Below are 288,358 nucleotides of genomic sequence, written 5' to 3'. Positions count from 1 at the left end.
TGAGCTTCCAAGCTAAATTTAGAAATTTGGAAAATATGCATCTGCCATTGTGAGCTTGACAGTTTCCAATACTTAAAAACTTTTCTGATGAGATTGGTGGTGATATTAACAAATGTGAATTTTTTAAAAAGTGAATAATGAAATATGTCAACATTTGAAATATCTGCATCACTCAGTCAACTGATATTTTCCAATGAGCAATGCATTATGGGATTACAAAATCACGCACGGGTAAAAGATCCATCCAAATGGTAAGACAGACCAATGGATTTTAATATAACAGATTAACAAAATGTTCTTTAGATACAGTTTCAGATTCTACACTGCAATCAATCTTTAAGAAACTACTATTTGTTCAGTTTTGGTGTAATATCAAAAATATAATCATAATTATCTGAAAAGTATATTAAAATATTCCTCCCTTTTCTAACTACATATCTGTGTGAGGCTGGATTTTGTTCACATATTTTGACCAAAACAACATATCACAATAGACTGAATGCAGAACCAGATGAGTATCCAGCTGACTTCTATTAAGCCAGATATTAAAAAGATTTGCAAAAGTGTTAAATGCCACTCTTCCCACTAAATTTTTTATATAGTTGTTTCTCATAAAAATATTTTATTTATGTTAACATGCAATGAGTTTGATGTTTTTATTTTCAGCTTTATTGAGATATAATTGACATATAATGTAAGTTTAAGGGGTACATGATGATTTGATATACATATATATTGCAACATGATTACAACAATAAGATTAGTTAACAAATCATCACCTCACATACTTACCATTTTGTGTGTGTGGGGGGGGTGAGAACTTTTAAGATCTACTGTCTTAGCAGCTTTCAAGTATACAAAACAGCATTGTTAACTGTAGTCACTATGCTATGCATTAGGTCCCTAGAACATATTCATCTTATAACTGGAAATTTGTACCCTACGACCATCTTTTCCCCTACCAATTTCCCCCACCCATTTCCCCCACCTACCTTGCCTGTTATTTTTTAATGAATTAAAAAATAAATATTGTTAAAAATTTTTCAGTTTTAATTTCTAACACTGGTGATAAATACTACTGGCTTTAGCCAACATATAAGCTCCTTGAGGTCCTCAGTGAACTCCTGAAACTGAAAAGTTTGGGAACTGCTGCCTTAGAGTTTTTTTAATCTGTTTAGGTACCTACTTAACAACTGAATACCTAATTAACAAATATTTATATTAAATTCTCTCTGTTAAAATTAATTTTGTGGTTTCTGCCCCCTGACTGGACACTGACAGATACACAAATATATTTTAAATGTATAACATAATCATACTGAAGTGAGGGGGAAAAGAACTAATCCAAATAAATTTTGAGCATAACACTTTGATTTTATACATTCAATCTAGTGAAAAAAAATCTTGAACTTTTCTTAATAAGTTTATTTTTTATAGTAGTATAGTCTCTAGCAGTATAGCAGCAGTTCTGAAACTATTAGGCAAATGAATATATATGTCGATGTTGTTGGGAGCCAGGGTTCTTACCATGGAGAAGTGTTCTTACCATGGAGATACAATTATGGGATGGGTTGGATTGGAATTGAAAGTGTTAATATGAACTCATGACTTCTAAAATCCAAACATACACACTTCCACAACCACCACCATCACCATTGCTGTCAAGGTACAAAACACTTTATCACCCCCAAAAGTCCTTCTTGTGTTCCTTTGCAGTTAATCCCCCTACACCACTCCTGGCCTCAGGGAACCTCTGATTTGCTTTCTGTGTCTTTTTTCTCTGGCTGTTAAAGAATTCTCTGTATCATTGGTTTTTAGCAATGTGATTATGATATGCCTTGGTGTGATTTTCTTTATGGATATCCTGCTTGGGAATGGTTGAATTTCTTGAATATGTGAGTCAAAATTGGAAAATTTTTCAGCCATTATTTTTTCAGAATTTTTTCTACTTCTCCCCTTGTTTTATTACTACCATCGTATGTGTGTCAGACCTTGTGATATTTTTCCATGGGTCATTGAAACTTTGTTCATTTTTGTTCATTCTTTGTTCTTTGTGTGTTTCAGTTTGAATAGCTTCTATTGCTGTGTCTTTAATTTCATTGATATTTTCCTTTGCAGTGCTTAATTCTTCATTTCAGATGTTGCATTTTTTAGCTTTAAAAGTTCCATTTGGTTCCTTTTTATAGTTTCTATTTCTCTCTTCATCATGGTTATGTTTTCCTTTAAATCCTTGAGCATATTTATAAAATCTGTTTTAAGGGTCTTACCTGCTAATTGCATCATATCTCTCATTTTTTGACTTTTCTCCTTTTTTTTTTTTTTGTATGTCAAGTAACTTTTTAACAGATGCTGGACATTATAAATGTTATACTGCTGAGAGACCAATTTTTTTTTTTGTCTTCCTTCAAAGAGTTTTGAATTTTGTTTTGGTGGTTTAAGTCTTTTATGGATCATTACGATACTTTTGAGTTTGTAAGCTTTGTTAGGGCTGATCTAAAGTAACCTTTACTCTAGAGCTATTTTGGTCTCACTCCTAAGGTCTTTCTTTTCTGGGGTCTTTACTGAATATTCCAGAGGTTCAGTGAGGTCTCTTTATTCTAGCTGGTTACAGCTCAATAACTCCAACTGTGTACAAGTTTCTGGAGGTGTTCAGTCTGCAGCTCCCCAGTACTTGTTCTTTCCCGCATAGTTGCTCTTTGTCCAAACTCATGGAGCCTATGCACGTGTCCTGGTATTCAGCCAAATCCTTATGAGATGTCCTGCAAAGCTTTCTAGAGGTCTTCCTCTATGTAGTTCTCTCATCCCTGGGTCTCTGTCTGGCAAATTCCAATTGCCGAAGCCTCCCCTGGTCTTTGTCTCCTCAACTCAGTAGGACTCCCATGTTCTGCTTGTTTCCCATCCCTGGGTTGTGGCCTGGAATGTGCTTCTAGACAAAAAACTGAGACAATCTAGGGATCACCTTATTTGTTTCCGTTCTCTCAGCAAATGTCTGAAATTTGTGAAAACGGTTGTTTCATATACTTTGTCTAGTTTCCTAAATGTTTATCACTGAGAGCTGGTCCAATATTTGCCTGCTTGGTTTTTGATCGTGTGAATTGACATGTACACTTTCCCTACTTCTAGGCACTTCTACCTGATCCTCCTTCTCTATATGCACATAAATGAAAATAAATGCTTAAAACCAAAGGTCCTGGATTTTAGCCCTTTAGGACTAAATCCTGCTGGTCTGTGAACCCTGTTCTATCTTAGCCCCATAAAACTAACTCTGAGGATTACTGGAGAGCTAATCACAAACCCCAGTGCTAAAGGATATATCCTTCAGACCCCCTTCCAAAAGATCAGATAGCACCACTGCACTTTTTAATCAAAAAAACTTTTTCATAAATAGGTATAAATTAGCACAGAAAAAGAAAACTAGAAGAAGATACACCAAAAGGTTAACAATAATTATCTTACAGAAATGAAATTTTGAGTGTTTCTTCTTTTTTCTTTTCTAGAGTTTCTAAATTTTTAAATAATGAACATGTGCTACCTTTTTAACAAGAATAAGAATGATGCCCTATATTTGTGTACCCCTCCCATATAACATTTCACTGTGTCTTAGTACAAATGTAGAGGCCATAGGTGTAACTGATGGTTGATGATACTAAACTCACCTGGGTGAGCCAAGTTCTGCCCCTACACAACAGAACAGGCCTATTGAATTCTGACACCCTTCTTACCCTCTTTTCACCAAACAAAAGATTATTTGAAGAGTTTCCTTGTTCTCTAAGCAAATGATATCAACTTCAAATAACATTTTTCTCAGAAGTTTTTCCAGAACATTCCAATAAAGCCAAATCTCCTACAGGTGTGGAATCAAGGAGCCAGGAGAAAGAGGAGATGCTGCCGGGTTCCGCATGGGCACCAGCATGGACTGTGCCCTATGTTCCAGGGCATTCTCTCTCTTTCAGTACAGCTAAGGGCAGAGGAGAGGACAGCGTTTCTGCCAGTGGGACTCACAGCTGTTTGCATCCGAACTCCTACATCCCCTTAAAAACAAAACAAAACAAAAAATCTGCTCCTCAGAATCCAGACCAGGAACTCTGGAGACATTAGCATATTCTGGCAAGCAGTCTGACGGCTAATAGATAACAGGTTATCCAGGAAATAATTAGAAGCCTGTGCCCACACGGATCAGTTGCAAACACTGACCTCTGTCATTCAGGATATGGCCCTGAAAGTAAAGAATCCTTTCTTCTTTCACTTTCAGGGGTTGGGGAAATGTCAGACCTCTCTCCCTTCTTACATGCCGTGACAAGTTAACAAGTGCTGAGTCTCCAACAGGCACTTATGCCCCCCTAAGCTTGGAGTCAGGAGACCCAGCAGGTCCACTCCCATGAGGCACTGGGGCCGGGGAGGAAGGAATCAATCCCTCAGGCGCCAGCCGCAAGGTAGGAGGCCCACGCCAGCTTTCTTTTTCACCATTTCCTGCCCATGTCTCCAGTCTTCTTGCCCTCCTTGCCCACACTTCTGCCCGTGCCCTGCTCCCTTCAAAGTCCATGCCTGGCTTTGGAGGGAGATATTTCTAGCCCTGCTTTCTCTTTCCCAAGTCAGTACATTGCATTCCCCTAGCTCACCTCCTTCCCTATACACACACACACACACACACACACACACACACACACACACACACATTGTTTGATTTGGGCGGAGGGGTGGAGGAAAGGAGCTAGATTCAGAATGAAAAGCTTTTGTTCACATTTAAGGCATACGTGTGCGTTTACTGTTATAGATTTTATCTTTTGTGTTTCATCACTGTTTCTTTCAACAATGGCTTTCAAAAGAGAAAAACAAATACCGTACGCTAAAACACATATATGGAATATTAAAAAAAAAAAAAGTTCTGAAGAACCTAGGGGCAAGATGGGAATAAAGACACAGACCTACTAGAGAATGGACTTGAGGATACGGCGAGGGGGAAGGGTAAGCTGGGACAAAGTGAGAGAGTGACATGGACATATATACACTACCAAATGTAAAATAGATAGCTAGTGGGAAGCAGCTGCATAGCACAGGGAGATCAGCTCGGTGCTTTGTGACCACCTAGGGGGTGGGATAGGGAGGGTGGGAGGGAGGGAGATGCAAGAGGGAAGAGACATGGGGACGTATGTATAACTGATTCACTTTGTTATAAAGCAGAAACTAACACACCATTGTAAAGCAATTATACTCCAATAAAGATGTTAAAAAAATAAAATAATTAACCATATTAAAAATAATAATAATGGCTTTCAAAACTATTTTCAAACCTTCTTTATCCTTTTCTCTAGCAAGATGTACAGAATTCATATGTAAACAGGAATGCAATGACAGATTGAGGCTTTTTCACTTTCTCCTAAGTAGATGGATACCTCTAATAATTCTTTTCTTATATAGCATGTAAAATCAGTCAGACAGACAGACTTCTCCTGTCTGTACATGGGGCTCATATTTTTCTCTCATAAAATCAACAGTAACAACAGTAGGTACCATGTTTTGCACACTAAGATGTGCTGGACTGTGCCAAGCACTTTGTGTGCATTGCCTTATTTAATCCTTTCCACAGTCCTGTTTTATTGTTCCCATTTTACAGATGAGAAAATAGAGGCCTGGACAGATTAGATAACTGCCCAGAGTTTTTTTTTTTTAAAAAAAAGGTAGAAACAGCAAAGACTCTGACATTCAAATCCCTGCCTGTCAGATTCCAAAGTTCCATCCTCTATCACCTACATACTAACCCCTTTAAGGAAGCAGCAGGTGAGAGTAGAGTCCTGGCTCCTAGGAGGGGGGCTAAAAGAGATCGTGATCTGCAGAGGAGGAAGCTGGGAGCCTGTGGCTGATGTCATAGCATCCAAAATTGTCCATCACGCTTGGAGTTTGCCCAGTGCTCCACAAGCATCATCTCGTTTGAAGTTCACCGTAGCCCCATGAGTCAGGCGTTATTTTTCACCAACCTCTGCCACCCCATGTTACACATAAGATTTTAACTGAGGGTCAGAGGAGAAGTGATTTGCTCAAGGTCACAAAGCTGGTAAGTGGAGGTGGAATGTGGTTTTGAATTTAGGCTTCCAATTCTCAAACCCACACTTATCTTACTATATCCTCTGTCTTTCAGCAACCCTTGAGTTAGGCCTCTTAAAACAGTGTGAGGAATGGGGCCAGGCTCTTTGGCTCTTTGTTTACTCAGTGGTCAACAGTTTGAAAAGTACAGTGAATAGATAAAAGTGTGGGCTCTAGAATCAACTTGCCAGAGTCAGAATCCCAGCTCTTTCACTTATAGGTTATGCGACCTTCGCAAGTCACTGTGCCTCGGCTTCCTCATCTATAACATAGGGGATAATAAGAGTACCCACTTCTAAGGTCACTATGAATGAGGTATCTGAAAAGTGCTTAGGATCATGCTTGGCATGAAGGGAGCGATCAATAAACAGAAGTTATTACTGCTACTTAGCAATTCCGGCTAGCACCCAATAGCTGGATTTACAGAGAAACTCTCATTTCCGTTAATGTAAGTTACATTCTCCTGCCAAAGAGAAGCCCTCCAGACTTCTCTGCCTTGGCTTGAGTCCTCCCCAAAAGCAGACTCCAGGGCAAAGATTCAAGTAGTTGATGGGGGTGGTGATTCCAGAAAGCCCTTTGAGAGAATGGGGAAAGTGAGACAGGAGGGGAAGCAAGTCAATAAAGGGTGTTACTGAGCAGCTTACCACTGGTGGGAGGGGTGCTCTATCGTACTGGGATCCCTGAGGACCCTGGCACACAGACACCACGGGCACTTGGTCCCTGTCGACCTCAAGCGTGCTCCAGGGGCCAGGGCACACCTGCAGGCAACAAGAAGCAGGCAGCTGTTGGTACAACAGGAACATGTTGCAGGTGACCCTGGGGCAGGCCAAGGACCTATGGGTGGGCCCTGCTTGCCAGCTACACAGTAATCTCTCAGTGTTGCTAACACTCTAGGTGTTTTTTGTTTTGGGTTTTTTCCTCAGAAACACTTGCCAAACAGTTCTATTGTTTGCTCTGGATCTAGTTTTAAAGAGCAAAGTCTCCTCTTAGAACCGCAAGTGCTTGGCAGTGTCTTCAGAAATTCTGGATAATCAAGGTCCCCTTAAAGCATCCATTATCATGACAGTCTGGCTCCTGCCTGTGTATTGTGCCTTCTAGTTTACAAAATACTTTTGCATATATGATCTCATTTAATCCTCATGGTAAACCAGTGAGGTGAATGACAGTCCTCCGAAGCAATCCCAGTTTTCAATCCTGCTACAAGGGGTTAGAAACAGGTTAGTGATTTCAGTTGAGAGATGCTTCCAAGGCCCTGAGGGAAGTTTCACAGCATCTCTCCTCTATCTGAACAGTCCCTAATGGACCTGAAAGGAATCATTCTGGCCATTTTCCTCCAGTTTGAAAGCTTTAAGCATATTTATGCTTTTGAAATAGTAAAGCAACCCAGTTACTTTATTCATTTTTCTGAGTATACATGTAACAAGATGTTAGAAGTTTTGAAGGCAATAGAGATCACATTCCAAGAAGAGGTACCAGACCACAGTGCAGGCTTTGAAAGAAAGGAAGGCAGAGAAAATCAGTTTCTTGACTCTTGTACCCCTCATTCATAGTGACAAAACAGCCAGGAGTTTGGAGATGAGAAAAGAGGATTTCTGGACAAAGTTTTTGTTGTGTTGTGAGTCCACTCCCACCCCTGGGGGAGAGAAGGGAGTATAGCCTAGGAAGCCTAGGAAAGGGGGGTTCGACTTGTCCACTGAGAGAGCTTAACATGTGTCCCTTGTAGCTAAGGGGACCCAGGGCACAGGTATAGAAAAATCTGAAGGACAAGTGATGGGCTGACTATGGCTTTGATTACGGAGTAGAGGGAAGGTCAAGGGGAGGAAGCTATGACAACTTGTGCTTCAAACCTAGCCTTCTGTGCTCAGCCTTGTGATCTGGAGCTGGGACTCTGCAAATCATATTTTGGCTTTGCCAGCTGGCTCCAGATTAGCTCTTCCAATGCGAGGCACTAGAGGGAGACAGCATGGCTGGAGGAGAAACAAGGGGCTTGTTTCTTCCTGTCTGGGTTTCCTGTTCCTATCCATGTCACCTTAGTCTCCCCTCTTCACCTTGGCAGTGGCAGCTCCCTCCTGTAGCAGGATTTGTATGCAGTTTGCCACTTTTCCAACACTTACAGCACCAGCCTCATCACACTCCCCCCTCCCGGGAGACACCAGGTGCCCCCCCACACACACACACCCCAGGCCCCTCTGCAGCTCAGAGATGCCAACTCAGCTGAGCAGATCCTCCTCCTCAAAGTCGTTCAGGTTTCTAAACTTTAACAGTTTCCACCTCTTCCCACAGCTGGTCCTAGGGCTGGGGGCTGCTCCTGCAGTTGCTACCTCGATGATACCTTAGTGCACTCTTTTTGTCTCTTCAGTTACCTAGTTAACAAGTTTACACGTAGTTCACAATCATTAGATGACCCTCTCTGTTCAAATAACTGATGTTTCTGGCTCTTGGCCAGTCCCTGACAGATACCCATTTTAATGAAAACTGGAGAACTGGAGCATCTCAGGGGACAGGTTGTGGTGAAGAATCTTTGAGATCTCTGGAAGAAAGGCTGGAAAATGCTTAGAGCAGTTTCTTAATCTTTCTTGAATCATGGAGCTCTCTGAAAGACTGATGAAAACAATGGCCTTTCTCTCTAGAAACTGTAAGTACCTGCCAGCACAGTTCCCACCTCCAGTCCTCGCACACAGCCTTGTCATAGTGGTTGGTGGACCCCAAATTTCAGGTTTGTAACTCCTCCGGTAGAATGCTCGCTAGGCTGAGTCGCCCTCTTGGAGAAAATCTGGTTGGCTCTCAGAGGCTGTTGCCTGAGCCTAAGAAAAGTCTAACAAAAGGTCCATCAGTGCTGGGTTGCCAAGGAGCTGTCCTAGATTTTCAAACCCTCTGAATCTGAGATAAATATCCTGACTGGACCTGCCAACCATCCTGGATTTGCAGTTGCTTTTGCGTCTGAAGCCTTAAAATTGTATCTTTTTCGGCAACAACTATTTTACTTATGGGGGTCTAGCCAACACGAATGAGGCATTCTGAGGCAGAGCTTTGTTTGGGGGACTCTCCAGAGAGGCCCTGGCTGACCCAGCCAGCTGACCTGGCCGGGTCCCAGTAGCTCTCTGCCCTTCAGTGACGACCTAGAGTGCAGCCGTCCTGGAGAGAAAGGCGAGTCGCCATCTCCTGGCCGGCGCTATTATTGCATGCCAATTTTCCAGAAAGCAATCGGTGGTGTCCAGTTTCCAAGGATAACAACTGCCCTTTTACTGTGAGTTAGTTATCTGGATGTGTTTTGTGGATAATTATGCCCTAGGCCGTTAAAGGGGAGAACACAGAGTTTGGAAAAAGTTAGTACCTCTGGGCCTCAGTTTTCCATCTCTGAGTCAAGGCTGGCTGTTATCGTAACGCTGAGAAGTCTATCGCTGGTTTTCCTTTCTCCATTAAACTGCCCTATTGGGCTTTCCACGTTAGAAGGCAGCACCATAGAACAGAAGAGAATTCTTCCCTTACACAGTTAGATAGCCACCATATGTCTCTGCAAAGCTGTCTTATGCTTCTTAGTTGAATGTTATCTTTTAAGTTATTTAAACACTGCTCAAAATGTAGACTGATTTTTTTCTCTGTAGATTAAAAAAGGCTTTTTTGTTTTATTCATTCATTCTGCAAAATGATTCATTCATTCAACATATTTTTATTGAATGACTACTATGTGTCTGGCACTTTCCAGGCACTAGGTATACAACCATAAACAAATAGACACAAATCTTTCCTTTGTGGAGATTCTCATCTAATGGAGGAGACAGACAGCAAATAAAATACATAGTGTGTCAACTGAAAGAGGATGTGGGCTAAGAGCACTTGTTTGTTTTGCTTTGCTTTTTAAGACAGGAGAAATTACAGTATGTTTGTCTGCTGATGGGAATGTTCCTGTTAATAGGGGGATGATAATGATACAGAAGAGAGGAAGGGGAATTAATGGAATGATGTCCTTGAGTAGATGAGAGAGGATGCGATCCAGTGGAGAAGTAGAGAAGATGAGTCAAAAATTTATTGAACCCCTGCCAAGTGTCAGAACCTGGGCTAGTGCTGGAGACAGAGCAGTGAAGAAAACAGACAACATCCCTGCCTTCCTGGAGATTTCATTCTAATTAGGACAATGAGCAATACAAAAAGTAAACTAATGAGTGGATCCATGGTGCCCACGGACTGGGATAAGTGCCATGAGAGAAACACAGTGGTCACGGAAGTACTCTTTGAGAAGTGACCGTTAAGCTGAGTCCTAAAGCATGACAGACCGACCTCCACGTGAAGAGCCTGAGCAAAGAGGATTCCAAGCAGAAAGAAGAGCGACTACAAGACCCTGAGGGGTGAAAAGTTTGGCCCATTTGTGCACTTGTAGGAGGTGAGGCTGCAGAAGGGTAGTTATCAAGAATGAAGCCTGAGATGAGGCTACAGAGGTTGGTTGTTGATGGCTTTTTTTGAACAGCCAATACATTTTATGAACAAATTTGTGGATGACTCAAGGCTAGGAAGGAGAGCAAACACTGTTAAATGACAAAATCAGAAATAAAAAACACTTCAATAGATGGCATGTGACAAATCTCCATGTCAGGTCTTGCATTTAGGTTCCAAACACCAAGTGCAAGAAAACAGGAAAAAGATCAAGTGTACCACTGGCTCCCATACAAAGGGTTTTGGGTTTTGCAAAGAGCAGATCCTAAAACAGAGGCCTAAGTGTAAGCTCTTCCCTGGGGAATGTGATGGAAGGAGCAGAAGTGAGGAAGGAGGGGATTGAAAGAGAAGAAAAAGGAGCCAAGACAGAGCTATGTCTGGAGTTGGCCATGCCTCCAGGCTACTGCTTGTGTAATACAATCCCAGGAGACCATGGAGTTACTGTCTGAAAGGTGTCTCAGCAACAACCAAAAGGGGGAAAGGGGGAGAGGCAGCAGCTCTCCACTGCCCCCAGACCACTGGGCGAAGGTTCTCCCCGTGGACATCTATGTTGCCCGTGTGTGACAGCCAAGCATGTTACCATGTGGCCCCACGGACAACATTACTCAGAGGCCTGAAGGCAGAAAGCAAGGCCACAGAGTGGACCTGAGGTGGGTCATGGTCATCTGTACCTGAGGTAGCTGGCTGCCACCCCACAGAACTGGGCACAGCAGGAACAAGGGACAGGTGAGATCCAAACCTCTGAAGTGATTCACAAGTGGTGTCCCATACACACACATTGGCGGGGAAGGACAGTTCCCTCCTTTTACCACTTTATCTGTCTTTTTAGGCTTTTCGTGAAGATACGTGTGTATAACTAAATCTCATTGGCAATACTTTCATGATATTTAGGCCCTTATAGGTTAAAAAGGTCCCCCCAAAATACTGTCCCAGAAGCCACAATAATCCCTTCTTTAAATCTAATTCAACAAAGGAATCTTTATTAAATATTAACCTAAGATTTCTAAATCTTTATAAGATGCTGCACTTATATAAACTACTTACTTCTGCTAATCCAAGGGCTATGAGGGAGGGGAGTACTGTGTTGGGGATACCACTTATCCCATTTATCCCAAGAGTTAAGATTTGATTCAGAGTTAAGATTTTGATTCATCTCCAAATGAGGTTATACGTACAGTCTCAGAGCTACACTGCAACAACACTGAAAGAAAATGCTGTTCGTCATACAACTGAAACACGTGTCCCCATTATCCAAATCAGACTGCCTGTAATACATCACAAATTAATATATTTTAAAAGTCCTATAATTATCTTGTGAATAACTCAGTGCCTTTGGTGCTAGATTATACCAATTTATTAAATGCAAGGTTTTAAAAAAAATCACAATTTTTGTGATTCTGTTTTGATATTTCTCCTCTTTTTAATATACCAGGAGCCTTAAAATATGAAAGTGGCCCATGTATTTCTTGATCTCTGAGAGCTCCTGCCTTATCCCTACCAACTTGCTGAAAGTACTGCTGATGGAAGTTCCATTTTCCCCCATTCTGAGGGCTCATTAGTCCCGCAACTTTTGTCTGCACAGGGAAAAGCAAAGGAGAAATAACTAGAGGATAAGTGAGGAACCCTTGCTCCTTTTCCCAGCTCTGAAGGTGTTGTAAATACCACCCAAGGCAGTCTGGTATTGCACTGGAGATTGGTTTATTTTTCATCTCACAAAGGGTTAGGAGTCCCTTTATGTAATTGCTGCTGTGGAGAGCCAGCACTTCTAGATATGTCTCTGTTGGATACCCAGAGGATTGTCTTCTCTTACAGTTTCTTTAACCTATTTATTCTCTAGGTTTCTTCAAGTTCAAAAATCAAAGCTGCATACTCTCATTACAGCCCTGCCCAATCTCTAGTGGCACCTTTCAGGGAGGCCCTGTAGGAGTTGGGGGTCATTTATCTCTGCCCTGCAGACCCTAAACTGGCTGGCTGCTGGCTGCAGTACACCACTGTTCACCTCCTCAGTGGGCTCCTGGCCTCTTGTCCTTGCCCTTCGGGTTCTAGATAAGGGCCACAGATATCAATCAAAAAAGGACAGCATGCACTTGCAGAAATATCTACTGTATATGGAGCAATCACCATGACATCTGGGCCAAAGTGCCTCTCCTTAAAGAAGCAGAGACTTAAGCCAGACCTCAGTCTTATCATTTCTAATATGACTGGTTGTCCTTGGCCTACGTGTACCTGTCCTTGCATGATGTTTAAGATGACTTATTCCTGATGCAGGTGCTGCCCATTTAGTTTTCCTCTCTTTTAGTGGTCCAGAGCCTCTCTCTCATCACCCAGCCATGTTATCTCCATGTTAATCTTCCCTCTAAGCCTAACCCTGTGGGTTAGAGAATAAAACAGGGTTGAGAGGAACAGAAATGGTTCCAATAATCTGCTTCCCAGACAGGAGACTATTGAAAAATAAGATGCAAAAAGTGATTTGGGGGGGATTCCCAGTCCTGAAGGAAAGCCACAAGAAATGCAAGGCAGTGGTCTCATTCCTCATCCTCCCAGCACAGGCCCCAATCTGTCTCAGCTGTCAGGTTCAACTGGGACTCATCTCTCCATGGGAAACTTATCAAGACCTGTTTGGCACTAGAGTGGCCACCTCTCTGGGAACTTCTCTTCCAGTCCAGAGAAGCCAGATATTAGATCTAAGTCTGGGCCCGGAGCAGAAGCAGCTACTTCCCTTCCGGTCATTCACAGAAGCCCAGACTGGCCAGCAGCACCGTTCCCACCCAGTGGGACTCCTCACCAGTGAGGCTCAGGCAGCCTGAGAAGTTCACAGAGGTCCAGAGCAGAACCCCACAGTGTGCCTGGGTTCCAGGAATTGAGCATGAGGCTTGGTGAAAAGGAATGGGGGCGGGTTGGGAGAGAGAGCACAGAAACGTCAATCTGGGCAGAGAAGAAAGTTTGCAGCGTCGACGAGATTCAATAATTCTTCCAAGGTTTGTGGAGCAAGCGCTCTGCTCAGTTTCTACTTTTGAGACACATGCACCTTATGGGGAAATGCAACACAGCCACAAAAGAGACTCAACAGAACAGGAGTCGGCCCTCTGACTTCATGCCCTTGGAGAGGCAAGGGCAGTAAGGGAAAGAGAGAGCCTGATGGCCAGAGCTGTAAGGGAAGCCTTCGTGAGGAGGGGAGCTTGAATGGGCTCTGGATGGGAGGGACCATTGGCCAGGGAGGACATTCTGGGCCCAAGAAGGTAAAGAAATAACTTCACGGAACTCCATGGAAGTTCTTTCCATTGGGTGAGTGCAAGTTCTAACTTTGAATATGGTTCCCTATGTGATTTCCCTCAGGACAGAAAGAGACTCTCTTCTTGCCCCTTATTCATCCCTCCAAGTAGTCTCTAAGGAACCAGGGCACCCCAGAACCTGGTGGTAATCTGAATACTGTTATTACCACCACTAATAATAATAATAGTGCTCATGACTATCATTTACTGAATGCTTCCTCTGCTGCAGGCACTGTGTTAAGTGCTTTACACACGTTAGTCTCATTTAATCTTTACAACTACTTTACCATATAAGTACTATTATTATCCCCATTTTATAGGTGAGGAAACTAAGACTTGTAGATGCTAGATTATTTGCCCCTATGAATAATAACTGGTAAAGCCCAGGCTGGAACTGAAACTTTAACTCCAGAGCGCTAACATTTAACCACCAAGCATATGATCCCACAGTCCTCAAGTATTTCTTTGCCCAATTAGACAATGGATGCCATGTTTCTAGAAGACGGATTTATCCAACTCCCCTCTGCTCTTCTTGAATTAGGGAGGCCTAGTTCAAGTCTCATCATATCTCTGAGACCCTCCCCAACCCCTCCAGCCCTCACAGAGCACCCCTTTTCCTGAATTCCCACAGCACTTAAAGCATGAGTCACTGATGGCAGTTCGTCATCCAAGGTCTCAGGTCATTATCTCATTCAAGGGACATCTTGTCTCTCCAACAAGGCTGCAAACAACCTCAGGTAAGGACATGTCTTACTTCTCAAGGCAAGAGAAATACTTGGTGAATTGGACGAATAACTCCTCCTCCAAGTTGGCACAAAGGCAAGCCTGCAGCGTGCCCTCCAAAGGGCCCCGCTCCAGACTTCAAGGTAGCCGTGCTGGCCACTGGTTTATCTTGGCTGGTTGCCCCTCTCCATACACCTCTCCTTCCTTGCCCTGTATCAATATCCTCACTCACTTGCCCATTCTTACCTGGCAAACAGAAACCTGGCAGCTTTCTACCGCCTTCCTGATGGGCTGCCTAGCTCTTTCCTGCCCAGAGGAGTCACAGCAGCCTGTTCCCAGAGAACTCCTGGCCCTCCCCCAGGACTCTCACCTGGGCAAGATGTGGCTTCCCTGGTGTGCTTCCCTGGAATGTCACTGTGCAGCGTCTATGTCCTGACCCCCTCAGTACTTTCTCCATAAACTTCTGAGCAGGAATCAATCAACGCTGTAATCATTGGGCGGGGCGGGGTGGGGGGGGAGGCTGGGAACTGATTGATGGGTCTAGTTGTTTTATTGTTAGCCAGTGTAAGTTAAGTAAGTCCAATCAATAAATTTTATAGGCCTCCCCAGAGTGCTCCAGAGGCGAGACCCAGCAGCTTTCACAATACATTTAGACCCCTGCCTAAATAAAAAGCAATACTCACCAAGAGAAGCAGTTTGATTTCCTTTCGAGACAAGCTCTTATTGTCCTTGAGCCTGTCCCGATTTAAATCAATAACCTTAACAGCTTCCAAGAAGAAGTCAGTCGCCTTTGGAGTGCCTCTGTGCCACCACCTGCTCTCCCCGGCACATGACAATTTTAGATTCCTGGATTGAACCACGCAAAGCAGTGAGGACTGATACCTCTGCCTGTCCTGTCCCTGGGCACCAGGCCCTCCTCCCAGCCCTGGCAGGCCAGACCTCTCCCCTCCTTTTACCTTCTGTTTCTCCTGTCCCACTGTCCCAGATCTCTCCCCAACCAAGACTCCCCATAAGCCCACCCCTGCTCTGCATCCCTGGCTTCCAGAACCCTGTGTGACCAGGCTGATTACCAAGGAGCTGGTCTTCCTTGTCACTTTCAGGGTGGATGTTATAGTCCCTCCATGTGGCACTTTTGTGTCTTTACAAGAGTATCTAGGAATCAGGGTGAAGATGGCAGTAGTAGTAACAGCCATAGTAGTAAGATCTCAGTGGAGTGACTGCAATGGTGAGGTTTTCAGGCCGTGGGTTGGGGAGTCTATCTTGGGCCAGTGACCTTTCAAGTTATTCCTCAGAGAGAGTTACCATCTCTGCACACTTAGGGCCCAGCCTGGCCCTAACTGCCAGGACTGGTTTAAGGGTCAGCCTCATTGCCTTAACTCTGTCCCTTCATCAGGCCGGTGAGTCTCCATTTCCCTATTCTGCAGGGGCAGCCGCAATGGAGCCAGACGTGAAATGGTCTGTCTAGGGGCCAGGAGCCAGCAGGAGAGTAAAGGCACCTCCATACCTCTACCCAATGTCAGGGCATTATGCCCATGAAAACCCCCAAGCCACCCATCTGGGATAGTGGCTGGAAGGGCTCCCACACTATTTTCATTCTTAAGTGGGAACAAGACCCACCACTCCTCAGCCATGGGACCAAACTTTTATTTTATATTTATTTATTTTTGGCTCATGCCAGGTCTTTAGTAGTGGCATGCATGCAGGATGCAGGATCTAGTTCCCTGACCAGGAATCAAACCTGGGCCCCCTGTGTTGGGAGCACACTCTTACCCAATGGACCACCAGGGAAGTCCCTGGGATCAAACTTTTAAATACTGGTATTTCCATGGTTGCTCCAAAACCCATTCTGTGCTGCCAAGACAGATTCTCCAACCAGGCCATTAAATGGTCAAGATCAGGTTGTGTTAAAACAATTCCTATGCTGGAAAAACCTTCAAATAAAATGTCGAGTCTTTGTCCTAAAGAGACCCAGGAGTTCCTGCAGCCCAGAGGCCATCTCCACCTGAGAGGCTAAGCAGACCTCAGAGCAGTGGTGTGTTAGCACCACGGGCAGATCATTTTTAACATCTTCCTCCTCCACGTGACAACTTTGAGCAATAATCAGGAAATGAAACAAATGATAATAATGGCCAGAAAAGGACAGGTTTTTCAGAGACTCATAAAAATCCCATTTCACAATTAATTTCAGAAGTTGTAATGCTGTCCATATATTTGTGTGTTTGGGATCCATTTTAGCTGCTTTCAAATGGTCTCCACAGTCAAAAAAAATTCAGCTAAAATATCTTCATCAGAAAATTCACCATAAATTTCTATTATAGTTGGTAAACTTCTGAAGTTTTTCTTCTGTAAAAAAATCAGAGAAGGGCTTCCCTGGTGGCACAGTGGTTAAGAGTTCGCCTGCCAATGCAGGGGGCACGGGTCCGAAGCCTGGTCCGGAAGATTCCACATGCCACAGAGCAACTCAGCCCGTGCACCACAACTACTGAGCCCGCGTGCTGCAACTACTGAAGCCCGTGTGCCTAGAGCCCATGCTCCACAACAAGAGAAGCCACCACAATGAGAAGCCTGCGCACCGCAACGAAGAGCAGGCCCCTCTCGCCGCAACTAGAGAAAGCCCGCACACAGCAAAGAAGATCCAACGCAGCCAAAAATAAATAAATAAAATAAATAAATTTATTTCTTTTAAAAAATCAGAGAAAATGGCTGAATGACAGTAAATATTGGAATTACTTGATATGTTGCTTTAGAACGAGCATCCAGCTCTTGATGAAAACAATCAAGTCATTTAGACATTGTTCTTTTGAGTTCTTCTGGTATGGTCACATGGACAACAAAAAGGAACTATCTCGTATTCTGTTTCTGCATGTTTACAATCATTTGCTATCACTGTTATTTTGATTCTATTGTTTACACACAGGAATATGTAGTTCTACAGAGTTTGGAACTGAAGGGTTTCCAAATCATTAGGTACTTATTCTGGAAACAAATGTTTGTGGGTGAATCCACTTGAGTTAGGGGCTAATTCTCCAAATAACGTCCATGTAGAACACAATATTCATCAATAGATAAGTTATTTAAATGTGTTAATTTGAAGCATATATAGATATATTTAGATATAGATACAGATACAGATATATTTAAAACTCAACAAGAACCACAGCAATTATTTAGAACTTAGACCAACAAAAGATTTTTTTTCAAGGAGGCTATTTTTAATCACTGACATTGTTCAGGATTGCCAACACATGTTGATCATAAAAGGTAGACTGAATTTTAGTTTGTTTTATTGTTTTAAAATCTGCTACAATGTATCGCTTATTGGCTGCACATGGGATGGACAGATCCCACTGTCTGCTCCACCCCTGGGGCCCCACAGCTCAGATGAGCGGCAGGGATAACTGCAGCCCCTGGCCATTAGCAGGTCAACCTATGAGTCTTGCATTCAAAACCTTGCAAGGGGGACTTCCCTTGTGGTCCAGTGGTAAAGACTCCCCCTCCCAATGCAGGGGGTGTGAGTTTGATCCCTGGTTGGGGAGCTAAGATCCCACATGCCTCCAAGCCAAAAAACCAAAACTAAAAAACAGAAGCAATATTGTAACAAATTCAATAAAGACTTTAAAAATGGTCCACATAAAAAAAATCTTGAAAAAAAAGAAAAAACCCTTGCAAGGAAAGTCTGGGTGAGAGAACTCACAAAGTAGAGGCCTGCATCCAGGTCACAGACCTATTTTGGGGAGCCTGTAATATTAAAAATATATATATATATATAAACCCCAACAGACAGTACCTCAGTGTCTTCTGGCAGGGCATGTGCTGTAATTTACCACAGTCTCTACCCCATTTCTACCTTGTCTGATTTGCCCACTTGAGTCAGCTGCCTGGCCCTTGTAGGCATCTGAGTTTGTGACCCCTACTTCATGACTGTTTCTAGCGCTGTCCTGATAGTAACCTAAATGTTTTCCAGTTATTTCGTTTGGTAGGGTCTGCTCTGTTCTTCTTTGCCCTCACTGACCAGAGCTCATGGGCCTCTTCTGAAGCCTTCAGCTCCACACTTCAGAGACCCTCTTCCCTCTTGTTTAAGCTGGTGGTTCTCTTCCCTTACATCTCATGTCACCAGTGCCACTCTGCTTCAGGAAGGAGCACTTGAGCAGCCACAGAATGCTCCTTCCTGAGCATGAGTCAGGCAACTGCCTCCCTCTGAGTGGGAACCTTGGACTTCAGCTTCATCTGTGACCCCGCAGAGAGGCCAGCGAGGTGTGGTGAGCACGCACTCAGCCTCCCACACTCAAGAGTCCAGCAAACAGCTGTCTTCCCTGGTTGGCAGGTGGGGAAACAGAGGGGGAAAACCCACTTTCAAGCCCTGAATGTACATGCCGAGTCTCACCCGTGGTTGGCTTAACTGAGCATCATGCAAGACACATTCCTGGCCAAACTGCCCCACACCAACTTGAACAAATACTTTCAGCCAGTGGTGTGTGGGAGCTGGCTTGTGCCAATTCCTGAGAAGCAACTGTTAAGCACTCTGGAATTTTACCAGCGAGTAGGTACCTTGAAATTAGCCCAGGTAGAAGTATTTACACCAAGGAAATTGACACATGTTATAAACCAGGGCTTTATACTGGGGAGGAGGGGGAGGCAGCTTACCAGCACACCACTACTTTTAGCCCAACCCAACCTTTCCTTTGAACCCAGACAATGACTAGAAACTCTCACTTATGCTTTAAGAGAGACTGTACAGTGCAGTAAAGAGGTGGGCTCTGGAAACACACCACCTGGGTTCAAGTCTACCTCCTACCTGTGGGACCCTGAGCACACTGTGAAATCTCTGTGCTTCATTGTTCCCATCTCGAAGGTCGAGGTAGTCATAGAACCTTCTCACAAGACTTCCATGGGCTTAAACGAGTTGATACATGTAAAGTACCCAGAGCAGTGCCTGCACATAAAAGGCACTGCACAAACATTAGCTATTATTATTCTAAAACTGAAATATCTTTTAGTTCTCTTACTTCAGCTGTGCAGTTAGAAGATGCAAATATCTAGTAACCAATTTAAACCCTGCATGGCTTGCTGAATATAAATATCACTAATATACACTCTTTCAGATGAGTGTATATCAAGTCAACTCATGTCCTCTTCCTGTCAAAAAAATAGCAATGACACATGGTAAAAAGCTTATTAATACAATTATTCCAAAATATGGGTATTGGTTTTGCATCTTAATCCCAGAATTAGAAAAAGTCTCCTCTTGTTAGTTTTTTGTTATAAATTCTGCTTTTTATTTTCTTCATTTTAAAAATGCAATGTATTTTTTACATGTTAACAGCCATGGAATCAGGATGGGTATTTGAACTGATGTGTACGTATGACGTGACCATGTTTCTTTCTCCCGCGCTAAAAGCAGTTATTAAATTGATGATGGATCTTACAATCAGTGGTGTCTGAGAATCTGGGAAAGGCAGTAATAAGAGTCAAGGGCAAAGTCAGGACAGGACCCAGGACTCCAGCATCCATGTCTAGTGTTGTGTCCCCAAAATGGACTTTTTTTAAATGTGCAAAGATTCATCCTCATTCTTCAATTAAAAGCACAGTGCACCATCCCAGGGGCTGCGATCTGACCACCAGAAAGGAAAGCACTAAGACAACGTGAAAGCAAAGGGGAAGTAGGAACTAGGCTTCAGAGCAAGGGACAAGCGCAGTTGTGCCAGGCAGAAAACACACACACCGCGCTGGTATTTGGTTCTACTCACCCCCTTCCTGGTTTCACATGCTTGGTCTATACACCACACTTTCTCTATAATCTCAGTTTCCCCCACCTGGTTTCTTCCCCAAGCAGCTTGTGGAGTTTAAGAAGGAGAAATCAACAGAAGACTCAAAGGGCCCCTCCCCAGCTGCCTCCTGAGCACACGCTTCCCTCAGTCAGTCGCTCTGGGCACCTTTAACTCCCACCATGGGAGACCCTGAGCCACAGACCCTGGGGTGCACCTGTGTGAGGCTGAGGCGCAGCTACTGGGACCCCGAGAGAGCTGCAGCCAGAGCAGAAGCCACAGGAGAGACCACGCACAGAAACCAGTCTATCATCCACACACCAATGTCTTTTGTTCTTGTTTTGTTCTTACTCTGTGTCCTGTGCCCCAGATCCCCAACAACACAGCAGCGGGAGGGGAACATGCAATCCAGGACCTGGCCCATGTGGACACGGCAGTGTTGGCAGCCCTGCCCTAACCCTTTTCCTGTTTGCAGGAGCCAGGAGACCAGGTAGAAGAGGAGGAAGAGGCACAGTTGTCTCTGGCACAGAAGGCCTGCAGTGCTTTGCAGCAGGAAGGCGGAGGCCAGCTCCACCCCCGCCCCCCCCCCCCCCCCACTGCCCCTTCCTGGCTCCGGAGGCACGCACATGGCAGCCATAATATGTGCCACTCAGCCTTCCTGCTACAGGGAGCAGGCCTGGCTGGAGGCCCCCGCTGCTGCCCCCCAGGATCCACCACCAGATCCACATTGAGACCACGCTCCCCAGGCCTACTCCCAGCTGATGCTGAGCATGGGAGTGGGGGAGGACTCTCCCCCAGGTCCCCAGGAGTCCTTCAACAGGCAGCTTTGGCTCGAGCACTCCCCATCCACCTGCCTGAACCTTTCTCAGAGCTGCACTACTGTCTGAGACTCTTCCTACCTATACAGTGAAGAATCTAACCTTGCCCCCAAAGTGGTCTGGCCTTTGCCCTTGGCTCCCAGGAGATAATCTGTTTGCCTGGGGCCTTGGGCTGCCCAGAGAGTAACAGTGTGACTGTTACTGTTACTGTTACTGTTACTGGGACTGGCCAAACCAGAAAGACCAACAGTTTAATTTAGGGTGGGGCTTTGGGTCATGCAGTATCAGTCAACCTGGTGACTGAGATCAACTACATGGGCAATCAATCGATCGTGCCTACATGACGGAGCCCCAGTAGAAGCTCTGAATACCAGGGCTCAGGTGAGTTGCCCTGGTTTGTAATACTCCATGCATAGTTACACATCAGTGCCAGGAAAGTAATACATCTTGACTCCACAGGGAGAAGACCATGGAAGTGCAGAGTCTGGTACTTCCCTGGACTCTATCCTATGTACTTGTTCCCTGCTGATTTTAATCTGTATCCTTTCCCTGCAATAAACTGTAACCACAAGTAAAATAGCTTTCAGTGAGTTCCCTGAGTCCTTCTAGCAAATTATTGAAACTTGAGGGTGGTCTTGGGGGCCTCTGAACCTGCAACTGGTGTCTGAAATGAGGGCAGTCTTGTGGCAACTGCTCCCTCTAAATTTTGCAGTTGCCCATCCCTCTCCTACCCAGTCCCTGCACTGGGTCCCAAGCTCACCCCCTTCCTGGGCTCCCACCCTTTCATCATCCACAGACATTTCCCCACCAAATTTCTTTTGTGTTCAGTCCCATCTTGGTGTCCCATTCTCAGTGGACCTGAATGAACACAGGTGGTCTGTGAGCCACCAGCACTGGAAATGCAGAATCCTGAGCTCTACCTCAGGCCCGCTGAGCCAGACTCTCAGAGGTGGGGCTGGGGATCCACCCTGTGGATGACCTGCCCACATGATGCAGGTGCCACTGGCCTGGAAGACTGGCAGTTCCTGAGCAGCTGCTGCAGTGAAGACTCAGAGAAAAGGCTGCCACCTGTGGGAAGTGAGCTTCTGAAGCACCACCGGGCTGCTGCCCTTGGTGTAACGCTAAGTTCTCGGCGGCAGGGCAGGATGAGTGCAATGACTGTAGCAGCTGGTCCCACACATTAGGCCAGGTGCTTCCTGCCCCTGGCACCCCTACTCCTTATCTAAGGCATCAGTCCATCATCCTCACACTCAGCCTGCTCTTTGGGAGCCCATGCTTCAGAACATCTCCCTGCAGCATCTCCGACTATATTCTTTTTCCCACCAGGATACTGGGGCCCCAATTCCTTTCTAGGGCTTCTTGTAGGCCAACGTCACAAAAACTCAATCATTCCAAAGCCTGACAAACACAGGCCACTTCCTCTTTGCATTTCCTCATACAGATTTCCATTTTTTACAATACTTCCATTTATTCAACAAATATTATAGAATACTTAGTACATACCAAATACATACTAGAGTAATTGAACCTAACCCCTGAGTGGAATCATCCCAGACACAAGTGACCAAAGAACTGCAGATCTTGAGACTACATAGGTATCTGATCTCGTAACAAGAATAATAAGGTGACCAGATTAGTCACCTAGAGACTGTCCTAGAAATTAACTACCATGAAATCCAACATGTGAATGCACTGCTAATGTGATTAAGGTGCCTCCAAAACTCCCCTGGGAGCTTGGTTGGTATGAATCAGTGCTCCTGACCTTGATGACCACATCTCCCATCCTTTCCTCCAAGACCTGAACCTAGATGGCTGAGGACAATAAACTAGACAAACAGCTCTTAACACCTTTTGGATTAGGCACCTCTTTGAGAATATGATGAAAGTTATGGACCCCTTTCTCCATAAATAGCATCATACATGAAAAATTGTGTATACATTCCAAAGAGTTCCATCCCCAGCTCACAGATTTAGCTTCAAGGATGTTTATCACAGCATTACTAATATTAGCAATTAAAAGAGAAAACTCTCTCTCTGCTCACACTTCTGACTCCAAATGTTTGTGAAGACCAAATACATATATTTTATTATGTCACAGTAATAAAAACATTATAAATGACCTAAATGTCTAATAATGGAATTAAGTATAGAATGTCCATATAATAATGTATTCAGAAGCCATTAATATACTTTTAAATAGCCTTGCTGACATGGTAAGAGCTAACACATACTGCTTATCCTGTGACAGACAAGATTTAAGTTCTTTAATTATATTAACTCATGTGATTCACACCAATACCCTACCAGGTATATTTTAATTTTACCCTTATTTTACAGATAAGGAAGCTGAGGTAGAGAAGTTAAGAAACTTACTCAAGATTATAGCATTATTAAGTGAATCCATTATTAAGTGGATTCATTATTGAATCCAGGAGATCTGAGTTTATAAACACACAAAGGTAGGATACAAAGCCACATGTATAATAAGATCCCATTTTGGTTAAAAAAACAAAAAACTGACTGAAGATCCCCTGTAGTGTTTTTAATATACATCCACAATTTCTTTGATTCTTTTTACTTCAAGAGTTGGAAGTTAAATCCTCTCCCCTCGAGTGTGGACTTGACTTAGTGATTTTCTTCTAACAGAGTGTGGCAGAAGGAACAGGGTGTGACTTCCAAGAAGGTCATAAAAGATATTGCAGCCTCCTCTTTGCTCCTTCTCTTGGATCACTTGGTCTGGCAGAAGCCAGCTGCCATACTGTGAAGACACTCAAGCAGTCCTGCAGGAAGTCCACATGGTGGGGAACTAAGGCCTCCAGCCAACAGCCTCGTGAGTAAGTCACCTTGGAATCAGATTCTCCAGCCCCACGCAAACCATTCATATCGTTCCAACCCTATGAGAGATCCTGAGCCAGAACCAACCAACTAAGCTGCTCCCGAATTCCTGACCCATAAAAACTGTAAGATAATAAATGTCTTTTGTTTTGAACAACTAAGTTTTGGGGTAATCTATTATGCAGCAATAGATGAGTAATACATCCCTAAACTGTTAGCCATAGTGAGATTGTGGGAATTTTCATTTTTATTTTTTTGTCTTATCTGTATCTTCAAATTTTTCAATAAACCTATATTATTGTATATCCAAACAAGCACATGTAAAATAATATATTAGAAAGACTAGAAAGAATAAAGAAAAAGACAGCCACCCACCATTCTGGGTTATGGACATCCCATCAATTACAACTACTTTGTGAGACGTTTGACTTGAAACATCTGAGTCATCCTTTGCAACATATGTTCTATTAACCTCACTGGGGATGAAGCTGTGAAAGGAGACGTTGTGGCTCTAAAGGCAAAATGGCTGAGCAGAGCAGGTCAACCTGGACTCCTTCCTGATTCCTGATGGAGTAGGGCAGGGTGGAAACAGCCCTGAATCTGTGCCCAAGAGAACTAAGATCTCAACTTGTATGGGGCCTCAGGCAAGTCACAAGGTCAGCAGGTCCATTTTCTCATCTGTCAAATGAGCATTACTTCTGCAGAATTCATTAAATTAGATATTGCCAAATATATACCATCTTAGTCTGTTCGGGTTGCTGTAACAAAATAGCACAGCCTCGGTGGCTTAAACAACAGGAATTTCTTTCTCACTGTTCTGGAAGCTGGAAATCCAAGATCAGGGTGCCAGCACGGTCACATTCTGGTGAGGGCCCACTTCTAGGTTCATAGCTGGTATCTTCTCACTATGTCCTCACACAGTGGGAGGGGCCAAGGATGTCGCTGGAGTCTCTAATAAGGGCACTAATCCCATTCATGAGGGTCCCACCCTCATGATTAAGCACTTCCCCAAAGCCCCTCCTCCTCATACCATCATTTTGGGGGTTAAGGATTTCAATATATGAATCTTGGGGGGACAAAAACATTCAGATCATAGCATTTATATTTATGATTATATGTAATATAAAATAGAAACATTACTTCCCTGCAAGAATGATTCCTGCAACATATGGTTTTGTGAATGTAATACCATGAGCTAACAACTCTTGTTTTTAAGCTTGCTTAGTTAATGCTGAAGTATTTTAAAATAAATTATAGATATCATGATATTTCACCCCTAAATACCCTCTCTAAAAAGTAAGAACACTTTCCTGCCTAATTGCCTGACATTTTGGCCAATCAAACAGCAAGAAAATTCAGCCAATCAGAATTCAGGAATGACTGCATTACCCTCACAAATACCTTGCTTATAAGTCTAGGTTATCTGGATCCTGTAATTTAATGGCAGTAACAGTTGATTGGTTGGCCCTTTGTAAATGAACTGAAATGGACCAGCTGAAATGGAGAAGTATCCATACCTAGAAACTTACAACAGAATAGGTTTTACCCATCTACAACGTGAGGTAGGATGCAGCCTGGAGAGGTTACACAAGAAACAGAAGGGAGCCAGAAAGAGACTTCCAGTCCCTGCCAAGGGGCTGCTGGCTCCCCTTCCCAAATCCAGGCTAGAGAAACTACAGAGGAAAACAGGGATTCCAGGAATTAACAACAATAGCAACAAGGCATGAGAGGCCCCTGGAGAGATGGCTCAGAGAAGGGCCTGGCCTTGAGCCATTTCCTGTACACCTCACCAGACAAGCAGCCAGTGCTCCCAGGGAATATGTGCCCACAAACAGGGCACTGTCACTCCTTCAGAAGAAAAACAGCAAACTACACACGCTGCTATCTGAAGAAGAAGGATTAGAATATGAACAAACAGAAAAACATCTAAAACAAGACTCAAGTAAAACGAAACAGATAAGACAGAAGTGATATTAAACAAAAAATTTAAAGAACAAGTAGAAATGTTATGTATGAAAACTCTAATACTGAATAATGGGCATAGGTCCAGGTGGGGTTGAAACAAGACCTAAGGACCAAGTCAAAGAGATAACAAAGTAGACCTGGACAGGGAGACTACGGAGCTGATTCACCACCTCCCATCCTTCCCCGACCCCAGTCTGGCGTTTGCCTTGAGAGCTTTCTCATTAAAGGGGTTGACAGAGAAGCTGGCATCCCTAATCTCTGGCGCACTTGCTCTGCTATGCTTGCTTGTCATTGGACCTGCACCTTGGAGGTCCCTCTCCCTTCCTACCTGGTCTTTTGGCCCAGTGACTCCAGGTGAAATTTCTCCCTTCTGATGCCCGACAGGAGGGACTGGCTACATAATCTGTGGGTCCCAGTGCAAAATAAAAATGCGAGGCCCCTCGTTAAAAAATTTATTCAGAATTTCAAGATGGCAACAACAGAACATTAAACCAATGGTACAGCCTTTCTGAGGGTGGGTCCCTGTGCGACTGCTCAGATTGCAAGTCCACAAAGCCTACTCAGCCCACAAGGCTTGGGGGCTCCAGGGCCTGCCCATCCCCACCCTTGCAGCTGGGAATGCGTGGATTCCACTTTTGTCAAAATCCACCCCAGGCCACCTCTCCTTGCAGCATTCTGGCCAAATCTTACCAGAAAGTTTTGCCTTTTCTCACCAGAGTCTTCCCATCAGATGAATAACCTCAGAGCAGCAGTTTCTTTGGGAACCTCTTGAGGCCCTGAACTGCTCCCAGGCAAGCACTCCCACCCACTCAACCTCCAGCCTCCAGCTACTGGGGTAGGAGGCTGCCAGCAGCCATTCTGGGGCTGGGGGGATGGGGTGTCATTACTAAACAAGAAAAAATTAGGACTCATCCCTTCCCTAGGGCCATCAGTTCATAAAACTGCATTATCAAAAAAACCACCAGACTTAGGAAAATTTTGAGCCAGGCTAGGAAATTTTGTTTACCTGCTGACTGAAAAAAGTGGAAGGCGGTGAGGTAGTTCAGAGTCATTAAACCCCATGGTAAAAACCTAAGGGTTCTGGCATTTTTCATCCTTTCAGTGGGTTCTGATTGGGGCAGATGGGAAAGCCTGTGCACTGAGGGGGAAGGGAGGGTAAAACATATATATCATAAAGTCTAACCATTTTAACCATTTTTTAAGTGTACATTCACACTTGGTGGTGCAACATCTCCCCTATCCGTTTCCAGAACTTTGTCATCATCCCAAACTGAAATTCTGTACCCATTAAACAGTAATTCCCCATTCCCTCTTCCTCCCAGCCCTTGGGCCTCTCTTTTCTACTTATGGTCTCCGTGAATTTGTCTATTCTAGGTATCTCATATAAGTAGAATCATACAATATTTGTCCTTTTGTGTCAGGCTTATTTCATTTAACATAATGTTTTCACTTACTATACATGCCGCAGCATGTGTCAGAATTTCATTCCTCTTTATGAGTGACTAACATTTCATTGTATGTATATATCGCACTTTGTTTATTCATTCATCTGTTGATGGACATGTAGATTGTTTCTACCTTTTGGCTATTGTGAATAATGCTGACATGAACGTTAGTATACAAGTATATGTTCGAGTCCTGGCTTTCAATTATTTTGGGTATATACCTAGAAGTGGAATTGCTGGATCATATAGTAATTCTGTGTTTAACTTTTTAAGGAATCACCAAATTATTTTCCACAGCAGCTCCGTAAGTTTTCATTCCCACCAGCACAAAGGCTCCAATTTCTCCACACCCTTACTAACACTTATTACCTTCCAAGTTTTTTGTTTTGTTTTTTGTTCATTTTTATAACAGATGTCCTAATGAGTGTGAAGTAGTATCACACTGTGGTTTTGATTTGCAATTCTCTACTGACATTAAGCATCTTTTTATGTGCTTATTGGCCATTTGTGTATCTCCTCTGGAGAAATATCCAAGTCCTTTGTCCTTTTTTTTTTTTTTTTTCCCTGTATGGGGCCTCTCATTGCCATGGCCTCTCCCTTTGCGGAGCACAGGCTCCGGACGCACAGGCTCAGCGGCCATGGCTCACGGGCCCAGCCGCTCTGCGGCACGTGGGATCTTCCCGGACCGGGGCGCAAACCCGCACCCCCCCGCATCGGCAGGCGGACTCTCAACCACTGCGCCACCAGGCAAGCCCCCTTTGCCCATTTTTGAGTTGCATTTTTGTTGTTGATGCATTTCGGAGTTCTTTATATATTCTGGATATTAATCCCTTATCAAATACATGATTTGAAGGTATCTTCTTCCATTTTGTGGGCTTGCTTTTCACTCTCTTGATAGTGTCCTTGATGTACATTGTGGGGAAGTTTTTGAAGAAATAACATTAACATGGCAGACTACTGATGCCTAAAAAGGGTGCAAGATATTTTTCATTGGTCCCCCCCATCCCAGATCCACTCTCCAGCCTTTCCCACCCTGCTTCCATCACTACGTGGCTGGCTTCTAGGTACAGCAATGTAGGGGTCCCTTGCCCTCTGCTTCCCAACTGGGTTAAGTCAAGAGGAGACATCATCAGGAGACCTGCAGGGCCACAGGTTGCCTGTACCTCTACCAAAGATGACAGTTCCTGTCAGGTGGCTCTATGATTTCCAGGTCTGGTAACTGGCTCACCCTCGTGCACCCTAAGGCCTTTCACATTTAGGTGCAATAATGGCTCCCTGCTAACCCTAGCCTACAGACACTGCACCATGCATGTCTGTTTCCCTTAACCCTGAGTAGGGGAAGGAAACCTCGCCTAGGACCTCTTAGGGTCCCTGGCTGGGTCCGAAAATTAAATGGACAAAGACAGATTAACAGGAAAAAGCATACAAGTTTTATTAAAATTTTACATGTACATGCGAGCCTTCACAAGAGAATGAAGATATGAAGAAGTGGATAGATCAGGAAGCTTTTATACCTTTTAGACAAAGAAACAGTAAATTTGTCAAGATTTGAGAAAACAATGGGGTTTGGGCTTGGGGTAGTCCATAGTGAAGAAGTATCTAGGAAGATAAGGGCTAGTTTAACAATATGCGTTTGTACAGATTTCTCTGCCCCAAATTCCCATCTCTAGTGATAAGAATGTTCCTCCTGGTACAGGGAGGGTACCTTTCACATGGGAGTTCAAAATGCCAAGGTGTCATGTTTTAGGGTAGCTTGTCCTGAACCCCATCACCTGCCTACACCTTTGTAAGCATCTCCTTTCTTAAACTCTCCTCAATTACTCCACTTGAGCATTTCCTACTGGAACACTGACTGATACAAATGGAAACACTTTAGAGGCACTTTAGAGGCAGGAAGACCACAGTTCAAGTCTTGGCTTTACCACTCAATAACCACTTAACCACTCAACCTCCGACAGGTTCATCTCTCTGAGCCTCCTCGTCTAGCAGGTGGAGAAAATGACCCTGACCAAATAGGGTTGTTGGGAGGATGGAAAGAAAGAGCAAACGTGAATACCCAGCATGCAGTATATGCTCAATAAGTGCTAATTCCCTTTCCTTTGCTGGACAAAGCTGGTCTTTGGCCCCTCTCCCAGCCTCCTTTTACTTCCCTGTTCTGCTGTTCTTATGTAGAGCCCCCTATCTTGGTGCTTCACCACTGGTCTGGTCAAGCCCTCACAATCTAGATCTCCTCCTTGCCACCTAAGGTAGCCCCCTAAACATCCTCACAGACCCTCGTCTAAACCAGCACACTCAACTGTCCCATTCCTTTAGAAGTCTTCCTGCCTAATGGAGTGGGTGAAAACGTGTTTTCCCAACAAGCTCATCCCACCCCTTTACTCATGCAAACATGAAAGTCCCAGGTAAGAAACATGCACAACTCAATTAAAATTCCAAACTCCTTGAAGTATATGTAAAGCTGAGAAGAAATGCTCAGGACACTTGGCTAGAAATTCTCCCACAGTCTGGCCCATTACAACTTCTGAAATCCTGCCAGACGTGGACTGGGATGGTGGGAGGCAGCACAGCAAAAAGCCGAGACTGAGAATGTGGCCTCTGGAGTTGGTCGGCCTGGGCTCAGATGCCAGCACCCCCACTCACTAGCTGTGTGGCTTAGGCAAAGACCCAAACCACTCTGATCCTTAGTTTCCTCACCTATGAAATCAGGGTATTCATGGCAACTTCACAGGACAGGACGAGGGTGCTGATTACATAAAACAATCAACTGTAATAACAAAGTGCTGAGCGTGGTTCTGGGTACATGATTCACACTCAATAAAATTTAGTTAGTTCAATTCTACTCCACACTAATGTACTTAGAAGGATCCACAGGGCACAGTGGAGGCAGGCACTACAGGCAAATGTTTTATCATATTGTTTTTAAAATGTTTCTTTTTTGTTGTAAAGGTGATGGCTATTCATTGTGTAAAGTTTGGAAACTATGAAAACATATAAAGAAAAAAATAAAAGTCACCTGTAATATTACATACAAATACAACCACTTTTCAGTGACTTTCCTTTAGGATCAATATACATTTATTTTCTTTCATGTGTATTTGTATTTACAGTTGGGTAGTTTTTATAAACCAAGAATTTTTATACTGATTTATCACTGCCACGACCCTTCCCCCATGTCGCTGGTCTTCTAAAACACAATTTTTAACTTAAGACATATATTGGTTTAGTTGCACACACGTCTTTAAAATCACGTACTGTATAAAATAACACACTAAAGTAGAAATACGACTTTCTTCCACTCTCACATTTCATGACATAATGTATTCAAAGTCTTCCCATGTCTCTTTCACATTTAGCGTCTCTGTCATCCCCAGAGCCACTTTTCGAGTCATCTCACAGTTTTCTATAGTACATTACCTTCTCTTCCATCTCAATTGTTTCGAGTTATAGCACTTTTTGAATCTACTTGCTGTTACTGGAAATTTTATCCTAAACCACAAGTAGAACAGTTAGTTCTACCTAAAACAGTTCTGTTTTTCTTTTTAAATACAATGTTAAATAATAGAAGGTAGATTTTTCATGTGCCATGTGATCTCTACAACGTAATTATTTATAGTTTATTTTTCACATGTTACCTTTCTAACATTTGAAAAAAAACTATTTGTATTATATATACAAATAAGTATTATATGGACATGATACAATAGCAAAAGAAAAGGTGATTTTTCACTGATTCAAAATTTTCCTTCTTAAGATAGAATGTACTTAATCTGTCCCCTATTAATGGATATTTAGATTCTTTTCCATCTTTCATGGAGTTTATATTTGAAATGGCTTGGAGAAGAGCTGGGAGAGAAAAAAAATCAAGATCCTCTTCAAGCGATAACCTCTATTTTCGACTGTTCTTAGCAGCACCCTGCTGACCTCCTCCTACCATCTTCAGAACTGATGTTCGTTGACTGTCACTAGTACTCAGGGGGCTGAAGCCCCAGGCCCAGGGATAGTTCAAGGTCAGAAAAGGAGCGGGTTGGGGGCAGGGCAATAATTTGTCAACCAGCTCCGCTTGCCCCCTGCTAAACTCCAGATGCCCCGGGAGCTGCCAGCCGCAGGGATACAGCCCAGCAGGGGATCTGGTCATCAGGCAGATGCCCAAGCCTACACATCCCCGAGCCCCTGCAGGCCAGTGTCCCACCCCTTTGCCAGTTCCTCATTTTATATAAATCAAGGTCTCAGGCCTCCAGGGAGTCACCAACTGAAGACAAGTCAGGACTGAAAAAGGAAAGAGAATTAGAACAGGGATAGTCAAGCAGAGGCCTCTGGGCCAACAATGTGACATCTAGGATTGGAATATCCCAACAGACAAATACACCGTTGACAGGGGACTATCAGGGACACTGACAGTTGATACTCTGGAGTCTGTCTAGTGGAGTATAGAAGGAAACAGAGCATTTCTCTCCTGAAAATTCCCCCCAGTTGCCTAATACCTCCAGAATCTACGCAGTTCGCTTTGCCAAAGTCATCCAAACTGAGTGGCAGGATGAGTTTTTCGTGGCGATTGAGCATTTAGAATGTTCAGAACCAAGTGAGAGTCCAGAAGCAGCTGAGGAAGTTGGGTTCTGCCCAAAGGTGTGCTGGTAAAGGTTTAACAACAGGCTCTCGTATGTGTGGGGTTGGGGGAGCCAGAGCCCCAGCAGTAGCATTTGCCAATTTCTATGGTGTGAATACTCCCATCATGGCCAGTTTCAAGCTATGAACATGATGTCATTGAATGCAGAGTTGTAAAGAGATGTGCATTATATAATATTTCCACCATACAGATACAATAGGCAGAAATAGCCTCAAGAGCGTGGATAATAGCATAACAGAGTAAAATAGTTATGATGTGATAAGTTTTATGCATTTATTACCTTTCATTTTAATATAATTTATTTAATTATAAGCTTACATAATTTAATTTTTAATAATATGTGTTTGACGGCTTGCAAAACTTCTGAAAATCAGTCAGCTTTCATGAGCTGGTACAAGACAGCACACCATTTTGCCTTTCACCCTCCCCTGTCACTGGCATATCTTTAATCCCCACTTCACTGTAGAGTCAGGACAGCAACCTTGGGCAGAGTGAAAAAGCCATGTTGAATCTGAATGGCATTTGGACTGTTTCCTCATTTCCCTACTTCTCTGATGACACAACCTGTATTAGTCAGGATTCTCCAGAGAAACAGAAACAATGGGATATAGATAGATGGTAGACAGACAGATACATACAAAGATGAGACAGAGAGAGAGAAGAGATTTATTACAAGAATTGGCTCACATGGTTATGGAGGCTAAGAAATCCCACAACCTACTGTCTGCAAGCCAGAGAACCAGGAAAGCCAGGGTGTAAGGCAGTCTAAGGCAGTCTGAGTCCAAAGGCTTGAGAACCAGGACAGCCAATGGTAAAATTCCCAGTCCCAGGATGAAGGTTTGAGAACCAGAGGGACACTGTTTAAAGTTCCAGAGTACAAAGACCCAAGAACCTGGAGCTTCAATGTCAATGGCAGGAGAAGATGGACATCCCAAGTCAAGAAGACAGAGATAGAATTTGCCCTTCCTTGGCCTTCTTATTCCATTCGGTTCCTCAACAGATTGGATGATGCCTGCCTACATAGGTGCAGGCAGATCCTCTTCACTCAGTCTACTCAATCAAATGCTAATCTCTCCAAGAAACACCCTCACAGACACATAGAAATAATGTTTTACCAGCTATCTGGGCATCCCTTCACCCAGTCAAACTGACACATAAAACTGACTGTCATACAACCCAAAACTCCTCTTTAAAATTTGTTTCAGGGCTTCCCTGGTGGCATAGTGGTTAAGAATCCGCCTGCCAATGCAGGGGACACGGGTTCGAGCCCTGGTCCGGGAAGATCCCACATGCCACGGAGCAACTAAGGCCATGTGCCACAACTGCTGAGCCTGTGCTCTAGAGCCCACGAGCCACAACTACTGAGCCTGCAAGCCACAACTACTGAAGCCCGCGTGCCTAGATCCTGTGCTCTGCAACAAGAGAAGCCACCACAATGAGAAGCCCGCACATGGCAACGAAGAGTAGCCCCCGCTCACCGCAACTAGAAGGAAGCCCAAAAAAAAAAAAAAAAAAAAAAGAAGGAAGCCCACATATAGCAATGAAGACCCAATGCAGCCAAAAATAAATAAATTAAATAAATAAAAGATTTTTTTAATTTAATTATAAAACTTGGCAGATGTGCAAATAAAAAATGCACAGACAATAATATAATGAGAATTTGTGATTTACCCAGTTTAGAAAAATAAAATATGTCAAACTCACCTGAAGTTTTCTGTGTATCCTCCTCGTCACATCCCCTTCCCTCCTCCTGAGAGGGGACTACTGTCCTGAACTTGATGATTACCATTCCCACATTTATCTTCATAATTTTAGTACATGGTACATATATTACATAGTAGATATGTATGTATGTATATACATGTATGTGTACATATGTTTCTAGTCTCTTTTTACAGATAGGAAAACACAGAACTCAGAGTCAACCTTGCTTGAATAAAAACATCTCTTTTATTAACTTTTTCCTTAAGTGTCTGAAGAAAAGAGCTCACCAAAAACAGCCTTGGTAGTGAAACTGGCCCCTTTATTTCTAGCCTATGGACAATTTAGAAGGGTGGGTGCACAACCGCCCATTTCAGGACTGGAATAAATGCTAACGAGCAAAGGGGAGTCTTTTCTAAGACTTCCAGATGATGGCCTGTCTTCTGTTTCCCTGTGAAAGCCAGCAGCAGCAGACCATGGTTGTCACTAAAGATACCATCTTCTGGTTTTTCACAGTCTTTCTTTATAAATGCCACTATGAAGACATCTTATTCCATCATATTATTATGGAATCCTTTACTAACAGTAATTTCCATCTAAGAGGTAAGAGTTTACATAGTATTTCTATCTTATCCCTTTTTAAAATGACAAATATTGGCAAACATCAAGCAGGAAGATGTTATTTTTTTTTTTTTTTTTTTGTGGTACGCGGGCCTCTCACTGTTGTGGCCTCTCCCATTGAGGAGCACAGGCTCCGGACGCGCAGGCTCAGCGGCCATGGCTCACAGGCCCAGCCGCTCCGCGGCATGTGGGATCCTCCCGGACCGGGGCACGAACCCGTGTCCCCTGCACTGGCAGGCGGACTCTCAACCACTGCGCCACCAGGGAAGCCCAGGAAGATGTTATTAACGAAGATTGTCATAAGCTAAACATTACAAGAGGAAGATTTGTGATTCTTTATCGAACTTGATTATAAAAGTTTTTATCAAACGCTGTCAGATTCGTAAGCTGGGGAGAGACTGCAGCTTTATAACTTGGACCTAAATGTGCAAGAGCAGATATAAAATCTTAGAATTTAATATCAGCTTTGAAAATGTTAAATTGAGAGTTTGAGCCTTTTTCACTTTATGAACTGGCACACTGTAGAAAGCAAGGGCTGTATTGACTTCTGACAGAAGAGGCCGTCTCTCAAATGGATTTGAGCCTTTTCATATTCCATTTCATTCTAAAGACACACTTTAAGTGATGTCCTCTTCATTTCCATTTAATGCGTGTGACTTAATTGAAGAAGAAAGAAAACAGCTTTACAGAGAAGGAACTCTTCCTGAGAGCCTGTTGGGGTCACTGCGGGGGGTGGAGAATATAACCAAGAAAATCTGCTCACTGACATGAAGTTCATGTTGCGGATTTTTTTCCCCCAAGTGTTCTAGTTCAAAGCAGATTCAAAGCCCTTTCCTTGGGCTACTTTTGCAACAGCCCAAGAAGAAAGTTGCCCTTTGTGTCACTCTTTAATTTTTTCACCAACCATCCCTCCCTGGAGAGGCCTCCTCGCCACCTCTGTCTGCCCTCTTACTTGCCTTTCTGGGAATGCAGTGCTCTCACCTCAAGGTCTTGGGGGTGGGAGGGCCTGGCGAGCAGTTCTGGGAACCTGCTTATCTGGGCAGAAACTCACTTTAGAATCAGTTGTACGTATTATGAGACAGATAACCAGGGTGGCTTTTATGCTCAGGATTCCAGTCCATTGGTGTCTGTGTAGAGACCCAACATTGGTTGGCAAAAAGGCTAAGCAGGTCTTAGTGTAGCCTGTGATCAAAGGATGCTGGAAAGGAGCCTCTACCCCAAAGATATCCTCTGTGTTAGTTTTCTACAAATTATACAAATTTAGTGACTCAAAACAGTACAAATTTATTATCTTACAGTTCTGGAGGTCAGAAGTCCGAAATGGGTGTTATGGGGCTAAAAGCAAAGGTAGTGTTCCTTCTGGAAGCTGTAGGCAAGAATCCTTGCCTTTTCTAGATTCTAGAGGCCTTGGCTTCTAGAATTTCTTGGCTTGTGGACCCTTCACTTCCATCTTCAAAGTGCATCGATACAACCTCTGCTTCTGGCATCACATCTCCCCTCTCAGCTTCTGACCCTCCTGCCTCCTTTATATAAGGACCCTTGTGATTCCATTGACGCTATAATCTAGAATAATCCCCATAGCTCATGAGCCTTAATTTAATCAATCTGCAAAGTCCCCTTTCCCACATAAGGCAACATATTCTGGGGACTGGGATGTGCACATCTTTAGGAGGCCATTTTCAGCCCACCACACCTCCCTACTACTAACCTGAAACTATGCCATTTGAGAGACATTCCTTTGGGTCTTAAATTTCATTTGTTTAAGAATCCCTTTCAGGGCTTCCCTGACGGCTCAGTGGTTAAGAATCTACCTGCCAATGCAGGGGACACGGGTTCGAGCCCTGGTCCGGGAAGATCCCACAAGCCATGGAGCAACTAAGCCCGTGCACCACAACTACTGAGCCTGTGTGCCTAGAGCCCATGCTCCACAACAAGAGAGCCACCGCAATGAGAAGCCCGCGAACTGCAACGAAGAGTAGCCCCGGCTCGCCGCAACTAGAGAAAAGCCAGCGCGCAGCAATGAAAACCCAACGCAGCCAAAACTAAATAAAAAAATAAAATAAATTTATTTTTAAAAAAAAAAGAATCCCTTTTAAAATGCAAACACTCCGTTAACTTCCCTGGTGGTGCAGTGGTTAAGAATCCACCTGCCAATGCAGGGGACACGGGTTTGAGCCCTGGTCCAGGAAGATCCCACATGCTGTGGAGCAACTAAGCCCATGCACCACAACTACTGAGCCCGTGTGCCACAACTACTGAAGCCTGTGTGCCTAGAGCCCGTGCTCCGCAACATGAGAAGCCACCGCAATGAGAAGCCCGCGTACCTCAACGAAGAGTAGCCTCTGCTCGCCGCAACCAGAGAAAGCCCGCGTGCAGCAACAAAGACCCAACACAGCCAAAAATAAATAAATAAATTTATTAAAAAATTAAAAATAAAATAAATAAAATGCAAACACTCCTGGTAAAGGTGATGCCAAGTGTATCTGAGAAAGACCTGGCCTGCTCTTGAGTTCCCTCTGCCCTTAATTCTGCTATCCAATAAGGCTGAATTATGTTGGTTTATGCAAGCCACCACCCTGGCCCTAAAAACCATGAGACAATGAGGAAAATAAGATGATAAGATTATATAGGTGAATTCATCCCTTAACTGATCAGACAGAGATGGCCAGAGTCACCTTAAAGAAAGAAAATGAGCAGGAAGATCCCTGTGTAACCAGATCAAAGGAATTATTCTGGAATGTCTCAAGCAGAAGCAAAGTGATCTGACAAGGAAGCATGGGAAAGAAGAGGCACAATGCTCACAGGCCCACATGCCCAGGCTCTCTGTCTGCCTGTCCAGATCCACTCTCTTCCTTCTCTACCTCACTCCGTGATCTGAGAGGCTGGCCTCTCTCAAGCTTTTCATCTTCCAGCTGTGTTCAGATGGTGGAGGCCACAAGCAGGATCAGGGGACAGTAGGAGAGACAGGCCAGAGTATTTCCTCCCCCCATTCCCTCCCTGCTAGACTGTTTGGGCAATGGCCGTATTCCTCCACCAAAGGCCATGGATCCTGTGGAAATGCTCTCCCTTACAGCTGCAGTTACTGCTCTCTCCAGGTTCTGGTACTGCTTCTTTTTTCACCCTGGAGGTGGTAATTACTCCCAGAGTTGCCAGATTGGAGATAGACTGGGGGTGATTCAACATCCCCTGTTGGTTTTGAGATATGTTTGAAAAGAATCCCTTCTTTAAACTCGCTGCAATTACTATTCCCTTTTGAGTGTGCAGTTCTTTTTCTTCCTGGGCCCAGTCTGATACCTGCCGTGTCCTCGCACTGCCCCGTTTGACGGGAGCGTGCGCCTAGCCATTGTGGCCCCAGACTTTCACGCTCAATGCCATTAAACTCTGGTCTCTACCTAACTCCCCCTGTGCCAATTCCGGAAGCCCTGAACAACCAGCTGATACCTTGATTCTTCACGTAGCTTCTCACCCCACGCGAGAGAAGGCACCCATTGGGCGGGCTAAAGTCAGCTTAGCAGGTTTGTGTCTTATTATACATTAATAAATCGGCTATTTTTGGTTTATATTTCTCTTTGAGCCATGTTACTGTAGGTCATCATTGTTGCATCCAATCAAACTTGGGGCATGAGAAGACAGAGTGTCTGGACTGGCAAGGCTGGAAACAGACCAGACGCCGGACTACAGGAAATGCCTGAAGGTCAATGCCACCTTGCAAGGTTTCCTGGTAGCCAGGCCTTTTGGTGTCTCCTGTGATGTCTGTCTCGGTACACACTTGCTTTCAGACTTCCACAGCCTTTAATATCCTTCACTGGGCTAACACTGTATGATCCTCCCACAGACTGTTATCAGCTAACACCTTGCAGGGATTATGACAGCTGGCTCAGAGCAAGAACGTGTAGAAATGGGACATGGCTCAATGCCCAGAGGAGGGAAGGAGGTAGGAGGGGGAGAGGTGGGGTGAATCTGAAGCAGGACGAGGCTGACAATAAAGGGGCGGTCAACTCGATTTGTGTTACTTTTTTGCAGCTGTTCCCTGGAGCTCTCAATCCCTGTCCCCTCTGTGGGTCCAACTGCTAATGTTGGCTCTGCCACTAACCACCTGTGCAAATCTTATCTTCTTCAGATAATGATTTCTTCAACTGAAAAAGGAATGCTAAAGATCCATGAGTCTATTCTACATGCATTTAGAATGTTACATTCAAGTATTTTTTTTTTTAAGTATATCAGAGCAGCATCTAGTTGGGAAGGAGAGATTGAGTTTAACATGGGTTATTTAGACTTCAGGTTTAGAGCACAGGAGACTGAATGAATTTAGGCTTGGAATCCAGCTCCACTACTTAATGGTGACCCTGAGCAAGTCATTTAACCTCTCTGAGCCTAAGTTCCTCATCTGTAAAGCAAGAAAATGCTTCCCAGCTTGCTCAGTTGTAAGGATGATATGAGATAATGTCTATGTACCCCAAATGTAAGCCAGGATCTCATATCCCCCAGGCTCTGCACAGAGTTATAGCTGAAGAAGACAATTCTAAAACCAAATGCAATTCATAAAGTTTTCTAATCATACCAGCAGCACTCAAAGAACATAAAAGGGGATCCAATTCACTTGAAGAACATAAAAGGGGATCCAATTCATAAACCACAGCATAAAAATAATCTTTTCCTCTTCTGCCCAATTCCTCTACCTCTCACCCACCTACTACATCAGAATCTCAACTCTAGAAATCTCACAAAACTCTCCCAACACTAGACTTGTCAGATTTAGCAAAACAAAACAAACAAGAGAAAGGATGCCCAGTTAAATGTGAATTTCAGATACACAACAAATCCCTTTTTTTTTTTTTTTTTTTTTGCGGTACACGGGCCTCTCACTGTTATGGCCTGTCCCGCTGCGGAGCACAGGCTCCGGACGCGCAGGCTCAGCGGCCATGGCTCACGGGCCCAGCCGCTCCGCGGCATGTGGGATCTTCCCGAACCGGGGCACGAACCCGTGTACCCTGCATCGGCAGGCGGATTCCCAACCACTGCGCCACCAGGGAAGCCCCAAATCCCTTTTTTTAGTATAAAAATTTCCCATGCAATATATGGGAGCGTACTTATACTCAGAGATTATTTGTTATCTGAAATTCAAATGTAACTGGTGTCCTGTATTTTATCTGGCAACCCCAACTAACACCCAACCCACAAAGGTTTTTTTCTGCTTTTCATTCTTCCCCATCCCATGTTTGTTACGTAGGTTTGTCACAGCAAAGCCCATTAACAATTCCTGGGAAATAAAAATAGAAACTGGGTAATAAAGCCTAACCTTTCTTTTTTTCTTTTCCTTGGTGCTTCGTCTAGTTCCTCTTGCTCATGGGGTGCCATATGAAGAGGTCTCGCGCGCGGCGCTTCAGACCAGAGCTCCCAGTGTGACACGCCCGCACCACCACCTCAGCTGGGCGGGGCTGGGCGCAGAAGCGCTGAGCACGACGTTCAATTCAAGATGGCGGCAGCGGGCCGAGCGCAGAGATGCTGCACCCGGCACTGTGAGCTGAAGCCTGAGCAGCCCAGCTGTAACAGATCCCGCGAGAACTCGCTTCCCTCCCTGCTGATGAGATCCCTATAAAGCAGCCCCACCGGGGCCTTTGAGGAGAGCCTGTGGTCCAGAGTAGCGGTCGCCAACCTTTTTGGCATCAGGGACGGGTTTCATGGTAGACAGTTTTTCCACGGACGGGGGTGGGGGGATGGTCCAGGCAGTAGTGCGAGCGACGGGGAGCGGCAGATGAAGCTTCGCCCGCTCACCTCCTGCTAGGTGGCCCGGTTCCTAACAGGCCATAGACCTGTACGGGTCCGCGGCCCGAGGGTTGGGGACCTGTGGTCTAGAGCACAAGCTTGTGCTTCTCCATTCTTGGATCCAAGAATAAGGCTTTCCTTTGCTTCTGAACCAAACTCAGTCTATTCTATTGGCTCCAGTGATACTGGGCAGGGGGGATCCTAATTGAGTCCCAATTTGAAAAGGTCAGTAACAGGTTAACTCACTAAGTTTCTCTCCCTCCATTTTTTTTTTTTTCCTTCTACACTTTCCCCAGTACCAGCCTTGTCCACAGCAAAGGAAGGCTTTGGAGCTGTCCCAGCAAGAAGAGTCCTTTCCCTTCCCTCCTGCCTCTCCAGTCCTGCCTCTCCATACCCTGATTCTATATCTTCCAAAGCTCAGTAGCCAGGAAAACTCTGAGAAGGCAGGAGAGAGGAAGAAGCTAACTGTCAACGAGTAAATTTTTGTCGGGGTTAGGGAGTGAAGGCATCACTCTCACACGTTCATAAAGAAGGTACTTAGCCCGGGGTCTGGAATATAGTAAACACAGAGGGCACACCTACTCTTACCCCAGCTCCTCCCCATGACTACTACTATGGAGACATCCTTTCCCACCCACCCAGCCCAAATCTGCGGCCTCGTTCTTTATAGAACACTCTAGGAAGCTTAAAAGCCTAAAAGAGGCCTGCCCATCCCACTGCTCCCACACAGATACTGTGGTGGTCCTAAGTCCCCTGGGGCTGGATCCACACCAACTCACAGTCTCCCCATTCCAGGAACAGTCTCTGCTCTGCTGCTTAGAAGCCCCAGGTAATCAAAGCATCACTCTGTTTGCAGGGTCACATGACCCACTCTGCTGGCCACCCAGGAAGTTCAAGATTTCCGAAGCACCCAATGAGCCAGGGGCGCCTTCCAGGACAGTGGCCTTGGTTCTTGTTCCAGATGCTGCAGCCCCACTGCCGCTGAAGACAGTAATGCTCCTCCATTCGGGGCCACCTGAGGGAGTTAAATTCCCATTACAAAGACAAAGCCCACTGAACTGGAAGAGAGTGGTCCTGAGTGCCAGCAAGAGCCTTGCCTCAGTCCCAAAGGGGTGCCGGGTCCATTAAAGCTTTTCACAGCTGATTGCTCACCTGTTCTTCATTTTCCACTTCACTCGGTGCACTAAACAGTGTCCTGGAGAGAAGGACCCAGCAGAACAAACCAATAAAATTGAACATTTCCCCCTCAATGCTCTTTGAGTCAGACCCTCCAGGCTGACTTCCCTTTTTTCCTTCTAAGAATGGGAATCCAATCTGAGACAGGTCAGACCCAGGGCTTTAAAAAAAAAAAAAAAAATTGCCACCACATTCATTTCCCCTTATAACTACCAAGGGGTTTCTCTACTGTTCTTTCTTCTATATCATTGCTACTTCCCAAAAAGCATCACATAAAAAACAAAAAATAAGCTGAGCTGCACGGGACACTTTCTAATTTCAATTCATTTCAACAAACATATGCTCTGAGTAATCAACCCAACTTGGGGGATACAAACTAGGCTAAAGCCAGCACCCATCCTCCTGATGCCCACAGTTTTGTGAGAGACTCAGATGTAAGCAGCACAAAGCAGGCCTGCCATCACAGAGAGGACCTGTGTGCACGGGGAAGGGGGTGGGGACAGGGCAGGGATGAGAGCTGGATTTAAAAAGAGGAGCAGTGTTATTGTGTGTCTGCTTTGTTATTATGTAGTTTTGTTCTGTTGTTTTGGTTTTTTTACTTTCTTTCATTTTCTATTCCCCTACTCTTTTTGTCATCAAGCCCATCCCCCAGGAAACGAGATGGCCGAGCTTGAACTTCATAATACTCCAAACCCCTCAACATTTCCCCCACCTCTGACTCTAAAAAACAGACCATTTTATCTAGCAGTTCCTATAGGTCGTTCTGTCCATAAGAGGTGCAGTATGCAATATATATTTTTTTTTTAATTGAGCACTTACTATGGAAAGCACTGAGAAAATGGCTCTGGAAAACAGCCATGAGCAAAACACATAGACCCCACCTTCATGGAGCTTACAGAGCAGCGTTGAGCATAAAGTTAGGGTTTTAAATGCACACACTTTGGAGTTGAAAAGAGCTGAGTTGTCTTACCATGCATGAGACTGTAGGCCAATTAAATTCTCTGTGACTCATTTTGCTGATGTGTAAAATGGGGACAGTAATACCCAACTCAATGGTTTGTTATGAGGTTTAAATGAGATGTGCGCAAGTGCTGGGTGTGTGTCAGCGTCTATTATTAGTGTTTGTGGTGGTATTATTGTAACACATATTTCGGCACCAAAAACGATAATGCTGACATTACTGTGCTTTGCTGTTTTTAAGTTGTTTCACATGTGTCTGTTTCATTTCATCAACAATATCATAAGCCTCTTGAGGGCATGACAGCACATGGTAAGTATTCAACAAATAGCTGTTGATTTTAGGTTGCAGGAGAATGTGTAATTTTTCTGTAAAACCACTGAGGTTTCCATTTTAGGCAAGAGCAAAGGGGTGTCAGAGAATCTCCATGACTGAAATGGCAGATGCACCCGTTTGCTCAGCGAATAAAGCAGAGGGAAGGATCAAGTGAATTCCAAGTGGGCTGTGACAGCCTCCTGTGACAGATAGCCTGCAGAGCGGAGGAGAACACAGCTGAATAAACCCAGGCATAGAGAGAAATGAGTGCAGCCACGGGGACGCCCGGTGGGATGAAAGATAGTGGGCCAGTGTGAGACTAGAGAGGAAACCTCATTACTTCCCAGAGAGAAGCAGGGGCTGCTCTTCAGGTGGAGTGGTGCTCAGGAAATTCCAGAACATGGTTGCATGAGAATCCAATGGAACAGCTACTGAGTGGCAACCACCAACTCAGAGGGTGGGGAGGTAAGTAAGTGATCAATAGATGCGTAATTGAGTGGAAGGATTCTTCCTTTCAACACCCACCCTCACCCCCTGCCATCCTCCACCTTAGGGAGCCAGGTTCCACTGGAGAGAAGCCTGTGTGATACGGAGAGATTGGGAAATGTTTGTTTTCCTGGGAGATCCCACAGATGCCTGGCAGATAGAAGGTGGCCAATAGATATTTACGCATGACTATTTGAATTCTAAGAATCAGAAATCTATAATGCAGTGCTATACGGAGATTATCTAGGCCTGTCTCTTTGTTTATTGGGTGGAAAACTAGTCCAGAGAAGTCAAGTGACCTGCCCAAGGCCCCGCAGGTCCTGAAGTAGCTGGGAATCATAGATCAGATTGCCCACGTCTGGGCTCATTTCTTGTTCTTTAGGCAAACCTGTCCGCAATGAGCAGCATCTCTGTCTCTCGTGGCTGGAGCCTCAGCAGCACCTCGACCTTCATTCAAGCTCAGGTGGCTTCACCATGGTGCTTTCCTTTTCCCAAATTCTCCTCCAACCTGGATTACATAGCTGCTTTGCCTTGTTTCCTCCCCCCTCTGGTTCTAACCACACCTCTTTCAAAGTGTGAGAAACCTTAGTGATGAGCCAACATTCCTTCCTTCACCGAGCAGAAGCCTCGGTCCAGCTTAGCTCTTGTTATTAACACTGTCATTATCATTACTATCATTTGGGCACCAACTACTCACTAGGCCCAGGCAGTGACAGGCCAACGACTGAGCTGGTCCCCCCCTGCTCGGCACTCAGAGCCCCTCTGTCCCCTGGCAGACACTGCAGGCCTCCTGCAAGCTTCCCACAGCCAGGAACAGGAAGAAAAAAAACGAGTTGATGCTGGCCTGAGCTGAGTCATAAAGACTCAGACCGCAGAGTCTGAAGGAAGGTGACTGGATCGTCTGGGCTTTGTGGGCAAACAACTCAGAGGCTGTAGGAAGATCACTCCCGGCCCCTCCTGGTGACAGAGTCCCTGCAGGTGATCTGCAGGGCCCAGGATGAGCTGGGGCTCCTCAAACCGGCATTTTATTGCTGATTTTTAAAAACCCAGTCATTGCCAATCCCTGTTTTACACCTTTTAATTGTTTCTAAATCGTGTGCTCTTTGCCCTGAGGTGATTGGAACACCAAGGGCAGCACTTATAAAATAAATAGATAATGTATTTGCTTCCCTGCAGGTGGAGATGAGGCAAGCAGGAATGGGTGGAAGGAGACACAGAAGGAAGCCTGCTGAGGGTTTGCAGGGTGCAAGGCCTCCCTCTTGGCAGGACCTTCCTTCCCTTGTTCCCCCTACAGTGCTACACTGGGCTTCTGAGCGCCAGCAGGAGCCAGAAAATTGGAAGCTAGGAAGTTGCCTGGAGTCATTTGGAAACGTCTCTGGGCTTTGCTGCTGCCCACCAACCAGGCAGAGCCACCGTGAGAAGATGGAACGAAAGGGACTGTGTCCTTGTGGAGCCTCAGAGAACATAGGAGGGGAGAAGTAGGATTAAAAAGGAAAATCTAGGGCTTCCCTGGTGGCGCAGTGGTTGAGAGTCCGCCTGCCGATGCAGGGGACGTGGGTTCGTGCCCCGGTCCGGGAAGATCCCACATGCCGCGGAGTGGCTGGGCCTGTGAGCCATGGCCGCTGAGTCTGCGCGTCCAGAGCCTGTGCTCCGCAACGGGAGAGGCCACAACAGTGAGAGGCCCACGTACCGCAAAAAAAAAAAAAAAAAAAAAAAAAAAGGAAAATCTAGACCAGCAATTCCACTCCCAGGTATACATCTGGAAAAAACAAAAACACTGATTCAAAAAGATACACGGACCCCAATGTTCATAGCAACACTATTTACAATAGCTGAGATATGGAAGCAAACTAAATGCTCATCAACAGACAGATGAATAAAGAAGATGTGGTATATATATGCACAATAGAATATTAGCCATAAAAGGAATGAAATTCTGCCATTTGCAACAACGTAGATGGACTTAGAGAATATTACGCTTAGTGAAATAAGTCAGACAAAGACCCTATGACATCACATATGCGGAATCTAAAAAATATTGATAATACAAACAAATGAACATAGCAAAACTGAAGCAGACTCAGAGATATAGAAAAAAACTAGTGGTTACCAGAGGGGAGAGAAAAGGGGAGAGGGACAAATTAGGGGTATGGGATTAAGAGAAACAAACTACTACGTATAAAATAGATACATAGATAGCAACGACGATGTATTGTATAGCACAGGGAATTATAGCCATTAGCTTGTAATAACTTTTAATGGAGTATAATCTGTAAAAAAAAAACTGAATCACTATGCTGTACACCTGAAACTAATATAATATTGTAAATCAACTGTACTTCAATTTTTTAAAAAGAAAGAAAAAAAGAATAATCTAGAACATCTTCCCCAACTCCAACTGAAAGGCCAAAAGGCCAACCAGGAGTTGCTGACAGCCTCACTGTATTCCTTGCAAAGTGGCCAATTCAGCCTGGTGATTAAGAGGGAGAAAGTTCTTTGGGAGCTTTCCTGGTGGTGCATTGGTTAAGAATCCGCCTGCCAATGCAGGGGACATTGGTTCGAGCCCTGGTCTGGGAAGATCCCACGTGCTGCGGAGCAACTAAGCCCGTGCACTGCAACTACTGAGCCTGCACTCTAGAGCCTGCAAGCCACAACCACGGATGCCCGCAAGCCTAGAGCCTGTGCTCCGCAACAAGAGAAGCCACCACAGTGAGAAGCCTGCTTGCAGCAATGAAGACCCAAAACAGCCAAAAATAAAATAAATATATTTATTAAAAAAAAAAAAAAAAGGGTTCTTCGGGATCAGATCTGGATTCCAGTCCCCTGCTCTGCCACTTACTTGATGTGTCACTTTGGGCAAGTGGCTTCACTCTTCAGAGTTTTAGTTTATTCATCTCAGTTAATTAAATGGTGATAAAGAAGGCAAAAATACCTTATTCATATAAATGTTGGGAAAAGCCAAAGGAGATGGATAATCCAAGTAAAGTGCTTACTTTGCCCAATGCTGGGCACATGGCAAACAGTAAATATTAGTTATTATTGTTATTATGTATTTAGTGCTGTATTAGGCAATCATGGGAGAGGCAAAAAGAGCAGAAATAGTCACTGTCACTGAGAAATATGTCCTCCAACATCCCACCCTGTCTCTTCTCTGCCCACCAAATCTGATTTATGTTCAGAAGCTTCTCCAGGGAGTGCAAAGAGCCTGGATTTGTGCCCCAGCCCTATGCCTCTGCATACATCACCTAACTTCTCTGAACCTCAGTTTCCTCTTCTGTAAAATGGAAACAGTCATAAAGACTCTGCCTACTTCATAAGGTTGCCATGAGGTTCAAATGTGATTATGTGTGAATATGCCTCAAAAGTTGTAAAGTTCTATGGGACTTCCCTGGTGGCACAGTGGTTGAGAGTCCGCCTGCCGATGCAGGGGACACGGGTTCGATCCCTGGTTCGGGAAGATCCCGCATGCCACAGCTAAGCCCGTGCACCACAACTACTGAAACCTGCGTGCCTAGAGCCCGTGCTTTGCAGCGGGAGAGGCCACCACAATGAGAGGCCCGTGCACCGCAACAAAGAGTAGCCCCCACTCACCACAACTAGAGAAAGCCCACAAGCAACAGCAAGAACCAACGCAGCCAAAAAAAAAAAATTAAAAATAAATAAATTTATTTTTTTAAAAAGTTGTAAAGTTCTGCAAAAATTAAAAGTTATGATCCTACCCAATCCTATAGGTTTCACTCGAGCCCCACCTTCTCCACCTTTCTATGAGTGAAATCCAACTCAAACTGTCTTAAGTGGGAAAAAAAGGATTTTCTTAGCTCTTGCAACTAAAAAATTCTGAAGTAGCTGGCTCCGGTTTCCAAAAGACAAGCTTTTCAGAAATCTGGTTCTCTCCTTTTCTCAGCTCTGCTTTCCTCTATGTTGCCTTTACTCTCAGGCAAGCTCTTCCTGTGAGGTGGCAAAGACAGCCATGAGCTGCTCTGGGCTTGCAACCTAACAGCTCAGCAACCCAAATAGAAACCATCCACCCCTTTCTTGAAAGATCCAGCAAAAGTCCCAGAATTGAGTCTCAGGGGCCTGACCCAGGTCCTGTGCCTGTTTATGGCCATTTCACCTGTGGCCAGGAGAATGGAATATGCTAAGCCAGGGTCATGTGCCAGGTGATGAGGTCATTCCACCCCCAACCACATAAACAGAATGAGAGGAGGTGGTCCCTTAGAAGCAAGGCAGGGCAATGTTGCTAACAGAAGGGAGAAGGAGATTCTGAACAACAACACATCCACCACACACAGATTTTACTCTTGTATTTTCTGGTACGACATAGGAAAAAGAAGTAAGAGACAAACAAAAACTCACAGAGAGCAACCAAACACTTGCTTGGTGGTATGTGGTTGAATCAACAGTTTCTTTCCCTGGAAAACTCTGCCTAGTAATATGACTTCAGGGAAATGAAGGTCCCAGCCCATTTCAGGAAGAGAACCCTCCTCTTGCTGAGAAACACAATGGTGAACGATAAAAGGAAAGAGAAACCTATTTCCTGACTCATTAAAGCAAGAGAGTGTTTAATAAATAGTATTTGATGATAAAGTTTTGACAAGGCCACTCACTTAATAACCATGATTCTGACTCTGATTCCTATTTCACTTAAGAATCTGCATGACCCCAGAGCTCCGGCTGCTATTAATAGAGGTCATGTTGTGGGCAGGCTGCCTGAAGCAGGTTCTGTGCACAGGAACGCCAAATACTGGGTGGGGGCCCCATGAAACCACAGTTATTTCAGTCTAAGTCACAGCATCATTTCAGCCCAATTCCACTTCCCATAGGGGCCTGGCAGACCCTGCCATCCTATCACTACTCCCGCCTCCTAAATAACACTTCTCTTACTGTTTTATCATATTAGAAAAGCTATATTACTTTTTGAGTTTCCTGAAAAAAAGCTGCATACTTATTTCAGGAAACTCAAATAAAAGCATCAAGTCCCCATATACTACTCAGTCTTGTTGCAAATGCTCACATCTTTTTCCAAGCATATATAAATACAGTACATAAGATTTTTAAGTGAGATCATATCGTTTCATAACATATACTGGGAATACTTCTCTATACTTATGACACCCTCCTATAGCATCAATTTTAATAAATTCAAGTTTTTTTATTATATGAATGTACCACAAATTATTCATGCAGGCCCCTAGTGTTGGACAGCTAGATTGTTTCCAAATGTTACTATTATGGTATTCTCTGGAGACATTAAAAAGTAAAATGAATGCACGCCTAGATAATGGGGTTACAGTAGGGAGATACAACGGCCAAACAGCTAGGGTAGGAAATATGGGGCTCAGTACAGAAAAGGAACTATGAGAAAAAAGAGCTGTTCTCAGAAAAATATTATTCCTGTCTGACATCATGTAGACCACAGCTGGAATCCTGGAGTTTTTCTGGGCTCTGCTCCCAGCTCGGTGGAATTTTTGCTATTTGAAGAAGCTTTATCCATCTGGGTCCTCTTATCTCCATCTGGTAATAATGGATGGGTCACTAATTCCATGAGCTTTGATTGTATATGTTTTAGTTAACTAACTAGACAATAAATCACCCCAAAACTTACTGGCTTAAATCAACCATCTTATTTGCTTATGATTCCGTGGGTCGGCAAACAGGGCTCTGTTGGGTGGTTATCCTGCTCTATATGCCACTGGTTGGGGTCACTCATTTGGCTTCATTTACTTGGTGGCTGAGCAGGTAGGTCTAAGAAGATTACTCACATGTGTGGCACCTCAGCACTTCACCCCATGGTCTTTCTCTCTCCATGTGGTTAACTTGGGCTTCCTCACAGCATGGAAGTCTCAGGGTAGCCAGACTTCTTACATGGCAACTGCTTCCAAGGAGGACAAAATTGGAAGTTGCTGATGTCTTTAAGCCCAGCCTTAGAAGTTACACTGTATTATTTCTAGTGCACTCCGTCAAAGCCAGTCTTAGGATCAGTCTAGACTCAAAGAAAGAGGACGTAGACTCTGCCTCTTGGTGAGAGGAGAGGCAAAGAATTTGCATCCATCTTTAACCTACCACAGTAAATATCGTGAGGACAAAAGGTTATAGGTTTCATCTGTAATGAAGAAAAATGGAACATTATCATGTCGCAAATCACTAAGTCCCAAGTATGGACTCGACCAGCTAAAAGAGTTTGCCCCAATTCTGAGCAATCAACCGAAAGAGACTCTTACCAGGGTGGCATGTGGGAAATGGAATCCCTGGCAGAACTCACAGTCAGGAGACAACAGTAACACTCATCCTGACCCACTGTCCCCACCCACAGTGCTGGAGAAGGGTACTGGGCTATGGGCATCTCTCCCAACTCCTCCCTCTGCCGTGGAGCTTACTTGTCCCTGGGCTCCAGCAAGGCATCTGCTTCTCCTTTTGCAGATTCCTTCCTCACTCCTTAAATATAGCAGTTCCTTCCCAAGTCTATGTTACATGAGTTTTGAGATCTTAGTAAGAACTTTTCTTTTGTTGAAATTACAAATATTGGTTCTGAAAGTGTTGATATGCTTCCTCAGACTGGTGAAATAAAAGAAGGTATAAGTTGCCCTATGAAAATAATGAATTTCCTATGCAATAATAATAATATTTTAAAATAATATTTTTCCATATGGGAGACTTGAAAAAAAAACTAAAATCCCTCTCATGTCATTGGGCCCTAGAGGTCTGATGGAAGGACCCTGACTATCCCCGTCACAGTTATTGGGATGGCACAGGGAGTTTCTTGGTCACTCCCACTTCTATCTGAGAGCTAGTTTTATAGTTTTCTTACAGGTTTGTCCCAGTGCTGAGCATGGTCTAAATTTTATATCAAGTCATTTATTGCTGATTCCCACTTGACTGATTAAAAAAAAAATGCTGCTACCTGGTGTATAGTAACTGAAACGAAGCCATGTGGCGGTAGTATGTGGGCAAATGGGCCACATGACGGCAGGAAGTTGGACCCTCTATAATCTATGCACAACTTCAGGCCAGCCATGGAGGTCTACCTTCTCTGCAGAAACATACAGACTGTGGCCTCTTAAAAAGGGCTTACACTCAGTGTCTTTAATTTTCACTCTAAACTGATCAGATCTATATACAAAGCAACAGTAATCAAGACAGTATGGTACTGGCACAAAAACAGAAAGATAGATCAGTGGAACAGGATAGAAAGCCCAGAGATAAACCCACGCACATATGGACACCTTATCTTTGATAAAGGAGGCAGGAATGTACAGTGGAGAAAGGACAGCCTCTTCAATAAATGGTGCTGGGAAAACTGGACAGGTACATGTAAAAGTATGAGATTAGATCACTCCCTAACACCATACACAAAAATAAGCTCAAAATGGATTAAAGACCTAAATGTAGGCCAGAAACTATCAAACTCTTAGAAGAAAACATAGGAAGAACACTCTATGACATAAATCACAGCAAGATCCTTTCTGACCCACCTCCTAGAGTAATGGAAATAAAAACAAAAATAAACAAATGGGACCTAATGAAACTTCAAAGCTTTTGCACAGCAAAGGAAACCATAACCAAGACCAAAAGACAACCCTCAGAATGGGAGAAAACATTTGCAAATGAAGCAACTGACAAAGGATTAATCTCCAAAATTTACAAGCAGCTCATGCAGCTCAATAACAAAAAAACAAACAACCCCATCCAAAAATGGGCAGAAGACCTAAATAGACATTTCTCCAAAGAAGATATACAGAATGCCAACAAACACATGAAAGAATGCTCAACATCATTAATCATTAGAGAAATGCAAATCAAAACTACAATGAGATATCATCTCACACCAGTCAGAATGGCCATCATCAAAAAATCTAGAAACAATAAATGCTGGAGAGGGTGTGGAGAAAAGGGGACACTCTTGCACTGCTGGTGGGAATGTGAATTGGTTCAGCCACTGTGGAGAACAGTATGGAGGTTCCTTAAAAAACTACAAATAGAATTACCATATGACCCAGCAATCCCACTACTTGGCATATACCCTGAGAAAACCAAAATTCAAAAAGAGTCATGTACCAAAATGTTCATTGCAGCTCTATTTACAATAGCCAGGACATGGAAACAACCTAAGCGCCCATCATCGGATGAATGGATAAAGAAGATGTGGCACATATACACAATGGAATATTACTCAGCCTTAAAAAGAAATGAAATTGAGCTATTTGTAATGAGATGGATAGACCTAGAGTCTGTCATACAGAGTGAAGTAAGTCAGAAAGAAAAAGACAAATACCGTATGCTAACACATATATATGGAATTTAAGGGAAAAAAATGTCATGAAGAACCTAGGGGTAAGATAGGAATAAAGACGCAGACCTACTGGAGAACGGACTTGAGGGTATGGGGAGGGGGAGGGGTGAGTTTTGACAGGGCGAGAGAGAGTCATGGACATATACACACTAACAAACGTAGTAAGGTAGATAGCTGGGGGGAAGCAGCCGCAAGGCACAGGGATATTAGCTCGGTGCTTTGTGACAGCCTGGAAGGGTGGGATGGGGAGAGTGGGAGGGAGGGAGACGCAAGAGGGAAGACATATGGGAACATATGTATATGTATAGCTGATTCACTTTGTTATAAAGCAGAAACTAACACACCATTGTAAAGCAATTATACCCCAATAAAGATGTTTAAAAAAAAATAAATAAATAAACTGATCAGATTAGAGCTGACCAGCTCTTAAATATTTAAAGTTTCTTTTTCACGGTCCAGCCTGAAGCCTTATGCCTATTTGATTTGTATACCTCATATCTAGCTGATGGTTGACTGAGACAAATACCATCTTTTCAGAACTGAAAATGACTCTACTTTTTTCCTTCCCTGTGCCTCCCTCCAATCACAAGGCAGTGGTCTAAAAGCTGAGGGTGGAACAGATGTCCACTTCCAGGGGCGAGGGGAGCTCTACCCCACCCATCCCTTAGGCTTCTCTTGTTATTGTCCCTAGACCACTGGGAAGAAATCAAGACATTATTTCATTTGATCAGGATCACTTAGAAATAGCAGAACCAAAAAAAAAAAAAATAAAAAAAAAAAAAAAAAAAAAAAAAAAAAAAAAAAAAAAAAAGAAATAGCAGAACCATTTTCTGCTTCACTGCAGCTCACAATATTGAGATGAATGAATGAAAGTAAATGCCTACTAGAGAAAGCAGTGGGGTGAATTTTAATGCAGCACATGGAAGACCTTCCTTTGGAATCTTTTCATGTCATGACCATTGTGTAGACATTGGGGCATGTGCTTTGGGACTTGTATACCAGGTTCTTGGCCCTGGATACAAGCTCTGGACAGGCTGAACCAAATGTAGGAAGATAGGGCACTGGGCCTCACATGGTCCTCCCATCCACCTTGCCACCTTCTAAGTCTGAAGTTAGCAGGTTTCCACATAGTGAGCTTCCTTCCGTGCTCCCAGAGGAAGAAAGCGCCCCCTTTTGTGGAGAGATGTTCTGTCCCTGATAGAAAGGGCTCATTCACCAGGTACCAGAGTGTTTGGAAAGATTCTAGGAAATAAGAGGAAAGAGGTGTGTGTGTGTGTGTGTGTGTGTGTGTGTGTGTGTGTGTGTGAAGAGGGGGTGGGCATGAAAGAGAGAGAGAGAAAGAATGAGGGTTCATTCCCCGGCTTTCTCACATCATAGGCTGGCTCTCAGCTCTCACTGAGCTGGGTCAGTACATCCCACCCAGGCCACGCTCTCCCTTCCCTCAGAAACCTGAAAGGAGTCACTAAGGGGCGTTTGACTTCATTTCCCGGTCTGATCTGGGCATTGTAACAAATGACTTTATCCTGGCTTTATGTTTGGCCTTTGGACACTGTGAGGGAGACTCTGCCTCTTCCTCACGCACACAGGCACACATGAAGTACACCCCCTCACACTCCCCCATCATGGCAGCACTTTCCTGCTCTGTGCAGGAGCTGTGAGGACCTAAACACTACAGGGTAGCATCGGTGTGCAGGAAAGAAAAGAATGGAAGGAAATTTCACTTAAAAGCACCTTGAGTCTGAAGATGGGTTATTTTTTAATCTTTATTTTGAAATCATTTCAGACTTATAGAAAAGTACTTTTTACAGAAAAATACAAAAGTACAAAGAATTCCTGTACATGCTTCACCTCATTTGCTTATCATTTTCTATCTATCTATCTATCTATCTATCTATCATCTATCCTGTATACTTTTTTGTAAACTGGTTGAAAGTTAAGTTACAGATACGATGCCCTTTTATCCCTAAATACTTAAAAAATGGTCATTCTCTCTTATGACCCCAATACAGTATCAAAATCAGGAAATCACTTTGATTCAATAATAGTATCTAGGGGCTTCCCTGGTGGCGCAGTGGTTGAGAGCCCGCCTGCCGATGCAGGGGACACGGGTTCGTGCCCTGGTCCGGGAAGATTCCACATGCTGCGGAGCGGCTGGGCCCGTGAGCCATGGCCACTGAGCCTGTGCGTCCGGACCCTGTGCTCTGCAACGGGAGAGGCCACAACAGTGAGAGGCCCACGTACCACAAAAAAAAAAAAAAAAAATAGTATCTAAACTACACATCTTTTTCAAATTTCATCAGTTTTCCTAACAATGTTCTTTATAGCAATAGACAAAAAAATATTTGATCCAGAATCTGATCCAAGATCACCATTGTCAGATCTCTTTAGGTTTTTTTCAATTAGGGTAGTTCCTCAGTTTTTGTCTTTCATGACATAGAATTTTTGAAGAATATAAGCCACTTATTGAATAGCCTGTCCCTTATTTTTGGACCTTCTGATGTTTCTTCACAGTTAGAGTCAGGGTGTGCGTTTTTGGCAGGAATACCACAGAGGTGATATTGTGTCCTTCTTAGCATATCACATCCGGAGAGACATGATACTGATTTGTCCCATTTGTCCCTTGTGATGCTAACTTTGATCGTTTGGCTCAGGTGGGGTCTGTCAAGCCTCTCCACTGCAAAGTTATTATTTTTCTCTTTGAAATCAATAAATATTTTATGAGGAGGTATGTTGAGATTGTATAAAAATACTGCTTCTCATCAAACTTTTACCCACTGGTTTACACATCCATTGACAGTTCTTGCCTGAAGGCTGCCAGATGGTGATTTTCTAATCCTATCCTTTCTTCTACACTTATTGGTTGGAATTTTACTGTAAGGAAGGGCTTTATCTATTCCTCCACTTTTTTGTTTGTTTATATCAGTATGAACCTATATTTTCTCATTTTATTCAATGGATTACAAACCACTACTATCTTTTTTGTTTTTGCTTTTGAAGTTCAGATTGTCCCAGATTTGGCCAGTGGGAGCTCCTTCCAGCCATCTCCTTTGTCTTTTTTTTTTTGCGGTACACGGGCCTCTCACTGTTGTGGCTTCTCCGGTTGCAGAGCACAGGCTCCGGACGCGCAGGCTCAGCGGCCATGGCTCACAGGCCCAGCCGCTCCGCGGCATGTGGGATCTTCCCGGACCGGGGCACGAACCCGTGTCCCCTGCATCGGCAGGCGGACTCTCAACAACTGCGCCACCAGGGAAGCCCTTCCTTTGTCCTTTTGACAGGTCCAGGCAGGGCTATTTTTGAGAGAGGATGCTCCAGAACTGGTCCAGAATATTTCTCCAAACTATGAAAATTTCAATAGCAATCAGGAATCTCAATTTTAACATTATGACAAAACAAACATTATACACCAAGGAATTTTAGAGTGCCAATGGAATAACAAAATGTTTATTTAAATACATTTTATTGCCTCTCTATGTACCGGACTCATGTTTCTATGTACCGGACTCATGTTTTAAGTCAGGGCTTGGCTCCTTCCCCCATCTCCTGGCAAGTCCATGTCACAGTGGACCTACTGAAGAAATAGCAGGGGAGAGAGAAGAGTCAGGGAGGTGAGGGAAGGAGAGAGTGAGGTAGAGAGGGAAAGGAAAGTAAAAGACAGAAGGAAAGAGGGGGACTCCTCTCCTCTCCTCATTCATTCAGACCAGCCTGGCACCTACAGCCTCCTAACCTTCCACATCCACACTGACCCCCTCCAGGAAGTCAGCCCTCTGCTGCCATGAGCATCCGTGTTGGCGGAATGAAGGACATTTTGTCAGAGGTTAGAAACAGTCACCTTCACCTCACAAAAGGCGCTGAGAGACAACCTGGGTTGTATGGAGAGAACTCGGGTTTCTTCAGCCCAGAAACACCACCGGAAGGGAGGGAGGAGAGAAAACACTGGGTTTGTGATGTCCCCATCTCTCTTCTCACTGGGACTCGCATCACAGGCTGGAGGCGCTTCCGGCAGAATTGAGTGCTGGGGAAAGCCGGCAATAAATCAGCTCTGTCTTTACTAGCCGGGGGTTGCTATGGCAATAGGAATACACCGTAGGGTTTAAGAGATGTAATTTTCTGTGATTCACTGTATATTTTTAGCCATTTTTCTTCCTGTGTTATCTCCGTGTGGTAATCGCCTATTAATGCTGGTCCACACCTAGACTGGACTAAACGGTCCCTTCTCAGAAGTGATGAAAACCCTGGAGACCAGTAAGTACAAGAGGGTTATGGCCCATGAACCAAGGGTAACCTGGGAGAACAGCCAGACTGGTTCAGGACATGGGTCACTTAGCGTGGGTCATGCCACATGTAAGGAAGAATAGTGGAGAATGAAAGGCCCCAGAAATGTGGCGCTGGGTTGCTTGGAATGGGAAACTGAATCACAGTACTCACTGCAGTCAGGGTGCTCACATAGTGTCAAGGGCAAACCCCATGAGTCAGTAACAAACACCCTGAAGAGGGAAGCTAGGACCCAGGTTTCTGGACAAGGAACTATGAAAGCATACTAACCTTCTGTCAGTCTAGCTCAAGTTTTACTACTGTGTGTTATTCTTTCCATTTCTTCCTTTCTTCTTCTTTCCTTCCTTTAATTTTACTCCTTTTTTTCACCATGAAATGTGGAGGAGGGACTGAGAGGAAATAGAAAACTCAATCAGTCTGCTTGGCTATTTGTTAATAGTTGTATCAGTAGCCTTTTCATTTCAGGCAACAGAAAACCCAACCTAAACTGTTAAAGCAGAAAGACAACTTACTGTCTCTTATAACTGAAAAGTCCAGGGCTTTGGGCTAGCCTCAGGCACTACTGTCTTCAGGGGCCAGATGACATCATCAACATCTGGGCCCTCTGTCACACTAAGTTCTACCGATGTTTTGGTGTTTTGGCTATAATAACATAAAACTCAGCTAATAGAGGCTTCAAGGAAGTGAGGTTTCTTTTTCTTACACAAGAAATCTGGAGATAGGTTTATTTTTCTCATATAATAAGTAGCCCAGAATAGGCATAGATGACACTACCATGCAGCAGCTCAGTGATGTTATCAAGAACTCAGCCTCTGGGGCTTCCCTAGTGGCACAGTGCTTAAGAATCCACCTGCCAATGCAGGGGACACGGGTTCAAGTCCTGGTCCAGGAAGATCCCACATGCCGTGGAGCAACTAAGCCTGTGCGCCACAACTACTGAGCCGTGCTCTAGAGCCCGCGAGCCACAACTACTGAGCCCATGTGCCACAACTACTGAAGCCCGCGCGCCTAGAGCCTGTGCTCCGCAACAAGCCGAGGCACCGCAACGAGAAGCCCATGCACCGCAACAAAGAGTATGCCCCACTTGCCACAACTAGAGAAAGCCTGCACGCAGCAACAAAGACCCAGTGCAGCCAAAAATAAATTAATTTAATAAATTAATTTTTTAAAAAAAAGAACTCAGCCTCTTTCTTCATTTCGGCTCCACCATCTTTAGAGTCATAGGAGGACGGCTCCAGTTCCAGGCATTCAAGGCAAAAAGAAGAGGCTAGCTGCATCTGATTCTTTTATCCAGAAAAGGAAATCCTTCCCCAAAGCCCCTAGTTGTTTCCAATTGATTGGACACATAAGTGTCACATGCCACATGACCGCCTAGCCACTAAGGAGGCTAGGAAAGCATGGTCTTGGGTTTTTCTGGTTCCTACAGCAGAGGCAGGGTTTGTCATTGTCACTGTGTTTTTTGTTTTGCTTCAGCTAATAGTCAAAGAAAAGCCATACCCAGTATTGTGGAATGGTTCTGCCTCTTCTTTACAGGGTCTGACTGGTTACTCCATTGTTGTCATTTCCCAGCCAGGAAGGGAGAAAGAAGAGAAGGGCGAGAAGATTCCTTTTAAGGACGTGATGCCGGAGTAGCACTGATTACTACTCTTCTGCTTGCATCCCACTGGCCAGAATTTAGTCACATGATCAGAGCCAGCTGCAAGGGAATCTGGGAGATGTAGAATTTGGGTAGCCATGTGCCCACCTAAAACCTGAAGAGTTCTGTTACTAACACAAAGAAAGGGAGGGGTATTGGGGGACAATCAGCAATCTCCTCCAGAGCAGTTAGGCAAGAAAGGGTTTGCATAGGTATTGGATTAGCCAGCCAACCATTTCTGCCTCTGTCTTATTCTCAGAGAGGCTTACCCTTGAGGAAGCAAGACAGCTTCAGCATCACCATCCTGACACCCTCTCTGGTCCAAGCTCATTTGTAAAAGAGCCCAATCTCTTTGCAGCTACCCTGGCCACTCTCATTAAATCTCCTTGGTTCTGGTGGGTCCCCCACCTATTCCCAAACCAAGGGGATGCAATACAGTGCTCTGATTGGTCATACCTGAGTCACCTGCTCTGCCAAATCACCAAGATCTTTATGGGCCTCAATTTGTTCTTCTGTAAGACAGACATAACAGTAGAATCTACCTCACAGGGCTGGTGGAATAGTGCTGTCGGTAGCCATTTTCCATAAATGCATCCTCACTTGGCCTACTGACCAGACTCACCCTAACAATGCCATCTTAGAAGACCTTTAAAAATCAAAGTAAAAAAAAAAAGTTGTACAGCTGCCTATATTTCATCTCACAGCACATTCCAAAGTAAACATATTTATTCAGCACTTGCTGCAGGCACCTGGCACTCTGCTAAGCGCGCTACCTACATTCTATCATCACTGTCACAGTAACTCCATGGGAGAGGTACTTTCACTGTTTTCACTGAACACGTAAGGAAATTCAGCTCCTGGCTCTAAGGTCACAGCCAGCACAGCAAGGGAGCCACCAACCTAGGAGTAACCACTCAGATCTCCCTTAGGGAGGGAACCTGCTGCAAGGGACGTAGCGGGCTAGCCGCCTCCAGCCATGGCACCTTTGGGACCCTGCAGCTCGCACACTGAGCACAGCAGCGGAACCTCAGCCGGGCCGGGACACTCCTCAGCTCTTGGGCTTCCGATCAGCCTGGCCAAGACTTTCTCAGCTTAACTGAGCTCCAGTCTAATGTTCTTCCTACCCAACCCTCTTTCCTGTCCTCTCTCCTTTGGCAAGTCTCAGACCTGCATTGTTGCCTGAAGGCTCTTCTCACTGACCTCTGCTCCCCTGCCCTTTATCCTTCATAGATATTCGTTTATTGCATACCTAACTCCATCCTGGTGTCTGTTTCTCAGAAGCCCCAAAATGACACACTTCTTGTACCTGCTTTGACTCACTGCATGGACTACACCACAGGTATGCATGTTTCCAAAGATTCTTGAGTGTTAAAAAACAAGCAAGCAATGAAAAGAATAATTCAAAATTGGGGGTGGGGCGGATCTAATGCAGACCAATGAGGAGGCTCTTGGCCTGACACTCAAAAAGTGGAGGCTCCTTCTCTGAGCAAGTTTCTAAATAGAGAACAACAGCCATTGCTGATCATTTTTTTTTTTAATATGTCTCAAAATAGATATTTTTAATATAAATTTATTTATTTATTTATTTTGGGCTGTGTTGGGTCTTCGTTGCTGTGCGCAGGCTTTCTCTAGTTGCGGCGAGCAGGGGCTACTCTGCGTTTCGGTGCGCGGGCTTCTCCACTGCGGTGGTTTGTTGCAGAGCACGGGCTCTAGGCACGCAGACTTCAGTAGTTGTGGCATGTGGGCTCAGTAGTTGAGGCTCGCGGGCTCTAGGCGCACAGGCTTCAGTAGTTGTGGCTCATGGGCTTAGCTGGTCCGTGGCACGTGGGATCTTCCCAGACTGGGGATCGAACCCATGTCCCCTGCAACGGCAGGCGGATTCTTAACCACTGCACCACCAGGGAAGTCCCAGATTTTTTTAATTATACAAGTTTCAGATGTACAGCATTGTAATTCAACAACTGTAAAAATAAACAAATTTCAATGAGTACAACATTGGTATTGCCAAAATAATTTTAAGAATGGTAATATCAAACAATTCCAGGGTGCTTAAACTGCTGTATATTCTTTAGACACAATGACTAATTTAATCCTCATAACACCTTGAGGAGGTAGGTACTAAGTCACTCTCATTCTGAAGTACAGAGGTTAAGTCACTTGTCCAAGGTCACACAGTTACAGTCTGGAGGAGTCAGATTCACACTCAGGCATTTTGGTTTCAAAGTGTATGCTTCAGTCCTCTTAGTTATATGTCTCATAATCAGCCCACACTGGCACTTTTTGGTAAACTCATTTTGAACTTTCATAACTAATCTGCCTCTTAGTTTGCTGTTGAATCTGTTGAAAAGAAAAACCAGTACATAGAATGAAAACTGGTATTTTTAGAAGAGGTTTAATTAAGCCATATTTTGTATTCTATCCTAATTTAAATATTGAAGTGATTTTTTTACTTTAGACATTGTCATCTTATTTTTTTTAACTTTTTATTTTATATTGTTTTTTGTGTTTTTTTGGGGGGGGGGGTTTCTTTTTCTAAAATTTGGTTGCACCGGGTCTCAGTTGCAGTATGTGGGCTCCCTTTTAGTTGTGGCAGGTGGGCTCCTTAGTTGCAGCTCGCTGGCTCCTTAGTTGCGGCATGCAACCTCTTAGTTGGGGCATGCATGTGGGATCTAGTTCCCTGACCAGGGATCGAACCCAGGCCCCCTGTATTGGGAGTGCGGAGTCTTAACCACTGTGCCACCAAGGAAGTCCCCTTATTTTATAGTGTTGTGGAGTTGATTAACAATGTTGTGATAGTTTCAGGTGTACAGTAAAGTGATTCAGTTACATATACATGCATGTGTTCTTTTTCAAATTCTTTTCCCATTTAGACTGTTACATAATATTGATCAGAGTTCCCTGTGCTATACAGTATGTCCTTGTTGGTTATCCATTTTAAATAGCAGTGTGTATATGTCAAAAAAATCCAAAACAGTGCTGATCTTAAAAGGGTGGAAACCCAGCTGCTTTGGGTGTGTTGGAGGGAGTGGGGGAGGGGTCTGAAACTTGCCTGGAGTCACACCACAGGGTTGCAGATCGATTCCAGTTAGTCTAATTCTCATCCAGATGTTTCCCACACTACTCAGGCAAGGAATTGATTCTTTACAGAAAGAGCAAAGACTTAACTCAGCCAAAGGGAAAAAATGATCAATTAAGCAAAATATCAATACACTGGCTTTTGACAAGGATCTCCAAACTGCCGTGGGATTGCCTTTGCTGCCCCTGGAAGCATACGTCACAACTACCCCACCGCACCTTAAGGCTTATCCAGTGATTGCTAACTGGTAGCACCGGTGGATGCAGCCTACAACCATGCTTGACTTGCTCCCCACAGTGATTTTTATAAAACTTAAAATTAGTTGACAAGATTTATCAACTGGGATATTTTACATAAACATCTGGAGTCCTTGCTTCTGTTGCAGATCAGATCATCTGGCCATACTCATTCTGCACATCCACTTCCTGCTTCAAACAGGGTCGGAATCCCCACTACTGCTATCTTACTACACCTGCTGGCCCTGAAGACTTTTGAGTCCATAACGCCAGGGTTATACGGCTCAGGACAGTAAACTTCCCTGATTTTGAGCACTCAGGTTCAGATCATGAGGCCTGGAGAGCACTGGGCTGGAGTTAGCTGTAAGCTCCTTAAGAAAAATGAGTTACTAAGCAAATTAATTTGGGATTAAGGATTTCAAGAGGGAATTTTTTTGAAGTACTTTTCAAGCATTCCAGCAGGAACGATGAGCATTATTAGCACAGCTGGGAGGTTTGTCAGCAGTGACAGTTTGGGGATGGGTGACGACCAGAGGCAGAGACCTTGTATTAGAAGAGGTGGGACTTCTGTCCTGGCTTTGCCCTTACCCATGATACGATCTTGAGGGTTTCCTTCACGCTCAGATCAGGTGCCTGGTGTTATAACAAGAATAATAAGAGCTAACGTCTGCTGAGCGCTCATTACCTGCAAAGCAGTTTGTTAAGTGCTTTGCGAGCCTCCTCCCATTTCACACCAAGCCTCCAAGTCAAGTACCAGTGTTACCTCCAAAGCACAGGAAGGCTTCGTGACCTGTCCAAAGTCAGAGAGTCTGTAATTGACACAGCCAGGATTTGAAGCCCAGACACTGACTCCAGAGCCCACACGTGTATCTACTACACTGTGACGCTTCCACCTGCTTCACGGGGTTGTCCTGAGAATTTTACAAGATGATGTAGGTCAAGTGCTTTTATAAACTGTAAAGTGATATAGCAATGTTCACTATTATCTATCACTTGAGCACGGCAATTTTTTTCAAAATTGGTGCTTTACCTAAAAATTACCAAGTCAGTTTGGGCCGTTTCTGTTTCTTTCAAATTAATGACTTTTTTTTTTTTAAGATAATCGGAGGGAGCCATAACTCAAACATCACTAGTCCTGTAGTGCCCTCTGCTGGCAACAGTCAGGAAAATTATGAAATTATAATAGGTGAGAGTGATTCCCTCGGCCCCCTTGAACAACTATTTCTGGAGCACGTACTTTGTCCCGGGCATTGTACCAGCTGTCACGTGGCCTAGAGGACACAGGAGGTCCCTTTCCAGCCCAGCTTGCCCCCTGTGATTTAGGTATAGGAAAATGAAAACCACAGGGCAAGGGTGACCCCACTTCCCATCCTGACATCACAGAGAAGAGCCCAAAGCCAGACAGCGTTGTCATTATCTCCCTCAAAAGGACAAAGTGAGCCCCAAACCATGAGGTAAAGGGTACTCCTGCCCAGGGATATGCAGGTAAATGTTTAACAGTCAATTCTCTGGCAGGGAGAAGCTCTGATTTGTGGCATTTGTCCATTTCGATGGTGGAAATACTCCCACTATGACCAGTTTCAAGCTACCAGCATGATGATTCACAAGATGCTTAAAATGTTAACAATTGGCCTCTCAAAAGCTGGCAGGAGCTGGCTCCAGCACACCACCTCTTTTATCTCTCAAAAAAAACAGACCTTCTCATCTTCCTTCCCAATCAACTGGACTCGAGAATTCTTCCAGCTGGTCCACACTAACGATCAGGGACAGATCAGCCTCACCCCAGCAAGGCTGACATCTAACAGAGAAGGGCGGACTGCCAGCTGGAGCGTTCCCTGAGCATCCTCTAGTGGCTCTAGCCAATGGTCCACTTCATCTTCCCTCTTTCCAGCTCTGAAAAGGAACCTCCTTCACACTCCACCTTCCTGTCTTCATCTCCAGATTCCCTGCCTCAGCCCGGAAGCCTCCACTCCAGCAGAGGGCACCTCTTAGCTCCTGGAGGAGCCCGGGACCAGGGTGTAAGCAGGCAGGCCAACACTGGACCGTATGCCTCTCACTTTGTCCAACACAAGGAAGAAGCCCTGCCTTGGGCCCAGGAAAGAAGGAGGAAATTATGGGGCCATGGGTGACCTGGGGGAAGCAGGTTCCCCATTGTATCCAACTAGAGAGGTGAGCCAGGTAGAGCAAAACCCAGTGCTGGGAGCTCCAGAGGACCCATATCCTGAGGGCAAGCTTTCTATTCAGCCCAGAAATCATCCCTGGGACCCACCAAATAAAACCAGAAGAATGACGACCACAGTTCTCCAAACAGCAGCTGCCAACCTCCACCTCCCATGAGGTTACCATTGCCCCTTGCTTCCTGCCCCGACCTGCCCTCAGATTTCCTTCCGCAGCCTCAGTCCCCTCATCCCAAGGTTCTGGCATCCTAACGGATGAGGAAACCTACAGTGAGAAGACTGGGTTCCACTCTGGCTTGCATGGGTCCTTGAGAAAGTTTCTAAACCTCCTGAGGCTTGTGTTCTGAAGCCAAAATAGAAATAGTCGTCAGAGAGTGCTGTGGAGAGGATTAAATTAGAATGTATGTGAGAAGGACTTTACAAATCAGAGTGTTCCATAAATGTTTGTTATTTGTCTACCTGAGAGAAGTATTTATTTATTTTTGAATTTTATTTTATTTCTTTTTTTTATACAGCAGGTTCTTATTAGTTATCTATTTTATACATATTAGTGTATATATGTCCATCCCAATCTCCCCATTCATCACACCACCCCCCTCTCCCGCCCCAACTTTCCCCCCTTGGTGTCCATACGTTTGTTCTCTACATCTGTGTCTCTACTCAGAGAGGTATTTATGTGGGGTGGTTTTTTTTCTCTCTTATTAAAGGAACATATTTTTTGTGGAAATTTTGAAAAATACATTTGAGTATTAAAAGAAAAAAAATTCAAGTCACCTACAGTGAGCCACCATGCACATCTGGTATTTCCCCCAATCTTTTTTTCTATGTGTATATAGCTACACCTTGGTTAAAAGAAAGGACGAGGATATTTATGACTCAGGGGTAGTGGTCTCTCCCTGCTCCAGCCTGCAGGCCTGACAACAGCGTTTCTCTCCATCCCTGCGGTAGGAAAGAGGGCAGTTAGTCTCTCACTAGAAACAAGGCCTGCTGGGATCCCAAATAAAGAGACCTCGGAAATCGAACCGTTCTTCCTGTAGAGGCCTTCAAACTTTTTGTTCTCCAAGCCAGTTTGGAAAGACCACATGGCCTTAGGGATCTCCTTGCCTGCCTATCCTGATTTGTAAAATCAATTTTTAAAAATTAAAATTGGGAAGCTTTTCAACTAGTAAAGCATATATTGCTGCAGTCGTGCTGTTCAAATGCTGATTCTCGGACACTTTTCAATGTGGAACTGAATTTGCTGTAGGAAATACTTTTGAAAACCTCACCGTCTTCTGTGGCTGGCCCACGAATCACCAGAGGAACCCCTGTAGAACATCAATGCAAATCTGTTCTGCTGGGCTCTCTCTCGGTATCTAACAAAATGTCATCTTTTCATCGACGTTACCAAGATCCTATCGCTCACTTCTGCCCTAAAACAGGTGTTTCTTTGGCTGTCAGAAACTACCTGGGTCTCTCTTCCTTTATAATGATAATGTCTGGGCCCCCCTGCCTGAGTCCTACTCACCCTGACTTCTCCAATATTCCAATCCAACTCGGAGTAGGAGGTAACTCCAGGTCTCCAAACACTTGGGAGGGGCCTGAGATGCTCACATGACTTAAGTGCATTGATGGGAGAATGTGTCCAAAGAGCCATGTCCCGAATGTCACTTCTGTGTGGCTGCATGTACTAGAAGAGCTTGTGACTAAGTATTTCCAGTCCAGATGTTTCAGGCTAGATAGTGCGAAAACCAGGACAGGCACTCTTCCCTTAAATGCCTAACATAAGTCCAGCAGCTTCTTGCCACTGCTTCACTCCAGACACACACAGTAAATGCAAAGAGCAAAGGACACCCCCTCCATTGGTCCTCTCTGCTGCTGCCAGAACAAAGGTCTCAGTGACTTCTGTCTCCTAAGAAAATGTTTAGCCCCACCCAGAGGACAGGTCCTGTCATATTCCTTCAGGGTCCCTTACTGTTTGTGAGAGGTCACCTAGTATCTACGGTAAAAACCTGAGCTTGGGACTCAGCCTGACCTCAGCTTGAATGCTAGCTCCACCTCTTCCCGGGAAGTTTGGCCTCAGGCGAGTGTTTCTACCTTGTGAGCTTGAAGAAGGGGCTGTGAGTGTGTCCAGAGGTCATTTGTGAAAGAACGCTTTGCAGGTGCTCAGCGAATGGTGATGAGGGATAAGGGGGTCCTTCCTGAAACAGGCAGCTCAACACTTCGCTCTCAAGCAAAGCTGCAGCAGTAGGACAAGGTAGCTAGGCTCAGCAAAGATAGTCTCACTGCTCTCACACCCCTGTTGGCAACTGTCTCTTTTCACTGAACTTTCACAGTCCCCTTGCAGCCCTTCCAAAGTCAGCACCTACCAGTCAGGACTCTTCTCTTTGGTTGAGTTGTGCTTCTGAGTGGCCAACCCCAAGGCCTTTCCCACCTCTTAACCAGGACGTCCCCTGTCAGTAGGGAAAGGGAAAGGGAAAGGGAAAGGTGTTGGGCCATCACCAGCTCTTGGTAAAGCACATCACCTTTTTATGATCTCCTCTTTGTAGGCTCACTTCCCAGCACCCAAGAACAGCAGTCCAGGGTTCCAGAACCTACTTCAAAGCAGGACAAGACCTCTCCGGCTCCTCCCCACCCACCAGCATGCATGCAGCCTCCCTTCCAGGGCAGAAGTCAATGTAGAGGCAGGAGCTCCAAGCCCTAAGACCACCCAGATAACTTAAATACGTCTTCACCCCTCACCACCAGAACCCAGGACATCCAGTTCATCACTTATCCCTGACTCTCTTCTCCATAAGGCTCAGATGTCACCTGTCAGTGAGGCCAGCCCTGAAAAAGCACACACCCCTCACCATCCCCTGTCCCCAATTCCCTATTAAATGCAAAGTCTGATTTTCCATGTAGAAAAGTTTTAGAAAAGCACTTCTCTTCCCAAATTCTCTTGAGATGTGACTCAGACAATGTCACCCTGCCAACTTCTTAGAGTCCTTCGTAACCCTCAGGAAGCCAGCCTTCCGGCCCCTCCCCCAGCCCTGGGAGCAGCTGGAACCCTGTGGGCTCAGTCGGATCGCTCTGGGAAGCAGCCATCACATCTCCCATGGGTTCACATCTTTCGGGGCCAGCACAGCGGTTATGGCAAGGCACTTTCCCAACATCCTGACCTGACAAACGGGGAGCCCCTTGGGCCGGGGAACAGCCATGGGGCCAAAACCCTTGCTGGTTTCCCCACCCTAAACAGTCTCCTCCCCCTGATACAGGGGGACCCCCCCCCCCCCCCCGCAGGCCTGCTGAGAGGAAAGCTGCAGAACCGAGAGAAGCAGCTTATGACCGGGAAAGTGAAAGGAACCAAAGTAAAAAGGCTCAGATTACTTGTAGCTGGTCTGGGAGGCCACGGCCAAGCTTTCAGCTCAGAGGAGACAAGGAAGAGAGTGTGGAGACAAGGAAAGTGAAACTGAACCTGCCATGGCCGCTGCTGATCCACTCGCCACCCAAGGAAGAAGTCACTGCTGCATCTGCTTCCAGTACTGCCAAGACCCGTAATCACAGAGTGCGGCCACAGCTTCCACCAGGCCTGCCTCATCTGCTGCTGGAAGCGGGCCTCAGCCGCCCTCCTGCCCCCCTGCCTCCAGTGCCACCAGAGCCTTTAGGCCAAGAGCTTCAAACGCAACAGGTAGCTGGGAACTGTGGATGTCACCAGGCTGCTGCTGGAGCAGGAGGCAGAGCCCTTGCATCTCCGGTCTGTCAGAAGCACCTGGAGGAGACTTCCCTGGTGGTGCAGTGGTTAAGAATCCGCCTGCCAATGCAGGGGACACGGGTTCGAGCCCTGGTCCGGGAAGACCCCACATGCGGCGGACCAACTAAGTGACTAAGCCCGTGCGCCACAACTACTGAGCCTGCACTCTGAGCCCGTGTGCCACAACTACTGAGCCTGCGCTCTGGAGCCCGTGTGCCACAACTACTGAGCCTGTGCTCTGGAGCCCGTGTGCCACAACTACTGAGCCTGCGCTCTGGAGCCCGCAAGCCACAACTACTGAGCCTGTGCTCTGGAGCCCGTGTGCCACAACTACTGAGCCTGCGCTCTGGAGCCCGCGAGCCACAACTACTGACGCCCGCACGCCTAGAACCTGTGCTCTGCAACAAGAGAAGCCACTGCAATGAGAAGCCCACACACTGCAATGAAGACCCAACACAGCCAAAATAAATGAATAAATAAATTAAAAAAAAAAAAGAAGAAGCACCTGGAGGACTAAAGCCATTGGTGCGAAGGACCAGGAGGCCCACCCTCTGCGGGGTTTGCCTGGACAGCTGAGCAGAGTGAGGATTCCCATTCACATGGGCTGGCAGGGTTTAAGGCAGAGGGATGAGAAGGGGGTTCAACCTGGAGACGATCAGAGAAAGGGAAGGGAAGTGGGGGAGGGATGGAGGAGGGATGGGGAAGAGAAGGGAACAGAGGGGAGGGGACCTGGCAGGCAATGCCTAGTTTTAGTGGAGTGGAATATTTTCCCAGTATAAGCCACCAGACAGCTGCCCATCATGTTCACAGAATTATTCTTAAAAGCTTTACAGGAGAAAGTCATTTTTTCAAGTGGCCTGGTGGTTAAGAGTTAGGGATCTAGAGTTAGTCATATAGATTCAAATCCATGCTCTGCTTCTTCCCCCAGGGGTTGCCTTGGATAAATGTCTTAACTTCTCTAAACCTCCATTTCCTCATCTATAAAATGATGGCAGTAGTTCCTACCTTTAGGGTTCCTGTAAGAATTAAGTGAAGTAATGTTTATAAAGCACTTAGCACAGTGCCTGGCACACAGTAAACTCTCCATTACTACTCTTTTTATTATTATTGTCACGAGTGGTAGATAAGCATCTGAATGAACAAGGTTTTCCACAGCTAAACCTTATGGAAGATGCATGTCCAGCCCTAGGACAACAAAGATCCAGAAGAACAAATTTCAAAATAGCCAGTGTTAGGGTGCTAATGGCTCCATCTATAGTGTTCAGTGGATACAGCTTGATCTACGAAGTGTATAGCCAGACTCACTGCAAACATGCTCCATTGACAAAAGCAGACAATTTGATTTCCCTATTTCTTGGCTCTTTTGCTTATAATGAATTTCTCATGCCTCCCTCCAAGATTGGATCTGCAAGGCCTGAGGATCTTATTAATTCACAGGAAGGGCCAACAGAAGCGGGGAGAGCACTGACACATCATGGCCCAGTTCCCCAGACCTGCTCATGGCTGGAACTTGGGCTACAAGCCTTCCTGTTCCTCCCCTGAGAGTACACGGAAGGTGTGGAGATGCCATGACGCAATCCACCTCTCAGGACTTAACCCATGGTATCAGGAGATGGACTCATCGTGGCCACCTTGAGGCCAACCCTATAAGCTCAGTTTTCTCAAGGTCCCCTTTATATCTTCAAATCAGAGAAGTTCGCAGGTGCTTGAGCTATCCAGGTATGATCCTAGCTCCATGGCATGAGTTCAGAGGTGCTGCAAACCACGCCCCCCAAATCTCCCTTCCAGACCCCTGTCCCAACACCTGCTATCTAGACCAGAAAGGTCACTCCTTGTGTCACAGAAATGACAAATAAGTTTCATTGCAAGTGCCAATTCCAAGTTATTGAGATTAGGTTTTGTTTCAGAAAGATTCTCAGGCCTTTTCTGGTCTCAGCAGCAGGTTCGCAATCAATTAGCAGTATCTGCAGTGGGGACTGGAAAAGAAGTGCCAACGGTTTTGCCCAGGACTGTCATCCTTAAAAAGATTCTTTCTACATTTACAATGCAACTGTACGCCAGTCGAGAACACGGGAACTGGTGACGACTAACAACCATTACCAGTAGGGCCTTGAGGTCACAGGAGTCAGAACAGGGACTTTCTGAGAAGGGGATTTGAGAATGGCACGCTGCCTGAGACCTGGTGCTGGTGGTTGAGGAGGACCAGCCCAGATGGGGGCGCAGATGGGAAGCTTGGGTGCCTTTGGAGCAGCCCCAGGCCTTGGGTTTCTTGGGAAGGGACCTAAAGGAAGGTAGCTGCCTCCAAATGGGTCACCAAAGCAAATTCTAGTGCAACCTTTTGAGCCCCACCCTGCTGCCAGCCTGGGGCACTCCCATGCCCTCTGCCCAGAGGGAAGCATACAAAATTCTGACTGCATTGTAAGTAGCAGCCATCGCATACCTTCTACGCTCCAGCTCCAAGCTTGGTGCCTTCACACATACTGTACCCATTTAACCCACTCCCGTGTGGTAGGATTTTCCAAATTCTCCAATATTATATGTTATCGACCTATTTATTATAATTATCCTGTGCTCATAGTTTTTTTTTAAAAAAATCAAATAGTACAGAAGGGTCTCAGATGAAGAGTAAGCCCCTGCCCCACTTTCCAGAGATAACTACTCTTCAAAGTCTCTCATAGGACACCCATGTCTGTAGCAGCATTATTCACAATAGCCAACGGGTGGAAGCAACCCAAGTGTTCATCAACAGATTCATGGATAAACAAAATGTGGCATGTATGTACAATGGAATACTATTTCGCCAAAAAAGGAGTGAAATGCTGACACGTGCCACAGCATGGATCAACCTGGAGGACATTATGCTAAGTGAAATAAACCAGACACAAAAGGACAAATATTGTATGATTCCACTTACATAAGGTTATCTAGAATAGGCGAAACCATAGAGAGAGAAAGTAGAAAGGTGGTTACCAAGGCAAGGGGGAGAAGGGAATGGGGAGTTACTGTTTAACAGGCACAGAGCTTCAGTTTATGATGGTGAAAACATTCTGGACATGATGGTTGTCCAACACTGTGACAGCACTTCACTAAACTGTACTCTTCCATGAGGAAGTAGAGGTAATCTCACTTTGCACAGCAGTGCAGGACCCTAAACATGACTGTGCAAGCTGACACCATTGAAACTGACCTAAATAGTCAATGCGAAAAATGATGATTGTTCTATGACCTTTAAATGTTTTGTCAAAACGTTAAAAACCCTCTTACTGTCCATTACAAATGTAGAGGGAAAAAATAGCAACTATATAATACACCGTTATTTAAAACATTAGGAATTTTGAGAGTTAATTGTTCTATTTCTTGGTAAAAAACTTATCAAGAGTAGTTTGAACAGTGCTTGCCTTCTTTTTCTATTCACATAATTTACAATACAGAGCAAGCATCATTTACATGCCTTCATGAATTTTCATGCTCCTTTGGATCTTTCCAACATTTTACCCATTGAACATTCAATGTCGTGAAATAGATCTAAGGGGTTCTTTAGTGTCAAATGTTTCTTCATTTATTTATTCTATTTTTTGGCTGCATTGGGTCTTCGTCGCTGCGCGCAGGCTCTCTCCAGTTGCAGCGAGCGGGGGCCACTCCCCACCGCGGTGCGTGTGCCCCATTGTGGTGGCTTCTCTTGCTGCAGAGCACGAGCTCTAGCCACGCAGGCCTCAGTAGTTGAGGCTTGCGGGCTCCAGAGCGCAGGCTCAGCAGTTGTGGTGCATGGGCTTAGTTGCTCCGCGGCATGTGGGATCTTCCTGGACCAGGGCTCAAACCCGTGTCCCCTGTATTGTCAGGTGGACTCTTAACCAGTGTGCCACCAGGGAAGTACTCAAATGTTTTTGTGTGTGTGTGTGTGTGTGTGTGTGTGTGTTTTTTGCGGTACGCAGGCCTCTCACCGCTGTGGCCTCTCCCGCTGTGGAGCACAGGCTCCGGACGCACAGGCTCAGCAGCCATGGCTCACGGGCCCAGCCGCTCCGCTGCACGTGGGATCCTCCTGGACCAGGGCACGAACCTGCGTCCCCCGCATTGGCAGGTGGACTCTCAACCACTGCGCCACCAGGGGAGCCCTACTCAAATGTTTTTTGATGTCACTTTTTTCTGAGACTTCATCCTTTTTGTCACCACCACTTTCCTCATTTATACTGACATGCCCACCTGCACTAGGTTCCTCTGCCTGTACATCTAGAGTCTCTGTAATGGCAGCAGTGTCAACATTCCTATGGCCATCTTTTTTTTTTTTTCTAACTCCATTTACATTAGACTCAAATCCTGCAAAGTTATTTGCACAGTGGAGTAAAAGTTACTGCCACATTGCACGGAATCCAAAGTAGAAATAAATGCTCCATTTCAACCATAAGCAGCTTTCTGTTCCTAGTACAATTTAAACTACAAGATGTTGCTACCAAATGTAAAATAGATAGCTAGTGGGAAGCAGCTGCAGAGCACAGGGAGATCAGCTCGGTGCTTTGTGACCACCTAGAGGGGTGGGATAGGGAGGGTGGGAGGGAGACGCAAGAGGGAGGGGACATGGGGATATATGTATATGTGTAGCTGATTCACTTTGTGATACAGCAGAAACTAACGCCATTGTAAGGCAATTATACTCCAATAAAGATGTTTAAAAAAATAATAAAATAAACTACAAGAGGTTGAAGGGTGAGCTTGCTTTTATATTCATTGGACTTTTTCAATATAATTTGCACCGTAGCTTCGTGCAGGTTTAGATCCCATCCTACCTTTGCTTTGACATTGCCATTTTCAGATTTTTTTGTCACATACAGTTTTACTTCCGGTGTTATCCCTTTTCATTTATTTGCTGCACTTCCATCTTTGTTGGCCAATTCTCTTTTTTGATTAACTATCTCCGTAAAATGGCATGTGGGTTTATGACCGGAAGACAAGGAAGAAACGCAACCAAGTGCTTTGCTGTCTGTGCATGAACCGAATAACAGACGTGCATGATTGAATAAACAGATTGGTTTAATAACCAATAGGTTGTAAAATAAGTGACATGACTGGTCACTGATCGGATGTGCATCTGTTGTTTATGTAGTGATCTGTGGAATGAAGAGCTAGCAGTGAAGTTTGTACTTTATGCAATTACATTTAATATACAGTGGTAACTGAAATTGGACACATGTTATCGGGGGACTGGTGTTCCTTAAAATGTGGTAACTTAAGTTTGTACATATTGGAACGATGCAAAGCAAGGACTGCCTGTAATAATAATGGATGTTTGACTATTTGTTATATACCAGGCCTTATTCTAAGTGCTTTAACCTATAATCCTCCCAACCCCCACTATTAGTTCCCATTTTACAAATGAGGAAACTGAGTCACAAAGAGCTAAAAGGCCCAAGGTCACACAGCTGGCAGTGGTGGAGCTGAGTCTGTGTTTTAAATTTATATGCTGTACTTCCTTTGGTGGAGATGAGAAAGAGTGATCTTTTTGGGGGGGGGAGCGTGTCATGTGGCTCATAAAAGTGGCAGCATGTGTGCCAGCCCACCAAAGCTGCCTCTCCCTCCCAACCTACCTAGGAAGATTATCATTCCAACAAGAGTGGTTATCACCACTTTCCCTGCTCACAGAGGAAGAGGTGTGCAGCCTCAAACACCACCTTTGTTTCTTAATTTTTTTCCATTTCTTTTGGAATAGGTAATACATTCACATAAGCTAAAATTCAAAAGGTACAAAGGACTACATCATCCTCTCCTATCCTCTCCTCCAGCCATGATTCTCCTCCCCAGAGGCAACCAAGGGTACCAGTTTCTTCTCCCCCTACTCTGAAGCTGTCCCAGAATGTCTCATACCACCTGCCCCTCCTTTCATGTATCTACTAAAACTCAAGTTTGAACAGGGTCAGAATCCTGGGTTATAGAAAATTTTGGAGTACAAGAAATAATAAAAGCACAAAATTCTTTAAAAATTATCTTGGGTTTGTTTGTTTCCAGGGACTTGAGAACCACTTGGATACCATGAGGAAACGGAGTTTGCTTTGGAATTTGAAGACGGAGGAGCAATGGAGAACCAAGAACTCCTGGTAGGATGAATGAGCCAACAGGGCTGCTCAGAGAGGGCCCTGACTCCCGAGGGGAGGGGAGAGGAGGGGAGGGGAGTTCCGCAGCGCCCTATCCCACCTCATAGTCTGCCAGTCACTCATGTTCAGCCTCTGTACGCAGGCTCTGAATCTCATACTGTCTAGTTTTTAAAGGACTTAAAGGGCAAAGAAAAGAATATCTTCATCTACCATGCTGGCTTTTTCAGGACAATATTGATTTCAAATATTCTATCCTGCTGTCCGCTTGAGCTATCACAAATGTTTTAGAAACCCCAACTTTGCAGTATCCAAACCACATCTTCAAAACGGCCTCTCTCCTCTAAACCTCTTATCTTCTGCAGCACAAAATCCTTTCTTTGAACACGGATCTCAAATTTGGGGCTCAGATAATAAGGTAATCATAGAATACGTGAGTAGAAGGAACTGGCAAGTTAAAGCAAAAGGGAGGGACAGTCAGTGTAAGAACACACCCTAGCCCATTTTTATTGAGAGGCCGTTTAGTGTAGCACTGATGGGCATGGATGCTGGAACCAGTCTGCCTGGGTTCAAATCTCAGCTTTGATGCTTACTAGCTGTGTGTCCTGGACACAGGGGTTAACCTCTCTTGTGCTTCAGTTTCCTCATCTAGTAAAATGAGGGGATGGGTACCTGGTTCTGAGGGGCTTTGTGAGGATTAAGTATGTTAATACAGGACAGTGCCTGGGGCAGAGTGGCGCTCTGTATGGAGCCGGTCTAGCCGCTGGGTCCGCACCCTGTGCTGGCTGCTCATCTCTTTACACACACGAGTTCATCTAACCTCCACAGCGGCCCTCAGTACTTCCACTTGGCATGTGAGGAAACTGAGACCCACAGAAGCTAAGTGACATGCCCAAGTCACCCACCCGACGCAGAGGAGCCAGAATTCAATCCCAGCCCCCAGACGCGCGCATTTGCCACCACCCTGCACAGTGCGAACACGCTCAAGGGCACAGTGAGAGAGCTGTTTTTAAGCAGGCCAAGTCCTCGTTTCTCTGCAGCCTTGCACTTCACCGTCTGCTCACCTGAGGTTGCTCAAAACCACTCTGGTTGCCTCGATCCAACGGCTTCTCGATATCAGCCGCTCATGAGTCCATGTCCACCTGACTCCAGTGAAACTGTCATCACGTGCGAGAGTCAGAGGAAGGCCTTCTGACAGGAACGACATCTTCCAGCCACATGAGGTATGGGTGGAATGAGCTTCTGGGGCCATTCTGCTCTCCAGCACCATTGCCGAGAAAGACTACAACAAAGTATATCCACATCTGCTTCGAGGAGGATTAGGGCAATGTGGAAGGAAGAAAAGGTTGCGGGAATATATGATAGCTTGGTACACACTTTGAAGCCTTTGGAAATTATTACTGTCACTGTTTGGGCACCTTTCACCAATTAATCAATATGTCTGATTAGCTGGGATCAAATTTAGGTTAGCGAGTTATTAAAACACGAATATAAAGTTCTCACAGAGGCACACGATGACCATCGATAAGAATATTATTGACAATAACGTAAACAGGGTAACATAAAGACCATCAGACCTGGAGTGGCCCAAACGAAACTAATTAACGGGCTGCATGTGGCTATACGGACTGCTAGGGGCTGGGTGACTTTGGGCAAGCCACGTCACATCTCTGTGCCTCAGTTCCTCATTGGAAAGGAAAGGGTTTGGCCCGGCCATCTCTTTCAACTCAGCACCGATCGAGGCAACAGTTCTGAATGTCTCACATGCCTGCCAGATACCGCTCCTCATAGCACCCTACGTTTCCTCCACGACGCTTCTCACAATGTATAATCATGCACTTGTTTTCATGTTTAATAACTGTCTACCCAGCCAGACAAAGCAAGGACCACATCTGACTCAACCACAACACGTAGCACGGGGCCTGGCACATGTGTATGAGTCGGTTCATGAACGAAATGCAGGAAACGTGTTAGACACACACTATTCACTAGGACATAGTGTGGTATTTACTAGGCCAAGTATGTGAAGAGTCTGAACTTGCAGAGAGCAGTGTTTAAATCTAAGAGAGGGAAGGACTGAGAAAGATTTTCTGGAGTTTTGTTTTATCTGCTCTGGGTCCCAGAAGATCCCCAGGCAGATATATATGTGTTTGCCGTGCGGGGGAGGATTAAAAGCTGGGAGGAGGGAAAAGAGGAATCTTGTGTATTAAGACTATCAAAGAAAGGCCGAAAATACATGTTTGGGGGGAACTTCGAGCCATCTGATGTTTCTGGAGCATACAGTGGGAGGAAGAATAACCTGGAATAAGAGACAGCAGCACCATTGACGGGTCAAGGTACCAGAGGAGGCCAGGGAGTGAGGATCTGTAATGTGGGGCTTGGCAAGCACCAGGGCCACATCCTGTTCTGAAGCAGGTGGTGAGGAGGAAAAGATAGGAGAAGGAGTATCTGAGCTCTGAGGGGGAAGGAGTCTGTTTCTGTGTTCCTTTGACACAGAGGTCAGCAAACTTCTTCTGTAAAGGTCCAGACAGTAAATCTTTTTGGCTTTGTTGACCACATGGTCTCTGTTGCAACTTCTCGAGTCTGCAGGCGTGAGGCCAAAGCAGCTACATACAATACTTAAGTAAATGATGTGTCTGTGTCCCGGTGAAATTTTTTTGTATGGACATGGAAATCTGAATTTTACATAATTTTTACATGTCACAAAATAGTATTCTGCTTTTGATTTCTCTCTAACCATTTAAAAATGTAAAAACTCTTCTTAGCTCACGGGCTATACAAAAACTGTAGTTTGCCAGCCCCTGCTTTGAAGGATATTTATTGAGTTTCTACTATGTGCCAGGCGCTAAGCCAGGTTTTTAGGATACAAGACCACTTCCTGCAGGACTCACAGAGTGGCACAGGAATAGGACACAGAAACAAAAGACTACAGTTACCTGCAAGCCAAACCCAGTGCCTCATGAATAAATCAATGTCCTCAATAAAAGTATTCCATCAAAATAGCAACATGTATATAAGTTTGGACTTTGGCCACCATGAGGGCTGTATATACCATGCACTGCACAAATCCAGAAGGTGCCATTCACATAGGCTCCAGTGTAAATGGTGCCCCCCGGAGTTGTGTGAGGGCCCTGGTGGGAGCCCAGAGGAGAAGCAATTTGAGCTGAATCTTGTAAGTTGAGTAGGAACTTTGCCAGGCAAATAAAGCAGGATAGGGCATTCCAGGAGAAGAAACGGCATGAAAGAACACAGTATGTGCATATAGCAAAAAGCAAGCAGTTCAGTTGGAGCTCAGAGGGTGGAGTGGTGAGCCAGAGAAAATGAGGATAGGAAAAGGGCGAAGGGGCGAAGCGATGAGTCCTAAACAGCTGTCCTGAAACAGCTGGTTATCACACTAGCTACCAAAAGTTTCGAGAAGATGAACAAGATTCTCCTCAAAGCGTTATGTTCTCCAGCATTTACTGAGCGGCTGCTACACGTGAGACATTGGCGATCAAATGAGGCATGAGAAATGTGACCTCAGTCCTCAATCCTTGAGCTAAAACATTTTAAATCCAACAAGTAACATTAGATACCAATGCCATCAATCCCCTCTACTATTTCACGTCCGGTTTTGGAAAAGTGATTTATCTCAGGCTACTACAATTAACAAAATATCTGAGCAGCTTCAGGACCTTCTGGATATGTACACTTAAGAAAGAGTAAAAGGAGTTTCACCTCTCAGCAAAAGCCAGGAGAAGCTCACTTTCTTGGATATGACTGAATAGGTTGGGCTTAGCAAGCAGACAGACCTGGGTTTGAATCAGTGTTCCGGCACTTACGGCTGCATTATTGTACACAAGTGTAACCTCTCTGAGCCTCGGTTTTCTCACCTGTAATACGGGGGATAACTACCTGGTAGAATCAATTAAGTGAGACAGTACATGAGAATGGCTTGGCAGAATGCCTGATACTTGGAAAGTGTTCAATAAATAGTGGCTTAGGGCTTCCCCGGTGGTGCAGTGGTTGAGAGTCCGCCTGCCGATGCAGGGGCCACGGGTTGGTGCCCCGGTCCGGGAAGATCCCACATGCCGCGGGGCGGCTGGGTCAGTGAGCCATGGCCACTGAGCCTGCGCGTCCGGAGCCTGTGCTCCGCGACGGGAGAGGCCACAACAGTGAGAGGCTCGCGTACCGCAAAAAAAAAAAAAAAAATAGTGGCTTATATCAGTCATTCATTACTGACTTACTCAATGCTGTCAGCTGGGCAAGTGAGCTAGATATGGTCACTGCCTCTCTTCCCCCATATTCTCCATCATTCAATTCTGATCAAAGCCAGGTTGATTGGGCAGAAGCAGTTCTGCTCCCGCTTGTCTTGGAATTTTTTCTGGAAAAGATGCATTATGTATTCTTTATTTGCGAAGAGTGCCTCCTGACCTATGGCCAGTTTCTCCCCCAAGTCACATGGGAGTTGAGGCATGAAGTAGGAACCAGCACTTGAGCTAAGATCTATCACCATCATTTTCTGCTGATTCCTGTCACCAGTGATTAATAGTGACAAATTCAGGGAGCACAAGACCACAGTTAGATTTACTTCTAGCATAGGGAAATGAACACAGTAAAAATGGACTATTAAATATCCTCAGATGATTTTTACATATTTTCAACACGTTCCCCATGAAACATCAGTCATACTATGGGAAGCCCAAGTGTGGGCCATCTGTCTGTTTCCAAGCCTTCCAGCTGGCTCTGGTCACTTGCATGGTTGGAAACCAAAAATGTCCACATGCTCCTAGCTGGGACTGTGTTCTCATGGCCACCTCTGGTCCAATTTCTTGTTTATGCTGAAATCTGAATCTCCTTCTAGCCCTGCCTCCTTACTACTGTTTTGTTCCCTTTGCTGGCATGGACCCAAAGAAGGAAATCGGTCCTTTTTGCGTTTAATTTGCCAAGGCAACTGATGACCCAACCAAGGGTGTGGAGTAATTTCTTTTCAGAAAGTAGACGTGATTACGCAGCACCAGAACTGGCTTCACACGTGTGCAACTAATGCCGTCCCATAAGCACCAGTGCTCAGAGGGGCCTGCACTTAGGGTTTCATGCTTTGTGGTCACTTGTCTTTGAAAATCTTTCCAAATTCTTGAAATTTTATCTCTGAATTTGTGCTCTTGTAAGTGAAGTCTGATGGATCAACAGAGCGTGCATCTGGGACTCGCAGTCCTCCCGCCAACTCCTTGCCTTCCTGGGGCAGGTTCTCAGCTGCACCCCTACTCCAATCCCCATCCCCTGCAACTACCTCCCACCTCTGCATGGTGCCCCAGGCCCCCCTTCCCACCCTCACCCTGTGACCTACACCCAGCCTCTCACATGTCCACGGCGGGGTGGGATGGTGGGCACGTGGGAACTGGAGAAGTTTGGTCTGACTTCCTGGCCCAGGCCAGGTCCGGAGTGGGGAGCTTACAGATGGTGGGCGGCATGTGCATGCACCGAGTCGCAGCTGAATCCGGGCGCCCGCAAGGATCTGCACTTGTGGAGTCCCCTATGCATGAGGGAACACGGGTTAAATAGCAAATTAAAACCAGCGAGACCGAGAGAGACTGCAGCTGAAAGAAAAAAGGCTTTATATTTTAGTATCTCTAACGTAAACTTTTGCTGCATTTTGAACGTTTTCATTTTGCGACGGGCTGCACAAACTCTACAGTCGGTCCCTGCTGTCGTTCGGTGCGTTTCTGACCGTCAACATTCCTCACCACGTTTCTTTGATTCTTCTTGACTCCCAGGGAGCCTGCTCATCTCCGTCTTTTCCTGTTCACCTCTCAATCCTTCCTCCGTGCCCGGCCCCAAACCCCAAGTTGTCCTCACTGGGCTATGCAGAGTTATTTAACACTCTTTGTTTCCATTTTCCACCCACCAGATCCAATTCCTGAAACCTAACTTTTCATGGCCAAATAACCTAGAAAATGTTTTGTGAAACAAAAAACAGGTTTCCCTCTGAGAGAAATTCTACCATCAGTTTTTTGGGGGGTTTTTTGGCTGCTTTGGGTCTTTGTTGCTGCTGCAGGCTTTATTTACTGTGAGCAGGGGCTACTCTTCCCTGCAGTGCAGCAGGCTTCTCATTGCAGTGTCTTCTCTTGTTGCAGGGCACGGGCTCTAGGCGCTGGGGCTTCAGTAGTTGTGGCACACGGGCTTCGTTGCTCCACGGCATGTGGGATCTTCCCAGAGCAGGGCTCAAACCCGTGTCCCCTGCATTGGCAAGCGGATTCTTAACCACTACGCCACCAGGGAAGCCCTACCATCAGTTTTTAAGTAGCAGGATTTTTTTCCTCGATTTTGTGTGTGTATAAATCACCATTTACTTTTCATCAGTATTTACCAAGTCATATTCCCTGGATGATTAGTCCCACAGAAGAGCCCATTTGAAAAAGAGAAAGAAAAGAATTCCAGGGACAATAAGTATTTGGGAAACACCAAATACTCTGCTTCCCTCCTCCCAACTCTTTTGTTGTTGTTGTTGTAGATGTCCTTGTGGCATTACTTTATTAAAGAAACTGGTTTGGGGACTTCCCTGTTGGTCCAGTGGTTAAGACTCCACGCTTCCACTGTAGGGGGCGCCGTCTGGATCCCTAGTCTGGGAAATAAGTTTCCACATGCCCAGCGTTGCAGCAGAAAAAAAAAGAAAGAAACTGGTTTGATTTTATTTAAAATAGCATTTCCCAATTTATTTGTCAATGGAACTCATTTCTTGGGGAACAGCTACTAACTGCCCACTTTGCAAGAACTGCCTGAGAGCTGGCAAACTTTTTTCTGAACGTGGCCCACTAATAAATATTTTAAGCTTTGAGGGCCGTTTAGTCTCTGTGCAACTGCTGACCTCTGCAACCACACACAATACATTACTGAGCGTGGCTGTGTGCCAATAAAACTTTATTTATGGACACTGAGCTTTGAACTTCCTATCATTTTCACATGTTACAAAATACTCTTTTGATTTTTTTCAACCATTAAAAAATGTAAAAACCATTCTTAGCTCAAGAGCCAAACATAAACAGGTGGTGTGGGTGGTTCTTGGCCAGCAAGCAGTAGTTTGCCAATCCTTGACTTAGAAGAAGACCAAGAAAAAAAGTTACTTGTAAACATAAGTTGAGTACCGTTTCTCTACCTTAACGGTTACTGATTCTGAAGTTTTTCTAATTGAGCGTTTTATATTTGGGCTATTTTTAAAAAGTGTTATTACCACTTGTGGTTCAAATGGTTCTGCTCCCAATACATCAGCTCTTGGTGATAAATAATTATCTCATGTCTGCTACTAATTATCTAATTATCTACTAATTACCTCTCAGCACACGCCCTCCTGATCCAAGCAGGTTAGCTCTCCGAAGCACCTGCCCTCTGCCTTTTGTATTCCCTCTTCATTCTCCATTCTGCAGTCACTCTGATACTTGTCAAGGATAGAGTCTGGATGCAGTAGGACCAGTCATGTTCCTTGAACTCTTTCCATTTTCACGTTTTAAGGTACATATACTTCCCTAGAGCCCAACTCCAGAGCCAAGGAACTGAACCACAAAGCAGACACCCACATGCTTTACAGAATAACTTACTCATTCCCAGTCTTTTCATAATTACACCCACAGACACATGTTCTTGACTTCATGACATGTCCCATTCTCCCTTAGAAATACATGGGCGCATCTATTTTTGAACTAAGGTGAATTAAAATTAATTTTCTGAGAAGCTATTAAGATTATCACTTAAGATCACTGAAGGTAGCCTTGGAGTTGCAAAAACTCAGTTTGAAATTCCATTGCATGATATACACTTTAAAGTTCTAAATATATTTGTGTTTTGTCTCCCTTTTTAAATTCCTTTACAGTGGGTATGTGATGGGAATAGAATCAAACAAAGAAGAAATTATAGAGCAGCATCTGTGGGAAAGGATGAAAAGGAAAGAATGCATGTGATTACTTCAGTGTTCATGTGACCCCTTGTCTATCTAATTTAGAAACAAACAGAAATTGAACGACAGAAAGTCACCTGTGAGCTTGAGAAACTCTATCAGTTCTTAGAGGATAAGGGAAAAAGTCTTCTGTCCCAACTGAGAGACTTCAACGAAACCATTTTAAGAAACAAACATGAAAATGTAAACAATGTCTTAAATGAGAAGTTACTCCTCAACTACCCAAGCTCGGTCAATAAAGTTTTAAAGATGGGATGTATTGGAGGACTGACCATCAGGATGGTGGCAGTGGGTGGGTAGGTGGCTGGTGACATTCATCCTTAGGCAATTCCAGCCATATGGTTTGGGAGATATATGAGGGAAGCCATCAAAGCAATACTCCAGGAGGAAAGCCACTGGTATTGTTCATGTCTAAAACTCCCTAAAGACTCAGGCCTCATTCTAAGGAAGGGAAAGTTGATTACCTGATTCCCTGCTTACTTTTGACATAACACTCTTAGAATATTTACCCCTGCAGCACAGCCAGAGCCAGTGGCTGGCGCATCAGGTGGCGAGTCAGAAGATACAGACTGTCTCCTTAGCTGTGCCACTGACTTGCTGGGTGAGCTTGAAATTCCCTCTCCAAGTTCTGCTTCTGCCACCATCGTCACCAGATGCTTAGAAGCACATCAAGGCCTTAGAGTCCAGTGGTTGAGAACATGGGCCCTGAAGTCAGACTGCGTTCAAATCCTGTCTTTCACCTACAAGCTGGGAGACCTTCTTGACATTCCTTAGCACCTGTCTCTGTGTTAAGTTTCCTCTTTTTGACAGATCTCACTTGACGAATGTTAGTCATTATTGGGAAGATTAAGACATGCCCTTATCCCCTCCTAGCCCTGCCTCAGGGGTAGAGAGGGAGCCAGGTCTAGCCCAGGTGGCAGTGAGGACCTAGGGATTTGAGGGATGATAGAAGAGAATCCTCATCTTATGCAATGAGGCACTGACAACAAGGAGAAGTCAACATGCTTCTTGAGGGCTGATGATGTTCCTTTACGTGTGGTACTATGTGCACGTAACCACCCTGTGAAGGCTGTTATTCTGATTCTAATTAGCCTCTCACTGTTGTGGCCTCTCCCGTTGCGGAGCACAGGCTCCGGACGCGCAGGCTCAGCGGCCATGGCTCACGGGCCCAGCCGCTCCGCGGCACGCGGGATCTTCCCGGACCGGGGCTCGAACCCGTGTCCCCTGCATCGGCAGGCGGACTCTCAACCACTGCGCCACCAGGGAAGCCCTAATTAGCTCCATTTTGCAGATGAGTAACCAAGACTTAAAGAGATCAGGCAAGTTGTTAAACATCCCAGAGCTAGTGAGGGACAGAGCAAATATTTCAAGTCAGGTTCCCTGGCTCTAAGGAGCATAAACACTACACAAGCTAAGGATCAAAATTCCAGGAGATGGGAAGTTATTGCTTCAATGGGTACGGAGTTTCTGTTTTGGGCGATAAAAAGTTCTGGAAATAGTGGTGGTGGTTACACAACATTGTGAGGGTAATGAAGGCCACTGAACTGTACACTGTAGAATGTTCAAAATGGTAAATTATGCATTATGTAGATTTTACGCACACACACACCAAAAAAATGCCAGGAGAGAGTTTGGAAGGGCCCCAAAACTCCCTGAGGTCAAAGACGGATAGGGAAATCAGGGACCAACCTAGGAGTCAGCAGTTGAGAAAAACAAAAATTAGAATGTACTTTTGTCCCTCCCTTGCAAAGAAGATAGTTTGTAAAACTCTGGAGCAATAGCAAACTTGAGTTTCTTCCTTGAAGAAAGCATGTTGCACCCTTGGAAGCCCACAAACTCAAACACACCAATTTTATGAGCCATTTCTAGGACTTCACAGAGAAAATGTATTTTAAAAGCTGGAGAACTACCAAGGGGGAGAAACCCCACCTTTTAAATGAATAAAACCGTAATAAGTACACTGACAGCTATGTCTGTCGGACAATATTTCTTTCTTATATGATGAAGGTTTAGAATACAAAATGTTCTTGCCAAGTAATAAATGAAGCTAAATAAATGTGTGGAAGAATCAGGAAAATAGAACAGACAACACCTCTGTAAATCCCACAAGAGAGATTTACAATAAGCAGGTTCTTTCCAGTCATAAAACAGCCTATGAAACAACAGCGCACGATGAATGCTGGTCCACTTTGTTAAGGAAGCTGTGGATTATCTAGAAAAAGTCATGGAGTCTCATTCAGGACTTGGGCCGGCATTTGGGGAGTACCTGAGCCCTCTTTGTCTTCTTTACAGAATAGCAGTAACATCTTAAACTGGTATGTGAAGGGACATGGGCCAAGGGGGGGAAACAGTGGTGTCATCAGATGTCTTACTTCTTTATCCAGAGCGTAAAATGGTCCAAACGTGAACAATTAGCCTGGCAGGCTCTGACATAATTAACAACACTCCCTCTACCCTCGTCTCCTTTCCATACAAGGCATTTGGCTGGATCGCATAGAACCTGGGAATGGCCATTTTTTTCATTGGGTTAGGGGTTCCAATCAAATGCATTAGTCATGAGCAGTCGCTGGAGGCCTGGGAGTTGATAAGAAGCTGGTCCGCTGAATTCCTTGTAGACTTGGGTCCATGTAGCATAGAACTAGGGCCACCTTCTCCCTACTGGCCTCTTCCCTGGCAATCCAGAGCACATGTGAGGGCAAGGTCTTGAAGAAGACTGTGTCTCCATAGAAGAGGAAGGTCCTGGTTGGGGGGCTGTTTATTCCCGGTAGTACTGCCCTTGCACCTGGGCAAGAGGCACCGCTGCCCTAGGCCCTATTAAAAGTTCCCTCTCTGGTCCTCCACTGGGAGCTGCCCTCCCTCAGGACCAAAGTGATATTTTCACATACACACACACAATGAAGCCCCAGCCCCCTCTTCTAGACAACAGTCCCCAAATCTCCTGCCCAAACAGTCCTGAGCTTACTTCCAGGGACTGCATTGTGTCCTTCTCTGGTTAATGCTCCCAAAACCCAAGGGTGGCCAAGGGCAACATATGGATGGAGCTCAGACATGCAGACTGGTGTGTCCACATGTGTGTGCACAGGCCCCTCTCGGTAAAGAGCAAAGCCACAACGGGAAGAGAAGGGGGGTGGGAACGGCTGGGCAGGCACTCCTTGGACTGCCATGTCCGTGGGCAGAAGTCCAAGAAGTCCAAGAATTCTCAATTTGAACTTGACCTTCTAGGTTATTATGAAAGTATACATGTCAAAGGAGGAGGATACAACTTATTTTATTAAGCAGTTCCCTGGCTTGATCTATAACTTTTGAAGATGTAGACATGTGGTGTGTGGGCCTCCATTTGTCCTTTCCCCCCAGGCCTTGCAAATGTGAGGGGAGGGCTTGTTCCTAGGTTGCATCCTTCTCCTCCAGATGCCACTTCTGGGGAGCAGAATGTGCAGTTCCCCCTCCTGCTTATACCTAAGAAGTAAATCAACTCATCCTTGTTTTGCAAAAAAGTCTGTGTTGGGCTTCCCTGGTGGCGCTGTGGTTGAGGGTCAGCCTGCCGATGCAGGGGACACGGGTTCGTGCCCTGGTCTGGGAAGATCCCACATGCCGCGGAGCGGCTGGGCCCGTGAGCCATGGCCGCTGAGCCTGCGCGTCCGGGGCCTGTGCTCCGCAACGGGAGGGGCCACAACAGTGAGAGGCCCGCGTACTGCAAAAAAAAAAAAAAAAAAAAAGTCTGTGTTGATTCCTAGAGGTGAAAACATTAAAGCTAAACCATTAGTCTCCAAGTTAACTGAACTGGGCAAGAGAACCAACACTTTCTCCAGGAGGGGTGAACAACTCAGTGATATCCCACAGGAGCTAAAAGGTGATGAAAAGTCCTGCTTCCCCCTGGGGCGGTCACTGTTGGTCTAGGAACAGAGGAGGGAGGCAGGCTTCTCCCTGCAGCTGGAAAGCAGCCCTGGCTTTTTCTTAGTGTGAAGAGAAGATACATGTGGAAAGTACCTGTTGGCTGGGAGCTCAAAGCATTTTCCTTTTTCTGTCCCTAAAGAACCTGTCGACTGCCCTGGAGGAGATGGGAGGTAAATTGCTCAGAATAACAAGTCCAGTGAGGCATCTAAATGGGCACCAGCCCGTGTTACTTATGGAAGGGATAATATGCCTGGCAAACCCTGGAGACTGAGACAGGTTTGTCAGCAGTCAGCTGCCCTGAGTGTGCAGAGAGGGTGCCCGGCAGGAACCCTTATCACATTCCTTGTCATCCCAAAGTGTTTCAACACACTCAAGGAAAGCACCTGGGTAGGGTTATTGACATGCACGTGGAGAGAGAGGAATCAGTCCCCCGGAGGAGGGAGACGTGAGGGGTGAGAGTGATGAGCGGTGGGTCTGGGAGAGCTGATAGGCTGAGCTTGGCCAGCGGCCTCAGGATGGCAGTGAAGCTTAAGCCTAAGAAAGGCTGGCTCCTGACCGCTCAGCCCAGTGCTGGGAGAAGGGCCAGAACCCAGGGAAGGGGGCACTTGCCCGACCCTAAGAGCAAGCACCTCCTTGAACTCTATACCTTTGGCACCTTGTTTGCCCCGCCCTCCTCACAAGGCGCGGCAGGGGGTTCAGAGGCACGTGCTGAACTGGGCCACACATGGGTCCCCCAGGTTTTCCCTGTCTTGAGAGAGGAAAAGTAAGGCCTGCTGCAGGTACGCGATCCTCTAATGGCTAGTGAGCTCACCCAAGCCTGGGGCAGGCAGGCTCCCCTTCCCTGGCAGAGATGTGGAGGGCACCGCCCCAGGCACAGCCTTCATTGGGCTCAAGGCTGCTCTCCCAAACTGACCCCATCCCTGCCCTAAGCCGCCCACCCAGCACTCCCTCTGGTCGCCTCTCCCCAGACAATGTGATCCTGGGCCCAGAAATTGCCAGTGCTTACCTCCAAGCAGTAGGTGACGTGAGAAGAATAAACACAGAAAAAAACTATCTGTGCCTTCCAACCTAGAGAGGTTCTCCTTTCTCTGTGTGCTGGGCACTGTGGGATTTTGTCAGGCAGGCACTACTGGGACATGGATGTGGCCTTTAATGGCTACTGGGGGCTTGGCGTTGTCAAAGAATCTGGGAAAAGGAAAAGAGTGGTTTAAACTAAAACCTGAAAAAGACTGTAGGGAATCTACCAAAGTCTCACCCACCTCTGCAGTGACATCTCTTAAAAGACAGACCCAGGAAGATGCCAGCGTCTTTGGACTATGAAAGGGGTCATGTGTCATTCCACAATGTGGTGATTTGACTCCCATTTTACCTTCTCATCCATGTTTACTGAGAAGATCTTTCCTTTTTGCTGGTTGCCCTCAAAAGGGGCCAATACAACCCTTTGCCCCTAATAGGAAGCCCCTTCTGAACATATGTTTTCCCAAGAAACTGAGGGTGTGGGTCAGAAGCAATGAGGAGCTGCTACTTTAGCCATCTTTGCTGATGGCGGGAGAGCATGGGACTTCTGCTGCTTATGGGGCAGTTTGTGTGGTCGACCACATAAGTAGAAATTAAAGGAACTGGATATCCCTAACCATGCACTTGATCCTAGTTTAGTGCAGTAGTCAGACTTTTCAGAGCTCATTCTTTTCTTCTTTTGATACCTGTGTCTTCATCAAATGCCTTTAAAGCTCTACTTCAATCTCTCAAATAAAACTCAACTCACCTGCTCTAAAAACTCCTCTGCTCAGTAGCGAGGAGAACAGGTGAAGATAATTGTGTAGCCATTAAAAAAACCTTTATGACAAAGGCATTATCAATAATCATATTTAATACATGTTATTTCCATAGTAAGATGTAATGGGAGGGCAAAAATTATGACTCTAAACGTTCTGAATAGTATCTAAAGTGTATTCAGACAGACTGTGCGTATGAGTATACCACGTGATAATAAAGACTTTTCTAAGTTTCAGCTGATACGTTCAGCGTGGCTTTCTTAAGGACTGGCAAAATTAGAGACACTACTTTTCCATCTGGTCCAGATGGTACTTCCATTTCCATTTATAGCAATAAGGTAATTATAGAGCCTTAAAGACTAAGACTGACCAAAATAATTTTACTTTCCCTTCATTTCCTATTAAATGCAGCCCCAAGCAATATCCACAGTGTTCCCTATCCTCTGCCTGAGGGTAGGATTCTTCCATTATCTGAATGACCCCTGGCCCCCAAACTGGGCAGCTCACTGGGACTTGGGGTAGAGGACAGAGGGGGCAGCCCATACCCGTAGTGGGGCATCTGTCGATGAGGGAAGACGGTCTGCCTCTTGTTTACCACTTTCCTCAGAGCAGAAATAGTCCTCCCACGGCACTATCCTGTCACGGGGGACACATCGGGACCTGAGAGGACGTGCATCCCTATTCTAACATAAAGAGCATGTGTGATTTCTAAACAAAGACCTTTTTTTTTTTTTTTTTTTTTGCAGTACGCGGGCCTCTCACTGTTGTGGCCTCTCCCATTGCAGAGCACAGGCTCCAGATGCGCAGGCTCAGCGGCCATGGCTCACGGGCCCAGCCACTCCGCGGCATGTGGGATCTTCCCGGACCGGGGCACGCACCCGTGTCCCCTGCATCGGCAGGCGGACTCCCAACCACTGCGCCACCAGGGAAGCCCACAAAGACCTATTTTAACAGGAAATTTGTATACATTGTTTGTTCTCTTCCTTTATTGCAACTGTCAGCCTGTCTTCTGGGAAGGGTGTTCAGATCTTGGAGTTCCACTGCTTAATCCCAGTAGGTAAGTGCCACAAGACGATGTGTAAAGAACATCGACTCTGAACCCTGACTGTACTGATGGGTTCAAATCCTGACTCTGCCACTTAATAGCAGTGAGATTTGAGGTATATCGCTCAACAGCTCTGTGCCTCGGCTTTACTGGACTAATGATAGTCTTGCCTCAGAGGGCTGTTAGAAGGCTAACACGAGTTACTACTCATGCAATACTAAGCACTTAGTAAGTAAAAGAGTTTGTGAAGTAAATAAAGTCTATTCATCTTATGTGCCTCCCACAAAGACATAAAATCATTTCTTGGTGGTGTTAGAAGTTCTCAGGCCCCATAAGGTATTTCCCAAGGGTCTTACGTAACAGAAGCTCAAAAACTTATCATGAGCTGAGGTTACACCTGTTGTAGACCCTTGTCTTGGAAAAATCTTTACAAAAACCACTCTCAAGTAAGCCCAGTACAAAATGAACTTTCCCCTGAAACTATTATAAACAGAATTACTTTAACCAAAGGAATTTAATCTACTTATATTTTGAGGTGGGTTTTATAGCTATCCCTATGTTGAGTTGGATACAGACACAATTTTTTAAAATAATTTATTGAAGTGGAATTCACTTAATTGTTTTTTTAATCTGTAAACCACCTAGTTGAGAGAATAGCTGGAAAGAGATCTCCGGCTTTTACCTGCTTGCAAAGCTACTCCCAAGCCTCCCCAACATGTGCCCTCCAGGCAAGATTTTACCACCTCACTTAGTAAATGAGAATGACATTCCTTGTGCTGTAAATGTACTAATTCATACTATATGAATGGTATGTTTACTATGTGGTTATTATCAGGTTGTGAAACTATAATAGGCAGATTTTACAAGACCCTTCCTTGTGTGTAGGGACTCATTTGAGTGAATCATCACAGAATGTTTCTAAAGTAGGTAGAGCCAAAGACTTAAGTAGGAAGGGCTTAAAGATGTCCATCCGTATTGCCTGAAAGCTCAGCTGTGAACTAGGTGTGCCCGTATACTAACTTGTACTAGGAGAAAATGAGAGGCTTCTAGAGATTCCAGCAGGTTGAATTTTAACGTAGCTGGTGTTTGTCCCTGCGTGGAGCAAGATGTATTTGTTGGACCAGCTTCCCTGCACTAGGAAACAAGATGGCACCCAAAGAACACATGACTAAGAGGCAGGCAGAGGAACTGGGAGGATAGGAAAACAGACCAGGTGCCTGCAAAGTTATGCTAGGCCTTGAAGAGTTAGCGTGAAATTATTTCAAGAGCAGAGAAACTTAGGGCTATGTACAGGTCTTAGATATTTTCAGAGTTTTTTGGAATAAAAAACCAGACATAGGTGGCTTAATTGTTTTTACGTTGTATTATCAGACATTATTTTCTTTATATATTCCCTTGGTTTTTCATAAAATAACTTTTGTTCCCATTAACTCTTTCAAATCTATTAAGGGAGTTTTGTCCATGCTTTCCTTGGAGTGAATAGGTGGTACGTTTTACCCCTAGGGCCCTGAACAGTGGGGAAGGAGGAATCAAAAATGAGAGAAGTTAAAGGAAAGACAAAAACTCAGGAAGAAAACTGCCTCTCATGCCAGCTAAGCATCTCCCTCTAGCCCCTCACCCTGGCTCAAATCTCTGAACCAGGTACCGACTTCCCCACTCTCAGAAACAGCCTTCCCTCTGCCTCCCATGAGCCTCTTTTCTTCAAAATCATCACATAGCCAAGACCTTCCCAGTTGTGCCCCATTTGTTCAGTCTGTCCAAGTCTGCCAGTATCAGTCTTTCTTCTTTCCTTTTTTTTTTAGTTTTTTATTTCATTTTAGTTTAGTTTGGCTGTGCTGGGTCTTCATTGCGGTGCATGGGCTCCTCTGGTTGTGGCGCGCAGGCTTCCCTCTTGTTGTGGTGCGTGGGCTTAGTTGCCCTGCAGTATGTGGGATCTTAGTTCCCCAACCAGGGATGGAACCTGTGTCCCCTGCATTGGAAGGCGGATTCTTAACCACTGGACTACCAAGGAAGTCCAGTCTTTCTTCTTTCTTATGTCCTCTTCTTTTTTATAGCTGCAGTTTGCCTATAAATTTGTGTTTCCTCTTGTTATTATAAGTATTCTGTACCATATACATAATTTTTACATTGTTCTATTAGATTTGAAGTTCTTTGACGGTGAATAGCTTCTATCTCCTTTTTAAATCTCTACCATATCACTTATATTAAATGATTCTTCAAAAGTAAAATATCTGTATTGTGTTTTAAAATTTTTCTTAATTAAAAAATTTTTTTAATTTAATTTATTTTTGGCTGCATTGGGTCTTCATTGCTGCACGCAGGCTTTCTCTAGTTGCGGCAAGCAGGGGCTACTCTTCGTTGTGGTGCGCGGGCTTCTCATTGTGGAGGCTTCTCTTGTTGTGGAGCACGGGCTCTAGGCGCGCGGACTTCAGTAGCTGTGGCCTGGACCAGGGCTCGAACCCATGTCGCCTGCATTGGCAGGCAGATCCTTAACCACTTGGCCACCAGGGAAGTCCCTATTGTGTTTTTTTAAATGCATCACCCTAAAAAAATCCAAACAGTAAAGAAGAAAATTCATAATTTCATCCCAAAGAGATAATATTTTTAACATTTTGGAATATATCCTTCACCACACTTGGTCTTTGCAGGTATAAAAATTGACAAGATTGGGGATCTATTCTATTTCACAACTTTCTCCTTTTATTTTTATGTTGCACAGATGTACTTCATTCCTCTGAATAACAATACAATATTCCAAGGCAGAGATGTTTCAAAATATTATTAGTCTATCAGTAGTTATTTAGGTTGTTCCAAATGGACTTTTAGGTTATAAGAAAGATGTCAAGGATGACTCCCTTATTACAAGCTTGTATTTCTGGATAGATGGTGGTAACACCAATTAAGATAGAGAATACCAGAGAAGTAGCAGGTCTTGGGTAGATAGATAAATAGTTGTTTCTTTTCTCTGATTATTTCTCTTTACAGTAATCTCACCATCAAAATCAGGAACCAACATCAATACATTACTGTTATTGAATCCTCATGTTCCATTCAAGTTTCACTAATAGTCCCAATATCACCCTTTATAGCAAAAGGATTCAATCCAGGATGATGCATAGCATTTTATTGTCATGTGTCTTCAACTCGCTTCAGTCTGAAATAGTTCCCCAGTCATTCCTGGTCTTCAGTGGCCTTGAAACATTTCAAGATTATAGGGCAGTTGTTTTCAAGATGTTCCTTTTTTGGGGTTTGTCTGTTGTTTCCTCATGATTAAATTTAGTTTATGTATTTTTGTCAGGAATATCACAGAAAAGATGCTGTGTGCTTCTCATCACATTCTATCAAGAGGTGCTCGATGTTGATTTGTCCCATGGCTTGTGATGTTAACCTTGATCACTTGATTAGGCGGTATCTGCCCATCTTTCCCACCATAGTTACACTTTTTTTTTGTAATCATCAAATATTTGTTGGGAGGTACTTTGAAGTTATGTAAATATCCATTCCTCATTTGACTTTCGCCCATTACTTAAACATCCCTTCATGCTTTTTTTTTTTTTTTAATGTTTTGGCCATGCCGCGCAGTATGTGGGATCCTAGTTCCCCTACCAGGGATTGAACCCCTGCCGCCTGCATTGGAAGTGAGGAGTTCCAACCACTGGACCACCAGGGAAGTCCCTGCTTCATGCATTTTGGCTGAATTTTTATTATTTTGGTTGCCAAATGACTTTCTAATTCTATCTTTATTTCATATTCATTAGTTGACATTTCATGGTTAAAAATAAAAAAGCTTTCTCCTCTCTCCATTTATTATTCATTTATTTCAGTATAGACTCATCGATTCTCATTTTATTAAGTGGGTTATAATCTGTAACTATTGTTATTTACCTTGATACTCAAATTATCCCAGATTTGGGAAGTTGGGGTCCCTCAAACTGGCTTCTCTGTTCTTTTGACATATCTCCATTCTTCTTCTAGATCTTCCTTAATTTCTGACACAAAAAGGATTCTAGGCTCCTCTTGTACTTTCCTTGCCCCAGCCCTGAAATCAGCCATTTCTTTAAAGAGTTCTTTTAGTGAAGAATGTTATTTAGAAGACGAGACCTGGGTACTGGTATGTTCATTGCTATTACAGCGCTGTTCTTTCCTGAATTTCTCAGAGTATAGAGCCAAGGAGACCTATATTTCTATATCTATATATCTATATAGATATAGATATATCATAACTTCTCTGTCTGATATGGCGACACCTGTCCTTCATTATTCTTTTTTTTTTTTTTTTTTTTGCAGTATGTGAGCCTCTCACTGTTGCAGGCCTCTCCCGTTGTGGAGAGCAGGCTCAGCGGCCATGGCTCACGTGCCTATCCGCTCCGCGGCACATAGGATCTTCCCAGACTGGGGCACGAACCCGTGTCCCTTGCATCGGCAGGCGGACTCTCAACCACTGTGCCACCAGGGAAGCCCGCCCTTCATTATTCTTGATACATTTATTTGATCAAGACCCCTGTATATAACCAATCTTCTGTTGCCATCACAACCCTTCACAGATGCCCTCATCACCTCACCTGGCCCCCTTTCTCCCATACGCTGGCATAGAAGCCCTTCTCACTCAACTCAGATCCTGACAACCCTGTTGGGCAATCACTACCCCCTATTCATAGATGATGCCTCACTCCATTTGGGTCCCTACACCTGTTTTCAGGCCACTGAAACTACCACTACCCACTCTCCATTCGTCCATACTTTGTTTTGGCCCAACCTAATAGGCCAAAATTATTCAGAAGGAAGGAGGGAGATAAGGAAAACATGTCCCTGATTATTTTTCAATTAAAAAATTAATGCAAATATCATTGAAGATACAGACTGAGGAAATTTTTTTTAGAATAGAGATTGAGGGGACATGACAACAAAATGCAGTGTGGAATCCTGGACCAGATAAAGGCCATTATTTGGCAAGCGATGAAATTTGAATAAGATCTATAGATTCATTAGTAACTTTATATCAATGTTAATTTCCTAATTTTGATCATTGTACTGTGACTATGTAAAATACTAACATTGGGGAATCTGGGTGAAACGTATGTGGGAACCTTCTGTATTATTATTGTACTATCTTCTATAAGTATAAAATTATTTCAATATAGAAATTTTTTTAAGTACAGTTGATGCTTGAACAACTCAGATGTGAATCCATGTATAACTTATAGTTGGCCCTCAGTATCCATAGTTCCTCCACTTCTGTGGAGTCAACCAGCCACGGACTATGTAACACTGTAGTATTTACTATTGAAAAATATTTGCATGTAAATGGACCAAGGCAGTTCACACCCACGTGTTCAATGGTCAAATGTATTATATTCTCTTTAGAAAAAATTTAAATAATATAGAAGTATTCAAACTAAAAAATAAGGAAGAAAATAAGAAATAGTACCAATTTTACACAAACTCACCAAGAAAATAGAACCGATATTGGACCAATATCCTTATGAAACTAAATGTGACAATTCTTAACAAAATATTAGCAAATCAAATCCAGCAATATATAAAAAGCATAATACATCATGACCAAGTAGAGTTGATCCCTGGAGTGCAAAGTTGGTTCAACTTTTAAAGAAATCAACATTGTAATTCCCCTTATCAGCAAACTAAAAAGAAAAACTATGTGATCATCTCAATAGATGCAAAAAAAAAAAGGCAAAAAACATTTGCCAAAATCCAACATCTTTTCATGACAAAAACACTCAGGTAACTAGGAACAGAAGAGAACTTTCAAACTGATAAAGAACATTATACTTAATGGTGAAAAACTGAATATCTTCCCCCTGTAATTGGGAACATGGCAAGATGTTTCTTCTCACTCCTTCTATACAACACTGAACTGGTGCTCATTGCCAGTTCAATAAGGCAAGAAATAAAAGGCATACATTTGGGAAAAATACTATCATCTACGTAGAAAATCCCAAAGAATCCATAAAACAGCAAAGAGAACTAATGAGTGAGTTTAGTAAAGTCACAGAATACAAGGTCCATACACAAAATTCATATCTCAACATACTAACAGTAAACAATTACAAATTGAAATTTTAAAAATAACATTCACATTAGCATAAAAAACATGAAATTCTTAGGAATAAATCTAATAAAACATATGCAAGATTTAATGCTGAAAACTGTAAAATATTGCTGAGAAAAATTAAAGAAGACATAAATTAATGGAGAGATATGCCATGTTCATGAATCAGAAGACTCAATATTGTTAAAATGTCAGTTCTCCTTAAATTAACCTGAAGGTTCAAGCAGTCCCCATTAAAATTCCAGCAGGGTTTTTTTTAGAAGCTGACAAGCTGATTCTAAGACTTATAGAAATGCAAAGGACACAAGATAGTCAAAAGTATTTTGAAAAAGAAGAACAAAGTTGGAGGACTCACGTTACCGTATTTCAATTTTTTTATGGATCTATTGTGTAATCAGGACAGGGTGATTTTGACATCTGGATAGCATGTAGATCAATGGAAAAGAATAAAGAGTTCAGAAACAGACTCACACATGTAAGTCAATTGATTATGGACAAAGCTGACAGAGTAGTTCAGTGGAGAAAAGATAGTCTTGTCAACAAATAGTGATGCTGTAACAATTGGACATACATGTACAAAAAATGAACTTTAAATGAAAAATGAACTTTACACTTATTATATATAAAAATTAACTCAATAGGCAAATCAGTAGAGACAGAAAGTAGATTAGTGGTTGCCTAGAGCTGAAGGGATGGGAGGGTAAATATGAAGTCACTACTGGTAGGTATGAGGTTCCTTTTCGGTTTGATTAAAATGTTTAAAATTAGATTGTGGTGATGATTGCACAATTTTAAATATACTAAAAACCACTGACTTGTACACTTTAAATAGATTAAATGTGTAGCATGTGAATTTTATCTCAAGCTGTTAAAAAATTAACTCAAAATGAATCATAGACCTAAATGTAAGAGCTAGAACTATAAAGTTCTAAAAGAAAATGTGGAAAAAATCTTTGTTACCTTGGCTTAGGCAAAGGTTTCCTAAATATGACACAAAAAGGAAAAACTACATTAAAAAATAAGTTACATTTCATCAGAATGAAAATGTTTTGCTGTTCTGTTCAAAGACACTGTTCAGAAAATGAAAAGATGAGTCACAGACTGCAAGAAAATATTTGCAAAAACACACCTCTGATAAAGAATTTATATCCAGAATATGTTAAGAACTCTTACAGTTCAATATTAGAAAGAAAACTCAGATTTTTAAGTGGACTAAAAACACATCACCAAAAATAATATACGGATGGCCAATAAGTACATGAAATATTATTGGTTCAATATTATTAGTCATTAGGGAAATGCAAATTAAAACCGTAATGAGCGGGCTTCCCTGGTAGCGCAGTGGTTGAGAGTCCGCCTGCCAATGCAGGGGACATGGGTTCGTGCCCTGGTCCAGGAAGATCCCACATGCCGCGGAGCGGCTGGGCCCATGAGCCATGGCCACTGAGCTTGTGCGTCCGGAGCCTGTGCTCCGCAACGGGAGAGGCCACAACAGTGAGGGGCCCGCGTACCGCAAAAAAAAAAAAAAAAAAAAAAAAAACCGTAATGAGATAACACTACCCACCTATTAGAATGACTCAGATCCAAAGCCGCCCATATCTAAAAGGCTGATGAAGACGTGGAGCAGCTGGGATATGCATGGCAGGAACGCAAAATGGTACAGCCACTTCGGAAAACAGTCTGGCAGTTTCTTATAAAAACCAATCACATGGGCTTCCCTGGTGGCGCAGTGGTTGAGAGTCCACCTGTCGATGCAGGGGACACAGGTTCGTGCCCCGGTCCGGGAAGATCCCACATACCGAGGAGCGGCTGGGCCCGTGAGCCATGGCCGCTGGGCCTGCGCATCCGGAGCCTGTGCTCCGCAACGGGAGAGGCCACAACAGTGAGGGGCCCGCGTACCGCAAAAAAAAAAAAAAAATTAATCACATACTTAACTTACGACCCAGCAGTCTCACTCCTAGGTATTTACCCAAAAGAAAACTTATGTCTACACGATGACTATACAAAAATGTGTATAGCAGCTTTATTTATAATTGCCAAAAGCAGTAAACAAGCCACATTGGCAAATGGACAAACTATAGTACAGTGGAATACTACTCAGCAATGAGACGGAATAAACTACTACAAGCAACAACATGGATGAATCTCAAAAGCATTATGCTGTATGAAAGAAGCCAGGCATAAAAAACTAGGTGTTTACTGTATGATTCTATTTATTCAGATTCTAGAAAAGGCTAAACGGTATGGATAGAAATCAGAGCAGTGGTCACTTGGTCTGGGAGTAAGGGCAGGAGATTGGCTGCCAAAGGACAGAAGAGACTCTCTGGGGGTGGTGGAAATGGTCTATATTTTGATTGTGGTGATGCTTACATGACTGTGTACATTTTTCAAAACTCATCTAGCCATACACTTTTAAAAAGAGTGATTTTACTATCGTATATGTATAATTACTATATAATGATATGTAAAATTCACTTCAATAAACCTGACTTTAAGCAATGATATTGTAATAAATACCAAAGAATATTGGAGGAGGGAAACAATGCATTCTCTTTAGAAAGATTCAAATAATATCAAAGAATACATAATAAAAAATGAAAATCCCCTCTCTGCCTTCTTCCATCGTGCTTCTATTAAGAGTTTGTGTATATTCTCTCAAATACTTTTATGCATACTCACTTACATTTTTAAAAATACGGAAATGTGATACCATGTTATGCCTTGTTTTGGAACCTGCTTCATGCATGTCACTTTTCATTGCTGTTTATCAGTACGTAAAAATCTCTCTCATCTCCCACCTCAGCATACCTCGCTGTCAAGGATGCAGTAGGCTTTCCATAACTTTTGTTGACCATTTCCTCTTGCCATTAGTCAACTGGCCAGAGAGGGTCATCCTGACCATCAAGAGGAACAGACTTATACCAGCAGCTGTCAGCCTCCAGAGGACACTGTGTTCCTTGGACCTATTACCAAACCAGCCAGGTCAGTTTCTCCTCCTATTTCAAAGCGAATTTCCTCTCGTACTTCTTGAATGGCCACAGCACTTGGCCTGTAATTGCGCTGCAGGGGTGGGGGGAGAGGGGAGTGTGGCCCCGCAAAAAAATTTTCCTATGAACACAGAACATCGTCGTTCCTAATTATTTATTTATTTGAATCAACATGCGTACAGCTTAAACAAGTCAACTGATCCTTGAGAGACTTGTTCAAGGTCAAACAAGCCACTGGCACTGATGGGAAGGAAGGGGGCAAGGTGGCTGTGCTGACTTCAGCCTGCAGAAAGGCTGTGCCAGGAGCTGCCATCCCCACCAAACCCAGAGGGAAATGCCAGAGGCTTGGGTTTCGGTGTTGGCAGTTGGAAGAGACGGTTAGATTTTGGAAAGGTAAAGGACAGCTTCAGCAGCGTTTTCCCTATTTGCCCTAAGAGAGAGCACCTGAGTGCTCTAGACACATAACTGTCTACTTCACAGCCTGAGCATCTCAGACTGCTGCCTTTCATTGCCCTGACACCCTTGACCTCCCGTCTCAGTCAAGTGTGTGGCAACTTCAGACTGTGCTGATCACAGAAGGGTCCCACATAAGGAATTTGCAAGCCGGGGTTCTCCAACTCACTATGCTACCAGTTGGAGCGGGCAGGGAGCTTATGTAACTTGGTAGAGGTGGCAACAACTATGCTGAGCTCGATTAAAAGGAGTGGCTTGGGATCATATGGCTAGGTCATTTCCAAAGTTCCCTCCCATTCTAAAGTTCTCTATTATGTTCCCAGCCAAGGCAGCAGTGCTGTGGTTAAAATCATGCATTTCGGCATCAGAGAGGCTTGGGTTCAGATCCTGATTCAGCCATCTACCAGCTAAGTGATGTCGGGCAAGTCACTTGACCTTGCTCAACTTCAGTTTCTTCATCTTCAATGGGCTGTGATGATGCAGGACTTAGCACAACACCTGGCACAGCAAAAATACACAGTACTGTGCTACCATTATTATTATTATTAAGAAATGTCTCTTTCTGGGAAAACACACAAAGTTTTTCTAGACACCAGGATCCTTCCTTCTGAAACTGTTACTGAGTAGAATAAACGAGGATGTGACACTCTGAAAGAGGACTGGTCAGATGGTTCTTTTTATTTTTTTTACTTTAAAAGGTCAGAGTGATTACCATAAGGTATGGTTCTCAGAGGTAATTACTGAAGAAAAGTGAGAGGGGAGGTTAAATGACTGTTCAAGGTCACAAAGCTAATTAACTTGCCAATCTGTTCCTAACCTCAAATTTCTCCTGTGTCCCAGTCAAGCATCCTGCTTGCGGCACCAGGCTGCCTAACTCTAACTGTGCTCTGAGATACCTTGGTATTAGAAGTGTCACTCAGAGTCTCTGGGTTGTATTAATATTAAGCTATCATTTGTTAAGCACTTGCAATTTGCCTGGCACTGTACTCGAATCATTGTTCACTCAGTCCTTAAAACACCCTGTGTGTAAGTATCACTTCCCTATTTTCTGGCAGAGAAACTTAGGCACAGAGAGGTTAATCACGTTGCCCAAGGTCACACAGCCAGTAAGTGGTAGAGTCAGAATTCTGGTAGCAATTTAATTCAGTGGGTCCAAGGGGGTCAGAATGTGATGGGGTCCCTGTCAGATCTAAATCACGGCTGTATGGGATCTGAGGATTTAAGATTCTAAGGTACTCTGAGGCACCCAACATTTGGAGCACAAGATGATCCCCCTAAAAACTCTGCCTCCTTGTGCTTCCATGTGTTGGTGGGAATGACTCACATCAAAGCAAGAGCTAGACAGGAAGAACCTGATCTTTGCTTGGCAGCAGATTCTCAGTCTGACCTTCTCAAACTGAAAGAGAAACATCATTCCATTGGACTTCCCCACATTCAATGGCAAGAGGCTTTCTTCCTAGAATATTCTCCAAATCGCCAAAGACATGATGTGCGACTTATAGCATGATTCAGAGGAAGCCAGTAAGGCTGAGAGTTGAGAGCTGAGCCTGGCAGGGAAGACCTGTAGGTTTGGGCTGAAGGAGCAGCAGCAGAAAAGTTCAGGGCTACCTGGCAGAAAACTTTATATCTGCCCATGTTCTGGCCTGGATTCTGTGTGCAAAGAAAAGCAGAAGGTACAATCTGAGGAGCATTAATAACTAGTAGTAATTGTTAGTAGCTAAGAGGCTAGCATAGGGGAGCAGTTATAAGGGTACAGTGTCTGGAATCCAGCACACTTGGATTTTATTTCCTGTCAGGTCTATTATGAGCTGGGTTGCAATTGGTATGTCATTACCCTCTCTGGGCCGCGTGCCCTCACCTGTAAGGTGGGAAAATAACAACAGTCATTGTGAAGAGGCATGTAAAGCAGGAAGCCCAATGCCCAGGGCATGGAAAGTGCTCAACAAATGTCTGCCAGTATTAACTGTGATTCTAAATAAACACTGTCCTTTGCAGCATTGCTCCAAATACTCAGTAAACATTCTCAGCTGCTTCCTGTGGCCTCTGTGCGCTAGTTTAGCACACAAATTTAGAGCTGTCTCTGAGCTGCCCTTCACAATCCTGGGAAAGTTACTCTCTACCTGCTTTTATGTGATGTGTAGAAATTTTTATTTTTCAAAATATTGTCATACATACTCATATACTGCTGGTGGGGATGCAAAATAGTACCCGCCACTTTGAGAAACAGCCTGGCAGTCTCTTATAAAGTTAAACATTAACTTACCATACGACCCAGCAACCCCACTCTTAGGTACTTATCCAAGAGAAATGAAAACTTATGTTCACACAAAAACCTGTATGCAAATGTTTATAGCAGCTCTACTCATAATTGTCAAAAATTGGAAACAACCCACGTGTCCTTCAGCTGGTGAATGGATAAACAAACTAGTATATCCATCAATGGAATACTACCTGGCAATAACAAGAATGGACTGGTGACATATGCAGCAACTTGGATGAATCCCAAATGCAAAGTGAAAGAAGCTAGACCCAAAAGGCTATATATTGTATGATGCCGTTTCTGTGATATTCTAGGACAGGTAAAATTATGGCTATAGAAAATAGGTCAGCCACGGTTTTCAGGGACTGGGGGCAGTGGGAGAGGTTGACCAGAAAGCAGCACAGGAGAATTTTAGAGGGTGGTAGAACTGTTCTATAGCTTGATTGTGGTACTAGGTTGCATGACTGTCAGAAATGCATGCTTAAAAGGGTGAATTTTACTTTATGTAAGTTATACCTCAATTCTTAAAAAAAAAAAAAGGAAATACTGGCACATGCATAATATCATTTAATCTGCATAGCTCCATCACCTAGGGCGGGTTCTCTCCTGTTTGCTCTGGGAAGGTGAGGCTTGTAGAGGAACGTGGAGCTCCAGTAGAATCAGGACAAGCCCCCTTACTTAGAGCTACATCCACTCTGATTGTGAGGTGCTCCAAGATTATAGCCCCTGCAGTCATTTCTCTCTCCCATCTTTCCTTTCCCATAAATGTCTAATGTTTTGAGCCATATGTTTAAATAACACCAAGAATTAATCAATTAATTTGTTAATTAAATGTTTAGTGGTGGGTATCTGAATTCCACAAAGCTTCAGAGAGCCGTATTCCTTCCAAGGTCCCCAGTTTTGTCACAGGGAGGAGACAAAGGACACTTCTTTGAAGAAACCACGTGCCCTGGGGCATACATGTGGAACTTGGGGTTGGTTGGCAAACTATTCTTGGCATGGTAAGCAAGAAGACAGGTCAAAGCTGCAGAATCTGTCACACTTAGCAGTGACTTCCAAACTGCCTTAAGGAATGCATTTTGCTTTTGGAGAGCCTCACAATGAAGACTCTGATTGAATTCTTATTTTAAATAAAAGCTATTGTCCCATTCAACCTCAAACATCTCCATTGAAGATCTGTGATTTTTGCTTGTTTACTGTTTTTAAATTGAGCTTTGATCATATGATCAAACATATGAGAAATATTATTCCATTATATTAAAATTTCTCCTACCTAATATAAACTATTGTATATCACTAACAGTAGCCAAAGTGATCAGTGGAACAAATTCCATCAACAAACTTCCAATGTCTATAAGGAAAATAACCCTATCAAACAAAACATCCTCTGCTGGCCCTTTCTTAAGAAAGCTGTGAACAGATGCCTTTCGTTTTCTGACAAAGGAGTCAAATTAGTTCAAGGACTACAAGTAAGGCATGGCTAAACACAGATTGGCCCTTGACATAATCTCCTCCTCTCCACGCTGACCCCTAAGTCCTCAGAATTGTTGAAACACATTTTGAGAGGAATTCAGAGCCAGGCATTATTAGCAGGGACTGCCCTGCCAAGCACAATGTGTGGAGCAAAACCCAAACAAATAGCCTCATCGTTTTCTATCAACCCTGGGTGTTCAGGTCAGATGGGGAAGTGCTACTCAGCTCTCAGGCAAAGGTGAAACCATCTTCGTGTTTTTTCTCTAGGTACTTCTAAGAATGAATTAACATTTATCTATGCAGTCTATAAAGTATGATGGCATGGAAATAAACAATTGCAAGGTTCAGTCCCACACTGTTTATTGTGTACCCACCACGTGCTAGCTACCGTGCTGCGTGCCAGGGATATGATTAGGAGCAAAATGGGCATGGTTCCTGACCTCACAGAGCTTACAGTCTAGTGGGGTGATTGTCCATAAATAAGTAAATAAACACCAAATAAAAACAGATGGTGATCGTCTTAGCTGATTCGTGCTGCTATAACAAAATACCACAAGACTGGATGGTTTATAACCACAGAAATCTATTGCTTATAGTTCTGGAGGCTGAAAGTTCAAGACACTGAACAGTCTACTCTTCAGGGAGAAAAAAATATAGTAGGAATACTCCGGTTCTGTCCTCCCTCCTTTATTACCCCATGGAGGAGGAGTGACTCATTAGCCTGGAGAACAAGAGGAGAAACTGATTGCCCATGGCTCACCCCATTCCCACTAACCCAGCTTTGGAGAATCCAGGAGGACTTCCCAGAGGAGGTGATGGTTAAGCCCCAAAGGATGAAAATAAAAGGGAAGTAAGAGAGAGTAGTTTGGGGGAGGTGCCAGAATGTGGAAATTCCTGGAGGCAAAAGAAAACATGGTCCTTTGGGGGAAAGGCAAGAATTTCCGTGTGGCTGGAGTATAGAGGGTGAGAGATCAGCAGCTGAAAGATGAAACTAGCAAAGGAGCAGGATCATGAAGGGCCTTATGTGCCAAACTATGGAGTCTAGGCTTTATCCTGAGGGCACTGAGAGGGATAGTAAGGTTTAATCAAGAGAGTGAAGATATATTATTCCTGCTAGATCAATCTGGCTGCAGGGTAGAGAAAAGAAGAAGGATTGGAAGCTCCCAGCCCTCTCTGAAAATGTGATAAAAGGAGGAAAGGGTCCTTTGCTGTGCTAGAGATCTTCCTTTTGGCCCTCCAGGTCGAATTGTCCTGGGTCCCGGGTCTGAGCTCCTGTCAGAGGGCCCTCTCCATACAGCCCCCCTCCCAGCTCTAATAACCACTCATTCCCTCTCCCCTACAGGCCGAGGAGCGGGCACAGAGTCCCAATGGTAGTGTGCAATCCCTTGTAGTTTCTTTATACCCTGCCCACATATTTATAAACAACTTTGTTATTTAAAACTCCTCAAATGGTCCTAATTTGAGTACACCAGATGGTTCCTGCTGGTATCTTTGTGGTTACATCCCCCCTGCCCCCCTCAGAAAAAGAGAAAGCAAGTATAAGTGACATGGGGAAAGGATGGGACATCTTCCTCAGGATTATGGCTGGAGAAGTTTGCTGCTTAAGAAAGATAATGGTCTTACTGAGACAGTGGTTGTCTTTTTCTTTTTTTATAAATTTATTTATTTATTTTTGGCTGCATCGGGTCTTCGTTGCTGCGCACCGGCTTTCTCTAGTTGTGGCGAGCAGGGGCTACTCTTCGTTGTGGCGCGTGGGCTTCTCATTGCGGTGGCTCCTCTTGTTGTGGAGCACGGGCTCTAGGTGCGCGGGCTTCAGTAGTTGTGGCACGCGGGCTCAGCAGTTGTGGCTCGCGGGCTCTAGAGCGCAGGCTCAGTAGACGTGGTGCACGGGCTTAGTTGCTCCGCGGCATGTGGGATCTTTCCGGACCAGGGCTCGAACTCGTGTCCCCCGCATTGGCAGGCGGACTCCCAACCACTGCACCACCAGCGAAGCCCTGTGGTTGTCTTTTAATAGCCCTACTGTTTTGGTGAGAATGATGCTGCTCACTTAAAAAGGGAAGAAAAAGAAAAATCTTTGGAAATCTCACCCCCCAGAGACAAATGCTGTTAACATTTTTGCTGAATATTTTTCTACACATTTCTCTATACATATATATACTCATACAGATACGTCAGACTTCATATGAATGAATCATACTCCAAATGCTGAATCAAACCTACATTTTCTCATCCATAAGCCTCAAGTTTTGAGTTGCCGGTGGACAAATCCAAGTAGACCTGTCGGGAAACAAACTGAATATAGTCATCTAGAGTTCAAGTCTTGAGGTCGCCATCAGAGAGTAGAGAGATGGTCATGAAAGCCTCATGAGGCAGAGGATCCCATCAGGCAGAGGGTGGGAGGGGAAAAGGTGAGGGCCACCACAGAGCCACTGGAACTCAAATACTGACAGTTCAAGAAGAACCAGAGGAGACAGAGAAGGAAGAGTTAAGGAAGTAAGAGAAAGGAGAGTTCTTGGTCTTTGAGAAAGAGGCGTGGTCCACGGTGAGGAAGGCCACTGTCAGGTCAAGGGAGGTAAGGGCTTTGGATTTAGCAGTAAAAAGGTAGCTGGTAGCCTGGATAAGAGTGATTTTAGTTGGGAATTCCCTGGCAGCCCAGTGGTTAGGACTTGGCGCTTTCACTGCCGGGGGCCTGTATTCGATCCCTGGCTGGGGACCTGAGATCCTACAAGCCACTTGGCATGGCCAAAAAAACCAGTGATTTTAGTCAAGTGGTAGAGTGGAAGCCGAATTGTAAAAGAGCTGAGGAGAAAATGGAGATAATCTGCCCCCCAATTTGCTGTCCCCCTCCTCCCTCATCAGAGCTTTTTCAAACTCTAATGTGTGTATGAATCACCTGAGCATATTGTTACCATGCAGATCTGATTCAGTAGGTCTGGGGTGGGCTCTATATTTCTAGCAAGCTCCCTGGTGATGTGGATACCACTGAACCAAACTTGAAGCAGCAAGGGGTTAGATTGGGCTGCCCAGTGCCAAGGCCCGGTCTTGATAAGTGCTTTACCAAAGACACTCAAGTGTACAGATATAAAAATGAATTCTTAGGGTCTTAGATTATTATTCACATCAGAAAATTACTAACAAGGAAAACTAGAGGAAATTTCTTCACTAATATGTCTAGTTCTGTCCTACATATGTGCCTTCCTCATGAAGGTCCCTTCACTTGGGTCACTTAAAACTTACTAGGATTTTCTAGTTATCTTTTAGTTATTATTTCTACTTTAATTGCATTAGGCCCAAGAACATGCTAAGATCACAGTCCTTTGAATTTGTTAATATTTGCTTTATGGCTCAAAGCATGGTGAGTTTTTGTAAATGTTCCATGAGTGCTTGAAAAGAACATATTCTACAATTGGGTGCTTATTAACTGGATTGACAGGTCTTCATATTTTATCAATTACTAAGAAAAGATGTGTTAAAATCACCTGTCTCTCTACCTGGAAAGCCTTTCCTCCTCACCTCTCCTACTTGCCCAGTCTTCCATCCAACAACTGGGGACTCACGGTGACCAAAATCTGACCCAATCTCTGCAGATCCAGTCCTTCCCCTCGTGGAGCTGACAGTCTAAGAAGATTTACCTGGTCACCGACACCTCCCCTCCTCACCTCAGACCTAGAAATAATTCTCCCTCCTCTGAGCTCTTACATCATTCACTGCCTGTGTAGCTAATTTAACACTCAGTCTGTCTTCCTTGCAATTATTTGTGTTCATAATTTACTCCAGCTTTTAGACTCCACATGAGCAAAGAGTTTCCTATTTTCTATATAACTGCTTCATTAAAATTATTGACAAACCATAAAATTCACTCTTGTAAAGTGTACAATTCAGTGGAAGACTATCTTATTTATCTTGGCATCCTCTGTAGCAGGGGTCCTCCATCTTGGTTGCACATTGGAATCACCTGTAGAGCTTTAAAAAAAAAATACTGCTACCTGGTTCTCACCCCCAGAGGTTCTGACTTAACTGGTTTGGGGTGTGGCCTGGGCATCAGAATTTGTAAAACCCCCAGAGGGATTTTAACTTGTAGCCTGGGTTGCCTTATAGTGCTTTGCACATAACTGCCACTCAGTAATTGTTGTAATCATGAATTAGCCCTAGGTACCAGCTAATTAACTCACTCAAGAACTACCTTCCCTGTCTCCCTTCTAGCCCAGCAGCTCCTATAATGATTTGCTTATGTCTCTCTCCCCCACTTAGTGTAAAAGGAAGACTGAGACAAAAGCATTTAGAAAAGATAAGTTTACTTGCAAAGACGTGCTGACTTCAGTAGGACTGGACCACTGAATAAGAAATACCACAGATATTTAAAGGAAAAATGTAAAGATTACCATGTTTACATTTATCTCTTCAGCATAGACAGTATGCTCACATGGGAAGATATGTCACAAATGACATATTCCCAAATTTCTGTATTCAAAAGTCAGGGATAAAATAGTTTTCATTAGGGAATCAGTAACTGATGGGAAAAACTCAAGATTTCATTCATTCTGGACAGCAGATTTTAAAAAGTAGTTCGGATACTTTGTCTTAGGGTTGAAAGTGTCTTATTATCAGTAGTATTCTTCCTCCTGTGGGACTTGATGTACACTCTTAAAATGGCAGCAGGGCAGTCTCACTTTTGTTTCCACAACCGTGAGCTTCATGAAGACAGGGTCCGTTCCAGTCTTAGATATTACGGCATTCCCGTGCTGGCACATGTTGGACGTTCAATATATATCAGTGAAATGGATACGATCACACCTCGTGCCACAGTACTTAAATAAGATTTTAACTGGATAGGGAGCTGCACCAGTTTTCCATTTTGATACTTTTCACAATTCTTAATTATGGTACTCTGAACTGGGGCACTCCTCAAACTGCTTAGACTACAACAAATTCAGAAGGAGCTTTTATTTCCACGTAAACGATTGTTGAGGGGCGGTTGTCTGTGAATGGACGATCCTCACGTGACTAACAAGATGGTCACTCCCGGATGAATGAAGACACGATTCTCGTGGCTGGGAGTGATCCCTCAGCGAGGCCGGTCATCTTGCCTATCCTGTAATACCATTTAACACCTACTATTGACACCTCCCCATAGCCAGATCCCAGAGGTCCGCGTGGGCATCCGGAGCCGCGCCCCCAAGTTCGCCGCAGCAGCATCCCCCCAGCAGGGGCGTTACGCCCCAGGGCGCAAGGCAGAGCGACTCACACATCTAGAAGACAGAGTAAAGCCAGTCGCACCAAGGAGAGGCAGCGTTATTTAGGCAGGCGGCTACTCCTCCAGAGCTTCCACCCTGTCCCCTGGGCCCGGCGCCCGGCGCTCAGCCTGTGCCCGGCTCCAGGAGCCCCAGCTCCCTCCACGTGTCCTGTCTTCCCAGCAGCCACCTCTGCTGCCTCCGGAGGAAAATCTCCTGACAACTCGCGGTCTGCGGACTACGACTCCCAGCAGGCACCGCGCCGCTTCTCTCTCCGCCCCCCCTCCACGGGGCACGCAGGCGCTCTGGGCTCCGTCAACAAGCTGGGCTGGCGACGACTGTTTACAGTTCCTTGTGGGATTTGTAGTTTTTCTGGAGCTAGCTGGGCTGTCAGTCAAAGGGACAAGAACTACAAGTCTCGGCGGCCCCAGCGTGACGAGCCTGGTCACGTGGGAGGGGGCCGACCGGGCGTGCGTGCCGCCGTTGATCCGGTGCTGCAGTGAGGAGGTGGTTCTCGCCCGTGTTGTGTGTGTGTGTGTGTGTGTGTGTGTGTGTGTGTGCGCGCGTGTGTGTGTGTGAGTGAGTGAGAGAGCGAGTGAGTGAGTGTGTGTGTGGGGGGACTCGGCTTGTTGTTGTCGGTGACTTCCCCCTCCCCTCCACCCCTCCCCCTTCCCCGCCGCCGCTGCAGTGGCCGCTCCCTGGGCCGTAGGAAATGAGCGATAACGATGACATCGAGGTGGAGAGCGACGTGAGTCCTGGGGCTTCTTCCTTCCCTTGCGGGTTGTCAGGCGGGGACAGCGGCCGGGGTTCTCAGCAGGGCGACGGCGGTAGGGGGCCGGGCAGCCGCCGCCTCCTTCCCCTTCCTCACCCTGGGCCGGGACCGCCTCCGTCGCGCTCCCGGCTCGCTCTCCTCCGGGCTCTTGGCCGGAGCGGCCTTCTGGGACTGGAGGTGGGGAGGAGACACGCGGCCTCTGGGACCCCCACCTCCCCCGGTGGAGGAAGGTGCTGCGGCCTCCCGTTCCCACCCTATCCAGTTCAGGATCCGGGGGACAGGGACGGGGTGCGCTCGGGATCCCATTGTCCGGATCCTGGGGAAGGGCACCGCGCTTAGGACCTGCTCCCTCGGCCCGCGACCCGCTCCTCCCGTGACCCGCGGCGGATCCTGGCTGGTGAAGGAGGGCGGAGAGGGCTTGGGAGTGCCCAGACGCCCTGAGCTGGGTGCGAGGAGAGGAGGCAGTGCTCTGGACCCCCTCCCTCTGTCCCGGGTCGGATGCCGGAAGGAGGGGCGGCGCTCGGGACCCCCCTGCCCCGCTACCGGATCCCGCTAGGGGGGATGGGAGCGTGGGATGGGGAGGGGGGTGTAGGGCTGACTCCCCACCCGCCGCTTCCTCTGCCGCCGGCATTTTCTTTCTTATTATTGAATGTGAAGTGTAAAAATAACTTCTATATTTTCTATTTTTTTCTCTCTCTTATTCCAGGAAGAGCAACCGAGGTTTCAATCAGCGGTACGTCTCCTACTCTCCGTTTCATTTTCATTTCCGTTCAATTCTAGTCCTTTTTGGGGTCAGAGAGAAAAAGAGATCGTTTTATTACTTTTAATATTGTAGTAAACTGTCCTGTTAATCGCTAAGGTGAGGTGGGGCCTTGTTCTGGGGTTATAGGTGGGGGCGGCGGGCTTGCGAACCTCATAATTCTAGGTTCTCAGGTGGTGAGTTTCAGTGACTATAGGTGAGTGAGAATTTGTATGCAAGGAAATGAATCCTGTAGGTTTCCGCTGGGGGCTCTAGCTGTCACTATAGAAGTGGGAAATGAGAAACACATCATGTTGAAGTAAATTGTAGTATTATTTCAGGGAAAAGTGGCCAGATTTACTTAGGAACAAGTAGGTTCTAAACCGTATCTGCATAGTTGTGTGAAGTTGAAGGCACATGCAGTAATCAACCTTTAACCAAAAGTCACGTGACTGCTGTAGACCTATGGAATCTAGCACAACCTGGTATTATTCTAATGCAGAAATTGGAAATGTAGAGGGGCCAAAGGTTGAATGTGAACGTGTCACATTCAGCTGCTTATTGTGGTCTGACTATATTTGAGTTGAAGGAGCAGTATAAAGACAAAAAGAACTGTTGAAGAAAAGTGGCACTGTAGAGAGAGGTTTGTCAAGAGGTGATGGTTAAGACCATAAGGTGTTGTTAGTAATTTCTCAGAGTTTGGATATTAATGTTCTCAGTGGATGGTTCTGTGGATTAAGATAGACACAAATCTCATGTCCTTGGAGTCTGAGATAGTACTATGGGTGTTCCATGAATAGATTAGAGGGAGAAAAAGGAATAGAGACAAAATAAATCAGAATCAGAGGAGAAGAGAAATGAGTAAACCATAGCATCTAACATTTGACAGATGGGAGCAGTAGGAAGTGTAGAGAATGAGGGTCCAAAATTTAGATGTCTCTAGGGGGCCCAGGCAGTGAGATAGTCAGGAATAGAGAGCAGAGGTGAGGACTGGGGTACTAGAGAGCACATGCCTCTTCTAAAAAGGCAGTCACTAAAGTCCAGTGGGTTGCTGTTATGTGGGAATGAGGGCTTAGTGTTGTCTTATCTTCCTATTTTAAAAGAAAGATTACAAATCCAGACTTTGATGTTATTTTTCTGATTTTTAAAATAATGTATGAGACAATCAAGTTGTTTAGGGGCTTGTTACAACTTGCCAGATGCCACTTTGAGACCTCTGGTCTAATAATTTCATTATCACAGGATAAAAGCAAGCCCTCTTAATCGTACCTGCTTTTCATTAGAGCACAGATTCTAAGGTTGTCGAAGGAATTAGGCATTTAGAAAAACTTTACTTATGGAAAGCTGATATTTCCATAAAATCCAAGAATGCAGTTGTTCCAGGGGTTTTAAAATTATCCCTGGGTACTAGTCACTAAAAAAGAATTTGTTTTGTTTTATTTTTCCTTGAAGTATTTGAAGACAATACTTTGAATATTTGAAGTATTGTCAGATACTTAATATTTATACATACGTTTGAAAATTAAATTCCTTTTTTTCAGTTACTGTTATCCTTAATAATGTAAACAAGGAATTTCATGTTTGGAACACAGTCTGTTTAAAACATTTTTTTCCTCCAAGTCTCCGGTTGTAAAATCTGCCCTAGGGCTTGATCAGGATTGGAGGGTAGGGATTGTTTAGGCTTCCTTTGAAGAATCATTATTTAAATTGGAATTATATTGGCTTTCCAGTGAGATAAGGATTTTCTTTGTGAAATTTTGGCTTCCAGTTCTTGAGCGCTTTCTGCTTTTCAGAATGCTCGTCCACTTGGCTGTTGATGTAAATCGTTTTATTAAATTATGAAAATGTCCCCACTCTCCTAGAGTGCTCATCTCATTGTCTGGTCTGGAGGCTTTCAGTTCGCTGTTAAGGTACTTAGGATTTTTCCCTTTGATTTTGGAGGGTGGACACAGGGAGTGGTTCTGACCCTTTGTTTTTAATTTGACACATCTACTTGCTGAGACATTTAAATATTATCTGTTACAAGATAATCACAATGGCGTAGAGAGAAGAAGCAATAGACAAATTTCATAGCATATCAAGCAATTATTGTGAACACGTAGGGTAAAAAGGATTTTTTTTTTCTGTGTAACTATGTTTATTTCCTGACATTTAGTATAGATAAATATATATATTTTTTAATTTGGGGGAAACTGTTCTTAAGCTTTGCCTTCGTTCAGAAAAGGGTGTGGACTGTGAACAACCAAATATTTAGAACTGCAAAAGAACTTTTAAAAAGTTATTTTGAAATGGTCCTGTGGGTCCTAACATAAAAAGAGGTATTCATTCATGTTTTATAATGTCACTACAATAGCTACAGCCTTACTACATAAGAAATGTAGGATACTCAGCAATAACAGAGTGAGGAAGTGAGGCTAACAGTAACAGAAAGTGAAACTGATTTGACGAGTATTTTTTTCTGTTGCCTCAATGTGAACAGAAAACAACTTCTCCGGTGACCAGTAAGCTTTGTTAAAGGAAGTAACCCCAAACAATAATTTATATTATTAAATTCAATATGTCTCAGAATCCCACTGATATTATTTTATTTTTATTATTTTTTTGGAGGGAAAAAGTTGCATTTCAAAGACAGTTTTCTGGGGCAGGTATATTTCATTCAAGGTGATCTTTGTTTTATTTCTGCTTGAGATTTTTTTTTTTTTTTTTTAAAGAATGAATGTATACAAGAAACGTAGGGTTAGTGTGTTAGTCGGAAGCCTAAGACCTTTTTCGGCTTATCCTTCATGACAGCTGCACGTGTTTCAGTTACAGTATATCTTTGGCGGGGGGGGGGGGGGGGGGGGGGGGGGGGGGGGGTTAGAAACAGATTTGTACAATTCTGTTTCTGGACCTTTCTGGTATGAAATATTTCTAACTTCTCAGAGCTCTTTAGAAATTGCAATGTGTTCAGAAGGGAATGAGCTTGGTCACCTTTGAGATGGGAATTTACTCAGGAAGCTACTGTCTTTTACCTGGAATTAGTTGTGTGGCGGAAGTGCTACATGATACATGTACTTTGTGTCTGCTTAGAGTGTTGACAGTAATGTGGATGCCAGGTTGGGTTCCTAAAAATACCTGTTGAAGGGTGTTCTTATATTTAAAAGTCTTTTTTCAACATTCCAGTAATGGTAAAATAGTTGATCAAGGAAAATGGGTATAGTATGATGGCATATTTGGATGATAGCGTTCCCAAGTTTTTTTAGGCACCAAGTGATTCTTTTGAATAGCCTGGAAAACACATGTATGTATTGGATTTTAAAAATGTATACCAGGCAGTCGGCTTCAAACAGGAGAGGTGTTGGGAAGTTGCAATTTATATCTCCTATTAAGGACTTTTGTGAATTTCTCATCCTAGCTGCCCATAATTTCATGTTGCAATTTTTATGTTGATTAAAGTGAATTAAGTTGCTTAGAAATTCAGTTTTATTTATCCTATTTGCTTCCCATCAGAAGTAGTAAATAGATCTTTTCTGATGAGAATTTTGAGCCTGTGTATTTCCAGTGTTAGTGTTTAATAAGAGTAGCTTATTAAGTAATCGTAAGCAACACTATCTTCTTTCTAAAATATAGCCTTTAAATTTCTTAAAGGCAGTAAATGTTTACTGGGCAACTCTAATTCCATATATGGTGGGAGTTTTCTATATTGGAATTGAGAAGATTCCCCTTATAGATGGGGTTAGGTGTCACGTGACCTGCAAGAGAGGGCATTGCTCTGGAGAACCTTGGTCATACTTGAATAATGGATCATTCATTTCACCTTGTGATTTGCCTACCTAGAACTTGCAGGAAATAATGCTGCTGACTGATGTAATGCCTTTAAGGAAGATGTATTCTCTATGCATTAAGTTGGAAGGAAATAATTTAAAGAGATTTCTTCAGTTTTGAACAGCCCTCCTTAGCTTGAATGACCTACTGCCAGTTTAGCAACTTCTTGGCTAAGAAAATAACATTTGCCTTCAACATTTAACAACACTTAAGATAACATGTGCTTGTTAGTGTCAGAGATGGACAAATTGTAGGTGAAGATTTTTACTCTGGCTGCCAGTATGGAAAGTTTGGTGGAAATAATACTGAGAGGCTGAATAAAAACCTTGGCAGAGATGTCAAAGCTGGAATCGATTTGGTGTCGGAGTTCCTGTTGAGCATCTGTGGGCCACTCTTAAGATCACACGGCTCTTTAGTATTTCTGTTAGCCTAGGATGCCCTGAAGGAAGGGTTGTCTGCTGGAAACTGCAAATCCAGCGTACTTAAAGAGTGACAGCATCCAGCCACTGCTCCTGTAGGATGTATAGGGGAGGTATTTGTGGGCCTGCTGTTCAGCCCAAGAATGTTTCTGTTGTCTCCTAGAATTTGGTTGGTATCACCCGTTTTCATTATCAAACATCTTTCTTAGTATAGCTGAGAGAAAGCTGACTCATCTGAGTTGAGCTTTATTTGTTCAAGACACAACAATTGTTTGGCCCTTCCCCACCTGTTGTTTTTTTTTAAACTAGTTTTGAGTTTGTGGGAGGATCTCAGGTGCCTTAAACTGGGAGTCTTCAAATCTTGTCCCTTTCAAAAAGGGTTGCCAGCAAGCAAAGATAGTTAACAAAGCAGTGATAAGCCTGAAAACTGGCCCTCCATTTGGATGAGTAGCGGGGGAAGGGAATTCATTCGTCTGGACGTTTGGAAATGTTTCCCAAACAGAATTCTCAGTCTTGTGTAAAGGTTTTTCATACATGTAAAGGTCTTTCAAGCCACTAGAGGTATTATTTAGTTCAGAGTTGCCTGGAATTAGGCAGGTTAGTTCTGCATGTTTTTAACTTGCTCTTTAAAATGAGGCTGGAGAAGAAGAAAAATGCATCATTGCCATTGTCTCTGAGAGCCTTAAAATGGACTCCGGTTAAGTGTAGCAGCTTGGGGATGGACATGGCAGCAGGGAATGGTCTAAGATTCCACTCTTCTGCTGGTTAAATTGGGCCTGGAACCACCACAGAAATTCCATCCACTGCTTTGAGAACAACAGTCCCCAGCCCAGGCTTTCTACCAGGCAGTGGACTGCTGCCTTTCCTTGTTGAGCCAACTTCTCAAACTTGGCTGGCTTCCCAGATGAGAAGCCAAGATTTCTGCTGATGGTCCACAGCCAAGTTCACTTACAATCCTCTAACCGAAGACTTGTCCATTTGAGTCCTTTCAGGGCTCAGTGAATGGGAAGGGGGTAGTGCATTGTGGGGATGATTTTGGTGTTAGATTATACTTAGCTCCACCCTTCTAGTGCAGGCGTGAGTGAAACCAAGTCCAACTTGATTCTAGCCATTTGAGATTTGCAGGGCTCTCCCAGAAAGAAAACAGACAATTAGAATTTTATTTGTATCAACAAGAGGGATTGTGGGTAACTGGTGTCACTGCTTGTGTGCACAGCTCTTAAGCTGGGAGGAGGGCCAGGAATCAGGGTGATTTAGTAGACAGGAGTATCTTGGGCTGCTGCTGGATACCAAAGCTGGGCGATTATTTTGCACGTAAATAAACCATCCTAGGGAGTGTGTAGCAAACACAGGAGAGACAGATATGTGCCAAATGCCATCTCTCAGCCCGCTAAGTCTTTAGTCTAAGACCCAGCCAACTTACCTATGTATCAACAGATGACTAGAGGGAATGGTAAGTTAGAAAAGGACTAGGTACTTAAACACGTTTAATTCTTTCAGGCTCTTCGTACTGCTGATAGAAGGAACCTGCACTTTTCCTGCTCTAATGCTGTATGATACCTTCCTCTAGCCTCAGGTTATCTGATCATTCCCTCAGTTTCCCTGTAAATTCCACATATCCCTGGAGTTCGGCAGACACACATTTTTACAGAGAATCCAGGCATAAGATTAGGAGAGCTTTAGAAGTGTTCCAGGCATCTGCCCTGAAAATGAGTGCTATGCCATGGAGAATCATGGCTGTGATGGGAACCATGTTTCCAGTTCAGCAGAGCTACAGGTGAGGTGTTGTGCTCGAGAGACCAGGAAGTGACTAAAATTACCACAGCTGCTCACAGCCTCTTCCTCTGTGATGACTCAGACTCTTAGGATTAGATACTAGAATTTCAAGTCCTTTCATTCCTATAACTCTTGTCTCTATAGACTTTTGTCCGAACATCTTGTCTAGTATAAAGATTCATTTGAGGCATTCTTGTGCTAAGCCAAGTTATTTACTCCTGTAAAAATTCCTGGTGCTGTGTCTGGGTAGATTAAAGCTACCTGAACTTCCTCTGTACAGACTTCCTCTTTAGGTTAGCCCAGTGCAACCTTGTGTATTGGGGGTAAATTCTCAGAGTATAGTATTTCCCATAATTCCCGGAGTGCAGATGTGAAGTTCGTGCTTTAGGTTAAGTGAGCGTTTGTGCTTCATTGGAGGGACCGCCCCTTTAATGGGGACCTGCCAAAGCTCTCTTGCAGTGTTCTCCAGCACTGTCACTTCCACCCGAAGCCAGTGTATTTTGCCACTGATTACTTGGCATCTCTGTCCCTCTCCAGCTGATTGTTCTTTGTGATTCTAAGCAGGACTGGATAAGGAGTTTGGTCTGTGGGGATTTAGATACCGCCAAATAAGCATGATGCGCCACAGGTGCCTGAGGAGGTGTATTGAGAATATGTGAGTGTCAGAGGTTTACTGTCTGAGGACCGCCTTTCTGGCAGCCTGTGTGAGGGAAGCCCTTGGCTGAATATCACCTTAGATGCACTTTAAAAAGTAGGAGCTCAGAATGCAGTTGGCGTCTATATCAGCTCTGTCATAATGATCGCAGATTCATGCATCTGGGTTTTCTAGAGGTTTTAGTTTCTATTGTATGATTTGGCAAGAAGGTCTTAAAACTAGTACCTCTTAGCGAGCTGGAGACCAGAGCAGACTCATGGTGATGGATGGTTTCACATGGAAAGAAACAGTGCACCAGTGACCTAACTCCTTTCCTGGGTACCCACCGTGGGGAATCTCTTACAGTGGGGGTGATCACATCTTATGAAGGGGCCCACTGGCAGCTTTTCCCTGGTCACCTCCCAGCCATGGACTGGCGGCTGTTGTGTCACATAAGTAAGTTGTGGGAGAAAACTGATGCTGCAGGAGAGCCACACCTTGTCCCCATGAATAACTTTTATTTTACTTATGCATGAACTGGATGCATCGAGCTACTTTGGATGTTCCTGTCGAAAGCCTTGCTCACCCCTTTCTCCCCCTTTAGCAGAGCCTAATTCTGGAGACTCCTAACTGCCCACTTCGACAAATCCTTCCCAGTCCAGTCACCTGGGACAGTGCTGACAGCATATACTTCCAGGCTGTACCCATTCACCTGTACCAAGCAGAAGGACTGACATCACTAATGTGCTCTTTCTCCCATTCTTCCAGGCTGACAAACGGGCTCATCATAATGCACTGGAACGAAAACGTAGGGACCACATCAAAGACAGCTTTCACAGTTTGCGGGACTCGGTCCCATCACTCCAAGGAGAGAAGGTGAGTTTATTGAGAAAGCTGATTAGCTCAGCCACCACTAACTTGGAACTCACTGTGGGGCTTAGCAGGGCATTCACCTTTCTGGAAAGAAATGGAGTCAGCGATATTTGGGTGACACGGTTTCCTTAATCTTTGATTCTTCAGAGAGTCATCACACATCTTACCTACTGTAGTTCATCCTTAGCAAACGATGTCAGATGTAATGGTGCTGCTTGTTAAGACATCAGTAGGAGCTCTCTTTTAAAATTAGTATTATGTATAATAAATTACTCATTCAAGAAATTATAACTATAGAGTGTAATATAGAGAGTAGCATATAGTAGTTTGGGATAATGCTAAGGATTCCAGAGGTCAGTGATTCTCTGGACCTCCGTGAGAATTCATTTTATATGGTTCGAAGTGAGTACTTATTTTAAATGAAACTTCCCAGGAATGTATGTGAACCAATCTGGACGCCAGTGATCTCCCAGTCCAACAGTTATTATTTCAAAGGCATATAAAGAGCATTTTTAATGTGGGACTTGAGTAAAGAGACGTGTTCATACGAAATGGAAGAAAAAATAACTACTCTTCTTCCACCATCCCCCTACCCCACTGGTGGCCTTCCAGAAACTGTTTTCCCTGGAGAGGTAGGCACCAGCTGTTTCTACATTTGCAAAACAAAGTCCGAAGCTTTGAGTAAAAAGTCTGTGGGTTAGGGTCACTCCTTGGAATTTGGAGAAAATATGTGTTTGCACAGTTTGTTCCATCCTTGACACACAATATAACTGGCTGCTCTCTGCAGCTATTCAGTGTATAAGTGGCAAACTTGGAAGAAGACCTGTGTGTTTTTGGTTTTTGGTTCAATAATGCAGTGTTAAAGAAGCAACCGAAAAAAAAGGCAACCGTTTTAAGAAAAATTTTTGCTTTCAGGTGGGCTTTGAATGGCTTTCCAGATTTAGCTCTGTGGTAGGAGTCCTGGTTTTGTTTGGTTATCCAGAATTAAACTTGGGACCATTATGGTTTCATTTTATTTATACTGCCAGTCTGGTAAGCCACTTGCTTTATATGTTATCTAAGGTGTGGCTGTGTGGCTATAAAGGATGGGGTAGGTCTGACCTTTATGCGAAACATAAAATAGGCCATGTAAATGCCTAGCATTGCAAAACCAGAATTTGCCCTAGGTTAGGCCTACTTAGTGTGCACTTGGCTTAATGGCCTTGGACCAACGTGCTTACCTGGAATAACAACATTCCTGGATACAACACTGTTAAGCACCACAGGAAATCTTTATGATGGGGGGAGAGGCTCACACTTTAGTCAGAGTACACATGTACAAAGGATTATCTCTTGTGTTTGTCTGAACTATTGACAGTAGGTGCTTATTCATACGCCATGGTATCAATTAAAATGGCTTTGGTGAAGTAAATGGACAAGAGCTACCTTTTTCTAAGTCTCACATCTAATCAGGAGTGGCGCCGGGGCAGCGTATCCCAAGAAACGGCCTGTGGATCACCCCCATCAGAATCACTACTGAATCTGTCTTTCTGGAGGCAGGCCTAGAGATATGTATTTATAACCTGCAGTCAGGTGATTCTTAGGCTTTCTTAAGTTCAAGAACACTTTGGGAGAGGTCAGTCTTAAGAGCTCAACTATACCTTTTTCTTTATCCAGTCTATTTTACATTGTCATAGCATTCTTCCTTAAGTCCTTAAAATCACATTACCCTAAATCCTGTTGTCTCCTTTCTTCAAGGAAGATGACAGTTTGAATTTGGTAACCTTACAAACCAAACAGTTGTCATTCTTTGTGGCCTATTCGTTTGTTCACTTACTCCATTCAGCAGATACTTACTGGGGGTCTGCTACATACCAGTCATTGTCCTAGATATTAGGAATACGGCAGTGAACAAAGTAGACAAAAGCAGAAGCTCTTAGTGTGGTGAGGAAAAGATAGAAAATGAACTAATAATTATATATATATAGTATGTCAGATAAGTGCTATGGAGAAAAACAGGGAAGGAAGGGTTGCAGTTTTCATTAGGGCAGACAAAAAAACACACTGGCAAGGCAACATCTGAGCAAAGACTTGAAGGAAGTGAAGGAAAGAACCATGCATCTATCTGGTGATTAGCATTCCAGGCCAGGGAAGGCGAGTGGAATAGTCCAGGGGCAGGAACCTGGGAACATTCCTGGGCCTGTCAAGGAGACAGAGGCCAGAGTGGCTGTAGCAGAGTGAGTGAAGGGACCATAGCATGAGATGAGGTCAGAGAAGTCGCACGACTAGGGGAAAGGAGTGGTCGAGGGGCCAGGTTTCTTCTAGCTGATCAAAGCCCCAGTGGAAGTTAACCAGGTGCCTTTCTGATTTCAGAATGCTTTTGTGTGTTCCAGTGCAAATGTTCATGTTGAGCGTGAATAAAGGAAGTAAGTGGCTGTTAGCTCTGGTTGAACCCCAACCCCTTCCCACTAAGTTCCACAATCTTCATTATTTTCCTTCCCTGCCAACACTGTTTCACAGATGCTGCAGTGAGTCTAACAGAATACTTTGGTCTCTCAGACTTCCTAGTTCTCCCTAAATGTTGCAGTTCTTTTTAAAGTGGTATTTGAACCAAAGGGAATTGAGTAATTCTTGATTTGGATTGCAGTAATTAAGGTTCTGACATTATGTAAATAATCATGAAATGATCATTTTGCCCTGTGAGTTTTGGGTGTGCTTAGATCAGTTTCTTGAAGCAAAGGCCCCCAGTCTCCTTTGACTTGTTCACCTTTATGTTCCAGGTGACTTCTCACTTAGTATTTGGATTATCTGTCCTATGTGTTCTAATAAGCCTTTTGTTTTTTAAAGAGAAACTAATACTGATTGAATTGGATCCTAACCAAGAATGGGGGGTACTTGTACTAAAACAACAACAACAAAAAAAAACCCTTTAAACGTGAGACTCAAACTCTATTTATCCTTTGTTCCCTATATTTCTACTATAAAATGGTCACCTTTTGCTTAAGTAAAAAATTCAGTATTAACTAATATCTGTATTGCAATGTAAAATGAAATCTGCACACCAGTTCTCTGAGGTGAGTACTACACTATTATAATTGGACAATTACTACTGCTAGGGCTCCTGCCATCCTTAATGTATCAGAGATGAGGAAACAGGCTCAAGATCAGTCTATAGCTGGACAGGGACTAGAACTCAGGACTGCTGGTTGCCAAGTTCAATCTTTCTACCACACCATAGGGGTAAACAATTTAAGGATATTTTAAAGAAATCTTGCTTCAATTCTTATATCTTGTCTTTATATTGGGAGCTTCCCCTGGATAGGGTCAGTAATCTTGGCAGTATGTCATACTAGGGTTGCTACTAAAATATTGTCCCCTGAAGTAGCATATGTAGACAACACCAAAGTGCAGAGTTAAGGGTCACTGAAAGTTTATAAATTTGTCTGAGTCCACGTAGCTGTTCTGAGAAATAGATCATTATAGTTGGCAGTCCAGCTGGGTTTTGCCATAGGTCACATTGTTCACAAGTAGTCTCTTGAACTCTTGTTGCCTGAGCCTTTTGTTTCCCATAGTTTTTCCGCTGGACGTGGAGCCCACAGGAAAGATGGTCAACCAGAGTAAGGGCAGGAACGTCTGTGGTCCCACTTTTCAAAGGAAGACATTAGTGTTCTTGAACAGAATTATTCCTTGTTTTGAGGGTCCTTGGTTGGGTGCTAGGGAGTGTTGCCCAGTGGCTTGCTGGCACTGAGCTCATGCTGTTATGTGGGGGGCAAACGTGGTGGCGAGCCCATCAGTCTGCCTTTGCGTGGGGCTGGAATTCTGTGCCCACCCCCGGTGAGTTAGCCCCAGCACCTGCACCAGAGTGACTGTATCCAATCACAGTGTCTCCTTAGCATGGCTGACTTTAGTGAAAGAAGGTTCTGTTTCAGTCGTGCCATATGTAGCTGACCAGTGGTGTATAGTAATTTTTCATCTTCTAGGTCTCTTCCTAAATGCTTATTTATCATACTTAATTGCTCTCTCAGGCAGTTGTGCTCTGAATTTCTCCTTTCTTGATAGAGCTATGTTATGTTAAAAAGAGATTATAACCTAAGATGAAAATAAAGAAGAAAAGTGTTTCTTCTAGTCAGCAAGTAAGAGTTCTTATGGTCAGTGAGTCAGTCCCTTTGTTTTAGGTGAGACTATGAAGGCACTGCCTCTGCCGGCTGCTGTCACAGACTCCGGCTCGTGGTAGGTTCCCAGAAAGGAGCTGAGGAGTGAGAGTGCCAGAGGAAACGGTGGGCTTGCTCAGCTCTGACGAAAACCGCCACAGCCCACATGGTTGTGCTCACGTTTTTATATGTGAGCACCGCAGAGATTTAAGAGGTTTAATGCATGGTGTCTACTCTTGAGGATCTTGCTCTCTTTTTGGGGGAGAGGATTATACCTAACAATTAACAATAATAAGATAACATGCTGAGCATCAAGTAAGAGGTTAAAACACTGAGCTAATTTGTTTCATCTTCGTTAAAGCCCAGTGTCCTTAACAGGTAGATGTTGAAACCAAATAGCCCCTTATACCAGGGGACATAGTAGTTCTTACTGCTGAAGGTCAGTCTCCCTGTTAAACTCACTCAGCACTGTGACCCGGGCTTATCCCAGGTGTAACTGTATACATATTTGTGTGGTTACTTGATGACTGTCTACCCGTCTCCCATACTACACTGTAGTAAGTACTGAAGGCAGGGAGAATATCTTTGGTCATATTTCTTCCCTTGGTGCCTGGCACACAGTAGGGAGCAGAGCGAATGTTTATTGACTGAAGGAAGGAAGCCCTCTCTCCACCTGGCCTTGTTACACTGGGAGGAGCTCACTCTAGTGGACACCCTTTAAGGCAGGCAGTTCATTCAGCAGCAGTGTTTCTGCATCATATCTGGGCTGCTAAAGGGGTTGTCTTTTAAATGAAATGTAAACTACAGCCCTACCCATTTCACCTTATTATTCAACAGGGTTATTACCTGGCCAGACTCCAACTTGGGCAGTTCTTTTATTCTTAAATTTTCTACATCTTAAGTTGTTGTCCATAGTTGTCCAGGTCTCCCTTAAGCTCCAGGCTCAGCAACTGTAAATGTACTGATTCATTGAATTCTTTGTTTAACTGTATTTTTGCACTGCCAGAGCCTCCAAGGGCTTTTCAGTGCCCATCAAGGTAAGGACTGGCATTCCATGTTCTCTGAATAAGGTACCCAACTTGTCCTCCTGCTTTTTCTGCTCCTTCCCTTACTGTGAAGCAGTGTACACCCTCCTCTGTTTCCCCAGGAATGTCATCTTCAGGTTTATCTTAGTTCTTTCCTTCCACCAAGGTCTCAACTCCAGCTTCACCACCCAGATGACATTGGGGTTTCACAATGAAGAGACCCACTTACAAGGGCTCCCCAGCTCCCCATGTTTCCTGCCCATGTGCCTTCCTGTGTTTCTCCCCAATGAGGCCTCCCCTGCCAGTCAGTCTCCACCTGCCCATTTTCAAGGGCTGTATCAAATGCCTCAGCACCCTGAGAACACTGGATTATCACTCTCCCTGACACCCCACTGGCCCTTTATGGGGCCTCTCCTGTGTCTTCCTTTTTTCTGTGACAGTTCTTATCACCTAACTGAAGGGTGCACTCCTTGAGGGCAGAAGCTTTGTCCATCCTTCTGGAAGTCTCTGCACTACAGAGTAGGGGAGGGCTCACTCCCATAGAGAGATTTGAAAGAAGAGGAATTGGTTACTGGGCCTTCCCTCCAGCATTTCTCTTTTCTTTCCCCTCTAACAAAATTGCAGAAACTTTGGAAAAATGGGAAGAAGAAAAACAGTACTTCCATTCCTCTAACACAACTACAACCTTTCCTTTATTCTAAGACAAGTGCTGTCCAGTGGAATTTTAATGTGAGCCACAAATAGCAGGTAAAATTAATTTTAATGATATATTTTATTTAACCTAATATACAGAAGTAAGTATGACTTCCATATATAATCAGTATAGTAAAAATTACTAGTGGGATATTTTATATTATTTTCTTGCGCTGTTTTGATAATCCAGTGTGTGTTTTATACTTACAGCACATCTCAATTCAGACTAGTTACATTTCTTTTTTTTAATTAATTTTTATTGGAGTATAGTTGCTTCACAATGTTGTGTTAGCTTCTACCACACAGCAAAACAAATCAGCCATACACATACATATATCCCCTCCCTTTTGGATTTCCCACCCATTTAGGATACCACAGTGCATTACAGACTAGTCACATTTCAGTACTTATTAGCCACCTGTGGCTGGTGGCTATTGTGCTGGACAGTGCGGTTCAAAGATGCACTCTCCCCACCCCACACCCCATTTTAACATGACTGAAATTGGGTGCCATCTTAAAGTGGATGTTAAACAAAGCTCGCCCCTTTTTTTCCCCTCCCCCGGCAAAGGCTGCTCTTAAATCCATGTGTTTACTGATGGAGTCTAGGAGACAAGAGAATAATGGTGTTATCTATCTGTGTATCCCCTCTGGTCTCTTCATACACATGCTTTTCATGGGTAAAGGCTATAGCTTGATGCTTTCACATAACGTGCCCTTTCCCCAAGTGATAGAGTGTTCATATTTAGCCATTAGGCGTGTTTCTTTTAACCATTCAGGTTACCTCCAGTCTTTTAACTTTATAAATAATGTAGTGATGACATCTTGGTGCATGTAGCTGTTTCTATAAAACAGATTCCCAGAAGTTGGATTGCTGGGTCTAGTGGTAAGAACATCTGATTTTTTGCTGTATGTTGCCAAAATGCTTTCCAGGAGGATTGTTTTCATGTCTTCTTTCTTTTCTTTCTTTCTCAAGCAAATTCTAAAGATTAGTCTTTTGGTATTGCTTTGAGAGTAGCAATTTTACCACCACTGGAATTTTTTTTTTTGGAGGGGGTGACTAATAGGCAAAAGGTAGTAATTAATTTTGTATTTTGTTTATTGCCTGTGAGATTATATCCTTTTCCGCATGTTTATTTACTAGTTGTATTTCTTCTTTGAGGAAACCCTGTGCTCCCGTCCCTTGTGGTCAGAGTTTGATGGGGAAATGTCACACCTTCATTTCAGACTACCAAGGGCTCAAGATAAAAGAATACAGAGTTTGAAACATGATTTGTGTTGACCCTTAAACAAATGTCTGGCTCCCAGCTTTAATCCCTTAATGGGGCATGATAGCTCTGCCTTCCCCTAGTAATCAAGAAAATGGTCCTTTGGGCTTGGAAGGGCCAGGAGCAAGAAGCCTTTGAGGGGCCACATGGCTGTGCTGGCTCTGAGCCCACAGCCTTCCAGCCTCCCTTGTTGGCATTGATGGTGGTTCCATTTTGGAATGAACTACTTTAATACAGACCCGAATTTATTGTGCTTTGATATTTGTTTCCAGAACATGGCTTATTCAACTGAAAATGTACACCAGCTTTGCCATAGGCCTCCCTTTACCTTACTATGCATAGAATTTTGTGCAGGTTTCAGAAAATAATGGTTTTATTTTCTTTAAAATAACAAAACATGTCAACTGGTGAGTCAGGCAGTAGTTCTTTTTTCATTCCCCAGGATGTGGCGTTTTGGTTCTTGGCAGAACCAGGGCAGCCTGGTAGGATCTGATTTTGACAGGAGGAAAAAATGATAAATACAGCAAAGATGACTGTTTCTCAGGTCAGCATTAGGACCCTAGGGAAGAGCAACGGTGTTCCTAATGTTAACAAGCCAGTACGACTCTTCTCTTCCTCACCTCTCCCCACCTGCTTTCTAAACAACTTGGATTTTTGTCTAAACAAAGATTTACAGCTCCGGAAATGTGTGGGACTCTTGCCCTATATGAAAAATTTTGAGAACCACTACCTTAAATGGGATTTAATGACCTTGGATGTCATCCTAAGTGTCAGTGTTAACTACTTCAAGAATCATTTGGGGCCTTTAGGTGCTAATTAGAATCAGATTCTTGGGTTTGGGGCCTCGCGTGAAATAGGTAGTTGATGCTTGCTGCAGCACACCAGGTGAGTACACTCTGTTCCCAAACAGAGTTCTGTTCAAGTGGGTGCCTCTGGAGGCTGGGGTGGCCCTTTCCTCCATCTCCTTGCTGCTCTGGGCAGGGATGCAAACAGGCCAGCAACTGCGTACGCGCAGGAGAGGTGGCACAGGAACCGCTGGGTCCCTCTGCCACGCTGGGTCTTCTCCGCTGTCCATTTCGGGTTTCCCCTTCTTAGGTAATGAAGCCAGAGCAGTGCGGGGGGCCAGTGTTTCCCCTGGCCCAGGCCGAGGTTCAGTCAGTTCTTTCAAGCTAACTTGCATCTTCTGGCTTTTCTTCTGTATTTGCTTCTTCTCTGCTAGGGGTCACTTTGAGTTTCACCTGCCTTTAAAAGAAAAAGAAAAACAGTCTTCCTTCAATGCTGCTGTTACTACACGCTACTTTTTTTCAATTTCTTATTTTTTCAGCCTCATTCTTAAAACCAGTCTTCATCTTTGCTTCACCTTCAACTCACTCCTGCACCCATTACCTGTGTGAAGATGATTTACCTAAAATCACTCCTTCAAGGAAATCACCCTCAACAGGCTCTTCATTGACATCCTTATAGACAAATTGGGTGACTTTCATAGGACTTTTCTTCCTGCTCAGACTCTCCAAATTCCATTGATCTTCTTCATTAGTTCCACAGCCGCCTCTCTGGTCCCAAAATAGGGTGTCCTGGAGGCCTGGGTTCAAATCTTGACTCACTGTTACCCACTGGTTATGTAATATCAGGCAAGTTACAGCTCTGTGCCTCAGTTTCCTCATTTATAAAATAGGGGAAATAACACATCAGAATATTGTATGAGGGTGCCTGGCATTTAGTAAGTACTCAGCTGCTGCCATTATCATCATCATTTGTATCGCTGTGTGCAGCCGTGGCTCTGGAACGCGATTGGGCAAGGGCGTCCAATGTCCTTTTGCGTGGCTCCCAGAGGGAAAGAGAAGCCTGACTACCGCTGTGCGATAAACTACTACCCAGAAGGCCCAATGCCTTTTCAGTGCCCTTGGCCATGGGCCATCCTGTGTCCAAACCATTAAAGAGATATGTTTCTGCTTAGAAAGGCAGAATGAGAATTGGTACCTTCTAATTGTAAAAACTAGCAGGAAAGAAATTATTCAGGTCCTTACTGGGTACCCAAAGGCAACAGTCAGTCTGTGGACATGTTGACCTACCAAGTGTCATCTGCTCAGGGACACTCACACGAAGATTGCTGACTTAGCCAACTGGGCACGGTTTAGAAAACAGAAACCAAAAGCCCAGGGCCACTCCATAGTCCAGGCTATAAAGCCCAGGGTTCTTGCTGGCTTCATGTCTGCTGTTCACAGTATAAACTCATAAAGGAAAGGGCCTGCCCACACCTTAACCCTGTGGCAGGTCACATGATCTTGCATGGTTTGTAAAACTGGAAGAGGGGATTTTAGTTGAGTCTAGCATTTTCTACCTTCAACCTTTTGCTTTTTCTTCGCTGGACTAGATGCACATGTAAATTTGGGGGAATTCTGTATTTCGTACTTTAAATTTTTTCTTGTGGGACTTCTTGTTGAGTACCCTGGAGGGGGCAAAATAAAGTTAATTGAACCATGCTTTTGGACTTAGTAAGTGAGGGTCAGGGATACCCCAAGTGGCCTAGGTGCTTCTACTTAGGCACGGGGGTGTGTGGAGGAAGGGCGGTGCTTATTAGCATTCTGGAGGCCTCGTGCTGGGTTTATTCCAATCTAGCCTTCTATGGAGACCTCTTGATCCCAAGACACTGTTTTCTGAGCATCTATGAATTTTATCTTTATCCAAAAACTGCCTTGAGGTGGAAAAACTTCCATCTCTCGTGGCATCTTTCTCTTTGGTTTGTTGTGCTGTGCTTACTTCTCCCTTTTCACTTCGTGGTTTCACGTATAAATATGTGAAGAAGAAACTGGAAGCGCTCAGGCTGCTACTCAGTGTGGTCATTTGTTAAAAATTATCTCTGAACATTTGCAAGCGCCACCAGGGAAGTCCGCAAGTGCTCTCTTGTTCAGAGATTTTGCTTTTTTCCCTTGTGCCAGATGCAAATGAGGAGTTAAATAAGGGTTAATGTTGCTTTCTGGGAACAACAGTTAGTTGAAAAAATAGACAAATATAAAGAGAGACTGGGATGTAAATATGCATAACAATTAGATCAGTGTTGGAGTGCATAGAATTTAGAAGGCTAGGTGGGATCTGAGAGAACTTCTTATCAGATAAGGAGTAGCCACGGAGAGAAATACTGTGTCTGCAGTCACAGAGCCCATTAAAGACAGGACCTAGGAGGTACCCGTCTCCTGGATTCCTAAACTCTTCTCCCCACTCTGCCACCTATCCCACAATACTTGTTTTTAATCCCATCTCTAGTGTCCAGAGAGGCAGGGTATTTTAATTAGTCCCTTCTAAATATGTGCCCACCTTTTTTTTTTTTTTTTTTTCATTTTATCACCTAGTAATTAACCCTAATAAGTCCCCTTTGGCAGAAATGGGAAACAGCTTCTGAAGCGACCTTGTAGCCAGAGTTGCAAGCCCCCGTTGGTAGGTGCTCTCATTCTTTTCTACATAAGCTGACTTACTCCACTAAAGAAATAGGCCTGGTCCTGTCCCCACTCTCATGCCCTTGCTTGTGCTATTCTCCCTGCCCAGAGCAACCTTTCCCACAGATTCCACCTCAGTCTAACCCAGGGTTCACTGGTTCAGATAGGAGCCTGTGTGTGCAGAGCCGAGGCTAATGCTTGGCACTCAGATGGTGATCACCCCAGCCAGAAGCCATCTTTCCCATGGCCTTTCTAATCTGTACTACTCAAGTTACACTTGTTGGTACTGCCCTGTGATTTGTCTGTATATAAATACATTTATCTCCTCAACTAGATAGTAAGTTAGCTTCTGGGCAAAAGAAGCCATGACTAATACATTTTGTTTCCCCACAGTTTTCGCTCCGTGCCTTGCATGTAATTAGCACCAGACAAAAACGGTTGAATATGAACAATTTCCCTTTGAGGAGGTTGCCTTAAGGATGCTATAAGAGGAAAGCCTGGAAACTCTAGTACTTGTGAGAACTGGTGAATAAACCCAGGCCTTCCAAACCTCTCTGATACCCAGCCCTGCTGAAGTCTATGAGTTGAGATTGTCAGAATATACTACAGGTGGATTTAGTTTCGCTCGCCTGAGTGTGGCTGTTTTCTTTGCCACTTAAGAAGCTTTGCTGCAGTTCAGGTGCCTGAGGTGCCTCACCACCATACTTCGGCTACTAGACTACCCTGCCTTGAGCTTCAGTTCTTTTGGCTTTGTACCATTCCACCAGTTCAGCTGGTTGGCTGCCTGGCCATGAGTAACTCTGGCCATGTTTGCAACCTGGAGGGAATCTTCCAGGTACTTTTGACCTCCAGGGGCCGAGTAACCTGACATCCATTTTATTAGCTCATTAACTTGTTCCTCTGACAGGGCAGTGCCTAGGCTACCCACAGCCATGTTAAAGGTGTCGTGGCTTCCTGAAATGGCCCAATCTCACGCCCTTCCTGTGTTGACATCAAGCTCTGACAGCTTTCACAAAATTCTCTTTAGCCAGTTAGGCTGAAATCATGACAAAGCAGCATGGCTCACTTGGAACTAGTTAACAACGGTCTGAAAGCTTGTCTGAAATCTAGGACCTTGATGAACAACATTGTACCCATTCCCATCCTGAGCCACCTCCAGCTGAGATCTTGATCTTGTCTTTCTGGACCAGCTGCCTGTAGCCAGGCCCTAGCAGAGAGTGAATGGCCCAAGGTCTCAGTTAAGTAGCATTTTAATGTTTTCAGAATAGCCTGGCTGAAGACATGAAAGCAACCTAAAGAACCAGAGCGGGTGGGCAGGGTATAAGTTCAGGAGTGAGTTGGACCTGCGTTTGAATCCAGGCTCTACACTCTTTTATTTTGAATAAACCAGTAAACTTCTCTGAGCCTTGGGTTCCTGGTGGAGCTACCTCTCTCAGAGAGAGCCAGTGAGGTAAGCTATGTAAAGCAGCTGGTGCCTTGACTGGTATGAACAAGATTCCCGATAGCACTTACGCTGTTTCCTCAGCCTTGTGCCCCCTGACCCTCCTGCTTCCATTCCCTCATGCCGTCTTTGCTGAAAGGCATGGTTTCTTCACTGCGTGGACTAGGTCTTTATTTTGTCCCCTTTGCTTTTTCTCATATTGCAACAGGCATCCCGGGCCCAAATCCTAGACAAAGCCACAGAGTATATCCAGTATATGCGAAGGAAAAACCACACACACCAGCAAGATATTGATGACCTCAAGCGGCAGAATGCTCTTCTGGAGCAGCAAGGTGAGCAGCAGAGCTTGTGGGGCATCTGGCCCTGCTGTGCTCCAGCCAGGTCAGGGCTTCGCACCCAGGCCTGCTGAGTCAGAACCAGTTACGGAGCGTGTGCTCCTAAGCAGCTGTGGCCCTGCTTCTTGGGCCTGAGTAGTCGAGTGTAGAGCCATCCTGAGGAAGGCCCTGAGCCCTCGGTGAGGGAACAGTGGAGTATAGGGGTTAGACACTGGAGACTTTTTTCTGACCTGCTCTCTCTCCCCTTCTTGGGGCTCAGGTGCTCTGCTTGTCGTAGGGGTCACACCTGGCATCAGGTGTCTCAAAAGAGCTGTGAGGTCCTTGAATTGGAGTGTGCTGTGTAAGCGCCACAGAGACTCCAGGTGTTCAGGGACAGTGAGCGCTCCCCGTTGTCAACGGTAGTCCAATCAGGGCAGCCTATGGGCCAGGCCCATGCTGTTCTCCAATGCTCACATCCGCCTTTTCCTACAACCACAGGGGAAAGCGAGAGCTGATCAAGTTCTTTGTTCCTGGGGAATTCACTTCTCTTCCTCCCTCATGGAAGATGCAAGTAAAAGGAAATGCAAGTAACCACCTGGGTTAGAACACCTCAAATAAACTAAACTAAAATAAATGGGCTGACCTTCCAGGCTCAAGATGAGCTGAAACGAGGGCTGGGCAGCGGGAGGCGGCAGCGGGTTGGTCACCGGGCCGAGCAGCCTGCATGTAGGGGCCGTGTGTCGGAAAGCCCAGGTATTCTGTGTGTATTGGTGACTTGCTTCCAAGTGTCCAGCTTGTCTTTCCAAGTGGATCTTGTACATGAGAGCTAAGCCAAAACTTTTCTTTGGCTGATACATCTTCTGTCATCCTTTCCTGTTGATGTGTGGCCTTCACACCCTTGTGGAGCCTGGCGTTGCCAGGCCAGCTTCGCTGTTACTGCACCGCTGGGTCCCACAGGGAGCTCGTGCTCCTGTCTCTGTACTGGGCTTCCACAGCAGGACAGTGACATCACAAGCCTTCTCTTTAGGGTTGGGTGGCATTGCAGAGTGGCTGGCCGCATCCACTGAGCGCTCAGCTCTGGCTGGGAAAGGCAGAGGGAAACGAAGTGTGCAGGTGGAACAGCCACCAGAAGGGAGTTACTTATGAGCCACCCTGAGCCTCGGGGGCCAGCAAGCCCTTCGGAAGAACAGGCTGGACCCTGACCTGAGACTCGGTTACTCCCCCAGTCTCCAGAAGGCTATAACCCGCTCGCTTGGTTGCCTTTCAGTCCGTGCACTGGAGAAGGCGAGGTCGAGTGCCCAACTGCAGACCAACTACCCCTCCTCAGACAACAGCCTCTACACCAACGCCAAGGGCAGCACCATCTCTGCCTTCGATGGGGGCTCAGACTCCAGCTCGGAGTCGGAGCCCGAAGAGCCCCAAAGCAGGAAGAAGCTCCGGATGGAGGCCAGCTAAGCTCCACGGGGCAGGCCAGCAATAAAAACTGTCTGTCTCCTCCATCGTCTTACCCTCTTTTCAGTTCATCTTTAAAACCCTCAGAACCATTTAAGAGACTCTTTTTTTCTTTTTTTTTTTTTTTTTTTAATTTTATTTTTACGTAGAAGCTCTTGGACAACAGCTCTCGTTCTCCTTCCCCATTTCCACTATTTTTTTTTTTTTTAACGTTTCCCTTCAGGGATTCCCTGTCCCCACCAGGAATATTCAAACCAAAACACCCCAACTTGGCAGCTTTTTCTGTGGAGGACAGACGGCCGGCCAGACCTCTGAGCACATGGTGTCCTGACCACCCACCAGCTCCTCCAGCCCTGCCGGGCTCATGTGCCCCGGGGACTCCTGCCCCTCCCAGGCCTCTCCTCCCGGGCCACCCTCACCTCTGTTTGATAGACTTTGTGAATCTGTGGACTGCTCTACTTTAAGAAGATGACCAGTTTGGAGTAATCAGAATTATTCCCCCTTCTTTTTAAGGATTTTTTTTTTTTTCCCCTAAAAGGCTATTTATCGCTCCTGTTGAAAGACCAGAGATCCTTGAAGAAGTTTGTGGTATAAAAGGAAGTGGGGACAGATTTGCAGCGCAGAGTCTTTGGCCTGTTTCACTCCTGCTTCTCTCAGCCAGCCTTAGGGAGGGCCGCGTGACACTCGTGTGGTTTGTTGGGGGACAGCAGCAGTGAGGCGGTAGCCACCAGGGGGTGGGAGGGGGTGGGACGAGGAGGGAGGGTAGGGTGGGGTAGAGGTTTTGTATTGAGGGCCAGTGATGATGTTTTGATATTTATTTCCTGCTACTGAAATTTGAATCTGAGTGAATTGTCCCTATTTCTGATGATGTCAGTATTGCAAAACGACAGATTCATAAAGTAATGATCAAATCTTCCTTTCTTTCCGTGTGTATTTCTAAGAAATAGAGCCAACTGATTTTCTATGTAAATACCAAGAGCGGTTCACCTCATACTAAACCCACACCCCAGTGCAGACCCCTCCCCACCCTCGTCCCTCTCCCCTTCCAGCTGTCCTGGAACCTGTCCCCATTATGTGATCCAGCCCTGGTTCTGGCTGCGGTCCGCAGATCCCAGTGAAGGGTTTTGTGTGTTTAGGCCTCATTTCTTTGTCTTTTTCCTACTCTGTTCCTGGCATTTGCTGATTTCTAGTGTATACTCTGTAGTCTCAGTCTGTGTTTGATTCCATTCCATGGAGATAAAAAGTATGTTGTACATACTGCTGAAGAATTGTCTTGCAAGTTAAGGCTTCCCCTTTACTATAAGACTATAAATAAAAACTTATTTTATCCTTCTTGGTGGTGGTGTCTTCTTGCCCCGGCAGAGGCCAAGATATCTTGGTAGAGGGAAGCACCCCCTGGAGGCCGCTGGGCCTGTGTGGGAGCCTGAGAGAGGAGCCTACAGGCTGGGAGCGACCGTAAGACAGAGTGGTTCCCTTTGTGCTCTAAGGGCTCAGTGCAGCCTGGGCAGGGGAAGGTAGCTAACCCGTTGGTGGTGACTTCGCTCATTGGATAGAAGCTTTTAAGGCTCCAACAGGGATGGGGTTACCCAGGGCAACATTTCTGGATCCAGTTCCTGCTAAATAAATGACCCTTGGGGAATTGGTAGCCCAGAGCTGTGAGTTTGGGTTTCTCCTGGTAACGAAACGTCCAGTCCAGGGGTGGCTGGTATGCTCTAGGACTTTTCAGTTTCTAGAGAGTTCCGACATGGTAATAGGAGGCAGCAGTGCTGCCACGGGCTGGAAGTCAAGGAGGCTTCAACAGCATCCAGTTAGCTCTACTTGGGCTAGGGACCAACACCGGCCTGAACTCATTTGACCTTGAAAGAAAGGATTTATGGCCAGAAAACAGCTCAGCTTTGGTTTTCCTGTCTGGCTGACAGGAAATACTGCTGTTCCTAGTCCAAGGGAGGGAGAGAAGTCAAGTCAGTTCTTTGATTTGTCACTCTTTAGAGTGGTGGTGCTGGGGCTTCTGTCAATTGGATGTCAAATCCATGGTATCTCGTTTTGGTTAATGGGAGTTGACAGGTGGTGGTGGATCATGTTTCCATAAGAGGCATTTTTTAAAATATTTTATTGAAGTATAATTGACTTACAATGTGTTAATTTCTGCTGTACAGCAAGGTGACTCAGTTTTATATATATATATATATATATATATATATATATATTCTTTTTCGTATTTATAAGAGGCATTTTGTAACGTGATCAACCCCCAAGAAAAACAAGGATGCTGGGAGAGAGCAGCATCCCATTTATTGAAGTCATTCTTTTTAAGATGGAAAGAGACACGAATAAGGGGGAAAAAATGGGAATGAGAGATCAGGTGATTTTCTAAGCCTTCGAAGTTAGTATGATTTCCTCCCCTTTCATTGCGCTTTACTACATCCCTTTGTATATCTGGACTTATTTGTAGATTCCATATTACACACAGGTGGCTTGGTCAGGCTGGGCATCAGAACCAAGCTGCAGCTGCGGCCGTGTTGGTCAGGAGGTGGAGTGTGAAGCAAACAGTCGAGCCAGCCCTGGGGTAGGGGACGTCCCCGAGAGCCAGTCCCTGGCTCCAGGATATTGGCTGGACAAGGGGTTGAGTTTTAGCCTTCTCAAAATTTCAATAAACCAGTTGGAAGAAAAGGGCCACAACAGGATAGCCGATTCACCTGGGAAAATCCAAACCACCTGACTGACAAGTGGTGGAGAGGAGGCGGTGCCACTGGGAGCAGCTGCCTGGAAAGGAGAACCAGGTAAGAGCAGCCGGGCTGGAGGTTGTGCTTGCTGAAGGGGACAGATGAAAGCCACAGCTGAGTTCCTTCCGGTTCGCGTGTCTAGGAAGCCAGTGTATGTCCTCCATGTCACCAAAGTTGGACCACGGTTCACTCAGTGAGGTTATTCTTGGTCGCTGGTTCTCGGCACTGCGCTCTGGACTGCCCTGGTGAGTTGCTTGGTCCTGTGAAAAGCCACCTCTTTCTCTTGCAGAGGTGAGCTTGATATTTTCTTTCCTTTACAGTTGCCCCAAGGTCAAGGGTATTAATGGCCCAGTTTTTTAAATTCTTGATACGCTAATCCCATCTGTAGAGTAGCTACCACTTAAGCAAAGAACTACCTCAGCTTATCAACTCGGAAAGGTTTAAAAAACAAGACTAGAGTAGATGAGAGCCCTGAACTAGGACTGAAGAGAGCCACATTCGATTTCTAATAATAGAGCGTAGTGGATTATGCTTGGGCTCTGAAGTCAGGTTGCCTGAGTTCAAAATTCTGGCTCTGTCAGTAGCTGGTAATCTCGGGCGAGTTGCTTCTCTCAGCCTCAGTGTCCTCGTCTATAAAATGAGGATAATAGTAGCTTTAACCACATGATGTGTCTGTGAAGACTAAAGGAAATAATGCTTCTAATGCACTTGACCTCAGGACGAAGGGAGCACTCAGGTGCCGACTGTCGTCATCTACGTAGAGCATGTGACCAGGGCTGAATCTGCAAGACGGAAAAATCCGGCTCCTGCGGCCGTCTCCAGACTGCGTGAGGGTGGACTTCTGGGTATCTCACAAATGCTTCCCACCCCTGAGGTGTGCCCTCCCTGTACAAGGCAGAGTGAATAAAGAGATAGCAGGGGACCCCAGAACTGGAGTGACACACTCCAGGGTTCAAAACCGGAGAATGCACCTTAGATCTGTCGTCAGCCGGAGAGAGACTGTGTCATCCCCTCCCTCTGCTACTCAGTGGCATCTCTAAACTTCGGGCACTTGGTGCTCTGCCTGGCAGAATTGTTCAGAAGCCCCCATGGTGTTGTTACTTAAAGTGGATCCTTGGCCATGCCCTGGGGGTGCTTGTTAAAAGGATTCCTGGGCTCCAGCTCTGACCTGCAGCATACCTCAGCCCACCAGCCAGAGTTGGGCTGTTTAACAAGCTCTCCCAGGTGGTTCTCATGCACTCAGGTTTGACTCCCAACAGCAAAGTAACCCAGGGAACAAAAGGAAACTCTTGGGGAAAGTGAGTCACAGCTGAATTAGCCAGGTGGGTCTGAGACCGGGCTCTTTAAGGCTGCACTCGGGGAAAGGGGGCGGAGAGGGGCTTGTTAAACAGTCCTATTAATAGGACTGCCTTGATGGTGTTTCCCTTCTCCCCGTGGGTTTCCAACACTAGTGAGGGCTGCCCTGCCACCTGTTTTTGAAGCCCTAAGCAAGGGTGATATCATGGGGCAGCACCCATTTTTATGCCACACACTGGCTGTCCTCTGTCACCAGGCAGGTTTATGAGCCAGCCAGAGCAAGGCTATCTCTCAGGCCTGTTTGCCAGGCTCTGTTCTGGACAGCCTGCGGGAACATGAAACTAGAGCTTTTCTTTGCTCAAAACAGTTTCTCTAGCCTGAGGATGAAACCCAGGTAGGGAAGAGGAGTTAACCAGCCTCTACATTTGGATGCACAGCGGAAAAACCATGGTAGGAACTAGGACCCTTCTGAAGCACTGCTGAATCATGAACGGGCAAAGACAGTGTCCTTCACTTGTGGGGTTTGATAGTTTGGGGTTTACTAAGGCACGGGCTCAATTAATACATCCCCACACTTGCCGTGAGAAGGGGATAAACAAAAATATTTTCTAGTTCATTTCTCAGGTAGAGAATCCAATTGGCCAAATAATCATTCCCGGACCGGGTTTGAGAAGCAGGCTTAGCTGTACGCAGGACTGATGGCATCAGGCCCCTGCTCGAGTTCTGGAGGCTCTCCCAGCAGACATCATTACCCAGCTGGTAAGTGTTGTCCTTGCGCCGTTAGGGTCAAGGGGGGGACAGGGAGCCCGAAAGCTTCAGAACCAGTGCCTGGGTGGTTTAGGTCACAGGCTCTGAGCCCACCTATCTGGACTGGCTCTGGGTGACACTGCTGTGGTTTCCTGAGGCATGAGGACAGCAGTAGCACAAGGTGCCATTGTGAGGTGTGAAGGCATAAGTTGGAAAGCCTGGCACTTTGGAAGGACTCACATGTTAACAATTCTTAGGTCTATCCGCCGGCATGGGTCCTGGCCACGCAAACGTTTGAGTTTTGTTGAAATATGGAGTGAATAAACCCTATCCTCAGTGTGTTCAAATCCTCACAAGAAGGGGTAGTAAATATATGTTGAATACCAAAGGGTGTGGTAACAAACAGGCTTTGCTTGGCTTCTGAAGGGATTCCAGCAAGACGTAATCTGTTACCATCTGAAAATATCTCAACTTAGGAAATGGAATACATGGAGTCATCAACGGCTCGGAGGTGGCAGGGACAGATCTGGGGCTAAAGGACAGTGGCCAGTGGCTTTGGACCAAAAGGCCACAGCAAGGCCAGCCAGCTGAGAGGAGGAATGCCACATCCGTAGCAGGCTAGTGGGAGACTTCAGGTACAGGAACTCTGGTTCAAATGACTTGACTGTTTCCCAACCAGGTAGTGAATCCAGGGCCCACTCCTTTGCAGAGAGCTGCCGTGAACGGTTTGGCAGGCCTTTCCATCTGGGAGCTCCCATGAGGCCAGGTGTGGTCTTCGTGCTTGCTACTGCACCCCAAGCACAGTGCCTGGCCTGTCACAGGCACCACACACAGACACACGCGTGTGTGTATGTTCATCTCTGAGCACTGTTAGGTCAGTCCTGAGGTTGCCTCTGCGTGAGTTCAATCCATGGGTATTTGACCGGCACGTATTCTCAGCCCAGCCCTGTCCAGGCACTGGGGGGATTCAGGGCGCCTGATGAAGCCTAGGCCCTGCCGCCAAGAAGCTTAGAGGAGTTGGAGACCAGATTCATGCACGTGGCACGAGTGTGCATGTCCAGGCTACAACGCCAGAGGAGTTCAGAGGCTGGGGCCCTTGACGAGAGAGGGCTGGCAGGTGGGAGGGGCAGGGAACAGGCCCAGGTCATTGCTTCTCAAGCTCTTGCTGCACTCTTCTTCCTACCCGAGCAGAACCAGCCCCGGGCTCCCGGTGCAGCCGGAAGAGAAGCTGGGTGGAGGCTATGGGTGAAAGGAAGGTGGGCCAGAGCCTCCCCCCTGCACGGGCTGGCTAGCCATTCACATCCCACCACGTAGACTGGCCACCATGGGATCCAGGCCCAAGGCAGCCACTGCTCTCGAGACGGAGGGGAGGGACTCGAGGGGTGGAGCCCAGTGAAGCATTCACCTTCCTTGGGAGCATGGTGTAGGTCTCCAGGGTACCCATGTCATCATCCCCTCATCATCCCCCTCACAGAGGGGCCACTGCAGGGCACTCACCACACTCCTGCCAGGCACTGGTCAGCACGCCTGGGCAGCAGAGTCCCTGCAGCCCCAGGGTGCACCCAGCCTTCCCCTTGAGAGAGCTGTGCCACTGAGTCTGCTCTGACTCTGGTAGCTGAAGTCCCAGGCTCCTGTCACCTGCTTTGTCTCATTGGCCCAGGCCATCACAGGTACAGCAGATGGCAACATGAAGTCCCACATCCAAGAGAACAAAAATGTTGGGCTTCCCTGGTGGCGCAGTGGTTGAGAGTCCGCCTGCCAATGCAGGGGACACGGGTTTGTGCCCCGGTCCGGGAAGATCCCACATGCCGCAGAGCGGCTGGGCCCGTGAGCCATGGCCGCTGAGCCTGTGCGTCCAGAGCCTGTGCTCCGCAACGGGAGAGGCCACAACAGTGAGAGGCCTGCGTACCGCAAAAAAAAAAAAAAAGAGAGAGAACAAAAATGCAATACCTTTTATTATGGAAAGAATTTAATGTGACCAAAGGTTGTGAGAGTAGAATACTAAACCCTAATGTAGGGACTTCCCTGGTGGCGCAGTGGTTCAGAATCCGCCTGCCAATGCAGGGGACACGGGTTCGAGCCCTGGTCCGGGGAGATCCCACACGCCACGGAGCAACTAAGCCCATGCACCACAACTACTGAGCCTGCGCTCTAAAGCCCGTGGGCCACAACTACTGAGCCCACGTGCCACAACTACTGAAGCCCATGCACCTCGAGCCCATGTTCCGCAACAAGCCACTGCAATGAGAAGCCTGTGCACCACAACAAAAGAGTAGCCCCCCGCTCGCCGCAACTAGAGAAAGCCCACACTCAGCAACGAAGACCCAACATTGCTGCCCAAAAAAAAACCCTAATGTACCCATTACCCCATGTCAATGATTACCAACATGCAATACTTCTTGAAAGAAAAGGGATAGAAAATGCATTATTATTAAATGTAAGAAAGTGTGGGTATAGCAAAGGGACACGGAGCCAACTGAAAGAGCTCCTGATGGCCAAAGCTGGAACAATCTGAGCAGTAAAATAAACATAGTATTGGAACACTGATACATAACCCAAGTATAAAATAAATATTCATGAGTGCATACTGATATAAATGATTGAATAAATGGAGCATAGACAAACCTCCCAAACAAAAGAATTCCAAATAATTTATGTAGCTACTCTACCCTCAAGGATGTGGGGCATAACTCCCCATCCCTTAAGTGTGGGCTGTGCACACGGACTTCCTTCTAAAGGGAACAGCAGGGGAAGGGGAAGAAAGAGGAACCTTATGGTGGGGAAACCTGACAAGCCTCAGCCAGGTGGCCAGGGTTAACAGCATTAGTGATGAGTCATGTTGATAGCATGTACCATTGATAGGATGTGATCAGAGGGCCCGTGACCTCTGTGGTGTTCCTCCCCCCAAACTCAGTCTAATCAGGAAAAATGGACACAAATCCCAGTTGGTGGACATTCTGCAAAATACTTAACAAGTCCTCAAAACTGTCAAGGTCATTCAAAGCAAGGAAAGTCTAAGGATGTCACAGCCAAGAGCAGCCTAAGGAGACATAATGACTATATGTAATGAGGTATCTTGGATGGGATCCTGGGGCAGAGAAAGGACGTCAGGTAAAAACTAAGGATTCTGAACAAAGTATGGACTTTAGTTAATATATCAATATTGGCCAGTAGTTAGAATGAATGTATCATATTTATATGAGATGCTAACAAGAAGGGGAACTGACTCAGGGGTATATGGGAACTCAGCGAAAGCTTGTTTTTTAAAATGCATTATTGTCGTCGTTATTTTTCCACATCTGTGTTTCTGCAGGGGGCAGAGAAAGCTTCCCATCAAGTTGGGCTGGTGACGAGCACTCTGCCCGCCTGCCTGGCTTTCTTCTTGGATGTGCCGGAGAAGTAGGAGGGAGGAACATCAGCCGCCTGGCCCCGTCCTCTGAACCTCCTGCACCAGCTGGTAAAAAGCAGAGGCAAGGAGGTTGTTGCGAGGAAGTGAAAGAGGATGTCCAGGAACCAGTCAGGCATGCCGGGCTGGAGTGGAGACGGCTGGCTGTGGTCAGCTCCCGGGAAGACTGCCTCCCCGGCGCCTCGCTTGTGACTCACGCAGCATCACGCTCTGCACGGGGGCGGCACGCGTTTGGTGCAGGGGGCGTTGCTCTATGCCAGGGACCTGACAGACAGTGGGCAGCGGGTTAGAAGGGTGAGGTGAGCCTGCACCTGCTGTTCGCTGTCACCATCCTTGTCCTGGTGGCAGATGGGAGCAGGCATTCAGGGCCTCGGTCGTCCACCCCTGGAGCTAACTCGTGCATGTTCAGCTACTGCTCCCCACCCCCGAGGCCGCCCATTTCAGAGACCTGGGGTGGTGGAAGCACGTGGGCTTTGGAGGCAGCAGATCTGGGTTCAGGTTCAGACTCCACTACTTGATAGCTAGGAAACCTTGGGTGAGTCACTTAAGCTCTCTGACCTGTTTCTCCAGTTGTAAAATGCAGACACACACCTGCCTCACCCACCTCATGAGGTTGAGTCAAGGATCAAATGAGGAGAGACCGTGACCAGGAGGCTCTCTCTCAGGGGTTGTTTGGATGGAGGTGACAAGGACGATCAGCATTCTTCAGGCAGCAGGTAAGGAGTCCATGGCTCTGGGGCTCATCCGGAATAGAGTTTTCTATGTATCAGGATGCTTTGGGTTGCAAGAAATAGTAAATCCAACTCAAACTGGCTTACACAGCTGAAAAATGCAGGGGCAGATCCAGGCTGCAGGCGTCACGTGACAGGGTTCTGGCCGTGTTTCTCGGTGTCTCAGGGAGTCTGTGTGGACTGGCTTCCTTCTAGGTAGGAAAATGGTGGTTGGAGTCCCAGGCCACACATTCCACCATCCCTAATAGGAGAGAACTGCTTTTCCCCTGTCATCAAATGTCCAGGGCTTCTCTCTCTTTGGTCTATTTTAGGCCACATCCTTGGCTCTGAATCAATCACTGAGGCTAGGACAAACCATGCTGATTGGCTTAGGCCTGGGTTATTATTAAACCTGAACAAATTACTCAAGCAGAGAGATGGATTAAAATGACTGGTTTAGGCCAATCAGGGCCCAGCCTGGAGGTAGGAGGTGGGACACACCCACACAAGCCTTTTGGCTGCCACAGCTGGGGAGGGGAGGAATGGATGCCACAGTGTCCACGACAGGTTTCTAGAATCCACCATTGGAGAGAACGTGGTGATTTTGCCTCTCTAGCATCCATCTCCCCCTTTTGACTACAACCCTAATTTGCACTGGGGCTTCATTCCTTCCCCATTTTTGGACTATGTGCTTCTGATGGAGCCCATTTCCCACTCATGGATGAAGCATTTGATCAGTCAGTGCACCGTAATCTCCTGGCCACAGGATTGCGTCTCAGAAAGGCACTTGGCGTGATCAGAGTCAGTGAAACGCAATGATACTCACTGGGAAGAAAGCACCAGCTGCTCTTGTCTGCTCAACTTGACCCTGAGGGATGTAAGGTCTGGAGCTATTGCTACTGCCATTGTAGAACCACATGGAGGGAGCCTGAGACTGCAGCCGATACAGAAAGCTGGAAAGAAAGCCACCGAAGCCACTCAGAAAGCCAAGCTAATTCCTGGACGATTCAGTTTATGAATCAACACATCTCCTCTTTGCTTTAAGCCTGTTCGGGTCAGGTTTTCTGTCAGTTGCAACAATTCCTTAAATCATACAGTTCTCCTTCCCGTTCAAGGGCAATGAATGCCCTGAGCGGTGCATGTGGGTGGCTAAAATGTTTGGGCCGAACTTTACCAAGTACATTTTGTCATTTAACACTAATATTATGTACCTGGAAAGCATCCCAGCCATGAAAAGATGCAGAAGAATGCTAAATGAATATGGATGGGATTTAGTCTAGATCAGGGTAGGCAAACTACAGCCCATGGACCAAATCTGGCCCACCGTGTTTTCATAAAGTTTTATTGGAGCATAGCCATGCTTTGTCTGCAGCTGTTTTGTACTACAGTGGTAAAGCAGAGTTGAGTAGTTGCTTGCAAAGCCTAAAATATTTAGTAATTTGGCCCTTTACAGAGAAAGTTTGCTGCCCTCTGGTGCAAATCGTGGAACAACAAAATCTTAGCAAAATACTTCCTCAAAATGAATACCTGCGTCCCCAAATGAAAGCAACACTGAACAGCCCTCCATCATAGACCTCCGTATCCTTGTATTAACATCAAGCCCTATTATCAGCGTTAGGAGAACAGACTTTCATTGTACCGAACTTATTCCAGACGGTGAACGAGACATCCTATGTCTTTGTTAAGATTTGGTCTCTGCAGTGGCTGTATCTTAGTAGCCCTGGCCACAGAGGGTCTAGGAAGCCTGCAGGCCTAAGAACAGTCATTTCCCACCCCAGCCATTACCCTTTCCTCTGACTTGGGACGCTGAAGCTACTGGCTATTTCCTGCACGTAGCCCAGTGACCCTCTTCCATAAGGAGGTGGGATCAATGTAAACATGGTGGGAAGAAGAGACAAGTTCTTTTGCTTTCATAATGGAATGTCAGCATTGTTATCTGTACATCTCTGACTTCTGATGCCAATGGATTCCACTTCTACCAACAACGTAGTGCACTCAAGAAGCTCCATGTTTAGTTCCCGGCTATCAAGCTCCTGCCAGAAGCACAGCATAATTAATAGCAGTGAAATAGCCAGGGTCACGTAAGCAGCCACCCTGCCGGGGGTTTCTAAACTCCATCCCTCTGCTAAGTTAAATCACCAGGAGGCAACATACCAAAATACAAGGCTAGTCCTCCATGGTAGGACATCGTGGAAGTGTTATTTAATATTACGGCCTCTGCTTTTGTGTGAGGTCTTCCTGAGGAGTGGCTTCATCAAGGACACTCCTGCATTGTCACAACACAGTGGCCAGAATCTAACTAGTGGCTTCTAACTCAGAAACGATACCACGAACAGAGGGCAGTTTAGGAATATTGTTGACTGGTATTTTTATCTCAGGCAAGTCCACGCTGGCTTATCCACGAGGTCCCCCTTCTGCTCACCATAGGGTCTGGAAGGCTTCCCAACTTACACAGCATTCAAGGTGGGTCTAAGATAGTTCCAAGGGGGACGTTGGGGCCCATCTGGATATAGAGATCTGTAGTCGGCTTGTATTTCTTTATTGATAGGGGAAATATTTATTTGGGGCAACCTACCTTGAATGCTATGTAAGTGCCTCCGACTTAAGGATCCACATGATAAATCTGAGAATCTACCTGCAGGACCCACTTTGAATGCTCTTTAAGTTGGGAAACCCTCCAGACCCGAATGGGAGCAGAGAGAAGTCTCATGGATATGCCAGTGTAAACTCCCCTACCCTTTGGGGCCCACCTCAAATCCTCCCTCCTTGGTATAAAGCCAGTTCAGACTGAAGCAATCCCTTCTGTCTCTTAACCACACCAATTATCACTGCAATTAATCTCGTAATACCTTGAGGCTAGTGGTGGCAGAGGGTCTGGCTTTTTGTTGTAGCGATGGGAAGGGTGCATTTCAGTATGTTGCTTTGTCGCCTGAACTTTTGTTATCCCAGCAAAAAACAGCATGGGGGCAGGAATTACATTCCACGCTCCACCTCTGAGGGTACCCTCTCCTTTCAGGGGCAGGCCACAGAGCACCCGCCTTCTTGGCTTCTCCCTGGGAGAGGGTCTCTGCCCAGATGAGGAACGCCAGGTGACACAGGATTCCAACCCGTCCCTGTGACAGCCGCCCTGCCCCACCTGCTGCTGAGTGCCTGCGTGAGGGCTCTGGAGCGCAGTCCCTGCTCGTAGCCAGGTGGAGGAGACAGACTCCCAGACCCTGAAACTGTGTGTGGAGTGCTGGGACAAACTGAAGTACTCCGGCGCGCTTTCCCCCTCCTTGTCCTCGACTGGAGAAGGGGTGAGGGAGGAAGGCGAGTCAGACCTCTTCGTAACTACCGACTTGCCCGGCCTGCAGTCGCACGCGGGAGGAGACTGGCGACCCACGAGCAAGCTGCAGAACTCCGAACGCTGGGCACTCGGAAGGAATTCTCTTGGTACCAGTCACAAATGACAGACATCATAGAAAAGGTTATTCTTTTACTATTTCAAGGAGGTAATACACAGCCCAATACACCAAAGCACTAGGGAATTGGAGGCAGCAGATGGCCAGAGTTTTTGCGAAGAGCCTTATGCCGCATCTCCAGGCCCCATCTGCCCACGGCCCATGGCTGCTTGTGGAAAGGCCAGACCGGCGACTTGGAGCCTGCTGTGACCATAGCAGTGGACAAGTGAGCCAACTCCTCAAGACCCCACTGACTGAGAAAGGGTTCTTCTGTGAGGGCAGCAGAGGCCCTGCCAGGCTAAACAGCAGGCAGCGCTCAGCCCTGCCCCGGCCAGGTTTACGTGGCTACTGCCTCAGCAGCACCCCGCTTATCTAGCGCTTGGCTTTATTTCTCTGAGCCTGGAGTGCGCAGGATGTGAATAAATCCTGAGTCAGAAATTACGGTGAAAGTCTTTCTTAGTAGTGTTAATAATTGAGGTGAGAAAAGACAACACCGTCTTTGAGGAGGGTGGGCTGGGAGTCGGTGGAAGACAGATGGAAACAGACTGGCCACAGGCTGAAGGTGCCGCCTTGCGGTCCTCAGAGGGCCTTTTCAGGGCACCTGGGGGGGTGGGCTGAGTGGGGTGGGGTGGGGCGGCGCTCTGGGGCTGCTTCCTCTGGCACAGAGTTGAACTAGAGGTTCATTTTCCACTCATAGTTGGCTTTCCGGGTCTAAGTCACCACAAGTGGGGCTGAAGCAAATCCTGCCCATGCACCTGCCCAACCCGGCCTTGGAGATGTGTGGTCAGTGCCCAGTGTGGCCAGGGAGGGACTCACACCTCCCGAGACCTTTCTCCTCCCACCCCAGCTCCTTCCCCTTACAAGTAACCAGGCTGGGAGGTGAGCGCCTCGGGCACCTCTGAGTGAAGTGCCACCATGTTTTCTTCCTGGAGAATTCATTTTGGTGGGACCCAAAGCCCCTGCCTAGGCATGGAGCAGACTTATTTCCACCCACGGAGGCCACCTTCCTGGTGACTTAACGGTGGCACAAAGAGGAATCGCAGCAGCAACTCCAGATGCCGCAACACTCATAAACATCATTCACTTCGATGCGACGGTCGCACTGGAGAGCTGCACTGTTTTCCAACCAACCCTGGCCAGGCCAGAGCGGGTTCAGATGCCTCGTGGCTGAAGATTTTTGGTTGGACAGGAGTGGAAAGAATTTTTTAAAAACCACACCACTGTGTTCTCTAAACACAGAGCCATCAGTTTTGTTTTGTTTAACAAGAAAGGACAGAGAACCAAGCTTCACAGCGGCCAAGGCTTGTGCAGCACGGAATGCAGTTATGTATCGAAATGTATAAACCTTGGTCTGACTGGGGAGGTGGGTGAACACAGAGCTGCGGGACACCATGTCCTCTAGTCAGTGGCAGGCTCTGCTGTTGCCTCATCCTGCTGCTCCTCGAAGCCTGGAACTGGCTTTTGCAGAAAGTGCATGGTGGCCTGGATCACCTTATCTGGTCCAATATTGTACACAGGGTGAGTGGGCTGCTGCAGAGAGAAGAACAGATGCCAATTAATCACCCCAGTGGTCCCTGGAAATGTGCACAGCCTCTGCCCATTAAATGCACTTGTAAAAATGTAACATAAGGAATCATCAGAGATGCACTAGGATCTCACAAGGCCCTAATGTTCAACAACAGGGTATTGGTAAAAACATGTTACAGTATGTGGGACACAAAGGAACATTATAGGGCCACTAAAAAACATGCTTTCAAATATTTTATGATATTGGCAAATACTTACATTAAGGTGAGGAAAACAGTATGCGTGATATTATTCCAAACTTACTTTTTAAAGTGTTGATAGATGTGATTTATATAAATAGGCAAAAAATGGACATATGCCAAAACAGGAACCATGACATGACTGTTTTAAATTTTCTTATTTATACTTTTATATATATTCCAATTATTAAAACAATGAACATGCATCTATATTTATAATCAAGAAAATGGACCACAACCCTGTTACACTTAAGTAAAGGTGTCAGGCCATATATAAATTATTTTATATTATCCCACTGCACCACAGAAACCCAAAATAAACTTTGGTCTCAGACAGGGCACAATCCTAGGCCAGTATTCAGGACTCTTCCACCCTAGGACAATGAAGAAGGGGACATAATTGCAAGAGATTTAAAAAATTTTAAGAAAATACTATGAGCAACTTCATGCGAAAACATAAAAATTCAGATAAACTGAATAGTTTTATAGAACAATACAAATTTTCAAAATTGCTCAAGAAGAAATTCTTTAAAACCTATATGAATAAGTTAAATCAATAACAATTGTTTTTTCTGCTACCACCATTCCCCCCAAAAAATACCAGGCCTACATGGTTTCTCAAGCAAGTGTTAGCTTACAAGATAATCTCTAACTTATACAAGCTTTTCCAAAGAAAAAGTAGAGTAGGAAGACATCTGTCTAATTTTATGAGGTTATATTATCCTGAAACACAAACTGGAAAAGAATACAATAAAACAAAATTTTCGATCAGTCTTTCTCATGAACACACATGCAAAAAATCCTAAATAAAAATACGAGCCAAAAATACCAGCAGAGTGAATCCAGCAGGTGTTAGAATAGCACATCCACCCCCCCACACTCTGTTATCACCAAGCAGGGCTTATCCCGTAACGTCAAGGTCACATCAGAATATGTATTAACAAAACACAACATCAGATTAAAGGAGAAAAGCCAGATGAGGAAAAAGCAGTCAGTAAAATTTAACAATAGATTATGACTGAAATAAAACAAAAAAACAACCCAGTAGACCAGGAACAGAGGGGAACATCCTTAACCTGATATGAAATGTTTACCAAAACCTCACAGTGAGCATCCTCCTTAACGATGGAATTATAGAAACCTTCCCATTACAATCAGAACACTTTCTATTACCACCTCCAGTCAACACTCCTTGGGGGTTTTAGCCAACATTACAAGGCAAGAAAAGAAAGAAAATTCTTGGGTTTCCCTGGTGGTGCAGTGGTTGAGAGTCTGCCTGCCGACGCAGGGGACACGGGTTCGTGCCCGGTCCGGGAAGATCCCACATGCCGCGGAGCGGCTGGGCCCATGAGCCATGGCCGCTGAGCCTGCGCGTCCGGAGCCTGTGCTCCGCAACGGGAGAGGCCACAACAGTGAGAGGCCTGCATACCGCAAAAAACAAACAAACAAAAAAACATCTGAAAACATACAAAACAACTCTCTATATAGTTCATGGATACATACCGCAAAAAAAAAAAAAAAGAAGGAAAGAAAATTCTTAAGAATCAGGAAGGAAAAAGCAAAACTCCTTACTTGAAGATGACATTACATTCTAAATAAGAAATCCAAGAGATTCTATAGACAAACTTTTACAACTATCAAGAGAATTCAGAGGGAATTCCCTGGCGGTCCAGTGGTTAGGACTCCACACTTCCACTGCAGGGGGCCGGGTTCAATCCCTGGTCAGGGAACTAAGATCCCACAAGCTATGCGGAGCAGCCAAAAAAAAAAAAAAGAATTCAGCAAGGCTGCTGGGTGCAAAGTTAAACTATAATTATCAATAGCATTTCTATACATTAGTAACAACAAATTACAAAATAAAATGGAAAAAAATATTCCAGTCACAATAGACACAAAAACTATAAATTTCTTAGACGTAAGTCTAACAGACGATGTCCTAGTCCTTTATGGAGAAAATGATAAAAGACCATTAAAAGAAATGTAAAAAATCTGAAGAATTGTGTTTATAAATGGGAAGCCTGAATGTTAAAGTCAGTTCCCTCCCATTAACCTTACATTCAATGTAATTCTAATAAAAATTCCACTAGTTTTTTTTGTGTGTGTTACTTGATAAGCTGATCCTAAAATGCACAGGAAATCCTAAAATGCAGAAGGCAAAGAATATCCAAAGCAGTTTTGAAGAAAAAGAATGAGGTGGGTAGGTGAGACTTACTTACCTGCATTTAAGATTTGCTTAAGACAGCAAAGATAACAGACCAATGGAACAGTGTGTCCAGAAACAGTCACCTCATATACAGAAACTTGAGTATGTGACACATGTGATACACATCAATAGGAAAGGTTGTAAACGTCAATAAATGGTGCTGGTCAATTGGTTAACCAAAATGGGAAAAAGATAAAATTATATCCCACCTTCACTATAGATGGAAATCAATTCCAAGAGAATTAAAAAATTACATGGGATAAGCAAAACTTTAAATTGTTTAGAAGAAAATATATTTATGACCTCAGGGTAGGAAAAGATTTCTTAAGGGTAGGAAAAGATTTAAGTAATGCAACCCCCCCCCAAAAAAAACCCTCAAAAACAAAGGCAAATAAAATTATTCACTTTAGAATTAAAATCTTCTATTCAACAAAAACACTAAAAACAAAGTGAAAAGACAAGTCACAAACTGGAAGAGATTCACCACACACACACCACTGACAAAGGATTAGTATCAAGAACACACAAAGAACTCCTACTACATAAGAAAAGAGCAAACAAAATTACAAATCAATACGAAACTGAGCAAAGCTCCTGAGCCAGGAGCTGGCTGGCAATTCACAGAAGACATAACACAAATGGCCAACAAACGTTTGAAAAGATGCTCAGCCTCACCAGTAATCAGGGAAATGCAGAACAAAACTGAGACACCATTTCACATCTGTCAAGTTGGCAAAAAGGAAAAGTCTGACTATGGAGCAACTCATCTTGGTGCCATGTGAGCGTTAAATAACCCAAGCACATAGGGGCGAGGTTCAGGGCCATCTGGTGAGGATGAAGGTGTATCTCTCTCAGAAACTGTAACTCGAGAATGTTCACTGCAACACCTTGTGTAATAGCACAATCTGAAACCATCTCAGTGTTAACCAACAGGAGACTAGAAAATTAAACTGGGGTACACTTAGGCAAGGGAATACCGTACAGGAGTGAAGATGACACTTAGACAAGGGGATACTGTACAGGAGTGAAGACGACACTTAGGCAAGGGGATACCGCACAGGAGTGAAGATGACACTTAGACAAGGGGATGCCGTACAGGAGTGAAGATGACACTTAGACAAGGGGATGCCGTACAGGAGTGAAGATGACACTTAGACAAGGGGATGCCGTACAGGAGTGAAGATGACACTTAGGCAAGGGGATGCCGTACAGGAGTGAAGATGACACTTAGACAAGGGGATGCCGTACAGGAGTGAAGATGACACTTAGGCAAGGGGATGCCGTACAGGAGTGAAGATGACACTTAGGCAAGGGGATGCCGTACAGGAGTGAAGATGACACTTAGGCAAGGGGATGCCGTACAGGAGTGAAGATGACACTTAGGCAAGGGGATGCCGTACAGGAGTGAAGATGACACTTAGGCAAGGGGATACCGTACAGGAGTGAAGATGACACTTAGACAAGGGGATGCCGTACAGGAGTGAAGATGAATAAACTAGAGCAACACATATGAAGACGACTAAGCCTCAAAAGGGTAATGGTCGGTGAGAAAGTGATGCAGAATAAATGGTGGGGTAGATACTGTTATAAAACATTTGAGGGCTTCCCTGGTGGCGCAGTGGTTGAGAGTCTGCTTGCCGATGCAGGGGACACGGGTTCGTGCCCCGGTCCGGGAAGATCCCACATGCCGCGGAGCAGCTGGGCCCGTGAGCCATGGCCGCTGAGCCTGTGCGTCCGGAGCCTGTGCTCCGCAACGGGAGAGGCCACAACAGTGAGAGGCCCGCGTACCGCAAAAAGCAAACAAACAAAAAAAACATCTGAAAACATACAAAACAACTCTCTATATAGTTCGTGGATACATACCTATGTAGTAATAGCACAAAAATATTTGCAGGCATGATAAATGTCATTTAGGATGGGGTTACGCTGAGGAAGGAGGGAGGGAAAAGAACGGAAGAGGGTTGCATAGGAGGCAAATACTTGGAACAGCTGAAGGGTTGTTACTTGGATTTTCTCAATTACTAGTGAGGCTGAGCATCTTTTCATCCACCTACTGGCCACTTGTGTTTCTTCTCTTGGAATATTTCATGACAATCTGCACAGGCCCCATCATCTGACAGCCGCAGACAATCTCAGCCGGAGTTGAGTCTCAGGATCGTGACTAGGCTCACAAGCATCTCCTGCGGCCAGGCTGGCCTGGGACTGGATGCAGTGGTGAACAGCTCGCCCGCACGGGGCTGACAGTTTTTGAGGGAAGCAGATAAAACCCAGTTAAACACACACATGACAAATCGTGCTGGTGCTATGAAGGGCACAAACCAGGCCCTGGCAGAGTGTTTTGGGTCATCTCATTTACAGAAGGTGGTCTGAGAGGGCTTCTCCGGAGGGATGGCCGCAAGCTGAGAGCTCCAGAAGACAGTCAGCCACATGGGGAGGGCTGCTGGCTACAGATGCAGAAACTCGCTACATCTGAGCCAGCTTCCTGGGAGATGGGAACTAATGACAAGTGGTCTGGGTCCTAGGCTGTGGGACAAAGGCACAAACCCTCTGTCACAGGTTGGACCCTCGCCTGGAACCTCGAGTTTGCCAGCCAGACGCTCATGAACAGAGAACGAGCTGCAGACAGAGGGTGGGGACGGGGAGTTCAGCCTGTCCATGTCCTCATGCAGCCGGTTCTGCAGGCCAAGAGTGGGTGCTCTGCTCTCCTGCCAGCCCCATCCTGGGGGCCCCGTGGAGAAGCAGTGGTAAGCCCCCCATCCCACCTTACCAGGGCGTTTTCAGGCACACCCAGGACCACATCGTGCAACATGGCTCCACTGCCGAAGTGCTGGGCTATGGACAGGCCGCTCAGGCAGTAGCAGGTGTGGTAGAAGTCCCGGGACCTGGAAGGATGGGGCGACTCTTAGCAGGTGTCCTCTGCTCCCCACCGGCCCCAGCACAGCCTCTGACAAGGCCACCGCACAGACGAAGAGGCCCGGGGAGCACTCACGCATCCCATCCCACCCTCCACGAACCTCGAAGCCTGGCTTCCCCCAGCAGCATTTTTCAGAGCCCCATCCTTCCGCCCTGCTTGATAGCAGGAACTGTAACCTTACAGTCAGTCCTGTCAGCTGTCTTCCGGAAAGGGCTCTCCAGGGTAGTGCTGGCTAAATTAATATAGTTAAAAAAAAAAATCCCACAAAATTTCTAGGAATGGGCCAAATTCTTCCTGATAAATTGCTGGGGACTGGCCTTCAGCTGGACCAGGATGCAGAGGTAGCAGGGTGTGTGTGTGCTGGGGGAGTGGGGAGTGAGCAGCAAAGGCAACAGGACTTGACTGGTTTCCCTTTTGGCACCTAAAGGTATTGAATCTACTCGGTAATAGTCGCCTTGATTATAATCTCTGTTTATGACACTCAGGAGTTTTAAAACCCTGTATCCTCTTCTATTTAAATCAGTTTGGTTAAATAAGAGGAGGGGCTTCCCTGGTGGCGCAGTGGTTAAGAATCTGCCTGCCAATGCAGGGGACATGGGTTTGAGCCCTGGTCCAGGAAGATCCTATATGCCGCGGAGCAACTAAGCCTGCGCGCCACATCTACTGAGCCTGTGCTCTAGAGCCTGTGAGCCACAACTACTGAGCCTGTGCTCTAGAGCCCACGAGCCACAACTACTGAGCCTGTGCTCTAGAGCCTGCGAGCCACAACTACTGAGCCTGCATGCCACAAGTACTGAGCCTGTGCTCTAGAGCCCACGAGCCACAAGCACTGAGCCTGTGCTCTAGAGCCCACGAGCCACAACTACTGAGCCTGCGTGACACAACTACTGAGCCTGTGCTCTAGAGCCCACGAGCCACAACTACTGAGCCTGTGTGCCACAACTACTGAGCCTGTGCTCTAGAGCCCGTGAGCCACAGCTGCTGAGCCCGTGAGCCACAACTACTGAGCCTGTACTCTAGAGCCCGTGAGCCACAACTACTGAAGCCCACGCACCTAGAGCCTGTGCTCCGCAACAAGAGAAGCCACCACACCACAACGAAGAGTAGCCCCCTCTCCACAATTAGAGAAAGCCTGCGCACAGCAACGAAGATCTAACGCAGCCAAAGATAAATAAATAAATTTATAAAAAAATAAATAAAAATAAAAAAGAGGAAAGAAAAACTACCAACACAGCAATCTGTTTACCTAACTGGCGAGGGGGTGCAAGTAAGCTGGGTAAAAAGGAGAGCACTGGAGGGGCCAGGATGGATGGATGGCACTGGATGGGGGTGCTCCCAGCTGGGCTGCTTCCTCCCATGCCACACGTGCACTAAGCAGCAACAAGGAAAGGCCCACCCCGTCTGGCTCTGAGTAGGCCTGAGGTGCTCACCCCTCTCTCCCCGCCCCGTCCCTCCCTCCCCAGAGGCAAGGCACTCACTTGCCAGGTTTATCCAGAAGCCCCCCGGTGGGGCACTGGCAGCACATAAGAATGTACTCCTGCAGGGCCTGCTGATGAAACATCCAGCGGCTCATGCTGAGGGCAGGGTCACCTAGAGAAGACAAAGGATCAGTGTGGGCTGGAGCCTAGGAGAAGTCCAGCAAAGGATCGATGACTTCTTTGTATTTTAGGATCCATTAGGAACTGTCAGGGTTTCCCTCTAGTCTCCTTGGACTAATCTTGAAAACTACATTCTTGGGACACTCGATTTCTTCACCCAAGTCCCGAGACACGTCCCTTCTCCTGAACCTTGAAGAGTCAAAGAGCAGCAGGTCAGAGCAGCACTTGGCTTTACTTGAAGTGTCCCCTTACCCTGGATGACCACCCTAAACCACATCCCTTGCAGGCACGGACAAACTGTTTAGCTCAGCTTACCAGACTGCCCTCTGCTACTGCTCCTGACCTGGTTCACAATTCCTTTCCCTGGGCTTCTTAAGACATTTCCTCCAGTGCATCTCTGAAACTTGTTACCCAGACTCTAATTAGCCAAGAGAACTCTAATGGGGTGATAACGTCTGTTTCTTCTACTGATACTTGTCTTAGCCTGGACTCAGTCTATCTCTAAAGGGACTTCTCCAACTAGCGTTTTGGCTCAAAAAATTTCCCTAAGAAGCATTCTAATAGCCACCCTCCTGCATCATATAATATGATAGCCCAAGCAGAAATGGACAATTCTGGTGATAATATTAAAGTACTGCCAATCAGCAGTCAGAGACTCCTGTGGACCAGTCGGTTATCAAGGGTGGAGGAGGGACAAATAATCAATAGATAGATGTGCACGGAAACATTTATGTGGGAATACACACATAGAATGTGCATTAAGTCTCTGGTTAATTTTATACTTTGATACCTGGGCTACAAAGGTAGCAAACAATCTGTAAATGACAACCGAAAGCTAATTTTTGTGTTTCTATGCATTTTTCTATACAGGTATGATAATTTTGTATCTTACGTTTTTCATTTAACTCTACAGGCATACATTTTTCTGTTCGGCTACATAATCTTCATAACCATCATTCTAAAGAGCCATACAGCATTTCATTAAGTGGACACATAAGGTAATAGCATCAATATAGGCTCTGGATCCAAACTCTCATATATATGAGCAGAGAATCTTCTGTGGGAAAAATTCATCAAAGTTTATAGCAAATGTGGTATATAAAGAGAATATGTAGGCAAAAGAGTTAATTTTGGAATATTTATATACATAGAATACTATAGAAAATAATCATTTTTAATTTCTTAAGTGAGAGATGGGAGGAGAGATGGGTGCAGTTGGAAAGCGATCGCCGTCTCCTGGGTTGAGCACTGGATGAGGTGCACGGTCAGCTGATGTTTGGGGGCCACGTGCAAAAACCACTCATCTTCAACACCCGAGTCCCGCCCTGCCCCTGAGATGCTCACACTAGAAGAGGCACATGGGAACTGAGCCCAAGGAAGGAGGAGCACTTTCAGGTCCCCCCTCTCATGCTCAGCCTGGCACACAGGCTTACTGAAGGAAGTGCTCACACAATTTTAATTACTTTCCTCTTTGCTCTTTCTCCACCTGTGAGCACAGTCGACTCTGTAGGAGATACATACATATATGATGGGACTTCACTCTATCTTGTTTCCAAGGTTGTTTCCAGTTCCTTGCAATCATAAAAAATGCCGCAATAAACATCTTTGTGAATCTTCTCTATGTCTAGGATTATTTTCTTCAAGTAGATTCACAGGAGTGGAATGATTCAGTTAAAGGGAATAAACATTTTTAAGGCTTTTAATAGATACTGATAAACTGCTTTAAGACTTTATATAGCTGCCAGCAAAATTTAAGATTTTCCTGTACTACTTCTAGCACTGGTTACTTTGAAAAAAAAGTTCTCAGCAATTAAAATGTTAAAAAGAAACAGTACCTGATCATTTGTTTTGCTGTGCATGCCTTTAGTTACTAATTAGGGTGAACTGTTCCCGTAACTTTCGCTTACTAGTTCTATTTCCTTTTGAGAGTGTCTGTCCTTTTGTCTTCTGAGATCCAAGAGTCAATTTTATTAATCTAGCTTTTTACTATATTTACTCTTTATCTGTATCATATGGTATACCTATTTCTCCCTTTTGGCTCTACTTTTTTGGTTATATGGGGTTTTTTTTAATTGCATAAATATAGTTTACACATATGCTGTAATCACAGTGTTGATTTTTTCCTTTGTGATTTCTTCTTTTAAGAAGCACATTTAGTGGGTACAGGGGTTTGGGCGGGCGGTGATGAAAACTCTAAAATTGATTATCGTGATGGTTGCACAACTCTGAATACACTAAAAACTACTAACTGCACACTTTAAATGGGTAAATTGTTCAGTATGTGAATTACATCTCAACAAAGCTGTTATTTTTAAAAGCATATTTACCAAACTTTAGGGTAACTGCAGGTAACTTTAGGGTAACTGCATTAAACATCTGTACAAAATATACCTTTACTTCATATCCTATAAGAAATAAAAGACTGTTACCTTAAGGTAAATGATAACTTATGGCTAGAACTGGAATCTGAAAAGAAAATGCTATGTTTATTGTTAAAAAGATTACAGAGTGTTTCAGTTACCCCCTACATTATTGAAGTCTAAAGGCTCAAAGTTCATAAACTCGACAAGGAACTTCCTGAGATCTTGAATTTGCACATCAACACACATAATTACGGTGAGATGAAGGGAGATATGATTACAGGCTGATAACTGTGCACTGGAGTCTGGCCTTTTAAATCCTTTACATCTCTCCCTTAAAATACAGATCCCCATTATAATGTCATTTTGCATTTCAAAGGTTCCTTTTATCTGAGAAATCAAAAGTTTTTCAAACAGTAACTGACAGATACAGCCACATGTAGCTCAACTTCACAGGTGGACAAATAAAGCCTGGGGTGCATCCCAAAGAACATGGCAGCAACTAGTAACTATCAATCCAAACAGAAACTCACAGGCCTGCTGCTATCCTACTGCTCCACAAAAACAAACTGACTCACTAATTTAGTCAGCATTTGATATTTTAAAGATATTAATAGCAATTTGTTCTTGTACTCAAATACTGTCTTCTATACGTAAGGCAGCCACCGCATGGACTACGGAAGAGATAGGGATTGGCCTGGGTTCACGTGCTACAGTGTGCCGGTCCCATGTCATCTTATCAGTATGATCATCATCATCACCTTTTAAAAATGTATTTGTTCACTTACTAAAATAAAAGTAGTAACACACATGATAAAAAAAAAAAGAAAAAAAAAGCTGCCTACAGTACAATAGGAGAAGTACATTTCTCTCCCTCCATCTCCTACCCCTCTCCCAAAGGTACCCGTTGTTAAAGGGGAGTTGTGTATACTTCCAGGAAAGCTGGGTGGATGCCAGCCTGTGTGCACACAGACAGACTGTTCTCGGCCTGGCCTGGCCTTTGACACTTTCCGTTGTGTCCTGGAGAGCTTTCCACGTGAGCCCATTGTAATGCAGCTACTGTATGAAGAGATCATAATTTATTTAACTGTTAGCCTTTTGGTGGGCAGTTGGGTTGTTTGCTATTGAAACTCCACTTCAACACACATCCTTTGCAATGTCTGTGCAGGTAAATTCCTGCCAGTGTCCTCACTGGGTTTAAATAATTTAAATTGATGTCTCCAAACTACCCTCCAAAAAATGACGCACCTACTTACACCCCTCTAACAGTGAAAAGTGCCTGTTTTCCCACACTTTCCCCAACATAGGGTATCAAATTTTCTAATCTCTGCTAATCTGACAGTAAAAACAAATAGGGTCCCACTGTTTTTATTTGCATTTCTTTAACTATCACCTTTTCGTCTGATTAATGGCCATCTACAGATGGCAGGGCTCTGATACCATGATAGGTGGCAATCAGGTATTATAAAGCAAGTCACCTACCCATGCTGTACTTTGTTTCCTCACCTGTAAAATGGGAATAATGAAAGAACCTGTTTCTTTTTCTTTTTCTTTTTTTTGGCCATGCAGCTTGCCGTATGTCAGTTCCCCGACCAGGGATTGAACCTGGGCCACAGCAGTGAAACCCCGGAATCCTAACTACTAGGCCACCAGGGAATTCCCGGATAGTATTTGTTTCATAGGGCTGTTTGGAAGATCAAATGAGAAAATACATGTGTAATACTCAGTTCTGCCCCTGGCTTGCGGCGAGCACGTGGTAAGTCTCAGTAGTTGTAGCAGCTGTAGTACAAGTAGCAGTGTAGTAGAATCCTCTGCCTGTTTTTCAGTTGGGTTGTTCATGTTTCTTACTGCTTGGTATGACTTTCTCAAATGAAATTAAGCTCTTCATCATTTATCCAAATATTTTCCCCACCTGGCTACTAGTTTTGTCTATAGAATTTCTCTTTTGTAAAATAACTTTTGTTGTTTTCCTTTATGTAAGAAAGATATATTATTGTAGAAAAATTAGAAAATAGAAATAAAAAAGAAAGAAAACAAACATCACCTGTCATTTCACAACCCAGATACCTTCCATTAATTTTTTGGAGTCAACTCTTCACTGAAAATGGAATTACATACATACTGCTTTGAAACCTAACTGATCACAGTACATTGTGAATATCATTCTACGTCGCATCTCCTTTTGACTCTCAACGTCAGCATTTTGCCCACCACTCAAAACACTCCCGTCTTCCGGAGCCCTGCCTAGTCCAGGTCCACTGTTTGCTGAGACGTGAGCTTTGGGCCTAACATGGGCCTCCTTCCAGGCAGTGAAAAAAGCTGGAAGCACCAAGATTCACAGGCAACTAACTTTTCCCACAGGCAGAGCTTTGAATGTGACTAGTCCTCCAGAACTTGCACTATGATAAACAAAATGTGAACCAGGGCCCCCCTGAAGACTTTGGCAGGTAGCCCTCCTGTTACGCTCTCACTAGATTTTCCTGGCAGCTGCAGAATGACTGCATCTTAATCCTGCCAGGGACAGGTTTGTGAAAGGCTGACGGTGTGACCCAGAGGCTTGACCTCACCAGTTCCAAATAAAGAGATCACTAAAACCCCAAGTTATTTCTGTTTTGAAACGCCGGACTCTCGGGGGACTTCTGACTTCCCTACTATAGTGTTCAGCCAGAGACTGTGCAGGTTCCACAGTCAGGGGACGTATCTCAGCTGAGACATATCTTAGCACCCTGAAACTGAAAGCCCAGGGGCTCCAGGCCAAGGATTCTCAGGACAGACCGCGACGGGGAGGATAGAGCGATGGGGAGACAGGACAGAGGCTCTGCTGAGTTCAATTCGGTACCCAAAGTGGCCACAACTTAAATGAAATTAAGAAATGAAAGAAAGGGGCTCAGAAAAAGACAGCCAAACAAGAAGAAAACGTGTGTGGGGCAGGGCGGGGGATGGGGGCAGTAGAAAAGAATCTCATCTTCTACATTTGAGCAATGAATAACCCAACTACTAAGTCCAAAGAAAAGCTTCCCTCTGGGCCAAGGGATCTCATTCCAAGACCAGATCTGCACCCAGCAGGGCCTCCAGACCTCCCCTCTCCCACTGGTTTCCTCACCCTGTTCTCACATAAAATAAATGAAAAAGATGATTCCGGAGGCAGCCAGTGGCCTGAGATGTCGCGAGGTAAAGGGACGGCTCCCAGAAGTTTGCTCTCTATCTCACTGCTTGGATCTGCACTCCCACCTGAGATTCCATAGAGATGAACCCAGGTCTCTCCGCTCCAGTGGTGCGGGGCAGGGGGGACACACCCGCATCCAGGATTCTTCAATGAATCTAAAATACAACACTTCTAATGGCGGCAACCACGCAGACAGCCAGGCATGGTGGGTCTTTGCTCCAGGGTTTCTGGTTCTCTGCCCGCTTACTCAACTGCCTTTCTGTCACTGCTGTGACCACGTGCATAGTGTGGGTTTTCAGTTCTGACGTGACACACAGAGAGTTCTGCTCCAGAAACTGCAGCTTCACGTGGAGTTGAGGTGGTGGTCACCGTGGCGCCAGGCACCTGCCTCCCCCTAGCCACAGCCAGAGTGAAGCAGCAGTGGCTCCTAAACCAACGGGACGGAATCCTAGCCTGAGGCGGGAAGGTCCACACTGGGCACCTCAAAATCCAGGACAGACAGCCTATTTCAACCCTCTAACAGAGCGCCCTGGCCTCCGACTCGGTCAGCAGCTGAGGGGAGTCACCCAATCCTGCGTACAGCCCCTGGGCTCACCTTGGGCGTGCAGTGCACGGTGGAGCAGAGGCAGGAGCCCCGCCTGCCAGAAGGAGTAGCAGCCGTCCACCAGCTTGTTGCAGCGGCCCTGAAATCCACCTTCAAACCGCATCTGCCGGCTTGTCACCCATTGCTGAGCGTGAGACAGAGAAGGGAGAGGCAGCTGTAGGTTAAAAGAGACCCGAAATCCAGCAAGCCCAGATCCCCAGAGGCCAATCTGGGAGGGAGGGGTCCCATCTCTTGGCTTCCTGGCACCCGAGTTCTGGTGCTTTGGCCTCGGACTTCCTCACCCTCACTGCCACAGACTACAGTGCAACATCGTCTAACCCTCTGAGGCGACCAGCACGAACCTCCGCTCAGGGCCTAACAGACGACTAACCACCTTTTCCCGGGTTCCAAGTGGGTTCTGGTGCTGAGAGAACAAGTGCGCCAAATTGGCCTGAAAGGAAACCTGCAAGCATCTCTTTTTTTTTTTTTTGCGGTACACGGGCCTCTAACTGTCGTGGTCTCTCCCGTTGCGGAGCACAGGCTCCGGACGCGCAGGCCCAGCGGCCATGGCTCACGGGTCCAGCCGCTCCGCGGCACGTGGGATCCTCCCGGACCGGGGCACAAATCCGTGTCCCCTGCCTCAGCAGGCGGACTCTCAACCACTGCGCCACCAGGGAAGCCCAAACATCTCTTAATAAATAAGGTGTAACTAGGAAGTTTAAGGCCAGACCACCAGTGGCTCATTTCTATTCACCTTTCCTGCTCGGGGAAGTTTATTAAAAGCAGATAAATGGAATTTTGTGCTACAAGTCATCAGCTGATCTCAAACTACTCTTGACTTTTACTTGGCACCTGAGGAAATTCATCGAAGATTTCTTAGCATGGCCCTTGTCCCTCGCAGGACTGGGGGCAGAAGCCGTTAGCCCTGGTGAACGAGGATGGCTCTGTGTGGTCTAGCCTCTGCTATCCCAGGAGAAACTGGCTGGCTGACAGAAGAAAAGAGTTTACTTTGAACCTGTAAGATGGCTCTTGGTGTCACTCGGTGGTCACACATGATGCATACTTATCTCCAAGTTTTCTAAACACACTCTACTATGAATATGGAGATAGTGAAGGGTTTGGCCTCGAGGAATGAGTAGAACCAACTAGCCGGGCAGATAATACCTCCACTTCCCTCCCAGCCCCCCCAGGCAGTTCCAGCCACCTGCCAGCGACTCACGGAGCAGCCTCACCAAACTGAAAGGTACAGAGTACGGTATTTCCCCTGTACCTACGTTCTTACTAGACTGAGTTCCTGAAAGGAGTCACTAAGGACCCTCTTCAGAAGGAGTCCAGCACTCCTTTAATTAATAATTGTACACTTTAGATTATATCCCTGTTCAAAGTAACACCCACCCATAGAGAGTCACAATCCAAAATTCTTAAAAAGACACAGAAAAACTGCACTGCAGGTGCAGGCACTAACATATCCCCAGTCAGTCTTAAATGAACCAGCGCTTTAGGATTGATGCCATTCGATGAAAGCAGGCGAAGCCTTACTCAAGAAAACAGGCACTGCAGTAGGGAGTCCATCCTTCACTTTTACTTACCCCACAGACAGATGCAGTGTTTCTAACCTAGACTAATTATTTTTTTCCAGTGCCTAAGTCCATGGATTTATTCTGTTTCCCTTGCCTATATGAATTCATCAAATCCTTCAAGTATGGGTCCTAGTTCTCCCAGAGCAAACAGAGGGGAGGGAGTAGTTTGGATAAGAAGGTCGCACCTACTATGTACCAGGCTGTTTATACCTGTTCTCTCCTTTGACCTTCAAAGAACTGTTACTTCTACCTTACAGAGGAAAAAAATGGAAGTTAAAGGAGATTAGACCATTTTCCCAAGGTCATGTGGCTGTGAAGTGGCACGGACAGGGTTCAGATCCAGAACACTGCTACTGTAACCGAGGTATCTGCTTATTCCTTATTTCTGCCTGGGAAATGGAGCTTTTATGTTTCACGCCTTGTTGGTGATCGGTTTTCAAAATGTCTGATAAACTCGAAGTCTGCGCACAAAGTTGGCCATTTTGGCATAAACCTTCAAGGCTGTAAGAACCTTCAGGAAGAGTATGCTATAGGAGGCTTCCTAAAGGTGAGGACCAAATGCTGCTGGTCATATCTTATAGAGTATAATAGAAACTGTCTTGGAAGCTCAAGATGGGTCTCACAATGGTTCCTATGATGGGAACCTGACATCTGAACTTGGGGAGAGGACATGAGTATCAGTTGCAGCTGGTTTGCTCTGAGGTCATGGTGAGGGAATAAATGCTTCCCCAAAGATAGCTCCTTCGTGGCTCTGTGTGTGTGTGTTTATGTACTAGGCCTCCAATGATAATTTAGCTATAATCTAACAAGTCCCTGAAGCTGACTGTGCTCTGAGTTCATGCTGAATATTGGGCAGGAGCTTGGAGTTGAGACGGAAATGCCTGGGCCACCTGCTCTGTGCATGACCCGGCTGTGCCTATAGCTCATGTCGAGGTGGTTACTAAACGTTCGCTCGGCTTCAAAATGCCTCAAAACTCTTCTCATAACTTCTTCTCCCAGGAGAATCTTTCCAAGGCACATGATAACCTCTAATTTTAAGAGGCTGAAGCTATACTTCTCTTTGAAGTAGGAGGAAGGTACTCTGGCCCATACCAGATGTCTGAGGGAGTCAAGAAGCCTCTGGAATTGGCCTAACACACTGTACAGAAAGTTCAGAGCAGGAAGATGGAAAGGCAGGAAGGAGGGGACTGAAACCGGGCACAGATGTTCACCCCTTGCACTTTCCTGGTACAGTGCTGAGCACTCCAACAACTGCGTCTGAAGCTTCGTTACAGGACTGTTAGCTCACAGCTCCAGGCAGGAACTGTTAGCCCTTCCCACAGCCAACCGTCCCTTAAGCCGGCACGCCTGAGCAGTCACATCTCAGGGGCCTGGGGCCTGAGAGGAAGACGGATCACCAAGTACTTACTAATAAGCTCTTCAAGTTCAAGAAGCGTTCCTTCTTGAGGATGACCAGTGCGGCCAGGCCACAGAAAGTATAGCCACCGTGGGCTTCCATCCCTGGCACCCCGCCAATTCCACCTTCCCAATTCTGACATCTGGAAGGAGATTGAGAAAAGCAGACTGAGTGTCAACCAATGAGCACAAGTGCAGGACCACCCTGGATGGCAAAGGATGAGTTTGCTTAGTTTAATGCAACTATATTCAATAGCTGTAACTATACTCAGTATCTTGTAATAAACTATAATGGAAAAGAATATGAAAAAGAATATATATATAAAACTGAATCACTTTGTTTTACACCAGAAACTAACACAACATTATAAATCAACTATACTTCTATTAAGAAAATGAACAACATTGCAACTATGAATGGAAAGATGCTAATTAACTTTTAGAAATGCCTTTTCCTCAAAAGAAAAAAGGAAACTCAGACATAGTCTACTAATGTAACAAACATAGTACCTCAAATCACTACTTTTTGGAAAAAGTTATAAAATCATATGTATAGTGTGATAACCGTCAGGTTAAAATAAAATTGAAAAATAATTGCTAATTCTGGTTATCTTTCAGTACAGGTCTATTGCTGATATTTTTCCTCTTTATTTTTCTGTATTTTCAAAAAGTTTCTATAGTGAAAATACATACCTTTATAACCATTCAAAGTAAACTTATTTTTTTTAATTACAATTTCCTACATTTTCAAATTACTTTATTATCATAGTAATTATTTGGGATTAGACTATATATTTAAGAGTGTATTTTCTAGTCATAAAAACATGAGTAATCTTTGGCTTAGCAATATAGGGTCATTTCTAGGAATTAATCTTATAAAGTAAGTAAGAAATGTGTTCAAAAGTCAGATTGTAAGAATGTTTACTGTATTCCCATTTATAACAGTGAAATATCAGAAACAACTCAGAAGCTCAACAGTAAGGGACTCGTTATATAAATTATGGTATATCCGTATAACAGAACACTACAGTCATTTAAAATAATGCTACAGAAGTATACTTAAAAATGTTCCAAATACATTACATGAAAAAGTTATAAAATGATAATGTACTGCATAATTTTTCTGGAATTCTGGAAACATATACAGCAAATGAGCAGTTAGTGGTGGATTACAAGCAGTTAGATTTTCTTTTTGCTTGTTTATAATAAACATGTTTTATCTGTGAAATAAGAGATTTTCCTTTCAGCATATTTTCATATAACAGAACTTTACTTCCAATGATCAACAGGTATGTACATAGAGTCACACTCCCTACAGGTGTGTCTGCCTCGCAAATCCTGACAGGCACACAGGTGGATGAGCACTTAATCCAACTTCTGGGTAGAAGAGAAAGGAACCTGTAACACCTCCTGTCTTCCAGGTACCTCTTGTTAAAGGAGAGGCCTTGGGAACTCAGAGGCCCTTTTCAGAGAGGCCCAAGGCCCAGGGAGATCACAGCAGAGTGCATAGTCAAGAGATGGCTACCATCCCCTGAACAGATTCTTCAGCATCCTCTATCCCCTAACCCCACCACCACCCAAAGACACACAATCCAAGTTTTCTTTCCAGTGCATTTGGCTTCATGGAGCACAGGAACAGCTCAAGTTTGAAAGGTCTGATGAGTGAAGAACATGCAAAGGACCTCTGAATTTTTTTTTCTTAACTTATCTTTAAAAATGTTTTTTGAGTTAAAAAAAAAATAAAACAGTATAAAAGAATAAACAATAAAAAGTTACAACTCCTGCTGAGCCTGGCCTCCTAGTTCCTCTCACCAGCTGAGTTTCTATGTCTCAGTCCCTCTTTCTCTCCACACATACACGCATGCACACACACACAATATACATTTATTTACATATTACACTTTCCATCCCTGTTTTTACATGCATGAGAGCAATTTAGTAAAATTCTTTGGGAGTATCTTCTAGTTAAATATAACTGATTGAACACAAGAGTCCAGTAAAATGAAAGTAAAGGAATTTTAAAAAAGGATAAACCCACAAGGGTAAAGAGAATAGGAGAGGATATGAATACAGACAGGAGATAACAAAATTGTGAAAGCTGGAAAAGGAGAGAGGTAAGACGTAACTGACTTAACAGAACCGACAAACCTACACCAGCCCTGGGAGGAAAGGAGAGAAGAAGAAATAGAAAGCAAGGTGATATGTTCCGATGACAAGCCGGGGGACACAAGGTACCCCTAAAGTGGGATGAGTTTGAACCAAGTTGACTGGTGGTAAATTTATAAGAGAATCAGCTATACCTCCAGGTACCCAGCAGAAGATGGGAGGTTTCAGGGGCTGAATGAAGAGGAACTGAATTCCAGGATTTCCAGCACAGCTGAGAGCAGGTGGAGGCCCTGTACTGAGCAGGGGGATTAAGCGAGTCTAAGATCTGAGCACAAGCACCCTCAACCCCTTTCCCTGTTAGTATTTCACAAAGCTGGCCGCTAACTTCATACCCCAACCAGGAATCTGGAAGATTCTTCCCTAGGGAAATGGATAAGCCTAAGGGAAAAACCCTACAGATATTGATATATGAGAATTCCCCCATGAATGGCTGCATCCCAGCCCACCGTGGCACACACAGTTTTTTTAGCACCTGACACTTAAATATGAACACCAGACATTTGAGCAAAGTCTCTTACGTGAAAGAGACTTTTATGTAAAACATGAAACAAAAATAAGACAAATAAACAAAAATAAATTGGAGGAAATAATGTAGGGAGCAGAAGTAAACTTTAAGTTATATCTTTAGATAAAATATTATATACAAAATAAAAACACTGCAAGGACAAATATCCCTGATACAAGAACAGAAGAGAATATAAAAAGGAAGTATTCTTTATAAATGGAGATTAAAAGTTAAAACAGAACTGCAGAAATAAAAACTCAACAGAGGGATTAGAAGATAAACAGTAAGGGAATCTCTTAGAAAGCACAAGAGATGAAAGATAGGCAAAAAATTTTTGAAAAATTAGAAGACCAATTCCACTTATTGGATGTTATAAAAAGAGCAAACAAAGAAAATGGAGGGGAAGAAGTTATCAAAGAAATAATAAAATTTCTTGGAAGTAAAGCACATGCAATTCTAGATTGAAGATAACTGCTGAGTGCCCAGCACAATGAATGCAAAAAGAAATCCAGGGCTTCCCTGGTGGCGCAGTGGTTGAGAGTCCGCCTGCCGATGCAGGGGACATGAGCTCGTGCCCCGGTCTGGGAAGATCCCACATACCGCGGAGCGGCTGGGCCCGTGAGCCATGGCCGCTGAGCCTGCGCGTCCAGAGCCTGTGCTCCGCAGCAGGAGAGGCCACAGCAGTGGGAAGCCCGCGTACTGCAAAAAAAAAAAAAAAAAAAAAAAAAAAAAGAAATCCATATCATGGTTCATCATCATGAATTTTTCAAACAGCAAGAATAAGAGAAACAAAACAAAAACAACAATGGATTGGGAATACAGTAGATTGGGAGGCAGTAAAGCACAGTGGTTACCCTAACAGGTTTTGGTCACTTAATTTCTTTGTATTTTAGCTTAATGTCATATTCAATATCCCATCATTTGCTATATAGGGAAACTATGGCATGGAGAAGTTAATTTGTCCAAGGCACAAAGCTAATAAATGACAAAACTGGGCTTCAAACCCAGGCAGTCAGAATTTCACATCTAGTTAAGGGCCTAACAAACCAATCCTGCAAATAACTATATAATCTGGACAAAACACACGAAAACAACTTCCTGAGGGCTCAGCAAACTGAAAAAAGCTGGGGATTTGAAAGTTGGAGCAGTCCGTCCCTCCCCTCCCCCACCCAATTTTTTTCTTCCTGATTTGCCCTGAGGATGGCTACAGTCACCTAACAGTGGCAGCAGCAGGTGAGGGGAAGGCAGCTGAAGCTAACAGAAGGCCCACCATATTTCTGGCAAGAAGAACCAGGCTGACAGTAATTGAGGAGGAATCCCAGAAAGAGGAGAGCCAGAGAAGGAAAACCCAAATTCCATGTTTAAACTTTGCTTAAAATTTTACCTGACCCTGAATCACACATGCATTGAGCAAACTGAAAGCAGCTTCTGACCAAGAACTGATCCAAGACCTGAGCCCCTGCCCACTGCAGGTGTGTCTAACCAAGTTGATTGCCTGCTAAAGGAAAAATACCAACACTCTTTAAAGCAATCTAACAGAATCCAATCTCTGCAATATAACATCACAATGTCCAGGGTACAGTCCGAATATTACTTGACATAGACACTCAGGCAAGTGAGACATGTCAACTCCAAGACAGCCAGATGTTGAAATGACCAGGCAAGAATTTTAAAGTAGATATTATAATTTTATATTTACCTTAGTGAAGAAAAACACACTTGTAATGAATGAAAAGACGGGAAATCTCAACTGAGAAAAACAGAAAGTATAAAAAAGAACCAAACCCAGGTAGTCCAGAGCAAAAGGCTACATACTCTCAATCTTTAAACTATTGCTCTCTTACTATTATTACATACCAAATCCTCAGTAAATGCTGGTTACCATTATTATCAGCCTTTCTAACAATGACACTGGTAGCCAGAAGATAATGGAGCAGTGCTTAAAAATTCTGAAGGAATACAATTGATCCAGCTTCCAATTTAGAAGTCTCTAACCAAATAAACTATAAATCAAGTGGGAGACTAGAATAAAAATACATGAAAATCTTTAAAACGTACCGCCGAAGTTCTCTTATTGGGGATCTGTTGGAATACGATATGTGATTCATTAAAATGAGTGAGTAAACCAGGAAAAAGGAGGATGGGGCTTTAACAAAGCAGAGAAGTGAAGTGAATTTCCTGCTGAAAGGAAGCTGCTGGATGCCTGCTGTGCAGCAAGCTGAGAGCAATCTGTCCAGTCTGAAGCAGGAGGGCAGAGGCCCCAGGAGGGATAACTCAAAACGCACGTGCACACACACATACACACACACACACACACACACACACACACACACACACACAAGAGAACTGATACATTACCTGAAGTGTTTAACTGTATTGAGAATAATTTTATAGCTCTGGCGGAAAATTCGGGAATTAAGAGGTAATAATTAATTCCAGGAAAGTAAAAGTCATACAAAAAAGTAAATATGGGGCTTCCCTGGTGGCGCAGTGGTTGAGAGTCCGCCTGCCGATGCAGGGGACACGGGTTCGTGCCGTGGTCCGGGAAGATCCCACATGCCGCGGAGCGGCTGGGCCCGTGAGCCATGACTGCTGAGCCTGCGCGTCCAGAGCCTGTGCTCCGCAACGGGAGAGGCCGCAGCAGTGAGAGGCCCACATACAGCAAAAAAAAAAAAAAAAAAAGTAAATATGATCATAGTATCTCATTTGGTTTAGCTGAAAATTGTATTTTCATAGTAGTAAGTACTACTTTGATAAAAATTTAAATGTAAAAAAATAAAATACAGCTTGGATATAATTCCTCAATAATATATATAAATCTACTATACCTTTTCTTAAAATTATGAAATAATTTGAAGGATCCACAAAAGTATAGCAAATAATATATAGAACATACATGTACCTAACACCTAGCTTTGATTTAGCCATATGCATTTCAGGGTTTTTTATTTTAAACAAACAATTACAGATACAACTGAAGTCTCCTGAGGAGAAGTACAGACCTCCCTTAATCTCATTTTCTTTATTTTCTCACCCGAAGTAAGCACCATCCTGAATTTGGTGTTTATCCTTCCCAGCATGTTTCTATATTACTACATGTGATTCTTCCCATAAACAGTATAGAATTGTTTTGCATGTTTTCAAATTTTAAGCAAATGTGATCTGCATGTTTTCTTTAACATCCTTTTTTTTCCTCAACAGTGTTTTTGAGATTCACCCGTATTGATACATGTAGCTCTAGTTCATTCACTTTAATTGCTATATTATATTTCAATATGACTACACCACAACTCACCTATCCATCTTGCGCTTGTGAACATTTAATCTGTTTCCAGCGTTTTACTATTATAAACAAGTCCTATGTTTGTCTCTCTCATGCATGTGGTGTGAGTTTCTGGAGAAGTGGAATTTTGGGGTCATCAGCAAGGGTATCTTTGAGATATTTCCAAATTGCTCTCCAAACTGGCTGAACTCCATTTAGACTCTGACCAATACTGTTTACGCAAGGTTTTGATCCTTGCCAATCACATTAAAGAAAGTTTGGAAGAAAAGAAAACTTTTAAAGTATTTTTGAAATGCACAATCCTTCAACCCAGACATCTCTTGTAATTTTATATTCCCTTCTCTGGTCCTTCTGCACTTTATTTTTCAGAAGTCTTGACCGCCTGCTGTCTAAGAGGCAGGACAAATCCCAGCTTCTCTCACCTTGCGATCCATTCTGCAGTGCCCTCAAACAGGTCTGGAGTGATGATGTTGGTCAGAGAAGCTACTGACGCGGCACAGTACGCACTTCTGGAAGGACAGAAATAGAGGGGGAAGTGTTAAGCTTTAAGGAGGAGCTTGAACAAGGCTCACTGAACTTTTTGGACGGATTGCTCTCTGCCTCATAAGCTGTAATCACTGCCTGGCCTCACTCCAAGCCCATGGTTGGTCCTCCTGGGTCTCCAACCAGGAGCTCTGACATTCTATTTCAACAGAGTTGCTCATGGCACAGCCTCAGTGAAAGAACATGACATTCTATTCTCCCTACCTCCACATGGTCAAATCTACACCAGATGAAATAACAGCCATAACAATTCCTGTCGACAGTGAATTCAGCTCTTCTTTCAAAGACCTACAACGGCTCCCAAAACTCCATGCTGTCATTCAGGTATTTCTGATGTGCTCATTCAGTTGTCAGTACTGTTTTTAGATCCAGGACTTGTCTGTTTACGGCATGGACAAGTTAAAGGTTAACTGTATCTTTTCCAAACAGACACAACTCCAAAGCAGGCCGCCAGACCACACTGGCTGCTTAGACCAGGCAAGAGGGACTGAAATGTATGAGCCCACTCAGATCCATTCCTTAGGCTTCTAGAGCAAGAAAAGGGTTTTGATTTCAAGCATCCCACCAGTACACACACACACATACACACACACTCTTTAAAGGGAAAAGAAAGAACATGTCTTTTTCTTTTCCCCCCCATGTTATCCTACATGATTTGGAATAATTCTTGCCATTCCATTCTGCCAGCCCTAATTCTTCTCAGGACACCTTTTATTTCAGCTGATCCCTCTATTATGGAACACGTCTACAAACTGTCTTTTCTTCCCTTCCAGGGTCTTTTCAAACATCCGACATCTCAGCTCTGTTTTATGTTGAAGACAAAACCAGTTTGTTCTAATTCTGTTTACAGATCCTTTTTCTAAGGGCTCCTAAGTAATATAAAAGGGAGGAGAGAGAAGGGTCCAGCTTCCGTATTGTTCAGTATGGACATAACACTAAGCCAAGTGTACTGGGGCTTTCCAGTGAGCCACAGGCATTCTTCTCCTCCCAGCATTTTTATCAGCCTGCTCACGCCGGCCAAAGGCACAGCAGAGGCTGAGTTATACCAGCAGGCATCAGAAGCATAAAGAATCCTTTCTGCCAAATGTTACTATCTAGCATAAGCTAAATTCAAAAGCCTGACCTAACTGCTCTCAGGTCTCAAGCCTCTCAAAGGGCTTCAGAGGTATTTGCTCTTGAATCCGAACATAACCTCTGAGGTAGGGAGGCGGCGAACACAGGGCGGTCGCCTCATAAATGGAAGAACTGAGACCTGCTGCCAGATCTCACACGTAGACCGGGAGCGAACAAAACACACCTTTTTCGAGCATCTTCTTCCTCTCTCCCTCTATCCAGTCATCACATCTCTCAGATTTGTCCACTACTCTCCATCCTCTCTGCTGTCACCCAAATCCAAGTCACCATTAACCTGGGTCAGTCTCCCTCTAGCCCTGAAACCAGAGCATTTTCACTAAAACACTACAATCTGTTCACTGTAACTACAGAACTTCTAATAAAATACAAATCAGATTGTGTCACTCCCTACTTAAAACTTGTCAGTGGCTTCCCACTACCCTTAAAATAAACTCCAGCCTTCTCAAGGAGGCTTCGGGGCCCCTCGGGCTATTCCCAGCCTGGCTGTCCAGCTTCATTTCTCCCCCTGCCCACCAGGCCTCTGCACTTCAGCCACACTGAACTTCTCCTTTCCTGAACACACTCTATGCTCTGTCGCCAAAACTTTTGCAAATGCTGGGTCCCTATCTCCCCACTACCCGCCCAGAATGCTTCCGGTTATATAACCTAGATTAGGAGGTCAGGAGTACATAACTGCTCCTTTTTTAAGAACTGAGAAAAAAATGGTGCTTGCTATGAGTTCATTGCAACTGGATTAGTGGCAGTCCACAGGAGCTGTGAATGCCGGAATAAGCTCATCTCAGAAACTGGAAGGAGTTGTGACAGACCTGAAAGATCAAGAGACCAGTTCTGCCTAACCCAGAATGAGACAAGCTAGCCTCCAGATGCCAAACTGTCCCCATCAACTGCTGCTTCTCTTCAGGTCAATCCACTCAACAGCACTCAGGAGTAACTGCTGATGCTTCCAGGCAAAGACAATTAAAGGAAGACAAAGTGAAACATGATGGAACTGGGGCACTAGAAACCACACAAAGCAGGGAAACTGCATGAGACCTGCTAGGTTTCATCCATCATTCGCATCTTTAATCCTCTGTAAATGAAAAGCATGGCTCGAATGGCAGAACATTACCAGAGGAGCTCAGGTAGAGGAAGAATATGGCTACAGTGCTCTTCAGTGAAACAAACATTTTTTATGTCTAGCAGATATGAATAAGAAAACAGAAGGAGAGAAAGACAGAGAAGATGAAAAAGCAGAGGGCTATGTACCAGATGAATGAACAAGATAAAACCCCAGAAAAACAACTAAATGAAATGGAGATAGGCAATCTTCCAGAAAAAGAATTCAGAATAATGATAGTGAAGATGATCCAGGACCTCGGAAAAAGAACGGAGGCAAAGGTCGAGAAAGATGCAAGAAATGTTTAACAAAGACCTAGAAGAATTAAAGAACAAACAAACAGAGATAAACAATACAATAACTGAAATGAAAACTACACTAGAAGGAATCAATAGCAGAATAACTGAGGCAGAAGAACGGATAAGTGACCTGGAAGACAGAATGGTGGAATTCACTGCTGGGGAACAGAATAAAGAAAAAAGAATGAAAAGAAATGAAGACAGCCCAAGAGACCTCTGGGACAACATTAAACGCAACAACATTCACATTATAGGGGTCCCAGAAGGAGAAGAGAGAAAGGACCCGAGAAAATATTTGAAGAGATTATAGTTGAAAACTTCCCTAACATGGGAAAGAAAATAGCCACCCAAGTGCAGGAAGTGCAGAGAGTCCCATACAGGATAAACGCAAGAAGAAACACGCCAAGACACATAGTAATCAAATTGGTAAAAATTAAAGACAAAGAAAAATTACTGAGAGTAGCAAGGGAAAAACGACAAATAACATACAAGGGAATGCCCATAAGGTTAACAGCTGATTTCTCAGCAGAAACTCTACAAGCCAGCAAGGAGTGGCATGATATACTTGAAGTGATGAAAAGGAAGAACCTACAACAAAGATTACTCTACCCAGCAAGGATCTCATTCAGATTCGATGAAGAAATCAAAAGCTTTACAGACAAGCAAAAGCTAAGAGAATTCCGCACCACCAAACCAGCTCTACAACAAATGCTAAAGGAACTTCTCTAAGTGGGAAACACAAGAGAAGAAAAGGACCTACAAAAACAAACCGAAAACAATTAAGAAAATGGTCATAGGAACATACATATTGATAATTACCTTAAACGTGAATGGATTAAATGCTCCAACCAAAAGACACAGGCTTGCTGAATGGATACAAAAACAAGACCCAAATATATGCTGTCTACAAGAGACCCACTTCAGACCTAGGGACACATACAGACTGAAAGTACGGGGATGGAAAAAGATATTCCATGCAAATGTCATGTGAAATCAAAAGAAAGCTGGAGTAGCAATACTTATATCAGATAAAATAAACTTTAAAATAAAGAATGTTACAAGAGACAAGGAAGGACACTACGTAATGATCAAGGGATCAATCCAAGAAGAAGATATAACAATTATAAATATATATGCACCCGACATAGGTGCACCTCAATACATAAGGCAACTGCTAACAGCTATAAAAGAGGAAATTGACAGTAACACAATAACAGTGGGGGACTTTAACACCTCACTTACACCAATGGACAGATCATCCAAAATGAAAATAAATAAGGAAACACAAGCTTTAAATGACACAATACACTAGATAGATTTAATTGATATTTATAGGACATTCCATCCAAAACCAGCAGATTACACTTTCTTCTCAAGTGTGCACGGAACATTCTCCAGGATAGATCACATCTTGGGTCACAAATCAAGCGTCAGTAAATTTAAGAAAATTGAAATCATATCAAGCGTCTTTTCTGACCACAACGCTATGAGATTAGAAATCAATTACAGGGAAAAAAACGTAAAAAACACAAACACATGGAGGCTAAACAGGACGTTATTAAATAACCAAGAGATCACTGGAGAAATCAAAGAGGAAATCAAAAAATACCTAGAGACAAATGACAATCAAAACACGACAATCCGGGCTTCCCTGGTGGCACAGTGGTTGAGAGTCTGCCTGCTGAGGCAGGGGACACGGGTTCGTGCCCCGGTCCAGGAAGATCCCACATGCCATGGAGCGGCTGGGTCCGTGAGCCACGGCTGCTGAGCCTGCGCATCCGGAGCCTGTGCTCCGCAACGGGAGAGGACACAACAGTGAGAGGCCCACGTACCACAAAAAAAAAAAAAAAGAAAATAACGACAATCCAAAACCTATGGGATGCAGCAAAAGCAGTTCTAAGAGGGAAGTTTATAGCTATACAAGCCTACCCCAAGAAACAAGAAAAATCTCAAATAAACAATCTAACATTACACCTAAAGGAGCTAGAGAAAGAAGAACAAACAAAACGCAAAGTTAGCAGAAGGAAAGAAATCATAAAGACCAGAGCAGAAATAAATGAAATAGAAACAAAGAAAACAATAGCAAAGATCAATAAAACTAAAAGCTGGTTCTTTGAGAAGATAAACAAAATTGATAAACCATTAGTCAGACTCATCAAGAGGGAGAGGACTCAAATCAATAAAATTAGAAATGAAAAAGGAGAAGTTACAACAGACACTGCAGAAATACAAAGCATCATAAGAGACTACTACAAGCAGCATTATGCCAATAAAACAGACAACCTGGAAGAAATGGACAAATTCTTAGAAAGGTATAACCTTCCAACACTGAACCAGGAAGAAATAGAAAATATGAACAGACCAATCGCAAGTAATGAAATTGAAACTATGATTTAAAATCTTCCAACAAACGAAAGTCCAGGACCAGATGGCTTTACAGGTAAAATCTATCAAACATTTAGAGAAGAGCTAACACCCATCCTTCTCAAACTCTTCCAAAAAATTGCAGAGGAAGGAAAACTCCCAAATTCATTCTATGAGGCCACCATCACCCTGATACCAAAAGCAGACAAAGATACTACAAAAAAGAAAATTACAGACCAATATCACTGATAAATATAGATGCAAAAATCCTCAACAAAATACTAGCAAACAGAATCCAACAACACATTAAAAGGAATCATACATCATGGTCAAGTGGGATTTATCACAGAGATGCAAGGATTCTTCAATATATGCAAATCAATCAATGTGATACACCATATTAACAAATTGAAGAATAAAAACCATATGATCATCTCAATAGGTGCAGAAAAAGTTTCTGACAAAATTCAACACCCATTTATGAAAAAAACTCTCCGGAAAGTGGGCATAAAGGGAACCTACTTAAACATAATAAAGGCCATATATGACAAACCCACAGCAAACATCCTTCTCAATGGTGAAAAAGTGAAAGCATTTCCTCTAAGATCAGGAACAAGACAAGGATGTCCACTCCCACCACTATTATTCAACATAGTTTTGGAAGTCCTAGTCATGGCAATCAGAGAAGAAAAAAGAAATAAAAGGAATACAAATTGGAAAAGAAGTAAAACTGTCACTGTTTGCAGATGACATGATACTTATACATAGAGAATCCTAAACATGCCACCAGAAAACTACTAGAGCTAATCAATGGATTTGGTAAAGTTGCAGGATACAAAATTAATGCACAGAAATCTCTTGCATTCCTATACACTAATGATGAAAAATCTGAAAGAGAAATTAAGGAATCACTCCCTTTTACCATTGCCACATAAAGAATAAAATACCTAGGAATAAACCTACCTAGGGAGACAAAAGACCTGTAATGTAGAAAACTGTAAGACACTGATGAAAGAAATTAAAGATGATACCAACAGATGGAGAGATATACCATGTTCTTGGATTAGAAGAATCAATATTGTGAAAATGACTATACTACCCAAAGCAATCTACAGATTCAATGCAACCCCTATCAAATTACCAATGGCATTTTTTACAGAACTAGAACAAAAAATCTTAAAATTTGTATGGAGACACAAAAGACCCCGAATAGCCAAAGCAGTCTTGAGGGAAAAAAATGGAGCTGGAGGAATCAGACTCCCTGACTCCAGACTATACTACAAAGCTACAGTAATCAAGACAACAAAAACAGAAATATAGATCAATGGAACAGGACAGAAAGCCCAGAGATAAACCCACGCACCTATGGTCAACTCATCTATGACAAAGGAGGCAAGGATATAGAATGGAAAAAAGACAGCTTCTTCAATAAGTGGTGCTGGGAAAACTGGACAGCTACATGTAAAAGAATGAAATTAGAACACTCCCTAACACCATACACAAAAATAAACTCAAAATGGGTTAGAGGCCTAAATGTAAGACCGGGCACTATAAAACTCTTAGAGGAAAACATAGGAAGAATGTTTGACATAAATCACAGCAAAATATTTTTTGATCCACCTCCTAGAGTAATGGAAATAAAAACAAAAATAAACAAATGGGACCTAATGAAACTTAAAAGCTTTTGCACAGCAAAGGAAACCATAAACAAGATGGAAAGACAACCCTCAGAATGGGAGAAAATATTTGCTAATGAATCAACAGACAAAGGATTAATCTCCAAAATATATAAACAGCTCATGCAGCTCAATATTAAAATAACAAACAACCTAATCGAAAAATGGGCAGAAGACCTAAATAGACATTTCTCCAATGAAGACATACAGGTGGCCAAGAAGCACATGAAAAGCTGCTCAACATCACTACTTATTAGAGAAATGCAAATCAAAACTACAGTGAGGTATCACCTCACATCAGTTAGAATGGGCATCATCAGAAAATCTATAAACAACAAATGCTGGAGAGGGTGTGGAGAAAAGGGAACCCTCTTGCACTGTTGGTGGGAATGTAAATTGATACAGCCACCTTGGAGAACAGTACGGAGGTTCCTTAAAGAACTAAAAATAGAATTACCATATGACCCAGGAATCCCACTACTGGGCATATATCCAGAGAAAACCATAATTCAAAAAGACACATGCAGGCTTCCCTGGTGGCGCAGTGGTTAAGAATCCTCCTGCCAATGCAGGGGACACGGGTTCGAGCCCTGGTCTGGGAAAATCCCACATGCCATGGAGCAACTAAGCCCGTGCGCCACAACTACTGAACCTGAGCTCTAGAGCCCGTAGGCCACAACTAATGAGCCCACGTGCCACAACTACGGAAGCCTGCGCGCCTAGAGCCCATGCTCCGCAACAAGAGAAGCCACAACAATGAGAAGCCTGTGCACAGCAACTAAGAGTAGCCCCCGCTCACTGCAACTAAAGCCCACACACATCAACGAAGACCCAACACAGCCAAAAATAAATTAATTAATTAATTTATTAAAAAAAGACACATGCACCTCAATGTTCATTGAAGCACTATTTACAATAGCCAGGTCATGGAAGCAACCTAAAAGCAACCTAAATACCCATCAACAGACAAATGGATAAAGAAGATGTGGTACATATATAGAATGGAATATTACTCAGCCATAAAAAGGAACGAAATTGGGTCATGTGTAGAGACGTGGATGCATCTAGAGACTGTCATACAGAGTGAAGTAAGTCAGAAAAGAGAAAAACAAATATCGTATATTAACGCATATATGTGGAACCTAGAAAATGGTACAGATGAACCAGTTTGCAGAGCAGAAATTAAGACACAGATGTAGAGAACAAACGTATGGACACCAAGAGGGGAAAGCGGCAGAGGGGTGGTGGTGGTGGTGTGATGAATTGGGCGATTGGGATTGACATGTATACACTGATCTGTATAAAATGGATAACTAATAAAAATTAATAAATACAAAATAAACATACACAGGTTATTTGTGAGTAAAAAAACAAACAAACAAAAAACCAATTATTGGGTCTCTTTGAACTCCAGAATTCAATGGACACCTCTTGCAGAAAAAAAAAAGAAAACAGAAGGAAACCGGCGCCAGAACGAAAAAGTTAGAGAGTAATCATATCTGAAAAAGGTATGTGATAAAATGCCAAAGCAATCTCTCCAGGGTTTCTTTGCTTTCACCTATAATCTCAGGAAACTTTAAAAAGCTAAATTTGGAGTACTTGTAGAACAGGATGAAAATGTAGTGACCAAGAGGGGGGAAAACAGGGCTTCTCTGGTGGCACAGTGGTTGAGAGTCTGCCTGCCGATGCAGGGGACATGGGTTCGTGCCCCGGTCCGGGAAGATCCCACATGCCGCGGAGCGGCTGGGCCCGTGAGCCATGGCCGCTGAGCCTGCGCGTCCGGAGCCTGTGCTCCGCAACGGGAGAGGCCACAACGGTGAGAGGCCCACGTACGGCAAAAAAAAAAAAAAAAAAACAACAAAACAAGAAGGGGAAAACATTTTTTAACTTTTTTCTTTAGATGTCAACACAATACTGTTTTCCTCAATAGTTATATTGGCTTCACTGGCATACACAGTGTAAAAACAAGACCACAGGCCCAAAAGGGAGTCCCTTGTGCTAAACTCCACATTGCCAAACCGGGACCTCATTATGGTTTCTGCCCTCCCAGAAATGGAATCTTAAACCTGTCAATCAGGAATTACCTGACCAGCACCGGTGAGGGAATCTGCCTGGTGGACATAGCCAACCCGCTTTTTTGCCTGGTTTAACTTCCTTGTCCCTGCTCCCTTCTACCCATAAAAGTTTCTCATTTTGTACAGCTCCTCAGGGCTCCTTTCTGTGCACTAGATGGGATGCTGCCTCATTCAAATCAATCTTTGCTCAAATAAATTCACAGAATTGCTAATAGGCCTCCATTTATCTTTTAACAACAGATACCGGGATACTGTGATATAAGAAGAAATATGTATTTGGTCTTCTCCTCAGCACAGAGCTCATAAAACCCGTGGAATATCCTGACTGATGGGCGATAGGAGAGTCTTGTTATTCATAAAATGCGCCCTTCGACCACACCTGAGTTTATGCTAATGAGGTGACTCCTGGAGGATGGGGGCTGGTTACCAGAGGCACCAACCATGGGATTCGAGGGTTGGAACTTTCAGGCCCACTCTCCAGAAGACTGAGTTAATCACCCAGTGGCCGATGAGTTCATCAATCATGCCTACATAGTGGAGCCTCCATAAAAACCCTAGATGAAGGAGTCTGGGGAGCTTCTGGGCTGTGGACGCACCCCTGTGCCTGCTGGGAGGGTGGCACATCCCAACGTCATGGGGACATAAGTCCCTACGCTTGGACATTTCCAGCCCTCACCCTATATACCCCTTCATGTGGCTGTTCATTTGTATCCTTTATGACATCCTTTATAATAAACTAGTTAAACAGTAAAAAATTCTCCTGAGTATTCTGAGCTCTCCTAGCAAATTACTGAAATGAGAAGGGGGTCGTAGGAACCCCTGGTTTGTAGCCAAGTCAGGCAGAAGTGTGGGTACCCACTACTTGTGACCACTGTCTGAGATGGGGGCAGTCTTGTGGGACTGAGCCCTTAACCTGTGATGTCTGTGCTAACTCTGGGTAGTTAGGGTCAGAACTGTTTAATACGAGGAAAAAACACCCTGACATTTCGTGTCAGAAGCATTGGGAGTAGAGAGACAGTTCTCCAGGTACCTAGGTTTCCAGATACCTAGGCTACTTGCAGACCGAAGAATATCCTTCACTGAAGGTCTTTGCAGCCTGGTTACCTACTTTTATCTGCAACGTGTTTTGTGCTCCACAACTTTCATGTTTTTTTCTTCCCCTATACTTTCAAACCAATAGTTAAGCCAGAATATTAATCAACTTGTGTAGAGGAAAATATAAATAGGCAATAAGATGGCTTTGATATAGAAAGCTCATAAAAAATGTATTTATCAGACTAAAGAATAATAATCTGGTATAAAATCTCAATGATCCACACTGCCTTTGAGTACTGACTAATTCAGTGAATTCCCTATATGCTTCATAGGCAACCTCCTGCCAGGTGAGTAAACTACTTGCTAGGTACTTGTAATTCTTGAGAAAAATGATCATTTTGAGCCAGCTGGTTCCATCAGTTCATGCAACTGTTTGTCATACACCCTACTGGCCCCTATGGGTTTCTGCACCACCCAAAGCAATTCTCACACAGTTGTTAAACATTCTCAGGATTTCATCAAATTCATTCAGAAAATGTCTCCCATTCCCATGCCACAGAGATGAAAGATTATATCACAGTATACAGTTACATCTTACAGTATATCCTTTCATACCAAACAAATGTATTTTTCATTTTTAAAACAAAAGCATTTGATTTTATTTCTGTGTTACTCATATTTTGGCATTTACATAAAAGAAGTCAAGTGACAGTGACCCCTGAGGACATCTGTATCGTATTTGCAGTGATTATGAACTGTGTCACTGACACTTTACTCTGCATGTCATTCGCTGAGACAAGGCAGCAGCTTCCCAGTGTTGTTCCCCGGGCTTGGCATCTCTGATGGCAGATAAACCCGAGAATCTGCTGACGCAGCTGCCTGAGAAAAACCCCACTCACCTCACGTCCACCTCACCTCCAACGTGCATGAGAAAAGAGCCATCGGGTTGCTTCAGCGAGTACAAATACTGGAGAAGCTTCTCTCTGAGAAATGAACAGGAGAGAGGCAGGAGATGGCGATGGTCAGTGCACTGTCAGCAGGCGGGAGCCCAGCTGGGTGTCCAGTCCTGCTGGCTTTGACTGTACCTGTTAATGACATCATAGGCCTCTTCGGTGCCAATGATGCACAGCGCGTTGACTGCTGCGTACGTGGGCGCAAGGTGTGGGTACTGGCCAGGGCCCCCTCCAAAGCCACCTTCTGGGCTTTGACACAGCTCCAGGAACTGACACACACTAGGTACACAGCCAAAGGGAAAGACAAGGTCAGACAGCATTCATTTCAAAACACCAAATTCCACCAGTCCATGCCTTTCCAAGCCTCCGCCTTCCTCAAAAGGGAAGAAACCTCCCCTCCCCACCTAGTGAATATATACTGGATACAGTCAACACCTGTAAAGGGCCTAATTCTCTAATGATAGCCTGATTCTCTGCTATCATCAGCTTTGTGTGCCCTCCTTTCTGAGTTTTGTATTTAAGCATTTGCCTAGTCGTGAAGCAAGGAACATAAGGCCGGGCAGTTCTTAGAACTGGGAGTAAGTCTTATGCTTCTTGACCCAATCTTTCCCATACCTTTCTCTCAATTTGCCACCCTGGATCTATGGAACCAGCCCGTTCTCCTTGCCTCTAGGGTACCTCCCAGGCTTCGAATTTTGCCTAAATCATGGTGATACTCAACTGCTGGTCTAGAGCCATCACCTAGGCCTACCAGGAATATTTAAAGAGATGCCTTCTCACCCCAACTGCCGTGTAAGCCCCAGCGGGCTACTGATTTTTACTCCGCTCACCAACAAGAAACAAGCTTCCAATGGAGTCTGCATCCATGGTTAGGAGAATAAGAAAGAGGTGAGCTTCTGCTTGCTCAGCTCACTGTGGCAAACTTAAGCACTGCTGACTCCTATCACAGGAATGCATCCCAGGCCGTAGGCTTTTGGAGAGTTTCTCACAGGCTCCAGCTCCTTCACTGAGGGAAACTGTTTATTGAGGGTTGGCCTCCAAGCCCTTGCTCCCAAGCATGGCATCAGTCTGCCCAGAAGTTATCTTCTTGCTTTAAGTGAAACCAAGAGAGCCCCTCTGTGTCTAAGGCCCTCTAAAGTTCATCGGAAAGGGGTGCCCCCGGAGAGCCCTGGTTCTCGAGCTGTTTCCGCACAACGTAGCAGGATCACAGCTTCCTACTAGGACAAGTCCTCAGTTAAGAGAACCAGCTGCAAATCTGTGTCCTTCTAGTGCGCAGACAGCCTTCTTTTCCTGGGCTCTTTTGTCTCATTTTTTCTTATATACTGCTGCCAGAGAGGTCACACAGAGTCTACTTAAATCTCCACTAAAACACAAGCTGATTGCGCCTTTCCCACGTCGTATTTGATGACTTTTGATTTCAGACCTGCCATTATCTGGGCAGGGACAGCCACAGAAAAGCTGCTGACTTCCTAGTAAAGCCCTGAAGTCATCACAGGTTAAAAGCAATCCACACTCACTTCACATTCCACCCACAATTTCACTGTAGGAAACACAAGGATTGAAACTGAAGTTGATAATCAGAGAAGGAAGACAGTTCTGTGACATGTTTTTAATAGCGATTAATTTTTGCAGAGAAAAATGAGTTTTTTACTAACATGTTTCCCAAACCCTCATCAATTCTTATCCTATTTCCCAGAAACAAATAGCTAATAAACTCCTGGTCTAACAAACGTTGGCTGCATTAGCATACAAAAAGTTTCCTGATCACAAAAATTAAGTTTTTTGACTGACATAAAACTTAACAGCACATTTTTAAAAAGAAAAAGGAAAATTCTCATCTAGTTATCCATTCCCTTCCCCAGCTCCCATGACAGACTTACGGCAAATGCAATACTCCTGACCCTGTAGCCTAAAGTCTGGAATGGGCTGGGATCTGAATGTACCAGAGACACCATTAAATCACCCCTCCACACCAACTGCCCCCAGCTGACAGGCTGCATCTGACTGACTGAGGGCTATGTGGGGAACAGGGGTTGGGCTCTTCTTGAGTCTGAGACACTTCCGTACTATAGAACATTCTGATCCAGAGTCTTTCCAACTTGTACCTTAAGGAACTGGCAAACTGACAGTGAAGCTACCAGCTGTCGTGAGCAGAACTCCTAGCAATTCTGAAAAGCAAAATGTGAATGATACTTCTAACGGTCCAAAGGGGAAGAAAAACTTGTCTTAGAGACCAGAAATTCACCAACTAATTTTAAAAATCACACGCGGGAAACACTGAGCAAACACCAAGAGTGGCACACTTTGTGAAAAACAAGTATTCATAAATCACTCATTTAGTCATATGACTGAAAGATCTAGTAGATCAATTTTCTTTCAAGTCAGCAAGGCATTTCATTCTCGCTTAAATGACGACTTCCAACAAAGTGGGAAACTATCTTCCAGATCAGGAATTTAAAAACCCCAAATGTGGAGATCAGAATCACTGGAGGGCTAGTAAAGAACACAGACCCAGACCTGCTGAAGCAAGAAAGAGCTGGGCCTCTGTATTTTTACCAAATTCCCAGGTGATGTGGATACACACGAAGTTTGAATACCACAAGTCTTTGCTGTATAATTAGAATCACTTTGGGGATGTTTAAAAAAAAAAAACAAAAACCCAAGCCCAGGCCACACCTAATACCAATTAAATCAGAGTCGCTGAGGGTGGGCCCAAGCGGCAATAGTTTTAAAAATTCCCCATGTGACTCCAATGTACAGCCAAGTATCAGTGCTTCTCAAACTCGAGTGGGCCGTGGAAGTCACCTGAGGATCTTGTCAAACTGCAGATCTAATTCCGTAGAACTAAAGGGACCCGAGATTCTGCATGTCTAGCAAGCTCCCAGGTGATGGCAATGCTGCTGGTCTGAGGACCACATTTTGGGTAGCAATCGGATACAGCTGCACTGTCCAATAGGTAGCCACCAGCCACATGAGGCTTTTTTAAATTTCAATTTAAATTAATTAAATTTAAAATTAAGCTCCTCAGTCACACAAGCCACATTGCAACTGCTCAACAGCTACATGTGGCTAGTGGCTGCAACAAAACAGAATATTTCCATGACCTTGTTAAGTTCTATTGGACACCACTGCTTTATCATCCAGCTATTAAAAAGTATGTAAAACTGTAAGAGGATTAAGTTCAAAGCAAGATTATCGATGATTTACTTGGACTTTTAGGGGATGGTTGAGGACTGCCTTAAAGTGGTTGATTCTGGACATCACTGTCACCCGTGTGGATGGAGGACTCAAAAGCATGCATAGTATATAAGCAAATAATACAAAACGAGCAGGGAAACCCTCCAAGGAGTGAAAGTCCAGAATAATATAAAACAAATCAGAAGCCAATAAGAATAAAACAAGTGAAACAGGTGTAAGTAGCAAGTAATATACTTAGAGATGGCAGGAGTAGGGGATAAAGAATATAAAGCATATAAGAAATAACTAGGAACACAGCAGAAAAAGGACCGGGGTTAGGGTCCGTGACTTGTAAACAATACAGAAAATGCTTTTTCAAAGCATCATAAACACAAAACTATATCTGGCTCAAGCCTCCATTTTCCAACTCAAAGGAATTTCAGAATAGACTTGTAAAAATGGCTAAGTATAAAAGTGATTAAAAGGCTTACCATTAGAGAAAACCACAGTGTGGAAGCTACTCAGCAAAATACCTCAAGAATACAAAGGGTAATTATGCAAACTTTCTAGTAAAGAAACAAAAATTGGGGCTTCCCTGGTGGCGCAGTGGTTGAGAGTCTGCCTGCCGATGCAGGGGACACGGGTTCGTGCCCCGGTCCGGGAAGATCCCACATGCCGCGGAGCGGCTAGGCCCGTGAGCCATGGCCTCTGAGCCTGCGCGTCCGGAGCCTGTGCTCCGCAATGGGAGAGGCCACAGCAGTGAGAGGTCCGCATACCGCAAAAAAAGAAACAAAAATTGAAGCTAATCCGCAGCAAGAAGAATTTAGGTTAGATTTAAGAAAAACTTCAGCACCAGACAGGTTACCACTGATAGACTTAAGGCCTAGAATAAGTTAGAAAGATGATAGCTTTGGAAATAGGCACAGTCATCCTTGAACAGATAACTTAGGAGCAGATGCAAAGACAGGATGGATGACTTGACATCAGGCTAAGACATCTATGCTAAGTCTTCCGATTTTCATACTGTAAGACAGCTTCAGCTGATAGAAGGGAGAGGAAAACTTCCCTGGCAGAAGAGAGCACTGAACAGGGGAAAGACAGGCAGGCTCTCCTGTTGATTCCAGGAGGCCAGTGTCTCCCTGGGGAGGACGACAGGTTCTCTGATTTCATCAAGAGGCGATGCCTGGTGTGCTGCTGTTGTGGAAGTGTGGTCAAGTCTAAAGTTGGTTATTTTAGAGCAGGGGTTCTCCACCGTGGCACTACTGACATTCTGGACTGGATAATTCTTGGTTGTGGGGACTGTCCTGTGGAGGATGTTTAGCAGCTTCCCCAATCTCCACCTACTAGCAGCACCTGGCCAAAAAATACCCAGAAGACAAATGACCATGTAAAGTATCTTCATTGAAAGATAAGGAAACAAATTAAATTTAAAAGGAAAAATATTTCAGGAGCTATCCAGGGGACAAGCAACTAATAACCTTTCAAAAGGGAAATAATAAAACACTGACACATGAAAATTTAAATTTAATCTTTAGAAAAACTTTACAAGTGGAAAAGTCCTAAAACAATTTTTAAGTTAAAGATACTTTTCAGATCTTACAAAAGCTAAAAGACCTAACAGTACAGTAGTTTCCCTGTGGTTTTCATTTTACTCTGTGTGTTTCATTAACGTAGCATTCAATAACAACGCATGGGATTCTCATTAAAAGATGCTTCCTTTAGTTCCAAAATCATTAACAAAGCAAACGCACTTAGCATGGTTCCAAAATATTAATTTATTTTAGGTAAACACATGCATAAATTTGTGGATACAATCTCTTAAGAGAGTCACACTGAATTCCTACCTATGAATATATTATTCTTGAAAGGTCCGATACCAGCAGTAAAAGCCTGGCCTTGCTGGCTTTGGTCAGCAGTCACAGTAGCTGACAAAAGTGGTTTTGTCCACTAGAGGGAACTCAGCTTGTCATATTGTTCCCAGAACAAACAGAAGTACAACAGTGAACAAAACAGGAAAGAGAGAGAAACTTGCGTATGTGTGTGTGTGTGTCAGTGTGCTGCACACTAGGCTGAGGAGGGGGAAGAGAGGACAGCAGAAAAATAACTAAACTCTAGAGCTAAACTCAACCTCTAGGTCACCTTAATATTTGTATAAAGAAGAGGGAAACAAAAAAAACCTAATCACATTTTCAAAGCATTTCTTTTCCCTGTGCAAAATAAATAAAAAGGCAACATCCAAAATCAGGTAGTCTTTTTAAAAACAAATCTCCATATTTTTATAGAAGCATTAAGATTTCTCTTTCTTACTAAAAATAGTTTATTCCCTTATAAGCCAGAGCTACTAGGCTCTGTTCATTACAAATATTATCTGCACCTAGAATTAACTGCCTGCTAGGCACAGAACAAAGTACATTATTGGGAAGTCAAAGTAATTCTTTAAAAGTCTATTAAACCAATGCTCAGAAGAACCATAGGTAAAGCTTTTAAGTTGGCTGTGAAACAGAAAATTTTGGTCATTAACTATCAAGTGGTTCTTGCAATGAGGACAAATCACCATTTTTTTTTTTAACATCTTCATTGAAGTATAATTGCTTTACAACGGTGTGTTACTTTCTGCTTTATAACAAAGTGAATCAATTATACATATACATATGTTCCCATATCTCTTCCCTCTTGTGTCTCTCTCCATCCCACCCTCCCTATCCCACCCCTCCAGGCGGTCACAAAGCACCAAGCTGATCTCCCTGTGCTATGTGGCTGCTTCCCACTATCTATCTATTTTACGTTTGGTAGTGTATATATGTCCATGCCACTCTCTCGCTTTGTCACAGCTTACCCTTCCCCCTCCCCATATCCTCAAGTCCATTCTCTAGTAGGTCTGTGTCTTTATTCCTGTCTTACCCCTAGGTTCTTCATGACGTTGTTTTTTCTTAAATTCCATATATATGTGTTAGCATGCGGTATTTGTCTTTCTCTTTCTGACTTACTTCACTCTGTATGACAGACTTTAAGTCCATCCACCTCATTAAAAATAGCTCAATTTCGTTTCTTTTTATGGCTGAGTAATATTCCATTGTATATATGTGCCACATCTTCTTTATCCATTCATCCGATGATGGACACTTAGGTTGTTTCCATCTCCGGGCTATTGTAAATAGAGCTGCAATGAACATTGTGGTACATGACTCTTTTTGAATTATGGTTTTCTCAGAGTATATGCCCAGTAGTGGGACTGCTGGGTCATATGGTAGTTCTATTTGTAGTATTTTAAGGAACCTCCATACTGTTCTCTATAGTGGCTGTACCAATTCACATTCCCACCAGCAGTGCAAGAGTGTTCCCTTTTCTCCACACCCTCTCCAGCATTTATTGTTTCTAGATTTTTGGATGATGGCCATTCTGACTGGTGTGAGATGATACCTCCTTGTACTTTTGATTTGCATTTCTCTAATGATTAATGATGTTGAGCATTCTTTCATGTGTTTGTTGGCAGTCTGTATATCTTCTTTGGAGAAATGTCTATTTAGGTCTTCTGCTCATTTTTGGATTGGGTTGTTTGTTTTTTTGTTATTGAGCTGCATGAGCTGCTTATAAATTTTGGAGATTAATCCTTTGTCAGTTGTTTCATTTGCAAATATTTTCTCCCATTCTGAGGGTTGTCTTTTGGTCTTGTTTACGGTTTCATTTACTGTGCAAAAGCTTTTAAGTTTCATTACGTCCCTTTTGTTTTTATTTCCATTTCTCTAGGAAGTGGGTCAAAAAGGATCTTCCTGTGATTTATGTAATAGTGTTCTGCCTATGTTTTCCTCTAACAGTTTGATAGTTTCTGGCCTTACATTTAGGTCTTTAATCCATTTTGAGCTTATTTTTGCGTATGGTGCTAGGGAGTGATCTAATCTCATACTTTTACATGTACCTGTTCAGTTTCCCCAGCACCACTTATTGAAGAGGCTGTCCTTTCTCCACTGTACATTCCTGCCTCCTTTATCAAAGATAAGGTGACCATATGTGCGTGGGTTTATCTCTGGGCTTTCTATCCTGTTCTATTGATCTATCTTTCTGGTTTTGTGCCAGTACCATACTGTCCTGATTACTGTAGCTTTGTAGTACAGTCTGAAGTCAGGGAGCCTGATTCCTCAAGCTCCATTTTTCACTCTCAAGATTGCTTTGGCTATCCGGGGTCTTTTGTGTTTCCATACAAATTGTGGAATTTTTTGTTCTAGTTCTGTGAAAAATGCCAGTGGTAGTTTGATAGGGATTGCATTGAATCTATAGATTGCTTTGGGTAGTAGAGCCGTTTTCACAATTTTGATTCTTCCAATCCAAGAACATGGTATATCTCTCCGTCTATTTGTATCATCTTTAATTTCTTTCATCAGTGTCTTATAATTTTCTGCATACAGGTCTTTTGTCTCCTTAGGTAGGTTTATTCCTAGATATTTCATTCTTTTGTTGCAATGGTAAATGGGAGTGTTTTCTTGATTTCACTTTCATTTTTCATCATTAGTGTATAGGAACGCAAGAGATTTCTGTGCATTAATTTTGTAATCTGCTACTTTAACAAATTCATTGATTAGCTCTAGTAGTTTTCTGGTAGCATCTATAGGATTCTCTATGTGTAGTATCATGTTATCTGCAAAGAGTGACAGCTTTACTTCTTCTTTTCTGATTTGGATTCCTTTTATTTCCTTTTCTTCTCTGATTGCTGTGGCTATAACCTTGGGCAACCTTGTCTTGTTCCTGATCTTAGTGGAAATGCTTTCACTTTTTCACCATTGAGGACGATGTTGGCTGTGGGTTTGTCATATATGGCCTTTATTATGTTGAGGAAAGTTCCCTCTATGCCTACTTTCTGCAGGGTTTTTATCATAAATGGGTGTTGAATTTTGTTGAAAGCTTTCTCTGCATCTATTGAGATGATCATATGGTTTTTCTCCTTCAATTTGTTAATATGGTGTATCATGTTGATTGATATTGAAGAATCCTTGCATTCCTGGAATAAACCCCACTTGATCATGATGTATGATCCTTTTAATGTGCTGCTGGATTCTGTTTGCTAGTATTTTGTTGAGGATTTTTGCATCTATGTTCATCAGTGATATTGGCCTGTAGTTTTCTTTCTTTGTGACATCCTTGTCTGGTTTTGGTATCAGGGTGATGGTGGCCTCATACAATGAGTTTGGGAGTGTTCCTCCCTCTACTATATTTTGGAAGAGTTTGAGAAGGATAGGTGTTAGCTCTTCTCTAAATATTTGATAGAATTTGCCTGTGAAGCCATCTGGTCCTGGGCTTTTGTTTGTTGGAAGATTTTTAATCACAGTTTCAATTTCAGTGCTTGTGATTAGTCTGTTCATATTTTCTATTTCTTCCTGATTCAGGCTTGGCAGGTTGTGCATTTCTAAGAATTTGTCCATTTCTTCCAGGTTGTCCATTTTATTGGCATAGAGTTGCTTGTAGTAATCTCTCATGATCTTCTGTATTTCTGCAGTATCAGTTATTACTTCTCCTTTTTCATTTCTAATTCTATTGATTTGAGTCTTCTCCCTTTTTTTCTTGATGAGTCTGGCTAATGGTTTATCAATTTTGTTTATCTTCTCAAAGAACCAGCTTTTAGTTTTATTGATCTTTGCTATCTTTTCCTTCATTTCTTTTTCATTTATTTCTGATCTGATTTTTATGATTTCTTTCCTTCTGCTAACTTTGGGGTTTTTTTTTTTCTTTTTTCTCTAATTGCTTTAGGTGCAAGGTTAGGTTGTTTATTCGAGATGTTTCCTGTTTCTTAAGGTAGGATTGAATTGCTATAAACTTCCCTCTTAGAACTGCTTTTGCTGCATCCCATAGGTTTTGGGTTGTCGTGTCTCCATTGTCATTTGTTTCTAGGTATTTTTTTATTTCCTCTTTGATTTCTTCAGTGATCACTTCGTTATTAAGTAGTGTATTGTTTAGCCTCCATGTGTTTGTATTTTTTACAGATCTTTTCCTGTAATTGATATCTAGTCTCATAGCGTTGCGGTCGGAAAAGATATTTGATACAATTTGAATTTTCTTAAATTTACCAAGGCTTGATTTGTGACCCAAGATATGATCTATCCTGGAGAATGTTCCATGAGCACTTGAGAAGAAAGTGTATTCTGTTGTTTTTGGATGGAATGTCCTATAAATATCAATTAAGTCCATCTTGTTTAATGTATCATTTAAAGCTTGTGTTTCCTTATTTATTTTCATTTTGGATGATCTGCCCATTGGTGAAAGTGGGGTGTTAAAGTCCCCTACTATGAATGTGTTACTGTCAATTTCCCCTTTTATGGCTGTTAGTATTTGCCTTATGTATCGACGTGCTCCTATGTTGGGTGCATAAATATTTACAATTGTTATATCTTCTTTTTGGATTGATCCCTTGATCATTATGTAGTGTCCTTCTTTGACTCTTCTAATAGTCTTTATTTTAAAGTCTATTTTGTCTGATATGAGAATTGCTACTCCAGTTTTGTTCTGGTTTCCATTTGCATGGAATATCTTTTTCTATCCCCTTACTTTCAGTCTGTATGTGTCTCTAGGTCTGAAGTGGGTCTCTTGTAGACAGCATATATATGGGTCTTGTTTTTGTATCCATTCAGCCAATCTGTGTCTTTTGGTGGGAGCATTTAGTCCATTTACATTTAAGGTAATTATCGATATGTATGTTCCTATTCACATTTTCTTAGTTGTTTTGGGTTTGTTATTGTAGGTCTTTTCCTTCTCTTGTGTTTCTTGCCTAGAGAAGTTCCTTTAGCATTTGTTGTAAAGCTGGTTTGGTGGTGCTGAACTCTCTCAGCTTTTGCTTGTCTGTAAAGGTTTTAATTTCTCCATCAAATCTGAATGAGATCCTTGCTGGGTAGAGTAATATTGGTTGCAGGTTTTTCTCCTTCATCACTTTAAATATGTCCTGCCAGTCCCTTGTGGCTTGCAGAGTTTCTGCTGAAAGATCAGCTGTTAACCTTATGGGGATTCCCTTGTGTGTTATTTGTTGTTTTTCCCTTGCTTCTTTTTTTTTCCTTGCTTCTTTTAATATGTTTTCTTTGTATTTAATTTTTGACAGTTTGATTAATATGTGTCTTGGCGTATATCTCCTTGGACTTATCCTGTATGGGACTCTCTATGTTTTCTGGACTTGATTAACTATTTCCTTTTCCATATTAGGGAAGTTTTCAACTATAATCTCTTCAAATATTTTCTCAGTCCCTTTCTTTTTCTCTTCTTCTTCTGGAACCCCTATAATTCGAATGTTGGTGTGTTTAATGTCCCAGAGTTCTCTGAGACTGTCCTTGGTTCTTTTCATTCTTTTTTCTTTATTCTGCTCTGCAGTAGTTATTTCCACTATTTTATCTTCCAGGTCACTTATCCATTCTTCTGCCTCAGTTATTCTGCTATTGATCCCATCTAGAGTATTTTTAATTTCATTTATTGTGTTGCTCATCATTGTTTCATCTTTAGTTCTTCTAGGTCCTTGTTAAATGTTTCTTAGTATTCTTACAAAATACTAGACAAATAGTATTTTGTCTATACTATTTCCAAGATTTTGGATCATCTTTACTATCATTATTCTGAATTCTTTTTCAGGTAGACTGCCTTTTTCCTCTTCATTTGTTAGGTCTGGTGGGTTTTTATCTTGCTCCTTCATCTGCTGTATGTTTTTCTGTCTTCTCATTTTGCTTATCTTACTGTGTTTGGGATCTCCTTTTTGCTGGCTGCAGGTTCGTAGTTCCCATTGTTTCTGGTGTCTGTCCCCAATGGCTAAGGTTGGTTCAGTGGGTTGTGTAGGCTTCCTGGTGGAGGGGACTAGTGCCTGTGTTCTGGTGGATGAGGCTGGATCTTGTCTTTCTGGTGGGCTGGTCCACGTCTGGTGGTGTGTTTTGGGGTGTCTGTGGACTTATTATGATTTTAGGCAGCCTCTCTGCTAATGGGTGGGGTTGTGTTCCTGTCTTGCTAGTTGTTTGGCATAGGGTGTCCAGCACTGTAGCTTGCTGGTCGTTGAGTGAAGCTGGGTGTTGGAGTTGAGATGGAGATCTCTGGGAGATTTTTGCCATTTGATATTACGTGGAGCTGGGAGGTCTCTTGTTGACCAGTGTCCTGAAGTTGGCTCTCCCACCTCAGAGGCATAGCACTGACTCCTGGCTGCAGCACCAAGAGCCTTTCATCCACACGGCTCAGAATAAAAGGGAGAAAAAGTAGAAAGAAAGAAAGAAAGAAAGGAAGAAAGGAGGGAGGGAGGGAGGGAGGAAGGAAGGAGAGAAGGAAGAAAAGAAAGAAAGAAGATAAAATATAATAAAATAAAGTAAGATTAAATAAAATAAAGTTATTAAAATAAAAAATATTAAGAAAAAAAATTTTTTTAAAGAAAAAAAAAAAACGGATGGATAGAACCCTAGGACAAATGGTGGAAGCAAAGTTATACAGACAAAATCTCACACAGAAGCATACACATAAACACTCACAAAAAGAAAAGGGGAAAAAATAATAAATCTTGTTCTCAAAGTCCACCTCCTCAATTTGGGATGATTAGTTGTCTATTCAGGTATTCCACAGATGCAGGGAACATCAAGTTGATTGTGGAGCTTTAATCCGCTGCTTCTGAGGCTGCTGGGAGGGATTTCCCTTTCTCTTCTTTGTTCTCACAGCTCCCGGGGCTCAGCTTTGGAATTGGCCCCGCCTCTGCATGTAGGTCGCCGTAGGGTGTCTGTTCTTCGCTCAGACAGGACGGGGTTAAAGGAGCCGTTGATTCGGGGGCTCTGGCTCACTCAGGCCGGGGGGAGAGAGGGGGACGGAGTGCGGGGTGGGCCTGCGGCGGCAGAGGCCGGCGTGACATTGCACCAGCCTGAGGCGCGCCGTGCGTTCTTCCGGGGGAGTTGTCCCTGGATCCCGGGACCCTGGCAGTGGCGGGCTGCACAGGCTCCCCGGAAGGGGGGTGTGGATAGTGACCTGTGCTCGCACACAGGCTTCTTGGTGGTGGCAGCAGCAGCCTTAGCGTCTCATGCCTGTCCCTGGGGTCCACGCTTTTACCCACGGCTTGCGCCCATCTCTGGAGCTCCTTCAAGCAGCGCTGTTAATCCCCCCTCGTCGCGTACCAGGAAACAAAGAGGGAAAAAAAGTTTCTTGCCTCTTCGGCAGGTCCAGACTTTTCCCCAGACTCCCTCCCGGCTAGCCGTGGCGCACTAACACCCTGCCGGCTGTGTTCAAACAAGCCTCTCGGGCTGGTGAGTGCCGGTCGGCACCAATCCTCTGTGCGGGAATCTCTCCACTTTGCCCTCCGCACCCCTGTTGCTGTGCTCTTCTCCGTGGCTCCGAAGCTTTCCCCCTCTGCCACCCGCAGTCTCTGCCCGTGAAGGGGCTTCCTAGTGTGTGGAAACCTTTCCTCCTTCACAGCTCCCTCCCACTGGGGCAGGTCCCATCCCTATCCTTCTGTCTCTGTTTATTCTTTTTTCTTTTGCCCTACCCAGGTACGTGGGGACTTTCTTGCCTTTTGGGAGGTCTGAGGTCTTCTGCCAGCGTTCAGTAGGTGTTCTGTAGGAGTTGTTCCACGTGTAGATGTATTTCTGGTGTATCTGTGGGGAGGAAGGTGATCTCCGCGTCTTACTCTTCCGCCATCTTCCTCTCCTCTCCTCCAAATCAGCTTTTTAGTTTTAAAACATTCTTTTAATTACAAAACAATAGTTTCATTGTAGAAATTTTAGAAAATGCAAATCAGCTTAAAAAAGAAAAGAAAAAAGATCACCTTCAACCCCACCATCTGCACAAATAACTACTACCATATGTGTATATATCCTTGTTTTTTTCTATGCATAGAACCACCTTTATTTTTAATCTATAAAAAATGAATCTTTATCTTTTCTCATTTAAATATCTTTCTATATAAATACATACATTTTTATATACAAATATACACATTTATATATATATAAATTTTTAATTGAGGTATAATTGACATGTAACATTATATTAGGTTCAGATGATTTGACATTATGATTTGACATCTGTATATACTGGGAAATGATCACCACAATAAGTCTATTTAACACCTGTTAACTTTTAAATTTTTACGTGGCTGCATAGTATTTCATTGTATGTATCATGACATAGATACTTTACCTAAACTTTACACTTATAGCACCCCTGACTGTTGATATTTAGGTTGCCTCTGATCGTTCAGTGTGAAAAGCCCTCTAAGGGGGTCCTCTCTTCCTATCTGATGTTGCCACAAAAGCTGCTCTGACACTTATTCCCTCAGAAAAGCCTTACATATAAAATACCAAGTATACAACCTGGACAAAACTCAAAATCGATGCTGACCCGAGTTTTTCCACGTCAGGAAGCCCCTTATCACCATCTTCCCACTTCAGACCAGTTTACGTCCACCTCTAGGGGGCATCCTTCCTGCTCCAAACCACTGCTCCTTTAGGGGGTATCTGCACTTCACTCACAAAATCCTCCCATGTCTTTTGTCTTCTGTCACATACGACTTTCCCATTCCCATTCCCCCAGCGTGCATCCTGATTGTGTATGTGGAGGATGGGGGGAACTTCCCAAACAATCCACAACCCCCAACTGGTATTTCAAAAACACACAGGCCTTTATTTTGACAATTAAATTCCTGTTACTGCAGAAACTGTGTCCAACTCTACATCCAGAGCTAGAAGCAACTAGGCTTGCAGCAGCTCTGTGATGTGGAAGACAATGCATATTTTTCCTCTCCCTCTGAAAGCATCATACACATCACAAGGGTTAATGGCCTAATTCTTTATTATCTTCCCTATCCACATTCATCACAAGACACCCTGCCCAGGAAGGCAAGAATGAGAGGTTATTGTTAAGACGGAATGAATGAGACAATGTGTGGCTCTGTTCTTCTGACCTGACAGTGTGACCCAGGCAGGGGGACTGCGGCCAGGGAGGGGTATGTGCTGGCCTCCACGCATCCCGGCACAGCTGCCCCTGTGTGCTGCGGGCAAACGAACCTGGCTCAGGGGCCTCCCTCTGACTCTCTCCCTCCGGAGCAGCAGCAGGAGAGATGAGGTCGAGGTGCTGCTGAGGGGATGCGATCTCTCTCAGTGAGAACTGGAGCATTAGATCCAATTCCTGGCGGCTCTCTGCTACCTCAGGTACCCCTCAGACTAGAGGGACGATCGGTTTCTTCTTTAAAATACACTATGATGAGCGTCTAAGGATGAGAAGCCACACTGAGGACACCATGTGCACCAGCACTTTGGGAAGGATCCTAGTTGCTTAGATCTTTAACCATAAATCAGAAGCTTAGGAAAACGATGTCATGACATTTGTACGCCAAGACAGTAACACATCCACTGCCATCAAGAGCCATATTGTCCCTCCCAGGCATTGGTGAGGAGGGACTTCTATGGAGGTGTTTACGGAAAGCAGAGGCATTTTTGTCCATTGGGTTGCCACGTGTTTCCCCACAGAAGCTATTCAGTTGCATACTGTACTTTCTGGCAAAATCATATTTCTCCAGAGTTGATGATGAAGACTTTTCTCAAAGACCAGAGCAAGAGCCAAAAGAAAAGGCCACAGAAGAAACAGAATCCTTATCTTGGGAGTTCAAAGTCTTATTCTACCCATGAGCATACAATGGGCTTCTGAAGTGGAAGAGTTTCAGGAAGTTACTGGAGGTCAAGGGAAGGGCAACGGTTTCTTTGTAGTGCTCTGTGTTTTTCATTCAAAATAAATAAAACAGACACAAAACAAAAAGAACCCCAAAGTCAAAATACAATTTCAGAGAACACCCCAGGTTCCCCAAAGCCAGACTCACTCTGTCGCCACCATCTGGGGAATGGGCTCATCTAGGAGTTCCAAGCTGTGCAGGATCCAGTAGCAGAGCCATGGGCGGCTGGCATCCAGACACTGCAAAAGGAACAGGGCAGAAAACACACCCCTTATTCAGAATCATTCCAAGACCCTGCTGAAAAGGCAGCAGGGTCTCCAACTGTTCAGTGTGAAAAGGGAGACATCTGCCTCCCTCCTGGCAGCCTGGCAAGGAGGAGGAGGACAACCTCTGAACAGTGAATGAAGGACACTTTGCCTGGTGGCTTTAGCCAGGAGCTGAAATGACCATATGTGAGAAAAGGACAATGGGACAAAGGTGTTTAACCTGAACCCAATGGGTCCTTCCCTGACAGACATCCAAAGAAGCCGAGCAGAGGACTTCTCACATGCCAGAAAGTTAAGTGCTACTATTTTCTCAGTGCAGACCCAAGAAGATACACAACCTCAGGATGGGATTACCTGGAGTAACTCATCCAGTAAGTATCTCCTCATGCCAAGCTCTGGGGGCACAGTAATGAGTAAAATTCAGTTCCTACTCTTAAGATACTTTGTTTAGGATGTGTGTGGTTTTCTGTAGAGGAAGAGGGCAATTAGAAAGACATGTAAGTACAAGTGTCTTTCTGAAACAAGGCAGAACAAAACTAATGCATACATATACCCGGATAAACGCTATAATGGGCACATGGAAGAAACTGACTACCTCTGCCTGGGGAGCTGGGAAAGGTTTCCAAAGGTGACATGTGAGCAGGTCTTGATCCTAACTCAAGCCATAAATATTCAAGCATTCAAGGCTAGGCGGGCAGGCAGTATTACTGCCCCAGTTTTACAAATCCAAAGTGTATATATGAGATCCAGAGAGATGAACTTTTTCCAGATTACAGAGAGTAAACGTCAGAGATAAGACTGCCGGTTTCTAGACTCTCAGTCCAGTGCTCTTTCCATTGTCCCAAACTGCCCTCTTCATAAATGTGCACATAAATGTGCTAGCTCCCCACCTGGGGGCAGCTGGTGTGGTGACAGAAGACACTGCTATGGGTTTCAGTGCCAGCTGCTCCTCTCACTAGCTATGTGCCTTTGAGCAAATACTTAATCTTGCTATGCCTATTTCCTTATCTATGAAGAAATAAAGACTTACCTACCCCCTGGAGTAGCTGTGAGGATTAAATGAGACAATGAACAGCAAGCTTTTAGCAGACCCTTCAGTGAATTGTTAGCTGTCACAGTATTAATTGTATCAGGGTTGCCTGGACCCTAATCACTGAGGATTGAATACTGAAAGTCCACAGGCCAAACGTAACCCCGGGATGCATCCTGCTTGTTCCCTGTAGTGTTTTGTTTGTTTAATTAAAATTGGTTGTAACATTTACATGTTGAGAGATCCACAGAGAAATCTGAATTTCTGGCTTCATTTGAAAAAACAAGAAGAGATCTGGCAACCCTGGGTCTGCACTGCTGTTTGGCAGCAACTGGCAGGAACAGAGTAAAAGCATGGGTCCTCTGCTTTGCCTCAGTTCCACCCCACGCACCATCCCCCAACCAAGCCCACATCTCTCGTTTATGCTACCCGCTTGGGTCTATTCGTCCAAATTCCTGCTGTAAATAATCAAATGTAGAACCCCCAAATAAAAGCAAATTCAAAGCAGAGCTGCTCTATGTAAAGTGGGGCAGGGAAACTGGTGGCCTCTGGTTCACATTCACCCTCTGGCTGCTACTCACCCCTATTCCCAACACCCCTCCCCTCCACCTCCGCTGGCCTCCCCTGAGCCCCTCTCTGGACCCCTAGGGCTCTAAGGAATATTGATTTAAGGTCCACTCCACGTTTGGGCATTTTTACAGTGTTAAACCGCAGGGACTTATATACTGGTCCTTTGGCCAGTAGAGAAATTAGATCAGCTTACAGGGCCAAGGGGTGGGGATGAACAGGTATCTAGACCACCTTTTAGCGGTCAAGGGGTGTCTAGAAGAACACCATGTGAACCCCCCTCAGCCACGATAGGGGTGAAAGCCCCACCCCATCTGGGGCCTCCACCAGCTCTAAGGGAGGACGAGACTAGAGATCGGGTTCTGTCCTTTCGGAAGTAGGAGTCCCGGCTCTGTGGGGCAGAGCTGCTGCGGACCCGGTTCTCACCAGAGCCACACGGGACGGTGAGTGAATCTACAACAGGGCAAGCCCGTAGTGTCTTTTACATCCAAACAGTAAAAAAGGAGAAAGATCTGACTGATAATTTGATAGAGAAAGCTCCTGGGCAAGGTGTTTACCTCGTAGGCATCTGTCAGCTGTCGGAGGCCTCTCTTCAGATAATGGAAGTGCTTCTCCCTCTGCAAAATAAGCCTGGAAAGATAAAGAGCTTTGTAAACCTACTCTAACAGCCTCGGCTTCCCCCACTACAGAACACACGCACACACTCACTCACACCTTCTGGTCATCCCCCCACAGTCAATGAGCAGAAAACAGCAACTTCTTTAGCTCCCCGGGGCGGCTAAACCAGAGAAAAGAGCCCAGCCTCTGAACGTCCCTAACGTGCCTGGGGCAGGGCTTCCCTGGTGGCGCAGTGGTAAAGAATCCGCCGTCCAATACAGGGGACACGGGTTCGAGCCCTGGTCGGGAGCTAGGATCCCACATGCCACGGGGCAACTAAGCACGCGCGCCACAACTACCGAGCTCGCGCGCCTCAATGAGAGAGAGCCTGCGTGCTGCCAACTGTGGAGCCCACGCCCTCTGGACCCCAACACAGAGCCCGTGCGCTGCAACAAAAGATCCTGCATGCCTCAACGAAGATCCGGCATGCCGCAACAAACACACGGCGCAGCCAAAAAATAAATAAATAAAATGTTAAAAAAATTAAAAATCAGGGCTTCCCTGGTGGCGCAGTGGTTGAGAGTCCGCCTGCCGATGCAGGGGACACGGGTTCGTGCCCCGGTCCGGGAAGATCCCACATGCCACGGAGCGGCTGGGCCTGTGAGCCATGGCCGCTGAGCCTACGCATCTGGAGCCAGTGCTCCGCAATGGGAGAGGCCACAACAGTGAGAGGCCCGCGTACCGCAAAAAAAATAAATAAATAAAAAATTCGTGCAGACAAAAAATAAATAAAATGTTAAAAACAAACTCTCCTTCGTGGCCGGTAGCTTTGGGCTAGAAATGCCACTGTGAGCACACTTAGCCAGGCGGTAACAAACCACCCAGAAAGTTCCTCCAGGGTCTAGCTGAGAACAGATACCTTGCGGCTCCCCATCCTGTAAGCAATTTAAATCTGAGCCTCGCCACTTCCCTGATTTGGTTAGCCTCTGTCGTTCTGGTCATTTCTTCTGGGGTCACTTCTCTGAAGTCTGTGGTTTGAACTCTGCCTACCCGTCACTCATCTGTCTAGTATTCCCTCCCCGAAATTCCACCTCCCACGTGCTGACCCACAGCCCTGGCCTCAGGATCATGTCTGTATTCTGCAGCCAGTCGCTCTCCTTGGCCCTGATGTCAGCAACACTGGCTCTAAGATGTACTGTGCTGGCCATGGCCACCTGCACAGGCAGGCAGAGGACAGGGGCTGCACTTCTCGCTGGGTCTGACAGAAGGGGTCTCTGTGATTACGGAAGGAAAGAAAAAAGTAAAGAATTTAAGATATTCACTGTGCTTGCTGATTCCAGAAATAAAGTGAAAGAAGAGCCAGTCTCTTTCCTAGGTATTCAATTCAACAACTGTTTATTGAAATCCCACTGTACTGTGTCGAGAAGACGTAGTCTTTACTCCAAAAAGTCTAATTCAGTACTGGAAGTGAGATAAGGACATAAGCGGTTACAATATGAGGAAACCTGGGTAGGTTTCATAAAGGGAAAACAGATAAAATACTAGAAGCTCTAAAGGGTTTGGGGGAGGGCATCTCATTCAGAAAACAACGATCAGGGAAGGTTGTGTGAACAGGTGGAATTTGAGGTAGGGGCCCTGGAAGAAGGAGAATATTGTAACAGGCAGAGGAAGTGAGGAGTTGGTGGGAGGACAGTTTAGCCAAGAAGGAACAAAAACAAAAGGAACCGACCAGGGCCGTCCAAAAGAACTTCCAGTGATGATGGAAGTGTCTTTGTCTGTGCTGTCCAATAGGTAGCCACGAGCCACATGTGCATACTGAGCACTTGAAATGTGGCTAGTGTGACTGAATTTTAAACTTTATTTAATTTTAATTAATTTACGTTTAAACAGGTACAAGTGGCTAATGGCTACTATACCATGCAGACAGGGATAAAGTGTGCAGAGGGAGTGCAGGTCGGAGATTTGGCCTGGCTATTAGGAATGAAAGAGGAATGGTCAAGAGGCCCTTTTTACAGGGATCTGGGATGCCAGCTGAGGAATTTAACTCAATTTAATACGCAAAGGGAATTTGCAACAACATGGATGGAACTTGAGGACATTATGCTACGTGAAATAAGTCAGATAGAAAAAGATAAATACTGGACAATCTCACTCATATGTGGCACTCTAGGGCTTCCACCAAAAAAAAAAACAAACAAAAGCCCTGAGCTTGTGGATACAGAAAACAGATTGGTGGTTGCCTGACGTGAGAAGTGAAGGCGGAGGGCAGTGAAATGGGTGAAGGGGGTCAACCTCCAGTTATAAAATAAATAAGTCATGAAAATGTAATGTACAGCACAGTGATATGGTTAATAATACTGTACTGCCTATTTAAAAATAGCTAGGAGAGTGGGTCTCAAAAGTTCTCAACACAAGAAAAAGAATTTATAACTATATATGGTGCTGAATGTTAACTGGACTTACTGTGGTGACCATTTTGCAATACATACAAATATTGAATCATTGTGTTGCACACCTGAAATGAATATAATGTTATGTCAGTTATACCTCAATTTAAAAAAATAGGCAAAGGAAAACCCTGAGGGTTTTCAGCTGAGAAAAAATGACCAGAACTATGCTTTAGAAAAATTACCTGACCACAGTAGGTATTCAATCTGTGTTTACAAACTGTACTGATGAAAGCAGTAAGTGGGGAGAGAGATGAGGTGGGAAGACAGGGTAAGATGCTATTAAGAGTCAACCAGGTGGGAAGAACTTAGAGTTCTGAGGGCTCCACCTAGCACGGTGCCCAAGACAAGCTGACTGTGGACAGGTGGACGCTAAAGCACTGGAAATGTATTCAGGTGGGGATGTCAGTCACATCGCTGGAAACACATGTGAGACTCTGGAGAGGGATCCAGGTGACACAGATGAACTGGGAATCATTTATCTGCAAGCAGGTGACAGGTGAAGCTGCAGGAGTAGAGGACAGAGCAGAGAGAAAAGTTTGAAGGCAGAACTGAGGGAAGACCCATCTTTAAGGGCTTGGAGGACCAGGAGCCAGAGGAGAGAAGTAAAGAGCAGTACACAAGCAGAGGAAGGACAAAGGCAGTGTCGCCTCACAGGCAGAGCAGGAGGAGAGAATTTCATGGAGGTTTTTTTTTTTTTTTTGCGGTACGCGGGCCTCTCACTGTTGTGGCCTCTCCCATTGCGGAGCACAGGCTCCGGACGCGCAGGCTCAGCGGCCATGGCTCATGGGCCCAGCCGCTCCGTGGCATGTGGGATCTTCCCGGACCGGGGCACGAACCCGCGTCCCCTGCATCGGCAGGCGGACTCTCAACCACTGCGCCACCAGGGAAGCCCTCACGGAGGTTTTTAACAGTGGCAAACAGTGCAGTAAGAGTGAGGAAAAAGAGGACAAACTATAAAGTGGCTGGTGACCTTCAAGAGAGTTCAGGGAGTGAGGAGAGCAGATTCCAGATCATAAAGAAGAGATGGGGCTTCCCTGGTGGCGCAGTGGTTGGGAGTCCGCCTGCCGATGCAGGGGACACGGGTTCGTGCCCCGGTGCGGGAAGATCCCACATGCCGCAGGAGCGGCTGGGCCCGTGAGCCATGGCTGCTGAGCCTGCACGTCTGGAGCCTGTGCTTCGCAACGGGAGAGGCCCCAGCAGTGAGAGGCCCGCGTACCGCAGCAAAAAAAAAAAAAAAAAAAAAAAAAAGAAGAGATGGCCAGACTCAATTTCTCTTTCAAGGAGGTCCAGGGGTCAGGGCTCAGTGAGCACAGGGACAGGTGGGCTTTAAGCACTGGAGGTGTATTCAGGTGAGGGCGTCAGGAGGAGAGGTGAGTCTGAAAATAATGAATGAGTCTACATTCTCAGAGACAGAAACAATGGGAGAGTGTGAAGTTAGACAAACAGAGGACTCTGAAGTGGGGAAGAGGGAAACCAAGGAAACGTGGGACGGCCTCGGTTTTCTCAGGAATTAGGAGGCAAGACCTGGGAGAGTGTGCGTTGCCCATAAGGGGGAATATGTTAGGAAATCTACACAAGATGAATGAAGGACGATAAACCGGAGTGAAGGCCCAGCTGAAGCTGAGGAGTATAAACTTTTGATGAAGCCATTCAGAAGGCACTGTTGTATGATTTTTTTTCTTGGCAATCTTGCTAGGACCCTTTAGCAGAAGCAGTGACAGGGGTACTGTGGTTAGGGCTCGTAAGACGGGAAGAGCAGAAAGGTAGAGGTGTGAGGGAGCGGAATGAGATCAGCGGACAGCTGACGAGAGCACACCGCGCGGCCCAGCCCTGGCTGGGCAGGCTGAGTGTGGCCAGCATAGGTGTGATGGACGAGAAAAACCAGGAGGGCGCAGGAGACCGTTAACAGGGCAGGCAGGGACCCACTCAAGAAGTGAGAGGAGGCTGAGAAACCCAATCCAAGGTGAGGGCAAGCACAGAATTTGGAGGCAGAACTCCTGACTTCTAACTATGAAAGGATCAGGTCACAGAGGGTTTTCTACAGGTCAGTTCTTTTCAGTCTGAAAAACAGTCAGAGGAATTTGAATATGCCAAATACCCTGGGATGCTAGGCCACAGAGGAGAGAAGGGAAAATACTCTGTTCCAATAACGAGAACACTTTCCATCTCATTTAAAATGTCGGGCAAGACAGCATTAAAGGTTTCTTGCGAATAAAATTTTGTGATCCTCAGTGAAATGCTGGGGAAAGGGACCAGGTACTGACTGGAATTCCCTGTTGGGTCTGCCTGCCTACTGCATACCCTATAACCCCGTGAAGGGAGCGCGCATCTAGCTTCAGCACCTGGGCCCAGCACAGAGCAGGCTCTCAACATTTACTGTCGAATGAACAAGAGAAAGAATAGAGGAATGGTAGCGTCAGTTTCTGACTAGCCCAAAGAGACTTCTCCCTGGGTACGTGTCCTGTCAATTAAAAAGAATGACAAACCTCAAAGGGAAAGTTAAAATGCGAGCAAGCAGAGAGGACAAGGAGGGGTTGGTTAGATTGCAGATGGCATCCACTCTGGCTCAGGGGTGCTTCCCATCAGTCTCTCGTGTGGTCACACATGCCACACTGCAGGAGACCTGTCAGCCAGGGGTTAAACTTCCCTGGAGGACTCGGTATTTCTAGAGAGCTGAATTAAGCCACAAACAAATCCTTCCCTTTATTGTGGGGAAAAGGAAAAACCAACCCTGGAGAATGAACCCTTTCCCTTGTCTTCTCACTCCTCTCATTTGACAAGGGGCTTGTCCGTCCTAGGAAATGAAAGACCTCAGAGGCAAAGGCTTTTCTATGTGTAGGGAGGAAGAGACTCTGCTACTCCTCAGGACCCTGAAGTGACAAGAAGCTACCTGAAGCCTCACCTGACCAGAAACATCTAACTGAAAGAAGCTTCAGGCACCTTTTCTGCAGCTCTGAGTTGGTCCCTAGAGGTGGGACCTGAGGCAGCCCAAAGGGGGCTCCCCAATAGCTCTCCTCCCACCCCGAGCCTCACTCACAGATAGCCAGGCCCTGGGAGCCCTGCTAAGAGGGAACTAGTGAATTCCTTTAGCTGGCTTCATCTGAAGACCAACTTTAGCCACAAGCAGGGGAAGAGAAATTTCTTTCCGTGACTTTTTCCACAAGGGAAACTGTCCTTTCACTTTCATCCACTTAATCATAAACACACGTACACATGCATGCAAGCACATACACAAAAGTGCTAATATGTAAATGTTATTCTAAAATCTCGGGAAATGTTTCTTTGTTTATCTAGAGCTTCAAGGGCCACAACGCTGACTGAATTTTAACTTCTTCTTTGAGGCTTATGATTCTTTTAAATTGAAGGGACATATATCCAGTTTCTTTTGGTCAGCCAGAGACTGTACTAAGAGCCTTACTGTTATGGACTAAATTGTGTCTCCCCCCATCCCCAAATTTCATATGTTGAAGCCCTAACCCCCAGTGTGACTGCATTTGAAGATAGGACCTTTAAAGAGGTATTTAAGGTTAAATGGGACCTGGTGATCCTATAAAAGGAGTAAGTGACACTGGGGAGGAGTCCACACAGAGAAAAGGCCATGTGAACACACAGTGAGAAGGCAGCCTCTGCAAACTAAGGAGAGAGATCTCAGGAGAAACCAACCCTGCCAACACCCTGATCTTGGAATTCCAGCCTCCCAAACTGTAAGAAAACAAATTTCTGTTGTTTAAGCCATCCCATCAGTGGTATTTGATTATAGCAGCCCTAGCAAACTAATACTCTTACCATTCTTTTATTCTAAAGTCACCTCTAGATCTAAAACTCTTTTCTGTGTAGGGCGTTAGAAAAGAAAAGCTAGAGCTCTTTCCCTTTCCTTTCTGAGTAATTCAGCCCCAAAGCCATTCAATCAGGTGGAGCAGAACAAGCCAGGCTCTGCGCAGGAGTGGGGTGGCAGGGCACACGGCAGGGCACGCGGCAGGGCACGAGTGCTCAACTGGTTGAGGAGGGCATCTGTGTGGCTGCGGAGAGAGGGGTGGGAGATTGGGACACACAGGAATGACCAAATAAATGCATATATTTAGGATACTGGCAGCCTGGTTCCACTGCTGGAGAAGTAACTTAGAAATACTTGTGTACCGTGCAGCATGTACAGTACAGTCCCATGCCCTCACCAAGCTCCAGTCACACTGCCTTGGGTGCACTCTGCTCTTTTCAGTCTCAGAGCTGTAGCTCATGTTTTCCCTCTGCCTGGAAAAGTCCCACCACCTCCTAAACTGGCCAATTCCTACTCACCCCCCAGGTCTCAGCCTAAGAGTCACTTTCTCTGAGAGGCCTCTGCTACAGACTTAATGTCTACATCCCTCCAAAACTCTTATGTTGAAATCCTAATTCTCAGTGTGATGGTATTAGGAGGTGGGGACCTCTCTGCATGGTGATTAGGTGGTCAGGGTAGAGTTCTCATGAAGGGATTAGTGCTCTTATAAAAGAGACCCCAGAGAGCTTCTTCCACCAGGTGAGAATACAGTGAGAAGATGCCATCTATGAACCAGGGGTGCGGGTCCTCGCCAGACACCAGATCTGCTGGTGCCTTGATCTTGGACTTCCCAGGCTCCAGAACTGTGAGAAATAAACGTTAAGTCACCCAATCTACAGGAAGTTGTTACAGCAGCCCGAATAGACTGAGACACCTTCCCTAATTTACATCCAACCTAATTTACACCCTCCCTGTTACTCTCTCTCGGAGCGCCACGTTCCCTTCTTAAGACAGTTACCTCCGGGCTTCCCTGGTGGCACAGTGGTTGAGAATCCGCCTGCCAATGCAGAGGACACGGGTTTGAGCCCTGGTCCGGGAAGATCCCACATGCTGCAGAGCAACTAAGTCCGTGCGCCACAACTACTGAGCCTGAGCTCTAGAGCCCGCGAGCCCCAACTACTGAAGCCCGTGCACCTAGAGCCCGTGTTCTGCAACAGGAGAAGTCACCGCAGTGAGAAGCCCGTGCACTGCAACGAAGAGTAGCCCCCGCTCGCGTCAACTAGGGAGAAGCAACGAAGACCCAACGCAGCCAAAAATAAATAAATAAAAGAAATTTATATTTTAAAGAAAGAGAGAGACAGTCACCCCCTTGGTAACTATGTTCTTTGAATTCATTGGTTTAATAACTACCTTCCCCATGAGACTGAGAGCCCAGCAGGAGCAGAACCTGGGTCAGCCTTGCTCACCCTGTTCCCAGAGTCCAGCAGTGCCTGAGCCCCTAGATACCGTTGCCAAATGGGTGAAGGAATGAATGACTTTAAATGAACACAGCAAACTGAATGACAGCAAACACACTCCCTCCCCCTAAACGTGGACCATCCCTGAGACTCATGCCTTTGTTTGTGACAGATGAGAGAACAGGGATTCAGTCCATTGTTGGCTGCTGGGAGGGTTTTAAACCCACTAAAGCCAGGGGCTTCTCCAGTCAAAAAGTAAGCCTCTGGCACATAAGCAGTAAGTCACTTGAGAGAGGGTGGGAGGGAAGATGAACTTACTTGTATGAACCTTGGAAAGAACAACAGTATGAAGGTCCACATCTTTTAACTGCTCAGGATTTGGAAAATGCTAAAGTATCATTGCATAGCGAAATGGCAGAAAACATGGAAGCTGAGCAGGTGCCCGTATGAAAACTGCTTTGAGAGCTTAACTCAGAGCATTTTGGCTTTAGAGCAACTGCCAACACTTAACCTTTAGTGCTCTATTAGCATTATCAATATTTCCCCCTTACAAGGAGCACCAGGCTACTTTATCCCAATAAAAAAACAATTTTTTGTTTGTTTGTTTTTTGGCCATGCTGCACAGCTTGAGGGATCTCAGTTCCCAGACCAGGAACTGAACCTGGGTTACAGCAGCGAAAGCCCGGAATCCTAACCACTAGGTCACCAGGGAACCCCCTGACAATTTAAAAATTTTATGTGACTGTGTGTGTGTGTGTGTGTGTGTGTGTGTGTGTGGTTTATGCATTTCAGGTGTCTTACTAAAGCTAATATAATACATGGAAAAGGGTAAATTCATAAGCATGTGAAACTGTGAGAACGACTAACCACAGGGAAAGAAAAATTAACTTTTATGGGAAAGCAGGATACTGATAAACAAAACTGTTCAAAGCATGGTCCAAAAGCTCCTTGGGAGGGACCACCTCACTCCAGGAGAGAATGCATGTTTCACAGTCTGAGAGTGAGGAAAATCATTTCTGGGATGGGGAATAAACTGTAGAATGTAACAACATTCAGCTTCAGCCTTGAATTTCAGCCCAATCTTCTATTTGGCAGTGGCTCTGAAAGGCTGAATACATGGAGGCCCCGCTCAGCATCGTTCCTGGCATCCCTGGACCTGGGCATGGTCAATGATCCTGGGAGTGTGTGTGATTCTGCCACATCTGATCAGCAGCATGACCTCAGAAACACAAACAAGCCATGTCACCTAGATTAATTGCTCTAACTGAATATTCACTTTAGCTAACAAGGAAGTTTCATTCCTGCAATATAATACTAGACTTTTAAAATTTGACTACTAAAATGTTAAATATTGTAATTGTAATTTAAAATGCTGATAAATTTTCATATTTATTCTTAAACCCCAGAAGTTCATTCTATGGTGAAGATGTTTGGCTCCAGCCTTATGTTGATAAGTTGATTTACATTCTCAGCCACTTGGCCACAGTGTGTAATATCTCTAATATTAATTAGCATGCCGTGACATAAGATGCTAATTAGCATCCTTTAAAACACTCATTTTCATAGGCAACAATGACAAAATGGGAAATGTCAGATTCCTGACATAAACCCAGAGCCCTGGTATATTCTATTTCCACAAAGGATACAAACCCAACAGAAACATTTTTGTTTTCCACCCACACCTGACCTAAGACCTATGAATCAGGGGATTTTACTCCTTTACTGTCCTCTACCACCACTCCCAAAACACAGCTTCTTCCCAGATTGTAACCTCCTATTCTCCCTCCCCTCTCAGTAAGAATAAAAGGAAAGTCCAAGGGCTCTATTCTGATGGTGGGTGAAAAAGGAACGTCAAATGATCAAAGGTCCCTTTGGAAATACAGAGGATATGTGTCCACAGAGCTGGAGACAGGGCACAGTGACTCAGAGCACAATCAGGTGAGTCATCGTGATGCAACTCTAACCACAAACCCCTCCTGAAGCCACCATGCCCCTCACCATCACCAAGTACTACCGCCTCTGGGGAAACAGCCTGTACTGGGCAGAGAGCTCCTTCTCCCCAAGCTGTTTACACAAATGGTGTCATTTGCTAAGCTCCAACTGTGGCTCACGACAAAAGCAATAATTCATTTATTGAGGTCTGGGCTACGAGTTAAAGTAGAAATTTAGGTTAGCAGTTTGGAAGAAGACTCCTCTGGTTAGTTGATGCTTTCCTTTTCTGCTCTAGGGAAGAAAGATGAAGAGAACTTTTCCACCTGTCTTTCCATTTTTCCAACTGTTTTCTGCCTTGGCTAATCAGAATATTTTAACTAAATTTCTTCTCATGGAAATAAAGGCAAAATGGAATGGTGCCCAAAAAAAGACACAAAGTTAACTCAGGCTAGAAATATCTGTAATACTCCAGTAAGCAGAAGTACCCAGAGACTGACTTGCCAGGAGTTAGTGTGTTAGGAGGCCTCAGGAAATTGGGAGACATGACAAAGGAGGTCAGGCTGGACCTCAGACCCTTCAGCTTCCCATCCAGAGAGAATCAGCCAGCGGCCCAACTAGACTACATCCAGAGACTGTCAAGGAAAAGTGCTATAACATTAAGATAAAACAATGACCAAACACAATTTGGACTATTGATCAGGAAAGATAACACAGGACAGTTTCAGAGAAGCAATCTATGATTAGAAGAGAAATGCTAATAAATGAAATAACCTTATGAAATCCTAGTGTGATACATTACAAAACTGGGGGAAAAAAAGAGAAAATGAAGGTTCAAATCAATAAGTTTCTGCTTATAACCCTCCTTTTGGAATTTCTGACATCAAAGAGCTCAGAAGGCTTCAACTTACTAAGCACCAAGGAAAACAAAAGGCATTCTATCTCTCACTTGAAATGTCGCCCTCGGCAATCTGCTGCAGTCACCAGTAAAGGCCAGGCTGGGAGAAGCTCAAACTTCTCACATTTTCCCAGTCAAGTCATAATACACATCAAAGGAAGCCATCCTTTGCCATCCCCCTGGACTCTACATCTGTTTCAAAGTGTTATATGAAAAGCTTGAGAGTTCTGAACACCAGCACAGCAGGTCAGAACTAAGCTTCAAGATCATGAACTTCCTCTCTCCACCTTCAGAGCTCAGAGTTCAGGCCCTGAGGGCATCCCCATGTAACACCTGATGGCTCAGTTCAAGTGAGCGGCTCCTCTAGACAGTATTCTAATAGTGGCAGGAGCTGGGGTCAGGAGCATCTCCAGGGAGCCACAAGGTCAGGGAACACCAGCCTCACATCAGACTCATCCCCTGAGGTTGGACAAGCTCAAGGAGGAAAGAAGAAAGGCTCCCATGGGAGATGGTATTTCCCGGATCCCCTCAAACACTTAACCACAGCTTACCTTGGTACAAGGTGGTTGAACTTGTAAGAACTGAAGACCTCTTGGATCTTTTCTTCTACTTTTGCCTGGTAAGGATGCAGGAGATGGGAGAGAGAAAACAAATACAGATGAGACCTTTATCAACTTTATGTTCCTACTGCCACAAATGCCTACCGGCTAGAGTTCCTTGGTGTGACTTTGTACCTCTCAGCATAACAAGACTGCATTCAGGAGCTCTGCAGGATGACAGGCTTGGGACAAGGACAGAGAGAGAAAGAATGCCCTGTACCACATTAGCATCACAACCGACTTCTCCAGAAAACGAATCCATGATATCCAAACTAATGGCGATTCTGGAGTTTGGCACCCTGTCACCAGTTACTCAGGGAGCAGGTGAAGATGGACCCCTTTTGCTTGAAAGACCTGTTCTTGCCTGCTCTATGAAGTTGTTTAGGTGTTCGTTAACCGGCCATTCTCAAATACGCAATTAATTTCTGCCAAGGGTCCTACTTCTTATTGTCAGATTTAATGGTTTAAATATAGATTGAACAGTATTAAAATCCCCAAAGGGATTTACAAGAACATCAATCATGGAAACACCAAAGAAATAGCACATCTGGTCATTGGACCTGTGTCACACACCGGATTCCACAGTCCCATAAAACAAAGGATCTCGGAAAGTTAGGTCACAAAAGGAATGAGATGACCTGTCTCCTCTGAAGATACACCATGATGTGGTCACACAGCACAGCTTCTGTAAGGAAAGGGTACGGCAGTGCAGGAGGGGGCTGGTCAATGGGTTACAGGGTTTCACCTTCACGGCCATCCCTGCTTTGTGGTGAGGCAAGTCCTTGCTGAGATTTCAAGATATATAATAATGTCCTCTCTGGGAAATATCAAAAATGCATTAGTTTTTTCTGAAACACCTGAGTTAGAGCTTCCAGTCCTTTTGACAAGCTTCCAAAAATCACGATGAGGGGAGCAGTGATGTGAGTCAGCTAAAATGGCAGCCCATCTAAAATTCATTTATATTTGGTTTTAGGATATGCTTTGGTATTTGCCTTTGAACATGAGTTTCAGGGATTAGCTGGCCAAGAATTTATAATACTTCAAAAAACAGACTGAAGTCACTGTGAGAATTCGACTCAGAAGAAGTAAGAACGTTCTCCCAGACCCCTCACGATGCTTTCTCCATGCCAGACACTGATGTGGGACTAATACAAAGCACCAGCCTAAATGAAACACAGACTGCATTTTTCAGTCGTGCCTTCCTTGGCTATACGTTGAAAAGGATAAAAAAAAAAAAAAAAATACAAGAAACATATGTCAGGAAGATCATGAAATAAAAATATTTGCCTACCAGGTTTGGACACACAGTTTTTCTGGGCAGGAGCGCACTGTTTCCCCCTTTGCCTGCCAAAGCAGTAAAGCTATTCTTTCTACTTCACCCGAAACTCTATCTCCAAGATTCGATTCAGCCCCAGTGCACAGAGGTCGAGTTTTCGGCATCACTATGAGTGGAACTGCTGGATCATTATGATAACTTTATGTTTAATCATTTGAGGAACTGCCAGACTGTTTTCCAGAGCAGTGGTACCATTTTATATTCCCATCAGCAGTATATGAGAGCTCCAATTTCTTCTTCACATCCTCAGCAACACATTATTATCTATGTTTCTGATCATAGCCATCCTAGTGTGTGTCAAGTAGTATCTCACTAGTTGTTTTTTCTTAAATAAATTATTTATTTATTTTTGGCTGCGTTGGGTCTTCGTTGCTGCGTGTGGGCTTCTCCCTAGTTGCAGCGAGCGGGGGCTACTCTTCATTGCGGTGCACGGGTTTCTCACTGTGGTGGCTTCTCTTGTTGTGGAACATGGGCTCTAGGTGTGTGGGCTTCAGTAGTTGCAGCACGTGGGCTCAGTAGTTGTGGCTCGCGGGCTCCAGAGTGCAGGCTCAGTAGTTGTGGCACACGGGTTTAGCTGCTCCGTGGCATGTGGGATTTTCCCAGACCAGGGCTCGAACCTGTGTCCCCTGCATTGGCAGGTGGATTCTTAACCACTGAGCCACCAGGGAAGCCCTCACTATAGTTTTGATTGCCTTTCCCTGATGACTAATGATGTTGAGCATCTTTTTACAGGCTTATTGGCCATTTGTAGATATTCTTCGGAGAAATGTCTATTCAGGTCTTTGTTCATTTTTTAAAGTGGGTTGTCTTTTTATTAATGAATTGTAATAAGTCCTTATATATTCTATCAACAGATACAAGTTCCTTGTCATATTCCCATTCTGTGGGTTGTCTTTAGGAACTAGTGTATTTTTTAATAGAAAAAGATCACTTCAGAGCACAAAGTATGATTTTTAGAGTACAACTTTTAAAATAATACTAGCAATAAGCCTGTATCTTTTTTGACAAATAGTAATGGATTAATATAGAAATTTAAAACTAGTCATCTGAGGATAAGAAAATGAAAGTAATCCCCAAAATATGCGACATCCTCTTTTGCCTCTCCTTCTCCAAATACAGTCTGCTAGTGTGATATAAATCGTAGTAATTTTGTCACTGGGAGGATGTAAGCATTCTTTGAATGTTCTAATTTGCATAGTGGAAGGAAAGGAAGAAAGCTAGCTGTATACAAAAGAGTTAACACAGCAGGCCTGAGACTACTATCCTTAGAAAGGCCTACTTGAAAGGTAGACCCTGGCTGGAGTCTGGGAGCCTGGATCTCAGGAGGGCTCTCACCATTCCCAGAACTGATAAGAGAGGCTCACTGATCCTAAACTGTATAAACAACGTGGTTTATGGTGAACAGCTATCTTCCTTCTGGGAGTCTGGAATTATGCTAGAAAGAGGGTGCCTATGTGACCAGCCCCAGTAAAAACCATGAGCACCCAGTCTCTAATGAGCTTCCCTGGTAGCTCTGCATGTGTGGTCACAATTCAATGCTGGAGAAATTAAACACGTCCCCTGTGACTCCACTGGGAGAGAACTCCTGGAAGCTTGTGCCTCGCTTCCTGCAAACTTCACCCCATGAGCCTCTTCCCTTGGCTGATTTTGTTCTGTAGCCTGTTGTTATAATAAATCATAACCATGAGTACAGCTATATGCTGAGTTCTCTGAATCTTTGTGTAAGCAGATAAGGTAGAGGGCCCCCGGAGAAAGAAAACCAGTCATGGCTTTCTTGACATAAGAGAGGCCATTTGGGCCTAAGCCATTCTGGGATCTAAGCCTGGCCACAATGCTTGCCCTTTAATAGGTCTTAGAAATCAATGATCTTAAGAGAAGAAAGAATGTAGACGCTGACTGTTATCAAGCAAGAGAAATAACAATAGCAAAGATAATATATTAGTTATAAAGACTCCCAGTTCTCTTTCAATGGTAAAGAGTAGCCTGAAGCCTCAACCACCAGATGTACTGGAACCTAAGGGCTGATGATGTTGGCCTTTTCTGAACTTCTGACTTCAATCAACTAAAGCTTGGACTCTGTTGACCACCCAAGCCCCATCATGAATATGCATGTGCCCTTAGCTTAAAACTTCCCCAATTTTGCTGTTGGGAGAGACACTGCTTTGGGAAAGACCCCCAGTGTTCTCCTTACTTGCTGCAAGTAATAAATCCTTCCTTCTCCCCATCTTTGGCTCCGTTGTGTCTTTTGGCTCAACACGCACCAAGAGGCAAACCAGTTTTCAGGTAACACTAGTAGTGAATCAGTGAACCTAGGAGTGGTCTTGGGGACCTCCAAAACATGAGGAGAATTAAAAATTTAGCCTTTGGGACAGAATTAAGAGAAGCAGTCACAAAAACTGCATAATGTCTATGAAGCAAGATCTATAGTTAAATTCCTTTTTAAAATTTTATCGAAATTCTCACTTTAAATATAGGAGAACTGGGGGTAACTATTAAAAAACAAAGTTACCTAAGTCATGAAGAACTCTAACACTACACAGCTCTCAAATCAGAATTAGGAAGGGAGGGAGGGAGGGAGGGAGGGAGGGAGGAAGGAAGGGAGGGAGGGAGGGAGGGAGGGAGGGAGGAAGGAAGGAAGGAAGGAAGGAAGGAAGGAAGGAAGGAAGGAAGGAAGGAGGGAGGGAGGGATTGGCTTCAACATAGGGATGCTAAAGCATGTCTGCTTTCCCTGGCCTTTCATTTTATCTTGAATTTCCATGTTTCCTTTCCATCCCGAAGGAAGGGACTCTTCTATTTTAGTTAATTTCTCTTTTCTGCATGAGAGCTCCCACAGGCAAGGCAGCTATCAACTGAGTACAATACAAAGGGTTATTAACAGCCCTACAATAGCAGATAATTTTCTCTTGCATAAACAGCACAAAGCCCATAGGTTCATTTCCCTTGAGCACAAAGCACACAGTTTGTGACCATGTTAATGAAAGTGATATGGCTCTCTTGGGAAGAGGATGACATCCTAAAGCATCTGTTAGGTTTCAGAAACATTGCTACATGAAATGTTATAAGAAATGCCATCAGGACTAGTAACCAAAAAATTCAGTCCCAAGGGATTAGCTCTTCAAAAATTTTAAACAGCCTGAAATAAAGGACCCTTGATTGGCTCCTGATTCAAAACACACACCAAAAAGATATAAAAAGAATCTTGAGACAATTGGGGAAATTTAAAAATAAATTGGAGGGAATTCCCTGGTGGTGCAGTGGTTAGGACTCCGTGCTTTCACTGCCGAGGGCCAGAGTTCAATCCCTGGTCAGGGAACTAAGATATCACAAGCCACATGGCTTGGCCAAAAACAAAACAAAACAAAAAAATAAATAAATAAAACATAGAAAATAAAAATAAATTGGATATTAGATGATATAATACAATTACTTTTAATTTTCTTAGGTGTGATATTATAGCCCTGATGTAGAAGAACATTATTCTTAAGAGACGCATGCTTTATTATTTAGGGGTAAAGTGTCATAATATCTTCATCTTACTTTCAAAGATTCGGGAAAAAAAAACAGTCATATACATATATACACATGTGTACATACACACACATATAAACATACACACACACACACACACACACACACCCCCAAAGGAAAAGTTGTGTCCATCATTGTGAAACAGGAGGGAAGGGGGCAGGGCACTATCCATGAAAGAATGACATAGCCGGAGGACATGACATAAACTGATTAGAACCAAATGGGTCCAAGATGGCAGACAAGTTAACTTCCACTAGACCTTGAGTCTCAGTATACACTCATTGTAACACATCAGGAAGCTAAATGACACACCCACAGGCACCAAGACAGTTCGAAGACTGACCATAAGGATCAAAAAGTGGGCGGTGGGGCTTCCTTTGTGGCGCAGTGGTTGAGAATCTGTCTGCTAATGCAGGGGACACGGGTTCGAGCCCTGGTCTGGGAGGATCCCACATGCCACGGAGCAACTTGTCCCGTGAGCCACAACTACTGAGCCTGTGTGTCTGGAGCCTGTGCTCCGCAACAAGAGAGGCCGCGATAGTGAGAGGCCCGCGCACCGCGATGAAGAGTGGCCCTCGCTTGCCACAACTAGAGAAAGCCCTCGCACAGAAAAGAAGATGCAACACAGCAAAAATAAATTAATTAATTAATAAACTCCTACCCCCAACATCTTCTTTAAAAAAAAAAAGTGGGCGGTGGCCCAATTCCTGGAAATCCCCGCCCCTTCCCAAAAGAGCTGAAATACTCCTGCCACTCATTAGCCTATGAAATTACCCAACCCTATAAAAACTGACAACCCCTTACCCTGGTGCCTTTCTCACCCTCTGAGATGGTCCACACTCTGTCTGTGGAGTGTGTTTCTCTCTAAATAAATCTACTTCTTTTTTTTTTTTTTTTTTTTATTTATTTATTTATTACGTTTTGGCTGCGTTGGGTCTTTGTTGCTGTGCCCGGGGCTTTCTCTAGTTGTGGTAAGCAGGGGGCTACTCTTTGTTACGGTGTGCAGGCTTCTCATTGTGGTAGCTTCTCTTTGTCGCGGAGCACAGGCTCTAGGCACGCGGGCTGCAGTATTTGTGGCACGCGGGCTCTGTAGCTGTGGCTCGTGGGCCCTAGAGCGCAGGCTCAGTAGTTGTGGCACACAGGCTTAGTTGCTCCATGGCATATGGGATCCTCCCGGACCAGGGATTGAACCTGTGTCTCCTACATTGGCAGGTGGATCCTTAACCACTGCACCACCAGGGAAGTCCCTAAAGCCACTTCTTATCTATCACTTTTGTCTCTCACTGAATTCTTTCTGCGATGAGACATCAAGAACCTGAGCTTCATTAAGTCCTAAAACCAGGTGTGTGATCTCAGTTGGAAGACTGTAGGTTTTGGCCAGGTTCAAGTCCCAGCCTCGTGGGTTCAAGTCCCAGTCAGGTTTTTGGCAGGGTTCGAGTCCCGCCACGTGGGTTCAAGGCCCAATCTGAGGTGCATGGTTTCAGCTGGTAACCACGAAGGGATGGTGATAAGGTAAGAATGCTGAGAGTTAGGTTTTGGTCCTAAAGAGGCCCTTGTGATGCTGCGAGCCAGGTATACTGGGGAGGACGCTCTGCCAATGTCTGCTCATTTTTGACCAGTAGGTCAATCCTGTTGCTTGTGCACATGCAACAGCAGATCCAGGACAGAATTGTTAATCTCTATACTCATCTCCCTGACTGAGGTTTCTCTCCTACATTCTTGTTCATTCCTACTCCATTTCTTTCTTTCTTCCATTAACCCCAGAAAACCTGTGTGACCACCAAGGTGTACTTTTTATTGCTTTTACTCCCCTCCCTCTGACCCTTACAAGTGCTGACCCTTTTTTTTTTTTTTTTTTGCGGTACGCGGGACTCTCACTGTTGTGGCCTCTCCCGCTGCGGAGCACAGGCTCCGGATGCGCAGGCTCAGCGGCCATGGCCCACGGCCCCAGCCGCTCCGCGGCATGTGGGATCTTCCCGGATCAGGGCACGAACCCGTGTCCCCTGCATCGGCAGGCGGACTCCCAACCACTGCGCCACCAGGGAAGCCCCATAAGTGCTGACCCTTTATTTCCAATTTATAGCTAGACCAACTCCCACTCATTATCAACACCATTGGGGATGTCTTCAATGCTGTTTCTTTGTAACAACTTTTTGGGCACTAACACCTCGTTGGGAGACTACCCTGGAAGGGACAGCATCTAAAATCATAAGTGCAAATCTTCACCAAATTGCACGTGGATTTTACTTAAGAGTGGAGTTTTGGACAGCTCAGGAGCTTGTCTAAAATGGGTCAGGCTGCATTAATCCCAACCAATACCCCTCTGGGCCATATACTCTGGGATTGGGAAAGATCTGGACAACAGGAATTAAGCGGAAAAAACTTAGTAGGTTATGTAATCAGGTTTGGCCGCAATATGAGTTAGGAAATTTAAAATTGAGTGAAGTACCCTGTGTTCCAATTTCCATGGCCTTGTATCTAGGCAATGGAACCCAAAAGGAATTTAAGGCATGTGTAGCTTGGAGGGATAACTCTAGGAAGTACACTGAGTACATTTTAACTGACCCACCCTACAGGGCCATGGATCCCGAAGGAACGTGGTTCCCTTCTCCCCCGAGGTACAGGCCCTTTTGGCTATGCATTTCATAGCCCAGTCTGACCCAGACATCAGGAGCAAAATTCAGAAAACAACTGCTGGTCCTCAGACTCTGATGAACAATTTGTTCCAATTGGCTTATTTGGTTTTCGGTAATTGGGATATGGTCAAAAAGGCTGAACGCACCCAGAGAAATATGTAAAAGGCCCAGATGACGGCAGTGGCTTTGTCCACTCAGAGAACACCAAAGGGGAAGTTGGCTTTTCTGGGCCAACCTGGCCCTGGCAGACCACAAGGTCCATGGGTAGCCATACAAGGCCAGTGTACCCTGTGTGGATACAACGGACTGGAGGGAGGATTGTGATCAATGCGCCCTTTGCAAACAGCCCGGGCATTGGAAGAGGGAATGCCCCATAGGCCAGAGAGCGACGGGGGTGGGGGGGGCCCTCAGTCATTGATGGTTTTGCAATCAGAAGACTGAAGGGGCCCAAGGCCGAAAGTGGCTCTGCCTAGAGATACCATCTACATAACTAATGTAGAGCCTTGGGTGGATTGATGTGGTGGGCCACATGACAGAATTTCTTAAAGACACTGGTGCAACCTTGGTCTTAACCCAGAGGATTAGAAACCTTAGCAGTCATAAGGAATGAAATGCCCACGGTCACGAGACCCCTCCACAAGACCACCAGAGACAAGAGTCAAAGCCAAACGGCAAGGGTCATTTATTGCAGGTTCGAACCTGGACCTCCACGCACTCGTTGCCGGTGACGCTAAGAGGTCCCGATGGAGTTTAGTACAGCTCTTTTAAAGACAGGTACAAACAAGCTCGCGACCTTCAGGGGTGGGGAGTACTGATTGGCTAACTTTTAAACAAAGACACTAGTCACTGATTGGTTAACTTTTAAACAAAGACACTAGTCACCGTCTGATTGGTTGGATGGTTGCAAAAGGGGGTTCAGCAAGCATAGTTACAGAAGCGAGAGCGGCTGGTTAAGTTTCGGTTTCCTGAGGCTTTGTTTTTCAATTAGGAATACTTAAGATGGGGCCATAGTTACAAACAGTACAAACAGGAAGATCGATGCAATCCTAGCAGCGCTATGGCCTAATGGCAGGGCATCAATTCAGTCCTATTTCTACCAAAGTAGAACATAGCCCTTCAGGAATACATAATGGGGTTGTTAGGGAAGAGACAGGGGCACACCTTCCTGGAACCCCTTTTGTGCAAGATCAACGGCCAGCTGTTTTTACATTCCTTCCTGTTTGTGCCTGACTGTCCCATCCCTTTAATGGGAAGAGATCTATTAACTAAGTTAGGGGTCACTCTGTTTCTTGAGGGGCAAGGGAACCACCCTCATCACCAAATGGTTCTAACAAAAAGCAAAAAGGAACAGATAATCTGAAGCTAAAATAGAAGACTTAGTAGACCCTGGAATGTGGACTATCGAGGTTCTGGGCTTGGCCAAAGGTATCCAGCCAGTGGTTATTAAGTAAAAAGGGTTATATAGTGTCTAAATATAAGACACAAATTTCTTAAACCTAGGGAAGATCCTCAAAAATGTTTGTAAATAGATTACCAAAACAGGAGGCCACTGGTCTGACTAAACTAACCATAGCTGATATTCAGAGCCTGACAGAAATTTTGGAAGAGGCCTTCTCCCCTAAGCTAAATGAGGAAAAGTAAAACTTTCCAACCTAAATGAATGGGTATGTCAGTCCTTCAATATCATTGAGGTAACCACCCAATTCTTTGAGAAAGAAAACAAGACTGCCCTTGTTTTACAAATGTAGTCTTTACAGGACCGGAGGTGTGGCTCCAAAAATAATCCAAAACCCACCAATCCTTTTACCACTCCCCAAACCTTCCCTATTTATCTTAAGAGACTTGTAAGTGTTAAACAAAGGGGAAACAGTCATCCTAGGTGGAACTTGCCAGTATCTTTGAGATGCAAATGTCCTATCTGGTCTTCTCAGGAACCCTTATCTCTGCCACCTTTTTAAACACAAATTTTAAAAAAGAGGGTAAAATAATTTAGAACCTGACTTGTCAAGGATAAATAGAAATCCTAAGTGTCTTTTCTGTAAACACTAGTAAAAAGGGTTTAACCATCTACATAAGGTGACCTTGATTTATTCCATCTGCCAGAAGCCCAATTTGAATCCAACCCCTTGTAACTGATAGGTTTTATGTTGTATCTGACTCAGGACTGAAATTTTGGAATGGGAACTGTGAGGCCTGTGTGTTTGTTTGTGTGTTCATATGTATCTATATGTGTGTTGTAGGCGTGTGATATTGCCAAAAATGAATTCGTAAAAGAGCTCTACTTAACTGGCTTAAAAAAAATTCAGTGCTTATATAAATACTCAGAAATAGAAAATAATCTGGCCAGAATGCATTTCAGGTTCATGTCATCTGAAAAATATTCAGTACTAAACTGATATCTGGTATTGAAGGTGGCTTAAGCTTGTTGGTTTGATTAACACAGACCTGTTAGAGTCATCAATGATCAATGTCAAGTATAATCCTTCTGTTGTACCTAGGTTTATTAGAGGTCAAATAAGACCTTTTTCTGTTACAACTTTGTCAACAAGTAACTCAATGTGAAAAAAACTTTTAAGAAAAGTTAGATATGTGTTTTTAGTAAAAGAAGGTGTGAAGAATGAAGAATACTGAAGAGTTATACATGATCAGGATTTTCTAAGACTGGATTAAATTTAGTTGGGTAAATGGATTTTGCTGGGAATGGGCTGGGACAAGACTGGATTTGGTATGTTTCTTTGCCTTTTAAGTGATCTGTATTTGTTTTTGAGATCTCCTGTAACTTTAGTTAGGGAATAAGTATTGTCTCACAGTGACCTATGATCTTATTTGACCAAGTGTTTTGAAACTTTTTGACAAGCTTCCCAAATGTCAAATTTTAATTGTTTCTTTTGATTTCCAGCTAACTTTGGGGTACTTTAGAGGGCCCCTGAGGTATCTTAGAGAGAACTATTTAACTAGGATTATTTCGTATGTTAAGTTAAATGTAATCATTCGTAACTCTGGCTATTATAACCACATTTCTTTATCGATTACACTGTTACCAGATGTTTAACCATGCCTTTTAAGCCTTTTGTCATTTACTGATATTTTTGTACTCTGATGCTGTTACAAAAAATGCTTCATCATCAAGGAGATTCACAGAAAGGCCTTGGAAGCAGTTACAACAGTTCCACACCAAGATAATGGCTATGCGAGGACTCCAGCCCATACTGACTTAGAACAAGGAGCTGTATTGCCCCTGGGGCCCCTAGATCAGGTATCCAGAGATTTTTACTCCCTGACAGGCAGGGTGAAGCAGTTACAGAAGACGGACCATCACCCTTCTGTTTCCCATAAGAATATGGGATAGGGGCTTCCCTGGTGGTGCAGTGGTTGAGAGTCCGCCTGCCGATGCAGGGGACACAGGTTCGTGCCCCGGTCCGGGAAGACCCCACATGCCGCGGAGCGGCTGGGCCCGTGAGCCATGGCTGCTGAGCCTGCACGTCCGGCGCCTGTGCTCCGCAACGGGAGAGGCCACAGCAGTGAGAGGCCCACGTACCGCAAAAAAAAAAAAAAAAAAAAAAAGAATATGGGATAAAATCTCTGAGGGGGAAATGAAACAGGAGGGAAGGAGGCAAGGCACTACCCTTGAAAGAATGACATAGCCGGAGGACATGACATAAACTGATTAGAACCAAATGGGTCCAAGATGGCAGACAAGTCAACTTCCACTAGACCTTGAGTCTCAGTATACACTCATTGTAACACATCAGGAAGCTAAATGACACACCCACAGGCACCAAGACAGTTCTAAGACGGACCATAAGGATCAAAAAGTGGGTGGGGGCTTCCCTGGTGGTGCAGTGGTTAAGAATCCGCCTGCCAATGCAGGGGGCATGGGTTCGAGCCCTGGTCCGGGAAGATCCCACATGCCGCGGAGCAACTAGACCCGTGCGCCACAGTTACTGAGCCTGTGAGCCGCAACTACTAAAGCCCGTGCACCTAGAGCCTGTGCTCCGCAACAAGAGAAGCCACCGCAATGAGAAGCCCACGCACCACAACGAAGAGTAGCCCCGCTGCACCAAGATAACGCAGCCAACTATAAATAAATTTTTTAAAAATTTAAAAAAAAAAGTGGGCGGTGGCCCAACTCCTGGAAATCCCCACCCCTTCCCCAAATAGCTGAAATACCCCTCCCACTCATCAGCCTATGAAATTACCCACCCCTATAAAAACTGACAACCCCTTACCCTGGTGCCACTCTGGCCTTCTGAGATGGCCCACACTCTGTGGAGTGTGGTTCTCTCTAAATAAATCCACTTCTTATCTATCACTTTGTCTCTCCCTGAATTCTTTCTGCATTGAGACATCAAGAACCTGAGCTTCATTAAGTTCTGAAACCAGGTGTGTGATCTCAGTTGGAAGACTGGGGTTTTGGCCAGGTTCAAGTCCCAGCCTCGTGGGCTCAAGTCCCAATCCGAGTTTTGGCTGGGTTTGAGTCCCAATCTGACTTGCATGGTTTCAACTGGGTTATCTCCACCTTTGTCCTTTTTTTGTGGGGGGGGGGGGGGGCGGGGGGGCCAAGCTGCACGGCATGTGAGATCTTAGTTCCCCCGACCAGGGATGGAACCCATGTTCCCTGTGGTGGAAGCGAGAAGTCTTTAACCACTGGACCGCCAGGGAAGTCCCTCCACTTTTGTCCTTGACAAGACTATCTCACAATTCTGTAGAGGTAGAATTTGAAGAAAACTGATAGTAATGCAAACAATTTCTGTCCACAGAAATACAAATTGTATCTAGTAAAATGGAAGTACTTGTAAATGCAAGTAATAATGAATATTGCCCAGTTTTGCATCCATTTGCAAATTTAGTTCAGCATCCCTATCTGACTTTAAAGGTGGTATGTTGAGTTCCTGTCTGAACTAGTTGTAATATCTTACTGGGTCCATGAGTCAAATAAAATCTTGGACATGTGTTCATTTTATATTTGTGTGAGTCTTGATTTTATCTTCTTTTAAAATTTATCCTTGAACAGTTTATATGGGGGGGGATTAGGTGGAGGACAAACAGATACTGTCAATTTTTCTGTATATTTGACATTGTTTGTAATAAAAAGTTGGAGGAACCAAGATTCCATCACAACTACGTTATCTAGGCATAAGAAAGATTTTTGAAAAGTCAAATACATCTGCACACACACCCACCAGTACTTTATATGTATAGTAGCTAAATAAATGTTTAAACCAATTAGAGAGTGTTTCTGTCCATTTAAAAGCAAATACTCTACAGTGTGACACCAGCAGAGACTTTCCTTGACCAAACTTTAGTCAGGCTCCTCTGAATCCTCCTCCCAACTACGCCTTGACTTTTATACTTCTGTGTCCATCATTGTATCACCTATTTTTAGCAAGAATCCTGCTAAGTTGGTTTAGCCAGAATCCCCATCCCCACTATCTGATCAGGTTCCTCATCCTCCACCATCCCCCAGTGATGTCTGACCACACTGGCCTGCCTTCACAAGGAATCCTTTTAAGTCAGTTTAGCCAGATTCCCCACCTACCTTTGATGATTCCTCTTACTAATTTACCATCCACCAATCCCCCCACCTTGCTCCTTGGCTATAAATTCCCACCTTTCCTTGCTGTTTTCAGACTTGAGCCCAATCTCTCTCCCCTACTGCAAAACCCCATCATAGCAGTCCTCCTTGAACAAAGTCTTCCTTTAACAACTGTCATGAATAATTTTTTCTTTAACAATACCTCTCCACACCCACCAGCAGAATGACTGAAGTTGAAAAGAGGGAAAACACCAAATGTTGGCAAGGATGTAGAGGAACCAGAGCCCTCACACATTGCTGATGAGAATGTAACATGTCTGATCACTCTGGAAAAGGCCAGCAGTTTCGTTTAAAACTAAACATACACCTACCCTGTGATCCAACAATTCCACCTGTAGGTTTTTACCCATGAAAACACATGATCATAAAAAGACTTCTACAAGAATGTTTATAGCAGCATTATTCATTATATCCAAAATCTGGCAACAGCTCAGTTGTCCATCAATAGGAGAATGGATTAAAAAACCAGCAACAGCAACCATTAGATCAAGTAGCTCAGAGGCAGTTTACCTGCAACCAAGCTGATCTTGTTAAATATGTAAACTCTCAGGTCATAGACGTATAGAATCAGAAACTACTGGGATGGGGCCCACCCAGAGGATTCTTTTTAACAAGTCCTCCAGAGGATTCTGATGCATGCTGATGTTTGATAGATCAAAGGTATTTTTTTTTTAAGTAGTGGTAATAGTCACTCAGAGGCTCAGAGGCTGATGCTTGAGTATGACGTCAAACAGGACTTTCTTTTTTTTTTTTTCGTTACACGGGCCTCTCACTGTTGTGGCCTCTCCCGTTGCGGAGCACAGGCTCCGGACGCGCGGGCCCAACGGCCATGGCTCACAGGCCCAGCCGCTCCGCGGCATGTGGGATCTTCCCGGACCGGGGCACGAACCCACGTCCCCTGCATCGGCAGGCGGACTCTCAACCACTGCGCCACCAGGGAAGCCCAGGACTTTCTTAACTTATAATTATTGCTGTTTTTTTTTTTTAACCTGCTCACCACACTTTTCTTCTTCTTAATTAGCAAAGGATAAACGAAGGTGAGAAGGTAAAACATTCCTCTGAACAAATATCCTAATACTTTGAGTACAAAATTCAGAGGGAGGTCAGAGTTGACCTAGTCTCCTTAACCAGCTGGCATTCCTCTCTATCAAGGCTGAGATCCCTTATGAACCATGGGTTCTCAACCCTGGCTGCATATTAGAATTACCTGAGGAGCTTAAAAAATACTGATGCCTGGGTCCCACCCTCAAAGGTTCTGTTTTAATTGGTCTAGGGTACAACCCGGGGTGGTGGGCAAGACCAAAAGCTCCCCAGGTGATTCTAATGGTCAGCCAGGTTTGAGACCCACTGCCCTCACTGCCAATTCCCTTAAAAAAAAAACCTTGTTTTAACATCAGATGTTCCAGAAGTAACGAAGGAAAACTAAGTTTAAATCATAAACCAAAATGAACACTAGAAAAAAGTTCCCAATGGCCTACAGATCCACAGGCTATGTTATCAGCAGTAACCTGCCTCATTCAAAGGACAGGTGCTTATCATCACTGTGCTATAATATTCAATAATCCTCCTCTAACAGCTTTTTTCATTAAAGAATTCCTAAAAGCCCATGCATATATGAAAACTTGGTTTAAGGCAGAGATGGGAAAATCCAATATCAAAGGAAAAGACATGGACAGTAAGTGTTGCTAGTGTAAAAATTACTTCCTATCTCTCACCCTAAAAATAAATAAATGAATTCCAGGTTGATTAAATTTGAACATGAAAAACTTGAGTCAAGTCATTAAAACAGCATATAGGAGAATATCTTTATATTCTTGGGATAAAGATTTCTTCAAAAAGCCCAAACTATAAGGAAAAAGACAAAGAAGAACATAAATATAAGCAAGGTTAAAGGCAAACAAGAGCCTAGGGGAAGATATTTGGAACATATGTAAAAGATACTATTTTTCCCAAATTAAGACCGCTGACCACCAACAATATCAGGTCTTACAGAGGATGTGGACAAAACAGATCTCCAGTACATCACTGACTAGTGCTTAAATTACTAGAGTCACTATGGAGGGCAACATGGTAGCAGGTAATAACACTGAAAAGGCACAGACCCTACAACCCAGCAATTCTAACTCTCCAGTAGAGACATACCTAGAAAACCCTTGCTTGCCCTCCCAAGCCTCTTTATAACATAACTTAGTCCTAACAGTACATCTCTCACTTTTCCAGTCATGAGGCACTTGATCACTTAGGATATGGCGAAAGGGGAACACAAGAGTTCAGAGGTAAGTCTACTAGTTTGTCAGAAGTTTACCCCTGCTTCTGACGGGGCACAGGCTAGGTGTTGCTACGTACAGAATGGTTTTACGTTTGCCGAAGTAAGATTATACATATCGAGGAGTCCTAGAATATGCCATCCCAAAATATGCTTCGTTGGCATATGGATTATTTTGAGCTAAAGGCCATTGATAACCAGGAGGTGAAGGAAAAGCTCTAAAAACAGGGCATTAAGTTTCCTTTTGCAAAGATGTCTCCCTCTCCACACCAGGAAGTGGAGAACTCCTAACAACTCTTATCTATGGAGAAGGCACGGACTTAAATCTGAATAACAAACCTTACTAAACAACTCTTGTTTACCATACTTTTCCTGGACTTAGGGGAAACATAAGTTGTCTCCCTAACCCAGAAGCCCCAAACGCTTTTCTTTGTTTTAGCCTAAAATGGCATATAAACTCAAGTTCTAACTACCCCTTTGGGTGACTCATCGATAGGTCTCCCATGTGTACACAACAATGCACATGTTAATAAATTTCTGTTTATTTTTCTCTTGTTAATCTGTCTTTGGTCAGTCTAATTTACAGGGCCCCAGCTAGAGAACCTAAGCTGGATAGAGGAAAAGGTTTTTTCCTCCCCTACTATATATTTATGTGGACGTATATGCACATGTATCTTTATATAATATAAACTAATAAATATATATTTGTGTTGTGTATAGTCTGTGTACATGCTATAAACTACTATGTATATTACTTTGTGGTTTTCAACGATGGAGAGATTATGTGAGAATCTAGGGGTCAGAGATGAAGTGACTACACCCACGTCCCCAAGACTTAGGTGCCACGGCAACATAGATGCAGATCTAACCATCTGCCTGCATTCTTGACAGCTCTGTTTAAAACATAGCTCCTGGAATTCTTCTAGAAATCCAATCGGAAGCACAGAATAATATCCATTCATAGCTGAGTGGTAAAAAACAACAAATGTATTTAGAATTTTCTCTTTCACAGCTTCTATCTAAAGCAAATCTCACGATGCACCAACTTTCGTACCATAGACCTTCCCTTCTCCCTACATCTCCCCCTCTCTCCCAGAGGAGGACCCTTCCAGAAAGCAGATTTGCTGCCCGAGACTCATGCTAATGCTGAAGATGTGGTAAAAGGATCATTAACAGATTAACTATAAGAAAAGGATTCTTCCTAAAAAAAAATTATCCCTCAGAAAAAACAAGTCACCTTATAAGAAATCCTTACAAAGTAACTCTTGCTGTGGGGAGTTCTTTCAATTCCTTATTTTGAATACAAAGTACAGTTGGGGTTGACACATCATCCTGAAACAACCTCAGTCAAGGTCTGGTGTTGGCTGCCCACAGAAGTCAGCTGATGGTATCAATGAAAGGAGACAAATTAAACACAGATTTAATTCCTGAGGATATGAACTCACACTTGCACGTGCAAACTGCCACTGTAAACCCTTTTAAAGATCACTTTAAAAGTTAATAAAGTGTTTAAGTTGCGATGATCAAAGATATGCACCAACTGGACACACTGTAAAAGAATTAGAATTGTAATTTGTGATAAAATATTCAATATCTTCCCCACATTTAAAAGGGATGGATCTCAAAAAACTGAAAGTGTGGTCTGCAAAAACATATTCACTGATCCAAAGTATAGCTCCAGTGATGATAAAAACACAAAGGTCAAAGATGGATGTGAAGAGTTTGAAGACAAATGTTTTATGAATTTATGAGGAGGAGAAAGAACAATATTTCTAAATTAGTGTGATTTTATAAAGTATGTGATTTTAAATAGGCACAGGTACCTAAATTTAAAATGCAAATCGTGTAAACAAGCCTTTGGTTTGTTTACCTACATACCTAATAGTATGTGTATTCTCGAGTTGACCAAAAAACACTTTAGGGGACTTTTTAATAGGGAAAATGGGGAAATTTTGATATTTGCACTTTCTAATAGTTGGGCAACATGGTATACGCTGAATTTCAATAAGATAAAATTGATTCACATAGCTAGCCTACTGACCACTTAACAAGCAGAGCTCTGGTCCCATCTATCAGAAGCATAAAAATCTAGTTAGTGTGACTATATTTAGGGACTTGCTTCACCTCTGTTTAATAATCTTTCAGATACTAGAACTTGAAACAAGTCAACAGCAGGAGTTCGGGATTCATTCCTGGATCCCTAATGTTCCCTCCTTCAGGATCTGCAGTGGTGCAATGCCCGTCACTTGCAGCCAGCTCTTTAGCCTGGCTCTCCATCCTGTCCCCACCCGCCACCAGCACTCACTCGTCATCAGGTCAGCCCCACCCATCCAGCTGACCTAATTCCCTACCACAGCCAACCTGGTCTTTCCCTCCTAACGGCTCCTCCCACTGGCATGGCTGCCGCCCCAACTCCATCCTTTACAGCCTAACCCGAGTCCCACATCCTCCATGAAGTTGTCCTGACCGCCTCACCCCACAACAGATCGGCTTCCACTCCCTGAAATCCTCATGCAATGCAGTCATAATTTAGCACTTCATTACATGCTCTGCTGAGTCATTCTGTGATTGCTTCCGGCATATTCTTCTTTTTTTTTTTCCCCCTAAGAGAAAAGAATTTTGACTGAGACAAATAATTCTTCTAGATTCCCCTCAGAGTTGACTGGCACTTGACTGAATGTCGTCTAATGACATCATGCCGTTTCAAATGGAGAATATTTCTGCCCCTGTTCAAGGGCAGTCTAAAGGGAAAACAAAAGTAGTACCTTCAGTAACAACTGTTGTTGGCAAACCTGCTACCTCTGAGATCGTACCAGTATTACCCTACCGGCCTGAATCACAGAGCATTTGCAATGGGGTGACTGCAGGTGGCACAAAAAAGGAAGACAATCGCTAATAATACAACCACATCTTGCTTTCTGGAGTCATAAAAGGTTCTCCGAGCATCAAATTCATCAGCTTGTCAAGAAATAAAACAGCCTGTCACAACAGAGACCTTCAAAAGATACCCAGAATCTCACCACTGCTCATTACCTCTACTACCACAGCCCTGAGCGAAGCTGCCATCACGTGTCACCTGCAGTTCTGCAACAGCCACTAACTGGTTTCCCTGCACCCACGCTGAACTCCTCACAATCTACTCTCAACAGCGACCTAAATGAGCCTGCTGAAATGCTCAACAGATTGTGTCAAAACCCTTCAATCATAGATCAGTCTGACTCCTGGGAGGAAACAGATGGCATATTCAAAGTGGGTGATTTGAGGAGAGTTCATATCATAACACGGGGCTAGCAACACAAGGGTACTTCATCCCCTTCTAGACCTGAAATGTGAAGAGAAGGGGTAGAGAGGGAGACAGAGAGCTCCACGGAGAAGGCACCTAATTGGAGATGTGACCTTAAGTCTAGAGACACTCCAGCCCACACAATCCTGCGGGAAGGGAATATATACGCCAATCTCATCCTTCTCCCTCACTCTCATCCCCTATCAATACTCCCCATGGCCAAATGCAAACAGAAGGCAGAAAGCAAGGTTGCCTGTCAGTGCAGGTCCACCTCCTGGGGCACATCTACAGAGCAGGGTAGAAAAGGGTAGAGTGAATCTGGGGAGGTAAATGGAAGCTATTCAGCCAAATGTCTTCCCATCTCCATCAGTGTATCTGAAAGTACGAGATCCAACCTTATCTCCTGTTCTGTTTGCTAACCTCTCTACTCAGTAGCTCTCCACTCACCAGGCACACCCCGCCTCAGGTCCTTTGTACTTGCCGCCTTCTCTGCCCAGAATGCTTTTCCCCCAGATACACACATGGCTTGTCCCCTCACCTACTTCAGCTCTCAGCTAAAACGTTACATCAGCAGAGGTTTCCTTTACCACCTTATATAAAAACCTCCCTTGCTCCTATCCCACCCATGCCTGGCACATCTATCTCCCTTATCTTGCTTTATTTTTCTCCACAGCACTTCTCTCTAACATTAGATAGACAGATGGATGGATAGATATTTTTTTCTCCTTTTTAATTGACTGCCTCTCTGGCCTAGAACAAAAGTTTCATAAAGGCGTCCATTTGGCCTCTTTTGTTCACTCCCTTATACCCAGTGTCTAGAACAGTGCCTGGCACAAAGAAGGCACTCACGTATTTGTTGCATGAATGAAAATGAATGAATGGAACAGAAGAACCCATAGCTAAGGACTCTTTCCACTGTTCAGAGGTTTCACTCCTACTATCAAATCATTGTTAAGCAAATAAATAGGCTCCTGATAATCAGACAGGAAGCAGGTGACAAGCATTTTTTATTGGCAATGGCACAAAATTGAGTGCTGTCAGTAAACCCCTAAGAACAAATGGAATCTTCAGTCAGAACCAAAGGAATGACAGCAGTGTCTTCAGTAAACAACTCCTAGCAAGGTTGTTTCTTCTTATGACTATATGATCATTAACCTACCAACCTAGTCCTTCTATAAGACTCAGTCTTCTCCTCTGTAAAATGTGTAAGGATTGAATGATACAATGTATGGAGAGCATTTATTGTGTATGGAACCCAATAAATGGACACTATAATGATTATTAAAACATTGAGGAAGCCATGAGAATGAGATACCACGTTATCTTCCTATGATCTGGAACTGTTTATCCTAGACTTTGAAAACGTGAGCTGGAATAATGACACGGAAAAGAAGTATAAGATGCTTTGCTATCCACCACACAGTTGGGCCTAGATCTGAAAGACATCCTACAGTACCAGTGCTCCATATCAGAACCTAGTTTCCACACCTGGCCCAGACTTTGGCCAACCCTTTTGCAGGCCAGTACCTTGTTGCATCCATTTCTGCATCGCTCATTATATCTAAGCACTTAGAACATAAGTGCTGCTTTTTCCCTCATAGGAACTAAGCAGGGCATGTGACTGAAAAAATAGTGTAAGCAAAAGAGAAAGAGCAGATCAGTAAAGCTCCTGGTGATGCTCCTGTTTTTGACTTACCCCTCTAACCATGGAAGTCTCTGTTCTGGTCCGCAAATTAGACCAAATTCTGATTCCCTTTTCTCCACTAACATTTTATCTATCCATAGCCTCATCTGCTGGGTCAATTCAGTTAACTATGCAAAAGGTGACCCCATAGTCTTAGGTCAGATAAAAAGAAAAAGGCTTGACCCGAATCCACTCAACAATCCATCACTTAGGAATACTGCAAAGATCCTGTAGTAGCTTGTTCATTGATGGGAGATTTCTTTGCAATTTTTTGCAGAAGATTTCTGTAGAAGGACACACTGGTGGGCTAACTAACCTGGGAAGCTAGATTCAAAAGGTAAGTTTCCTTTCTACCCTAAAACCCATGAAACTTAAATCTCCAGTTAAAATATTCCCTCTGCTACTATGTGTATACGTGTGTATTCAAGCCCTTGCTTTTGTTATTTTAGTCATAAATATACAATATAATAATTATCATTACTAATTTTTGCCAAAACTGAGGCTTCCAATCTCAGGCATGAAAATCAAAGCAGGTCCCTCCAAGATTAAGCCTAGGGATTGATCTTACTAAGAGATCTTATTTTAGTAGGCAGCCTGATGCTTACTTGTTAGTGCTAAAAAAAGATCATTCTGATCACTTCTCCTAGTGACAGATGGGTAACCATTTCCACAATAACTAACTTGGGACCAATTCCAATTGAGGAACGAGAAGAAAAACAAAACTATAATTCACTACTCATTCCGCAAACACGTTTCAAAGTGATAGGTCCCATCTACTTCGAGGCCTCAGTGAATGGCAAGTAGTACAAAATTCACACTCTTATTACAGCACTTCCCAAACTGTGCTGTTTTCCTCTCCGTCTTCCCCAACCAGGCTGTGCCATGCTCCTGATCAGGGGCTGTTTTATTTCTTTGCATTTCCATTGTTCGACATTGTGACCAACACCCTGCTGGTGCTCAAATGATTGAATGGCTACTAAAATGTCCCGCCACGAGGCAGGCGTCAAACCTGGCACTGTGGGTCATAAATTAAACATCATGGAATGGCATGACCGCAGTCTGGCCACTTCTTTTCCCCTCTATGTCCCAAAACTATAATGCAGGGTGGGGAAAGTGCATTATCCATACGAGAACCTCCCGATGTCTGGCAAAATGGAGTGGGCTGTCCGACCCACCCGGGCTGCTTCAGTCCTGCAGGCACAGAACAAGATTCCCTCCGCTCCCTAAGGCAGAGGGGGCCCAGGTACTGTCCTCTCCCTCCAACCTTGACAACGACCCCTCCCCAACCGGCCCCACAAGCATTCCACTCTCCAGCCCAAGCCTGGGCGCCGGGAGCGTCCCAGAGGTGGGGGGGCGCCGCGGAGCACTGTGGGAGCTGTAGTTCCCGGGTGGGTTCCGCACCCCGGCGGCCCTGAGGACCAGACTCCCGCTCCCAGAAGCCCCCGCGCGGGCGCCTCGCCCAGTCAAGCCAGCTCACCTGTTCCGTGGACGTGACTGTTTCTACCGAGTCGTCCTGCAACCGCTCCCGCGAGTGCTCGGGCCTCAGACTGTACAGCGGCTCTGACCAGACAGGGGAGGAAGATGGAGGGCAACAGTAGGGGAAGGAACTCGGAGAAGCCATGCTCTGGAAAGCAGCAGGCGGTGTATAGGACTCAGCTTCGTCAAAGAACAGCGCGCCTTGAAACTCTAACGGGCTAAGGCGCTACGGAGAGCGGGTAGAGTCAAAAGATTTTGAACGCGAATCGCTCCTGCCGCCTACACAACCTCAGGGAGTGAGTTGCTGGAATGCTGCCGCCCCCCATTGGGCAGAGGCGCTGCTGCAAGAGGCTCAGTTTCGTGGCGCGCAAGGAAGGATGTGTACATCTGAATTTCATTTCCCACACACACACCTTTTCAACGTTCTGCTCATTCTCACTTACTTATGTCAGCAGTTCACAGTTTCGGGTGCCCAAGAACCCAACGAGGGTAACTTTTAAAAAGGCATTTCTGACAGCTCTCCTGATTGCCTCAGTCACACGATTATGAACAGAATTATTGCACACCTTTGGGTACATGACAACCGCCCAAGAGAAACCAGCAGCTTCTCCACAAAGGAATTGCCACCTCAGTAGTCAGTGATGGAGGGAAGTGGCACTGCAATTCTCTCCTATCAATTTGGGGGTTACAGTACAGTAGCAGGAACTAAAACTCAGTAGAAGGGACAAGTGTAAGTGAAACAACCAAGAAAGTATTCACTCATTTATTCAGCAATTTTTTTTATAGAGCACCTACTACATGTCGGGCACCCGTGCTGGGCCTCAAGAATACAAAAGTGAACAAAACAAACAACGTCCCCCCGCCCCCTTGAGAACCTTACAGCCTAATGGAATTGATAGAATTAAGTGAACGAACACTAAAAAATCTGTGAACACTAGTGATGAATTGTATGAAGAAAAATAACAGGGTCTATGAGAGAAAGTAAACGAGGAGGGGACTAATTAGATTGGGTGGTCTGGCCAAGCCTCTCTGAGTAAGTGACATGTAAGCCGAGACCTGAAGGATGACAAGGAGACATCTGTGTTAACAACATGGGGAAGCGCCTCATGAGGGAAGGGCCAGCAAGCTTGACAGAACACCCCATAAATATACTCATGTGTGTTTGTATTCATTCTGATGTTTAATCTGAAGGTGTTCTGAATAAAAGAAATTCCTATTGAGTGGAGTTAATCATCATATATGCCTCCATTAAATGTTCAAGTAGTGATTTTAGGAAAACCCTGCTACCTTTGAACAAGCAATAGAAGAGGACCTCTTTCAGGGCCCACAACAAAAAGACTGCACCAAAATTATAACACCAAGAGCTTAAACTAGAGTGGGGGTGAGGGTTTTGGGGGTGGGAGAAGATAAGATAATAACAGACTTTCCAGATAGACAGAAACCCAACTTCCTGCTCGGAGCATTTTACTCTGTTCCCACTAAATTCCAAACCACATGTCCAGGACCCAGGGGACCGTGGTGCCACCCTTCACAACAAGCCATTCCCCTGTTCTCAGACTCCAGTGTCTAAGGATGAGGCTGGGATGGCCTACGGGCCTCAGGTAGGTAAACACTATCGCCCTGTCCATTTTAGACATACCGTTGCTGAGTTAAGTCCTGGAGGTGCCGGAATATTTCTAAATCTGGGAATAAGTAGGTGTGTGGGTTAGGGTCACAGATATGGCTGTACAACGTGAAATAGTCTCATTATTATTTCCTCTGCATTGGCATCTTATTGTCTTTGCCTTAGTTCTATTTTGGAAAAAATGATCTGTTAAGGTCTGGGTCATATCTAAGGATTCTGCCTTCTTTGTAAAGTGTTGCCTGGCCAGCTAGAAATTTAAATTGAACTACTGAAAGAGTAGCTGGAACAGTTTTGTAACAGATTATTACATCTGTTACTGGTGCACCTAAAGCAATTGCCAATTGTATTCAGGAAATAGAATTCTATTTCTGAAACGCAATCTCCTACACGGTGGGATCTGAACCATGTTAATGGAGCCGTGGCAAGAGTCTCCTGCAGGATAGTGTCTGTTCATGTGCTGGGCACTGAACTAAGTGCTGAGGAGAGAGTGGTGAACAAGACACACACATTCTCAGCCCTTACGGGTCTCGTGATTTACCAGAAGAAACAGACGTTAAACGATCATTACAGAATTGACTGTTTTATTGCAGTTGAGGGAAATGGCATGAGGGAGAAAGAAGAACAGCACACTGTGAGATTGCATAGCAGGGGAGACTGAAGGTAGTCTGGAAGATCATGAGGAAATGCGTTAACCCACCCAGGTTGAGAGAACATACCAGGCAGAGGAAACCCAATGACAACAAAATCAAGTGAAACAAGGAATGGAAAATATGAGGAATTCATACTCTTCGGAGCATCAAAAAGAATTTTCAGCCTTGGATCAGCGGCGGCCCACCAGTTGTCCTTCCTCTGAGTTTAATAAAATGACTCATTCAAGAAGCAGAATGTACATAAATACTGGTGGTATGGTGGAGAATGATGTATTTACAAGAGAAAGTCTTAGCAATGATAATTAATTAATAGTCACTCCAGCTTGGACCGCAGATGGTTTGGGTTTATTTTACCCAGTGTATGATATTTTTCTAAATTAAACTGTGGACTGTAATTGTTTTTTTAAAAAATAATATAAAATGTGGATAGTGTTATTTTGCACTTCTATCTAGAGCAAGAAAATAAGAAAAAAAAAGTAAAGGTCTAAATGAACCACTAGAGGGCACTTCTGACCCTAGAGTAGCTTCTAGAGTAAGCTTTAGAACCGCTCTCACTGCATTACTCACACAAGTCCATATGTCAGCAAGGATTGTTTCCTTTAATATCTTGCAAATCTATGTAATAATACATATTTTGGAGAGTTTGGAAAATGGAAAGAACTCCTCCATTATCCTGCTAGGTAATTAATTTTTCTCCCCCACAATTACTTCTCTCCCTGCATCTGTGGTCTCCTACTTTGCCTTCCCAGTCCCTGTCCCTCCTGTCTCCTGGATACAAGTGTTACCCAGCTCTTACCTAGGACCAATCCCTCCCTCCCCCTCATGCCCATTCTCCCTTGACTCTCTTAAGACATCAAATTGTTCCTGTACTTGATCATGCCCATCACCCACAAACAGGCTACTTCTCCACTCATGGGGAAAAAAAAGACATTTTTAACCCTCTTGATTCCACTCCTTCTTCAGCTACCTCCCCATTTCCCATTCCCTCTCTACCAGTCGCTCCAATTCCTCTCCTCCCACTCTCTTGAACCCATTCCAAACTGGCTTCCCCATTGGCTCATGTCAAGTCCCCGTTAAACTTCTAATTGCTAAATCCAAGGGCCAGTCTCAGCCTTTGTCTCATCTTCCTACCTGACCTCCTAGCAGCATGTGACGGGGTTGATCATTCCCTTCCCCTTGAAATACCTTCTTCTTGTAGTGTCTGGCACCGGCCTTTGCTATTTCCTCATCTCCCTCACGCTGTAACTTTGGAGTCCCTCAGGGTTCTCTGTCTACAATCACTCACCTGTAGCTCAGGCAGTCCCAGTATTTCAAATACCACCAGTAGATTGAAAACCCCCTCATTTATATCTCCAAACTGGATCTCTCTTCTGAACTCGAGTTCATCTCTCATATCCTATTTGCATTTCCACTTAGATATCTAATACAATCAGTCCCCTACATACGAAGGAGTTCCGTTCTGAGTGTGTGTTTGTTAAGTCCAACAACGTTAGCCTGGGTACCCACCTAACACAATCGGCTATATAGTACTATACTGTAAAAGGTTTAAATACTTTTCACACAAATAATACATAAAAAAAAACACAAAAAATAAAGAAAACACTTTTAATCTTACGGTACAGTACCTTGAAAAGTACAGCGGTACAGCACAACAGCTGGCATGCAGGGCCTGGCATCGAGTGAACAGGCAGGAAGAGTTACTGACTGGAGGAGGGAGAGGAGGTGGAAGATGGTAGAGCTGAAGGATCGTCAGCAATAGGAGATGGAGGGCAAGCTGCACGTGGCAATGTACACCAGACACGTGAACTAATACGTGATTGGACATGCGAATGCACGTTCGCGTCTTTGAAAGTTCACAACTTGAAGGTTCGTATGTAGGGGTCTTAGTGTGGTAAGTGTGTCCACAACAGAGCTGCTGGTATCTCTTCCAAATCCATGCCCTCAGCCTTCCCCCCTCAGTTAACTCCATCCTCCCACTTTCCTCCAAATACCTTGGAGCCATCCTTGATGGCTCTCTTCCACTCTCTCATAATCTTGGTGAAAATACATCCAGAATTTAACCTCTGCTTACCAATTCCACTTCTGAGGTCCTGGTCCGCGCCACCACCATCTGTCACTTGGATTCTCACACTCATCTCTTAACTATGTTCCCTGTTTCCACTCTTGTCCTCCTATAGCCTAATACAAACTCAAAAGCCAGACTGAACTTCTTCAATATAAGCAAATGAACCCCTCACTTGAAGCCCTCTTGTCATCTCAGAGTCAACCGCAAGGTCCTTACCCTGGCCTAGAAGGCCCCATGACCTGGTCTTTTCTCCTTGCACTTGCCAGCTTGTTCACTCTGTCCACCACACTGGCCTCCGGCTGTCCCGTGTCCACCCTAGGCATGTGCCAGCCTCCCAGCGGTCATGCTTGCTGTCCCCTCCCCAGCAATGCTCTGCCCGTCCCCCATGTAGACAGGGCCTGCCCTCTCATTTCTTGAAGTCTTTACTCAGATTTTAATACTCTGTCCCACTCCCCTGCTTTCTTTTTCTCCGCAGCACTTACCACCAGCTGACAGACTTTACACCTTATGTATTTATTTTGTTTACTGCCTGTCTTCTTCCCACTAGACTGTAAGCTCTCAGGGAAGGCTGTATTTTGTGTTGTTCGTCACTTATTCTCTGGCACATAATAGGCACAGAAGAAGTTAAATGACTCAGATGACTTCCAGTCGCTGTAATAAACATTTGAGTGCTTGTTTGTGTAACACACTGTAGAAGACGATGACAATGAACATAATACTAGCCTTACCCTTCAGGAACTTACTAGCTAATAAATACAGAAACTGTATACATATAAGTACAGTAAACACACAAAATATAAGTATAAAATAATAAATAGAGATAGACATAAAATAAGACATAATACACACACACAATGTAGTGGGAGAAAATAGGAAAGGAATAATGAAGATGGCTTTTTTTTTTTTTTTTTTTTGGCAGCACTGTGCGGCTTGTGGGATCTTACTTCCCTGACCAGGGATCGAACCTGGGCCGCCTGCAGTGGAAGCCCGGAGTCCTAACCACTGGACTGCCAGGGAATTCCCAAAGATGGTCTTTTAATATATAACACTTGTGTTTAGTAATAGTTTCAATAGAGTAAATATTCTCTGGTAAAGATTTTTAAATAATTACATTAGAATGTGGAAATTGTGAAATTCTATTTTCATTCTTATCTCCTGTAGCACACACAATGTACACAAATACTGAATTATTTTGCTGTGCACCTGAAGCCAATAGAATGTTATACATCAATTATACTTCAATAAAAAAAGGAAGGAAGGAAGGGAGGGCGGGAGGAGGGGACCTTCCTGTTCACAGCATCCTACCTCTTGCTTACTTCAATGAATGATTATTACAGTCACCGTTCCATGTCAGCCCACCTCCCTCCTCCTTGTTCTCTCTAACCTCTGTCTGGTCTCTATTCCATCCGAGATTTTCCATCTGTATCAGCAACGTCACCCCAGCAGATGCCTGCACCTACTACTCTGTGAAATTTCAGAAGGGGAGCCCTGAGGGAAAAAAAGTTTCAAATCACTCCAAAAAGAACAGCTTTCTGAACAACGATTTTATGGCACAGAGAACAACTATGAGCTTCTCAGAAAGCAATGTATCATCAATTACACATACCTGCATTCTTTTACTGTGTCAAATATTGATATAAAATTAATCATTATATATTACTAATCATTACATAGATTCTACTACTGAAAACCTGTACAAAAGTATTGCCTTTTAATCCTGCTTGGGGTTTACTGTGGTGAAAACTATTTTACCGGCACATACAAAATTGAAGCCGATTAAAAAGCATTGTTCACATTGAGAAATCGGAGAAATGATTTTTTAATTTATTTATTTGTTTTTATTTTTGGCTGTGTTGGGTCTTCATTGCTGTGCGCGGGCTTTCTCTAGTTGTGGCGAGCGGGGGCAACTCTTCGCTGTGATGAGTGGGCTTCCCATTGAGGTGGCTTCTCTTGCTGCGGAGCACGGGATCTAGGCACATGGCCTTCAGTAGTTGTGGCTCACGGGCTCTAGAGCGCAGGCTCCATAGTTGCGGCACATGGGCTTAGTTGTTCCGCGGCACGTGGGATCTTCCCAGGCCAGGGATCAAACCCATGTCCCCTGCATTGGCAGGCGGGTTCTTAACCACTGCGCCACCAGGGAAGCCCAGGAGAAATGATTTTTAAAACTGTTGAGAGGCAATGCTAGACGTGTACACTCCAGAGCCAACCAGTGACCCTCAACCTAGTCTGTGCCTTTAAAAATACAGATTCTCCTGGGTGTCAGTGCAGGCCTTACCCAATCAGAATCTCTGGGGCTGGATCCCAGGCACGTGTATTTTTTAAAGCTGTGATGCTGATACACAGTCAGGGTTGGAAGCCACCCCAGCCTTCTTTTTATGTGGCAGGAATGCTGGCTGTTCACTAGAGGTCTGATCCCTTTCCAGAGGGGGCATTGCAGCTGGGAAGTGACAGCCCATCAGTCCCCCTTGCATGTAGGCAGGGCCTTCTGACTGAGTTCTGGCCAATGTAACGTGAGCAAAAGTGATGTCCACCATATGCAGGCCTGGCCCTCTGCAACCTCCTACTCACCCTCTATTTCCTCTCTTCCCCTCCCTGTCAGCAGGCGGTTGATGCCTAGGGCAGCCCTCCCTAGGCTGTTGAAATTGAGATTTTTAACTTTTTAGGCCCTCCCTAGAAAGTTAAAAGTTTCAATTAACCTAGAGATCTTCAGTGTTTTACTCCACTGGACAAGTGGTAAAATAGATTCAAAATGATTTTCTGGACAAATATTTCAACATCTTCCAGATGTGTATTATTACCACTCTTTCCAAACAGTATTTTTGAAGTTTGCTAACTTATCACCACAGGGTCAACTCTCCCCACCCCTGCTGAGTGTCCCATAGTTTCATCTTCCCTACCCCAGTGTCACAGAGCCCCTCCTTCCCTGCTGTCTACAAGGCAACCTCAGAGCGGGTATAGGTGTATATGCACTTGGCTCAAAAGCTTGCCCTCTCCCCTCTTTCCTCGTCATTTCAGAGTCTCTTCCTTTATTTATCAGAGATAGAAAAGAAAAAGGATGTGAATGGAAGACAATACTGTATTGAGATAATCAGGGTGTGCGGGGTTCCATCTGTTTCTTCCAATCCTGAGATAAGGAAGAAATCCTTCTGCTAGGTGAGCACAGTACTTACAGTCACCCAGAGTTGGAAACCCGAATGTGAGTCTGGAAGAAGCATAGCGTTTTGCTAATGAGGAGTCCCACGGTCCAACTCTGTTGAGTCTTGGCAGTGGGCTGCCTGTTGGAGCATTTCTCCAGTTAATTTAGCTGTTGTTACAGCAGATCCCACAGTGGTGCCCTTGCTGGCTGTTTAAACAGGGAGCATGCTCAGTGTGCCTAGGCTGTGGGTGGCAGGGAGCAGGGCAGGCACTTGTCTCCCTGGTAAAAGAATCAGTATAACATACTTGAGAGACTGATTCTTGGAGCCTTCTTGTGGGAGAGACATCCAGCAACCATTCCTCGGACGGCTCCCAGCTCTACTAAAGACTGCTCCAGTCCAAGCTGACCTCCACTGGGGAGGACGCCAAAAGGTCCCACTGAGTGAGTAAGGTAAGGGGGCAAAATTAAGTATTTCCTTTACAAAGACGCTAGTTAAAGCAAACTTTGTTGTTTCCACTAGTTTATGTAGTTCTTTTGCTAACATTGTCCCCAAATCTCAGCTTCTCCAGGGCCACGTGCACACACACACACAGGAAAGGAAAGAGAGAATATCTCTCTATGATGGCTTTGAAAGTAGCCAAGCCAGGATGAAAAAACTAGAAGCTTGGGTCTCTAGACTATTCCGTTTTTGCTTTTGTTTTGGTTTTTTAAGCAATGTAAGCTACTGGATTTGAAGTCTAGTATGATGAAGTCTCTTCCATTTTTTATAAGTCTGAGCACTCATTTCCCCGGATTTGTTCAGGAAACCGCACTCCCTTTCCTGTCTTACCTAGGGAAAGTCATTTCCTTTAAAGCGAAGTTCCTTCTTGGACTAGGAACTTACCTCAGGTTGCGTCTTCTTTGCTGTTCCCCTGACAGAAGCAAGCAGAGAGCCACTAATGGTCCCAGTAAGGAGGCCTGTGGAGAGTATTGACCATTACAGTGCCGATCGATGGTAAAGCAGCTGCAGTGCCCAAAGGGGGGTGGGCTGAGCTGAACCTGCACCCTGGCCAGCTGTGTATGGTGCTGTGGATGAAAATCACAGCAGGATGGCGGGAGTCCCTTGAAAACACCCCTGACCATCTGTGGGAAATACTTACCACCCACATATGCATAGGGAAATCACTGCGGGGTGATTTCTGTCCCTCAGCACTTAATGAGTACTGGGGTTCAGTAACATGCTCAAGACTGCACAGCTGGTGAGTGGAGGAGCTGGGACTGGAACCCAAGTGGGCCCGACTCCAGAGCCTGCGGCATGCACCTGAATCCCAGTGTAAAGCCGTGAAGGGAAACACACCTGGAAATCTTAGTGGAATCCACAGGATTGGTTTCCTTGGCTTTTAATGCCATCAAAGTAACTATCAGGTTCAGGATTTTTCCCTCTTTATTATAAATGTATACACTTTGCCTGAAATATAGCTCTTCAAGCAAAGTGAATGGACTTACTGCTTTCCTTGACCCACTACTGAAAAATGCATTCTCCATCCAATACTCAGCCTGAAAACAAACACACACACTTTTCCATCACTTTTTAAAGATTTAATGAGCTAGACTTGTTCTCCCTTAAAACTTATTCTCAGGAATAGGCAATTTTCTAGACCCCAGAGAGCATTTATTTGCCTCTCTCTTGTGCTAACACATTCAGTGATAGTAAATTAGGTCTTGAAAGAGGCCCATTCATTGTTTGGTGCCATTGGTGTGCACCAGCAGAAATACTCAGTGGGCTGAAATAATGTATTGGCATCCTGAGCACCGACCCTAAGCAGCTTAGATCCAAAACAGAGACTTGCTTGCACAACACTTCCAAAGGATTGTGCATCTGGAAATGTTTTTACGATCAGCTATATTTTCAGCCTGGTGAAGGAGGTCAGCAGACATTTTCCCTGTTTAAATGGGATGGGGGGGAGCGCGGTTGGAGGGAGGTCACAGTCACACAAGGTTATGGAGAAGCCAGATGGCAGACAGGGAGAATTCTAGCAATAACTCCCCAGGGTTCCTGGAGACCGCGACTTCCAGAGTAGACCGGTGCTTGAATCGCGATCCAGATCAAGGCCTTCCGACCCAAGGGTGAGCCTAGGTGAGGACCAACCACTGCCCCCTCCCCCCGCCCAGTAGGCTTCCGCAGGGGCGGGGCGCTCCGCTGGGTTGGAGCTGGCAGGGCCAGGTTCGGCATGCTATTTGGAGAGAAGGGACGAGATCCGAAAGCCGAGTTTGGTAGAGGTGAGCTGGGTGGGAGCTCATTCCAACTCCCCCATGCAGAAGGTCTGCAGGTAAACAAAAACGTTCCCCACCCCGCCACCGATCTGTCCCGGATCCCGGCGTAAAGAGGGCGGGAGGGGGGCGGGAGGGGGGCGGGTCCCTCCCGGGCGGGTCCCTCCCCGGGCTGCGCACCCTCGGGGCGGGGAGCGCGCACCGCCCTCGCTCCCCCCGCCTAGGGGTCTCCTCCCAAGCGCGCGTTCCCCGCCCCCTCTCCGGGCGGTGGCGGCGGCGGCGGCGCAGGGGAAGGGGCGGGCGGGGGCCGGCTCTCTCCTCCCACCGCGCTCCCGCCGCACACGCTTCCCGGCACCGAGCGAGCGAACGGCGGCGAGGCGGCGCGGACCGGCCCCGCTTCCTTCTCGCCGCCGGCGCAGTTCTCGGGCGGGCGCGCGCCGCGATGGCCCGGGGCGAGCGGGGCTGAGCCCGCCGCCCGCCCGCCCGCTCGCCCGCCGGCCCGCCGGCCCAGCCATGGCGAAGCAGTACGATGTGCTGTTCCGGTTGCTGCTGATCGGGGACTCCGGGGTAGGCAAGACCTGCCTGCTGTGTCGCTTCACCGACAACGAGTTCCACTCCTCGCACATCTCCACCATCGGTAAGGGGCGGTGGCCGGGGGCGCCCCACCCTCCCCGCCGCCGCCCCTTGTCGGGGCGGCCCCTGCCCCTTCCCCGGCCCGGGAACAAGGGTCCGCCCCTCCGGCTAGCGGCGGTGTCGTGGGAGGCGAGAACGAGGGGATGAGTCCCGGGGTGAGGGGCCACCGGCTGGGGATTTAAGCCTGGGTTCCTGGAGGTGACAGGCTCCCTGCTGCTGTCCGTGACTATGGAAGGCGCTCGGGCCTCACGCTGGGGAGCCTCCCCGTAGAAGCCGAGATAACAGGGTGGCGTAGGCCTGGGTACCCTAAGCTGGGGCAGCGAGAATCAAAGCCACCGATATGACATCCCCCCAACCTCAGGTGCAGAGGGGGAGGGGGAAAAAAAGCTTGTGCTCGGGGACAGGGGTTCACTGTGGGGGGAGCCGAGTTCTGAGTTACTGGGTACCCTCAGTCCAGGGGCGACCCAGTGTGGAGCCAGGAGGGGGAAGAGAGGAGGAAGGGATTGACTTGACAGGGCACAGTTGTGGAGGGAAGCCACAAGGTGGGACACCTGCGAGGAGGGCATGGACAAGGTAAGAGCCCATGTGCCGGTGAAGGGGGCATTTACTAGCCAGCTTCCGAAAAGCAGCCAGCTGAAGCATTTGTCTTGAAGGCGGCTAAGGACCAGGAGGATTACTTGCCAGGCAAGGGGGGTCAGAAAGCAGGCAGGACTCACCTTAGAGTAGATCTCTTTGCTCTGGCAACGCTGGAGCCTGTGCTTAGAGGGACGAGGCCTTGTGACATCCCGGACAGGACTGTTATGGGCTCACTGGTCCATAGGAGTGGGTGGCCTGCCCTCTGAGAGTCCCCTCTTGGACCCTGAGTGGCCTCCTCCTCTGAGAGGTCTGAGTGGAGGGCATTCCACTCACATCTAATGGGTTCCCTGAGTGATGCCCTGGAGTGGCTTCAGCACTGCCCAGGTCCCCTCTCCTGTCAGGAAGGGCCCCAGACTAGGCTTCCACTTGAGACTTCCGCTCTTCCTCCCCACACAGACTCCTTGCCAAGAGAAAAGAGGGAGCAGGTAGAGCCGGGAGGACAAGAGCCTCATGGTTCAGAGGCAGGCTTTGTTGTCAGACAGACCTGGAAACCTCTCTTTGGGGCAGCGTGACCTTGAATATCACTTAAGCTTCTGAGCTTTAGTTTCTCATCTGTAGAATGGGAATGATAACTGTTCCTACCTGCCCAGCTGTTGGAAGGATTAAATGAGATAATGTTTGTAAAAGACTGCTGCTATTACCGTTGTCATCATCACTGAGCTCCTGGGGTCTCATTCTCTCTTTGCTTCACTATCTTCAAGGGGCTCAGGGTCAGGGGACAGATAGATGCATTCATCTTCCTCAGGGGAGCTGTAAAGCTAGCTCCTAGGAGGCCCTGGAGCTTGGACTGGGCCGCTGTTTGAATGAGACACATCTCAGGGATGGGACAGGTCTGGAGACCAAGGGAGGGCTGCAGGCCTCTGGGGAAGGCTCAGGGAAGAGGAGATATTGGGGGAGTGCCTGGGAATGGCTGAGGAACCAGATGGGATGTGAGGACAGGTTGCAGGCTTGAGGACAAAGGGCAGCAGGTTAGCACTTTCTCTGCACTGATGGCTGGGTCCACCTTTACCCAGGATAGAGAGGACTTTTTAGGAGTTTAGATTCCATGAAAGAGAAAGAAACCTGCCTTTCTTCACAACAGCCTTTAAAAATCTGCCCCACTGGGTTTCTTAAATGCTTTCCGGTTTAAAGCTTTCCACAGCACTTGTGACTCTGCCTTGTCTTAGGCGTGTTTTTGGCTGCAACTAAGACTTAGGAGAAGAGTTGGATGGTCAAGAAAAGCTTTCCCTTCTGGGATACAAAAAGTTCCCCAGGGAGATGGAAGGGGCAGCCAGGAGACAAATCAAGGAGCCAAGAAAATGGGTACTACCAAGTCCTATTCATTAATTTATCCATTCCAAAAAAAAAAACAAAAACAAAAAATGTGTGTCCTGTATCTGGGCTTGGCGCTGCGACCTGATCATGGACATTGATCTCTGCACGTTTCCCAGAGCTGCTTCTGTGGAATAGGGAAAACGGGGCGATTCACCAATGACTACCAAGACAGAGTTCAGATTCTTGGATCATGTCAATTTGTGATTCACTGTTTGGGCCACTTACTGTAAGAGCATGTGACATTCCAGAAATGGGCCTGCAGGGGGCAGTGAGGAGACCTCCCAGGTAGGTGGAGGCACTGACCGCCCCTCTTCTTTCTGGTCAGCAGGTGGGCAGGTGGCCCTGAGCTGGGTCCGGGCCAACGGCATTTATTTCCCATGCAGCTGTGCTGACCCTGAAGGGGCCCGTGCAGAGGCGGGCAGTCAGCACCGTGATGTTTTCTGCTGTTTCTTCACCTGTTAAGCCAATTAATTAAACATTCACTACAAAGTACCGTGCCAGGCATGTTAGAGACAGATTGCAGTCCACCTTTTCCTGCCCACAGAAGCCTGTGATCTAGTTGGGGAAGCAACACAGGCGAAAAAGAGCCTTGGCCACAATTAGAGAATCTCTTTGCAAGCACTTGTGAAGTACTCTTCAAATGTAGGGGATGGATGATGATCCTTATTGTTCCTAGCAATGAAGGTATCACATTCGGTATCAGCAGCTAAATAACCACGCAAGACTTGTCTGAGGCAGCCCGTGAATGGTGAGGGGCCTGTGCGTGAGTGCTAATGCTACACAAAGCACTAGATGGAGGAGGTCACGGAGAGGGGCCGTGTGGACGGAAGCGGCAGGGAGGCTCAGGGAGGAGGGAAGGCTGGAGAGAGGGCTTGCAGTGTGGGCTGCATCTCAGTTCCTGTAGGGGTAGGAGCAGATGGAGTGACGGGAGCAGAGACGACAGAGGTGGGAATTCAGTGGGTGTTCATGGAACTCTGGGCAGTCTGGCTGGAACAGAAGGGAGTTTTAGGGGAGGAGAACATTCCTCTGTTTATCTCTCTGTCTCCCAAACTATACTTCACGTGCCTTGAGGGTCAGACCAAACCTCATTCCTCTTTGTTTTCGTAGTCCCAGAACAGGGCCAGGCACGCTCTCCATAAATGTTAAACTAATGAACAAACGAGGGCAGAGGTCACTGAGGGCCTGGCTGAGGAGCTGGAACTCCAGCCTTCGCAATGGCGTCAAGGGTTTCTCGAGCAGGGGGACGGCAGGATGAAGGTGGCACTTAGGATGTCGGCTGGGAGAGGGGCTTAGGCCTTGGGGCAGGGAGACCAGTCAGGGGAGACCAGTGGTAGTATGTGGGCACGTAGGACCCTCTCAGCTCGTCCCTTCTCTCTCTTCCACCCCTCCCCCTCCTGTGGCACCAACACCAAACTCCACGCAATCCCCTGTTCTTGTTTCCCTCCGGAAGCAGCGAGTAGTTCAAACCTGAGAGGGCCTCGTGTGGCTGGCGCTGCCTGCCCAGCGGGGAGATGATTTCCCATCCTAGTGGACATCGACATGCAGGGGACCTTTGATTTCCTTTCTGTGTGGCGGCCACGTGTCAGCCACTCATGCAAGCTGTAGGGACTGCCCGTGAGTTGGTTTTCTCCCCCCAGTCCTTGGTCTTCCCTGAGACCCTGTCATCTCTGTCCCTGTCCTGGGGACCTTTTTGTCTTAAAGGCCACCTTCTGGGCTTCTAGGAGGCTTCGGCCTATAATTTTCCGGCTTCACTGGTTGAACGGCTGTGGCTTCAGGCTCGGTTCCTCAGGCTGGGTTTGCTGCTGCAGTAGCAGCTTTCTCAGGAAGTTCTCTTTGAACTGGCTCTCCTTGCCTGGGGAAAGGGCTCGTGAGTAACTGAAGATGGGGGAGTGGGCTGGGGAAGGACCAGGGGGGAGAGATCAATAGCCTGCAGTCCAGTGGCCTAACAAACATGGGGGCCGACGCTTGGGCACCGTGGTCCTGAGGTCTGCGGGCCCCCAGACCGCAAGGCACTGTGTATACATGCTGTGTACACCGCGGGAGGGTCCGGTGGGTCTGTGTTCCCCACCGTGTTGGGAGGCCTGCAGAAAGGAAGGGGAGGTGAGAAGCTGAGTAGAATAGAAGGAGCGCAGACCACATGCCTAAGATTTGCCGTGGCCTTACAGACACTTAACGTCTCTGCCCTTAATTTCCACATCTGTAAATGGAAGATAGTAACAGAATCTTCCTTAATGGTCTTTGTGAAGACTACAGAGGCTAATAGATACAAAGCACTTGGCAGAGCTCTCAGAAAAAAAAAAAAAAAAAGGCAGCTGCTCTCATTGTATTATGATTATCCCTAGCTCATAAGAAAGTTGGAGATGAACAAACTGTCGATATGTGCTTTGAGGTCATCCTGTCCATCAGTCGTGCATTTGGTCATCCGGGCACTCTGCAGAGCACCCGCCGCTCTGAGCCAGACAAGGAGCTGCGGGGACAGCAGTGAACAACATGGGAACCAGGGTGCCAGCTGCCCTTCCTGGGGAGCACATGAGTAGACTCTGGGTTTCATTTCCGCTTTGGTGCTGTTTCCCCCCTTGCCCTGACAGTGCCGGGGCTGAGAAGGAAGAGTGAGTTGGCGAGGATGTGCAGAGGCGGAGGAGTGGGGAGAGCCGTGACCGGAGAGGACGGCTCTGCCTCAAGGCTCTGACCTCAGCCAGGTGTCACCCTGCCTCCGGCCCTGCTGCGCACACCCCTGCCCCGAGGACGTGATCCCCGAGAAGGGCTCAGAAGCCCTCATTTCAGCTGCTCTGTGCACCTGTGCCACCTGCACAACTCTGCAGACTCACCCACAGCTTCGAGCACCCTGGTTCCTGCTTCTTCCTCCTCTTCTCCTCCTCCCTGCTTCCCAGACAGCTTGGTGATGAGCTTTATAACATGAAAGTCGATATTTGGCTATTACTCTTCTACCCTGATTGCCACCTCGTCTCAGAGTGCCTTTTTCTGTAATCTAATATTTGCGCCTGTTTCCCTGTAAAAGTGCCAATTTTCTGCACAGGGCTCTGACCTCTCCTTGGCTGTTCTGCCCTGGGCAATGTGCTTTGTCAAGAGGACCACAGAGTTTCCTGGACATTTAATCCCTCCCACTGAGGAAGAAAGAACTAATCATTGGCCCGATTTTATAACGAGGAAAACCGAGGCCCCAGGGAAGTGAGGCTCACGTCTTGCATGCAGGTGACCCTAACGTGAACCGTCTCCTCTCCTCCACTTTCCCCAAACTGCATTCGGCATGCCCTTACTCACCCCAGAAGGCCCATCTGCGGCTGCCAAGCAGAACCTCTCTCCTGGGAGCCAAAGGGGAGAGGACGTGTGCCTCCCTCACCCCATCTGAGGGCCCTGGGCTGGAGGCACCGTTGTGCCACTGCTGTTGGCTGAGTCTGCTTCCTCGACATGACCCTCTGGGGGACAGTCTGGGGCCGTGATTGAGGAGTCTGGCCGGGGCACCTTTGAGGATGAGATCTGAGTGTTGCCTTCATGTTACTATTTTGATAACATATTTACGGGGAACTCTGTGACTGGGGCCCCATGATCCAAAGAGAGAGCCGACAGTTGGCTTCAAAATATGGGTCATTCTCTGATCCCTCTTCTCTGATTAAAATTTTCTCTCCACGGATCTTTTCTACTGGAATGTTCTGGCTTCATTCATTCACTCACTTATTCCCTCACACACCTACTCGTTCATTTTTTTCTTTCATTGATTCAGTTTTGTTGAATAATATACACTGAGTATCTGCCTTCTGCCAGGCAATGAGACTGCGAGATGAGCGAGATGCTGTTGTGCCCTCTGGGAGCTCACAGAGCTGTTGAGGAGTCAGGGATCCGAACAGACAAGCAGAGTTTATGCAGGAACCACGTCAGAATGCTTTGGAATCACACAGGAGTGATCAATTCCTCCTGCATCGTTGGTGAAGGCTTCACGGAGGAAGTGACATTTGAGTGAGGCCTTGAAGACTAAGCAGGGTGCCCCAGGGGACGGGGCTGGGGGCGGGGTGTGTGGAAAACAGCTCAGGACTCGGGGCTGCTACTCTTCTGCCTGGCCGTGGTCGCACCAGCTTAAGTTCAGCTAGAGCCTTGCTGGGAGTTTGCTCTTTGGGCTCCGAGCGAGGGCAGATGCATCGAGAGGGCCTGTTCCCTCCCAGATGTTTGCTCCTGGGGCTCCAGGCTCCAGTCTCTTCCTCCTGGAACCTTCTGCCGCCTGTCAACATGGCCCAGCCCAGAAGAGGCTCTGCGGAGGGCGGAGGAGTGAGTGGTCAGAAGCCTGGCAGGTCTTGGCTGCCTCAGCGGTACCCACGGACCACTCAGCAGCCGGCTGAGGGAGCAAGGCCCAGGTCAAGGGTCTGCTGGAGGGGAGCAGGACGGGGTTAGCTGGAGTGCGTGGCACACAGCCCGGAGGCCCTCCGGAGGTCTGTGCATGCAGCCGTGGGAAGGGCAAGGGGACCGATGTTTCCCGAACACCTACTCTGCACAGGGATGGTGTGCTTTACATACGTGAGCCAGTCTGTGTAGAGATCTCATCATAAAGTGGGGGGCGAGGAGTCTCCAAGTCGGCCTTGCAAGTGTTTGAGAAGTTTCTTGGTACATTCTTCAGTTAGAGCCTCCAGACAAGTTTCTATGTCCATGAATGTGTGTTTCTATGTCCATGAATGTGTACGCACACGTGCGTGATGACGGTGGGTCCCCAGGAGAGCCCAGAGAAGGGCAGGGCCTTGCTGAGCTTTCCCTCTTTTATCACAGAGGAAAGAATAATGTGGCCCCTCTTTTTTTTCTCTTCTGAGGAACTACAAGTTTGACTGAAATGTGTTCCTGCCTGGGGCCCTGATCCTTCAGATCTTCCCCCTGCTGGTACCTTCTTGTCATTTAGTCCTCAGCTCAGATGTCACCTCCTTTAAAAGATCTTCTCTGACCAGCCATTCTAAAGCAGCTTGTGCCCGGGTGTCCTCATCCTCTACTCCATTATTCTGCTTTTGCCTCAATACTTAGCACTCTCTGAAATTACTAGTTTACTTAATTATTATCTGTCTTCCGCACTAGAATAGAAGCTCTCTGAAGACAAGGATCTTTCTGTATTATTTGCAGCTGTGTCTTCAAGTACCTAGCTTAGCTCCTGGCACATGGTAGGCAGTCAGTAATAGTTTGTTATGAATGAATGGATGAAGGCGTGCGTACATTTCCTAGAGAACTTTTGCTCTTCCCTGAGGGAAGTTGCAAGTAGTATTGGTTTCTTGGGTCTCACAGACAATGAGAAACTCACTGTGTACTCATGTACAGTTTGGAACTGTGAGAAGAGGGGAGAAGAAGGGGAGCGTTTTGTAAGGGGTGAACAGTCTCCTGTAGCTTTTAGCTTTCCTGCTCAGATACACGCTATAGGAGAAGCTCAGACATAGCACGGAGCAAGGAAGTGGCTCCCGTGATCGCTGCGCGAGTCGGGTCCTCTTTGGTGAATGCAGAGGTGACAGGTCAGTGTCTTACACTAAGGTCAATATTGCCTGTTGCTCAGGGTCACTGCTGGTGTCAGATGATGCCCATCGGCTCAGCCAGGCTGCTGAAGTGACCCTCCAGGACTCTGGAGTAGGAGATCCTAGGGCTCAGGCACTGGGGCATGCATTCCTCTCAGCATCACAGGAGTCCACGTTTGACTGGGAAACCCTTCTGCGTGATAACAGCCCCTGGGTTCCTGGGTCCAGGGTCTCCAAAGACTCTCCCTTCAAGATCTGATGCGAAGGTAGTAGTCTAGAGAGTTGTTCCCCGTATCACCACGTGCACTGCATCTGTTTGTGTCTTAAAAAAGAAAAGAGAGGGAATATCATTCTGAGATCGCCAGTCTTTCTTGTGGGTGGACATCTGAATCAGGGCCTTTGACCTCAGGTTAAATCATGGCCTTGGAGTTAGAGGATCAGGATTCTGTCTGCCAAAGGCCCTGCTTCCCATTGCTCCCAGAGCAAGATGGTGTGAATGCTGCCTCATGCATGTGCTCAGAGAGCCTGGGGGCACCTTTTCCCCTGAACCAGGCCAGCATGAGGGACAGTCATTCCGGAGCTGGGTAAGAGGAAGTCAGTGGCATGCGGCCCCACAAACAGTGAGGCTAAGGGTTCCCAGACAGAAGGGAGGAAGGGCGATGCAGTAAGTGGCAGGCTTGGGGCAAAGACCCTCTCCCCCGCCCCTCACCTGACTGGTGTGAGGCACACTTGTGCCTGGACTCTTCTCTTGAGCTTTGTCTCTTAGCTCTCCTGTCTTCTTCCTCTCCCTGTTCTTCCCCTCCCTTGTCCCTCAGCCGGCGGGGAAATGGTTTCCTCTCTTACTGAGGGCAAGGGATTACGCTGGTGCCTTGTTTGGGGTGGCAAAGTCAGGCAGCCACCTCCCTGCAGGATCTGCCTTTCCCGACAGTTTGTTTTGGGGTTGCTCGGGGTGACCTCCTGCCACATCCCATGTAAGCTCCACGCGTCCTGTCCCGTACTTGCTGGTTTCCTGCGGGGGGAGGGGCTGGGGTCCTTCCTGGGACTTGAGCTTGGTAACCGGAGCCAACATGGCTCCAGGGATTGGGTATCTGCCTTGGGTTTCAGATGTATTAAGTTGTTCCTGTGGTGGCGTCTCCTTGCTGATGGAAAGGCTCAGGTCACGCTGGCTGCCGGGCCTCTGGGCTGCGGTTGATCACGGTGATAACATTTGGCACCCAGAAGACTCCTGTTTCCACTTGAAGCACGTGGCACTGGGCGGGCGGGCAAGCTGGCACCTGACATTAACCCATGAGGTGCTGGCTCACCAACAGGCACACCTGGCTTTGCCAGAATTTAGGTTGCAGCCAGACTCTGGGGGCCGTGTGGCTCCCACGGTGGGCGGCATTTTCACGTTTTGTTCAAACACTCCAGCTTAGCGTGGCTGTCTCCCCTCTCGGCACCACTCTGCTTCCTCTTCCTGACATGAGCTCCTTCCTACTTTCTAGAGCTTTTTCTGTTCCCCAAGCCGTGACCCTAATCTCATCCCCCCCATAGGAGATAACTTTTTCAGCTAAGATTTAATAAAGCTCTTTGTGCCAGGCTCTGTGTTATGGGTTTTATAGCTTATCTCATAATCCCTAAAAAATTCTCTGACATCAGGGATTGCCATCCCCGTTTTACAGGTGAGGAAACTAAAAGGCAAAGAGAAGTTAAGTAGCTTTCCCAGGATCACACAGGCAATTAGTGGTAAAGGCAGGATTGGAACCAAACTCTGACCTCACAATTGTGTTCTTAATGACCTCACCACTCTGTTTCTTCTTTTTTGTTTTTTTCAACATCTTTATTGGAGTATAATTGCTCTACAATGGTGCTTTAGCTTCTGCTGTATAACAAAGTGAATCAGCCATATGTATACATATATCCCCATATCTCCTCCCTCTTGCGTCTCCCTCCCACCCTCCCTATCCCACCCCTCTAGGTGGTCACAAAGCACGGAGCTGATCTCCCTGTGCTATGCAGCTGCTTCCCACCAACCATCCATTCTATATTTGGTAGTGTATATATGTCCATGCCACTCTCTCACCTTGTCCCAGCCCACCCCTCCCCATCCCCCTCCCCGTGTCCTCAAGCCACTCTGTTTCTTGAGCTGCACTCCCTCCATGCTTTCCAGGGTTTTCTTTGGAGGCAGACAGTGATGGGAAGGAGTGCCATTCCCCTGGACGTGTCCTGTTCCCTTCTTTCCACGGTCTTCACAGGCCCTCCACTGTGGACTGGGGCAGTAAGCTCGTCCCCACAGTGAGGTATCTTAGGAGCTGAGGGAGTGCCAGTGCCGTCTCCCCTGCCCTGTCCCTCTGTCCCCAGCCCCAGTACCTAAAGCAGGGCCTCCCTGTCCTCCAGTTCTCTGACGGCAGCCCTGTTACTGTGCTCCAGGACTCTGGGTGTGGCCTGGCAGTCACTGGGGGTTGCTGCTGAAGGAGCAGAGGCTACACAGCCAAGGACACAGGAAGAGCCAGAGGCCACTGGTATAGTTAGGGCAGCACCGTCATAGGTGTGTCAGGGCCTGGCACTGTCACTTAACTGAGTTTTCTTGTCATCGTCTGTGAGGTGTTAAGGCAGCAGGACACATGCCACTACTCTTGAGCCATGGGCACCCCCTCCTCCTGCTCTCTGGGGCAGGGGGATGCCACTAATGGCATTGCTACTTTATGCCTGGCACTGCTGGTATGGAGGCGGAGATTTTTTTAAAATTATTTATTTATGGCTGCGTTGGGTCTTTGTTGTTGCGTGTGGGCTTTCTCTAGTTGCAGCGAGTGGGGGCTATTCTTCGTTGCGGTGCCTGGGCTTCTCACTGCGGTGGCTTCCCTTGTTGCGGAGCACGGGCTTTAGTAGTGCGGGCTCAGTAATCGTGGCTCATGGTATTAATTGCTCCGCGGCATGTGGGATCTTCCTGGTCCAGGGATCGAACCCGTGTCCCCTGCAGTGGCAGGTGGATTCTTTCTTTTTTTTTTTTTTTAAGATGTTGGGGGTAGGAGTTTTTTTTTAGTTATTTATTTATTTATTTTTGCTGTGTTGGGTCTTCGTTTCTGTGCGAGGGCTTTCTCTAGTTGTGGCAAGCGGAGGCCACTCTTCATCGCGGTGTGCGGGCCTCTCACTATTGCGGCCTCTCTTGTTGCAGAGCACAGGCTCCAGACGCGCAGGCTCAGTAGTTGTGGCTCACGGGCCTAGTTGCTGTGCGGCATGTGGGATCCTCCCAGACCAGGGCTCGAACCTGTGTCCCCTGCATTAGCAGGCAGATTCTCAACCACTGCGCCACCAGGGAAGCCTGGCAGGTAGATTCTTAACCACTGCGCCACCAGGGAAGTCCGAGGCGGAGATTTTTAAAACAAACACAAAATTTTGTCCAATACAAAAGTTATCCTCTGCCTCTTAGATGCTCTGCATCTAGAAGACAAAAACTAGGAGGTGGCAAGCAGCAGGGCACATCGTCTTCCTCCCAGCCCTGTAGCTGAAACAACTTGCCACCAGCCTGGGGGAGCCACTAGGCAGCAGTGGGCAAGTACAGGCTGAGAATTCTCAGGCAACCTGAGGTGTGCACTAAGAAGAGGGGCTGTGCTATGAGGATGCCCACGGGCCGACACTTGGGGTCTGGCATGGACCGGTAGCTGTGCTGGGACCCATGCCCCCAGCCCCCACTCTGCACATCTGTCTGCCTCCTGCTTCTCTCGGTACCAACCGGCCAGTCCCTCTGCACCACCTGGAAGGAGCCGCTTTGGCGGAGACGGCACTGGCACTCCCCCAGCTGCTCCTGTTGGCCAGGTCACGCTGTGGGTGACCAGCAAGCCCACTGATGGGCCTCCTTTGGGTCAGATGTCCACCCTGGTCTAGGCGGGAGCTGCTTCTCCACAAAGAACATGCCACAGCCAGCCCTGCTTCCCTGAGCGGAGGCTTTGGGCTGTGCACTTCCAGCCGAAAAGGGACACTGGGTGTGGCGGACACCACGATTGACGTATCTGAGGTGCTGGGAAGAAAAGATGAACTGCTGGTCGTGCTCTGGGCACTTGGTTGGGAGAGGGCCTCGTCTTCTTGACTTTCTGCTCCCGGGGCTCTAAGGTCTCCAAGAACCTCTACCGGAGCGGTGTGGAGGTAGCTGCTTGTTTCTTCACACCTGGGTGTTCCCTGTGCCCGGGAAAGGAAGCCGGTCCTCTTGAAGGGATGCTGACGTGGCGTTGTGCAAGGCGATGCGTCTGGGCTTAGTGAAATCGTGAGCTCTCAGGGACCAAGGGGCTCCCTAATAATAGGTTATGGTGGGCTTGCTCCATGTGTACCCACTACTAGACGCCTCGTTATACCAGAACAGGGGTGGGGAAGGCAGGGGCGGGACAGAAAAGGCAGTAAGAGTCCGCAGCCTCGGAGGGTTGGGAAGCCACTGATCAAGTGAGGAGTCCTGGGTAGGTTTTGAGAAACCTGTTTGCAGTTCTGGCTCAGCCATAGGATGTGGGAAGGGAGTAAGTTACTTGGCTTCTCTGTGCCTCACGGTAATAATCCCTGCCCCTACCTCCTTCATAGGGCTGGCATGAGAACCAAGGGCTCTGGATCCCCTAGCCAGGGGGTGTGCTATAGTGCTTAGCAGTATCATGAACCTTGCGTGTGTTCTACCTAGAGATGGGCTAGACAGTGATTTTCAAACGTTAGTGTGCCTTAGATGTAGTAGGTCTGGGTGGGCCCATTTGCATTTTCTAACAGGCTCCCCGGTAACGTGGATGCTGCCGGTCTCCGGATGAGCGAGGGTAGTGGAGTAGCAGGGGACTAGACTGTGCAATCCTTCCCACATCTAGGGTGCTCTGGGTTTGTTTTCCTGGCTCCTCCCCAGGAAGCCTTTATTTAGCAAAGGGAAGGTAGGAGTGAGAGAACTATCTTCTACCTATGAGGAGCTGCACATATATTATCTAATTTATACCCCACACCAACCCTTAGGAGGCCACTGGTATTCTCATTCTATGCAAGCAAACTGAGGCTCAGAGAAGTTGAGAGTTCCCCAAAGTCACACAGCAAGTACCAGAATCAGGATTCAGACCCAGGTCTTTCTGACTCCAGTGCCAATGGATAGCTCTTCCACTAAATTAGAACCCTCAAACTTTCCTCTATCTAAAAAGTCACCCATGGTCCTGTTAAAAATACAGGTTTCAGGGCCTCACTCTCAAATTCTGATTCATTAGGTCTAGAAAGTCAAAGTAGTATCTTTTTTTTTTAATCACCCCAGGTGATTCTAAAGCTGAGCATCTGCAAAGTACACCTTGAGAATCGGAGAACTCCCATGCTGCCTCACTTGACACTTCACATGCAAAGTCGCAGTCCAGATGGAACTCCCCAACTTCAGCATGTGCTAGAATCACCTGGAGAACTTGTTAAAACACAGATTCCTAGCCACCTCCACCCCACCCCTGCCCAGAGTTTTGGATTCCATAGATCTGAGGCGAGGCCCAATAATTGGCATTTCTAACAAGCCCTGACTGACGGTGGTGCTGATGCTGCAGGTCCGGGGACCACACTTTGAGAACCACTGTCCTTAGAAGCCTGCTGTCAAAAGTGTGATCCATGGACCAGTAATAACAGCCTCGCCCAGAGGCTTCTGTGGCGTCTTAGGCCGCATCTCACACCGACTCGATCAGAATCTGCATTTTAACATGGTCCCCACATGAGTTGCCTCCACTTTAAAGTTTGAGAAGTGCTGTCTTAGAGGAGCCAGAATGAGAACACACCAGGGGTGGAGTTAGATGAAGAATCTCTCTTCTCCCTAAAGAGTCTGAAGGTGCAACAGAGAGGGGCGAAACTGTTAGGATAGGATGTACACCTTGAGGGGGCTGATGACAGCTGAGAGGTGAGACTTGGAAAGGATAGAGGACTCTTCCCCAGGGAAGGTGGAGACGACAGGACATTCTGAGGAAATGAGGTGGGCCTCACAGCAAGGCTTCATCAGGCAGCTGTCACTTTGCCCTTAAGACAGTGGACAGGGTGTTCTCTTGGATGCTTTCAGCGGTAGCGGTAGGGAGAGGGTGGACCAGGACTGAGCCCTTCAGCAGGGAAGACAGTGGCTGTGAGGAATGTGGTGGGTGAACCACCTGGTATAAACAGCTTCTGAGCAGCGGCGAGGGCCGGCGGAGGTGAGAAAGCGTGAGTCTCTAGGCGACTAAACAGGGCCAGTCTTTTGACTTTGCCCTGCAGTGCTCAGCAGTGGAAAAAAACCAACAGCCACGCAGGGACAGGGAAGGGGCCGCAGATGGGCACAGGTCACGGCAGGCCAGGGCTGACTGGTAGATGGACACCGTGGAAGGTGCAGGGTGTATGGGAGCAGAGTAGAGCAATAGATTTCACTAGAAGATCTTTGGGCTGTTAATCTTTCAATTTAAAAAGGATGGGAGTGGGTGGGAGAGGACGATCCCTCAGAAGGCATAGACTTTCTGTTTCTTCCTTAGTGCTGGTGAAGAGCCAATACTGATGCATTTTATTTCTCAGAGATGTTACAACAAATTTTATCGGTGGTCAGGAGGGTCTAGATTGCAAGACGGTGGTGGGTGGGGGGGTGCCATGAGCCCCCAGAATTCCCCAGCCTTGGTCCCTGGCCACACAGCTAAGAAGCGAGGGAAGAGGGGAGGAGGAATCCAAGCCCAGCGCTCACTCCCAGGGCGGCTCCCTGTCTTCTTGTCAGCCCTGCCTCTCCTAAGACCTGCCTTCATAGTCAGGGAAAGCTCCCTGGTGTGGGGGCTCCTCCCCCAGCTGAGCCCTTCTCCAGAGAGAAACAGCAAAGCTTAGGTAAGGCCTCTCTGCCTGGTTAACACACTATTCTCCTCTCATTCCCCCAAGGAACAGTGCAAGGGCTCTGCCATCAAACAGGCCTCTGCTACTTGCTGTGCCAACCTTGGGCTAGTTATCTTACCTCCCTGGGCCTTTGTTTCCTGTCTAATAAGCTCTGTAAGGGCAAGGACCATCTGTCTTTTTGGCCACTTTGTCTGCATCTAGCACTGTGCAGGGCACAAAGTTAGTTCCCATAGAGGTTTGTGGAATAAAGGATATAGATTCCTCTCTCACCAGCTCCCCACCCTTGCGACCACTTTGCACAAGGTGCTGCCCTTTGACTGGGCTTGCTGGGCTGGTATGAGGACGAGCTGGCTTTATTATGAAATGAACAGAATCCCTGGTTCTCCTGGGAAGAAGGCACTGTACCAGGAAAGAACAAAGGTTTCTTGATTCCCTTCTATGCCGGGTGTTGGGGAGAAGCAAATTTTTTAAAAAATATTTATTTATTTATTTAGGCTGTACCAGGTCTTAGTTGTGGCATGCGGGATCTTTAGTTGTGGCATGCGAACTCTTAGCTGTGGCATGCGGGATCTAGTTCCCTAACCAGGGATCGAACCCAGGCCCCCTGCATTGGGAGCGTGGAGTCTTACCCATTGGACCACCAGGGAAGTCCCGAGAAGCAAATTCTTGACAACTGCTTGTCTAGGGAGGGGGTGAGCACGCTACTGCCCCCCACCAAGGCCAGGGGCCCCTCTCCTTCTTTCTCCCTCCTCTTTTTTTTACTTTCTTGGCACCCTCGGTAGAATGGCTGCCAGACGTTATCCATTTGGAAAAGTACAGCTCGATAGATATGAATCAGCTTGGGCAGGTGAAAAATGATTCACTTCCGAGCAAGTTGATTTAGTTCAGGTTGTCCAGTCTGAATCTTTTTCTCCCTTTTAATTAAATGATGATTGGTCTCAGTGGTGAGAAGGAAGAGGCTGAATTTATGTCTGTGTTTGTGGAAAGCTGGGGACGATGTGGATAAGGGGCAAAGTATTCCTGTTGGCAAAGAACTAATGCCGGGGTGGAATGGCAGGGGCACTAGGGATTCTGGCACCTTTGGGGCTGTGCTGTGCAGCCTGGGGACTACGGGCCTTCACCCTGTTTCTCAAAGTCCATCTCCTGCTGAACACTGGTTAATGGTGCCCATTCCTGACTTGTCTCCAGGGAGTGCACTAGGACTGCAGCTTAATTAACTTCCTAGACACAGTTCTTGAATCACTGGGCACAGTGCCTGGCACAATAAGGGCTGGGGAGAGGTGCCTCATCACTGCTGTCACTCAGATTCGAGCCTGCATGCTGCTGGTGGTGCTGACTTCTGCTGCAAAATTCCCCAGATACGTTTCTGCGCTGGACTGGTTTGCCAAATCCCTTACGTTTCCTGTGTCTTGTGGCAGCTTAGCTCCTCAAGCCCCTGGGCAGATAAGCCTGAGAACCCTGATTGTCTACCCTCCCTCCCCCAATGACATGCTGTGCCACTGCCTCTTCATGTGGTCACTGGCAGTGACCCAGGAGCTTCCATGCAGACCAGGGCTGCACTTGGTATAGTGATAGCTGTGACCCACTGAATGTCCACCAGGTGCCCGGCACTGTATCTCATTTGGTTTTCTCAGTGACCCTCTGAAATGATTGGTAATGTCCCCATTTTACTGATGAGAAAATGGAGGCTCAGAGGTGCCCAAGGTCATAGCTATGAGTTAAGTGGCCAGAGTTAGGATTCAAGCACAGGCCTGACATTGAAGCCCATGCTCCTTCTAGTAAACAACAATGCCTCCTCTGGTAAAAGGGCCTAGTCAGCAACAGATGCACTAGGCCGTCTCCTTGGTGGGCCTTTGTTAGGTGCCGAGGGCTCTATACACACTGTGGGGCTGAAACAGTCCTCTCTCGCCAGGGTCTCTGTGCCTTCCCCACATTCATGACGGCACCATAACCCCTCCTGGTTGCTAATAAGGCAGAGAGAGAATAAACCCAGGCAGATGAGGTGGACTGCTATTCCTAGGGATTAGAGTTCCAGGAGGGATAAATACAAGTGGTTCTCTGCAGAGGTATAAATAAGGAAAACTTTACACAGGAGTAGAGTGAGACACGTTTTGGGGCTAAGTAAGGCAGCAACAGAGTGGATTCTCCCATATTCACTTCCTGTGTGCCACGGGCCCTTTACTCCTGGCAACTCGCAGCTCAAGGAGGAAGGGAAGCCCCATTCAAAGCCCTGGACACTCCCTGAGGGTCAGTTTTTGGTTCAAGAAGGCCTTTACCTTGTGCCAACTTTCTGCCAAGTTAAACCAAAGGGAGACCCTCAGGTATGAGTGCCCTGGGCCATACTTCAGTTCTTCAGTGGGTATCCTTCCTTTCTTTCTTTTTTAAAATTTATTTATTTTATTTTTTGTTGCTGAGCACGGGCTTTCTCTAGTTGTGGTGAGTGGGGGCTACTCTTCGTTGCGGTGCGCGGGCTTCTCATTGTGGTGGCTTCTCTTGTTGCAGAGCACGGGCTCTAGGCACGTGGGCTTCAGTAGTTGTGGCATGTGGGCTCGGTAGTTGTGGCTCACGGGCTCTAGAGCACAGGCTCAGTAGTTGTGGCGCATGGGCTTAGTTGCTCTGCGGCATGTGGGATCTTCCCAGACCAGGGCTCGAACCCGTGTCCCCTGCATTGGCAGGTGGATTCTTCACCACTGCGCCACCAGGGAAGCCCCCTTCCTAACTTCCTTGCTCACTTCCTTTCCCCAGGTGTTGACTTTAAGATGAAGACCATAGAGGTAGATGGCATCAAAGTACGGATACAGATTTGGTGAGTTGGGTAGGAGGAGAGGACCTGGGGCTCTCCCTAGCTGCCACTGCCATGTGTAAAATCCAGAGGCTTCATCTGGAGTAACTGGCCACCTTTTCGATGGAGAGAAGCAGAAGTCTCAAAGCCCATCTCCTGCTCCCATGAGCCTTAATCTCTCATCTCTGCGGCTCCCAAGATCTTAGTTCCCCGACCAGGGATTAACTCCAGGCCCTTGGCAGTGAAAGCGCGGAGTCCTAACCACTGAACCACCAGGGAGTTCCCTCTCATCTCTTTCTTAAGAAACTTATGGGACTGACCGCAAGTCACCAAGAAGCAAGAATTAGAAGGAATTGGCAAACTAAGCACTGCGGGTTTGTCTTCGAATAAAGCTTTTCCCTTGGGCCGTGCTGCCCTGCATAGCACTGAGGTAGGATTCCAAGCAGGGAGGGCTACGCCCCATCCTTACGGTGGGAGTTCCTGGTCGGAGTTCCTCACTACAGCACAGTGCAGTTCCCATAAGTAGCCACAGGGGGCCGCTATAGCTCTCTGGCCTGTTGCTCCTGGAAGCATTGCCTTTCCAGCATTTGGAGCGGCCCCCCAATTTCAGAGTGGTATGGGCATTGCCTGCAGAGGTCCCAGAGGGACTGGAGATGTAGTAGTCCCACCAGTCTGGCCACAAAGGCCAAATCCTAGAGAAAGTTATCCAAGACCCAGTTATGGTTGTGGCTCCTAGCGCAGATACAGTTGACAAGGACCCACAAGCCCTGTCAGCACCTATGACCAGCCCTCTCTGCAGAGTCAGATACGTTTGGATCCCCTTGGGGACCAAAGCTCCACTGATTTTTCACCCTGCAGCTCTCCAGTTTCTCCTGCAAAGGCACAGGGTCTCCCAGGTCCCGTTCCCCCTCTCCCCACCTGCTTCCATGGTCCATGCTCTTTTGAAGGGCTGGCTTTCTATTGCAGGGACACAGCGGGGCAGGAGAGATATCAGACCATCACAAAGCAGTACTATCGACGGGCCCAGGTGAGCCGCTATTTTCAGGGTTTAGAGGTGGGATGCTGCCACCCACACTCCTGGCTCTGGGCGTTTGAGATATTTGTGCCACTGATCCCCAAATGGGCCCTCAGATTGCTGGGGAGTGAGGGGGTGGGCTCAGGATGGTCTTTCAGTCGTTCACTGATCATTCATTCATCAGCTACTCTCTGAGCACTCACTACTGGCGGGCCCCCACCCTCACCCTCACCTTCCACCCTCCTCCTCGGGCCAAAGACCACATCAAAGTATTGGTGCCTTTCTGCCTCAGAGAGCTCTGTGATGAGCCTAGGAAGCAACAGCTTTGGGGGTCTGAGAGAGAAGGAGACTTTTCTGGGTGCTGAGGGCTCTTCATTATGCTAAGCAGGGAGAAGGGAGATTGGGACCCAGCATTTAAGGTACCACACCCGATTCTGACCCCATGACTATGCACTGTCTCTGTGTGCATGTACCTGCCCCATCTCTCTCTCCTTCTCTCTCTCAGGGAATATTTTTAGTCTACGACATTAGCAGCGAGCGCTCTTACCAGCACATCATGAAGTGGGTCAGTGATGTGGATGAGGTAGGATGTGCTGCCTCACTCTTGGGGGTGGGGAAGGGCACCTCAGAGGGGAAAGCAAAGTGAAGGCCACATGGGAAGGGCTGAAGCTGTCAGGGTTGGCGAGCAAACATTACCAGGAACCCTTGCCTCTGCAGCCCCGGATCAAGACCTCTGGGTGAGTAAGACATGAGGCAGAAGCCCAAGCAGCCATGCCCTCCATGCTCTATACCCCGCCAGGCCTCCACGGCTGTGTCTTCCCCTGAAATGAGTTAGGACAGAGCCTACGCTGTGAACAGCTTCCTTCCTGAAATGTCAGGACCAGGTGGAATTGCGAGACTGGGGTTCCAGTCCTGGCTCTGCCACCACAGTTGTTGAGCCCTGGGCAAGCCATTTGAACTCTGAGTCCCCAGTTCTTCATCTGTAGAATGAGGGGCTGGACTTAAGTCCAGTGTCCTTTCCAGTTGTCCAACCCGAGGAAGCATCAGTGTCTTCTACCCTAAACAGTCCCTGTGACATCCCTCTGGGACCCATGGGATCAGCCATGGTACTTGGGGATGCCTGGCACCTGCACCCGCTCAGCCCACTCTGTCCCTAGGGCTCTTAACTTTGCTGCTGGTGTGGAAGCCCGTGTAGGCTGTGTGGGTGGGGAGACTGGGGGAAGGCAGGACTCACTGGCAGTTCTGTCTGTCCTTTGTCCCTAGTATGCGCCAGAAGGTGTCCAGAAGATCCTTATAGGGAATAAGGCTGATGAAGAGCAGAAACGGCAGGTGGGAAGAGAGCAAGGGCAGCAGGTAAGTGCGAGTGAGCTGGCTGAATCCATCCCTTGGGTTTTTGGCTGGCTTCCTGGGCCAGGCCTGAGAACTGGGACCCAGGGTTCTATTACCATCATCAGACACCCCCCTACCTCCACAGTAGCCTAAGGCACTGGCTGAATTGCCATCCTTGAGCGTTTGTTTTCTGTCCTTTAGGACAGTGATTTGGGGTCCATCCTGAAACAAAGACCTCTCCCAACTCCAAGGCGCCCAAAGCAGGATTACCTCTGCCTAAGAGCCCACCCTGGTTAGTGCGGAGGAGGGACCTCAAGTGGCTCCCTTCTCCTCTAGCGGCATCCAGGCAAAGCTTCTGTCCTACAGTCATCTCACCCCTCCACACCCACTCCCTGTCCTCCTTACAGTTGAAAAGAGGTAGGAAGGGAAATGAAGGCATGAAGGGCCCACATTCAGAGAAGCCATGGTGGCAGAGAGGGTAGGAGGATGGTTTTGAGGGAATGTCCAATCACACAGGGAGACCATCCTCCCAGAGAACAGGAAGAAAGATGGGTACCACTGAGGCCAGAGTCACCCGCTTACTCTGAGGGCCTCAAGAGTTTTTCTCTCCCTCTTCAGTCAATAGCGTCCCATTAGCACTTGAAATAAAATTGTTTTTTAGTATAAAAAATAATACATGGTCATTGAAAAATTTGAAAATAGAGGCCAGTTCCTACTAGAATATTCGTATTTGTTGATTACTGTATGTGTGGCCCTGTGCTAAGCAAGTGCTTACAGATGCATGACCCCATTTAACCCTTCCACAGCCTTGGTTGATAGACACTCTCATCCCCTTTGAACAGAATGCGAAGTTGGGGCTTAGAGGGAAGAGGTAACTTGTCTAAGGTCATATGCTCTTAAGTGACAGCACTGGTATTCCAGCCTGGGTCTGTTTGACCTCAAAGCCCATGTTTTTCATTAGTTTGTCACAATAATTTTGTGTCTCTGTCTCCTGACACGTGATGTGTGTGTGCTCGGTGTATATGTGTGACTGTGTGTAGGTGGGGTGCATCTGTGGAGCATCTTCTCCCATTCTCTGCTAGCCTGTGTCTTAGGAAGTCTTAGTCTCATCTGAGAAATTATCTACTCTGAGAAACTGTCGCGACACAGCACGGGCCCTGAGTGCAGTGGCAGGAAGGATGCACCAGGTGCTGCGGGCACCTCCCTTCCCTTAGCGACGCCCTTTCAGGAAGGTTCTTCTCTTGCAGCTGGCTAAAGAGTACGGCATGGACTTCTATGAAACAAGTGCCTGCACCAACCTCAACATTAAAGAGGTGAGTCCCGTCTCTTGAGCCGAGTCCAGCGAGGCGGGGAGGCGAGAGGACGAGGCAGCAGAGTGGCTGAGAGCAGATGAGCCCCACCCAGGGCGGGCAGCCACTGGGGTGCCGGGAAGAGGGGAGACCTGGACTTACTGTGTTCCTTGACCTCCCAGTCCTTCACGCGCCTGACCGAGCTGGTGCTGCAGGCCCACAGGAAGGAGCTGGAAGGTCTGCGGACACCCGCCAGCAATGAGTTGGCCCTGGCGGAGATGGAGGAGGATGAGGGCAAACCTGAGGGCCCGGAGAACTCTTCAAAAACCTGCTGGTGCTGAGCATCTTGCGTGGAGCGCCCCGCACAGTCCTCTCTCCCCGCGGGAGGGCTGCGGGCACACAGGGAGCCTGGGCTTTGCCCTGCTTCTCTTCTCCTTCGGGTGACCCTGTGGAATCTCGGCCGCTGCTCCTCCCCCTGCCTGGCTCCGGGGAGCAGCTCCTCTGTCCTGTCCGGGCAGCCTCGCCCCCCTCCCCCCACCCTCCCCCCGGGATGGCCCCCTCCAGCCTGTTTCCCCAGCCACAGGCCTGCTTCAAGCCCCTGATGTGCTACGAGCACTGCCTCACTACCCCGAGGTCCCAGACGATGGCCCAGTCTGGAGTCAAGGCCACTGGAGGTTCCTTCTCTCTCAGTGCATCTGGTCTCTTCTCTGCTTCTCCTCGCTTCTTCCCACCTCTCTTTCTGTTCCTTCCCCTCAGCTGTGTTCCTATCAAAGCCCTCCCCCCGCCCCCCACGTGTCCCGTGTGGCTGCTGGTACAGCACCTTTCAATTCCTCCCTCTTTGCCTGGCCGAGGGAGTGGACTCAGGCTCAGGGGCACGTTCCCTGCTCTGCTCTGGGAGAAGCCCCACCCCGCTTTGTGGGAAATTCTTCCCGTCCTCCCCTCCCCGCCGCCCCTTCATGTGCCATGGGCCTGCCTCCCCGGTGACTGGGGAAAGAGGAAGGGCAAGAGAGGAAGGAAAGCCCAAACTGGTGGTCCCCACGCCTGGGGCTGTCCTACACCCCACCCCCACCCCGCCCCGTCCCCAGCTTCCGCTGCACTTGGCTGCCTGTCCTCCTGCCTCTTGGGGGAACTGAGCTTCAGAGAAGAAAAAAAATGATGAGGGGTGGCAGGGATAAGAAGTAACCTCCATTCTCTACCTGCCCTGCAGCGTGTATGCTATTTCTCCCTGCCCCCGGGCTCCCAAATTTAAAGATGTGGACCAAGGCCTGAGGGCACTGCAGGGGCATGGAGAGCCCTGGGGCCAACCACACACTCCAGGAAGGGGAGTGTTTGGAAATGAAGGACCAGCTCCTATGTATCAAGTTAAGAGCCAGGACAGCAGTTTGCAAACCAGAGGGGAATTCGGCAGCAGCAGAGATTCCTGGGCCCCATCTTCCATTTCTTATGTAAGAAGGGCACTTCACCACCACCCCGGCAGGTGAGAGGTGACAGAACCACGCTGGTGGTCTTTCACCGAGCCCAGCCTTCCGCTCTCAAGGCTTTCCCGAGACCCAAAGTTTGTGGGAGAAGGGCAGGGGGCTCATGGGCAGAAAGCAGGCAAGCCCTGGGTAGGAACGCTTGGTGCTGTTCCCTTCAGCCTTCAAGACCATGTGCTCATCTTGTTCCTCAGCTCCTGACTCAGAGGCTTGAGGGTTTGCCAACTGCACTGTGGCTACAGGTGGAGGGAAGCGGACTCCTTCCTCCAGGGCCCTTTGTTTCAGGAAGAAGTTTCTTTAACCCCATATGGTCCAATAGTCGTTTGCAGGAGGCCCTTTAAGGAGGGAACAAGTCAGTTACCAGCCCTAGTAGGGTTCCTCCCCACCTTCCCAAGATGGGAGAAGCCTAGGGAGGAGGATCAGTCTTAAGCTGCGTTGCATGGCTGGCGCTGGAGTGAAAACAAAACTGGGCATCGAACGTTCACTAATTAAAGACTAAAATCCAGGACACACACATGTGAAGGATTAAGAGCCCCACCTCCTTACTCCTCTGAAAAAATGGGTGGGGGATGAAATCGCCAAACCTTTCCTCTGACTCTTATCAAATCAGGAGAGGGCAGGAGAGGGTAGCTCAGGATGAGGGAATGGGGGATGGGTTATTGTAGTGGAAGGGAAAGGAAGGCAGGAATAGTTATAAATCGTCAGCTAATGAGAAATGTAAAGAGCTGACTCTTTAGGACGAAATCATGACCACAGCTGAGGATGTTTCCTTGAGGACTAACTCCTCAGGTGTTAAAACATGCAGCATCACTGGGGTGGGGAGGTCAGCAGTGCCAACCCACAGTGTGCCCTCAGCCAGGGGCTCGGGGGAGGGGAAGTTATACTGGCCACTGGCTCCAACCTGTGGTCAGTGTTGCTGCTTTCCCTGAAGATCTGGCCGAGTACCATTGCCTTTCTCTCCTAGCCCCCCTGGGGAAGAGGGACTATATTTTTACTGTACCCTAGGGGTTCTGGAAGGGAAAACTTGGGGTTAGGATTCTATGGCCTGAGAAGCCCCATCCGTAAGGGCCACAGCTGGGGAGAGGCATGGGGCAGGAGAGGGGTTGGGATTTTAGGGTGCAGCTATGCTCATGAGGTACCAGAGTCAGCATCTCACCCCTAAACTTCTCCAGTCCCGGACACAGCCTGGGACCTGGCCTTAGACTGTTGAGCAGGTGCGCCTGCCTGTTGGCTCCACCTTTGCACCTGTTGTCTTGAGGTTCGGCACAGCCCCAGGCTCTCCACCTGCTCCCGAGCCCCAGCATCTCCCTGTGACGGGTAAACTTCGTGTGCTGTGTCTCGGGTCCAGGATATGAATTGTGAGCAGGGTTCATCTATTTTAAACACAGATGTTTACAAAATAAAGAATATTTCAAGTCACAGTTGTGACTGCCTGTGTGAATCCCCGGGAGTAGATCTCACTGGGACCCTGGCAGTTCAGGGGGAGGGAGAGAGGCAGTGCTGGTAGAAGAGGTTCCAGAATCCTAAAGGAACAGCAGAAGAATGAATGGAAACAGCAAACGTCTTCCGTTTGGTGCCTTTCCTAATGCCACCTGCAGGGGAGCCCCAAGCAGAGCCCCCATTGCTCGGCAGTGGGCTCCCATTGTGGAAATAAGATTGAGTAGAGTCATTGGGGATATGCTGAATATCTATGTCTGAGGGTGTCTTTAAAACCAAGAGGTGGGGGGCTTCCCTGGTGGCGCAGTGGTTGAGAATCTGCCTGCCAATGCAGGGGACACGGGTTCGAGCCCTGGTCTGGGAAGATCCCAGCTCCACATGCCGTGGAGCAACTAAGCCCGTAAGCCACAACTACTGAGCCTGTGCGTCTGGAGCCTGTGCTCCGCAAAAAGAGAGGCCGTGATAGTGAGAGGCCCGCGCGCCGCGATGAAGAGTGGCCCCCGCTTGCCACAACTAGAGAAAGCCCTTGCACAGAAACGAAGACCCAACACAGCCAAAAATAAAAAAATAAATAAATTAATTAATTAAAAAAAAAAACCAAGAGGGTTCTCATATGCTTGGAATGTAACAGAAACAGGTCTTCCTGAAGGCATGAGGTGGGATTAAGTAATCTTTCAGAAGTTCATCCTAGCCCTGTGCTTGGATACCCCAAGGGAACAAGGCGGTCTAGAATCTTGGGGTCTGGGGACTGATGAATACTATACTCTGGGGTCCAGAGTTGATGGAAGAGGCAGAGAATGTTTGGAGGTAAAGATAAAATGAAGAAGGAAGGAGTAAAACAAGGCAGGGCAACAGTAGCCTAAGATCTTAACCTGCATTTTCCAATTTACAGAGAACTTGTAATGCTTTATCTCCTTTATCGGAACAATCAGACAATCACGTCTGTGTGAGATAAGGAAGGTGATTATCTTTATCCAAGTTCGACAGATAAGGAAACAGGTGCCTAGGGGCCCCAAGGAAGAGTGGCAGAGTCAAGGCTTAAAAGGAACAACCGGAATTGAAATCTCCAGAGGGGAAAGCTTGGCACCTCTATTTAGAAAAATCGCTACATGCAGTTCTCACTTGCAGCCAGAATTGAGAACCATCGACCTAGGCTTTCTGCCTACTAAGCCAGTGAAGTTTCCAGAACATCTACTGTCCCTGTGGAAAGCCATGTTAGTGCATGTCCAGAGTTACAAGCTTCTGGAAAGTAGGCCAGTTTGAGGTAAATCTGGAAACAAAGAGGTATTTTAGGAGAGCTTCATCAATTGTATTCAATCGTGAAAGGTGAGAACCTGGGCGACTCAAGGTGTCCTAGGTTGCCCCTGGAGAAAAGGGATGTCGTGTACCTAAGGAAGACAGCACCTCCACTCCTCAGTTCAGCGACTTCCATGGTCTTCCTGGAGAGGGGTCCCAGAAGGGCAGCCAGTAAGAGGCATCCGGAAGCCCAGAGAGTACTAGGGAAGTGCTAGGCATGCAGGTGAATCTGGCAAGTTCATGTTAAGAGTTTAGCCCATTATCAGGGCAAAGTTCTTGACTCAGTGGCTTAGGAGGCGTTTATTTGCTTTTTCTAGCAACTCCACCCAGCCTCAGCAGGGGACACACTTCCCTCTGCATTTCCTGCCACCTCTTCTAGTGGCAAAAGATTCCATTCCCACTTAGGTAATGGAGGCTTTTTTGTAGGGAGCAGCCAGTTAAGATGTATGGATTCCCGTGTTGCTATAAACAGCCATGAACAGGCTACAGAACAGAACACCTGGGTACTTCCTGGAAAGTACTTCCTCCATCTTCTCAACAAATCAGATTCTCAAGACCAGCTGCTCCCCAACCTGGCTTATTCTTTGTTCTAGGAGACAGTTCCCAATGGACACATACCTGTGAAAACACTCTCTAGTAAACAACTGCATTGTTATTGAAATTTCGCTCTAAAATCCCAAAGCCAGGTAAAGCCTAATTGCCAGCTTTAATGATGGAGAAATCCAGGCATTAAAAACAAAAAACAAAATAACAAGCCCTGATTTCTTGCATTGGTGGGTGTTTGGAAGAACGAAGTGAAGCATTAGGTCTTTCTAGTTTCTGTGGGCTTCCAGTGCTGTGCTCCCATGATAGCTCTTAGCAGGTCCCCCGATGTCCTGCAACACATTGCATGCTGGTGTTGAAAACATCGTGAGTGGCCTAGCTGGGTCTAGAACCATAGCAGCTTCGACTGCCTGCACACTTCCTTCTGTGGGGAATGACCAGCACAAGGCCCTCTGAGAAGCCTTTGGGACTGTCTTTGTCTGATAAGAGGTAGGGGCATCCATCCCCTCTGAGTTTACCCACCTGCACTGTGACTCCTCTCTGTTATCCCAGCCACAACCAACTGCATCCTCATGACCCTGTGGAGGTGGGGTGTGGGGTATTAGAGGAGATGGTACAGCGCAGGGGGCAAGGGCAGATGTGCTCTCCAGGACAAGTACCATCACTCACTGAGAGACTTTTCAAGACAAACACAGCTTCCCCTCTTCAGACTGGTGCAAGAGAGGCACTGAAAGCCATTATTTTAGAAAACCACACACCGTCCTCCTAATGGTCCCTTTGATTTTGTGCTTGTGGAAAGTAACAGCCAAAGAGAGAAATGTGAACAGTAACATGTATATTCCATTTGTAGTCTGAGTCAAGGGGACATGCGCCCAATCCTCTTCCTCATCCTTCAGCCCTCGGCAGACCCTGACCTCTCAGTTGCACAATTCAGAGCTCGGCACTCAGCAGGCGCTCAATAACTGTCTGTGCCAGGTGAAAACAATATGCTGGGGCAAGTAGGAGTCAATCTTGCATCCGTCCCTGCCTTTTTTCCTCCCCGTCCAACCTTTGGGGCTCTGGTTTCCTGCAAGCAGTGAATTATTCATGTCTGCTCAGAGATATCACATTGGCCCTTCCTAGGTTGCCAACAGGGTGGAGCAGGGAGGTGGCTTTGTTCAGAGTCTGTAAATAGGAGGAGCGACCTTCCTGTTTGAACAGCACTTACGGGTAGGTGACTTTTTGCTAAGTCATCCTGAGGATGCTCAAAGTCCCTTTGTGAGGTCCTTCCTGGCTCCTCCTTCCTCCCACCCCTTTAACAGACCCTTAAGTGGGGCCACACTGCTCTGCCACTCACTCCGCACTCGCACCATGGCTTACGTTGCCAAGTCCTTCTACGACCTCAGTGCTATCAGCCTAGACGGGGAGAAGGTAGATTTCAATACATTCCGAGGCAGGGCAGTGCTGATTGAGAACGTGGCCTCGCTCTGAGGCACAACCACCCGGGACTTCACCCAACTCAACGAGCTGCAATGCCGCTTTCCCAGGCGCCTGGTGGTTCTGGGCTTCCCTTGCAACCAATTTGGACATCAGGTGAGACGTCCCTGGTATTGTACCCAAGGAGTTGGGTTGCTGCAGCTTCAGTGGGCTAAAGAGAGGGGGAGGACGACTATGTGTGTTGAGTGTCTTGAATCGTGGGGTATGTTTTGTTAATCTAGGTCTTTAGGTGCATGCGAGTACCAGGGGGAAGTCAGTATGATTCTGTCTGTGATAGAACACCAAACGTATGGATTTTTATGGTTTCTTGTCTTCCCACTACACTCCATGAGGGCTGGTACCAGGTCTGTTTTTCTCTCCATTGTATCCTCCGTGCCTGGGTATAGAAGGCACTCATTAAATGTTTGTTGAATGAATGACTGGAGGAAATAGAAGGTCAAGAATCAAACTAGGATTGAACTCACTCAGGAGACCTTCATTTTCACTACATTTGATTCTGCTACCTAATAGCTCTGTGCCCCAGGAAGAGTCACTCAATTTTTCTGTTTTGGTTTCCTCTTCTATAAACTAGGGATAATACCACTTATCTGATAGGATTATTGTGAGGTTGTGGGGATAAGAGCTACAAAAGTAACTTGAAAAGTATAGAGTAATACGCAAATGTAAGTAGCTTTACTATTTAGATTGAAAGGTTTTGTTTGTTTGTTTAAAATCAGCCAAGTGGAGAGTGAATTTGGGGGAAGGTAAAAGGGTTTGCAAAGTGTACGTGTCTCCTCTGGGCATCACACGTGCCTCTCTGTCCCTGATTAATGGGTCAAGTTGTTATAGATCTTCAGCCCGCACACCTCAAGTTATCTTTCAGGGATTCTTATATTTTCAGTTAGGATTTTTTTTTTTTTTTTAAATTTTTTGCAGTACGCTGGCCTCTCACTGTTGTGGCCTCTCCCGTTGTGGAGCACAGGCTCCGGACGCGCAGGCTCAGCGTCCAAGGCTCACGGGCCCAGCCGCTCTGCGGCATGTGGGATCCTCCTGGGCCGGGGCACGAACCCGTGTCCCCTGCATCGGCAGGCGGACTCTCAACCACCGCGCCACCAGGGAAGCCCGCACTTAGGATTTAAATAGCACAAGCAGGCAGAATGTCCTCCAATTATAATCCCTTGGGTTCAATTCACAGTGGCATGAAGGCAAGGAAGAGATTATCAGAGATATAGGCAGGAAGGCTGAAATGTCATTGGCTGTGACAAACCTAGCCCAAACCATGAGTGCTCTCACTGTTCCTTCCTTGCCTCAGTTCTGTTTCTAGGCTTGGCCAGGGAAAGAGAGACAGAAAAGGTAAAACCTCTTCAGAGGGGTCTCTCTGGCCCTACAGATGCCTCCTTCCATCACTTCAGGCCAGCCAGTTGCTGGAGGGAATGCGTAACCTACCAGTAGCCAGCAGGCCTTTTGCATTAGGAGATAAGATGTCTAATAGCCATCAACTCTGGGCTCAAGATGTCATGATGGCCTGGAACTGACTGTACTAATTGGTTCTAGTAGGTCAGAGGCAGGAACTTCTTCCCCTGAGGGAGATATATGACTCTTAGACTTGGCGGATGGGGGTGGAAAATAAGGGTTTCCATGGGTCTTTGTGGGCTGTCAGGGGTGGGGAATGCTAAGTGGGGATAGGACAGTGCTGGCAGCGGGGAGGAAAGACAGGCAACAGGTTGAGATCTAAAGCATCCTAGCTGAGTACAGCAAGTGAGCGTGAGGTGCAGGAAGCTAAGTGAAAGGAACGATAATTACACATTCACAACTTTTGGTCCTTAAGCACTTATTTCCTTAACTTCCCCTTCCCCTGGCCTATTCCAGAACACTAAACCTTCAATCCTATTTAATTCATGCCTGTTGGTCATGAAGTAATTCCGTTTACAGTACGTTCATTGTTGTCTCTAACCTACTTTGCCTCTATGGCACCTGAATACTAGTCTTCCTTGGATGGGGTTTTCCTTCATCAAAGCTTCCTCCTACTTGTACTTTAGATCTAGGACAAGATGAAAGGAAGAAGCTATAAATCCCATTCTTCTAGACCTCAGTTTCACCTTTCCTTTGAGGAGCTGAGTAGGGCAGAGGCCAAGGCTAGATTCAACACTCAGAGGTAATTAGAAGAAAGACAGGCAAGGCCAGGGCAAAAGGAAAGGGAAGGTGGTGGCAGGGTGTGTGTGTGGGTGTGCATGTATGTGTGGGTGCATAAGTGGAAGGAGGGTTCTAGGCAATATGACCTGAGCCTCCTTTCCCTTTCTTTCTACTGCCCAGAACTCAAGGTTCCTTGAAGCTTCAGACAGATACCCTAAGCATTGCTCAGGGTAGATCGGAGAGAGAAGTGACAGCTCAAAAGCTCTATATCTTTCAGTACAAGAACAGCCAAGCTAGGGTCTGTGAGAACTTTCAGAAATGGCCTAGCAAACCATCAGACAATAGCTGTGAGAGGGAAAACTCCGAGTCAAGAGTAGGGCAAAGCGAATGAAGAAGGAAAGAGAGGGAACGGGGTAGGGGGGTGGGGGTGGGGAATACATAATAGAAAGAATGATCCTGGGGAGTACAGGAGGGTGACTTTGTAGATCCTTCGTAGCTCCTTCATCTCTTGCGTTTCCCAAGCTCTTTGTCTCTTTTCTCCCCCAGGAGAACTGTCAGAATGAGGAGATCCTGAACAGCCTCAAGTACGTCCGCCCTGGGGGTGGATTCCAGCCCACCTTTACCCTTATCCAGAAGTGCGATGTGAATGGTCAGAATGAGCATCCTGTCTTCACCTACCTGAAGGATAAGCTCCCCTACCCTTACGACGACCCGTTTTCCCTCATGACCGATCCCAAGTTCATCATTTGGAGCCCTGTGCACCGCTCAGATGTGTCTTGGAACTTTGAGAAGTTCCTCGTCGGGCCAGAGGGGGAGCCCTTCCGACGCTACAGCCGCACCTTCCCGACCATCAACATCGAGCCTGACATCAAGCGCCTCCTCAAAGTTGCCATATAAACACCAGCAGATCTCCTACTTTCTTTTGCCCCTGAGTGTCTTTCCTGAGCATTCAGTGTGCCCTCAGGAGACTCTGCTGGGCCCGGGCTTTCCCTTCAGATCAGTCCCCTTCATTGAAGAGCCTTGCCTTTCTGGTCTGCCTGTTTCCTTTCCTTCCCCCCAAACTTCTGGTTGGTGATTCAACCTGGGGCTCCAAGACGGATGGGCTCTGAGCCTTCACAGAATGATGGCACCTTCCTAAATCTGTATGGGAGGTGTCTGAGAAGTGTGAGGGTCCAGAGCCAGCCTTCTGGCTGAGTCCAATAAAGGGCAGGTGTGGAAACGGCCAGGCTCTCTGTGTCTCTTCCTTGACGGAGGTGGGAGGGACGGTATAAAACTGCAGGTGGGACGGAGGGGCTGGCAGCACACAAAGGCTGAGGAGAGGGAGGCTCCGATCAAGGGGACACTCCAATTACTGTCTGGAAAGCAGGCTCAGGTCACGGTCTGGGTGGCAGGCGGAGTTTCGGGAAATGTGAATTATTACTTTATGGCTCTTCTTCAGAACTGGGGAAAGGAGGTGATAAGGAGAAGAAAGGGGAAGAAAAGTGGAGGAAGCACTGGGAAGTCAGAGGATTCCAATCAGGAACATGTCACTTTCACTGTGGGTACTGGGCTAAATGTTACCTACACCTTGAGAAGTTGAACTTAGTCCACTTTAATGACAGCAAGGGCGTGGAGGGTACAGTTGCTCGGAACACAAAGAGCACTTTACCCATTTCCTGATCACCTTGTGCAGTAATGTTTGTTTTAGATCCTTTGTTAGATTGACTCTCCCTCCTTTTTAAAGTTCACCTTCCACCCCTGTCTTTCTCACACTCACAAATTCACAAATGCAGGAACAAGACAGACAAGTTTAGGCATGAATGAGTGGTTTCACTTTTTTTTTTGTGGTACGCGGGCCTCTCACAGCTGTGGCCTCTCCCGTTGCGGAGCACAGGCTCTGGACGCGCAGGCTCAGCGGCCATGGCTCACGGGCCCAGCCGCCGCTCCGCAGCATGTGGGATCTTCCCGGACCGGGGCACGAACCCGTGTCCCCTGCATCGGCAGGCGGACTCCCAACCACTGCGCCACCAGGGAAGCCCCGGTTTCACTTCTTCCATGAGGGTGGGGATGTGAGAGGGCCTCCCTTCAGACAGTCATACTGTTTATAACCCGCCAACACGATAGCTGTTCTGTGAGAACAGAGTTCTGCCGAATGGCTCTGAAGGACAGTGCCCCAGATTCCTCACCTAGTACAGGCATACTCAAAAGCACCACCAAGACAAGGTCCTATCATGCTCTAGAAAAGACACCAGCTGACAGGCCACTGCCCTCTCATTTTGTCCCACAAACCTCTTCTTGGAAACTTCTCATTTTGCCCTTCTTTCTTTGATCACTAGATGGAATATTTTACTTCTCTTCACTGAAGCCCTGAAGGGACAGTTCTCCAAACTGGACACACAGCTTGAGAACCCCAATGCTGAGGGGAAAATGCTGAGGGATGTTCCCCATAACTATTTCCCAAGCTCTTGCGTCATTTGAGAAGTAAATGTGGAATAGAGGTTAAGGGTCCCTACCGTCTGACCTTCTACTAAAGCTATGTCATCAATGGTGCTTTATTTCAAAACGGTAACCTGAGTGGTATAGTGGGAATCCCCTGGCATCCTTCTGCAGACTTTCTGCTAAATTAAGGCCATCCTTAATTTGACTCTTGAGAACTCAAGCCCTTCAAGATTCCTACTGTCAGAGCCAAGAGCTGGGGTATGGGTTTGTGGGCAGGACCAAGCATTGATTTTAGAGCAGTGACTGCAGAGACAAGCTGCTTCCCTGAAGAAATGAAATCAGAATTCACGTGGGATGCTGGCATGATTTGTTCATCATCTTTACAGTGCTACTGCCTGTCATGATGTCGAACAGCAGCGTCAGCTATCCTGGATGCTGGTATTACGGCACAGGCAGCTTAGGGCCTGATATGCCAGAACAATGTGTTGGGTCTTCCCCAGGAGGCTCAAGTTGAGAGAATTATTTAGAGACTCCCAAAGGAATGGGAATTACAGTATAAGTGATTCTGCAGAGACAGTCAGAAAGGGCCTTAATGCTAGGAAGAGGGCTCCTCACTTGGTCAGGGAAATGCTGAAATTGTTTCCTTTTCTTTATTCCTCTTCTTGTTGGTCCCCTTTACATCCTCAGAAGTATCAGCTTATGGTCATAAACAGACACGGCAAAGCTTAATATAATCACCCACTTTCCTCAGCTGTTATCATTATTCCTGTTACAAAACAAAGCTTTTCCCTGATGTCAACAACTTTGCTCACTCAGTTCAGAATGTCTGAGATATGAATAGGAAAAAATTCTGTTTTAATGCCTGACCCTTAAGTTTTGATTTCATAATGAGAAGAACTGAAACCATCTCATTCTGTCTAGAACTTTATATGCCTTCCAAAGCATTTTATATTCATTATTCATTTGGATCTTCTAACAATACTGTGAAGGAAGTATAACATCAATTTATACTAGTCCAATTTTATAGAAAGGGGACAATAAAGTCCAGAATGACACTTTACTTAATGGTTATACTGCTACCAAATGGCAGAGGCCTAAATGCCAGGTTTTATGACACCCAAGCCAGAATTCTTTCAACTATGCAAGGTAAGATATTCTAAGATCCCTTTGGAGTAACTGAAACCATTCTATTTATATTAAATAAAGTCCACACTTTATTCAGATTTCCCTAGTTTCACCAAATGTTCTTTTTCTGGTGCAGGATCCCATCTGGGATACCACATTACACTTAATAGTCATGCTTTTTTTCGCTGTGAGAGTTCCTCAGACTTCCTTGTCTTTGATGACCTTGACAGTTTTGAGGAGTACTGGTCAGGTATTTTCCTCAATTCAGATTCCTCTCTCAAATGGGATTTGTCTGAAGTTTTTCTCATGATTAGACTGGGGTTACGGGTTTTGGGGAGGAAGACCACAAAGGCAAAGTGTCATTCTCATCACATCGTATCAAGAGTAATGCTATCAACGTGGCTCATCACCAATGATGATAATCTTGATCACCAGGCTAGTGTTCGTCAGGTTTCTCAGGGAAGTAAAAGTTAAAGTCACTTTTCCCCCTTTCCATACTATACTCTTTGGAAGGAAGTCACTATACAAACCCATACTTAAGGAGTGAGGAGTATCTACATACATTACTTGAAATTTTTCTGCGTGGGGGATTTGTCTGTTCTCTCCAATATATGTATTTATTTATTCAGTCATTCATTTATATCAGTATGGACTCATGAATATTTATAGTTTGGTTTATAATCCAATACTACTTTATTTTGTTGCTCAAACTGTTCCAACTTTCGTCTCTAGGAGCTCCTTCAGCTGGCCCTTCTGTCCCTTTGACATACTCCCAATCATTGTGATTTTTCATTTCAGCACTTCGCTTTTTTGTGGCTCAAGATGCTCCAAGCTCATCCTGTGTATTTACTGCCCCAGCCCTAGACTCAGTCATTTCCCCAAGGAGTCCTAATTCCTTTTATTGGAACCAAGATCTGGGCACTAGATGTGCTTTCCATCCTAGTTATTTTTCAGCCACATAGCTGCTAACAAAGATGCTTCATTCTGGCTGCACTGATGTGCACTGGGAACTTTAGCAGAAAAGCTCAGCTCTAGAGAACAGCAATCCCCTAAATTACTTATTCTTTCTAACTTTTTTTTTTTTTGGCCGTGCAACTTGATTTATGGGATCTTAGTTTCCAGACCAGGGATTGAACCCGGGCCATGGCAGTGAAAGCGCCGAGTCCTAACCACTGGACCGCCAGGGAAGTCCCACTTTTTCTTTCAGAGAATAGGTAAGCCTAAGCAGAAAAAAATAATATGCAAATAATTTCCATTATAAACTAAGTTAGACAAACCATCAGGCTTGCTGTATTGTAAACCAACACAACATTGTGATTACAGAGCTGCAGAAGGATCCTTAGAATAACAGAGTCATTTGTCGGGGGTCGTCAGGGAGAATACTGATTGTATCTTCAGCTTTACCACATAACAGACACAGCATGGTATACTCCTAGAACAAGATAAAGTGCACAATTACCTTGAGGAACTGGGAGAAAGATGCTTCATAACTTTCTCTGGTAAAACCATTCTCTGTAAATTGTCATGGATATGGTGTCTGTACATTAGATCAATTTCTTCAACACCTATAAGCAATGTCTTAGGTTTAGTCTGTGTATCCCAGAGCCTTCTGTTTATATAAATTGAATACATGCTGACGCTCTATTTACTATGTATACAAGAATGTCACCTTGGAAATGCATGGCTATTTCCTGGACTTAGAAAACACACATACTGGGCTTACTTAGTGCTGCTATTTAAAGTAATGAAGCAATTTGAGTGTGGGCCCCTGAGGACAAATTCCTGTTCTTAGAGCCGTTCCTTTCTAGAATATTCAACACTAATAAGCAACAGAAATGAGTTTTAAAACAACAAAAAAGGAAAAAAATTTCCAAACCCAAAGAGCTATTTTTATCTACCCCAGAAAAAATAAACAATTATGTTAAATCCATTAGTATGTTATGTCTCATATTTAGATAGCTAGTTGTCTAGAATTTGATCTATATAAGGAGTTTTTTGTTTCTTGGGTTTAACAAATGTCCAGACTGGTGACAAAAGTTATTTTGTTTTAGGCAAAAATCCTTAGGGCAAAGTCCTGTTCTTATAGCTGTTCCTGTCTAGAATATTTAATATGGTCATAAACTACAGAAACATATTTCTTTCAAAACTTTTACTCTAAAGCTTTTTATCTTCTTTAGGAAAACAAGCATCTATACTAAATCTATTAGTATTCCCACATCTGACTTTGAGATTGTTGGCTGCCTGGAAATTGATCAGTCAAGGCAGTTTGTGTTTCATGGGTCTCTCACTAGAGAGAGGGTCACGGAGATAAACAGTGACTACAGTACAAAGACTCAGAACCAGGCAACTGCCTTTCCATTTCCTACTAGAGAGTTCAGCAGGGAGACCTAGTTGTAGTAGTGGAAAGACTGTTTCTTAAAGACCACATTTAATTTTTTTTTTTTTTTTTTTTTTTTTGGCGGTACACGGGCCTCTCACTGTTGGGGCCCCTCCCGCCGCGGAGCACAGGCTCCAGACGCGCAGGCCCAGCGGCCACGGCCCACGGGCCCAGCCGCTCCGCGGCACGCGGGATCCTCCAGGACCAGGGCACGAACCCGCGTCCCCTGCATTGGCAGGCGGACTCTCAACCACTGCGCCACCAGGGAAGCCCTAAAGACCACATTTAATTTTAAAGTCTATTCTACACAAACAGTAGAAACACAGGCTATAGCTCAGCAAACAAATATGAGTCTCATGAATCAAAAACAAAATTAAAATCTACTCTCTCCAAGGTTTTACTGCTTTCAAATCCTACTTTCACCTACCAGACATTACTAGTAGGATGTCACCCTCTCACTGGAAATGAAGAAAAAAGTAATAAAGTCAAAATGGGAAAATGTGTGAAGCTAGACAACTATTTGAGTTTTCAACCAATCTATCCATTGACAAGTTTTTATTAAGTGCCTAAAGGCTCTGCAATGTGCCAGGTGCACCGGTAGACATGAGAGAAGGCAAGGACAAAGTCTGACCTTGCAAAACTTACAGTCTAACTTGGGAGAAAGGAAAAACCTAACACATGGTATAATCTGGAAAGGCTGTTAAATCATTAAGACTGATTACACCTGTAATCTTTAATTTATAGGCAGTCTGGAATCCAAATTTCATTGTAGGTCAATTATTTGGAATTCAGAAGCAGTTTCCCACAGAGGTAACGTTGCACATGGCAGTTAGGTTCCCAGAGAAATCCAGGAAGTCTTTAAAATGTATACTGCACAAGTACTATAGAATCTAACCACATATAGCAGTGCTTCTGTGGGAAAATATGTCTAGAATTCTCACTTGGGATGCCAGGAACACATTCTCACTTGGGATGCCAGGAATATGGTTGGATCAGGACATCCTTCACCCAAACTGACCAAGTTAGGAGAATCAGAATTCCCCCCAGTCATTCATGGAGACCTTCAAAGGCTCCACCTGGGCAAAGTCTGAGGGTAGAGATTTGGAAGGAAAGGTGGAGTGGGTGGAATCACCCTCGGGCAAGATCAGATCCTTGTTTTATGCTGAGGGTCCCATGGGCCTTTTCCCTCTATTATTACCTGCTAGTTCTGACCCTTAGTCCTCTCCTTCCCTGGTCCACAGAGGAACAGGGAGCAGTCTCACAGTTTTCCTCTTGTTTCCTGAGGCAAATATATAGTCCTTTTAATGGATTTTAGGGTGATATAAAAAATACCAGATACCTGTAATCATTTATAATTTATTTTCTGTTTAAACTCTGTACTTATGTCTCTATTTCCCCTCTACTCTTGCCATCAGAAAATCTTACTTTGTTTAACAATGGTTTTGTTAAAAATGAATTTGTTTAAAAACAGAATCTTTATCTTTTAGAGATTCATATTGAAATATTTACAGAAGTAGTAATATGTTTGGGATTTGCTCCAAAGTAATCCTGTGGGGAGATGTGGAAATGGTGAGGTACAAATAAAGCAAACTGAAGCTGGGTATTGGAGATTAATACACTATTCTGCCTACTTTTGATTATGTTTAAATTTCCCATAAAACATTTAAAACAAAACAAAATATTACCGATGGTGGGAATCCCATCTTGAACCTCAATGGCTGCTGGAATAAGATGGGGGCTGGAATGGGGTGGGGCTGAGGAAAGTAAGTCACAGCAGCTGAGTATGAAGAATTCTTGGGGTCATCAGACTAAGATGGAAGTTACCAGCTGGCCAGTCACAGGAGTCGGGGCCTGCTGTAGGTACAAGAAGAGCTCAGAAAAGGGAGAAAGCAGTATGGGCTGAACTATTAAGAATAAGAAGGAGATAGAATTTAAGTTCAGCTTGAAAGAGGTAAGATTTAGTTGGCTTGAAGGTAGTGAAAGGGACACGTTAAGGACAAAGCACGAATAAAGACAGTGATATGGAATAGAGCAAGCACATCGCATATGGAGTAGCAGAGGAGTGACAGGATGATGTGTTTCCAGAAGATTAATTTGAGGGCAGTAGGCACGACTATACTGTGGGGACTGCTGCAGTAATTTAGGTTTCAGCAGTATGGTCCGTGATACGAGGGGTGGCAGTGGAGACAGACAAAAGCAAGAGAAACTAAGGAAGAAAGGAGGGCAGGGAGGGCATTAGGGTTAAAGAAGGAGATCCAGGAGATATCCGATGGGTTTCATCAGGCACTGAGGGTGCGTGTGCTCAATGTCTGGGGGAGTACAGAGAAGGTTCCTAGACCAGAGACCAAAGCTCAGGGGAAAAGCAGTTAGGGAGAAACAGGAGAGGAAACCAGAGAGTAAGCAAAGGAACAGTCAAAATGATTTTAAAAGAAAGAAAAAAGTCTAGATCTATGGACCCCAGGGGAAGAAATGCTTCAAAAAGACGATGGTGGGCTTCCCTGGTGGAGCAGTGGTTGAGAGTCTGCCTGCCGATGCAGGGGACACGGGTTCGTGCCCCGGTCCGGGAAGATCCCACATGCCGCGGAGCGGCTGGGCCTGTGAGCCATGGCCGCTGAGCCTGCGTGTCCGGAGCCTGTCTCTGCAATGGGAGAGGCACGCATACCTCAAAAAAAAAAGACAATGGTTATCAAAACCAGATCCAGAAGAGATATTAAGAGAAAGAAGAACTGAGGCAAGGTCACAGGATTTGGCCACCTTATAGGAAATCTATGAGAGAACAGTTTTAGTAAAGTGAAAATGAAAACCAGTTTGTAGGTTGTTACGAGGAGCACAGGGAAATAAGGGAAATAGGGTAAAGAGGTACTCAAGGAAAGAAGCAAAAGGAGAGATGATCAGAGGATGAATCAAAGAGGCAGCTGAGTGAAACAAAAGGATTGTAATTTATTTCTAACAAATAAAGAAGAACTAAATATATTTAATGTAAAAATGCTTTAAATCTCACAGAGAAAAGAGGATGCTAGGAAGAGAGAAGATAACATGAGATTCCTGAGGAAATGCAGTGGGGGTAGCCATAGAGAGGAGGAAATAAAAATCTCTACTACAGGAGGGAAGGAAGAGAGTCTAAAGTTGGGGCAATGCTATGAATAGTGTGCAAAAGGAGAGTAGTGAGAAATGAGGGAAAGGGAGGCTGGCCAGCCCAGCAAGAACCTTGGGATGGGGAGCTTGGATATTATACTGTAGCTGAAGGTGAACTACAGAAAGGCCAATGAGGTAGTCTGAAAGCATTATTTTAAGAAAAATATGCTGGTGGCAGAATATAGAATATGGGGGCGGGGGAGTGGATGTTGGGAGAGAAAGGACTGGTGGTGGAGAGTCTAGTTTAAGAGTTTTTTCCAAGAGAATTCCACACTATATAGGCATTGTGACTATAGCCATCTTCCTTTAGCTTCTTCCTACCCCAAAGGAACTTCTGGGGAGCTTTGAAAATGTCTGTGCTCAGTCATAAAGGAAAATCAGCTAGACTGTGGTCTCATGGCAGTGACACACAATGGCTCAATTAGGGTATAAACAGGCAATCTCAATATCCACTTACAGACTCTAAAAAGCTCACAGGAGCTTCAGGAACTGCTGCAAAATAGCTACAAGCCCTCCTTTCCTCCCATGAATGGACAGAGCTGCTTGTTTAAGCCCCCGACATGTTCATTCCCCTATTTGGCCACTATTCATTCACTGACATCTCGATTTTGCCGTAAGTGACATCTATCATATAAGTATCTTTGAGGTATAATTTTTGGATCCTGGGGAAATGTGGTCAGGATGTTGTTAAGATGGACCACAAGATATTAGACCAGATTCTGACAGGTGACTAAGTGCCTTCTTTCACACTGAAATAAGAATGAATGAAAGTGGTTATACTATTTTATAAGATTCTGCTGTAGAAGATTTTTTTCCCCCTAATTATATAGTACCACCCAAATTTAAAGGATTAAAAAAAATTCCCTTGCCTATTAAAACTCTTACCTCACATTTATATCCTCTGGATGACCATGTAGTTCACACTAAATAAGTAACTCAATCTGAGGGCTTGAAAGCGGAGGCAGTGAGGGACAGATACAGGTGTGTCCTCATGCTTTCCAGTTTGCCCTTGGCTCTCCCTCACTGTCCAGCTTTTCTTCCTGACCATTAGACCTGTGAATCTTCAGCAACTTCAGGCCTACACCAGCCTGTAGAATTTTGTAGAATTCTTCACATGCTCTCACAATTGTATAAGGACTAATCCTTATACTACATCCCTATTTTCTATCCTTATATGGTTCAGCTTCTCTCCTCCAACCATGATACACCTATCCTGTCATTTTACTTATCAAATAATATTAAAATATCCTATTGCAATTGAGACTACAGAGTTGCTTGACTCTACAGGTCTATAAGAGAAACAAAGATAATCTCGTTAGCATGATTTCCACACTCAGCAAGTATGGTGGCAGTGGGCAGGCCAACACTTAAAGCCAAGAATTGTGCAATCATGTAACTGGGTAGAGAAAAAAGAGGCACAATAGTAACCTCATATGAAGCCACAATGTGCTGTTCTTTACAAGCAAAATGAGATATCATTTGTAAGGCATGTGTTTTGCTTTGTGACTGTTGTGAAGACAGGTTTGAACAGATCCACCCACATCTGAAGTGTCTCTCAACTTACACAAGTGGAAGACAGGGATGGTCTCCTCTAAGATTCATTGGTACTTCATTTATGAAGACTATACCTAGATTTTTCAAGGGTACTCTTATTGTTCCCCTCCCCCCGCAATAACATACCCACATTTATACATTTACCTGAAATTCATCCATGATACTGAACGTATACTCATGCCTGGCTATTACATGATGACAATTCCTACAAAGATCTGCTGAAACAGAGAAAGACTTAATTAAGTCTTAGAAGGTGTAAAATTTACTTAGAAGTAATTTTACTTAGAAGTAAAATTTTACTTAGAAGTAAAATTTCTAGTCTTAGCATAGTATTGCTTTGAAAGAATCTTAACTCTGTCATATTTAACACAGCAGGAAACCCATTATAATATCTACCTTGATAAAAAATCCAGACTCTGTCACACAGCAACACTATATAATTAAGAGCCTGAACTCAGAGACTTAATGTGCATATATTCATTCCTATTGAAAGCTCTCTAAGGTAATCAATTAACGGATATGTAAGTGTGTTTTTGAAACTAGCTGGACCTTTCTAACTATGTAGGAGCTTTTTTTCTCAGGAATGATAGAAATTGTGCTACTAACCAATCATAAACAAAAAGCTAACACTAGATGTTAAATTGAATTTAGCAGTAACAAAAGGCTCTAGTAAAAACAATACAGTAATAATAACTATGATACATTGGTGCTTAATGTGTGCCAGATACTGTTTTAAATACTTTGTAACTGTTTATTCACTTAATGTTCTCAGAAACCCAATGAGGTAGATACTACTGTTATGTTTGTAGGGATAAGGAAACAAAGGCACACTATGGATAAGAACTAGGAAGACCACAGCTGAGCTACAAAGTGTTGGAATCAGAATTCAAACCCAAGCTTTCTTGCTCCAGAGCCCTTGCTTTTGACCACTATCCTCTACTACCTGGAAAAAAATTGAGTTTAAAGGGGTACATGATACAGGAAAGAAAAAGATTCTTCTAATTTAGAACATTTTTCCATAGTCTGACTCTATTCTAAAGGCTTAGTGTCTTTCGCACCTTTCTTTCAAAATATCATTATTTGCACATTTAATCCTCATATAGTCAGAACATACCAAAAAATCAGGAGACAAGCAAAAAGCAAATGTGAACAATTTAAATAGTTGCCATAAGATCTGGGCACGAAAGTGCACATATACTTAATTTACTTGTAGAGATTTTTAGTGCCAACCTCAGAACTTATTTATTTTTATTATAGTTATTTGATTTCCTAGTATCAAGGATAAGGAATAGCATATGAAGGTAGCATACTTAATACTTACAGTAGCAAAAGAAAGAAACTATAAACTGACAGTAACAAAAGAGACAAAAGCTATAAAAGCAGAAACAAGACTAAAAAAACCAGAACCATTTAGTATAAGGGCAAACAGCCCTAAACACTTTAATAGCTGTTGGAGCACATCACTGTATTTATTATATTATAGTAGAAAGTCAAAATTCACATGGAAGACCCTAAGTTAAAAAAAAAAGTCCCTATATCTTGTTTCAGAAGACACAGTCTTTAAAGATAAACAAAAGAAAATTGGTGCCTGAATCATAAGCTTCAGTTATCTGCAAAAGTCATTTATGTGGAATATCTGATGATGCTACATAAATGAGATGTGACCAACATTTTCCTTTTAAAAAACTAACTAGTGATTTTGTGTTGCAATATGATAGTGAAACAGGCCTCATAAGACTTTGTGCAACCTAACTCCCAAAAGCTGATACCTGCTAACGGGCTCAGATGGAAAAAAATCTACTTACGATCATAGGTAACTATTTCTTCTCCATCTTCCTCTTTCAAAGATTTGTTTGTGATCAGCATAAAGTCCCGCTTACTGCACACTGCACAGCCTATAAAGTTCAGCAAGAAAGATCCATTCTCCAGGCAGATATTACCCTAAAATAAGAAAAACAGAATTTAATTTTCTTTTTTGAGGGGATTTTAATTTTCTTATATTTCAAAATCCTTGGTGAAAATGATTAATAGACTTACAGTCTCTAAAGACAAAAAACATGGCCAGAATTTACTTGCTTGAAGTGTACACCAAGTAATTTTTGAAATTACTAGCTTTCCTCTAGAAGTGTTATTCATAGTAAATAAAACTGAAGAAGTGTTAGAGCTTAGGACTGCAACTGTGTTTAAGAGGACTAAATGCAAATGGATATTTAGAAACAACTTAATGAAGTCTTAATACAACATGTGAAAACGAAAAATCAGAAAAATCTAATAGCCAACACTATTAAATGAGGTATCATATTATAAAGCTAGAATGAAAATTCAATCAAAATGGAAACACTGAGCCAATGATAAAAATGATCTTATCCACTGTGATGCTCAGTTGACTGTTGAAACAGCATTTTTTCAAGCCTTAAAAATACCACAAAATAAACAAAGAGAAATAAACTCTCAGCTCTATAGATGTCAGTCACTAGGATATGTGTGATTCAGGCAGAAAAGGTAAGTTCCTCAATTCATCAGATTGACACCATGGCATTTAAAAGAGAAAGGGTTTTACTTGTCACTAAGAAACTGTAAACAACATACACTCCTGGCTCAAGGGAGGTCTTTGCTAAAGGCTTACTAATAATTGTTCAGAACTTAAAGTCACTTCATAAACTACCTAGTTCTACTCATTTCTTTATTTTTTTAATTTTTATTTTATATTGGCATATAGTTGATTAACAACGTTGTGTTAGTTTCAGGTGTACAGCAAAGTGATCCAGTTATACGTGTATCTATTCTTTTTCAAGTTCTTTTCCCATTTAGGTTATTACAGAATGTTATTTCTTTTTTTAAAATTATAGCTGACTTAAAATATTATAATTAGTTTCAGGCATGCAACATACTGCTTCAATATTTTTGTAGATTACACTCCATATAAAGTTATTATATAATATGGGTTATATTCCTTCTGCTGTACATTACATCCTTGTAACTTATTCATTTTATACCTAGTAGTTTGTACCTCTTCATCTCCTTTACGTCCTCCCATCCCTCTCCCCTCTGGTAACCACTAGTTTGTTCCACGAATCTGTGAGTTTGTTTCTGTTTTGTTTTGTTCATTCGTTTGAATAAACAAATTTATCTATTTTAATATTTATTTAAATATTTATTTATTTTGGTTGCACCGGGTCTTAGTTGAGGCACATAGGATCTTCGTTGTGGCATGTGGGTTCTTTAGTTGTGGCATGTGGGCTTCTTAGCGGCAGCATGTGGACTCCTAGTTGCGGCATGTATGTGGGATCGCCAACCAGGCATGGAGCCCGGGCCCCCTGTATTGGCAGTGTGGAGTCTCACCCACTGGGCCACCAGGGAAGCCCCTGCTTGATTTTTTAGATTTCACATATAAGTGAAAACATACAGTATCTGTCCTTCTCTGACTTATTTTGCTAAGCATAGTACTCTCCAGGTCCATCCATGTTGTCGCAAATGGCAAAATTTCATTCCTTTTTATGGCTGAGTAATAGATATTGTATATATATACTACATCTTCTTTATCCATTCATCTGTGATGGACACTTAGGTTGCTTCCACATCTTGATTATTGTAAGTGATGCTGCTATGAATACTGGGGTGCATATATCTTTTTGAATTAGTGTTTTCATTTTCTTCAGATATACACCCAGGAGTGGACCTGCTGGATAATATTGTAGTTGTATTTTTAAGTTTTTGAGGACCCTCCACACTGTTTTCCATAGTGGCTGTACCAATTTACATTCTCGCCAACAGTGTACTGGGGTTTCCTTTTCTTCACGTCCTCGCCAACACTTTATTTTTTAAGTGGCATGGGTCACATCTAGGCTTCCACCATGCTTCTATCAGCCAGACTTGCATTTAATTAAATTAAATTAATTAATTTATTGGTTGCACCACACGGCATATGGGATCTTAGTTCTCAGACCAGGGATTGAACCCATGCCCCCTGCAGTGGAAGCATGGAGTCTTAACCACCAGCCAGGGAAGTCCCACCAACACTTATTATTTGTTGTCTTTTTGATAATAGCCATTCTGACAGGTGTGATGCAATTTGCATTTCCCTGATGATTAGTGATGTTGAGCATCTTTTCATGTGCCTGTTGGCCATGCCTTTCTTTGGAAAAATGCCGATTTAGGTCCTCTACCAATTTTTTTTTTTTTTTTTTTTTGCGGTACACGGGCCTCTCACTGTTGTGGCCTCTCCCGTTGCGGAGCACAGGCTCCGGACGCGCAGGCCCAGTGGCCATGGCTCACGGGCCCAGCCGCTCCGCGGCATGTGGGATCCTCCTGGACCGGGGCATGAACCCGCGTCCCCTGCATCGGCAGGCAGACCCTCAACCACTGTGCCACCAGGGAAGCCCCTATTTTTTTTTTTTTTTGATAGTAGTTCAACCTCATTTCTGACCAACAAAAAAACTGAGATATTTTTAATAGTTAATGTGACTAAAAACCATTCAAACTAATGCATTTCTCCAATGCAGCTATGTGCCTGATACTGTGCAAAGCATGGTGGAGGATTCCGAGGACTGCAGGATGAGTCACAGACGTTTCTACCTTCAAGGAGCTTATGAAGTATGAGGGATTTAAAACCCATCTTAACCAATGCCACAGTGGAGCCTTCCTGGATTCCCAGCACCACCATTAACTAAGTGCCTTCGAAGTGCTATGTAGTAAGAGGTTAACTCTGGTGGGGGGAAATCAAACTAACTTTGCAGTTTGGAGATACTAAAACATAGGCACATCAACATAACTACTAAAAGGGAAAAAAAGCCTTGGGATTAAAGTATAAATTTCCAGCTATTAAGAACAAGTGCTTTGATTTTTTTAAAAAATAAACTTTACTGAGGTATAATTTACACACAATAAAATCCACACATTGTAAGGGTATACATGAAAGAATTTTAACAAATGTATATACCAATGTAATCACTACCCCAATCAAGATACATAAATTTCTGTCTTCCCAGAAAGTCCTTCCTGCTTTGCAGTCTATCTCCAACCCCTATCTCACCTCAGGCACCCACTGACCTGATTTCTATCTCCAGAGATTAGTTTTGCCTGTTCTAAAGTTTTACATAAATAGAATCATACAGTATACTCTTTTACACCCAGCTTATTTTGCCTAAAATGATGTCCACGTTAATTATCTATGTTGTTGTATGTATTGGTAGTTCATTGCTTTTTTAATGCCAAGTAGTATTCCATTGCATGGATCGATCTGTTGATAGACATTTGGGTTCTTCCCAGTTTTTGGTTGTTATGAATAAAGTAGCTATGAAGATTCATGTATAAGTCTTGTGTAGACATATGCCTTTCTCTTGAGTAAATATCTAGAAGTGGAATTGCTGAGTCATACAGTAAAAATATGGTATATATATAAACTTTATAAGCAACTGCCAATTAGTTTCCATTTTCTATTCCCACAAGCAATGTGTGAGTTCCAGATTTCCCACATTCTCATCAACACTAGGTATTATGTCTTTTTTATTTTAGCCATTCTAATGATGTAAAGTGGTGTCTCATTGTAGTTTTAATTTATATTTCCCTGATGACTAGTGATGTTGAGCATCTTTTCATGGTGCTTATTAATATATCTTATTTTGTGAAATATCTATTCAAGTCTTTTGCCCATTTTTTGAAAAGTTAAATTGTTTATCCTCTTATTGAGTTATAAAAGTTCTTCATGTATCTTAGATACAAACCCTTTGTCAGATATATGTATCACAAATATGGCGCACAGGCTTAACTGTTCTGCGGAATGTGGGATCTTCCCAGACGAGGACTCGAAGCCATGTCCCCTGCACCGGCAGGCGGACTCCCAACCACTGTGCCACCAGGGAAGCCCTGGTTTGCCATTTTTTAAATGATGTCTCTTGAAGTACAAACAGTTTTGATTTTTATGAAGCCCAGTTTATTAAATTTCTTTCATTGTTTGTGCTTGTCTTCTAAAACATCTTGCCTACCCCAAGATTGCAAAGATTTTCTCCTTTGTTTTCTTCTAGAAATTTTATAGTTTTAGCTGGTAGGTTTAGGTTTATGATCCATTTTGAAATAACTTTTATATATCTGAGGTAAGGATCAAGTTTCATTTATTTCTATGTGAATATCCAGTTGTTCCATCAACATTTGTTGAAAAGACTATCCTTTCCCCATTGCATTACATTGGCAACTCCGTGGAAAACTCAAATCATCCTATATATGTGGGTCTACTTTTGACTATTCTCTTCCCTTGATTTATATGTCTATCTTTTGCACTAATCTCACACTCTTTTGATTATTGTAGCTTTATAGTAAGTTTTTAAATTAGGTAGTTTACGTCCTATAATTTGGCTAGTCTAGGTTCTTTTCATTTCCATATAAATTTTAGAATCAGCTTATAACTTTTACAAAAAAGCCTGCTGGGTTTGTTTTTTGTTTTTTTTTTGTAATTTATTTATTTGTCTATTTTTGGCTGCACTGGGTCTTCGTTGCTGCGCGTGGGCTCTTCGTTGTGGCGCGTGGGCTACTCTTCGTTACGGTGGCTTCTCTTGTTGTGGAGCACGAGCTCTAGGCGCGCAGGCTTCAGTAGCTGTGGCACGCAGGCTCAGTAGTTGTGGCTCACAGGCTCTAGAGCACAGGCTCAGTAGTTGTGGCGCATGGGCTTAGTTGCTCTGCGGCATGTGGGATCTCCCCAGACCAGGGCTTGAACCCGTGTCGCCTGCATTGGCAGGCGGATTCTTAACCACTGCGCAACTAGGGAAGCCCCTCCTGCTGGGGTTTGAACTGGGACTGCCTTGAATCTATAAAAGCTGACTGCCAAAGACTCCAAGATATTAAGTAATTTTTTAAAAAGTCTTAAAAGAATAAAGATCTAAATACCATTTTCAAATAAACAGAACTCTGAACAGAACTGCACACATAAACACAGGCACCTTATACAATATGGTCTAACCTCTGTAATCTGACTATATAAGCAGGCAGAATGTAAACTTTAAACACTGAGGGAAGAGAAAAGGGATCTATGAATCAGTTGTGAGGTAGGGAACTAAATTCTTGAAATGGCAAATGCAAGTACAGTAAATAAGAAACTGATGGGGCTTTCTCTAAGGGACTTGGTCATTTGAACGTGAGGATAACCTTCATCAGTGAGGCATGATTCTTTTATTAGATGAAACAAGATTATTAATGTCCAAATTTGGGAAAGTAAATTAAAGCATACAATATTCAGAGAAGCTTTTGAGGCTCTCACAATGGGAGGAAAAAGAAGAAAAAAATCTAAATCAATTCCACAGTAATAACAGTAAACTATAACAGTTTCGAGAAGACAGGAAAAAAGACAAACATTAAATATCCTTAGAAAATGTGATTCAGCTAAATCCTGGTTGAGGATCTATAAAGGTATACAAATGTGCAAGAAGAAATGGTTGAGGGACTTCCCTGGTAGTTCAGTGGTTAAGAATCCGCCTGCCAATGCAGGGGACACGGGTTCAAACCCTGGTCCGGGAAGATCCCACATGCCGCGGAGCAACTAAGCCCGTGTGCCACAACTACTGAAGCCTGCGTGCCTAGAGCCCGTTCTCCACAACGAGAAGTCACCGCAATGAGAAGCCACGTACCGCAACGAAGAGTAGCCCCGCTCGCTGCAACTAGAGAAAGCCCGCACACAGCAACGAGGATCCAATGCAGCCAAAAATAAATAAATAACTAAATAAATTTATTTTAAAAAAAGAAGAAATGGTTGAATACTATGATGATAATTAGTATGAAAGTATATTATGATAAACTCTTACAAATTTGAGAAATCCGCTAACTATACTGACAATGATTGGGCCAATTTGCTTCTTCCAAAAAACTATTATTTCAGATGGTATAACTTAACAGTGCATACGTTTTGTCAGGGAGTACTTAAAATTGAAAATAGAAAATACAGTTTTTAAAGAACCAAATTCTAGTTTTGCTAATTTTCTCTATTGTTTTTCTATTTCCTATTTCATAATTTCTACTCTAGTCTTTATTATTTCCTTTCTTCTGCACGCTTTGGGTTTACTCTGCTCTTGTTTTTTTCACTGACTTAAAGTGGAAAGTTAGGTTATTGATTCCAGATTTTTTCTTTTAATAAAGGCATTTTAAAATGCATCATTTTAAAGCATCCATTTCCATACAATTGTTTTACCAATTATATATCAGACTCAGCATTTAATTAAATATGGTTTAATGCTAAGCAACAATTTGAGTAAGTGAACTTTTGTAGTTTAATTTTAAGTGAGGTATATAAAACATAATTTCTAATTTAAACATAACTAATTTACACTGATTACATCCTTCTGATTAACCTAAATTTAAGCTATATTTCTGTATTGCTGCTGAATTACTAATAATTTTAAAGCTGAAACTTGAACTATATGAAATATAGGTTTCATTTCCAGTTTGATGTGGAAATGTTTTATTACCATTTTGGGCCTGATCAGTTATTTTAGAAAACGCAGTAGAGTTCTAGTTCCAACTGGTTTGCTAAATGCTTTTCTGAATGAAAAAAAGTTTGGTTCACAGTTGAGTAAAAAAATTTGAGTTCAGAAAATTAGTATGGTTTGTTTTCAATCTGATTCATGCTTGAGTTCAAGTTCTTGGCGTAATTTTACAAGCAAGTGGGCCAGAGCTCTGTTAGAAATTTTCTAGCCTGTGGAAAACATCCACCACAAAACTCCAGAAATTTTATGATACCAAAGATAAATAATCAAACATTTATTACCTCCTCATTCTGCATTTAGACCTACCCAACATGCTAATCCATTATTTTCCTCTGCCAAACTTTCTGAATGAGTGGACTATACTTGCTACCACCACCTGAGTACCTTTTCCTTTGCTAGGCTTAAGCAGAGTGGCTTCTGCTCTTACCGACCTTAAATATATCTCATGACTTAAAAAAATCCCAGAGTTGGAAGGATCCTTGAGATTTCAAGTAGTCATTTAGTCTCTACGGAACAACAGGAAGAGAGTTCAATTCCTCTAAGGTTACCCATTCTATTAAAAAAAACTGTTAGAAAATTCTTTATTCTGATTCAAAGCCTACAATCCCCTAACATCCACCCACTAATTATTTCTAAATCTGCCCTCTGAAATTTCAAAGAAAAGCTCAATTCTTCCTCATGACAGCCCTTTATTTCTTTGAGAACAGAATAAAATCAGAGAAAACTGCTGCAGGTACTTTCCTGGTTTTCCAGTCACCTCAGTGCTTTTCTCTACTCTTCTTCCTATACTTTTATTTTCACTTCCTAAATTAATTTATTCCCTGAAGCTCAGTTCTTGATTCTCGTTGATTCTGTACATTCTTTTCCTAAGAGAACAAATTATTTCTATTTTGACTCCTTTATTTGGCTGATTCATCTGTTTGAATCTCTTACCCAAACTGCCATCCTATATTTTCACTTGACTCCTAGGATGTTACATTCTCAACCTCGGATGAAACATGATAAAAAAAAAATCTGATCATTTGCTCCCCCAATTTTGGTTCTCCCTCCCTCCCAGATGGCTCCAATTTCTGTAATACTTCCAAATTTCCCAGCTGCCTAGATTGAAAACCCTTAGATCATCGTCAGCTCTTCTTTTCTTCCTTCCTACATTAAATTGGTTGAATCCTGTTAATTCTTTCTTTGAAATGAGGACTTGTACTTCCCTAGTGGTGCAGTGGTTAAGAATCCGCCTGCCAATGCAAGGGACACGGGTTCAAGCCCTGGTCTGGGAAGATTCCACATGCCACAACTACTGAGCCTGCGCTCTAGAGCCCTTGAGCCACAGCTACTGAGCCCGCGTGCTGCAACTACTGAAGCCCACGCTCCTAGAGCCCCTGCTCCGCAACACAAGCCACCCTAATGAGAAGCCTGCACACCGCAAGGAAGAGTAGTCCCCGCTCGACGTAAGACGCAACTAGATAAAGCCCCTGCGGAGCAACAAAAACCCAACGCAGCAATCAATCAATCAATAAATGAGGTCTTCATCATCTCATGTCTATACTACTGTTGCTATTTGGTTCCCCAAATGCTCTGTAGGGCTGTCCTCTTACATCTTCCCCCATCCCATCATCTCAACATACAACCATAAGATTCACTTTCCTAAATAGCAGATTTCAGAATCATTTCCCTATTCAATTTTTTTGTATAGTTGTCCAATGCCTAAACTTCTCAATATAATTTTTGTCTTTTGATTAGCTCAACTCTTAAAAATCCAACCTAACATCCATTTATTTATTTTTTGCCACACCGCAGCATGTGGGATCCTAGTTCCTCCGACCTGGGATCAAACCTGTTTCCCCCAGCAGTGGAAGCATGGAGCCAGGGAATTCCCCAACCTAATATCTTTAACACTATCCACAGCAACATCTCCCTCATGGTGCCTATAATGTGCAGTTTTTGTTACTGGATTCACAAAAATCTCTTTTTAAACTTAAAAAAAAAGTATGAAAAAGAACACAACACAGAAATGTGAAACATAAAGGTACAGCATAATGCCTCTACCTATTAAATATCAGTAGTACCCCAGTGTGACAACCAACAATGCCTCCAGATATTGTCAAATGTCCCTTGGGAGGCAAAACCACTCCCAGTTGAGCGCCACTGCTCCATTCACTTTCATTACTCATTCACTCATGGTGTTCCATTCTATGGCTATATCACATTTTTCCAGTCTACTACCACAAACAATGCTGTTATGAACATTCTTATACCAGTCTCCAGGAACACACTAGGCACATGCATTTATCTGTCTAAAATGGGAACTGCTGGGTCATTCAGCAGGCATATCTTTAACTTTTTTTCTTTTTTCTGATAATGCTAGACCTTTTTCAAAGAGGTTGTACCATATGAGTGCTCATGTTGTTATAAAACCTTCCCAAAAGACTAAGTATTATTCAAAATATTAAGAGACAGGACCAACTACAAAGATTTTCTACCTCCCAACCAATATGAGAATCCTTGTTCTTGTTATTTTCCCCCAGCCTCAGCCCCTCCTTTCCTTTTCTACCCTAGTCACACCTATCCTTCAAGTCCCAACTGAAGTCCACCTTTCTGTTGGGAGAACAGCGCTATCCTCTATTGCTCTCCCCTTTCTCTAAACCGGAATAGCATTTATGGACCGTACTAGTCATTTTTTGTTAATCACGTGCTCCCGTAAAATGTAAGCTCTTTGGCAGCACGGAAGCTGCCTTTTATTTCTTCTTGGGTATCCCTTTCTGGCCTGGCAAAGTAATCTAGTTACACGCATACAAACGTTCAGTAAGTATATCTTGAATGAATGAGAGTAAACAAACTTCTCAATCTCCTGAGCTTGAAAGGAACAGAGATTTAAAAGAAAGTAACAGCCTGGAAACCTGAGTTCTAGTCTTGGCTCTCACACAAACTAGAATGTGCACTTCGCCAAGTGATTTCCCCTCTCTAGGCATTAGTTTCATCTGCAAAATTGGGTTAGAATAGATGACCTAAGAGGTCCCTTCCAGCGCTAGAATTCAGGAAGAGCACTGAACGTTATCAAATGAAGCTTGAGGATGAGACCAGGGTAGAGATGGGGGTGTCCCTCTGTTGTCGACTGGGTTGCTGGTGGTGGTAGGGTTTCATTTGTTTTCCCCTTGGAGCTCAAGAGAAATGGGGTGACGGCTGCTATCAGTCGCCAGAGCGGGGATCAGCAGGAACCGACGGCTGCAGGCCATCCCCGCTGACAAGTGCCTACATACAGCTGCCGCGTCACTGGATGGGGCGGAGCGGCTGAGTCCGCCCCGCGCCCGGCCTCCCATGAAGGCCGGCCGGGGATATGAGAAGCCTCAGGGGCGGCCATGGGCCAAAGGAGAGGGAAGTTCTCGGCGCCCACTCGCTCACCCGGTTGGGATATTCCTTCTCCACACAGTCCCCACACATCGCCACGCAGTTAACGGAGAAGTTCCTCCGCTGCTTCCGGGAAGAGGAAACCTCGCGAGAGCTCAGAGAAAGTCGCCGCATGCGCCCAGAGTACTCACCCTGGAGTGTTGGGTCTTAGGAGCTAATTCCAAGTCTCCGCCCCTTAGCAACTATTGTTAAGGTTGGGTCTGGTCTCCCAGACAACAACCGACGGCAAAGGGTAGGATTTTAGAAACCTTCCGAGAGAGAGGAAGGGACCGTGGACCACATGGCAGGAAGGGGAAAGGGATCTTGGACCGAGCAAAGTTACAATAGGCGCCTTCCTGAGTCTAGGCTGACAGAAAGCCAAGTCACAATACACAAGAAAGGGAATTGTTTTTTGCTGCTTCAGCTTACTCCATATATAAAGCTGAAATTACCATTTGGGTACCTTTCCGTACCATTTCTTAGGGCAGTGGGAGTGAAAGTTCAGATCTTGGCAGGGGAATAAGCAATAAATGAAGTGTTTGGGAAGAGGCACTTATAGTTCTGCAGAGAATCTCGTGAAAACACAAAATGTTAATAATAAATGACTATTCCAGAGTCCTCCGGAGGACAAAGCAATGGGAAACGTGTTTCTATCTCTCTATGTGTCTTCCTTTTCAGATGAGGAAACCAAGGAAACAGTGGTTAAAGGTCTTGTCTAGGTTAACAAAATTACTCAGTAGTCAGCCAGGACTAGACTCGGTTCCTACCCTGGGCTCAGCACCTTTTTAATACAGTAGCCAGTAGCCACGTGTGGCTATGAAGCACTTTTTTTTTTTTTTTTTTGCGGTACGCAGGCCTCTCACTGCTGTGGCCTCTCCCATTGCGGAGCACAGGCCCCGGACGCGCAGGCTCAGCGGCCATGGCTCACGGGCCCAGCCGCTCCGCGGCATGTGGGATCTTCCCAGACCGGGGCACGAACCCGTGTCCCTTGCATCGGCAG

General features: G+C 45.1%; 5 protein-coding genes across 18 annotated transcripts; 3 read left to right on the top strand and 2 right to left on the bottom strand.

Moving 5' to 3' along the window:
- The first annotated feature begins 106,050 nt into the window (after positions 1–106,050).
- Positions 106,051–129,683, top strand: MAX (MYC associated factor X). Of its 5 annotated transcripts, XR_004348500.1 has the most exons (6): positions 106,051–106,327; positions 107,058–107,084; positions 114,492–114,599; positions 126,793–126,916; positions 127,397–127,481; positions 128,166–129,683. XR_004348500.1 is itself a non-coding variant. In XM_032622994.1 (5 exons), the coding sequence occupies exons 1-5, from the start codon at positions 106,292–106,294 to the stop codon at positions 128,351–128,353; spliced, it is 489 nt and encodes a 162-aa protein (XP_032478885.1). In that variant the 5' UTR covers positions 106,052–106,291; the 3' UTR covers positions 128,354–129,683. The 5 variants fall into 5 exon arrangements, 4 of the variants coding, with proteins under 4 accessions (XP_032478885.1, XP_032478887.1, XP_032478886.1 ...); XM_032622994.1 differs by lacking the exon at positions 127,397–127,481 and having other exon boundaries at positions 106,052–106,327; positions 126,787–126,916; XM_032622995.1 differs by lacking the exon at positions 127,397–127,481 and having other exon boundaries at positions 106,056–106,327.
- An 11,009-nt stretch (positions 129,684–140,692) lies between these two features.
- Positions 140,693–225,770, bottom strand: FNTB (farnesyltransferase, CAAX box, beta). Its single transcript, XM_032622984.1, has 12 exons — positions 225,550–225,770; positions 203,696–203,760; positions 192,617–192,689; positions 190,344–190,435; positions 175,499–175,645; positions 175,313–175,396; positions 164,614–164,700; positions 158,251–158,380; positions 155,275–155,407; positions 149,034–149,145; positions 147,409–147,523; positions 140,693–142,202 (listed from the first exon to the last, which is right to left on the bottom strand). The coding sequence occupies exons 1-12, from the start codon at positions 225,691–225,693 to the stop codon at positions 142,071–142,073; spliced, it is 1,314 nt and encodes a 437-aa protein (XP_032478875.1). The 5' UTR covers positions 225,694–225,770; the 3' UTR covers positions 140,693–142,070.
- Positions 225,771–235,457: 9,687 nt separating this feature from the next.
- Positions 235,458–265,576, top strand: RAB15 (RAB15, member RAS oncogene family). Of its 3 annotated transcripts, none has more exons than XM_032622985.1 (8): positions 235,458–235,910; positions 252,892–252,952; positions 253,895–253,955; positions 254,449–254,526; positions 255,207–255,296; positions 256,520–256,585; positions 256,744–256,895; positions 265,447–265,572. In XM_032622985.1, the coding sequence occupies exons 1-8, from the start codon at positions 235,787–235,789 to the stop codon at positions 265,472–265,474; spliced, it is 660 nt and encodes a 219-aa protein (XP_032478876.1). In that variant the 5' UTR covers positions 235,458–235,786; the 3' UTR covers positions 265,475–265,572. The 3 variants fall into 3 exon arrangements, 2 of the variants coding, with proteins under 2 accessions (XP_032478876.1, XP_032478877.1); XR_004348496.1 differs by having other exon boundaries at positions 235,462–235,910; positions 256,744–258,038; positions 265,447–265,576; XM_032622986.1 differs by lacking the exon at positions 265,447–265,572 and having other exon boundaries at positions 235,462–235,910; positions 256,744–259,756.
- On the top strand, positions 260,025–266,123 carry GPX2 (glutathione peroxidase 2). Its single transcript, XM_032622993.1, has 2 exons — positions 260,025–262,884; positions 265,447–266,123. Exons 1-2 carry the CDS (start codon positions 262,663–262,665, stop codon positions 265,795–265,797), a joined length of 573 nt encoding a protein of 190 aa, XP_032478884.1. The 5' UTR covers positions 260,025–262,662; the 3' UTR covers positions 265,798–266,123.
- Positions 266,124–266,729: 606 nt separating this feature from the next.
- CHURC1 (churchill domain containing 1) lies at positions 266,730–287,502 on the bottom strand. 8 transcript variants are annotated; one of them, XR_004348497.1, is made up of 5 exons: positions 287,374–287,502; positions 277,315–277,450; positions 275,654–275,724; positions 272,506–273,482; positions 266,730–269,875 (listed from the first exon to the last, which is right to left on the bottom strand). XR_004348497.1 is itself a non-coding variant. In XM_032622987.1 (4 exons), exons 1-4 carry the CDS (start codon positions 287,491–287,493, stop codon positions 269,783–269,785), a joined length of 423 nt encoding a protein of 140 aa, XP_032478878.1. In that variant the 5' UTR covers positions 287,494–287,502; the 3' UTR covers positions 269,707–269,782. The 8 variants fall into 8 exon arrangements, 5 of the variants coding, with proteins under 5 accessions (XP_032478878.1, XP_032478879.1, XP_032478881.1 ...); XR_004348498.1 differs by having other exon boundaries at positions 272,506–272,671; XR_004348499.1 differs by lacking the exon at positions 266,730–269,875 and adding an exon at positions 271,098–272,099 and having other exon boundaries at positions 272,506–272,671.
- Positions 287,503–288,358: the final 856 nt, after the last annotated feature.

This window comes from Phocoena sinus, chromosome 2 (genome assembly GCF_008692025.1).
Source record: "Phocoena sinus isolate mPhoSin1 chromosome 2, mPhoSin1.pri, whole genome shotgun sequence".
Classification (NCBI taxonomy): Eukaryota; Metazoa; Chordata; class Mammalia; order Artiodactyla; family Phocoenidae; genus Phocoena; species Phocoena sinus.
Note: the sequence above shows the minus strand (reverse complement) of the source record. Positions and strands in the feature narration are given on the sequence as shown.

What these genes read in the sequence shown, in the direction of transcription:
- CHURC1 (XM_032622987.1), bottom strand. Translation starts at nt 287,493, where the DNA reads ATGCGGCGACTTTCTCTGAGCTCTCGCGAGGTTTCCTCTTCCCGGAAG. An exon ending in AGAAATAGTTACCTATGATC is followed by an intron (nt 275,728 to 277,314) that starts GTAAGTAGATTT and finishes TCTCTGTTTCAG; the next exon opens with CAGATCTTTGTAGGAATTGT. An exon ending in GTATCATGGATGAATTTCAG is followed by an intron (nt 269,876 to 275,653) that starts GTAAATGTATAA and finishes ATCTTGTTCTAG; the next exon opens with GAGTATACCATGCTGTGTCT.
- MAX (XM_032622994.1), top strand. Translation starts at nt 106,292, where the DNA reads ATGAGCGATAACGATGACATCGAGGTGGAGAGCGAC. An exon ending in ACATCGAGGTGGAGAGCGAC is followed by an intron (nt 106,328 to 107,057) that starts GTGAGTCCTGGG and finishes CTCTTATTCCAG; the next exon opens with GAAGAGCAACCGAGGTTTCA. An exon ending in TGCTCTTCTGGAGCAGCAAG is followed by an intron (nt 126,917 to 128,165) that starts GTGAGCAGCAGA and finishes GTTGCCTTTCAG; the next exon opens with TCCGTGCACTGGAGAAGGCG.
- FNTB (XM_032622984.1), bottom strand. Translation starts at nt 225,693, where the DNA reads ATGGCTTCTCCGAGTTCCTTCCCCTACTGTTGCCCTCCATCTTCCTCC. An exon ending in CCCCAGATGGTGGCGACAGA is followed by an intron (nt 175,646 to 190,343) that starts GTGAGTCTGGCT and finishes CTGTGTACCTAG; the next exon opens with TGTGTGTCAGTTCCTGGAGC. An exon ending in GCCTATGATGTCATTAACAG is followed by an intron (nt 175,397 to 175,498) that starts GTACAGTCAAAG and finishes TTCATTTCTCAG; the next exon opens with AGAGAAGCTTCTCCAGTATT.
- RAB15 (XM_032622985.1), top strand. Translation starts at nt 235,787, where the DNA reads ATGGCGAAGCAGTACGATGTGCTGTTCCGGTTGCTGCTGATCGGGGAC. An exon ending in CTCGCACATCTCCACCATCG is followed by an intron (nt 235,911 to 252,891) that starts GTAAGGGGCGGT and finishes TCCTTTCCCCAG; the next exon opens with GTGTTGACTTTAAGATGAAG. An exon ending in GGGTCAGTGATGTGGATGAG is followed by an intron (nt 254,527 to 255,206) that starts GTAGGATGTGCT and finishes CTTTGTCCCTAG; the next exon opens with TATGCGCCAGAAGGTGTCCA.